At 42.6% G+C, this 286,768-nt stretch overlaps 10 protein-coding genes across 12 annotated transcripts; 3 read left to right on the top strand and 7 right to left on the bottom strand.

Moving 5' to 3' along the window:
- Window positions 1–4,743: 4,743 nt before the first annotated feature.
- Window positions 4,744–55,645, bottom strand: MANBA (mannosidase beta). Its single transcript, XM_054162963.1, has 17 exons — window positions 55,336–55,645; window positions 45,158–45,252; window positions 44,577–44,682; window positions 42,330–42,500; window positions 39,424–39,547; window positions 36,904–37,079; window positions 33,755–33,865; window positions 27,991–28,142; window positions 26,802–26,919; window positions 23,977–24,063; window positions 23,266–23,433; window positions 19,583–19,801; window positions 18,717–18,881; window positions 17,437–17,581; window positions 10,650–10,792; window positions 8,252–8,509; window positions 4,744–5,387 (listed from the first exon to the last, which is right to left on the bottom strand). Exons 1-17 carry the CDS (start codon window positions 55,624–55,626, stop codon window positions 5,163–5,165), a joined length of 2,754 nt encoding a protein of 917 aa, XP_054018938.1. The 5' UTR covers window positions 55,627–55,645; the 3' UTR covers window positions 4,744–5,162.
- Window positions 55,646–68,913: 13,268 nt separating this feature from the next.
- UBE2D3 (ubiquitin conjugating enzyme E2 D3) lies at window positions 68,914–91,000 on the bottom strand. Of its 2 annotated transcripts, XM_054162955.1 has the most exons (8): window positions 90,642–90,935; window positions 77,357–77,420; window positions 77,240–77,271; window positions 74,663–74,740; window positions 73,734–73,839; window positions 72,317–72,410; window positions 71,806–71,855; window positions 68,914–70,754 (listed from the first exon to the last, which is right to left on the bottom strand). In XM_054162955.1, the coding sequence occupies exons 1-7, from the start codon at window positions 90,663–90,665 to the stop codon at window positions 71,807–71,809; spliced, it is 447 nt and encodes a 148-aa protein (XP_054018930.1). In that variant the 5' UTR covers window positions 90,666–90,935; the 3' UTR covers window positions 68,914–70,754; window position 71,806. The 2 variants fall into 2 exon arrangements, with proteins under 2 accessions (XP_054018930.1, XP_054018924.1); XM_054162949.1 differs by lacking the exon at window positions 71,806–71,855 and having other exon boundaries at window positions 68,917–70,754; window positions 90,642–91,000.
- Window positions 91,001–105,013: 14,013 nt separating this feature from the next.
- On the top strand, window positions 105,014–112,664 carry CISD2 (CDGSH iron sulfur domain 2). Its single transcript, XM_009908859.2, has 3 exons — window positions 105,014–105,178; window positions 110,867–111,078; window positions 112,071–112,664. The coding sequence occupies exons 1-3, from the start codon at window positions 105,076–105,078 to the stop codon at window positions 112,158–112,160; spliced, it is 405 nt and encodes a 134-aa protein (XP_009907161.2). The 5' UTR covers window positions 105,014–105,075; the 3' UTR covers window positions 112,161–112,664.
- Window positions 112,665–117,723: 5,059 nt separating this feature from the next.
- LOC104307762 (sodium/hydrogen exchanger 9B2) lies at window positions 117,724–135,500 on the bottom strand. Its single transcript, XM_009908853.2, has 12 exons — window positions 135,405–135,500; window positions 134,260–134,359; window positions 132,517–132,700; window positions 130,925–131,095; window positions 127,885–128,027; window positions 125,637–125,764; window positions 124,565–124,740; window positions 123,936–124,042; window positions 122,287–122,436; window positions 119,841–119,949; window positions 119,495–119,631; window positions 117,724–118,584 (listed from the first exon to the last, which is right to left on the bottom strand). Exons 1-12 carry the CDS (start codon window positions 135,461–135,463, stop codon window positions 118,345–118,347), a joined length of 1,704 nt encoding a protein of 567 aa, XP_009907155.2. The 5' UTR covers window positions 135,464–135,500; the 3' UTR covers window positions 117,724–118,344.
- A 4,739-nt stretch (window positions 135,501–140,239) lies between these two features.
- On the bottom strand, window positions 140,240–152,109 carry BDH2 (3-hydroxybutyrate dehydrogenase 2). The gene is made up of 9 exons (XM_009908852.2): window positions 151,982–152,109; window positions 150,045–150,123; window positions 147,213–147,309; window positions 146,592–146,700; window positions 144,176–144,236; window positions 143,451–143,564; window positions 142,749–142,807; window positions 141,965–142,057; window positions 140,240–140,859 (listed from the first exon to the last, which is right to left on the bottom strand). The coding sequence occupies exons 1-9, from the start codon at window positions 152,051–152,053 to the stop codon at window positions 140,806–140,808; spliced, it is 738 nt and encodes a 245-aa protein (XP_009907154.1). The 5' UTR covers window positions 152,054–152,109; the 3' UTR covers window positions 140,240–140,805.
- Window positions 152,110–155,916: 3,807 nt separating this feature from the next.
- Window positions 155,917–195,041, bottom strand: CENPE (centromere protein E). The gene is made up of 44 exons (XM_054162748.1): window positions 194,967–195,041; window positions 194,553–194,644; window positions 193,060–193,149; window positions 192,863–192,981; window positions 191,429–191,548; window positions 190,445–190,526; window positions 190,179–190,246; window positions 190,035–190,106; window positions 188,152–188,203; window positions 187,330–187,417; window positions 187,063–187,189; window positions 186,607–186,726; window positions 185,234–185,392; window positions 184,748–184,892; window positions 183,534–183,628; window positions 183,204–183,260; window positions 182,957–183,124; window positions 180,292–180,366; window positions 179,913–180,035; window positions 179,410–179,544; window positions 178,662–178,839; window positions 178,123–178,277; window positions 176,752–177,066; window positions 175,608–175,922; window positions 175,254–175,412; window positions 173,816–174,016; window positions 172,362–172,637; window positions 172,094–172,252; window positions 171,055–171,276; window positions 169,827–169,985; window positions 168,713–168,931; window positions 167,479–167,616; window positions 166,453–166,653; window positions 166,229–166,369; window positions 164,572–164,784; window positions 162,642–162,851; window positions 161,945–162,154; window positions 160,037–160,258; window positions 159,232–159,435; window positions 158,641–158,753; window positions 158,089–158,186; window positions 157,487–157,649; window positions 156,847–157,106; window positions 155,917–156,014 (listed from the first exon to the last, which is right to left on the bottom strand). The coding sequence occupies exons 1-44, from the start codon at window positions 195,020–195,022 to the stop codon at window positions 155,917–155,919; spliced, it is 6,672 nt and encodes a 2,223-aa protein (XP_054018723.1). The 5' UTR covers window positions 195,023–195,041.
- A 941-nt stretch (window positions 195,042–195,982) lies between these two features.
- LOC104307766 (radial spoke head protein 4 homolog A) lies at window positions 195,983–203,449 on the bottom strand. Its single transcript, XM_009908856.2, has 6 exons — window positions 203,081–203,449; window positions 201,661–201,892; window positions 199,037–199,786; window positions 197,745–197,895; window positions 196,830–196,947; window positions 195,983–196,221 (listed from the first exon to the last, which is right to left on the bottom strand). Exons 1-6 carry the CDS (start codon window positions 203,395–203,397, stop codon window positions 195,987–195,989), a joined length of 1,803 nt encoding a protein of 600 aa, XP_009907158.2. The 5' UTR covers window positions 203,398–203,449; the 3' UTR covers window positions 195,983–195,986.
- Window positions 203,450–215,179: 11,730 nt separating this feature from the next.
- On the top strand, window positions 215,180–223,593 carry LOC128898499 (Krueppel-like factor 15). Its single transcript, XM_054172838.1, is given in 6 exon segments — window positions 215,180–215,260; window positions 217,179–217,903; window positions 218,083–218,167; window positions 219,846–220,018; window positions 220,898–221,053; window positions 223,507–223,593. Coding segments are annotated over 5 exon segments (1,161 nt in total). The 5' UTR covers window positions 215,180–215,260; window positions 217,179–217,243.
- Window positions 223,594–226,286: 2,693 nt separating this feature from the next.
- Window positions 226,287–263,142, bottom strand: CFAP100 (cilia and flagella associated protein 100). The gene is made up of 16 exons (XM_054172726.1): window positions 262,705–263,142; window positions 252,630–252,924; window positions 238,312–238,398; window positions 237,939–238,066; window positions 235,885–236,077; window positions 235,181–235,248; window positions 234,369–234,532; window positions 233,651–233,731; window positions 232,217–232,366; window positions 230,698–230,746; window positions 229,962–230,101; window positions 229,504–229,519; window positions 229,009–229,140; window positions 227,884–228,086; window positions 227,318–227,411; window positions 226,287–226,400 (listed from the first exon to the last, which is right to left on the bottom strand). The coding sequence occupies exons 1-16, from the start codon at window positions 263,140–263,142 to the stop codon at window positions 226,287–226,289; spliced, it is 2,352 nt and encodes a 783-aa protein (XP_054028701.1).
- A 185-nt stretch (window positions 263,143–263,327) lies between these two features.
- On the top strand, window positions 263,328–275,417 carry KLF15 (KLF transcription factor 15). 2 transcript variants are annotated; one of them, XM_054162912.1, is made up of 3 exons: window positions 263,328–263,408; window positions 268,081–269,188; window positions 275,005–275,417. In XM_054162912.1, exons 2-3 carry the CDS (start codon window positions 268,146–268,148, stop codon window positions 275,171–275,173), a joined length of 1,212 nt encoding a protein of 403 aa, XP_054018887.1. In that variant the 5' UTR covers window positions 263,328–263,408; window positions 268,081–268,145; the 3' UTR covers window positions 275,174–275,417. The 2 variants fall into 2 exon arrangements, with proteins under 2 accessions (XP_054018887.1, XP_054018891.1); XM_054162916.1 differs by lacking the exon at window positions 263,328–263,408 and adding an exon at window positions 267,885–267,989.
- Window positions 275,418–286,768: the final 11,351 nt, after the last annotated feature.

Raw genomic sequence — 286,768 nt, 5'->3', positions numbered from 1 at the left:
TTCTTTTAGAACAGAGCAGTCCTGGAGTAACCAAAGGCATGGGCTAAACATTTGCTGGCTTCAAAAGATTCCTACACCTACAAGCAAAAGACAGCACAAGTTTATTAGGAGTTACTTTTCTGCAGTCAGGGTTCTGAAATAGTCTGAGGCCTGGCTCAGAGCTGGGCTCCAGTACCTGCATGCGTTGTTCAAAGCCTGCAGTGATTCCCCATGAACTCCTTTCAAAACAGCTGCTGTGGGACTTTCTCAACCATCCCTTTAGTCTTGCAGGTTTCATGATACAGAAGAGCTCTAGAAGGTCAGTGGGCTTCATTACATACTGCAAAGGAAAGCACTTGTGACTAACTTCGGTGGTTAACATGGGGCCTCCAGTGGCACTTGCCAAGACTCCAGCTGAGTCAGCACATGCGTGTGCCTGTGCACACACAGCTGTGTCATGCCCTCTGTGCCAGCTGATACAATGCTTGCCAGAAAGAGGAGCATGACTAATGCCCCACTTTGCTTTCAGACATGCAGTCATCTCAGTATCTTGTTTGCAGCATCCCAGGCAAGAAATTCTACATCTGGCTACAGTACAAATAAAAAGCTGTGGCCAGTGCACTTCGAGATGCTAGATCCACAAACTATGTCACTGTCTCAAGCATCAGGCCTGCTTCTTCATGTGAACTCCTCTGCTAGCCTCAGCTTCTCACCAGTGATCAGGCTGAGCAGTACAGTTACAGCTTTCTAGCATCATACCAGTACCAAGAACAATGCTTAAAAGATGAAGCATCTCTTTCTTCCACTGGAAAGCACCTGAGGGCTGCCACATGCAGTTGTCAGGGAAGCAAGCCTGCAGTTCTGTCTGGATCAGGCAAGTCCTCACTGGCCCAAAGAGTCTGGCTCAATCGACAGGCCAGTGGTTCTAATACACATGGGTAAAGTCCCTTCCACCACTGTCATCACCCTCTGCAGCACCAACTGGGGCACCAGCCAGCCACAATGTAAAAAAAAATGTGCAAAACAAGGATCAATCTGAACCACTTCTTGATGGGCTCTCAGTATCACCTTTGAAAAGCAGACCCCCAAGACCAGGTCCTGCCAAGCAACCACTCATCACCTTCCTCTGGATTAATTCTCAGAGAGGCAGGGATAAAAACCAAACCTGTGTTAAGGTTCTGTATCTTTCATCTTTCCACCTTAAATGAATTTGTGACTTTAAATTTGCTATCTTGTAGCATTTGACTGGAAGGCAGAGTTATGTAAACCCAATTCTTTGACTGGAACAGGTCCTTAAACATTCCAACCACAAGTTCCTGGATGAGTCAACTTACCCCCACAGAGGGTGAGAGACAAAACTGCCATTCTGACAACGTGCAGGCTGGCTTGTAAGCCACAAAACAAAACTCTCCTCCTCTGAGAATGAGAAACCCACTGCCCTGTTCCTCTGCACCTGACACTGCTGAAGCTCTCTGAAATGGACTCCACCACACATCTCCAAAAACAAAGGGAACTAATAGCAGTATTGAAAACAGATGTGCCTCTAAGGAAAGTGTACAGGCTCCAAGGTATGGAAACAGCAGGTAACAGACTGAAAAAGAGCTTACTTGGGAAAGGAACTTCAGATACATTCACACACTTCTTTCCTGGAAAAGATGTAGAAGAACTCAGAAACAATTCCAAGGAAGCATTCCAATAAACTGGAGCAAAAGAAGTCTTCCTTGTGTGGCAGAAAGTACCAAGAAAGATGCCCTCTACTGCTCAGAGCAGTCTGCAGGTCCTGAATGGGTTCAAAGCCAAATCTCTGCCAGAGAGCAGTTTCAGGACATCAAATTAGCCAGTGCCCTACAGCTGTATTCCAAAACTGGCTCTCAAGTTCTGTTCTGGAAGGGCATTTGTCACGGCTCCTGCTGAGGGGAATTCTGACTGCTGCTTTTGCCATCTGTGGAGAACAGCTCAGAGGGAGCCCAGAAGCAAACAAAGGCCATCAGCACAAGCAAACCCAGTGATCCCTCCAACAGAATAGTGCAAGGCTGCACCCTGAAAGAATACTGATGAGGCCATTCCCCTCTACTCCTGCCACCAGTAGTTTAATGACCCTGAGGACAAGCACTGGGGCACTTACCAAATGCTCTTCTGATGCTCCTGCTGCTGATCTCCAGTCCATCCGATACCACTGGCAATACAGGTGCTGCTGAGTAGATGCAGCAACACTCAGGTGGCCACAGATGGATGTCTGGATAGAACCAATGGATCCTCAGAAGAGCCTTCACTGTTGTGTTCCTCTCTTTGCCCTGATCCTACTAAAGGCAAAATGACATAACCAAGAACAGCAGAGTATGCAATGGCTGCAGTGCCAGTGGGTAAATGGCTAACATGTAGCATGTTACAGCCACTGCTGCACTGGGCAGAGATGTAAACAGCATCTAACACACCCTTACTGCAACACCAGGAAACCTGAAGAACATATTATCAAGACAGTAATGTGAATGAGCTTCCCCATTAAGTTCTGGTTTGAGCTAAAGCATTTGGCTTAAACAACTGTAAGTCTTTCATAACGGCACCTAGAGCTGAATTAAAGCTTTCCAGTAATAAGGAAGGGACCCACTCTTTATGGAGCTTCTGACTCTTAAGAAAAGCAAAACCAAAACCCCAAACAATTTTTAAGTTGTCTGAACCTTTCCATGCCAGTCTGGTAACTGCAGAAACCGAGAGCAACCCCCCCAGCATTTTGTAAAAGAATGCTCTTCTGTGTGTCAGTGCTGGCAGGCACTAATTGTACAGCTGCTTCATCAGTTACTGAGTGGAGGCTACATCTTTCCATTCATGCGTTTGTCTAAAATTTGTGACAGGCTGAACAAGGTCACAGCTACCCAAACCCATGGCTTACTGCCTCTAGCAATCCAAAAGCTCTCTTCTACATCACTGAAACTTCACTCATGTTCCGAGATGGCCTAAGAACAAACATCATTGACCTTCAGACAGTCCTGCTGCATGTCTTTTGACACAAGTTATTCTCTCAAAGCTTTATTTACTTAACACTATTAAGCTCCACTTGGAAATTCTATCTAGATGTTGCTGGAAGAGATACTATGTCAAAGTAAGGTATTAAGCAACCTGCCTCTTTTTTTCTGATACACTGCAGCACCATTCAGCAATTCTGTTTTCCCCACATTTCTCCATTCTTACCTTATCTTGAGGCTGTTACTGGTTTGATTCCAGGCTACTGAAAAAAACTGAGGATGTTTTTCACATTGCCAGCTGAGGAAGCTTCTCAGGTAACCCTGTATCAGTATCTGCATTGTCTGGTTTTCCCTGTTGAGTTTACATAACCTATAAACATTGCCACATACACATCTTGATTTCTTTGGAGTTTACTTTCAACTAGGGCAAGTTTTGAATCAGAAAAGCCCTTCTGTGCAACAGCAGTTAGCTGTTCTGGTGATCAAGTAAAGCATTTCTAGGCAACTCCCCTTTATCACTTCTTTGATCTTTCAGTTTGTCCTCTTGCTCAGGATTGTATCACTTTTGGTTAATGCCCAATGTGAAATGCACCAGAGACCACTGAGCATCATCAGTCTTTGCACACCTCTTTGCCCATTAAAACTGCAACCACTTCAAGAAAACAACTCCTGGTTCCAATTTCTCCACATGCTCTCCATGTTCTCTCCAAGTGCTCCAGACCAGCAGGAGGCATCACCCATCTGGTACTTTTAAGACAAAGGTGGGCATCACCAGCAGACCTTGTTCAAACACTTAATACTAAGTGCTCATTCTGCTGCGTGCTTTGCAAGAGAATTAACACTTGCCTGAAACATGAGAGGATCTCTGTGCAGCCCCAGCAAGATCCTAGCTGCATTTCAAACCACATCTGACAACCCTGATAAGTTTAGCAGCCTACCCATGGCATGGCTTAGTGGCCTGGACTTCCTGATAGTTGAAGCTCCAGACTTTCAGCTCCACAGGCTCCAGCAGCCCCTCATGCTGAAGCAAGCTTGTTTTCTGTGTGGCAGATGCCAAAGTGAGATGACATTTCTGGGAGAAACCTAAACATTTTAAGAACCAGTTTCCTCAGAATAGACAGGGAAGCACCATGTCTTTGTAGGGATTAAGGAGTTCAGTGTGCCATCAGATCTAACACTCAGTCAACCATGTCTTCCACAGAGAACCCACACACAGAGAAGCTAAATCAGGATGTTGAGGTTTTCCTCTGTTGGAAAGGGAGAGGGATCAGTGTGGAGCACAGGGTCACTAGAGAAAATGCAGTCACTGTGGTCCTCTCACACGCCCACTGCTTCTCTACGCTGCCCCTCTTCATACCTTTGGGCAATTCTTCTCCCCCTTCCTTTTCCCACAGCCAGGCACATCTCATGCTATGCCATATTATGCAGGATTCCATGCAGCAGCAAAAGGTTTGTAACCACACCTGCAGCCCTCTGGGAAAAGTCAAAGCTGGATGCAGAGCTCTCAAGGTCACGGCTCAATGTTGCCTGAGAGCAGAAAATCTCCAACTCCATTTCCTTTCAGGAGAGCAGATTGCTGTGGTGTCTGACTAGAGAGCTGAGGTTCCCTGTCTGTTTGGAAGCCTATCTTACAAGAGGCAGGCAGCATACCTGTTGGAGCAACAGCCATAGACTTGACAGGGCAGGACTAGCACTCTCCCAGCCTGGCATAAAACCAAACCACTCCAGCTGGGGTCAATAACCGTGCAGGTGATTTCAGCTTCATATCCTGACCACCCCTCTTGCCCCCAGCACGCCTTCCTATTCCTCTGGGATGAATTTCTTCCAACTGCATAGTGAAAACAGAATAAATACAGACTTCTACAACCATAGTCTGGAGGCACACTTGTGTTGCCTCTTAGTGCAGAAGAATTCACAACTCTGAGCTCCTGTGGAGTGGAGAGCTCAGACCAGCTCTCTGGCACCACCTCACCCCTCCCATTTGGTACAGGAGAGGTGTTCTCCTCAGCACCTGAGGAAGCCTGCTTTCAATACACCACACATCAGATGCAAGCTTTGCTCGTGCCATCTTTACATTGAATCAGCAGTGAACATTTACACAAGACATGAACAGAGAGGATGTTCTCCAGTCAGCTCAAGTTGTACATCACTTCAACTTTGGTTAAACTCTTCTCATTATTTTTTTTTAACCTCCTTATCTTAGAAGGATATTAAGTATTGTCAGACAACATCCACCAGAGAGGTCAAGGTTAGGGACTTTTCCAGTTCTTCAACACTGGTAGGTTCCCAAGGATAAAACACAACCACTTTCTTCTTCTCTGTCATAAGGAAACCATTATCACTGAATCTGCCCTTTATACTCCCTACATCCAGGGAAACAAATGCAGCCACTGCCCTGGTCTGGAGAACAAACACATAAACGTCATCTCGTTGGGATACAGAGGCCTGGAAGAGAAAAAACACAAACCCACAACAACAAACCCAGCACAGCACACAAAGACAACACAAAGACAACAAATAAATAAAGGAAAATGCACATGTTAAAGACTCACAGAGTTACCCCCACACTGGGAAAGACCTGCAGGTCAGTAAACCAGACTGAGCAACCACACTCCCTCAAAAATGACTATTCTCTTCTGGAACAAAGGGGCAAACCAACAGGATTCGTTGGTAAGATTCACACAAAACCTTCAAATGTTGTTAGCGTTCCTAGAACATCCTACACATTGTGGAAAATGACAAGAGAAGGCTCTGAGCAGACCTTACTGTGGCTTTCCAATATTTAAAGGGAACCTACAAGAAAGCTGGTGAGGGACATTTTAGGGTGTCAGCGATAGGACTGGGGGGAATGGATCCAAGCTGGAGAAACAGAGGTTTATATTAGATGTTAGAAAGAAGTTCTTCACCATAAGGGTGGTGAGACACTGGGAGAGGTTGCCCAGGGAGGTGGTAGAAGCCCCATCCCTGGCTGTGGCTCTGGCCAAAGTGATCTAGCGTGAGGTGTCCCTGCCCATGGCAGGGGGGTTGGAACTAGATGATCCCTGAGGTCCCTTCCAACCCTGACAATTCTGTGAAAATGCCGCAAAATGTTATCCCTCTGCCACCTTCTTGGGGAGATAACTAAATAAATGGCTCTCTGACTTGTACCTAGTGCTGGTGTCCTGTACTTCTGCAGTGAGAGAATCTGTCCTTTTCCCATCATGCTTCAGAACCTGTAAATTCACAGCTGCTGCAGTAGCTTTCCAATTACGTCAGTAATAGAAATGCATAAAAGCAAGAGATGGTAAAAGAGTCACAGCAACACAGGAGGTCACCTCATCATAATGGGACATGGCAGTGAAGATCTCACACTGCATGTACAAGGCAGCTGTATTGTGAAACACCAGGACAGGGTACAATGCTTTATATTAAGTTCTATCAGTAGCTAATCTCAGAGAGGCTTGAAAGCACAAGCAGGATGCCTTTTGATACAGCGTATTCACCACCATGACATCAAATGCTCCATCAACCTCCTTTCAGGAGGAGCAGGATGTAGCAAGGTGGCTGCTGGTCCCTTGTCCCAGGCAGCTAGTGACAGGACAAGAGGAAGCAACTTTGAGTTGTGCCAGGCAAAGCTTAGGTTGGACATCAGGAAAAATTACTGCAAGGGTTGTCAAACCCTGGCACAGACTGCCCAGGGAAGTGGTTGAATCATCACCCCTGAAGGTATTTAAAGGCACAGACATAGTGCTTAGGGACACGATTTAGCCACAGAGTTGGTAGTGTTAGGTTAATCACTGGATTTAATCTGAAGGGTCTTTTTCCAGCCTAAAGAAGTCTGCAGGTCTATGATTGATTTTCAAATACCAAACTAAACATAAAAAGCAGACAAATGATGTGAAGTGCAGAAAACACATCCTGCTTACAAGGCAGACAACACAATTCATCTGTACAGAAAAAACCCCACACATCCTTGACCTTTTGTGTTTCCTAAAGAAACAGTCAAACTCTTCCTATTTCTTAAAAGCAATACTATGAAGAGTAGCACTTGGACTAGCAACTAAACTATCTGAAAGTCCAGTTGGTTATTAGTAACTAGGTATAGAAGCATCAGCTTCTCAAAACAAGGAGGCTTTTCTTTTCAATCACAGCTGCATACTTTCCTAAAACAACCCAGTAGGGTACAAGGATGTTTAGAGACATCAGTTGGTACTGCAGAGACAACACAGTCCTGGGGGAAAAAGGAATAAAATTTCCCAACAGTGCTCCAGTTCCAGAGCTTTTTATTATTGATGATGTCACACAAAAACCCCCAAACCAACCCCAAACCCCAGCATGACTCAAACTCCAGATTGTGCAACCAGCTTAAAAAAAAATTAAAGCCAGGCTGATGTCTTTCCTTTGTATGCTCAGGAGGCAGAGCATGCTGCCATGAAAGAGATAAGAGGGGGAAATTTGGCCCATTTTCTTTTTGTAAAGCATTTACACTAGTCCAGATTCAAAGAGATTAACGACCTCTAATTGCCCCTTGTTTAGCTTAGCTGCAGTGTGGAAGCCAAACGTGAGAACACGCAGGTCCCCATGCTGCCAACCTGATGATTAAGAATTTTGCAACACAAATTACATGCTAAGAAGTGAAGCTTAACCGTGTGCTTAACACACAGAGCATGCTTGTTCTCTCTCTCTCTCTGAGGCAATCTGTGAAAAAGCAGCAAAAGGACTAAATGACAGTGTTAAACATCACTGTCAGGCTTTCTCTGCCTTTTGGGAAGACTGACAGACTTGCCAGATATTAAGAAATAATCACTATTATGAAAATCAGAACCCTTAGCTGGAAGGCAGGGATTTGCAAGAGCAGGAAAGGAGCTTGCAATATTGCATGTTAGCAATGAGCTGAGAGCCTCAGTCCCTCAAGAGGAAATGCTGCTGGCAAAGAGGCACTCCACACAGCTCGGCTAGCATCACCTAGCACTGAGGCACGTAACTGTCTGCAAGCCAACACACTTGCCCCAATGCTATTTCCTACCTAGGGACAAAAAAGAGAATGAAAGGAGCAATGCTGCAGCAGTCAGGTGAAAGCCAGTCAAAACAAAGGAAATGGAGGCTTCAGTATTTCAAACAAGGAAAACCCCACCAGTGTTATTCAGATATGCACAGAGTGACAGAGAGAAAAAAGGAATGTAAAACTCTGCCTCAACATGGCAGCTAGAACCGCAACAGCTATGCAGAAAGAACATCAAGTGGAAGAGGACATTGCACAGCAGTAAAGTGACTCAAACTAGTATGGTTAGCAACACCAAATGCAGTAATTGATCATGACTGATGCTTACCTTCAGTTGGGTCTTCTCTAACCCTACAGCATCCTTCAGCGAGGAAAGGAAGTGATGGTTCACAGGACTCTGGAGCCCATCTTCTCCCACAAGATAGAAGGTAACGACACAGCTTCTCCTGGTACAATTGCCACATCTCTCCAGCAAGTCATTTATGGACTCCTTGTAGATGGGGCCAGCACTTTGTGCTTTAACAGTCACACCATATTTGGCAAGGGTGCACACTGGCTCCAAAGAGCTCCAGGAGTGCACAGTGACCTATCAAACGTGTTGAGAGAGCACAAAGCTTGTAAGAAAGGTTACATCTGTGAAAACAACCTAGCAGCCAAGGTTTTGCATTGCTCTTTGCAAGAGATGTTGGATGTTCGGAAGATGTTTTTCATCATGAGGGTGGTGAGGCACTGGAACAGGTTGCCCAGGGAGGCGGTAGAAGCCTCATCCCTGGAGGTTTTTAAGGCCAGCTGGATGTGGCTCTGAGCAACCTGATGTAGTGTGAGGCCCATGGCAGGGGGGTTGGAACACGATGTTCCTTGAGGTCCCTTCCAACCCTAACAATTCTGTGATTCTATGTTCACTTGACAGTACCAGCTGATTTCCACCTAGCAAAAGTCTCCACAAAGATGTAAACAATCAATATGGCATAGTAATTAGAGTATACAAATCTAACAAGAAATCCAGTTCAAAAGTCTAGATGTGCTGTTCTTGATCTACATGGCAATGAGTTTTCTTCGAGAAGTAGGGGTTGCAAATGCCTGCCAAGTCAGTGCTGGGAAATGGAATTAGTAAGGCACTAATTTGTTCACTCTTTTTTTGCCCCACCCTGATTGAAAAAGGCAAACAGATTTATGGAATGGCCTGGGTTGGAAGGGCCCTGCAAAGGTCATCTAGTCCAACCCCCTTTTCAGTAAGCAGAGGCATCCTCAAGTAGATCAGGTTGCCCATGCCCAGAGCCCCGTTGAGCCTCACCTTGAGTATCTCCAAGGACGGGACCTCAACTACCTCCCTGGGCAACCTTCATGGTAAAGAATTTGTTCCTAACATCCAAGCTAAATCTGCTCTTCTCTAGTCTGAAACAGATTGCTCACCATTAATTCAGATGATACCCAGCTGGGCAATCTAGAGCTTTGGCACAATCAAACAAGATGCAGCATCTTTTTAACAGAGATTATGGAAGTCATAATACACATTCCCATCACTTCGTGTCAATACAGGAGCAAAAAAAGGGTAGCATACTCTAGAAAGCAGGCACTTAATGAGAATTACAGTTTCTGTTTCTCCATACAATTTAGATTATTTTTGGCCTAACAAGAGTCAGAAGTCAGGAGCAGATATTAACTCCTTTTAGAAGATTTAGGTCCCAGCTTTTCCTTGAATTGTGAACTAGAGCATATGACTGGAACTGCCCTACTGCCAGTGCTTAGCTGGCCTTAGCAGGAAACTTGAGTTTAAGCCTGCAACAGTAACTCAAACCAGAAATAAAACATTTCAGTGCAATCCTACTCTAAGAACTGGCTATTCAGAAATAACAACCATCTCCTACACTATATATATGACTGTATACAAGTGACCTTACACATCTGAATATTCATGGCAGCCCAGCAGCCAGAGCAGGGAATTAGCAATGGACATGCTCACACTGCTAGATGTGAAATGACATGGGAGTCATTCCAGGTTTCTAGGCTTGTTCTTCCATCCTTCCCAGCCTTTTCACATGGGATGCCCTACCATCAGGAATTGTATCTTATAGTGCAAAATGGACCCTGAATTTATTTGAGACCTGGCTGCCATATGGTTAACTGCAACAAAACATTAAATTCAAAAGCAAGCCTGTGCTCTAGAGAATAATTCACCAGCCCAAACAGTGCCTAAGAAATCCTAGCAGTTTCTGCAGCATTATCAGAAAACAGTAAAGACTTTGACTGTAACAAGGTGACATTGCACAGGTGGTCTTGCAGTTAAAGTACACCTAGAGGGTTCTCTGGATATTCCAGAAAATAATCTAGCTCTTTTTCCCATAGCAGTGTGGTTTGAACACTGGCAAGCAATACTACAATCCCTTTTTTTTTGCCCCTCTCACATAATCAGTGAATCTAGTTCTAGCAGGAACAGTTTTGTTAAGTGGTGAGGTACCATTTTTCCTACTTGGTTCTATTTAACTGTCAATCCCTGTGAGATTTCAACAGAACAGTTAATTTAAGCTCTGCACCTACAGGCTGTTAAGCAGTAGACACTACCATAAAAAGGGAGAGCGCTGCCTCAAGAAGATTGAAGACAAGAATTGCACCTCACTGTGTCTGAACATGGACTTACTGAAGTTTGTCCTTACAAGGATGTGCTGATTCAGCTTCTCAGAGTTTTGCAGGAGGGACACAATGGTGGTGAAAGAGATGTCGCTTACCCTCAAAGCCAGCTTGCGGTCCACGTGAAGATCCGAGACACCATAAATATGCAACACACCGCTGTCTTCATAGGCCACAGGCAGCAGCGGTGCAAAGAAGTTCTGGGCAAAATAATGGAGCAGTTTCCACTTGCCACCATACTCTGAGAAGAGTTAAAAGAGAAAAAGATCTGTTACTGAATCCAACCTGCACTATCTGGTCCTGCTATGGCAACGTAATATCACCCTCCACCCTTTTTCCCCTTTATCAGGTACAGAGAATGACTGAAGTTAATCTTGTTTGCTTCCAGCCATGGTTCTGGAAGGGATCTGATGCTCTTTCAAGCTTTTTTTTTTTGAGCTTCAGCAAAAGGTCATATTTTTCAAGTGCTGGTCCTATCACTGCTATGCTGCTAGTCAATTTTTAAAACCCTTATGCACAGGAGACAGCAGCAGAACTGAGAGAGTGTACTCCACACCAAGAGGCAGCTGAAGCATCTAGGTTGTTAAGAATCCAGACAAACAGATGAGAATTGGTGGCGTTGCCACAAACTGTCACCACTGCAAAGAGACAAGAGCCTGTCTTTTGGTGCTTATACAAAGCTCTCTCTTGCCCTTTTCAGTTCTTCCTTAGAGGAACATCAATAGCAATGAAGAAAAAAAAATAAAGAAAAAAGTTCTCAGACCAAACCCAGCTCTGAGTTAGGCAAAAAGAACTTGCCAGGATCTAGAGGCAGCACTCACTGTGAGGGATTTAGCAGACACATGATGCAGACGTGCCAAACAGTCCTCTCCGCCTGTTTGATGGAAAGCTGTACATTGTTACTGGGAATGCTTGGATAGTCTGCCATTAACAACCTGGGAAAGCCATTAAACATCATCTCCTCTCCAAAAATCTCTATTTTGCCAATGCAGCACTGCCACAACCATTTTGAAAGTGAAACTGCTTCCACTTCTATTTATTTCCATCTAGCACCTACTGTCAGTATTTTAACTCTGTTCAACCACAAACTGACACTAAAAAGAAGTAGTAAGTCAGCAGCAGCAGCATCTCATAAGGAAAGAAAAGTTAGATACCAGTTTCATTCTCATTTCTGGCTCTCTATTTTATACAATAAATTTGAAGTTCAGAGATGCTGAAAACCATTTCCAGTCCTACGTTCTTGTTATTACTCCTTACCTCGCTGCTTTTTGGTGCTTGTACAAAGCTCTTAGCACTTGCACATATTTCATTATCCAGAGTGATGTAATCTTTAAAAGGCTGTGCTTGTGGCTTTCACAGGGAGCTCTGATCATGCTTTGCCTGCTCTCCACATAAACATAAATGAACTTTATGGAGAGCAAAGTGCATTAGCTCCCGCTTAGCACCTTGCACATGACCTTGTTTTCAGCAAGCTCACAATCAGCTAGCTTGAAGAACAGACAAGAAAAGCTCTCATCTACCTGGAGAACCCATACAAGATTCAACTGTGCTGTGAGGCCAGACTTGCCAACAGAACACCAACAGCATTCCAGTTAATAGAGCTGGAGCAAACCAAAGAGATGAAGTATGAAAGAAAACTTCAAGAGAGGCTGCTGAGTTTCTTCAAACCAGATTGCTGATAAACTGACAATCATGCTTGGCAGACTAGTACTCTTCAATACATGAATGAAGCCACCTTCTTGCATTCCAAGGATAATTCTTGACAGAAAATGTTGGTGGTCTAAAGGACAATTCTGCCAAACCCAGGGAGTGCTAACAAATTACTTTTCAGGGCTGTGAAACCTGAGAAGATGAGAGCTTTGGATGGGGATGGATTATCTGGAACAGGGTGAACTGCAGGGCAGCATCTGATCCATGGAAATGGAACAGAATAAAAAAGCAATGGTCCTTGTAGGAGAAAATGACACTGTGCCTAGCCTCAGGCTTTGGGAGGGGCTGAGCTCCCAGAAGCCCTCAGGACTGCCAAAAAATTCTCAGGAATTTCAATTGTCACTGCAATAGCTATTGCTGACTGCAGGCCTCAGACAGAGGCCACCATGAGCTCAGACAAGTTATGCAGCATGGGCTGAGGTTTCAAGCGCCCACTGCCTCATATTTTGAACTCAATTTATTTGACATGATGAAAATCCAGGCTTCAGCTGTTTTAAATGAGGAAATGAATAATGCAGTTGCAGTAGAGCAGTTCCTGTTACTCTGTATAACAAAATCCCGTTTCTCTTTGAATGGGCCCTTCTCTCAGTTCCTGCTGTGCCTTGCTTTCCAGCTGGATTACCTAACTACATTGCAGTGGTTACTGGAGGGGAAGGGAGAAGGTTTGCTACTCAGGACGCAGGTACAGAGATCCTCAAGAAACATAGTGAAAAAGGCAACTGGGAATAAATTTGCCATTACACTTCTGTGAGGAAAAACAAACCAACCAACCAATCCAGCCAACAAACAAAAGCATGAGTTTTTACCATTTCAGAACTCATTCTAGGGTTCAACTACTACACCTGCTGGTTTGGGATGTTTGAAGACATCACTAGTCTGCTTATCTTCATTAGGTTTTTAAGGTGGATATTGCTCTTCCCCAAAAGCCCAGAGCAGTTTTGAAGAACCCAAATCTAACTGCTGGAGCAATTTCATACACGAAGGGTCCTCCAAAGACACCTTTTCCAGCAACACGATCTTGATAATACAATCATTAAAGTAACTTCACACAGCACAGAAAACTGAAGCTCACCAATAAATTGAAGGCATATTCTTCAGCTCATCTGCTGCCTTTATTTCCTTAAAACCAGGGTCACATTTCTTGGCTCAAAAATAGAAGCAAGTTGCATGTAAAATAGCTCCCTTGTCCCAAAATGGTTGTAAGAAATCTGGAGATCAGATTTGTTACTGGGAAAAATCTCAGGGCTTTAACCTTCCTGTTAAAGACATGCATGCCCAAAGGCAACAGGCAAGTTATTTAAAGTAGCCCTGGAGTGGTTCTCTCTCTCCCCTTTCAAATGGATCCTTAAAGAAACTCAGGTTCCCCCATTTTTCCTGATAATAACATGGGGTCTGCATTCCCTGTGGTATCAAACTGCAGAACCAGAAACTAAAATTAGGTTTGCAATGCAAACCCCATTTCCCTTTTTCTGACTCTTCCCCAAAGCCCTCTGCACTGATTGCAGGAGTGAGAACAAACAGTTCTCCCTGGAACCAATTTGAAATTAATTACTTCACACCAGTAAATGCAACCTGAGAAGCATGCTGCTAGTTCTTGCCTCACTTCAGTCCCATGAAGTCAGATCTATTATTCTCCATAACAGCCTGGGGTTTCCAGCTCACCAGGGGCTCTAAATATTGAGCCTGCGATAAAAGGCAGTTATCTGTTCAAGGGAATCTCTGAGCTGAGTACCTGAAGGTGACACATGTTGGAGCATGGCAGTGCTCCTCACCAAAACACACTGCATACATGCTACAGCATTCAAAGTGGCACAACCAGCTTCATGACTAGGTGCTGGCAATCAGAACAGAGTTGTGGGAAAAGCTGTTTAGCTCTGAACTGAAGGCAGAAGTGCTATGACAGAAGTGCTGTGCTGTGTTTTCATTTATCTCAAGCAAGAATCTTAAAAGGTAGGTGGAAGGTACTACCTTCTTCCCACTTTGTGAGGAAACACTTCTGCTTTGTACTGCAAGTTATGTAAGCCCCTCTGTGCAATCACAGATTTAAATGAACAACACTCCTTGGTGATACTCCTTGTGCCATCTAACCAGATGCAAAAACGTGGTTTGAAGTGCAAATAAAACCGATTTCTCTGAGATCTTGCATAATTTCAGCCATTAGCATTTCAAAAATCCCTCTACCACTGCTGCCTAATTAAATGAATATTAAACCTTTCCTCATGCCGCTGAGGGAATCGAACAAAACAAAGAGACAGCTGTATCTCTGCTGAGCCTCTTTTCTGTATACTTCAACAGCATATGAATAATTCAAGTATTTGATATATTTTCCACAATGATGTCAGCTCTGTACTTAAAAAGACACTTATGGTCTCCATGATCTCTCCATATATCAGTACACCTGTCTTTTACCAAGGGACACTTTTCCAAGCATCTTTCTCTCGAGGCACTTAAAGCCTAAGAGCGTCAGCCAGTGCTAGAATCACAGAAATGAACACTGGGGTATTCCAGTTCTTAATGCAAGTCTAGAAAGTCCAGAAAGGTGATCATTACAGCTGGACTGCCATCTTCACAGTTAAATAAAATAGCCTGTTTCTTATCATGGAATTGTTAGGGTTGGAAGGGACCTCAGGGATCATCTAGTTCCAACCCCGCTGCCATGGGCAGGGACACCTCACAATACATCAGGTTGCTCACAGCCACATCCAGCCTGGCCTTAAAAACCTCCAGGGATGAGACTTCCACCACCTCCCTAGGCAACCTGTTCCAGTGTTTCACCACCCTCATGGTGAAAACTTCTTCCTAACATCCAATCTGAAACTACCCCCTTCTAGTTTTGTTCCATCCTCCCTAGTCCTGTCACTACCTGACACCCTAAAAAGTCCCTCTCCAGCTTTCTTGTAGGCCCCCTTAAGATACTGGAAGTCACAATAAGGTCTCTTCAGAGCCTTCTCTCCAGACTGAATAACCCCAACTCTCTCCGCCTGTCTCCATAGGAGAGGAGCTCCAGCACTCTGATCATCCTCATGGTCCTTCTCTGGACACATTTCAGCACCTCCAGGTCCTTCCTGTAATAGGGGCTCCAGAACTGCATGCAGTACTCAAGGTGGGGTCTCACCAGAGTGGTGAGAGTGGTTTGTTTTCCTTTATTGCTTGAATGAATGCAGTGGGGCAGGGGAAAGAGAGAAATATGAACAAAAATTAAAAGGCAGGGACACAGGGAAAGATGGGGAGGGTGGGGTGGGCTAATTTGTTGGGGTTTTATTGTTTCTTCTTTTTAAAAGTAAGGCCAAATAGGCATTTTGTTCCAAGGGCACATTTAACTTCACACTAACTCTTAGCTTTTCCTAGTTCAAATTTCCTCATCAATTAAATTCTTGAAGATTTGCAAAATCAGAATATGTGAGAAATTAATACAAATAAATATGTAAGAAATAAAATTGCAAGAGAATCTACCCAAGTCCTGCAGAGCTGCAACAGAGCAGCTTCGCTTTTGAAATGACTTCTAGGCAGAATGTTCAGAACACGAAACACAGCCACTTCCCTCATACCACACATTCCTCTGCCTAAGTGACTTATCTTTTTATACATCTGATTACTCCATTTTTTGTGTTCCAAAAGGAAAATAGATGTATCAGGAGAGATCATGTGCATAAATAGCACATCAGCAGAATAATTTGATCACCAAGAGTGATTCACCTCACCTGACACTACATTAGACACCAAACCTCAGCTAGTCATCTTCTCCTATGAAGAGCTTCTCAGAAGCTCTGTGAAAAATCACATTCAGCATGGAGAATATAATTGATCTCGCTTATTAGACAGCTAAGGAGAAAATGAATCACACTCTGGATATAACAATCTCTCCCTCAACTAACTACAGAGGAAATCTAGATGCCTAGCCTTTACATACTAAATCCCATCCTGCTCAGAACAGATCACAGTTCTGCAGCATGTTGACAGTGCACTGCTGTCTGCTGAAAGGAGAGGTTTTGATCATTTTTGATCATTGAAGGGACAGGATGGAAAGTCTGAGGAGGAGAGGCTAGGGTTGTTTAGCCTGGAGGAGACTCAGGGGGGACCTTATCACACTCTGCATCTACCTGAAGGGAAGTTGTAGGAAGGTGGGAGTTGGGCTCTTCTCCCAGGAAACTTGTGACAAGATAAGACAGCATAGCCTGAAACTGCACCAGGGGAGGTTTAGGTTGGATGTTAGGAAGCACTTCCTCATGGAAAGGAGAATTATAAACACTGGAATGGACAGCCCAGAGAGGTGGTGGAGTCACCATCCCTGGAGATATTTAAGGAAAGACTGGATGTTACACTTATTGGCATGGTCCAGTTAATTGGTGGTGTTAGGTCATAGGCTGGACTTGATGATCTTGGAGGTCTATTCCAGCCTCAATAATTCTGTGATACCATGGGGACAGAGAGAACTCAATCAATCAGATTTGTTGGGATTGTGGAAAACATAATTATACATGGGTGTTCCTTCTTACTCTCCTGTCCCACTCCATTCTCACCCAGGGTGGCTGGGTACATGCATACATCTGTATAGCTGAGACAATATACTCAGCAATTTCTAGGACAGGCCATTTTGAAACCAGAATTTCTTACAAGTCTCTAAATTTTAAGAGAATTGAATCTGCAAAAAGTGCAAAATTTCTCTGGAAAAACCTGGGTGATACATCCCACACTGTTCCAGGAAGACCTAGTCCTACACAGGAAAATCAAGGGTAGCTGAAAGTCTACCTTACAAGGGGGTTATACCCTCAGACTTAACCATCACTGCATCCTAATAGGCAGGTTTGTCTGGCTTCAATTATATTATTCCCTTGGGAGAAATGAGAATGTTGCTTAAACAATAAAAAAACCTAAAAGAGGTATTTTTAAGAAATTAGGAGCTACATACAATTTTAAGTTCTCCAAACTAAACCTTGCAAAACAAGGGTAAGAATGGAAGATAAACAGCAAAACTTTCATAGGGAATTAATTGCTTTGTTCTTGACCTTTTTCCACTTTCACAGACTATTGGGGATGACTTAGAAAAACACTTTTATGGAAAGCATTTCTAAAGCACAGACAGAAGTTGCCTGAAAGAGAGAGCACAGCCACACTTACTTTGTTTTCCATATCTGGAAATAAGTAAGACTGATATCAGACTGTCAAAAAACTTACCCAAGGAAGCCCAGGAAGGTGCCTGCCAGATGTCATTGAGCTGCCAGTACAAAGCTCCCATGGTGTGTCCTTCTCCCTTGATTATTTCACTTTGACTAAAACGATAGAATTCGGTTTCTGCCTTTATACACTGAGCCTGCATCACCTTGTCAACAAACACATAATAACAGAAAAAGTTATTGTGCATTGTGTTTCCTTCACTCTCAAATCAGAAGCATATATATTAGCACACAACTTGGACTTTGCAGCAGTGGCACATAACCTTGAACCTGAGCTTTCAAGAACCTGCACCTGCACTGCAGTGGGCCTCTGCTTGAAGGAGATCTCTATTCCTAGCAGCTCTCTACTGTTTTACAAGCAATGCCTTTAGAGAAATTCTGGAGGGGCTATTTCCTGCCTCCCACCCAGTAAGGATCACTGGACAGCAGGGTCTTAGAAAGCCAAACGAAGACAAGGGAAAGAAAAATGCATTTTTAATAAGTTGGGGGCTTGTTTTTGTTGTTTGAATAAATAAACCCCACAAGACTTGCAAGTTTACATTATGCTGCACTATCTCCACCATACATCATCATCATGTTCACATCCCCATACTCTGAACACAGATTCCCAGCATACAGGCAAAACTGTGCACCAACAGACTACTATGGATGAAGAACAATATAACACCTACTGATCTGAAACAAAACAAAACCTCACCACCACTACCACCTTCCCCCCTCCCTGAACAATCTCAAAATAGATTCTCTAAAATATCAGTATCTGACAACACATAACCAAAAAAACCCAAACCAGGAGCTACCAATAATCTCATTTGTAGATAGTTTCTAGAGAATGCAGTTATCTTGTTTTGAAGCTCCTGTACTCCTTGTGGCAAAAAATCAAAGCAGTGAGCCTACAGGGGCCATATGGCGAGCAGGGAGCAACAGTGCAGCACTACAAATAATCAAATACCAAAGCCAATAGGTCCCTGCACCCCCAGCCAGCTTCATGAGTGGGCCCAGCTGGGGACAGGGACTATGGTAGCACACACAGACAGACTTTCTGCCAATTGAGCTAGTCTCTGGGAAGTTCCCTAAGACATATTCCAGCCCTTCTATGATGAAAATTGGAGGCTCTCTCCAATAAATGAGAGGAACTAGTTCAAAATCAACTGGGCACTCCAGTGCAGACACTTTTGTACCACTGAACATGACCTAACAGAACAAGCCAAATTTTAACAACTGACAGTGTCCACTGGAACAAGTATTGACAGCAGCTTGTATTGAAGACACCACTGTTACCTGAGTGAGGTAAATCATGTATTTGAACTTCTTTATAGGATCTGTGCTCTGAGGAAGCTTGAAATGATGCCCAATCTGTTGAAGCATCTGATCATTACCATTTTCATGGTGTTGTCGATGGAGAGAAAAGTTGCTTGTGTAGGACCAGTCCTCAACGGAAGAAACCTTTTAAAATACACAAAACTAACAGATCAGAATGAAAAGGCATTTTTTGCATGTAATGACTCACAAGACATTCAGAAAAAGATATCCATTGCAGCCTGCTGACTTAATCTAAAACCTTTTAAATTGGTAATGTAGTTCTACAGGGCCTCATTAAGTCATGCAAGGATTTTGACCCAGTAACACCCTCTGCCCATTGGAATGGGCTGCCCAGGGAGGTGGTGGAATCACCATCACTGGAGGTGTTTAGGAAGAGACTGGATGGGGTGCTTGGTGCCATGGTTGAGTTCATTAGATAGTGTTGGATAATAGTTGGACTCGATGATCTCAGAGGTCTCTTCTAACCTGGTTAATTTTTTTCTATTCTATTCTACTCCTTGCATAAATACAGGAAAAGACACACTGCTGCTGAACCCAGAAGAGCGACTTTTGGCTCAAGAGCATTCTTTGTAATTACCTCTCACCTAAACTTGGTTCCTCTTGCAACATCAAGGTAAATATACTGGACGCTGAGAAGGGAAATAGTTCAGTTTCATCCACTCCCTCCACACCAGCACGCACTTCTATCCCACCTGGGCCACACCATGCCCAACAACGTATCATCCCATCTGCAGCTCTGATGCTGTAGCTTGTTAGGATGAGACTCACTGCCCTCACTACAATGAGAGCAGAGGGGGCAGTAAAGTGTGGAAGCCCAGCCTTACCTTTTCAACTGTACTGAAGGAAGGCCAGGACTGAAACCCATATTCTGAAGCAAAGCGAGTTTTAGGATACACTGTCCAGTTCCAGCAGTCGCTGCTGTAGTCATAAAAGTGAGTGTCACCATAATGGGTATCATAAGGATTCTGGGAGACCCAACCTTCTTTAACTGACTCCAAGCCATTGGTGGGACTGGATGCAATAAAAGGACGACTCCTATCTTCCTGGGATTTAAAACAACCACAAAGAACACAAAATCATAACCCCCTCACAAAGGGACTGGCTTTTATCACCTGAATACCTCGATCACAACTTGATGGGGGAAGCACATGTCCAAACTGCTGAGCCACTACCTAGGAAACGTTCCCCTTTGTGTCCTGATGCTCATCATCTTTTCTTGCTTAATCAACTTCTTGGAGAACAGCTGAGCATGATATTGCTTGCTCTGCTCTTCTAAGGGATTCTCGCTTCCCATCAAGAGATTTTCTATCTTTATATGCTTCTAAATTCTTAATGAAGACTATTTAAAGTGTGCCTTGTGAAAAATAAACTCCAGGAACATTAATATTTGAGTACTGTGACTTCTTTATGGCAAAATCATTACTTTTGCAGTGTTTTTTGCAGGAACAAGACCACGATTTTCCCCTTTCTTATCAAGTAGTTATCCAAATTTAGTCCTGTCAAAGCCCAGGTATTCTGCTACTAATGCCTGCATGGCAGTATTGCAGGTTATTGTCATTTTGGCTGGCTCTACATAGCAAGACAGATGAGACTGTAAGAAGGATTACATTTCAGACTGTACAGAGGTACCTTTATTTATAGTCTCAGTAGATTTCATATACTAAATCTTTTAACAGCAGCCTACAAAGAACTGAAGGAATCCTTTTGCAGGTATAATTCATTTAGAAACCTACTTGTAGTGAGATAGAAGCTCAACTCAGTTGTTAGTTACTAGGCATGTGCTTCATTTTAAGAAGCAGCCCTGTTCCCATATTTTCCCAGTTTTAATTTGTTTGGATTTTCCTTTGTGGCTTGCTTTTGACACGAGTAACTAATAATCAGCTGAAACTGTTTACTAGAGGATACCCTGGATTCCTTGAAGTCTTTAGCTTGAATTTAGAAGCCTTCTTAAGTTACACAGTCCAGTACTGCTAGTAGTTACAGGTTTCCTCAGCTGGCTTGTATTACACAAGACCTGAAATCATATCATTGTATGGTTTCTTCTGGCACTCAAAACAGGCTTAAATTAAAAGGGGATGGGTCTTGGACAGCAATGCTGCACAAGCAAACTGTAACTAAACTCCAGTATCAAGCCAGGACATCTGAAGTTGCTGCACACACACTGGCCATCCAGCTGATCACAGAACCACCACAGCATACATTTACAAACAAAGCAGTTCCAGAAAGCTAACTGAAATATAGAAATCTAAAATCAATATATTAAGCAGGAATATGATACAATTACCATTTTGAATTCATAACTCCCTCAAGAGCAAGGTCTCCTTCAGCAGGTTCTTCCAAAGCTGGCCTCATTTTTATTGTTTTCTCATACCTCATCTTTTCCAGTAGAAAGGTATTCTAAATTCTCAGTGCAGCTACTCTGACAGTGCCAGTATCCTCCAATAACAAGCAGTAGGATTGCTGTCACCTACATACTGAGTGCCTGCCTTAGCAAAGGGAAACTTCAGGTCACAAGACTCATAAAATGAATTGCATCTCATCCTGAAAGGGACAAAGATTAGACTAAAATTATCATACCCTGAAGTCAGTAAGATCATACCGTACCAGGGACAACCGAGTAGGAAAAGGCCACTAACTTTTTTAGGTTAACAAAAACTCATACTCTTGTTCAAGAAGGAAGTTCTAACTGGGCAAAACTCTTGCAACATTTTGTCTCTTAGCCAACAGAAGAATTTAGAATACTCACCTGTGGCTCAAGGATTGTTCGTTCATCTCTATAGGTTATACAACATCAATTTAGGACTTCTAAATCAATTTCACCCTCCATACACACATGAAAGTTCATTATTTAATGGAATCTGCTTTTAATTAAGAACTGCAATACTTCTAGGAACAGATTGCTGAGACAGGCAGTTGAGGCCCCATCCCTGGAGATACTCAAGGTGAGACTCAAGAAGTCTCTGGGCAACCTGACCTAGTTGAGGATGCCCCCTCAACTAGGGAGTTGGACTAGATGACTCCTGGAGGTCCCTTCCAACCCAACCCATTCTAGGATTCTACAATCATGGTGTTTCTATCCTGCCCACTCATAGTGTACCTCAAAATAATTTAGATACTTAAAACTTCCATTACCCTGTTTTTCAAAACACAGAATAGAACAACTACACAGCATGAGGACAGTTTAACATAGCTTTTTAGCCTGCTTAAGCCAAAAAACTTTGGTCAAATACTCAAAGAGCACATCTTGATGAACTACTTCAACTGCTATTAAAAACCCTGAGGGTTATTAAGTCCCTATTACAATGTCCTTCAGCAAAATCAAGATTAAAAAAAACCTGACTGCTTAGATTAATTAATGGTGAAGTTGACTTTTGTCCACTAGAAGTGAAGGCATTTGAGAAGGTATTTAAAACAGTAAATAAAAAAATAAGGAATATCTGCTACATTTTCAGATCTTCCTTTACAAATCACAAACTGTTAAAAATGTGCTGGGTCCAGTCCTGTTCAACAGTGACATTGATGAGGGGACAGACTGCTCAACAAGTTTGCTGATGATACCAAACTGGGAGGCTTGGCTGATATGCCAACTGGGCATAGAGGAACCTAATGAGGCTCAACAAAGGTAAGAGCAGAGTCCTCCATCTGGGAAGGAATGATAAACTGCACCAGTACGGGTTAAGAGGTGATCTGCTGGAGAGCAGCCCTGTGGAGAAGGACCTAGGAGTCCTGGTGGACAAGTTATCTACAGGTCAGCAGTGTGCCCTTATGGCCAGGAGGGCAAATGGGATCCTGGGGTGCATTAGGAGGAGTGCGTCCAGCAGATCGAGGGAGGTGGTTCCCCTCAACATGAGGAGGAACTTCTTCACTGTGAGGGTCACAAAGCACTGGAATGGGCTGCCCAGAGAGGTTGTGGAGGCTCCTCTGGAGACTTTCCAGACCCATCTGGGTGTTCCTGAGTGAGCTGTGCTAGGTTCTATGCTCCTGCTCTGGCAGGGGGGTTGGACTTGATGATCTTCAAAGGTCCCTTCCAAACCCTAACATCCTATGATAATTATTTTTTTGGTTTGATTTACTTTGAGGATAACCCTTGAGTTTAGAGAGTCATTTACAAGAGCTTGGAAAGTGCAACTCCCCAGTAATGTGCAGGTTTCCATTTCCCAAAATAATTTAAAACAAAGAAAGAAAAAATAGAAGGAAATTTCAAGCTGCTCAATTTACAAACATTAAAACCTTTTGCCAAGATGTAATCTCCTACAGCTTCTATTAGACTGGAGGTTAGGAACAAGTTTTTTACTTTGAGGGTGGTGGAACACCAAACAGGTTGCCCAGGGAGGTGGTTGAGGCCCCTTCCCTGGAGATACTCAAGGTAAAGCTCAATGAGGCCCTGGGCAGCCTGGTCTAGTTGGGGACGTCCCTGCTGACTGCAGGGAGGTTGGACTGGATGAGCTTTGGAGGTCCCTTCCAGCCTGGACCATTCTGTGACTCAATTAGATTAGGTATCACTTACAGCAAGAACTATTTCTTGGATGTTCTTCACATAAAGCATCACGTAGTCTTTGATATAGACTTCTCTGTCAGCATAAGGTATGGAGAACCAGTTGCTGGCAATTGCTGCTTCATTTTCATTGTTACCACTCCACAGGATAATTGATGGATGGGATTTTAAACGCCTTACCTGCAGTCAAGCAAAATTACTTCTTATAAAAATACATTGAGGACAAAAAAAACAACCCACACTTATGACTCCTTGATTTACAAGTCCACATACATATTATATATAGTGAGCCTACAAAACCTGGGTTTATCCACACTGTTCACTGTTCCTTCAGCCCTCCACCAGATTCAGTCCTTTGTAATACAGGCTTAGAGAGGCACATTTTACTATGCTGACATATATCCACCATAATCACATATGTTTCACCATCCACATCTACCCAGCCACATGTGAAAGGTAAAGTCTGTGCTAAGGCATGCTGCAATCATTAGAGCTCACTCTTGGTGGAGTGCTGTTACACACCCTAGAGAACCGGGCAATTTGAACATGAGGAAGGTCTGTACCTCTGCTTAACTGAGGATTTCACAAGGTTACATCTTGCATTTGCTACATAAAGGTACAACAACAAACCTCTAAATAAGCATTTTTAGAAAGTTAATTTATACAGTCAGTCAATCAAAAATAGGTAGTGGGAAAGAGAGCTTTGCCAGATGGACAAAATACCTGATGAGAAAGTTCTGCTCTCACAGATTCTAAGTAGTTCTGGTCAGTTGGGTACAGTGCACAGGCAAACATGAAATCCTGCCAAATCTACAAGGAAAAAGGAAAGAACAAACCAAAAAGGAAAAAAAAAGTTAGTAAATTTCACATACTTGAAAAGTGGTTATAGGGATGAACAATTCTTTGTTCAGGCAGAAGGTATTCATCACAAAAAGGATTGAACTGAAATGTTCTGTTTGTTACTTTTGGAGAGTACCAAAACAATCACATTGGCCAAGGTGTTCAGTATGTGCATACTCCACTGCAGTCTTCCTCAGAGTTACACAATATTTACCCTTAGGAATCTGGATCCTGACAGCCTTCACTGATGAGTGGAAAACTGCTCAGTAGACAGAGTTCAGCAAGTTTTAGTGGAGCAATTAGAACTCCTGCACCGCTCAAATGTGAACGTGGGGCAATCTCCAGCTGAACAGAACAATTCTGTATTGACTGTTACACAGATCTAACACCAAATCCCGGTGACTTATTAAAAAGAGGCAGCAATTCTTCTGAAATGCTGCTGAGCACACTTCACTTCCATACCAAAGGCTCTTTTTAAGACCAGTTTGCACAAATCTTAGCCAGTAGCAGGGGCAGAAACAAACTAGAACCTCTAACAACATAGCAATCTCCCTCCAAGGGGACATTACTTGAGAACAGCAAGCCTTTCAATTCAACAATGACCTCTATTTGTACTTGAAGGAGAAGAATGAGAAAGGGGGGGGTGGGGGGGGCGGGGGAGAAGAAGCCCACTGAGATGGGCAAGACTTCTTGTCTGGTTCTTCTGTTCTGTGTTTTTTTTCAGTCACTGTTATTTAGTCTCCTGGTAGTCCATCTGAAAGCCAGATCTTTCTCAACAGAAAGATCTCCTGACAGAGCATGTTAATCCAGAGGGGTCAGCAGAATACTACACTCTTCCAAACACCATACTACATAGAAGAGAGCCAGACCAGTTCCTCACACAATCGTGTTCTCCTAGCAGTGGGAACATGCTTTTCCATTGCTCTCCTCAATATATCCTCACTAGGAAAACCAAAGATAGGAAACAGGACAGCAGGGAGTGATGGATTTATTAAGAATTGTTACAATCCTAGCACTGTGCAAAAAGAGCAAAGCTGCTGCTGAGAAATCACTTGGAATCATTTAGTCAAATCTCTCCATAAAAAGAAAGTTTCTCTTGCTATCTTCCTCAGTTGAGGTATCACTGTGGGTTGGTTGGTTGTTTTAATTTGATCTAATGTACTGTTAAGCCTTTGGAAGACCAGAAGAAGAAACAAAACCAAAAGCCACCAGCACCACCTCCTCCAGAACAAGGATCTGCTTTTCTGCATTCACTTGCTATTTTGGCTGCTAAATAAGATCTAAATCTTACATTGAGCATTGTACAGGCACAGATCTCAGTGGCCTACTTAGGTGCCTGGTGTCAAAAATGAAAGAACTGCAAGCACTCAGAAGCCCTGGAAATCAGGGCGCTCATTCAGTCACTAAAATAGATGTAACATTTGGTTTTATTTCAAGCACACACAGCAGAAGGCAGCCAGGTATCAGTTCTGTTTTATGCTCAATTTTATGCTGGAGACTAAGACCAAAAAACCACTTCTTGGGATGCAAGTTGGTCTTCACTCATCTAGTCACTATTTCATCAAAACTTATTAACATGTGCCTCCAAGCTCATATAATCAAAGGTACTCATCCAGGATTATCAGTGTTTGCAGCAGGTGTTCCCCTTACAGCTACATTTATACTCAATTACAGCTTGTTGAGAATGGCCCTTAGGATAAGGCCTTCCATGCTTGGCTTCAGGCCAAGTCAAGTATTATTGTTAAAAAAAAAAACAAAATCCAGATCTTTTCAGCTCTTCCAAAGCACAGAAAAGCATGACTACTTTCTTCAGTGTTTTGATAACTCAGAGGTGGCTGAAAGCACAAAATGCAAATATAGCTGGCTTTAAATCCTCATTGAGATCAGATTGCAAGACATTTCTGTGTCTCCTGGGACATACACTCAATCATTCAGCTTCTTCAGCAGGGCCATTCTCACACGTGCAAGCCCTCAACACAGCTACAGGGCCTCAAGGTTTGCCTGATGTGGAAGAAAGTATTTTTTTGATCTTGTGAATAAGCCCTCTGCCATGCACTACTTGTTTCACAACTATTTGGCAGTTGCAAGTCCATGTTGACGCCTACACTCCACAAAAGTTCTTCTACTGTGCTCATCATTACAGTGAGAACATCTTCTTGCATGAAGTGACATTGCTAGCACCTCAGCCCTGTATTTCTTCTCTCATTCTTTCCCAAGACAGTAAGAAACAGAATTTGGAAAGAGATACAATATATAAAGATGGGAGGTTTGGTCTGAAGAGAGCCAGAAGACAGAAAGTTAAAGCTACAGTTCTGTTGATCTAATTTTGTAAAACTTGATAGGAGACAAGGCAGGGCAAAGAGAGTGAGGAGAAAAGGAAGAGTAGGTGAAGTGGAGATTCTGGATTGGGAAGGAGAGTGGGGATGAGAGTGGAACAGAGTTGTAGCCTTCACAACAAGAGAAAATACAAGGTGGGGTTCTAATATAAAGTCTCCAAAACATCACATCCAGTTTCAGCAACCAGGAAGCATTCAAATTAAAACAAACACAAAAATCAGGTTGATCTGACTTCTCAGGTTAGTACTCTACCATGTCCTTTGGAAAGACAGCTAGAACTCATGCATTAAGTCTCTTCCTTTGTAAATAAAAGCCCACTCTAAATGAACAAGCTCCCGTCAGCTTTTCAGTAATGCTGTGTTTGTTTTTACCATGATTCCCATTTCATCGCAAATGTCATAAAACTCATCTTGCTCATACACTCCTCCTCCCCACACCCGAAGAGTATTCATGTTAGCATCTGCAGCAGACTTTAAGAGTAGCCATAATCTGTCAAAGACAAAAGGAAGATTCATGTAAGTTTGGTGAAACTGCATCACTGAAGATTTCTAAGGTTATAGCGCACACACACACAAAATCCCAACATCCTCCCACCCCCAAACATCTATCATTAGCAGGCAATCCAACACTTACAATTCTGACAGAAACCAGACTTTTCTGGTACCTTCTAAGCCTGTGTGTCTGGATTGAGCTCTCAAAAAGCAATTTATGTAGGGAGAAAAAGTTATATGGTCTTGTTAACACTTATGAAATAGATGGAGGGACACAAGCAAGTGTGTGCTTCTACAAAAGTACTGGCAGAACCAGACTTAGAAATACTGTATTTTATTAATCACCTTCTTTACACCTTAGGTATTATTTGCTTTAAATATCAATGACTCAAACTCAAATCCTCTTTTAAACATTTAGAAATCTAGTATTATTTTCCTGAGTTCCACAGCACATAGTGAGAAAGGGGGAGTGAGATGAGGAAAAGAAAGACTGAGGCTCTAAAATCTCATTTTAAGCAATTGCTTAATCATGCTGGTAGCCTCTAGACTGCATGTGAATGCACACTGCAGCATGTTCTGTTGTCCCAGTTCCTCAACTACCCAGAGCCAATCTTAGTCAAAGCACAGCATGGACACTATCCCACCTGCATCTTGCATTTTAATGAAGCCTGGACCAGAGAGGGGAAAAAAGGGAGAGGCTGCTGTGCATTTGTGTCTTCCTGCACAAAATGGGTTAGGACATGGCTGAAGTGTACTTTATCCAAGTACCAATGAACTTGTCCCTGGCAATAGGATCAGACATCTCTACAAATACCCAAAAGGCCAATAACCTGTGGGCAGCAAACAATCCCCTTCCCATCAGTTATTGCACTTACGTTCCTTGAACGTCACTCAGATCCACTAATGTTAATTAAGCCCTTACTTTAAGGCTTCCAACCCACAACAATTAAGTGCTCTACCTTGAAAGGAGTGACACCCACTAATATCGCCCTTTGATAAAGAGTGGATAGAAAATCAAGAGGAGAAACCCACCCTCTTTTCTCCTTAGACAACATCAAATGTGGCTTACGTGTCATAGGTCACTCTGTCCTGGAAAGAATCTGCCGGAATCCAGTTTGAGCCCTTAATGAAAATGGGTCGCCCATTGATTCTGAAGTAGAAACTCAAACCTGGTGAGCCAGGAATAGGCTCCTGAACAAGTTCTACTGTCCGAAAATAGGCCTGTGAAGATGTGAAACTTAGATTTAAAGCAGACAAAAATAAAACAAAATAAGGAGAGCCATTATAAAAGGCATGCAGCTGAATGCTAACAGCTCAGAGTTCATCAAGGAATCCAAGTGCATGCTCTCCTCTCTAATTCCTGCTTGATTAAAACACACTGTAACAGGACTATAAAGAACCCTTCTGACAAAACTTTGCTTTTTAAAGTTACTCTCACACTACAAGAGGGAGAAAGCACATGCACATGAGCACACATGGATATATGAGAGACAGGTGGGTGTGTGCTTGCTGCAGAGCTCAGTCAAAAGCCCAGCTGAGGACAGTGAGAGGAATACAGGGGTTGGTTGTACTAGATCAGACACAGCTATCTAATCTACCATTTTCTCCTTACAGAAGGCAGCAGCAGCCCAGCTACGGGTCTTCCCCTTGAATGCCCATTTTCAGTTTCATCTAGTAAAAGCAAGGTACCCTTTTGCTTTCCTTAAATTAAACCTTTATAATAGGTATAGTAATTAAAGATACACAGGCAAACACAAATGCTGGTTTGGAAGCGAACAGCCCTCCAGCCACTGCAGGTATGTTTGAACAGCATGATCAGCAATAAGGTTTCAAAGACTAGTTCAGCTAAATAATCACTAACTCAGGGTAAGGTATTAAAGGTTATCCCAAATAAAAGCTGCTCTTTTAGCCTAGTATCTGGCATTGTGGACTGCAGTAAAGTCCCAGAAGATGTCCAGCCTGATTTTTTTTGAGAGCCACCTGCAGCAGTAAGGACATCTTCTGGGACTTTACTTAAGTCAAAGCAACAGCACTGCCCTGAGGGGTATCCTGACTGCATTGAGGTAAGCACAGCCAGCTCCACAGCCACGAGACAGCAGCCAGCTGACAGCAATAACACTTTGCTCTGAGCCTTTATTTGTAGAGGTGTCCTCCCCACCTGCCACAGGGCAGATGCAGAGCAGCTGCCACATTAGACTCCTGCACAGCTGCAGAGTATTACCAGCCTTGGCAGGGGGGTTGAACTCCATGACCTCCAGAGGTCCCTTCCAATTTCTACTATTCTGTGAAATACCTCTTCTGGAGAGATTTCAGACTTCTTTTTCTCCTGCATCCTTATCCCAGTTCAACTGATCTAGAAAAAAGGTTTTCTTTCTGTCCTATCTGGTATAGGTTATTCACTGTCACAGGAGACAACTGGGAAATTGAAGCAAAGGAAAGCTAACAGCAAAATTCAGCCATCTCACAGAGCAAGAAGCAACAAGTTTGGGTCAGGAAGGCAGGAACCTTGCTCTTTCTAGACTCCCCCTAAGATAGCAACCACTCCTCCCCCAGATGACTATTTGCTACACCTTTTCAAAAGGTCAGCCTGTAAAGTACAGCCTGTTCTCTCCTTGCCAGAAGCTACAGTTGAGACAAGTATCTGTCAGCAAATCAGGCTAATATTACCATAGTTAAGTGAAAGTGATACACCTGTCTTTAAAATAAATGCAATTCTTTGTTTCATACAGCAAACAAGGCTGAAGTTCAAATAGGAAGTAACTAATCACACTGGGGAACTGTGTTTCTTAAACTTTGGGCTTATCAGAAAATCAGATAGATAGGAAATTATTTCTAGTAAATGAGAAGACAAAATAAAATCATTGCTTTGGGGGTTTTTTTGCTTCCTTTTTGGCACTTCTTAATCAACTGGACAATTAGTAAACATGTGGATAGACAATGTAGATGACAAACTGAAAGCATGAGTGGAGGCATAGATCACTGACCTCAAACTAAACCCCTCTGCATCACGACAATGACCAAGACATAGAAACTGAATTAATTAAAAAAAATAGAATAAAATATTAAAATGGACACATCCTGAAGTGTTTCACAGTGCTGCCCCAGGGGAAACACCAGATTAGCAGCAAGTGGGGCTCAGCATCCATACCACTAAAGAAATTCTCAAACCCCAACCAACCTACAAAGTCAAACCACAGAGAAGCCTTTGGAAACTGCCCATCCAACACCTCGCTGCCACATTGCCTTCTACTCTGATCCCACTGCACACTGAGTCAGTTAAATATATACTGGCAAGATGAACTTAAGCTTTAGGACAAGGATCCTACACCCACTCCTAGAATTTTGCAGATGTTAACGTTAGAAGATCAAAATATAACCAATATTGCATACAAATTTCATGGTCACCCTAACTATTGAAGGCTACAACTACATTATGAATACTGCACTAGCAAAAGAGTTCTGACCTTCCTCCAGTGAATTCAATTGCTTGGAGAAAAACTCCTCAGTCCCAAGTGTAACTCTCTTTTGTGGCACAAAAGGGGAGTTATAGTTGGGGCCCTCAAAATATTTGGGAGGTCATTTTAATGGATGCCACCAGGCAGGCTGGTACTGTCTCAGAGTGCATTTGTAATGGAGTATTTTTATTACTAACAGAAGTAATGTGATACTGCTTTATTCATGCTCAAGTGGGACTCAAGCAACTGGCCAAATCCAAGGCAATCCAAAAGGCTGAAACAACCAGCCAGGACCACCCATACAGCAGGAGCAAGCTCCCCAGACCCATCTCACATTCCCAGGTCTCCAGAGTTCAGGGCCTTTGTGTTCCCACTTCATTAGTCCCCAAGCACCCAACCAGTAGCAGCACCTCCTTCCTTATGCCTTGTGGGGGTGAAAGAAGGGCATGGGGACACAACTAGCACCGGGCATCCTTGGTTAAGTGCCTTTCTGTCTACCAAGACTTTGGCCAACTTGAAATATGACAGACCCTGCTGCCTGAGGACTGAAGCTTTCTCCCAGTCTTAGATAACACAGAAGAGGCCCTCTAGCAACCACAGAGCAATCAGCTGGTTCTGTGAACATTTATGAGACAGATACCTGCGGTTTTAAGCCACATACAAAGGCTTTGCACCCAGTTAAGTGGCCTGTGGATCACATTTGGCATTCCCAGATTTAGCAGTAGGAAATGTAATGGGGATGAAGATGCCTAGAGCTGAAATAAAAATCACAGAATGCCCAAGTGACCTAACAAATTAGAACACAGCATGAAAGCAGTGTGAAAACTACAAACCCATAAGCAAAGACTTCTGGAAGATACTGTAAAACACCTGGAGGGGGAAAAGGGTGTAGAGGGAAGGACAACTAGAGGATAAGATCTTTCAAGTACTAAAATAGCCTCAATTAAATAAATCCTCCAATTACAGTGTTGAAGAAATAAGCATAGAGAAAGATGGGGAAGAACTGAAAAGCAAACAAATGCTTTATGAGGCAATGAAAGAGGTAACAAATTCCTTTATAGAGGCATGGCAAGAAGAAGAAAAGGTCAATAGCAAACAGACCTGAATAGACTCTCCCTCAAGAAAACCAGTTTTATTCTGAGGTGACTTCTGGCTATGACTTTCTTGACATTATCCTGAGAAACAAACTCTAAGCCAAAGTATTCAAGTAGAAAAACAAAAGCAAAACCAACCCTGTCCTGCATGTTGGCATTATGCAGTTTCAGTTTCTGCCACACTCAACAGGAGTAAGTAGGCACTTCCCTCAGCCAAAGGTTCCCAGCATAGCTGCCTAGCGCTCTGTAAGCTCCCACAAGTACATACTGGGAGGCTTCCCAGACATTTTCCCAAAGGATTAGTTAATGTTTTGGAGATTACTCTAACATGTCAGGAAACAGCAGCTCAAACTAACTGTTGCCAAAGCCAAATCTGACACAAGACAGTATCACAAGACCAAGCTGTTTTCTCACATATACAGTTTTCAACCCTTCGATTCTGTCCTGTGCAAAGTTATGTAGACATTCACATGGAGACAAACCACTCATGGAAAGTCTCACCCCTAATTTTATTTTCTTTAAGAAGAGGGGAAATATGACCCACCTGAATGCAACAGAACAATAGCTCACAGGAACATATATCCCTGATTGTATCTCCTGAACTACTCCAAGTTCTTATTAAACCATATGAACACTGTGATTCAGTCCTGCTGACATGAGAGCAAATAGTGCTAGAACATGAAAAAAATGCTTATGAAGCATGGAGCCCTTTCCCCCTCATGCAGCTCAGGGCAGGGGGGCAGTGGTGATGGGGTGTGTCTGTCAGAATCTAAGAGCTTCTCAGAGCACATAAAAGGAAGACTAGACTTTAGGTCATGAATCTGTGAAGGTTTTATGTGCTGTTTATTTTTAATGCCCACTGTGTGGTTCATTTGCTTCCCCCATCCCTTCCCCCTTAAGGGGAAACAAAGAAAAGGCTTCTGAATATCTTCTGTAGACCATGAAGTCCCTATGATCATGTGCCACAGGGCTCCATGAAACATCCTGATGCAACTACTCAGGTGGAATCAATGAGATTTTCCTGCAGTTTTCTCACAGCAACAACAGAATTTTCCTTTTTATAGGCTTTATATTCATATTTCCTGCACTAGTGTTTCACTGGTGTGGGGTTTTTAATAGTTTCAAAATTGAAGTGCTAATAATAATGAAAAAAAATATATTATGATGACTGCCTAAACTAAGGGCTAGCCTTTTACAGGCTGGGGCTCCAGAAGCACCATTTTTCATAGAATGTGTCCAAATGTTACAGGGAATGGCAGGTTCTGATGCCTGGTGACCAGATTGGTTTGTTTATGAAGCAATACACATCAGGACCACCTAACAAATGTTGAAATTTACTTGGCTGTTTCCACACATTGATGGTATAAGAAGTTCAGTCTCATTTGTATGACTTTTTTTTTTTAATGGACAATTGAAAATTACCTCTTCTAAGCTTCTAAGCAAAAACAAACAGGTAACCAGAGAGCCAGGGTGTTACAAGAGCCAGCTGTTACTCTGATGGTCATACTTAGAGAATCATAGAATCAATAAGGTTGGAAAAGACCTCAAGGATCATCAAGTCCAACCTGTCACCCAAGACCTCATGACTAATAAACCATGGCACCAAGTGCCACGTTCAATCCCCTCTTGAACACCTCCAGGGATGGTGCCCACCTCCCTGGGCAGCACATTCCAATGGCTAACAGCTCTCTCTGGGAAGAACTTTCTCCTCACCTCGAGCCTAAACTTCCCCTGGCACAGCTTGAGACTGTGTCCTCTTGTTCTGGTGCTGGTTGCCTGGGAGAAGAGACCAACCCTCTCCTGGCTACAACCACCCTTCAGGTAAGATGCTACAGCACATCTATCACATCCTGATAAATGAAGGTTATCCTTTTAGGAAAGCATCTCTCTCACAATTATTTTAAAAACTGAATTAACAAGAAGAATCTCAGTAACAAACCTTCACATAACCTATAGAAATCTCAAAGGGTTTTCCAGGGCCTGATACAAAATGATCAGCATGTTATAACAAGTTTAAAAAGACAGAAAACTTAAGTAGTAAACATCTTTTTCCTTCTGATGGTTCCAACAAAGTGTAAGCCATCCTCCAGTCTGAAAGTAGAGGCATCCAGACAAGCTAAGGCTACCAGAAAACATGTAAACACACATTGTGACATCAAGAAAAAATATCAATTCTCATTAGCATTTTCATAAAACATTTAAGAGCTTTAGATACCTGCCATGCAGAGCAGATGTCCTAACAGTAACAATGTGATGCCAGCTGTAATCAAGCTGAGAGGCTTACCTTTGAAAATTTCTCAATCTGGTATCCTTCCTCCATGATGAAAGTTGTTGTCATGTTGTATCCAGTTTGCTTTCCATGCCCACTTGGCCACCAAGTCTCTACTGTAGAACTCTTGAACATACAAAAGAAAGTCAAAGCAGTATGTATAGAAGGAGGCAGATGATGCCTTTAGGGGCTCAGATAACTGAGTGAATTACCACAAGTCTAATGAGTTTATGTGCCTCAGCTGAGCCATGGTAAGCAGGATCTCGCCAGCTGCAGCTCCGAGTTAAAAATTCTTTCAAGAGAGAAGGGTGACTTCTTCTGCTGAAGTTCAGGCTCTCCCTTCACCTGGTGTCCACAACAGGCCATGTGCATGTGTACAGATCTAGCTGCTACCCCCCAGCTGAGGCATGCTGACATCCCTCCAAACCTCAAATATCTGTCAGGGGCAAATGTTGACTAGCCTCTCCATCACATCCCCCTTCTCACTAACCCTTACACATCATATGCAACACTCAGTATACAGAGGTGACACCTTTCAGCTGTGACTTTTGCAATATGTGACCACAGTGACTGCTTCACTTGTGTCAAGCTTTGAAGTCAGCTGGTTTTATCCTTTCTCATCAGCATTTTCTGCTTTACCTCCATGCTTCCTAACCATGTCATCAGTACTCCATAATTTTTGCAACCATAAAAAATCTACCTCTGGGGTGACAGGACAATTTAATTTTCTCATTTTTTGTAGTCACAGAGTAATATTTATATCTTTGTTCCAGCAGCCTACTTCCACTGCTCAACCCTGTTGCCACCCTTTGCCAGTTGAGTGCACAACACAAAAATTGTGGAAAGCAAGCAATAATACATTCAACCGAACAAAGGAGGGATCAGGGCTGAATAGAGTCATGTAAGGAGCGCCTCAGCCTTTTCAAACAATATGAAACCAGAGAGCAGCCCAACAATATGTTTTGCTGTAGCCATACTTGGACACAATCATGAATGTATCTACTAACGTTTCAGCTTCCCCAGCAGAGAATTACCACAACTGCTCGTGCAGAAGCACTAACCTCTGCCTTGCACAGACACAAATGCAAGCACAAAATCAGCGTGGGCCTCCACAATGAGGGAGTGTTGGCAGCCACCTGCCATGGCCAGAGCGTCTCATTGGCCACTAATGATGTCATCCCCGTGCCCACCATTAGCTGACAAGCAAAATGCTGTCTCGCTAGCAACACAGCACTTGGTGTGGCAACTGTAGCAAGACTGCTGCTACACATCTCCGGTAACAGGCACCACTCAAACTCGTACTGACTTCCCAACATAATCTGCAATAAACTCTCAACTAGAAATAAATGTCTGCTGAGGGCTTACTGTTTAGTATGTGGTACATAAGTCTGTCCTACAGTCCTACGGGCTCCCTGATAAATGGAACACATTGCAGGACTCCTTGTAAAATCAGCTGACATGGATTCATGCAGCAAAGCCTTTTGTCTGCAAAGAACAGTAAAACACCGTTGCTGCTGCTCTGAAGGAAGTGCTTCCTCTCAAACTTGCAGTCACACTCTGCTACCAGATTTCTTCTGAGGTTGGGGGTGGGGTAATTAAAGCAAAATCATTTCAGAAGTTTCACATTGCAGGGACTGCTTAATGTGATCCTTGAAAAGGCTAAGCAGAGAGTAATGATTGTTTTAAATGAAACTGGGTAGTATAATCACTCATGCAACTTGCATGCCAGATGACAACAGAAAAATCACATTTTTGTGCTTTTATGCTTTCTTGTCAAAACAAACCAAATCACATAAGGATGCAAGTCACTGAGTGTGCACATTAGAACACAAATACCTTGCTTGCCTTCTAACCTGTGCTTTTTCTCCACTCAAACAAGTGACAAGGGAAGCTGCAAATACACACATAATGCATTCAAACTGGTGGGGGAACAAATGCACCATTCCACAGCAACAGAGGAAACCAGTGGAGCCAGGAAAATATTCAGAGGTTTGAGGGTAGACCCTCAAATGTTATTAGCTGTCAGAACTGTCAGAAGGCCTGAAGTCCTGCTCACAGCACATGGCTCACCCACAATCTGACTGTGCCCTACAGCAGTGAAGCAGACAGCAGCTCCCACCAGGCTGTTAGCTGCAGAGGAGAACACCATCAGCTGTTGCTGCTGCTGTGCCTGCCAGGGCTCCCATCCTGCCCACTGGCCCGGGCCTGCCACTGTCAGGTTCAGTTCTGCAAAGCTGGCTCTGCTAGGGACCTGCTCTCTCAGTAGGAAGCCAAGAAGAAGTTCATGCTTCCTTCTGCCACACTGGGCTCACTGCCTAATTCAGGACACCTACCTAATTGTCAGCTAGAGCAGACCAGCTAATTTTTTTGAATCTCTCAAGCCTATGTATTGTTTCTTAATTGCACTTGTGTGATAAAACTCAACAGTTCCAAAAAAGACACAGACAAACCAAGTTCTATAGAAGTTAAGTAATTGGTGCATTCAGTCTGCCACCAGATCATTTCCCAACAGCCAATAAAGGTAGCAGGCAGACCAATTGTTCTCTTTCATCACTGTGGTATATATCAAATTCATCATTTCTCATTTGAGTTCTCTCTTCATTAGACCACCCTTTCCTTCTCTAAAATTCCTCCTGAGTTTGTCCACCCAAGGGACATAAGTCAATGTCTGGAAGTGCTACTCCACAAAATTTCCAGCAATCATACTGTGAGGCAAGTTCCTCATGGAGTGCTCTTGCTTTTATTTACCTGAAAGAGTATCAACTGAGAGGCTTGAGCAACGTTTCCTCTCTTTCATGGGACAACCATGCATATTGTATTATTTTGTCCCAAATAGTCCAATAAACAACAGCATGGAACACAAGATACCTACTGCCAGTAAAGTGAAGTGCACAGGTAATCTGGTGATGTGATCTTTTTGTTATGCAGTAAGGGAAAGGCTTCATCACCTTTTTGACACTGAGCTACACAGCCCCACAAACATCAGTTTTTAGAGAGGAAAAGAACTGTTCTCCTACCCTGCAAGGAGCACAGAACTGCTGTTAAAGTCAGTAACACAGTAAGGAAGGTGAGGGAGGCCTAAAACTGGCATGGAGGCAGAAATACAGGTTGGAAACAAAAGGAAACATTTTGCAGTTGCTAGGGTTCCACACAAACCTCCTTACCTTGTTGATATTTACAAGCAGCACAATGCTGCCTTCTCCAGGTTGAAGCTTCACACTGAATGTTTGCTGTGTTTGCAGTTTGGGAATGTCCACAGTCACAAGACCTGCAACTGGCTTGGAGCTGACTACATCAAAAATAGACTCAATTTCAAGACTCCACTGCTGAGCACTCTTTACTATGTAAAGGGGGAGAAAAAATGGGAATTCAGGAATCGTGTTTATATGCCTATTCATTAAAATGATCTCTCACCAAAGAAATAATTGAAACACCTCAGATGAAATTTAACAGTTCTCAAGCTGTGATTGAAACAGCCCAATGAGATGAATCTTTTTGCTTAGTGCCCTTGATATCTGTCAAATCAATGTGATTTATGTTTTATAACTCTTCTTTTCATTCAAAAGCCATCCAGAGGTTTTTCATCGTTCTGCACAAAATCAGGGACCATGCCACCAGTCACTTCATTAGGAAGGACTTTTTTTCCCCACCAACAGAGATTCTATTTGCTTTTAGTCAGCACTCATATGAACATGGTACTCTTTGGGAAAGATCGTAATCACAAGGCAGTACAATCACTTTTGTCGGTGAAACAAAACCAGTATTAACAGAAAATGAGCTGAATCCATCCCAGAGTCATTGGACAAAATACATGGAGTTATGCTGGGGATGAATTGGGCCCACTGTGTCTAGACTTGATGGGCCGTACTTTTATGTCCCTTCTGCCACCAAAGTGTGGTGGAGGAAACAAGTTAATGACTTCCTTGAGATCTCTCTACAGTTGCCTCAGATGGTCCTCTCCTTTACAGAACTTACTAAACAAGGCAAGCCAGGGTCAAGGGTACTCAAGATTAATGTGTACATGTCCCATGAACTTCAGCAACTAAACTACCTATCTACAAACATAGCCTGGATAATCCTATACTTCAAATATTATAGATGAACATCTAAGCAAAAGCAAATAAAACAGAAAACAAAGAAAACTATGACTAAGACACATTTTACATACAGAAACTACTAAAGACTTACTTTCTCTTTTCCTTCCACCAGGACAGAAAGAGAGCTCCCTCCAAAAGCAGAGTTGCATTCAGTCCCAGTGTGAATTTCAGTGTCTTTTGTAGAATGAAGAGCAAGGAATGTGTTCCCAAGTCTATTCCACACCCAGCGTTACCCAGGGAAGACCAATTTTCAGGCATGTTGAAGGGGTTAAAAAAACACCCACCCTGCAAGGGGCAGCCAAGACACTCTGTTTTCCCTTCCCTCCAAGGACACACAGAACTTTCAGCCCACTCTTAACTGCGGGGTCTAGGCCCAGAAATCAAGAACAATAAATCTTTTACAGACTCAGTGGTCAGAATGCTATGACACCGAATCTGATGGGCAATGCAACTGCCTAGGCAGCTTAAATTCAAGTTGTTCATTTATTCTCTATTTTTCAAATATTATTATGTTTGAACACTAATAAGCTCTGTCTCTGGTTCCAAACCCCTCTCTGCGGAAGGAGTGAGGTTTGCTCCCTCTGCTCATCTAGAGAGCAAGACTTTCCTTACCAGAAGGTGGAGTTGTGGGAATGTGGGAGGGACCAGAAAAGATTTAACACTGGAACTAAATTTTAGAGAGCACAGAGTCTATGCTGGGGCTTTCCATGGAAATTCTAGTCACGTTAATTCTAGCTAAGACCTGCAGCTATTTCAGGAAGCTTTAAAAGCAACCAGGCAGTGACGTCTTCCTCTTTTATTCATACACAACAACTCTGTTCCCAAGGGCTGAATTTCGACCCAGTGGAGAGGACTCTCATGCTGGCCTTTACTCCACTGAAGACGGGCTCACCGGGCAGGCAGTGAAAGAAAGCATGTGGGTGGTCTGCAGTGGGGCATATTACTGTTTACAGAGAGTTTCAACAGCAAATGAACTACTTTTGCTCAGCTGCAATGATCATCAGGACAAAGGAGAGGAATATCAAAGGCCATGTCAAGGGAGGAAACCGGTTCAGTAAGTTAGGTAGCAGGAATGCAGGAGGCTATCCTCTCAAATTGCAGCCTTCATGAATTATCCTTGCATAGCACAACTGCTTTTCTCTCTCAGACTTCATGTTGGGTCCTGAAAACTCTTGAAACTCTACTCACTGTGCATTTGTCTTCCCATCACAAAACTAAATTCCCCTGGCAGCTTTGCCTTAGTTTTAAATGGAGGTGAAACAAGGCAAGGCATATCTATTGGTGAAAACGTATGCCAATAAAAAAAGGAAGTTTTCAAAGCAGAACAGGGGCTAACCTCAGCTGTACTACAGCTGCAGGTTTTTGGGGGTTTTCATGCACATAGATTCTGAATTCTAACATTTGAAATCACTATTGTTTGTACTGCAGTACTGTTTCAAGACCAAAAAGTTGTGCTGTAGTGAGAACTACACACAAAGTCATAATAAAACAATAGAACCTTTCCTAAACTGACAGTCAATGGAGCTTAACAAGAAAATGGTTTGTATTCTAAAGAGGAAACAACAATAAAAAAATAGAAGGACTTACCAAAGAAAGAAGTCAAAGAAAAGTAAATCAGGTGGTAATGGTTGTAGGCCTCAATCTTAACATCTTTCCAGATTCCTTGAGTGGGAAAAGAAGGCCCCCAGTCCCAACTAAATGAACACTGTTCCTGGAATACAGAATTATTATATTACAATTGCCAATACTTCACAAAAACATCGACTCTGCCAGCAATAAAAATGATTTGCTGTCTAGAAACAAAACATTGGCATGCATTGGAAGAGTTTTTCTTAACTGGCACAAACCCAGAAACACCTACAGTATTTTTTCTCTTATTTCTTGACCAGAACTCCGTTGCTATGCCCTATGTTTTATATAGATATAAATATATATATATTTTAAAATACTCTTCTATATTAAACACCCATATATGGCAAAATTTTATATTGGTGAGATGGCAAAACACCACCTGGCCCAAAACCTAAAAACAAACAAACAACCAAAAACCCCAAACCAAAACACAGGAGTAATTTATTTTTTTTAAAGAGCATGCCAGCAGATTAACTCTCAATTCAGCTCTGAATTGTTTTAGGTTTTGAAGTCAGCATTTAACTGTATACCTAAAAGACAAAGCAAGCAGAAGAATGATGGATACAAATGTTCAAGTATTCTAAAAGAACAGTATCAAGTTAAAAAATCATGGCTGTATTTGAAATGCTTTATCCTCTGGGTTTGGGTGCAGCACCACAGGCTAGTCCAAGGAAAGGGATGAGTATGGCTTCACTGTTTTCCCCTTTTTTATGGTTCCCTTGTACAAAAACAAAGGGGACAAAAATATGGTTGAGAAATCGCTTAGTTCTGGTTCTAACATCAGAATTACTGTTAGAATTATAAAATGCTGGACAGGCAGAGAAGTACCTAAACTGCTTTACACTTAGTGTTCTCCAACCTGATCAGACCTCTAGTTAACAAACCCCTTGAAGACTTCTATTCAGCTGCCCTCCTAGCCCACAAAGCAAATACAATAGATCTCCTTAAAGTCTTGTACAGTGACCTACAGTTCTAAATTTAGAGACTAATAACTTACAGCCAAGGCATACTAATTTTGGCAACCCACATTGCACAAGGCTGGCCTATCCCTTGCATAGCTGGAGTCAGCCTGCCTGCCTGCCTATCAAATTGCAAAAGAGCCTTCCAGGAAGCAAGCACTGTACCTATTTCAAATGTAAAAACAAGGATAACACATTCTTAGAAAACAAGCCAGTCATTTCCCCTTTATTAAAAATCAACAAAGGAAGCACAAATAGGTTGCCAAGTTTCACTCACAGTGCTACAGAGCCTGCTATCAGAACTGGTTTGTCATAAGCTTGTGTCACTGAAGTACATTACCAGTGAAGTATTGCATTTTGCTGCAAGTTTCTGCTCAGACTCAGACACATTTACTACACTTCACACTGAACTTCAAACATGTAAACAGCTCTCCATTACTTTAGGATGGTAAGCAGCCAGCCTCCTTCAGCAAGGTCCTCGTATGTTTGTTTACTTTCAAATATGACATCCCTGCTGTTGTTACCATATACTTGGAACTAAAAATGCTTCTGGAACTCTCTGGCACAGCTTCCAAGCACAGTCAAACAACTCTTTTGAACAAAGGCATTAAGGTACTCTCTTACAATTTTAAAGGTATAGTTCAGTTTAAAGGTATAGAATCAGTCCTGGTCAGTTTTGCTCTATAAATAAGTCTACAGCTGTTCAAGTGCCTTCTTCCTTCAAAGCTCCTCAATGCATTGATTTCTAAGAAACTGATTCCAAAATTAGTGAAAATAGAAGCAGCAGCAAGTGGTAATAAAGACAACACCTTAATCCTGATGGATTGTCCCAGGACAACGTGGAGTCCCTGTTCCCATTAACAAATTTTAAATGAAATCACATCCAGATTTAGATTAACAGCATTCTAATTGTGGAGTTTTCTGGTTTGGGTTGGGGTTTTTCGTTTGGTTTTGGTTTATTTGGGTTTTTTTGTTTGTTTTTGTTGTGGTTTGGTTTTGATTTGGTTGTTGGCTGTGGGTTTTTTGGTTGGCTTCTGGTTAGGTTTGTTTGGGGGGGGGGGGGGGAGGGCGTGTTTGTTTGAGGAAGATCTAAAAGGATTCTACTGAAAAGATTTAAAATTATTAACAAGAAAGGCATTTGAGTGCAGACAAAGATGCAAAAGCACCCAAAAAGAGATATTCCAAAATATGAACACCTAGCCATCTCCTCTAGCTGCTGCAAAGCTAGCAGATGAGATGCTACTCAAGTGATAGTTTGCTTTGAGCAAGTTTTAACAGCAATGAAGTCATGTCTTAGATCAGAGTTTTCTGAGCTTCATTAATTGCGTATTACGTCGTTGTTTTCACTGAACATGTACTTGTAAGTCACACTTTACAACCCATAATAAGATGAGAACAGGTTCTCTGTTAGATAACACTTCTTGGGACATGCCAGAGCTGCCCAGAATAAATAGCACAGCACATGAACGATAGCAAACACTCACGGAGCTGCTTGGCTGAGATTTTTGCACCCTTGGCAATAAACACTGCTCTTTGCAACAGAGAACTCTATTGTCAGCATACATTGCTAAACCCACCCACTGGATCCAAATGTAATGATTACACATTTTCCAATGCTATCCTTCTCTCTTATCAGCAAATCTCCTTGCTGCATCCTTTATGAAAACAGCCTCTTAAACATTCTTATCACCTAGACGTGAAATTTGCCTCTTGTATTATCATCACACTGGAGTGCAGGTTTCCGGGCAGGGGTGGGGGCAGGACAGGAGAAAGAAGCTGCAATGAAAAATATGCCCTACTTTTTAAATGACATTGCAGGTCTCGGAATACATCTGTAAGGACAGCACACGGTGCATTCCTCTTTCCAAGCCTGAAGCCAGAGACAGACAATTCTGCCCTTACCTTTCTGATGAAATTAGCATGGCACTCTCCTTTCTGCACAGGTGGAGGGCACGCCGGGGGTATGCTGTATGCTTTGTGACATCTGCTCTGCTCTGCTGCGTATGAAATGGCTGACAAGAAACGGACCTCAACAAAATTGACCTCCCTGATCACGCTGGTAATATCAAAGCTCTAGGTCAAGAACACACAAGAAAATCTTTACAGTGCTGACATTTATTTATGAGATTTATAATCACTGTTACACTGGGATTTTAAAACTGTACATATATTATTCAAAGACATTTGAAGCCAAGTCTCACCAAGCTCAGCTTTTGAAGGAAAAGCAAAGCTACTTCTTAAGCTAAAGAAAGAAAATACACCATAACATTCCAGATGCAAGGAGATGTTTCTGGGCAAACTACTGCCCCCACACTGAGCCCCCACTGTAGGCTGCAGCACTCTGCTTACACACAGAAGTGACTGAAGGATAAGGAAGGCAACATAATCTTTACCCTCCTTCCTCATTCAGAGCTCATCTGCATCTTAAGAATAGAATAGAATAGAATAGAATAGAATAGAATAGAATAGAATAGAATAGAATAGAATAGAATAGAATAGAATAGAATAGAATAGAATAGAGTAAACCAGGTTGGAAGAGACCTTCGAGATCATCGTGTCCAACCTATCATTCAACACTACCCAATCAACTAAACCATGGAACCAAGAAAGACACCTCATCCCAAATCAGAAAGCTGGTCTATACAGGAGTGCTCCCAACTCCCCCTGTGCTGACAGCACTGAGCTGCCTGTTGCATGAATGCCACAAAGCTCTGTTCATGCCACCAGCACTCTCATCCCCAACATGCACAGGCACACATTCTATGTCGCCAGGATAAAGCACTTGGGGGCTTCCTTACTGGCTCACAAAATCCCCTTCTGTGTGGCTGGATGGAAGGATAAATGTTCTGTTTCAGAATTACCCTCTTGTATCAAGATAATCTGGTTCCAAACTGCTAATACCCATTTCCTCTTCACAATGTTCATCTGTGACAAGCCAAGTCTTGACAATTTTTTCCAACCTGGGAGCAGCCCAGCTAGCATCACTTATATCTGCAGCATATAGCAGAAAATTACAAAGCATACAGTATCCCACACACAGAGCCTTCACAGAGTCCTTCCTGCAGATGTCATTGCCACGTTGAACAAGTGAACAAAGCAGAAGTCTGGGTCACAGTAATCCTAAACTCAATCTAATGCACTACCCTCTGGTTTTACAGTGAAAGACATTTCATGAACTCTTACAGTCTGAGACAGAATGAAGCTGCAGGAAAAAGAGCATAATAACATCACTTTCTAATTCTACAGAGCCTGTGGTTGGCTATCCTTTAGATACTCTCCAAATATTAAATAATTACTATTTCATAAAAACTCTGTGAAATAATTTCTTATTTCACTTGTGGTAAGACTAAGTCACAGAGCAACCGAGTGATTTGTCCCAGGTCACATAGACTCAGGTGGCAGAATCTGGCTTTCATGTCTCAGGCCAGTACCTCTGCAATAAAATCTGCCAGAATGATAAATGCTGAGATATGAAGACATCACATTTCCTTTGTAACTCAGTTACTCCACTAACATTCTTCCTTTAATTCTTCCTTTTTCTGATTCTTTTCAGGGAAAAGCAAAGATTGTCCCTCATACTATTACTTGGAATAATGTTACAGTTTAAAGCTATAAAATTATCTTGTATGTTTTTGTCACTCTGAAGATCATTCCATGTTGAGTACTCTCATGCTAACACAGGTTAAGCTCACAAACACAAGACAACGTTATCAAAAGCCCAATATTAGAAATACAAAACCCTATAAACCAAAAGAAAGAGGCATGGAAACAAAGGCTTTCCTTTCAGTATTCACATGTAAACCATTCTAATACCAATTAGTAAGCAAATTTACAGCCAGTATAACAGATTTAAGCTTAGGTTTTCTTGGGAGCTGTGACAGACCCCAAGAAGCAAGACTTACATTATTAGCTGAACTGATCCTCTTGCATGGATCCACACATTTAGAACAAGACACATCTGTCCCTGCTGCTACTGAAAATGTAAGTACACTTCTCATTCTAATAGTTATTTGATTACACATGCCATCCTCAGGTGAACACTTCCTGCATCCAAGGATGTATTTTTATGTGTACTAGAATGCACTGAAAGTGCTCAGCACAAAAGGGTCTTGAAACAGAATTACCTTCAGAAATAAACACATCACTTACATATCTGTTGAACATGTTGTCCGTTCTCCCAAGAGTGATATTGTTGAGCAGGATCTGTGCTACTGTATCCACTCCCTCAAAAACCAGATTCACTTTCTGCCATTTTCTACAGAGGGTAAGAAAGACATCAAAAGAACTATTGGAATATCTAGAGTTAATGACATACAGGATACAGACAATATAAAAATGTACATTACCATTATCTATAGCAGGAGTTGTCCAAAAATGTCTGACTTAGTGTGGCTATGTTACATCTTTAAACAGTGGCTCAAGACTGCAATCCAGCATGTTCACACCCCCAACAGGAATCAGATGGGCTAGTTTCCAGCTAGCCTAAATATTATCCTTCCTTACTTGACAATGCCTACATAATTTTAAACAATTAAAAAACCCCACAACAAACCAACAGGGAAAAGCAACTATCAAAGTGTACCTCAGCAACAGCTTTGCAGTTGCACATTATTGCATAATTTGTTTTATTAGATCCAAAAGTACTAACCAGGTTTTGAGCTGATGGATTACCTAGCCATTCTGCCTGAGAGATGGCACAGAACTATTTTAGACATATCTTTAAGGCATACCGGATGTCAAAAGGAGTTCTGAACGTCCTGCTGTAAGTCCAGTTATCCAGTGAGATCCACCTGTACATCACATCATTAAACCTATAGTATGGATCCTAATAACAGACCAACAACAACAACAAATTGTTAAGACTTATTTAGTAACAGTGTTACTACATGCAATGCATAATGATAACCATTTGATTAGCACTTCTTATTTCAGACAGTCTGCAAATGCAAAATCCACCTTATTTAGTTAGTCCTGGTACTCCTTTTCACCTTAGAAAGAATATGTGAGAGCAAAGCTTTGGTAATATTTGACTTTAGGTATATAGGTCAAAACCTGTTTGCTAAGCTCTGTTTGTCCAGAGAAGGGCAACAAAGTTGGTGAGGGGTTTGGAAGACAAGCCCTATGAGGACAGACTGAGGAAGCTGGGCTTGCTTAGCCTGGAGGAGATTCAGGGGTGACCTTCTTGCTCTCTACAACTACCTGAAGGGAGGTTGTAGACAGGCAGAGGTTGGTCTCTTCTCCAAGGCAACCAGCACCAGAACAAGAGGACAGTCTTAAGATGCACCAAGGGAGGTTTAGGCTGGAGGTTAGGAGGAAGTTCTACACAGAGAGAGTGATTGCCCATTGGAATGGGCTCCACAGGGAGGTGGTGGAGTCACCATCATTGGAGGTGTTCAGGAGGAGACTTGATAGGGTGCTTGGTTGCATGGTTTAGTTGATTAGGTGGTGTTGGATGATAGGTTGAACATCTTGAAGGTCTCTTCCAACCTGGTCTATTCTATTCTATTCTGTTCTATTCTATTCTATTCTATTCTAATCATTCATACTCAAACTACAGGGAGCAGGATTTGGGGTTTTTTTTACATAAGAAATGACTGGGCTGGGTATTAAAATAATCAAGACATCTTATAACTTAATGAGAGGAACAGAAACATGATCACCCTGATAATGATGGAAAAAGTAGGATTTTAAGAGGCAAAGAAACAGCATTTTAGGCCTCCAGGGAGAGAAGTGAACAAATCTCTACAGTTTAAAATAATTGCAAATAGTCTGGTTGTTTCTTGTCAATTAGCCTTCGTGTGGTAAGTTTAAATGAAAGTACTGCATTTGGAGGGAGGGAGGAAGAGAAGGAATAGAAACAATAATTTGCTTTGTTGTATAAAATTAAACGAATACTTTTGAGAATTATGCTGCATTTACATCAAATGTGTTCTTTTCCTTTTAGTCACACTACCCAGGAAGAATAAAGGCACAGCTGGTCTCAGCTATGTCCTGGACCTTTCTGGCTTCATGCTGTATTTATTACCTCATGCTGGGTTACAGTGTTCCTCGCCTAGGCTGAAGGAATCAGTTATGTGGACCTGAAAACTCGTGCCTCGTACAAAGCCAGCATTAACGTGCAGTGTTACATCCCCATGTCAGACAGTACAGAGTGCAGGTAACTGGGTCAGTGACTGACAGCTCAGTTCAATTCTCTTCAGCAGCTGCATAGCAGAACTGCTTCCCCGAAACTGAGACTAATCACTTCTGGACTGGACTAAGAGACAACATAGTTTCATTAAGGTTCCCTTTGAAACAAGTCTTCTACAGTACCAGCACAGCTAACCATCTGCCCTGAATATCCAGATCCACGCAGAAGAAAATCTGTCCAGCTTCTTTTGAGTTCCATCCTGAAGCATAGATACTAATGGATACTTCTGAGTTTTATATTGTCTGAAAAAATACTGTTTCATCCCTCTTATTTTGTTTACAATTAATAGAGTCAAGCTGCACAGTATAATCACAAACCCATTTACACAGCAGAGCAAAATCATAACATCTAAGTGACTGCCCACAGCAGCATAATCTCTTCTGGAGTCCCACAGCAATATAAACATAATTCTTTGAGCCCACACAGAGGGAAAGTTGTTGCCTTGCCTCTACATGCTGTGCTCAGACAATCAAATTTCTTACTACGAGACAGTAAGAGTCGGGAAGGAGAGGTCTTGTTACCTCAACAGAAGTGTGACCTCTGCATGGTAATACAGTATATTCTCTAAAAGTTAAGTCACCACAAGCTTAAGCACCAGCACAATCACTGGATTTTAAGATATCCATGTCATTACTTGTATATGCAAAATACTTGGGGAATATATCTCAGACTTCTATTAAGATGAAAAACTTAGGGCTAATAAATGCATATTAAAAAGCAACATTCAGGCTCATAAAAGAGACTGTTAAGATTACTGTATTCAGACAACAAAAGGCAAGGGTCAAAAGTCAGAGACCATGAAACACCCCCCCCCCCCCCCCCCCCCCCCCCCCCCCCCCCCCTAATATGTCCCTAAAAAGTACTTTTTTAATATTTTGGTTTTGGTTTTTTACAACTGTCTTGCTTTAATGTTATTTACTCTAGGTTATGCTTTGGAAGGTGTGCACATTAAATTTCAATCATTGTCACTTGCATGTGTGAAATACAAATATATAACATGCAAGTTGAAATGCACTAGCAATGGCAGACTAAAGCCAAACCCCATTTAGTTAGTGGTCAAACAATTGACATCAGTGCCTGGCAAAGATCAAGAGCCTACATAAAAGAAACCTGCAGTGTTTCTCCAAGAAGGCATGGATACTGTGTCTGGAGAACACTAAACCGGTTGCAGAAATGTTTTACCAGAGGCAGGCAATACATCATCAGATGGGCTCCTGCAGCGGTTTACAAACAGCTGCTTGTTTAAATCTCCTCAGAGCCTACTGCAGATTCTTTTTCCTTCCTCTGTATTAGGCTAAAGCCTTCAAACTTCCAGAAATGCACCAACTGCTTAACCATGTGTCATAGAAGCTGCTAATTAGCTCCCTCTGAGTCGCAGGAATACTGTTTCTTCCTCCATCCACCTTTTTAGATAGGAAGCTTCTAGTTCTGTGTCTTTTCTCTGAAAGTTACCAGCTCACACATAATAACTGCTACATAACCAGTGAAACAGCTTCCATATCACACAGAAAAGCTATTAAGTGCTAGGACTGGTTAGTCATTTTAAGCATGACAAACGTTGCTTGTAAAATCAGCCATGTGACAATGATCAAGCAATATTTTTAAGGCAGTTCAGGAGAAATGCATGACCACAACAAAGTCCTGTAAGAAAGGAAAATTACTTTTCCAATACACTTGCAAGAATATTGTCTTTGTCATTATTAAATGCAACTGTTTTGAGTGACGGAAGATGTACCTATAGAAATCAAACTGGATTTATATGAAACAGAATTTCATCCCACATTAAACCAGCTCACATTAAAGGTTTGTTACAGAAAGCTGGAGGAAAAAAAAAAACATATATATAAATTTAAAACTCTTAGGGCACTGGGAGAATTTGAAAGTTGGTAGTTCACATTCATTAGCTCAACATGTTCCTCGAAGCAAGTCAAAGGAGCGGAGTCAATTACAGCTATTTTTAGATCCCACTAATGTGACATCCTTGCATTTTCCTGTCCCTTGCAATCTGGGGAAAAATTCAGAACCACTCAAGCTCCCTGCATGTTCTCTGCCCCCAGCTTCAGCGCTGTAAGCAAGCAGCAAATCACCTGCTAAGACGAGGTAAAAGGCCCTGCTACAGAGCATCAAAAGGAAGCAATTCCCATTTCGGGTAACAGGACATCAGCAGGACTCCAAAAAGCACTGCCAGCACTAAGCTGAAAGCACTGCCAAGCAGACACTAGATGGAAGCTCCTCCCTACAATGATTTTAAGGGGATATTGCAAAGCTACAGTCATACAAGCTAAGAGCTTCTCCTGCTAAGCAGAAAATGGATGAGACACGCACACATCAGAAGTGAGGCTCAAAGCCTGAGTGAGTTGTGACAGGCACACCCTCATCCCATGAAGAGCCAGCATCAGGCACCTGTGCTACCAAAGTCCAGGGGAACGTGGCATAAATACCTGAATGGTACCAGACAGAGACAGCTGGATCCAGGCAGAAGATCGGCGTGTCATAAAATGAAATGTTAATAACAGGAACAAAAATCAGACTCCTTTCCCCTATCCTCCTTTTGTTGTGATCCAATTTGAAATTGTCTTGCATGCTCCTCTCTCATAAATATGCTCCGCTGCTATTTTATGATGCACATCTTAAGAACATTCTGCTGATGTAATAGGCTGCCAAAATAAAACTTGCAAGTAATGTTTCATGATTTACAGTTTAATGATTTTGCTCTGGCCAACCTCAGACTGGAAACTAAATAGTTAAGATACTTGTCTATATCCATCCTTGATATCTCAAGTGATAGCAGTCAGGACAATTTTCAGCAAGCTGAATCAACAGAAGTGATGAATGGATTGTGTTCTTGGAACATCAGTTACGGAATTTCAGCCTAAAGTCATTCAGTTTCAGCAGTTACTCTAAGAAAACAGTAAAATGAATGTCACCTTATGTTCAAGGCTATATTTATCACAGATGAACTCTGAGCCAAATACTACCAGAGAGTTAAATTAACAGCATATTAATACCTACTGCTTAATAATCTTTGAATACTCTGCTGCCTATAAGAAGCTACTATAACTTTTATCTATTTTAATCTCATGGGCTTCTGAAAGATAAACTTGAGTGCCCTTTGGTATCTATCCTAAGATTCACATAGGCTTTTGACTGCTTCCACGTATGTTCACACAACTCAGCGGAGCATGAATGTTTTCATAGAAAATAATACATTTACATTAATCAACTATTTCATTAATGAATGACAATTAACCTGTTAGAACCATATGACACCCAATGCAATTTTTACCTGGCTTGCTCTGAAACATGTGAGTTATAATGAAGTGTTAAAAAATACACAACAGTGTATTTTATACAAATGCAGAACAAGACATAAAAAAATGCACCCTACATTACAGAACTGCAGAAGTAACACTTGAGATAAATAAGTTTCTGGCCCCTCTACTATCCAAATACTACCAAGACCACTATAACCTTCTGTGTCAAGAGCATGCCCTCATATAATGAGGCAGTAACTGCAGTACTATCCAGCCCCCCTATTAGCATTACAGTTGCAGACCCTCCATAATAGTTCCGTACAAATCAAAGTGACAGCTAGTAAGACAAAACAGCCTTTTTGTGCGAATGCAAAGGGCTGGCAGATGAGAAAATCCAGCCACAATAGCCACAGTCATCAGAACTGAAATTTTATAGTCACCTGACAGCAGAAATGGCACCATGCAGTACTTGGACAGTACATGCCAGAGGACAGCTATTTCAAGCACGAAGATTTGATGCACAAGCTAACTGCTGATACATTTTACTTATCAGAACTGTGCCTGAGAGACAATCCTATGCTGACAGTAGTTAAAAACTAAATCTTCAGACAAAATGATTTCTGCAAATCTTTTTCCAGAGATGTAGGGTTTGCAATAGATTCAATTTTGTATCATGTCCACTCTTACACCCGAGCTTTGCACTGACTTTATTCAAGTGACTACTACCCTTGCTTATATGCATTTTTATTGCCTTTTTAAAATTTGACTTGCAAATAGTAGAAAGAGCTATGGAGAGCTAATGAAATGTTTTTAAAACAACCACACTGAACATATACTCCAATGCTATCTCCTGCCCTTAGAGCTCTTACCATAGTTAATTCAGCATTTGAAGTAGGCTGATTGAACATGGAAGAAAACAATGCTTTGGCAGGAAACTGAAAAGTATCTTCCCCCAAGAGGATTTTCCAACATGTATTTGGTGCATTCAGAAAGCTATGTTCATCCAACGTGTATTTTATAAACCAAAGGGTCTTAAAAGGGTCTCCTTCACTGGAGACTTTCAAGAGCCATCTGGATGCGTTCCTGTGTGACCTGCACTAGACTATATGGTTATGTGGTCCTGCTCTGGCAGGAGGTTGCTTCCAACCCCTAATATCCTGTGATCCTGTGAAAAGACGTCTCTAGAACAAATGCTGGGAGGATCCAGAGAGATGAGTAATGTCAGAGAGATGTCTTTCAATTCAAATGTGCGGCCTGCACAGGAGATGGAAGTCAGGCTGCAGATATGCCACCAGCTAAAGCATCCCTGGGCAAAAGCAGTTTCTGCATTGACCTAAATTTGAAATTAACCACACACTGATAAATAAGTTGTTTGCAGCTTACTCTTGCAATCTAAGCCAAGATTTTGCAGGCCTAATATTTGGCAGTTTATTCTGGCTTCCCTCCTTCCCCTCATTTGTGAGAGAGCCACTAAGTTATGTCAGTGGAGTAGGCCCTCCCAGATTTTGGTTTAAATTTCTGGTTTGGGTGCTAATCCATGCAAAAATCCCAGGTAGGCAGAAGAAAAGGGTACAGTGCAATTTGCTGTTTGCAAATCACACAGAAAAACAACACTGAGATTTCACCAGGTCACTGAACACGCAGGTCTTGTTACCCAGAAGGATTTAGTTCCCACTAGCTTTGTTTTACTGTTTCCTGGTACAGCTTTTCAGACCAGCCTTCACTTTTGATTACAAGCAGTAAGATTTTGGATTGATGTTCCAGTGACATTTTGAGTAGGATGAATGAAAATCTTACACTTAATGACAAAGAGCAAAAGGAGCAAATGAAAAAAAAAAAGAAACCCAACCAAAAACTCTGGACCAAAGCTTTTATTATAATTGCCAAGGTATTTAGGCAATTATACAATACAACTCCTCATTCCACACTTGACACAACCTCAAAGAGGGCTGATTTCCAGAGACAATGAGCACTATGGCTCTCTGCCTGTAAAATTCAGGCTGTGTGCATGCTTTTGTTTGAATAGGAACACAGGAATATGATTTTAAGCAGCTGCATTTGAAAACATTTGGTCATAAGCATTTTCTCTGCAGTGGAGAAACCTCAGGACTAACAGCTGAGCACATTTTTTGCAGAAGGAGCCACACATTGCAACAAGGAATTACATCACCGACTCCCTCCAAACAATACAGGTTTGCTGCTCTGCTGAATGCTGCAGCTGTGGTGGCTGGGATTGATGACATTCAACACTACCTGTGGTAGCTTTGAAATCTGCTAAGGCTACTCCCATTATTTTGGTATGCTCTCCAGTCTATCTTTTAAACAAAAATGTCCCTGTGCAAGTATTTGTGTGAATGTTTATTTCTGTAAACTGGACTTTGCTAAACTGAGTAAGAATGAGCTTAAATTAATTCATAGATTCACAGAATACCAGGCTGGAAGGGACCTCAAGGATCACCTAGTCCAAACTTCCAGGGTAAGAATACAGTTTAAATAACATGGCCCAGCACCCTGTCAAGCTGGGCCTTGAAACTGCCTAATATAGGGGAATCCACCATCTCTCTTGGGGGTTTCTTCCAACGTCTAATAGTTTGAATGGTGAAAAAACTTTTTTCTGGCATCCAGTCCAAATCTCCCCAGTAGCAACTTGCCCCCATTACCTCTTGTCCTTACCATGGGACTGTTCGTAAAAAGGGAGCCTCTTTCCTCACGAATGCCACCCTTTATGTACTCATACATAGTTATGAGATCTCTCCTAAGCCTTCTCTTCTCAAGGCTGAACAAACCCAGTTCTCTCAGCTTTCCTCTCATGACAGGTCTGCCAGTTCTCTTGTCATTCTTGTGGCCCTTCTCTGGACCCTTTCCAGCCTGTACACATCCTTCTTGTACAGCAGGGACAAAAACTGTAGAGAGTGCTCAAGGTGCTGCCTGACCAGTGCTGAGTAGAAGATCTTAAATTATCTGTACACACCCATACATACAAACAAGTTAGCTCACTCTGAGCTTGGAACTAACCAGACACCAGCTGGGTTCTGTTGAGAGGTCAAGCGACAGCACTGGTGAAGCATTTTGGTTAACTGAGCTCCTCAACAGACTGTACCAATTCTAACACCACCAACTTAGCAACAGTTTCCAGACTACAGCGGGTTCATATCCGGCCATGTCAGCACGTGTTTGGAGCAAGAGCACACTTGTATTCACGTAAGCATGTTCTAAGTGTCCACATGCTACCATCATCGACTTAATTAGCCAAGCACACATCCACCTATTAAGCAAGACCCATGCTGCTGGCCAGCAGGCTGACTAAGCTTTCACACCTCTGGGCAGGCTTGAGATTCTGCCCAGGCACATGCGAGTTCATGGTGGGAGCCCCACTTCCAAATAGCACACTGCTGCTTGAAATGACTAAAATTACAAGTCAGTTTACAGCAAGGCAGCTAAATTAGCAATCACATTCTCTCACTTCGTAAGAGTACTGAACGTGTGTAGCCAAACATCAGCCTTTCATTACGTCACATGCATGAGTCAGTGCATTGGTCACAGTCTCTACTGAATTATTCACATTATAGCAACACCTCCCAGCACAGCTGAACATCTGAGGCACTCTGTTTACCTTAGGCACTTTTGCATGGGAGAAACTGGCAGTTCTCTTCTCTGCTCTTCCATATATAGTCTACCTGCCTGCTGCACTTCTTAAGTTTTTGAAAAGCCATTTTCAAACCTTAATTGTGTATGTGCAGAATGTCATGTCACTTAGCACAGAAATGTTGAAACAGACCATCATGGCTCAGCTTATCCCTCCTTAGTGTATTTACTTTTCCAGTGTTGACTATTTCTTTTATCTGTCTGTGACACTCTTTGGACTCTATTATTAGCACTGGGATTCCCAGCCTGTGCCAACACAGAATAATGCTAAAATTAACCCTGCCCAAAGTGGCATCACTTTCTCCTTATACCTCTCTAACCTCAGTCACAGCAGTGCAAGATAATAATCTGAGGAATAACAAATTAACAATTATATACAAAATGTAAGCATCTGGAATGCATGTTTTAAATAAATATTGTACAAGAAATGCAACACTGAGCCTGCAATAAATACTATTAGAATACATAAAATACATAGAATAAACCAGGTTGGAAGAGACCTTCAAGATCATCGCGTCCAACCCATCAACCAATCCAACCCACCTAAACAACTAACCCATGGCACCAAGCACCCCATCAAGTCTCCTCCTGAACACCCTCAATGATGGTGACTCCACCACCTCCCCTGGCAGCCCATTCCAATGGGCAATCACTCTCTCTGTATAGAACTTATATGTGTATATATGTATCAGCTCAAGGTTTATCTTTGAATCTGTTAGTTGTCAGATGTGTGACAGTACTTCATATTTTCTAGTACATAAGTGTATTTATCAGTTTTATAGGTTGTGTTATTCTCACTACATTTTGTTTCTTTTCCTTGTTCCAGCTACACATTTCACTTTCCACATATTTCCTTTTTGAAAAGCATCGTAATGATGACTCAGTTAGTGCCATGTTTCTTGTCATGTCTGAGAGTCAAGCAGAGCTTATGCTGGTATCAGGGTACTTCACCACCAATCTGCAACTGATGTTTTGATCACTTGTACCAGAAAGTGGTCACTACATTTTCATAAATCTGAAACCTAAAAAAAGGCAACAGTCAACAGAAACAGCAACGCTTCTTACAAGTGTTAAGGCAGGAAGTAACCTTTTAAATCTATCAATTTTACACTAATTTGTCTGAATATACTTCCTTTAGGCAGCATGGGAGTGTACGATCTCACGCATTCTGATGTACTCTGCAAGTACTAAAAGGGATTTTGAATGGACTGGAATGCCTGAAATCCCTAGACTTCTTGCTTCAATATGTCAAACTTCAACAGGGTAGGTTTAGTTTTTCGTTACTTTGAGGTAATGATGTGAGGAAACATGACTTGGATGCCGTGTAGGTAACTTGTGTTCCATGTTAACACCACCGAATGTCACACACTGGAGCATGGGCTCGCACTTGTATCCTTGGCCCAATTGTGAACTGTTCTGTCATGGATAACCTCCAGTTATCCACCTGAGGATGCTGCAGCCACCAAACCCTACACCACTGAAAGGGCTAAGGAAACCCAAGTCTGGGTGGCGTAGCAGCAAGGCCACCAAAACCTGCGGCAACTCCTGGGACAAAGCGCTGGTCTGAGGGGTGAGGGGACTGCCTCTAACCATACTCATGGAGATCTCGCGGCGGGGCTTGTTTTGCTTTGTGGCAGGCTGACCACTTCTGAGCGGCATAGCGAGCGCAAGGCTTCTCCTCGGGCGCCACCACACCGCAGCGTCCGGCCTGGCTGCCCTCACCGCGCCGCTGGCACGGCGGGACGCGGCCCCACCGCCGGGTCACCACCGAGGGTGAGGGTCGCCGGGCGAGGTGCGCCGGCGCGGCTGCCTACCGTACCTGGATGAGGCCCCGGCGCTGCAGGGCGGTGTGCACGCAACCCGGCACCTCCCCGCGGAGCACCACTGAGCCGTTCCCGTTGCCCAGCCGCCAGCTTCCCCGCAAGCTGTGCACCTCCGGGCCGGCAGCGGCCGAGACGCTGGCCCGGCCGGCAGCCGCCACCAGCAACACCAGCAGCGGCACAGCTCGGCTCATGGCGGCGCCCGTCCGCCGCCCTGCCTGCCAGCATGGCGGCCGGCAGGAGCGGCCGGCCAGCCCCGCGGCCCCGTCAGGCTGCCGCCTCACCGCCATGGCCCGCGCAGACGCTGCTGCGGGACGACGGGCGGGCGGACAGTCACGGGGAAGAGCGGGCCCCTGCGGTCGCCGGCGGCCGTGAGGTGGGGGCGGGCGAGCGGGCGCGCACCTCCTCCCGCCGCCCGTTATCAGCTCCTTAGGGGCCGGAGCCGCTCTGGGTGCGAGCGGGGGGAACATGGCGGTGGCGCGCGGCAGCCGCAGAGCGCCTTTGCCCCGCCGCTGGGCGCAGCCCGCCTTCGATGTCTGTGACACAAAGCGAGGGGCCTGCTTTCCCACCCCCTCCCCTCTGTCCAAGGCAGTCAGCACAACGTGAGGGCAGAAAGGCTGCTCGAGCAGGCCGTACACATTAACAGCAGGGGGGGAAAAAAACCCAACACCACAACTGTGGGTTTTTTCCTCCCAGAGGCACAGTGAGGCCATTGATAACCGGAGTGGTATAAAGTTGCAAATCTTTCAGATGTGGTAAATCGACTTAGGCCTCTAGAGAACTGCTGGGAAGTGAGAGGTATGAGGAAGCGCTGTGCGAACACTGCAACAGGTACTTGCAGTACTGACTCCCTCAAGTCATGAGATTTGATATGGCCTGAGTTCCAACTCCTTTTCCCATAAAATCACAGAACAAACATGAACACCTCATTTTAAAAGTACCTTGGTTTCCCATCAAGCACTACTAGCACTGTTGCAGTGGATCTGGTTTAGAAAAATCGACTATTTTCACCTGCAAAGGAGAAGGGTCAGCTTCATAGAAACAATGTAAACGATGGTTCCCAAACCACACTGTAGCTTTCCTGTGTGCCCTTGCTAGCTTACACCTTCATTCACAGCACCAAACCAGAAATTAAACCAAGTAGTTCTTAAAACAGTTCAGTGGAAGGAGCAAGAGCCAAGAGGCAATCAGTGGCCTGAGCTGCTCTCTTTGGGGTAGTCAGCCACCCTTCTTCATGCTTTTTTGCAATGAGCCCAGGTGCTGAGGGGCCTAGATCACCTCCAAGAACTGGAGATGTTTCCTGCCGTGGCATGGTTGTACTTTGTGTAGTTGTTTCTCCACCTGAAGCTGTACAGCAGGTGGAAAACAGCTGTGCAATCCACTGAATCTCATTTTACAATATAAAAATGTGCCCCAGCTTCAAAGACTCTCCCAAGTACAAGAGCAATTAGCCCAAACCAAAAGTGACAGCACAAAACAGAAGAACATGTAAGAACTTCGAAGACTTGGTTCCCTCTATGCCGGCTCAGCCATAAGCAGATTTGAAAGCAGTTAGGTTGCTTTTTATACAACAGAAATTATTTTATTCCCTCACATAGCTCAACATGAAACTGAAAATTACAATTTCAACAATCACTTCATGACCTCAGTGTATGGTTTGTAGCATATTTTGTGTGACGCTTGGATTTGGAATTATTTTGGTTGGTAACGGCAGGATTTTCTGTGGTTTATTCTTAAAGCATAGTTGATTAAATGAATGAACCAAGTCAGAAACTTGGTCAGGCAGCTAGTTTTCTGCCTCAGAATATACTTAATTGAGGAGGTAAAGAACAGAAAATCTTGTCACTACCTTTGAAGAAGTAATGCTAGCAGTAGTGTCATTTATCTTCCTGTTGCTATATAATTCTATGCATTTAACAGAAGAGTCAGGTCACTGCATACAAAGAAAGAAAATTACTAACTGCTTCTAGCTGCATACATAGAAATCATAGAATTACAGAACTGTTCGGGCTGGAAGGGACCTCAAGGATCATCTGGTTCCAACCCTCCTGCCATGGGCAGGGACACCTCACACTACATCAGGTTGCTCACAGCCACATCCAGCCTGGCCTTAGAAACTTTCAGGGATGAGGCTTCTACCACCTCCCTGGGCAACCTCTTCCAGTGTCTCACCACTGGTGAAGAATTTCTTCCTAATATCCAATCTGAATCTACCCATTTCTATTTTTGCTCCATTCCCCCTAGTCCTGTCACTACCTGGCACCCGAAAAAGTCCCTCACCAGCTTTGTACCCCCCCTTCAGATACTGGAAGGCCACAAGGTGTCCTTGGAGCCTTCTCTTCTCCAGACTGAATGCACCCAACTGTCAACCAACCAACAGCATTCATAGAAAAGCCAGTTAACTGCAGGACTTAATAAAGTTTTTTCCATTTATGTCCTTATGTTTCCTTATTGTCTATTAGCATAAACTGTAAAATTAGAGGAGTAAAGAATACATAAAACATCTTGGGATGCCAAAGCATTAATTACTGCAACAACATATATACAGTCCATACACCAAATCACATAGGAGTAAAGTGGCACAAAAATATGCTCCTCCTTCTGCATAGAGTGTGAGTGAAATGGCAGACAAGAATAAGGATACCAGACATCTGGTATACCATGGGCTTTCACACATATGATTCTGTGATTCTACACCTCATTCAGCACACCATAAGAATCCACCCTAGACAGATCTTAGAAACATTACCGAACATGTATTACAGTCATTATATTTTTCATCCACATCCTTTTGAGGCCCATACTCTTAGGCAGCAGAAGTCTGTGCAGACATTTAGCTATTCAAACAGTTACTCAGTGTGTACTTTTAAGACAGAGTAACCCACATACAATATATTGACAAACTGAAACACGGGTCCCATTTCAGTTCAACTCCCAACCATCTTTTACCAATACTGGCAAAAAAAACCTCATCATGGCAGCCTGAGTTACCCCAACTGGCTTTACATGTTGTAGAATTCAGTCCAAATTAGCATCTTCTTACCTTTAAAAAACTAAGACCATACAATCATTATACATTAACAGTAGAAAGCCTTGTTCTGTTTCTGCCCTCGTGTGTCATTGAGTAATGCTTTCAGGACAATCAAGCAATTCAGTGTATTCCTCTTAAATTCACTCATACAGCACTAAAAGCATTTGAACACTGTAGTGCTGCTTGAGAGATCTTGTAGGGATATTATTTCTCAAGAAGCAGATTGCCAGATAATGAAGTTTTAATGCTACCTCAGAACAACTGCAAGTTGGCTTATTTATTTATTTTGATAAATCTTTTTCAGCAAGTCATGTGGTAGCTTCTCAGCAAGAAGGAAACTGCATTTCAAGATGTTTACTGTACTTCCGTGTTTTCTTTGCCTTTTATTCTTGCTGCTGAAGACTGACTGGAGCGACACACACACACACACAAAACCTAAACCTAAAAACAATGCTGTAATTAAGTATTCTGAGAACATGCTGTTTCCTTGTTCCAGCCTTATAATTAAGTTAAATCATGTCTCATTTTCATGTCCCAGTTTTAGGGTTTGGGTTTTTGTTTGTTTGAGGGTATTTTTACACAAATGACATTTTTACTGTTTAAAGATACAAGAGTCTTAAAGGCTGTGGTTTTATCTTTTAAAATCTTAAGGCACAAAGCAGGATCTTTTATGCGGCTTTCTTTTACTGTGTGCCATATTCAACTTCTTTCTGAAATGCCACAAATTTAGGAGGCTGCTACAATTCTTACTTTACAGTACTGGAAGAGGGCATTCTTTATCAACTAAGAGGAAAAGCTGAAGGCAAAACTATGCCTTCAGCTCATTAGAATAAATTCAGAGTAGTTCCATTGAAGCTGCCCAAATTCTACCCTGTTAATCCAGGCAGCTTTTGTTTCCAATTGCTATGCAATCTCTATCATCACGACAGGCTGCTGTTGTTTCCTCTTTCAAATTCATGTTCAGCAAGTTCATGCAAAGGTTTCAAACACACAGGTTCTCACCGATTTGGCTGCAGTACTTTAAAAGATATTACTGCCCCCACCTGTCCACCCTGTACCATTCTTAGGCAGAAGGTTACCACCTCTGAAGCAAAACTGTTTACACCAGTCCGTACTGGGGCTTGCTATCTCTTTTGGTAACCATATACCACGGCAAATGCCACCTCTACAAGACCATTTGTTAAAGATGCAAACCAGATCAACTCCACTTCTGGGAGTTTTGCATAGATGGAGCAATATTGATGCAGATATGATGGTTAAATACTGGTGTAAAACCAGACTGGTGTTTGTATGACTGTAAATACCTTTGGGTAGTATAGCACATCTGCATGAAAGCCTAACAGCTCCTCAGCCTGTCCTCTGTTTCATTTTGCCTTGGCAAAACACAGAACTGGTGTGCGAAACTCTCTGGGCTGGTGTAAAAGCACTATGGTACAGGGAGCTCTCCAGCCATGGATTTGGGGAGGACAGACAGAAAGAATACATTGTACTAGATGACCTTTAGAGGTCCTTTCCAACCTGGATTCTATGGAAGGGAAGCTGGTGCTCCAGGCAAATGCTATATAGAGGGAAAAGAAAAGAAAAAAAGAAAGGGAGAAAAAGGGTAATAATGATTTTTTGAATTGCACAAGTGGGAAGACAGGTGATACCTCGAGTATACCCTTTAACTTCATCAGCCATGTGGGACAAAAGCCTGTATTTTTACCTCTAAATAACACCTTCTATTGAGATGGGCTCAAACCACAGGATTTTGTTTTCAGGTCCCTACCTTCCATAGCATAGACATAAAAAGCCTGAAGATCTTAAAAGCCAGCATAATCAGATTTCTAAAGATAAGTGTTTTTGAAAGGTGGGTTTCTCACAGCTCTTTTTCTCTTCAATTTATAAAGAAATTGGAAACTATCCTAATCTATTTATAATATTATGTAACACTGACCATTGTCAGAACCCCTTTGTGTCATGAGTAGCAAAGTCACTGTCTTAAGATCAGGTGTGGTGCTGTCCAAGCTCCTCAAACTCTAATAAAAACAGATACAGAATCAAAACTGATTTGCTGGCACAGGATTCAATAGTACATATGGGGACATCACAAAACAGCTTGCCTAGCCCTTCTTAAAGGTCTAAAACTAGACAGTCACCTGTGGCAACAATATAATGTATAACTCATCCCCAAGGGCTTAAAATTAACCCCCTCAAACTATGGGTATCCCAGGTAACAAACTGTCTCCCATGACGGAACTTTGAGAAGCTTCATTAAACCTTACTAAGTCTGTGTACTTCTCTTGGCATTTTGCCAGCTGAGTGCAGGACATACCAAACAGATGACACTAGATAGTAAATGTATATCCTGCCCACTGGTTTAATGAATGTTTTCTGTGCAGGTGAGTATTATGAGAACAAAAATTTACACCTGATCAATTAGATGAGTAAACTTAAAGGGATTTGGAATTACCAAAACAGGTGGGAGCTGCATTTATTTTTCCAGCTCAGTCACTCCAGACAAACATTTTGTGAGAGTAATGCACCTGACTTCAGTAGTAGGACAAGCTCTGTCCACTCCTTTGTGCAAATGTGACCCTAATGCAAGCACCAAGTAATATTCAAAACAGCTTTACTGAAAGCTGTGGGTACTTAAGAGACTTTTCCCCCCTCTTCAAAGACCAGTTATAAATAATATAACTAACACCTACAAGAAATGCCCTAATTCTTAGTCAATGAAGCCCCCACTGAACTGACTCAAGCCCTCAGCTATGCAACAGCATAAGCCAAGAACCTTCCTAAGTATGAAGAATCTTCACCTACCTGAATGATTCCAGTGCAACTCCTTTCTGTAAGGGAAATACCTCATACAGTCCAGGATGCTGCCTGTCACATTGCTCACTGCACTAATACAAATGTCTCAGGAGTAAGCGTTACAAAGCTGACTCGCACACATTTGTCAAGTAGACATTTTAGTATGGGTGCTAATGTTCTTTTTCTCCAACATTTAGTATGCAAACATCACTAGAAGTGCTACATACCCATGTGTATATATATATATACAAAAGCATAACGTGTTAAGATTTTTACTGTAATAAAAAGGAAAGACTGTTTGCTACAGCCAACAGTAAGTAAGGAGTACTAGACATTTCACAGTTATCTCAGGTTGAAAAGGACCCATAAGTATCATTAAGTCCAACTCCCTACTCTGTGCAGGCCTAACTAAAACTAAACCACGTGACTAAAGACACTCCTTGAACTATGACAGACTTGGTGCTGCGATCACTTCTGAGGAGCCTGTTCCAGCAGCTGACCAACCTCTCAGTGAAAAGCCTTTTCCTGATAATCCAATTTGAACATTCCCTGATGCAACTTCATTCCATTTCCTCATATCCTGCTGCACTCTTGTACTACCTGACTACAAATGTCTTGTTTCAGTACTAGGACAAATGTTAGTATTTTGATACTTGCACTGGAAGCAGGGAAGGCTGGCAGTAGTTTTATGGCTAGCAGTGTAACGAAAAGCCTCAGGAATTTGCAAAGAACCTTGTCTATTCAACTGAGTCAGAAGAAGAAGGGCCCCAGCATTTTCAAGGAGTGGCTACACTAAGACACTATTCATTCTGTTTACAGCTATATTCTCAGGGCAGTGGGTCCTCAAATTATTGGCCATACTTTTGATTGCAGCTACAAGCATCACAGTTCCATGGAGGAGCTCCTTCTCACCACTAGGACTGCAGACAGGCACAAAGGCCTATCCACCTTTGAGAAAGGGTCTAAATAACAGAAGAGATGACTGCCTGGCATCCTCCAAGATTGTTTCAGCAAGTGCACAGATCTTCAGCTAGCCTACACCGGTAGGGATCAGCTGAAAGGAGGAAAGCTACACAACTTGAATTAACCATTTGTAGATAAATATTCAGCATGCACTTTGATGGCTATAGACTATTTCACAAAAGTGCCATAACATTCTGAAGCTATTTAAAGTTGTAATTATTAGTGAGATAAACAGCCACCTAAGTTCTTGGCACTTTTTACATACTGGGCACATAACCAGCATTCAGAATGCAATCATTTCCAAAGGTTAAAAGGCATTCTCCACCACAGGAAGCTGTCACGACTCCAAAAGGTTATCAAGCACTTTCAAGTTTTAAGATGCAAAGTCATCTTGAAAAGTTATCTGTCAGTAAAGGTACTACTGTGTTGATTCTCTCAGCATCCTTTGAATACAGTTTATTAGCAGTGTTCATATTGACAAACACAGTTTTAAAGACCTGGAACTGTGTCCTGAAGAATTTCAATCTCACCAAAAAGATACTTTATACTATTTAAAAAATAATTTGGGCAATTTAATCTAGTGAAGTAAGTCAATATGCCTAGCAAGCTGACAGATAACATTTTTCCTCATCTTTCACCTGGGAGTCTTTTGCATCTGCTTGCAGACCTGAAGGTTTACTCGGAGAACAGAAGGGTACAACTAAGCTTTCTTCTGCCCTCTCCTGCTTTGACAGTTAACAGTGGACAGCTTAATGTTGACATGAGAAAGCTATTGCATGACTAGAGTCACTCATTGTTTAGTGAACATCTTGGTGACAGTGCAAACTTGGAGATTTTTCAAGACCTCTTCTGTTTTGTTCTCAATGCCAAGGATGCTGATCTGCTGTTTATCCTTCCAGTTTCCCGGCAATGACCCATAATCTTGTAACCACAAACTTACGATTACTGCTACTTCCTCCTAGCACAACTCCTCTAGAAAAGCTTATCAGTTAGCTGCAGCTGCCTCAGAAGGTACAGCTGCCTGCCCTCTGCACTGTCCACACCCTGAATTATTCATGATGCATTTGTCAGCATATGCTATATAGTAACTCCTCTTTCAAAATTCAGTGAGACTGACAACACTGAGCTCATTCCCATCACTCTTTGACCCTACGTATCTGTACTCTAGATTCCGAATCCTAATACATGGCAGTTGTTTCACCTAGACTCAAGTAACCTAAAAAAATTACGAAATTTTAACCCCAGTATTTTTACAAATTCTCTTCTCAACTGCAGCAATTAGTACAGTAAAAAGATTGCAAGTTACCCTTTTCCTTCACACTTTGCACCTCAAGAGGCCTTACTTGCCCTAGCAATTACATAAAATGCTGATTCATCATTTAGAAGCACTTGGAGTCCTCAGGCACTCCTTAGATAAGTTACATGAAAGAGACTCCATTAGGTCAGAGAAGACAGCAAAAAGCAGCTCAGTCTAGTGGGGTAGGTGTATGTGTAGAAATGGACAAAAAAAGTTCATGTCTCTAAAGAAAAATACTGCAGAGTGGCAGTGGGAAGGAAAACAAGGTTAGTAGGGCTGATTGGTCAACTACAACCTACTTCTGTAACAAGTCTCCTGCCCTGTGAACCAGAGATGTTCTAGCTTCAGATAAGCAGCAAATGGCAACTTCTCTTTCCTCTTTCCCCCCTTCCCCTTCCCTTTTGTGTAAAGCACATTACAATGTATGTCTGGCCAATAAGATGCCAGACCAGCCATGTCAAAACAAAAGCTGTTTCAAGGAACATTACATCCCTAAGTTTCATTGTAACTGGTCAATGGCTTTCCACATGCCTGTATTTTTACGTTCTTGATCTGGAAGACTGATTTTTTTTTCCTACATCAGTTTCAGAAAGAATATTATGCACAAAAATATGCCTTGGAGTTACCTGAATTTCCTTTTCTCCCATCATTTATGGTTAATTGAAACAGAACGTGTTTTAACTTAATTTATAAACTGAGAAAGAAAAGGCTATAAAAATTCAGATCCTTTGCACTGAAACAGTAATTCTAAGCGTGAAGTACAGCACATATGAAGTAGGAGCAGAAAAAAGCCTAGCTAAATCAAGTAACAGCCACCTACCTACCTCTGCTCTAATTCAATTGCTTGCCATTGTGCGATGATACCTTGAAGCTCTGCTTTCAATGAATTTGGAATTTGTCTCAGGAAACAAAGCATTATGGAAACAAGACTTAGATATATCCTTGTGAAATACACCTCCAACTGTAAAAATCTTTCAGAGCAGTTAGTACAGTCAACAACACAGACAAGAGGTCAAGATTCATTCACACAAGAACATTCTACCTCTTATGCTGGCTAGACTCACTATCTGCCCTTGTGCTACAGCAGCTTGTTACCATGCTCAGAACTCATTCCCAAGCAAGGCATAAACTCACAAGACAGAGCATTTTAATACTGTGAAAACTGGGGTCAACAGAGGCTTACACCAGCCTGTGCTGTATATGCTTAACTACACACTTTGGCTTACACATTTCAGTTAATTTCTCTTTGTAGACAAACCATGAGAAATTTGTTCTGCTTTTTGCAGCACTGCTACTTACCAAACGTCAAACTTCCGTCTTGGGAACGTATGAAAACCCCTTCATTATTTATGCAAAGCTAACTGTTATTAAGCAGCCCAACTACACAGAGACAATTCTATCCCAAAGATTCTACAGCACTACTACTACAGCAAAAAAAATACCATAATAGTTTGCAAAATCAGCTTATGCAAGGCCATGCTCATTCTCTAGTGGTGGGTGTGTATTTATTGCTACTACATGTAATAGGAGACTTGCAGGGTTGTGCAGTGGCTTCGTACACACTAATGGCATGCTGCCTTTATAATCTTGTGTGGCAAAATTTTTACCCATCACAGCATCACCAAAGCAACAAAGCCTTCTCCAAACATGATTTCTCACTCACACCTATATTGAGTGAACTAGCTAATGTATTTCTACATGATTTGTCCTCTAGCTTTTAATAAAAATCCCAAACCTCTCAGAGGTCAGCACTGTGGGTTCCTGAAGCTTTAAGGAATGAAATGCTCACTTGGCTTCACAGCAAGGAGAAAAACTGAAGAAAAGTTATACACAGGCATACCAAAGCTGAGCTAAACACAAACAAAAAAATCCAAACCAGTAAATTTGGTATTTCTAGGTTTGCCAAGATGTGTGTCAGAGCAGACAGTTATGCTTGAGATAGAAGACCTGAAGGGACTTCTCCCAGATGTTGAAATTGAATACTCAGTCCCAAATACTAAATTCAATTCTCCAGCCAGCACTAATGCATTCTCTAAAAGAACCTATCAGTGTCACGGGCCAGAAGCTGTCTTGTTCTCCACAAAGTTTGTTACCTGAATACTCTTAGTTGCTGGCAGTGACAGTTTCCTCAACATTTCCTCAACACTCTTCAGAGTACAGACACAGAAACTAGTACCTTATGAAGACATCTGGACCTCTTACTCCAGTAAAGGTATTCCAAACCTTGCAAACCAAACCACCACAAAACCCAAAACAACACAACACCACCCCCACCCCCCATACAGTAATGAATATATCCTTTTAATTTCTAAAGTATCTGTGAATTAAGTTTTCTGCACTGTCAGCAGAAGTAATACCATGGCAAAGAATCTGTAAACCTTGTTTTAGCAAGAATATCTTTCTCCAAAGAATTAATAGCTTCGTACTAGACAGTGGTATTAGCCAGAGCTGTAACACATCTTTGCTACTGACCCTCTCAGATTTGTCAAGAGGGAGAGGTTACAGACTCCCAGTGAGCTTTGTCCATAAGTTTGCATGATGCAGTTTCTCACTTAGATGCCAAGGGGATCTGAATTGCATCTCAGTAAAAAGCTGATTTTTATTTTTTTAAGAGTGAAGACCAGACTCAAGACTATATGAACATCATTTTTTAAGACTTGCATCAAATACTGTGAAGTAAGAATTGCTGAGGCTTACCTAGCCAGAGGTAAAAAAAAACCCTTCTCTTTTCCTCAGCATAGGTAAGAAACTGTCACATTCAATGTCTACCAATGTTCTCCAAGATAAGAACATCACCAGTTAGGCAGCCCTTCAAGAACACAGGAAACAGCTTAATTTGTGCATTCCTTCTAACAAATAAAATGGAGGAAAAAGCCAGTATAATCTAGATGATTTGCAAAGCCCAGGACTTTTAAGTACAGAGCTTGAGTACTTCTCCTTGAAGATCCTGAAGGGAAGTCATTTAAAGACAACAGCATGTTCTCAAAACTCAGGTAACACCCCAGATCAAAGATCAGGGGCAAGTTTTTGAAAACCAAGTAACATGTTCTGAGCAACATTCTAAGGTACCCTGATAAAGATTCCTCCCCTCACAAAGTAGAAACCTTCACTGCTTGAAGAAAATTAATTCTCGCAAGCATTTCCAATGGATAAAAAAAACCCCAAACAGTTATTCTGGGCAAGCAGGGTTGTTTACCAGACACCCTAAAAACATCCTGAATAATTGCTTCATGCAGAGGTGTCCTGTCAAGTTCAGTTTGCTTTCTGGCACTTATGACTGTAAATATTTATGCTTGTCACCTATTCCAACCTGAGACAGACAGCTGCTCTAGAAATAGCTACTACTACTCACCCAAAAGCTACTAAACTCCTTCCTCCACAACTGATTCACAAAGGACATATCACCTCACTGCAGCAGCAAAAAGCTGACAGTTCTGAACTAGCCCTAAAGAAGACAAAGTGCTTGCTTCCAAATGACATATGACACCAAAGCCACTGCAGCAGTAAGCAGAACAGTAAGTCACAATTTGTGGGCACTAGCTAAACCATTACAGAACAATTTGTAAGTTGATGTTTGTAAGTTTTATAGATACCAAAGAACAGCTCACCTGTCTACACTCTGAACTGCTTTTCCTAAGGCTATACCTGAACTGCTATTCTTCAACAGGCTAACCTGGACACTCAAAATTACAACTTATTCCAGGTTATTTTGTAGCCAGCTGGTTTTGCAATAGACAATTAATTGACAGCAACGTTGTTTTCACTTCACAGTACTACAGACAGCCCATCTCTACCTTCCATCCCATCTCTTTACATCATGCTGTTACCCAGCTTTGTTTCCTGTATTGGTCCTATACTGTTGCAAGTATATAACCCCTCAGCCTTATACCAAAAATATTTTAGCTATAGTTCAAATTACTTTTAAAATATGCAACAATTGCAGTCCTGCTCCAAACCTGATCATTTGCCAGACAGTAGTTCCATGCTTCCACAGTGATCAGACCTTACCATTGTGGTCTGCTTAAAGCCAGACTTTTCAGGAGTGAGCATCTAATCTTTACATAAAATCCATGTATAGTGCAACGGAGAATATTTTTTACACACACATGTAAAAAATCGTACACTTTTTCCAGCAGACGGGGGGGGGGGAAAAAACCCAAAACATTAACTGTGGTGGGTTGAAAGGTACAGCCTAAAACTACCACAATAACGTGTGGCCAACCAAAGGCACATTTCCTGCATCCGGAGAAGACTCAAACCTCTGCTTAAACCCACTGTTCGGTTTTTCAAGTGAAATTTGAGTACGCTGACTGGAATCATGTCAAATTCACACCACATTTAAACATAGCCAGAAATATTTTAAAAAGATAAAATAAAAAATTTAAAAAAAAAAAAAAACCCACAAAAACACAAAAAAAAAAAAACCCACCAACATTTGAGTGCAAATTTCTTCACTTGTGTCATGTTTGTTAAAATAAAGTGTCTTGACACTTTGTTTTCTAGAAATGCTTTCAGTAAAAAAAAAATTGTTCTTTAGGATGGAGATGGAGTTCCCTGCAGCCTCAAGCTGCTACTGTATTTATCATCCTGAAGTCTTTAAGAGTTGGACAGGACAACTCACTTCAGCGTTTTCCAAAGCCTTAACTCTTCACATGAAGTTCAAACTGTATGCTTTTTAGATTATGTGACTTTGGTAGGTGGCTTGCTTAATCACTGAGGTAATCGCTAGTTAAGCTCTTTTATTGGTAAAAGTTCTTAAGTCCATTGATCAGTTCCTTGTTAGTTCACGTTGACCAGCTCCATCACCTCTTTGAACAGCAAGCTCAAACAGAACTTCTGCAGGAAGTGAGACACTGCTGAGACTGCTTCAAGGACAGAACACTGCCCACTTCACACAGATTTTAAGTCTCAGGCATGCCTATTTAACATCTACCATTCATTCACCAATCTTCCATCAAAATACATACCTCCAAATGATAGAAAGTTACCACAGAAGGACCACCACAGGTGTGCAAGATAAGTACATCATGTCCCCAACAAGATTTCTATTTTCCATGCAGTATTTCAACTATCTTGTCTGTTCCCGACCCTCCCTTAGCTACACCTCCTTAGGTTTTATAAAGCCTGGTACATCTCAAATGAAGTGATTTCAGTGGCTATGTTCCAGAGACAAAATAATAAGCATCAAATTAACACAGTTATCAAAAAGACGTTTGTAAGCTTAGAAATGTAAACTTTTACCTCAGTTGTAGTGCTACTTGCATCTGAATTTTAAGCATATCCAACGTGCCAGCAAAATGGTGTTAGAAAAGCAGAAATTCTGCAGGAACTGCAACTCCATCAACAAACTTCAGAATGTCACCTCGGTGAAACAAGCGCTGTTAAAGAGTCCATCGTTCTAGTTTTCTAAGCCAACTACACTTGAAAGTAAGTTCAGTTTCAAGGTTTAGAACCAGAACAAACCATGTCCAAACTACATACTCAAATTTTTATAAAAATTAAGGTTTACCATTTATTTTACATCTAGCTTTCCACATCCATGTGGGGACAAGGAATCAGAATGTACATAACTATAAGCAGTGCAAAAGTGGTGCCAGTGTGAAGTCACGGATGCACAATAAAGCGATAGTACAAGACTAGAGAGGATGAAGTTATGGGCGTTAAGAATGGAGACCAAAAGAGAAAAAGGGGGAACAAAACCCCCAAACCAAACAACAAAACAAGGAAAAATATGAAGGAAGAGGGCAGGACAGAGGAGAGCCAAATGTTTAATAATGCCCTTGTTGCTGCAAAGATAAAACTAATGGCACAAGACAATGTTTCTTTTAAAACAAAAATCCAATAGCAATGAGTCTTTATTCACGTTTAGTCACCTGACATGAGGAAAGTGTCTGTTGCATTAAAATAGTCATCAATGTAAATGGCAGCATGGCTGAACAAGTCCTTTTCAATGGTAACGAATATCCCACATAGTAAAGTCACTTCAACACAGCCTCATGACAATTCCCACATCAAAACAGTACTTTATTTTATAATTTTTTTGCCTCATCATTACTCCCACATTAAGATCTTTCAGCTGTCAAGTGTACAAGGTGAAGAAAAAGGTTCTCAGTCAGCAAACACAGGTGCATCAGGAAGCATCTCCACAATACACCACTTCAGATCTGCTGGGTCCCAAAGTCCATCCGCGAACGCTGGGCTCCCAGCACCAAGTGTAGCACACTACTACGGCTACACGACTATGTTAGCTTATTAATTCTGCATACATCAGGCCGAACAATGTGTCAACCTGCAAAAGACTGAGCATTGTAACTGAAAATGGCAAAGATTCACTCTATTGAACTTTACATCATTATCTGATGTTAAACAATGAGGCAAATCCCAACACTATATACAAAAACCAGCTTTGCTTTTACAAAAGATTTTGTTTCCCATATTGATTAATCCAGGCAGCTAACTCATTGGTTTATGCAACTTTATTGAAGAAAATAAATCAATTACTAGTAGAGCTATTAGTTGATCACTCATCCATTGACAACTTGCATCATTTATTCAGTGCTATATTAAACAGTGTTTTGGAAGACAGATTAACTAATAGCTCCAAGCCTCCTAACAAAATTTAAATGAATTACAAAAATGTTCTTAGACCCTATTTTGGAATACAAGGGATGTTTTGACTTCCAATTTCCATTCTCTGAAAAACAAGAACTGGTCATTCCTTTATTGACATGCATAAGATACATCACATTTTCTGTTCTGCTGATGCTATAGATTCAGTACCAATTCTCCAGACACATCAGTTATGAGCAAAAGCATATAATAACACCTCAGTTCTCTAACATTGGAAGGTTTGGAATAAGATGGATGTCGCAACAGCAATGTTACTTCTTTGATGGGAGAAAACTGAACATCCATCTCCCCTCCCCCCTTCGGGTGGTATCTTCAGTATCTGTTAGAGCAGTGAGGAATGTTTGTTTTTAACCTCATAACCAAGTTAGAATGAAGACATTGGCCACATAATACACATGCTCCATTAAAAAAAAATTCTGAATCTTGGGCAATTGTTCTTGTGTAACTACTTTACAGATTCTAAAAGCAGTTATTGTCCAAAGCTGGAAGAACTAAAGTCTTCTCAGATGAGCATGTGCATGAATGGAAGGAGGTAAACAAAAAAAATAAAAAAGATGAGGTCTGATAGGGGAGCAGCCGGATAAGAAAATCAAAAAAGGAACAGTAATTTAAAGTTTATTCCAGCTATAATGCAGGTTATTCTGACTTTAAGGTAGCATCACATGGCATACTTCTGAGTCCATTCCCGCGATATTCTGTTATACCTGCCAAAAAAACCCAGGAACTGAGTTAGTGTCAGCATGAAAATGACAATTTCCTAAAAAGTTCATCATTAAGTATCACTTTATCCTCATCTCCCTATTGTTTTCATACTAAGAGAAGTCTCTTACTATGCTATGATATACTTGAACTGAAAAACCTGAACAAATCCCTCCCTAACCTAGCTGGGATATTCTCTCATGTAGATCAAATACTTGGAGACAAAGCCACTGTGAAAAGTTACCACAGGGAACGGAACAGAGACCACCTAGGCTGGGAGAGGCAAGAGGTGTGTTTGGTTTAAATACTGTCCCTAGGTAAGGATTAAAGGGTATCACATGCTGTAAGTAAAGATTACTTAGTTACTAATACAACTGACTAGAGAATGTCACATTTCCCATTTAAAGTGAAGAGACACCAAGCGTTTCTTCACACTTCATATCCTCTTTTCACAGAAAAATACTTAAAAATTGTTTTAGCAAAGGACATTAAAAGAATATTTCAGGACACTACTTCCACAAGAATTGAGCTGACAATTAGTTTATACTTAACTCCATGCTTGTCAGTAAGAAGTTAATTTTCAACTACACAAGCAGAGCATAATCCCCCCGTTTTCCTCGTTTATATACGTGCAACAGACAGTGATAAATACAAAGCTGAAATCGGGGTGGGCTAAATCCACCCTTGTCTTTGCATGAGGTCTTGCTATAGGGCATCACTTCCAATGAAATTCTGACAAAATCTGGGTAAATACCTACCAGGATAAGTTGACAAGCTGTCTCAAAGCTAACCAATTATTTTAATTATTTCACAGTACTTTATTTTTCCCTCCTTTTTTTTTTTTTTTTTTTGGGCCATGCACGAGCAGTATCTGTGAGAAATAGTGACTAGCCAATACATATCACACTGACCACAGATCAAGCTGTTAAATATCCAAGTTCAGTAACTGGTGCATCCATTATCAGTTAGTTAATCCAGTGCCTTAAAGCATGCAGCACCCAAGTGCTGACACGTTTCCATTTTGTTAAATGCACCATAATGTGCAGATATTCTTACCCTACAGCATAGCGTATTTCTCTGTCCACTCTCTTGCTAACCTATTGTACCTAATTGGACAAGTATATTTAGCATTAACATATATAGATAAAACCCAAACAGTCTACTTCATATCATTCTGTCTCTGCAAAAATCTTTAAAACTTACAGGGAAAAAAAGAAGTTGTTTCAACACAGAAAGGCTGAGCTGCTACCCAGAAGCAAGCACCAGAATCACAAAAGTATCTTTTCCTTAGTATCAAGACCCAACTATAGTAAGCAAAACGCCAGGCAATACATACTTTAAAATACTGCCACACATATGAGAAAGCAACATAGTCTCCTTCACCCACAACTTCAAAGATACTAAGCCCTTTTGTTTTCATGTTATGCACTATCAAGAGTAGATACTTTGACACACGAGTTCTCTCCATCCCAGAGTTTGACAAAAGGCTCACTCAACACATCTGCTGCCTGACAAAGCAGTCCTACAAAGTGTGTTAAATACTAGTCTTATGCAACTCCGTACTTACTTGTCTCTGTCTGTTTTATAGATACGTGCAATCTCTGGCACTAGCGGGTCATCTGGGTTTGGATCACATAACAGTGAACAAATGGATAAGAGAACTGGGAAGGAAAAAAGAAAAAACAAAAAACAACCAACTTCAGACTTCTCCATAGCCAAACAGGAGCAACACTCAGAAACACTGGGGCACACCACCAGCACAGGAGAGAATTTAGAAGCCTTTTCCTGATACACAGACAAAACAAATTTGTAACTCACTCTAAATACAGAGCCCAGAATGACCTGAAAGTTTGTCAAAACTATGTGTTTCCTATTTCCCAATACTTAGAGCTGCCAGTAAGCTCAGGAGAACAGCACCGTTGTCCCATGTACTATGACGCAATGTAGCGGCCAACAAAAGCACATTATGTATTCTGATGATTACCATATCCCATGGGTTTCTCTCTAAAACTAGAACTTCTTCAAATTTTACTTTTAAAATCAGACTGAATGTTTTGTAGTACATAAAGTAGCAACAGCCTGGTTTACACTGATAAAACTACACCTATGTTGTAAAAGACAAGATTAACAACTGTTGCAGGCAACTATGAGGACTCTCAGAGCAGCTTTTTACAAATAACACCAACAGCATTAGAATATAAGGTAACTACATTCAAATCACAAATCTGCTCCTTTCCTTGGGCAGACAGGAATCACAAGCTCTAGAGACAGAGGAGCACTTTGATGGATCTTCTGAAGCTATGAGCAGTGGCTCTGAGGCAAAACAAAGTTTGATCATTGCAAAAGTATTTAATAGGTAACTGTTAATTACTAGGAGGAAAGCTACTAAGCCTCTATTGCAGCACAGCATCAATTTATCCTGAAGTATGATCAGTAAGCTTAGTTCATAAGAAATAATGTAATAAAATGCCAGGGCACAGTGGCAGAAAGCAACACTGTAACAGGACTTTATTGATCTGACACAGTGATATGCCAGTGTAACTCTAGCCAGACCCTGCATGTAATTCTAGACAGATTCAGTCAAAAAACTGTGCATGTTTTATTATTAAAAATGGACTTTAAATTAATCTTTACATTAATATGGAAGTGTGTATCTACATGGACAGCTGCAAACAAGTAGTTTCTAAGCCTTAGCTCAGATGCACCACCAAATGCTGGCAGATTCCTTGGGGACCAAGCTAGGAAGGTCTGCTAAGAACACTGAAGCGATTAAGTGGCCAGATGAGGCCTTAAATAGCCACATAGCAGAAGGTGTTAGAAAAAACAATTATCTGTTTAAAATGCTGTAAGACATCATCATCAAATTGGAAAAACAGGCTAGAATGAGTAAGGGAAACCAAGAGTGGGTAAAAACTCAAGACAATCAAGGCTAACAGCACAGTATTCAACACAACATGGAAATACTCCTCCTTCATGAAAGTTACCTTTAGAAATAGTTAAAGCAGGAGACCACTGAGATCTCAGTATATCGAGACAAATGCTGCCATTACTGTTAATATTTGGATGATAGATTCTTGTTGTAAAAGCAACCTGCAACAGAAAAACAAAAGCAGAAAAAGAGAGCGTTTGTGACAATAATGATGTCACCATCTCTTCGCAGTCAAGCTATTATTCAACTCAATTTACTCTAAAAGAGAAAGATTAAGCAGTTAAACCACATCACATCCATGGCAAGCTCTCACTTTCCAATTACCAGGCACTCTATTTCAAACAGGGAGAGACAGCAAGTATGAGGCTGTGTTTTAATCACAGGTGCCCACATCATGATGAAGACACTCAACAGAAGTGCCTGAACCACACTAACTGCTATCGCAGGGCTAAAGAACTTCAAACATTGTGGTCACTCCAAGTGTGCACTTCCATACTGACTGAAAATTGGAGGACAAAGCCAGTGGCTGACAAAGCTATCAAAAAAGCTTATTTCACAATTACTGCCTAATTCTAACAGATCTCATCTTCACCGATTTTAAGCATCCAGCAAGTTAATTCCATTCTGGTATCACATTCCTATGGACCAACCCTAACAGCTACCCTGTGACACCTGACAGTCCTCTCAGCAAGAGCATGATTACAGGGAAACTCATTAGCTTTGTGTAAGCATTTATTAAGAAAAGTAGAAATAAAACCAAACAACATTCCAAGACATTCAGAACTCACAGGAATTTGCTCCTAAAATACATACTACCACAGTCATTCTTGTGGTAGTCAGGGACCTGGCCATCTAATATACTGTGAGAATGACTGAAAAGAAGTAAGAGCTTGACAAGTATTACAACACAGATGCTGACAATTTCTGCCCTGTAGTCTAGTCTTTAAAGAGCACTAATTTCTCGAGAACAGAAAACATACTTACCTTAGGTGGTTTGAAAGGGTAGTCTGTAGGGAAATGAATTGTCAAGAAGAATACACCACCCTGATATGGACTGTCATTCTGTCAAAGCAAACAAATAATTTTCCTATTATCAACTTTAGTCCTAAGTTTCACTGAAGATATTGATTAAAAAAACCATAATTTTTAAAAAAAGGAAAGAAAAAGTATTTGTTTGGACAACTGAACTGTTTAATCCACCAAAACAAGAGAGATGCAGTTAGTATTACATTACTGCCTCAGATAAGCTATACAGAACATATACATGTCATTTTCTATATGGACCTCTCCAACAGCTTTTCTGACAATGCACTCAGGACAACTTGTCAAAAGCATCCAACTGGCTCTGAGACAGTTCCAAGTAGTAATGTTAACAAAGCTGGTGTCCTGCAAGGTTCAAACCCCACAATTTCTGTGTTTAGAGCTTATTTGTAATGACCACCCAAGTTTACAGTGTCCATGGACAGCTCCAAAAGCCTACCATTCTCTCCACAGTTCTGTCCTTGCCTTAGGTGTTTTACTCAGCCCCACAGGAAAACCTATGAATACATAGCTGACTCCTTATTCCTTGCAAGAAAAACAAAGTCAAACAAATAACCCTACCAAACAAAAAGCAACATAAAGATTAAAGTGAATGTTTCCTCTCTTTCAGTATTAGAAATTCACTATAATCTAGTATAGAAGAGTATTTTATATTCCCCTGCTGAAAGGAAGCAGTTATGGGGATAATTCATTCAGTCATTGACTATTAGCAGTAAAGCAACATTTGGAAGAACTGATAAAAAGCAAAGTGACTAAACAGGGATTTCATTAGTTACTAGTTATGAGAAAAATGCAAAAGTTTTTACTTCAAACAACAATTTAATTTCTGAAACAGCTAACAATTCCATTGTTTAATCTGAAGCCTACAATGCTTCAATTCCAGATTCACAGCTAGGGAAAACAAATTTGAGACCGAGCACAGTTCTAGGTTATTTGTAAACTGCATTTCCTTATTAATTGCAGAACATTTCACCTAAGGAAATTTCATGTAAGGAAATTATGTCTTACTTTGTTAAATGCCAGAAAATTAAATTCTGCAACACAAGGGACTCAAACCTGAAAACATGCAGGTTATACCCTAATCCAATCCCTGCCAAAAACCTAGCTACCAAGATAGAACATCTGGTAGTCAGTCAATAGATACAATGTGAGGAGCCCTGAGGAGCCAGAAAGCCATCTTTTTACTGCACATATTCTAAAAATACATTTTAGCAATTACAGAATCCCCTCTTAGAATGTATTAAGCCAATGTAAGCTCTCTGATATCTTAGAAAGTCACAATCTATGAAATATTCTATTGCACAGGCCAGATGACTGTTCCTACTGCTCTTGTCTTTACTGAAGGCACTAAGCAACACCACAGGAACTCTAGAATTACTAACACCACACTTCTGTCAGGATACTGCCCACTCTCGAAATAGACATGCAGACCTTTTAGTATCACAAAAATCCATACAGGGGAAAAAAGGAGCTGTACATTATTAAACCAGAAGAAGCTAAAAATAATAATTCCAATTTAGATTTAACTGATGCTTAATATCCTATGACCATGCAGACATCACACAAAAATCACATTCGGTATGCTGCAGAACATTTCCTGCCATTCAAGCATTAATATAGCTATTAAACAGTTTTATCTTTTTGAGACACCCAGTTCCAATCAATGAGGACTGCGGCCTTTGGAATAGACATACATTTGTCCAGTCATGTGAACATCTCTTAAGCACATTTTCCATAGCAATCTCCTAAAAACACATTTGTAGCTATATATAAAGCCAGGGCAACTCAGCATCACTGATATTTAATTCCTACTCCATAGCCTCACCGGAAGCATCACATTGTGGCTGCAGGTCTACTGGCATCTAATATTTGTCTTCTCAGGTTACAGAATGTTTTGTTTTCTAAGTACAGATAACCGGCCCTGCCAACTCCAGAAGTCAAGTGTTTGCAGGTTACCTTTTCAGTAAAGACAAACATTTGCCTTCTTTACTTTAGCACAGAAAACAAAATAATTGCATTTGGGTTTCAGATGCTTTATGAATGTGTAACAGACTTTTTTTCCTCCAGTCATAACTGGAACCTCACATTTCAGTGACTTTTCCCCTTTTCTTCCTAAAAGCGAAGTATTAAAGCTCTCAGTACATGGCACAAGACCAAGTAAGGAATCACTGTTCTGTTCCCAGATCCACACAAAAGCATCTCATCTAAGTCCCGACACTGGGACCAGCTTCTAGTACAAAGTTCATATTAGATTCAAAGTTTCTAGATATTTAGTGACAATGCCTAACAGCGCTCCAGAGACCATTTCAGCTGAAATACATGTCCTTACAGAACATTACAGATTGATTTTCCCCTCTCCTTCATTTCCTGTTACTGTAAAGAGTACCTCTAGAACTAAAGCCTGATAAGGGGAGTTAAAAAAAAACCACACAAAACCACCACCACCACCACCAAATCCCAGTCTCCTCCTGAATAAGAACTACTAATTTAGTATTACATCACAAGAATCAGAATACTTACAGGTCCCATAATTGTGGCTTGCCAATGAAACACTACAAAAGAAAAACTCCGCATTATTATCTATGCATGATATGCTTTGAGTTAGCAGAGCACAATACAAAACTTAGGGTTACTTACTGTCATCTCCAACGGGACCTGCTGAACACTGTGCTGGAGGATCACGGGCTAGGTCACTAAGTTCCTTTAGGAAAAACAAAGAGGAGGGGGGGAAAAAAAGTATTTTTAGAGAAGGAACACTAATGAACTCAATCATTTTCACTTCAGCATAAACATTTTAACAGTTTTTCCATATACACAGAAGAATGTGCAATAACAACAAGGAGAACCACTAGATCAGTATCTTTAAAAAAAAAACAACTATGAAAGTAAACAGCTACAATGATTATGTTTTTCCAAATAAATGTCACTACTGTAAAGACACCCCTCCTGAAGAAGGGACAGAAAGGACAGCATGACACAGAGCCTGAAGTGAGCAAACCCTAACCACACTCTGGTGAAAACTGTCAATGCTTCGGTCTTTAATCCAGAGAAGCCTGAAGTGGGAAGAGCAAAAGCCATTGATGAGTCTTCACGAAACAGAAAGCACTACACACATAAGGTAGCCTACAGAACAGAAAGATGAAAGAGAAACAAACAAAAAACACCAACCAAGCAAAAAAAACCCAAACAAAAGAAAGAAAGAAAGAAAGAGAGAGAAAGCAAGCAAGCAAGCACAGAAACTTAGTTTCATTTTCACCACTGCTTCCAGCACGGATATATCTTGCAGAGTCAAGTAGACAGGAAAAATTAATCAGTCGACTGGTGTTGGAATTAGGAAAAATATCTGTATTTATTTTAAACTTGACACTTGAGACAATTATGCCTTTAAAATTCTGATTACCTGAGCTGCAGAAATAGTTCTCTCCCTCCCCCACTACAGAGGTACTGAGATAAAAACTTTAGATGATTCCTTGTGTAGAAGCAAAATTGTTGTAATGAATCAAAAAAGCTCAGCATTAATTTGTTTAAATGCTCCACAAGTTACTTATTTGGACAGTGCCTTTTAAAATGAAATTTACACTTGCAGTTGAAGTACATAACAGACACCTTCCTCTCTTCCCTGCTCTCTTCTGAACCTAAAAATGGCTTTGGGAACTTCTATAAATCTGCACTTGTCAAGGCATCCAGAAGTCATTAGAAGGGGAAAACCTCCAGTCCCTCTCCCATATGAAGAGCTCCACACAAATTATTTTGCTACAAGTCTATACAAGCCATTAAACCAAGATTTTTCCATTGCTTGTCAGACGTTTAAGAAACCCAGGCATACCTATTATGCTGGAAATGCATACATATTTGAGCCAGAGAGCTAAGTGTTTTGCCTGGGAAGACCCTGACATTCACCCTTTTAGTTTCACAAATTCTGCTCCTGAGAAAACTTTACTAAGCATAAGCCAACACGAAAAATGAGACCCAAAATATTCCAATTAAAAAAGCTCCAGTTGTGCTAAACAAAGCAGTCCAAAATACAGATAAGGTTAGGAACACATGACACACCACTTAGCATTTCAACCACAGAGCAAGTAATTTAGCCACTCAGTTCATAAAGGCAAAATGCTGAGATGGCACACATTCTTATATTTGCTTCTCTTCTGTACTGCAGTGAGAAGAATAAAGTTTGTAGTAAATCTGTTTGCCTCAGCAGTGTGAAGCACTGAGGAAGAATGGGGGCAAACATGAAACAAACGCTGGCAAGCTTTGCCTGCTTACAGTAACACCAGACCTATTTCACCTCCCTGTTAAGTGCGCGGCACTTCACATCTAGACAAGAGGGGAGAGGCTTTTTGCAACACGGGAGCTGAAAGTTCAATGTGCAACTTTATAAAGAGCCTCCTTCTGAAAGCTTCAACTCTAATGAATCCAACAAGCAAACTGGAATAACTGGAAACTAAACAAGCAGAGGCACATGGACTGTGATATTTGGAGTGCCACTGAAGCACTTCATTCAAGGAAAGGGAGGAGCTTCCCACTCAGCAACAGAAACAGAAACTGATCTTCCTTCTCAGCTTAGCAATCAAGAGCAACTACTCTGTAACAGGAAAACATTTAATCCGAAAAATATTTATGACATCAAAACGAAGCTTCATCATTTCCATGATGTTCCCCTGCTTTCACCCATTTCTCAGCAAAAAGGTAAAGACCATGTTAAGTTTCAGCTTACAAAGCAGAGTTTAGCTAGTATTCTAGAATCTAACTAGAATTCTAGCATTAAAAGAAGTCCTAAAACATTGTTCTGTTACATTTCTATGTGTAAGAACTTTATGCTTCAAGTATTGCAGCAACAGGAATATTAAACTATCCTTTATCTTCCTTATGTTTGCATCTAGTTTCAGTGATACTGTACTTTGTCAAGAGGTAATAAGCTGCATCTTAAACACTCTTAAAAATCCCCAAAGTACAGCCTGCATTTTCCTGGTGTCACTTGCTACAGTTTTCACTTTACAGGTGACATAGGAAAAAATACACATTGCCAAGAAGCAACTTTTGAAGGCTTTACACAGAAACAACAACCCAAATTTGGTTCAGAGTGATGCACTATATGCTTATCGGAAAGGATTACTCTCAAATTACAACTGTGACTAGTAGTCTCTGGCACTCCCAGAGGTTTCCGGTGTAGCTCCAGCGTATCACCGTTTCTGCATCCCAGTTTCCAAATATAAAGTTGTGATAGTTACTACCTTTCCACAAGGATGATAAGTCAACTTTTTTTAAAAAACAGATTGAGATACTATTCAAGGAGTAAGCACCAATACTACTGCTAGAGGACAACAGCACCATAGTGTACACAAGCAGCAATACATGCACAATTTTGCAACAGTTTTGGAAGACCAAGAGGTAATTGGAAATTCAGCAGAAGTACACACCACTGCAACAGACACACCTGAATGAACATCAAACCAGCACCATGGGCTTCTGCCAGTTTCACACCCAGTCTGTAGCAAGATGTCTGTGCTTTTATGGATGAAACAGCCACACACTTACATCTTCTCTTTCTCTATAAATTCATCCAAAAGTTAACCAAAAAATCTCCCAATATTTTCTAGAAAAAATACTTATAAAAGCTAAACTGTTTGTTTTGCACAAATATAAGCATAACATAGAAACCATGGCTTATGACTCAAGTGATGATCCAGAACACTGATATGCGAGTGTCAAGGTAGGACAAAGATCCTACTGTAAATCACAAAAGTGGATTGATAGGAAAAAACCCAACCCAACACTGAACTTCATTTAAAAATATTACAGAAGCCATTTTAAAGGATGAAGAAAATTTGAAGAATAACCCAAGCATATCTCATCCAAATATGCACAAACAAGACTTGTGAAAGAAAATGTTTAAGGGAACTAGTTGCCATTCTAACAGAAGTTCCCAGGTCTCAGCAAATTCAGTAAATGACAGCCTGATGCCTACACCACACTGCCTTCTTGCGAGGTATGAAGTAGAGCAGCATCTGCATCTGCTCCTTTTCTTCCCATTTTTCAGAATTCATATTCCCTGTGGCACTACTACATTTTTCTAGTTAAAACTGGAAATAGTCAGGGCTCATTTATAATGGTAGTAGCAGCTGATTTAATATAGAGTGGCAGAAGACCACTCCCACCTGAGTGACAGAAGATCATCAGTTTTTCCCCCCAGGCATAAACTCAATTTGTATTTAATATTCGATTGTAATACAATTAATTGTTAAAATCGTAATGTTGCAGTCTTCTGGTTTGAAGCCAAGAAAGCATAACAAGAAAAAAGGGGGTTAATTTGCTTTAGACTTCCAGACGAGATTTTGTTCTACTTTGGAGGGCATGACCAGTGATACAAAGTTCAATCAGGAGTTTAAATGGGGTGTGGGGAGGAAAAAAAACCTTCAACACTTAAGCTAAACAGAAATCAACATTTATCTCTGAGTGCTTGTTTAATGTTGTCTGTGTCAGACAGGATACTGCAACCTCTAAAGCATCCAAAAATTCATCACTGCATTAGTCTTACTCATTAGCTCACAGTTGAAAACAGCTTTAAAAAAGGAGGAAGGATTGGAAGCAGCTATAAAGGGCGGAGAACATTTAAGCCTGTTTGAAGATTAAGAAGTGTCAACCAGCAAAGAACTACTGCCTCATCCCACACACCTGCATTTGCAACATTCATTTCAGCATGAAAATTAATTACCCCTGGAAGCAGAAAATAACAGTTTGAAAGAACACTGAATGTGGATTTCTAAGATGAATAAGAAAGCAGTGGCACAATAAACATCACAAGACAAGTTTAACCAGCAGAAAATTATCAGTTTGAAGCAAGCTAGCCTTTTGGCTAACAATAAACGGATAAAAATCAATGTGTAACAACAGTGCATAAAACAGAAAGTTGTAGATTCCTGATTTTAAAAAAAAGACATTAGAGCAAATATGCAGAAAAGGCACAAAAATAGTGAGGGCTGACGAACACAGAACAGTTTTTAAGGGATCCAAAACATGACCAGGAATGTAACAGCTGCAAATTGTCCCCATGTTGATTTTGGTGTTTCTTTGCTCTATATTTCATGGTTCACGTTTCTCAAGCCATTAGTACTGAACTTCTTCAGGCTACACACTGCACGTTTTTTGTACAACGTCTAGCAACAGTATCGTAATGGCATATTAAAAGACAAACAAATATTCATGTTTTAAGCCTCGCACTCAAGGAAGGAAATGCCAGACTGCTGTGCAACTGTAAGCCACTTTGCTTGGACTGAGATACAAACTGCTCAGAAGGCTACACACATTTTCCAAGAGCCCATCTTTCAGTACACAAGCCCTTTGTGAATGAGACTACAGTCTATGAGCTCTTCTCATCTGTTCTGAAATTTGGAAAGTACACTATGTAGGTAATGGTTTTCAGCCAATTTCATAGTTACCACTGCTAAAATGTCTATTGGATTCCAACCTTTCACAGAACTCACCCCTGTAGAGCTGACAGACTGAACTGGAAAATCAGCTCAGTTACCAACTTTGCTTTTCTGGTAACTCACTAAATGCATCCTGAACAAATTAGAAAAAAGTGGCAACTACTTAACTATAGGGGTGCTCCAAACTCAAAGCTATGGCTTGTTTTGCCCAAAGGAATCAGAACCTACAACAGCTGTCTTACTGAAGACAAAGAAAATCTAACTGCTTTGCACACATCAGTTCTGAGGTACTGTAACAATACATTTGTAACAATACAATTGAAAATAACGGAGCTATTATAACACACATACTCAGTCCCTGCGCACATTGAGTTGAAGGGAAAAGTGTGAAGTGAAGCACTGCTGATCCACTGCTTAACTACTGATCCATTCAATGATACCTGGATATTTTAAGTCTAGCATTTGCAGGTGTTTGGGTATTGAACCCTGAAACTTGACATACCCTTCGCTTAGAGGTTTTTCCTCCAACAGCCACACTGATCTTTGTTTCTGTAACTGTGGACTGCAATGTAGCTCTGAGTGAAGGTAACTAGTGTAAATGGACCATGAAAGAAGCAGCAAGATGGACCTAGCTACATGAAGCAGGATGACTGGAAAAGAAAGGCACATAGTAATAGACAAAATGTGAAGTGATGAACTTGGGGGAAAAAGTTCATATTCAAAATAAAGTACTCTGGCCTGATGGCTACCACACCGGAGTGGTATTTTGGCATTGTGAATTACATTTCACACAAATGCTAGCTTAACACTCATCAGATGCTGGGGTTTGGCAGCATTACGCGAGAGCCTTCCAACACGCTGCCCTGCAGCTTGTCAAGGACGCATTAACATACAGCAGAACCTCAGCCACCAGCATTCAACACATCAACCAGAAGCAGCATTTGTACATGCACTGCCCTGGACTTGATGTGACAGAGGCCTCTTATGAGTTTGCCACGTCTACACAAATAACACCTTTGAGGGCAGTTTTTGTCAAAATCAGCAGTGGCCTTAATTGGGCACTGAACCTCACCAAGTCTGTACTTTCTGAATACAGCTACAAGAATTCTGTGTTCTCAAGGAAATTTGTGTAAAGAAGGGTAGTACAACAGAAAGTTATCAAATCAACACTCTAACAAGGAACACCACATCTGTAATCAGTGTGATGAATTCTTTGCTCAAATGCAGTCTGGTATTTATTCTGCACTATTTAACCCAACAAATGCTGAAAATCAGCTCTCCTTTTAAACAGCTGCTTTCACTTTTACCAGTCTGTGTTTTGTGTGAATTCACAGATGCCTGTGAGTGATATTGTGATATACCATAGGGGTATATTCCAGGAACTCAACTATGTGGGGATGATTACACTAGCTTATCTACAGTTGTACAATTACTGTCTCACGTTATGCTATTGTGTGCAACTACCCTTCATAATGGTCCCGTGTTTTGAACAGCTAGTAGTAGAGATGCAAAACTAATACATATAGGATTAGGGACAGGTACACACAAAAAAAATCAGCTCACACTGAGCCTACAGGATATTAAAAATAAGAAAAATGTTTCTGGAGTGCAGCTGAACACTGAAGTCCACAAGGGTCTTTAAAGAGGAAAAAAGTATTTAAAAGCATGTCTATGGACAGAGTGCAACTTGAATTAGAGGAACAGAAGGAGGGCCATTGCTCTCACCCAGTAAACTATAATTCAGAAGATTCTCTTTTACTATTCAAAGCAAGAAAATGCAACTAAGGCTAAAAGAAAAAACGATGTTTGTAGTTATCTGATTTATTTATTTATTGATTTATTTATTATCTGGTGTTATTACTCAAACTGGCCAGCAAAGGTCGAGAAATACTGCCTTAAAGAAGGACGCTCGTATTTACTAGAAACCTAAAAGAGCTCCTGGAAGAGCCCACGGAAGTGACAAGCAGCTGGTCCTACCTAACTCCCGATTACAGAGAAAGGCAGCTATAAAGTTAACTGAGCACTTAATACAATCCTCATGCCCTTCATCAAGAAGGCCTAAAGCACTTTAGCATCTGCACTCAGTTTAGCTTGCAACTCTGGTGTCCAGATGCTTGTGGAAAGGATTAAACATTTGTCTCCTTTTTTTACTGGGCCCTAACATTTGGAAAGCAGTCTGCAATCCTCCCATCTTGCTTTCTTAAAACCAGAATAAAAACTCATTCACAATTACACTGGAAAAAACTGCAGGTATCTTAAGGATGTCTAGAGTATCATGCATCTCAAAGGGATGAAGTTCAGAACAAAGGCTTCCTTTACATGAAATTTTAATATTTAAGCTCTACTGTTGGTAAGAAGGCTCTGAATAACGTTTATAGAGCCTTCTTCTTTTTTAGCTTTCAATCCCAAGTTGTGAAATGCTCTATTTGGCTCATTTGTGAGTATCAAACCTTGCCTACATCCAAGTGTTTAGGAAGACTTGCCGAAGGCATAAACAACAATTTAAACTTCTGAAAGTAACTGTAACTAATCTTTTTTTTTCCCCCCCAAGACCTCCCCAACACAACCTATCACATTTAATGTATCAGAGCAGCATCCCACAAAAAGCCTACTGAAGACAATGTTTTTGCAAAACATTCGTGTACTTTCCATTTGAGGCATTAAATTCAGATTGATGTTTGCAAACCTATCCAGCACGTGCAGCTCAAAATAAGATTCTCTTCTGATAAAATCAACTTGATAAAACACAACTGCATGTAAAAATGCAATCATACATACACTCTCACTGCTGATTTCCTTTCTTACACCAATTCATCTTTTTCTGCATTTTAAAGAGGCAGGTTACTACACCACATCAGTCACAGGAGAAAATGCACATCTGTAATGCAGCCTTTTCAACATAAGATACAGTATCTCAGCCTAAACTATGGAGAGAAGTCAGCTTATACTGATATCAGACCTAAAGCTGAAGTGTAGACCACATGTTCCCATCTGCCAGTTCTGATGCACAGAGCAGGGACCTACACAAAAACACAGAAGGGACATTTAAAGTGGCAAAACCTTAGTATTTGCAACAAAGATTTATTGGAGATTGCATATCAGTGCCCTAATCTGAATTACACAAAAGCTCCACCATTTTCCATTCCTCCTTACCAGCTGTCACTTGACATCTCAAACAAGGTTAAGAACCTCCATCCTCTCTCTCTCTCCTTCGCCAGTTCAACCCAGTGGATGCAGGGAAAATATCCAAGAGTAGGGGAAGATGCCAGGCTAGAGGTGACCTCCACAAGGAACAGAGATGCCTTTGGCAAGAGACAGTTTACTGCTCTGTATTCAACAGCTGCTACTTACAGCTGTTTACATCCTTCCCCCCTCTTTTACCCATTAGAGTGCGAGTGCAAAAAAAGGCTTTAGTGCTTCAGAGCTGGTTACGTGGCTGAAGGGTGCTCATTCTGTAGAGTTCTACATTACCTCTTCTGTAGAAGAAACTCACACAGAAAATAACTGCAAAAGTATTGGCTTACTTTCAAAAAAACATCTTTAAAAGTTGGAATGATCATAAAGAAAATGTTGGCTGGATCACCTTTTTACCATGTACTTTATCCCACCCAAATCCTCAACATAGTGGAGGATTCTGGTTTTAAGGTACGCAAGAAGTACCCATGTAATGGAATATTGATCTCTGAAGTTCTGTAAATTACTTAAGTGAGATTACAATCCCCTCCTCCCTCCACTCCAATGCACACATTTAAAGATCTGTAATGACTGGGAATTTGTTTTGCAAGCACAGTGCCAAATTAACAGGAAAAATATTTAACTTACTCCAGTGCAAACTTTCTAGTTAAGGAAGCATCAATCTTCCCCTCTCATAAAATAATGACTAGTTCTTAGAACACATCCAAAACCTTAGTAGTAAATGCTGGACATGAATATGTGTATTGATTCTACCCACTTAAGCATTATTTCTATTTTAATGATACTAATTTCACAGTTTATCTGAATTAGAAGTTAAAGTTATACTAACTCTTAAATAGAATTTAAGTGATGACAGCTTTCATCTGATACTAATTTTATTCTGACTTTTAAAAAACAGTGAAATTCTTTAGTCCTTCCCAAACTCCATTATCCTGAAATCTCAAGACTTAAAATCAACCACTGCCTGCTGGCTCAACACGACCCTTCTAACCAACAAGTGCCATTACCATAGTTTCACACCATTAGCGACTTAAGCCTACCTCTGGATACTTGAAACAGTTAAGGTGAATTAACCCAAGTAAAAAAGATAGTTCAGTACATACAGAAAGCATTCACAAAGGTTTAAAGCATTTTTGGTAAGCTTACCTCAACTGCCTTTCATTAGCTAGTTAATCTTAACTTTCTGAATCCCTGAACAGACAAATCCAGACTTATTTCTAGACATTCATTTAAAGTGTAAGATTGTGTAATTTCAAGTTATTTAACTACTTTGAGTAAGCCCCAAAAAGTAAATCCAAAACTGCCTGAAAAAGTATTTGCAGGTGTCATCCAGGGAAGAAAATGTTAATTCTAAAATGCTCTTTCTAGTTAAGCTAATTTTTTTATTAAATTTCATACCAAGTTCTAAAGAACAGAGTATGAATTTAAAACAAAAGTAATAAGCAGGCTTTTTAACTCTACCTGAATCACCTCTACAAAAGCTACTCTTCTGGTTAAACTAAGGCACATTTCCACACTGTGTTTATTGCTGCCTTTTACAACCAACCTCTGAAAAATATTATGGGTTTCTCCAGGGTTAGCAGCATTTCTTCCTACGAGCATCTGGTGGAAGAGGGGGATTAAAGTTGCAATTAATTATACATTGAGGAATAGTGCTGGAGGCTATAGCCTTGAGGAAAATAGTTATTTGGTCTCCACTCCACCACTCACCACTGTAAATGGTGGCCTTCTATCTCTACTTGAGTAGCGATAAATGGGTTTTCCACCTTTGGCCTTTAGCTTCCAGAATGCTAAACTCCACTGAGGATTTTCTAATAAATAACCCAAGAGAATGATGAAGGCTTGTGCTACGCTTAACCAAATGGGCATAAAACACAGCAGACAAGTTTTCTTAAGGATTTCACAGACAAGACATTTCATACATGCACATCTCCTGCATAAATTATACTTTCAGCCTACCAAGATCATCACTTAGGCCTTCTATACTACCTCACTTTAAGGGATGCATATAGCAGTGACAAAATACATGCATTTCAATGACATAACATGTCCAAGTTTTGTTAATTTTACACATTCCCAATGCCCTACTCCAGCATAAATGCTTCCCTACTACCAGGTCATCATCATATGAACCGGAAGCGCCAACATGCTGCAGTAATTACAGGATGTGTGTGTGTGTTTAGCAGGTACCACTCAATTCTTCAGACCAAGACAATGTACCACAAGCATGTATCAAGCATTTAAATACAAGCTCATACATCACCCCCGATCTGTTGAAAATCTGGGGGGGGAGACAAAATGGGAAAAATTTAATCCTCAGGCAAGGAGGCAGTTAAAGATTCAGTTTCACATTATTCCATAGCAAATACATTTGCTTGTTACAATAAAACAACTGCCACTCTCACGCAAAGTAAACTGCATCAATAAAAGCAGTTTCACAGATTGAATGCGGGCTACCCTCGGGGCAGATGGCACCTATGTGACCACGACCTCCAGTACATCATCATCTTTCTGGGACTGGCTACACACCTGAGAGAACTACTTCATTTTGGAGAGTGCTTTATAACGAGCATTCCAGAAGCAGATAACCCAACACATAACACAGCAATATGCATGTACTTTCGTTTCCAAGCCAAAAGTAGAATGTGCTGGTTATAAGTAGGTGTGGTTGTATTCTGCATGTGTAACGTACTTCAGATTAAATTCAGAAACACTAATACAGTCTGTAAATTTGGTTTACCAGATATTATAAAGAATTCTAATTTGCTTGGCATGTCAGGTCCTCAAAAGGGAGTCGAACAGACTGAAAATACCTTCACTGGTGCATCTGGGATGTCATCTGCTGTAGGAGACAATGAATTCTAGTCCTGACAGGTAATACCACAAGTCAGACTAAATCAGCTATGTGTGATTACAATGTTCTGAGGTCCTGGTCTCTCTTTAGCCTGTTCTGATCTAGTGCCAAGAACATACTACAAGGAAGCAGAGAGTTTCAAGGTCTGATCTGTGACCTTATACTTAGAAAACAGGGGATCCTAGCTTACTGGTGACAGAGTGCCATTCTCTGGCTTTATTGGTTGGCAAGAGTAAATCTGAATTCACAACCATCTTGTTACAAAATTGGCCCTGCTATTTTTGGATTCCAGCCTCAATTCCAGTAAACTTATGTACTAGAAACCATGCTTGGGAAGAAAGCAACTTACAAGCAATGGTTTCAGTCTGGCAAAACATTGCTTTCAAAACATTGCTTTCCAAGTCAGCAAATATAAAACCAAAACCATTAGCCCTATGTGAATTTGGAAGTGTATTGTTTCATGGCATGGTGTGATTAAACTGATTGAATCCAGCATACTCAAAAAACCCCACAACTCACCAAAAAGCAAACTAAAGAACCAAATGAAGAAGAACCCTAACCCAGCCATCTCACCAGTTCTAAACTCTAGCTCTGGGCAAAGGAAGACACTTGCTGTGAAGCACAAAGACCAATACAGGGAAAGACTGCACACAACACGCCAAAAACCTTCAAATCCAGTAACTTAGAGAATCAAGAGTCATGCTGAACTGTTTCAAGGTTCTGACCACCAGATTACTACTATGTATGTGGAGGGTTGCCTTGGTTGATATTCGACAGTAAATTCTTACCTGCAGTGCTTAAATATGTTTCATAAGCATGAGTTGATGACAAAGCATATCAGGGAGTATCATAGCTGTGTTTCAACTGAAATAGTATCATCCACTAATACTGAGGAACAAGTCCTGATGGCGGATTCAAAAGCAATTGCTTTGAAATTCTTCTGAGCCCACAGACGTAATTTGAAGACAATTAATTAAGCTAACACAGAACAGATTTAAAATTTCAGGGATAACAAAGCTATCCTTTCACTAATCAATTATAAATAACCTCATTTTCACTAAAATACGCTCACAGGAACTGTCAAAGAGATGAGGAATTACAGTTAAACTAATTGACGGCACATTTTAGACACCGTCTATACTAAGCGCTTTGTGCACCAAAGTTTACTTCACTGATTTCAGGACGCACTGCCTTTCTGCCATCTTGCCAGGCTAGCGAGATGACCAAGAAACTCCTCTCGGCTCTTGAAATACGTAAGTGCTCCACGTAGGTCGCGTAGGAGCACAGATCAAGAGCGACTTTCCGGTAACGCCACTACGCTCCCATCGCATTGCTATTACATCCCAACAATTCTGAAACCCGAAGCGATGCCGCCGAGAAACCCTAAAGCTGCCCAAGCGCAACCTCATGTCAGGAACCTGCTTCCTTGATAGAGGTCTGAAAACAGGGGGGGGGGGGGGGAGGGGGGGGGAAAGAAAAGAAAAGAAAAGGAAGAGACACACACACACACACACCCAAAAAAACCCAAACCAACTTTCATCACCTCGGCATTTTTTCCGAGTTAGCCGCGAAGTTACTCCACCCGGCTCCGATTGTGCAACGGGGGAGGCGGCGGCGGTGCGGTGCGCGCTCCCGCCCGACGCGGGCGGCGGGGCGGCGAGGCGGCGGGCGAACCCCGAGCGGCGGGAGGCCGAGCTGGCCCCGGGGTAGAAGCGGGGCGGGGGTGGGGGCGAGTAGGACGGCGGGGAGAGGATGGCACCGCGGCAGCTGCTCCGGAGTCGACGGGAACGCGGACGTGCGTGTGTGTGTGTCATGTTATTGCAGAAAGCGAGAGATCCCGGAAAGAGCCCGAACTAGGAGAACTCGCCGCCATCTTACAATGCGGGAAAGAAGTTGCACGCCAGTGGGGAGAGACCGGCCCGGGAGCCTGTCTGCCTGTCCCGGGGAGGAAGGCGATGGGACCGAAAACCCTCCAGCACACACGTACCAGCACCATCCGGGCCGGCCGGCGGCGGAAGGGCAGGGACGACGACGCCACCACCGCGCTCGGGTGGCTCCGGGTTCCGCTGACATTTGAGCGTCCCCAGGAACTGCCGCTCCCCGCCTGCGGGAGCGGCACCGCCCGTGCCCCGACCTCAGCCCAGCTCCCCTCCCTTCAAGGCCCTGGTAGACCTCCAAGATCCCAGGCCTAGGCCCGGAGAGAGCGGCCTGATGGCCCCAGCCGGGCCTCAGCCTCGCCGGAAGGAGCCTACCGCTGCCCAGCCTCGCTTCGCCGGCTTCCCGCCTCCCCACTCCCTCCCCCATCGAGCCCAGCTGGCGCACCCCCCAAGCCGTGCCCCTCGTCTCCTAGAACGAGGTTGAAGAAGAAAGGAGAACACAGAAATATTAGACGGCCAAAGCAGGGAGAAGCAGGAGCCGGCGGAGGAGGAGGCGCGGCGCTCACCTTGTTGATGCGTTTCAGCGCCATTGTGTGCGAGTGCCGCCGCCGCCGGGCCCGTCTGTGCGCCGCGGTGACTCCGCGCTCCGCTCGCGCCGAGGGGGGGGCCGGGAGGGAGGGAGCAAGCGAGGAGGAGGAGGCGAGGGGGGAGGGGGTAGTTGCGTTTCTTCTTCCTCCGGAAACAGCCGAGGGGGGCGCCCGACCGAAGAGCGGCGGCCGCCCGGAGTCCTGCCTGCGGGCAGCGAGGCCGTGCGCCGGGGAGGCTGCCGAGGGAACGCTCCGCCCGCCGCGTCGCTTCGCCGCCTCCCGTCACTGCCGGGAGGAGAAAGAGTGTGTGGAACAGGCGGGAAGCTAAAAACACTGCCACCTCCGCTGGCCAGGCCCAGACACTACGGGAGCACCAGGGAGGGATGGCGAAGGGCGGAGGAATGGGGAAGGGCGGAGCGAGGCGCGTCACAGGGACTGGACTTCTCCCGTGGGCCACGGAGAGGGGGGTGGAGCACGCGGTGCCGGTATATGCTGCGGCCCAACCACACCGAAGGGCTGATCTTGGCAGCTATGGCGCTGGTGCCGCCCTGGCGAGCCGGGAGGGAAGAACATGGGGAAGAAAGTTTCTGCGGCTGCCGCGGCCCTCCGGATTTGCTGTACTGCTTTCTGCTGACACCAAAACAGGACTGCTGGGAGGCTCTGCTGCGGCGCATCGGGCGTGGACCGCGGCGGCGCGCACCGCTGACGACAAGCGCCCGCCCAAGAAATAGTGGCGGTCGGACCGCCTCTGTGCGCTGACGCGGCGGCGCGTATCCCTCCGCGCGCTAATTGTGCACCTCAGCTGCCTCTCAGCTGCGGAAGGTGTCATAGAGCGGAGAGGTGGGGCTGGATCGCTAGCGGCATGTCCCGCTTTGAGTCGTGCTGGGGGCCGGCCGTCGCTAGTCGTTGTTCTCGGCGTCAGAGCTACTTCCCGCCCCTTGCAGCACCTGTTCCCTTGGCCGGCGGGGTGTGCGAGTCGCTGAGCGGTGAGCGGCTGGGATGACACGACTGAGCGGCGGCGCGGAAACGAGAGAGGCTGAGGCGTTCTTCTTCCGCCTCAAGTGGAACACCAATGCATTCACAACCCCTGCCACCGCCGGCGGGACATGAAGCGCCTGGAAGCAGAGCAAGAAGGGTACCTCAGAGGAGCGCTAAAGCAAAGGGGGTTGCATCTATCGCTGTGGTGTTAGTGATCCAGCTAAAGGCTTGCTTATGGCCGGGAGAGAAGCGGCATCAATGAAAAGTGTACGCCTGGTGTGGGAGTAGCGGGCCTGGGAACTTTTAGCAGCACATCGGCACACACAAGTAAATCAAACCGAGTTTCCCAGTGTAAGGGAAAAAAAATCACCAAATGGAAGATACAGTAATACAGACTGTCAGCACAAGGGCCAGGGTCGTCAGTTAAGTATTTAATTTGCAGTGACAACTTCTGCAACATTTCCAGCTCCCTGGAGGCTTTTTATTGTATGCAGTACAGGTCAACAAAGCACTCTGATCTAGGCTTTTTTTTTCCCCCTCCTCATAAATCATGTACACGATTTATGCATAGTTGCATACGTGGGAAAGGACTCCTACTCGAGTGAAACAAGCAGAGAAAGACTGCCAGAGCGCCTTTCTGCTGCGATGCAGGGATGTAATGTATTCATAAATGTGGCATTTGCTGTCCAGAAAATCTGGGCATGTAATTAGCCAAGTCCATTGCACTGAACTGAGTTTGCATTTGGTACAGTGCCTTTACTGTAACAAATGTTAGTTTTCTTGCTACGTAGGATGCTAATTATTGCTTCTCTGGAGAAGGTAGCACATTCAGAAAACCCAACTGTGTAGTATTTTCAGTATGAAGCTTAAGAATAGCCAGCAGTGAATTAGGGGAGCACTGATCTTTTTTTATTATTATTTTAAAAATAGAACTGCCATAGTTTTTTACATATGGTTAGAGAGCAAACCATGCTTTGTACTCGTAAAGTCCTGTTATCTTTCTGTAATCACCTAAACCATTCCACGCAACTTCCTTTTGTAGTCTTAATTTTCTGCTTATTATTTTAGTTGTACTGAACAGCATATTCAGGAAGTGTAGGCCAAAGCTGTTTCATTAATGTGCTTATCACCTTAACCAAGAATATTTTGGGAAACCACATTGCTGTTCCTTGCCTGCTTTAGATTACAGATGCCATTAAATTGCTCCAAATCACCAGCATGTCTATCGTTCTGTCACAGACCTCTTCATCTGCCTTGCAAATTGCTTATAAACTTCCTGAACTTTTTTATTGTCTGTGGTCTGGGGAGAGTTAGGTACTTAACAGTTCTACATTTTTAATATTTTTTTTTTTTAAGATGAATGATCTCTGATATGCCTCTACATTAAGAGTTTTGATCTAGCTTGCAATTTGCATTTTACTAATGAATAGCACACGTACTGCTGACACTGTGTAATTTTCCCTGCTAATTAAGACAACAGGAATTCTTAATCCGGTAAATCAAGTTTTGTTTGTATGCCTCTCAACAGTTACATGTTAAAATCAGTATCTCTATTAGCATTTGACCCCAAATAGAATTTAAAATGTATAGGACAGCTCTTGTTTATAGCCATCACTCAGAAACAGGTTTGCTTGTTTTGGTCTTGGCATACTTGGGTTACATAAAGATGATTACACCTGCTGGATGGTTGTTGGGTTTGTTTATTTATTTAAAATCCCTCAATTTAGCTACCTTAAAATACACTTGGGAGAGAAAAAAATAATGACCTATGTAGGACTGAAAAAAACCAGACAAACATAATTTCTGCAAGTCACAGCACACACTCCTGCTTGGACAATATCGTATTTCTCACCCTGTTTTTGCTTAAGTGGTGAGGTAAAAATAGTGTACTTTTCCCTTGGCATTTGGAAATGAGTAGAATTTTTTTACTTGGGTAGGAGTACTTGAGCAAGTAAGGTCTCACAACCTTTGTATATTGAAGAGCTTCTCACCTTTACCATATGCAGCAGGTGTGCTGTAACATTACCTGCACGGACACTTCGTGTAGTAATAAAAATGCAAGTGGCACAGGTGATGGTTACTGAATCATTATGGGCATTGCAACTTCTTGTGGAACTACCTTCTATATTTGGGTTTGCTTAATTTTAATTTTATTTTTGAAGCCAATCCTCTGAAGTGGCTGAAGAGAGGTATTACCATGTCTAATCCTCATATGGTACTGGAGTGGGGTTAGATTTTCAGAGGTTTATTAGGCAGAATAGCTCAATAGATGTGGCAAGGCAATAGGTTAAAAACTGCATGAAAATACTGAGAACAGACCAGGTCACTTGAACTCCATCTGAGTTTTGTTTGATTTTTCAAGTATGGTATTACAGAGCCTTGTGCAGACAAGTGGTCAATACCCTTTGAAGGCTGAATCTGCCAGTCCGTTTCAGTTGCTATGTGATGGTCCATTACAGCAAGCATGAATGGAGATTGTCTTGATATTTTGTTATGGCTTTTCCCCTCAGCAGAAGGTACTTGAGAGAAAAGCAGCTGAGCCTTAGTTTAAAGGGTGGTGTAGCTTGCTTGCACATCAATGTCATTTTTTAACTTCTGCTTGCCTGAGACCAGCCATTTTTACATTTTGAGCATTCTATTCCACCTGCCCTTAAAACAGGTGGAGCAACCAAGGAGCCTGGACATCAAGCAGCATTCCATACAGGATGCTTTGTGTATCCGAGAGGAAAGAGGGAAGCAATGCAAAGTGTTTCTAAAAAGATCTTCCTTTTTAGGAAAGGGAAAAATAATCAACAAAAGCAAGACATCCTTTTTATTAGTCCATCAGGTAGAGCATTATTAGCTCCTGTTAGGAGGAGACAAAACACAACAGCTGCTGCTGCTGGAAAACAAAGCACTAAGAAGATCAACAACAACAGCTTCTCCTTGTTTGCATGTATTACCAGGCCTCAATTTTCTCTTCAACATCCTGTCCAACTTGTTTTCCCTTTAATTATCTTAAGTCAAGCTTGCAGTCAAATCCTTCTTTAATCTGAGTAAAACTTGCCTTATTTGGGATACTTTTGATTCAGTGGGACCACACAGAATAAAATCACAGTGAAAAAGTGGTAAAATTGTTCCATTGTTTCTGTTTTAACAAACCACAAACAAAAAAAGGTTGAATTTGCCACCCAAGTGCCATTATATGACAGTAGAAGAAAAACAGGTTTGGGGATGCCATTGACTTCTACCTGATCCTGTTCTAAATATCAAGGACCAACAGCCTTTCCTGGATAGCTGAAGGCTTCTCTCTTCTGAGAAGGGTGGCAAGGTCATAGTTACCACCTTTGTACTGTGTGCTCAGTTCCCTGCCCAGTACATTGGGGACCATTACTTCTGTTAGGATGATGATGTAGCAAAACCCTTCCAAATCTGGAGTCCAGCTCAAGGTCAATGTGTTAGACAGAAGTTAGCTTTCTAAGGAATATTAGATAAAAGATTTTTTGTGGTCTTAATATTCCAACTTGGCATCTCCATTGCTTCTTTGACACTTCCTCTGACATTCTCACTGAATTGATTTCCAAGCTATTCCACATTTCCCTTGTATAGTAATGCTTTTTGTCTCATTGCTGGGTCATGGGGCAAAACACCAAGTCCCTATATTTGGGATTGAGCTACATGACCCTTAAAGGTCCCTTCCAATCTAAAGCATTCAATGATTGTATGCTTAATCCATTTTAAATTGCTGCTGCTCTTTGTAGGGAGTTTTAAGATGCAATGTCTAAGTCCTTATATACAAGTCCCAGAGAAAAGCTTGAGTACTTTGTTGAATAATGGCATACTAAGATTCCATGGCTTGCACAAGGTCATGTAGGATTCACAAGAACATCAAATACTTCAGCAATATACACTGAGATAAGCAGACCAAAGCTCCCCACAAAATCTTCTGGTCTTCATGATTTTGTTTAGTGCTTTTTTAGCCTCATAGTGAGAACACTGTTTTCTTTTAGTTAAATAACATTTTTCTCTTCTCTCAAAACTCTTACAGAAAATAAGAGCTATTTTGCAAGAAGAAAGTTTTGACAGCCTAACTTTCATTAGTGTTTTTATTCTCACAGCCCTACATAAAGAAATCTCTGGATTTTTACTAGTATTGATACAGATTCTTGTTTCTTCTCAGAAAAATGATCATTTGATCTAAATGGAAAGGATATGCTTTCTAGTCAGCAGCAGTTTATGTCAACAAGATTGTTCCTTGTCTGTGCTGATTTAGCCCTATGGATATTGAAGCATGAAAGTCAGATGAGCACATGCATGGCAGTTTTGAAAAATGAAAAGTTTGGTTATCATGCAGTTACTAACTACCTTTGTTTTCTTCTTTTATATGAATTCTTTACATGCTTGATTAAACATAGATAATATAAGCATGCATGGCAAAATAATCTTAAAGTAGGGGTGTAAAGGGCTGAGCAAAATAAGGTAACACAGGCTGAATTCAGCAGGTGAATCCCCTCTCTGAAGCCATTCAAGAGTTTTATCAGTTTCAGCAGGCCAGAGAATACCAGCTGAAGATCTTGTCAAAAAGGTGTTTGATGGTGACCTACTTTACCCCATTCATTTGGAGGTGGTTGCTTTTACTTGTTATACCTGTTTTTTGACCCCTCAGGCTGCTCTCAGATGGCATGCTGTGGGAGTTAGACTGTTAAGGAAAAATGACCAAGCTCTTACAGCAGTTTTCAGCAGTACTTAATTTGCCCTATTGTGTTTACTAAAGGAGACATCAAAGGACTCTCTGAAGTGCTTTCAAGATGTGTCTATTTTTATTACTTTGACATAAATAATTACTAATCGGATTTGGACCATCCTAATTAATTGCTCCTCCAATGCTTGTTCCAGGATGCAAATGTACCAAGTAAACCAGAGTGTTTCAGTTTAACAAATGATTTGACCTGTGTACCTAATAGACTAGGAAAGTTGCTAATACGGATAAAATGGTAAGCATTACAGTTAGTTATTCAAACAGGCTAGCTAACATATTTTGCAGGGTCCCTAGCACAGACAAGACTGTTCAGACCTCACAATATGCTGCATTGATTGACCTGCAGTTCACTCCATTTACCTGCCTTGCTACATGCCTAGTACAATTTTCATTGTTTGATTAGAGTTACAGGGAATTAGTTAGGCTGAGCTAATCAGGACACATATGGTGTATGTTCTAGCAAAGTATTTGATTTGGTTTGGCATTTTATCTTAGGATTTCCCACAGAGATCAGCCACTGTTTCCAGAAGACCTAGGGCAAGGACCCTCTCTCTCTGAGCTAGAAGCCCTGATACCACTGACTTCCCAAATGGCCTGCAGCAAACCACCTTTCTTGGTCATTTCCTCCTCTTCTGAGGTAGTCCTGCTGCCTGCAAATAGGTGAATCATTCACATACTTGTAGCTACATAAACACTAGACCTCAGCAGTGGCAGCAGGTTGACTTCCTATCACTCTTCATTTAAAGGCTTTGTTTCCTTGTAGAACATTCTGCTTTTCTGGTTTGCTTTGGTTTGTTTGTTTGTTTTTAGGTCCCCATTCTTTTTTATATAAAATAATGCTTTCTCAAGGGTAATTAGTACTTAGCCTTTTAGATTGCAGTGTTTTAATTGTTTGATGCCATATTAACTTCACTTCAAATAATGATTTAAGTAAATAAGAAAGCCCACAGAAATACTCCTGGGTTTTTTCAGTTTTGCTTGTCTCTGAACTGACAGCAGTATATGCTGTGTATTTAGACAATGGATTTAACTAGCCATGTGGTACTATGAGTCATTTAACTTTTCAGATTGTCTTTTTGAGCAACCTTCTCTTTGAAGATTTTGTTCATCTTCTCCGTTTTTGGTATGGTGACAGGTTGGACTTGATGATCTTTGAGGTCTCTTCCAACCTTGGTGATTCGGTGATGGCCAAGAGCTTGTTGAGACCTCAAATATCCAGGTAATTATAGCCAAATGTATCTTTTAGAGGGAAACAATATATGCTGGTTCACTGTCATATTGTAATTTGGGAAATACTGTTGATGACTCTCAATCATCAATGCTGAAATCAGTCAGTTATGGTTATGGGGATGGATCAGGAGTATCCCTGAGAGGGTGAGTTGTGCCACACATGGTAGTCATGAAATATGGTCCAGGTGTTGGCAAGTTGTTGAAAATGTTGCAAATTATAAAGCAAAGGCAACCCAGCTTCTGCACTCCTGGTGATTTTTAATCTGCACATTTTTCAGCCTTTTAAGAAATATTGCATAGATTTAGCAAATTTACAAATTTACAAGCAATACAAATTTACAAGCAATAGATGTTAATAAATTATAAAGACAATGAGGGCTGCAATTTTTATCTTTGCTTTGGATAATGGGACATCATCTTTAAAAAAATACTGAAAAATCCTGGCTTAAGGAGTTGGTAGTGGCATCCAAGATAGTAATTTTCTCAGTCATAGTGATTTAAATTCAAATTAACATGGAAAAAGATAATTTCTTAGTCCTCTCTGACTATTTGGTGGCCTGTTTTAAATGATTTTATGATCTCTGTTTAGCTCCCCTACTAGAAACACAAACACTGCTGCAATTAGGCATAGAGGACTCAGGTATTTGGAGACTAAATGATACACTTCCTCTTACATCTTTCCATATATTTGACAGCATCAAATCACATTGGACAGGCAATTTGACACACTAAGTGCAGCATGCATTTCTACTGTACCTACTACAGAATAATTGTAACATTTCTGTCCCTGAAGCTGTCAAAATAACTCACAGAAAGATGTACAATAACCTGAATAAAAAGAATTTAATTCCTCTTGGGGAAGTGGTTTAAAACATTTCCAAGCATCTTAGTAAATTAACTAAAGACACCTAGGGCACAATTCATTGCAGACTTTTTGCTCTAAAAAAAGGAGCACTAGGATCCTTTCCTAATTTCCAGAAGCTCTCTCCTAGCATGTTGTTCAAGATGAATGCTTCGATCACCACATATTGATTTTTCATTTACTTTTTACCTTTCACATTCATTAGGTTTTTATTTCCTGGTTTTAAAACTTTGAGGTGGCATGTTCATATCTTACTTTTTTTCTTTTTTTTTTTCCTGTTGGTTCCTTTTTCTGCTGATTCAAAGGGAAAAATGTGTTTACAAATCTTACAGCTCCCTGTACAGAGAAGTACAGAATGTATATAACATTGTGGCAGTAACTTGAAAGTAAGCAAGGAAGTAACTTACAAATCTTCTAGGGAGTAGCCAGCTACCTAGATCTGGAAATGTGCTGTGCTAATAGTTCACCTGAAGTTCAGAGGACAGGGAGTACCTGGAAAAAAATACCCAGAAAAATATTACCGAGCTTGGCATAAAAGAGGTTGCATTAATCTTATTCATCTGCTGAAGTACTAGTCCTTGCCATTGCCCTGAAATCACGATAGCCACTTTTTCCCTGCTTTCATCTCTATCCATTATATGTAAACTTGTCTGCAATTGAAGATGCATGCTGTTTTGGGGTGGGTTTTTTTTGCTCCTCTTTATTCCTGTGAGATGACAGAGTACAGGTTCTTGTCAATACCAGACCTCTCTAACCTTGAAAAGGGGAGAAAGCCCTTCTCCTACAGTTCAGAAATCTCCACAGTGCTGTTGTTACACAGCAGTCTGAGAAGGAACAATAAACAGCTGTTTTACTGCAGTGTCGGTGGGCATCATGACACAGGAAGAACTTAAGAGCAGAGTGCAGTTGTATTGCAGAGATCCTGTAGCCGGCAGAGGAAGCTGGAGGTTTTCTGTGCTATAATTAGCCACTGCCAACGAATGCACATTGCGTCACAGGAATTAGTCTCGTGGTACTCTCACCTTTGCTTTCCAAAATGAAGGAAATACCTTTCAGTGGCAGCTATTGCACCAAGGGAGCAAAGTACCAAGGGAACACATAAACCCGTAGTTGCCTAGTCAGAGATACAGAGTCTTCACTGATAGCAAAGATCAGTGCACTTTAGAAAGGAATGGTGATTCCCTGATGAGAATACATTGACATGTATATAGCTTCTTTTTCCTGGAATTCCCATCATAAGAGAGCAGCTTGTAGTTTTGTGATAGTGGTTTCACTTCAAGTATGTTCATTTAGCAGTGTGCATTTCCCAGATTATGTTATCTTTGTCCTCTGTAGGGTCCTTCAGCGTAGGGGAGGATGTATCTGTTTTCTATCACTGCAGCTTCCTCCCAGGGGACAATCTAGGGGTTTTGCAGCCTGGTTTATCGCACAAAAAAACCCAGGCAGAACTTACCAAAATGAGTAATATGTCTGGCCTTTTATATTAGTGAATCCTAAGGATACTTGTTCCAATTTGAATAAAACTGTTGTGAATTATCAACTCCCTGGAATCCAGTAAAGTTCCAAGTCTGTGCCAGTCTGTGCAAGCAGCAATCAGATCAGACTGGATCTTCATAAGCAGTAGGCATCGAATCAACTGCCTAATGTGGCCAGAACAACTGCATGATTTGTATAATGGCTCAACATTTAAAACTCCTTGCAGCATTATATTTGTGTACTTCCTTGTGCATCATTAGAATCATAGAATCAATAACGTTGGAAAAGACCTCAAAGATCATCAAGTCCAACCTGTCACCCAACACCTCACGACTACTAACCCATCCTTACTTACAACAGTTGCATGTCATACAACTTGCTGCTTTCTATGGTTTCAATGAAGGCAGCTGAAATCAGTGGACAGTCGTAGTTTCATTTTGTGCTATTTCTGCTAATGTTCTATATAGCAGCTGTAGAAACCACTACTGTGGACCAGTAGTAACCAGTTCCAGCTTGGAATAAACATACAACAATGTAAATAGGAAGTAACTGAAGTTTATCTGGGCATAGTTAGGAAGTAGGAACTGAATACACCTATTTTTCTTGAGTTGAGGTTTTCTTCAACACCCAGCTCATGGGTAACATTTCCCAGTCCCCAGCAGCAGTAGCCAAAAGAAGAAATTAAACTGTTGAACATGTGACTGAGAGGAATTTTTCTTAAACAAGTAAAAACAATGTCTACTGCTCTGTTGTGTCATGCACAAAGTTGTCATGTGGAACATGATCCAATTCTTAGAAATCTTCATTTTTTTCTTTACATTCCTGTTTTCATTCTTCTCACAAGTTAAATTGCTACAATCTGTGCCAACAAAGAGTACTGTAAGCCATGGGAAATTTTAAAATTCAACAATCATGCCTGCCATTAGTAGGACACTGCAGTTACCTAGGCAATGACAATAGCACCTGCTTTCAAAACATAATGGCTACACTGTAAATTCTTGAGCATTAGGTAGATCAGAAAGTAATATAATGCTAATGCAGTAGTAATTTTTAATATGTAAATTATGCTGTCACAAAATTATGCTAGTGATTCTATTATAAATGTGATTTCCCCCCCCCCCTTAAAACTTTGCCTACCACTGAATAGTGGATATTTTCAATAAACATGAGCAGAAGCCACTTAAGATGCCAGGTCTCAGAGTCATGTGAAAGTGTAGCAACCTTAGCTCTCTTCCAGAAGCAATTAAGCATCTGCATGTAAAAATAAGAAATGTAAAGCTAACCAGCATGCAATGCAATTGCAACGTTCTTGCAGTGTTCATAACAATAAAGTAACTTTATGTATATGGTCTGACAGTTTGTGTTTTTAAGGCAGTTTCCTCATTTTTTGAGAATTAATAGTTGGGTGTTGACAGTGCTGCGTAACTATTTGATGGAGAGGTGGCATGAAATTAATCACAGTTCCTACAGCCCTTCTGGGGTGTAATGATTTTGCTTGCTTTTGGGGAAGTGGAAGAGAGAGAGATCTTTGCATACAGCAGGAACAGAAGCTCATCAAACCCCACTGTGAAGTGATTTGAATACAAACGGAGAGACCCAGTTTCCTCCTAGACAGAAGCCTGTGTTTGTTGATCACAGAAGCCAGCCTTTTGGTGATGGGATAGATTTTGGTTGACGAGTGCTTTCGCCTGCTGCAGAGATCATTCCAGGCACTCAGTATAGAAAATGGCAATGCAAATTCCAAGGAAAGGGTTTTAACGCCAGGAGACATCCTGTTGATATGAGAGCTCATTACCATGGAAGAGTGCTGAGCAAAATTACTGTGCTTGGTTTGGAAATGGAAGGTCTGTGTCTGCTACCTCAGAACCTTTTATCTTTTATTCTTAGTGTTGTGTACTTGGTAAAATAAATAAATAAATACATTTCATGAAAGTCCTTTGCAAATCTTAGTGCTCTAGGCAGACCAGTAAGTATTATGTTGTTTTATGGATGATTTAAAAGCAGAAAGAGATTACACAATTTTTAAAGGGTAAGCAGAGGAACATAACCAGCTCCTTTTCACCTATGCTTAGTCTGTCAGGCCAGGACCAGCTAGCTTGCAGACGCTGAAGGCAACTCCTACTTCCAGTGTCAACCAGACCAGTGAAGCTCTGCTTTAGTGACATTGCTCTTGGCAGAATAAATTCTGCCAAGCATGATCTTCATCTGTACCACAGATTTTTCTGACATTCTCATCAAAGTATGCAAAGCAGTAAGTTAATTGGGCTGGTTCTCTTTTGGGCTGCGTTTTGGGAATTCCATGTAAAAGACCTGAGCTAGCACTATGTTGATCTCTTCATGTAGGCTCCATGTTCCACTTTATCTGCAATGTTCTTGCTAGATGAAAAATCCCAGTGACAGGGTAACTGCTGCTGAAAGCAATTTCAATATCAGCGGCCTAGGTACTGTTTAAGTATCCATGCTTGGGCTTTCAATGCTATTATTTTTATTACATCTACTCCTATATATCCTACCCAATACCAGAGTTTCAGTGGCCAAATTCATCATGAAACATTTAAGCAGAGGCAATCTCTACTTTTTAACAGCTCACTGAAGCTAACCATGCAAGAATTAATTGTTGCATATTACTCTCCCCAAAAAGCCCTAGAAAATTTTCCAGATACCAAACACTACTGAGATTTGAGGCAAAGTTCAAAAAACTACTGATAAAATCCTGAAGAAGGAATCTGCCTGTAGAGTAAGAATGTCCACGTAGCATGTTAAATGTGTCAAAGAAAGATGATGTCACATCTGTCTGGTAAACCTCCTGATGTTTACTGATTTTAAGTTCTGAGCCTATAACATGGTTCCTGAAGATGCAGTACTGTTTAAAACCCAGTTCTTTTCTGCAGGACTGAGCAAGCATGCAGCTTATGTTGTCCTCCTTAAGTCAAATAGGAAGAAGTTTCCCCAAAAGTCAACAACCAAGTTGGAGACTGAGCATGCATCTCCTGAGCTCCAGTTCAAACAGGATTTTTAAAGATCACCTTTTGCCTCTCCTTCAGTTCAGAATATCATTCAGGCTTCATTTTCTTTATAGTTTTTCCATAATCTATGATTTCAGCCTTTCATATACCTTAACCATTTACAACACATGTCAACTGATAGCTATGCAGACAGGCGAGATGCAGTGAGAAAGGTTTTCCTCTCTGCAACATGTGCAGATTATCTAGCAGTGTGCTGAGTGGAGCACTGATCAAAGGCAGCACAGCAGGGCTCAGGAGCTTAACTGAAACATCAGCTGTGCTCCCAGTATCACAGCTAACATCCAGAGAAAGCTGAAAGAGCAGAAGGGAGGAGGAGGGAAGGACAAAGGCTCTCAACTTCATTGTAAGGGTCATTCAGAGGAGGATGTACCTTTTGTATTCTTCCCTCAGAAAGTTTCACAAACAAGGTTACATCATGACATTTGATGTATAATCTTTGCAGAATAATCAAGCATTTTGCTCTTTCATTACGTTGTCTAATAGCAGCCATTTGCCTACACAAGAACGAATCATCTTAGGACATCAGACATAGTCATTACAAGGATAAACTTAGGTGAGGTAGGGAACTAAGATACTCTGAGATCACAGGGATATTCTTACTAGCTAGAGATGATGATTCATCAGGAAATGTTAATGTAAGGTCACAGGTAAAAAAGTAATATTCAGTCCAGACAACAACCAACCTAAATTTGTTTGTTTTACACCTATCTGTTTGTTTGTTTTCCTCCTTAGTTCTTTATGGTGATTTTAACATTTGGTTAAGATTATCCTGCACTGGTCTTTAAAGCAAACTACAGAAAGAGAGCTTGTATATCTTAGTCAATACAAGACAAACATGACTGCCTGGTGGACTGAGCCAAAGACAGACTGGTGAGTTCATGTGACTCAAGAAATACCTATAAATAATCTATCATTGCTTTGCTCAACCCTATGAACTTAGCCTCAAACTTCTTACTTATCAATTCTGTGCCAGCAGAAAAAGTGCACAGTTGATACAGGCAGATATGGTGCAGTGAGGAATGAGAGAAAGAACCGTGCTCCAGCCAAGATTCCCTAAGGAAGGAGATGGATCTTCTCAAAGGATCACACTGCTTCAGCTTTCCTGCAGATGCTTGAGCTCTGTGGTATATACTGTTAGTACTGGATGGATTCGCTCACAGCAGCAAAGCCTCTGGAGCCAAATGGTGTTGGCCTGATAACCAAGGGACTAATAAGAGAGCTTTCAGGTTTGACTGGATTGTGAAAAGTGACCTGGAACAGCTACATACTTCCCATTTTTTCACCTGGCTATACAATAGCAATTTTCTATGCCAAAATGACTGCTCTCCTCCACATAAAATTAAGTAAAATTAAACAACACGCTCTGAGATTGTGCTTGTTCTGTGCAAGTTACTGCCCAGTGTGAGGCAGATGAGCCTCTCTCTGTGATGTGAAACCTCTCAACACTGGCATTACCTCACCTCAGAAGAGTTACAGTTCCATATGGAGAACATCGTGGATCCATAGAAAAAAATTTAGTCTTCAGTATTTTTAAGACCGTCGACATGAAATGCAACTTCAACGCAACAGAATGACGACAGGTAGTATGTCGCCTATAAATCACAGAATCACAGAACGGTCAGGGTTGGAAGGGACCTCAAACATCACCCAGTTCCAGCCGCCCTGCCATAGGCAGGGCCACCTCACATTACATCAGGTTGCTCAGAGCCACACGTTATTGAAGTCGCATTCCCTCACCTCCCTAACTGTGTCTTCAAGTGAGGCCTGCCCGGATTTAAGAGAGGCCCAAAAGACCGCCCGGCCATCACCGAGCGCCCACCCCGGCCTTGCTCCGCTCCACTGCCCTCTGGGCTCTGCTGGCGCCGCCGCTCCCTCCTGGCCGTAACGGCCGGCGCCGCCCGCGCGCCGCCTCGCGGCAGCGGCGCCCCAAACTCCGCGCGGCGGCACCCCCCCAGCAGCGCCAGGGGGCTTCTCTGAGCGCATGCGCACACGCAGGGCCGGCACTGGCGCGGGGGTCCGCCCCTTGGCGCATGCGCGGCGGGAGTAACCCCGGGGGGTCGTGGCGCCACTGGCTGGTCTGCTTGCTGTCCGCCCGCTGTCGCCATGGTGCTGGAGAGCCTGGCCCGCATCGTCAAGGTCCAGCTGCCTGCCTACCTGAAGCGCTTACCGCTGCCGGAGAGCGTCGGCGGCTTCCTGCGCCTCACAGGTACGTAGGGGGTCCGGGAGTGATCCGGCGGCCTGCACCCCCTGTCCCGCCGCCCCTCTGCTCTTCGCAGGTGGCGTGAGGGGAACGGCGAGGCCGGGCCGGGTGGGTCGCTTCTACCGGGACGCTGATCCCCAGCCGGTCCGTCTTACGTCCCCTCTGAGTCTGTCCCACGTCGGGCTGCGACTTTCACTCCTTGCCCCAGACATCGCTGTCTTTCTCCTGGCCGTGCAAATCAAGTTACCTGTTACAGAATGGGGGATCCTCAACGTTAAATCGCCACTACGTTGTTTCAGGAGAAAAATTATCCGTCAAGACGCTCAAGATGCCCTATGAGGTAGATGATAACAGTCAGGGTAAAATGTAGTGCTAAAGTAAAACCTACCAGACTCCTTGGCCCTAGCTGGTTTGCACTGAACTTAAAATGCAAGTACCAGCAAGTCAGAGGTTGTAAAGAAAATGGGATTTTAGCTGAAGGCCTCAAGCACTGGCCTTACGTTTGCTTAAAAAGTTAAAAGAGGAGTGCCCACACAGATTTTTTGTTTTATTTAATCTCCTGGGAGCCTGCAACGTACACAAAACTAGGATTTTTGTAATTTGATCATTTTTGTAAGCATTTTCATGAATTGTAACCCAATCACACAGTGAACAAGCCGCCCCCCCCTACCCCCCAGCCTAAGTGCCAGGAAGTTCTTTAAGTGTTCAGTGCATTTTAGTGCTTTGGAACTATTGGAGCCCAAGCTCAGCTGTGATAAGACCGGCAGAATCTCAAGCAGTGTCAAATGACAAGATTGGTTTGGTGATAATAAATAAGAGGAATGCTCTAACAGAAACTCTCTGCAAATAGAGTCTTCAAAGTGTAGAATCAACTGATGTGTTTATCTTGCAGCACTAAGGTATTTGACTTCAATAGTGCTGGCAAATGATCCAATTTGCAACTGGCACAAGTCACTCAAAACCAGATATGAGTACTTTTTTTCAGCATGCTTATGTGACTTGTAAACCTAAAGTCCCATTATTTTTTCCCACGGCAAGGAAACCTATTTTAAATGAACTGTTCTTCTTTCCCCACTACTATCATCTGAAAATGCTGTTAATTAATTGTATTTACTAATTAGATGCAGCTGCTACAAAGTTGGGAGCAAGGGGATACAATAAGCTACAGAACAATGCAGCTTCTCCTATTTCTAGCATTTGGCAGTTTCCTACTTAAATTATTCGTAGAATCAATAAGGTTGGGAAAGACCTCAAAGATCATCAAGTCCAACTTGTCACCCAACACTTCATAACTACTAAACCATGGCTTCAAGTGCCATGTCCAGTCCCTTTTTGAACACTTCCAGGGACGGTGACTCTACCACCTCCCTGGGCAGCACATTCCAATGGCAAACAACTCTTTCTGTGAAGAACTTTCTCCTCACCTCAAGCCTAAACATCCCCTGGCACAGTTTGAGACTGTGTCCTCCTGTTCTGGTGCTGGTTGCTTATTGCCCTTTTAACCACAAGTTGTGCTTAAAATTTGTTAAGCTTTAGTAATGCTCGAGTTTAATGACTTCTTGCTTCACTGGTCCTATCATACATTTCTGTAACAGGATTATTTGTGCAGTCTCTGTATTTATTCATACTGCACAGTAGTAATATAATTTATCATGAAATGGGGCAGAACTGATTTGCTGTCCTGTTAATTACCCCATTGAGAGATAGTTAATGTCTCAAATTTGGAGGGAGGGCAAGAAGTAAGCAGGTGATACCTTAAATGATCAAACATGTGAAATGTTAGTCCTCAGAGTGCTAAGCAAAAGTAAATGAAGGAACTGATTCAGAAATTGCTTAGAGACCTGCTAAGTTTTAAGGAACATACCTGGAAAAAAAAAATCCACTGCCACTAGTTCATGGTGATTTTTTTCTTTTCTTTTTTTTTTTAAATTTTGGCTGGTCTTGTGCTAAACACTTTAAAAAGTGGCAACAGTGGTACAATTAAAAAGGCATAGCTGTAGGTATAGTATAATATAGTATCAGTTTTAACATTTTTACATCTTTTTTAAAACTTGTTTTCAACATAGACCTTGTTTGAAAAGGCAGGCCAGAACCAAATCCAGAGCAGCCTTGTCCTTTGCTTGACAGTTTATTGTGTCTGTAGACCTTTGTTAGACTCCATTCTGATGCAGCTTCAGCTCCCGTAGTGCATTGATTGTAGAAACAATAGACCAAAAGTAGAGGGAGGATCAATTGTATAGGCTGGTGCATAGTGTGCTGCTTAAAAATCTTGATGCACCTGCTGTGACCTCACCAAATCACAATGGGAAGCTGCTTGCTGGAGAGAGGAAGAATGTTAACATCCAGTGCAGAACTGAAGGTTAAAGCTAGGAGAGAGGAAGGAAAGAATGTTTGACCTTGAGTTTGAAGTCAGATATCTAAGTTGTCACACTGCTGCTGCTCAGAAGTGTCTTTCAGTTTCTTGTCATAGCTGCTTTACCCTTCCCTACTCAAGTTTGCTGAAATGAACAGTGTTGTCACATGCTGGTGTTGACTTTTATCCTGGTATATGCCTTTGAAACGGCATGGATATTCACTTCAAAATAGCACGTGGTCAGAATGTCAAGGTTTATGTAAGAATCTGGGTGCTTGCTAGGCTCTTCTTTCCATAAACATGATAGTCTTGTGTAGGCACCCCCTTTAGTGTAACAAGCTAATAGGCAGAAAGAGTACAGTTCCACAGATCATCTTTTACAGTACTGAGGGAAACACTAGAGAGTCTTCAAGAAGCTGTGTGAACCGTGAATCTGTCATTTGCAGAGTGGCTTGCTAAGGTACCCACGGCTTTGGCTTTTAATTTAATTAAACTGCTGTGTTGTTAGGAGGACTGTCACCTCTCTACCTTCATAAGCTAACAGACATACTAATGTGGTGTGTGTAGTCCTTTGTGTAGCAAAGAGACCCTTAAGAGACCCAAGCAAATAACAAAATAGTTAGAACTGCTTATTAGTTCTGAAGAGAATGTAACTGAGTAGGTCATTTAAATTTGCATGGAGAATTTAATCAGTTTACAGAATGTACTGTCACAGTTCCAGTCTTCATTTCAAGTGGTAGCTAATACATGTTAAAATTTTAGCTTGTAGTTGAGCTGTTGCTGTAAGAATCTGCTTTAGGGGCTGCATATGGTCATTTTCACAGAAATTGACAAAAACTTAAAGTAAATTGATATCAAAGGAGTAGTTGGTGAAGGACAAGCAGACCCCACTTGCTTTGGTTTGATCCTCAGTGGCTGGCCAGTCCCCTTCTGTTCACAGCATATGTATTTCTTATTTTTTTGGACTTGTTAACTGTTGGACTAAAAGCTGAGACAGCTTCTCTTTGAAAATGTAACTGTGGCCTATGGTCCTTGGCCCCTGTATCTTGCAATTCTCTGGGCATTCCTGTTTCAGTGATGTTCCAAATACTTTTCAGAACTCACCTTTGGGATTGGTCTACGTTTAACACAAGGCAAGTCTGACGATTAACCTCTTTTGTGTTCTACTCTTCATCTCTGGCTCCAAAGACTGCCTCTGTCCATGCAGCAGAGCTGATAAATAATCTCCACAATCAATGTAATTCTCACCTGTGTAAAATAAACATTCTTGTGCTTCAGAAAGGTATGAATGGCTTCCATACCACAGAGCTATGTACAGTCATAGGAGGATATTGCATTACTTTGGATGAAGCTTTTTTTTCCCATTGCTTCCCACCCAGTCCAAAGATGTGTGACTTTTTAACTTTGTGACAATATCCAGTGTCTCATGCCCTAGAAAAATGGTCATGTTGTTTTTTTCAGTCTAAAAGTATGAGCCTCTGGCAGTCTTTTGGCAGTAAGTTAGTTTATGATTAGTGTAACTGGGGGCTTTTTGGAGGCTTCCAGTTTAGAAATATAAGAAATCATTGGGTAACGAGGCTGAAACTCTTTATCAGCAATTAGCACGATACAGATATTAAATAACAACCATGATAAATAATATCCTTTTATTTTCTATACTTGTTTGCTTCTGATTGTCCTTCTCAGAGATTACAACTGTCATGCTCCAGTTTTCATTTGAATGAACCCAACTGATTGAGTCTCCTATAGACATGACTACGGTTCCAGTCTTGCTATTATATCAGGGATTTTGAAGCTGTATTGAGATGCCACTTGCTGCTTAGTTGCCAGTCTCACTGACATTTAATTCTCATGCAAGATGTTTCCTTTCTGTGTGTCAATCTCTGCCTGGTTCCATTCATCACACATTTGATCAGTGCCCTGCTTCTGGTTATGGTACACCTGTTAGAACATCTGTTCTGTCTTGGAGATCAGAGTAGTTTGGGGAGGTCCACCTCTTTGCCCAGTCAGGAATTTTTTTTCAGGGACCAAATATTTTTTTCCTCTCTTCTACAGTATAGTTCAAGTCACTCCTTCATGTTAGGTCAGAAAGTGCATTTGCAGTGCTGTTCTCAAGGGTGTTCTGAAACAGCAGTGTTATAAAAGACAAACAGGCACAGCTGTCCAGGGGACTCAGTATTTAGTGTAATTGAAAACCTTTAAGTATCTCAGTGTTAATCATTATTATTTAGGCCTTACAGCTTGTTGGGAGAACAGAGAAGAGAGCAACAGAGGTTAATCTACTGCAGTGACTCCTAGCAAATTTTGTCAGACTGTTGTACTTAGGGAGTGCTGCCAAGAGCAGGTGTGCAAAGACTACCAAAAGTTATTTCAGTGCCTCGAGCATTTGTACAGTTGTGGTGCATTCCCAGATGAATGCAGTAACTGTGGCTTTCACATCCAGGTCTATAGAAAGCTCAAAGGACATAAAACTAGCCCTGCAAAAATATTTTCATTATGTGGTATGCTTCCAGAAAATTCTACTTATTAAGAAAATGCCACCAGGTTCCAACTTGAAAAATATTAGCGTCAACCTGCTCTACTCTTATAAACAAAATCAAACTATACAGAGCCATTTTTGAGAGCTACAACCTACCCAGCATCCCTAGCCTGCTCTTTTGCATTTCCTGGCCTAAACCATGACAACATACCTGGTCTCAAGTCTCATCCTGTCTCTGTGTATTGTAGAAACTGGTTGCAGATCCCTGAGCAAACAGAGTTCTAACTGGGAAAGCCACAAAGGTGTTGATGAAGGTTTTGCCAGTGCTTATCTAATAATCTGTGTCATTTCTAGTAAAAGTTTTTAAATAAAATGGGGAAAACTTCAAGAAGCTAAAAATCTGAAACAAGCAATTAAAAAAATGTAATTGTGAAACCTACTGAATAATTTTTCACATAGAATATGTTAAGATACCAGTACTGAATACACTTACTGCATGTAATCATGCCCAGCTTGCTGGCTTACCTTGGATGAGCAGAACCCCTCTAATTTTAGAGTTCCCCTTTTTTTCAGTATGTCTTTTGTTTGCTTTGGATTGATTTCACTGAGTCACCTTCTGGAGTGTTAAACTTCAAATTAAATTCTGGGAGTCAAATTATAACCTTGGCTACAGTAAACCCCAGGTTTTAATTTGAGTCTTCTTTCTTTTTTGAGCCTTACCCACAGTGTTATTTGCCATCAAAGTCTTGCTGACTGAGCAAGCCCATTCCCTACCCTAAGCCCAAGTCATCTGAGAGTAGCTGATGCTGCACCATGCTGAAGCAGTGTCAAGAGCTAATCTGAAAACTCCACCTGTCCTTAGTTTCAGAATGGCTGCGGTTGCTGCCTTTCCTGGGTGTGCTGGCCTTGCTCGGTTACCTCGCTGTTCGTCCCTTCCTCCCCAAGAAGAAACAGCAAAAGGATAGCTTGATTAACCTCAAGATCCAGAAGGAAAATCCAAAAGTAGTGAATGAAATAAACATTGAAGATCTGTGCCTCACTAAAGCTTACTGCAGATGTTGGCGTTCTAAGACGGTAAGACACTTTGGCCCGCTGTAGGATTAGAGATTAAAACTCATATTGTTTTTTCCCCCCTAAATCAGTGCTTCAGTGGTGAATTGCTATGTGTTGACCTATTGCTTTTCTGTAAAGGTAGGACATATTTCTGGAATTTGAGAGTTATTTTTCTCCACTTTAAACCTGTGTACATGCAGTAAAAAACATTAGAACCTTGTAAGAAACATATTAGAGCTTTTCTAGAAACACAGCTTGACATGTGTGAGTTGGTTAAAGCCAGGCAAGCCTTGTTTAATATCTGGAGTTAAATTGCAACTGATTGGAAGATAACTAGTCTTTCCTGCAAAAACAAGGCTTAGAAAGTTGTTGATATTAGAATGGAAATAAAGCTGGACCTGTGTTGGTAAGGGAGACCATACCCCTGTTTAGCACAGAGTGGCCTTTGGATAGTCTGTATTCCCCCAAATCAATTAAATGAATATTTTTCATTTATCCTCAGTTTCTTTTCAATGCCCTGACTGCACCCTGGTTTTGTTCTCTCTGGGCTAAACACTCTCCTGGTTTAAGAAACCCTGGACCTAAGAAACCCTCTCAACTATTCTCACTTCAGACTAATCACTTCAGCACAGTGATTTCAGCTTTCCTTAAAACAGTACTATATGGTTGCAAATGATTAAATCTATTAAGAACATTTCTACTATTTCCACAATAAACCTTAAATAATTTGTGGCTGCAGTGGTTGTTTTGCTTTCTGTTCTTTAATGGAGAAGGCTTTATCACTAACTTTGTGTCTGAGAACAGCTATTTTAGCACCTCACAAACTTAGTTACCTGTTAGCAGTATTGTTTGTGGTTTGGGGTTTTTTTTTCCCTTGGTAACAAGTGTTCTGTGTTGAAATCAGGCATATTAGGAGGAACTAGCAACATTAGGAAAGTGCTCTTGGCACAGAAAGTATAATACTCACCATAGAATTGTACAGTTTTACTAATTCCTCATATGTTTTCTTCCAGTTCCCTGTCTGTGATGGCTCCCACAACAAGCACAATGAATTAACAGGAGATAATGTAGGTCCACTAATACTCAAGAAGAAAGAAGTATAGCAGATGCTTAATCCACTAGACAGGATTGATTAGAAGTCTTTTTTACCTTTGTAGTTGCAAGGTACAGCATATTATTGTGTGATTATTTTTTTTTTAAGATTTAGTCTAATGATTACTGTAGATTTCTTTTTGGAATAAACTGCATTTAGGCAGTGCTAAATCTGTCACTGTTTTGATACTTTATTCTGAGAAGAATGATGAGTGCTTTGTAAAGCTGTAAAGTAACAATCTCTGTAAATAAGTCGTTTATTTCAATAATAAAATGACTTCCTACAGTTGGCCTTTTTTGTATGAACATGCAATTAAAGCTGTCACTGTTTTCAAGTGTCAGAAATGCACCTTTCTGTTGATCTTTTCTGCTGAGTAGCCTTGTTGTGTTTTGCTTTCCAGGAACAAATTTCAGTGCACTTTATGTGAGAAGGAGAATGATACTGACCTCCTCCTTTGTGAATATGCTGAAGCGTACCACTGAGGGCAGACAGCATAGTGAAGGTCTGGCCTGTGCAATGCCTAAGTGGGCAGTTTGTTGGTCTCATGTAAAGCAGCCTGGCTCAGACAAACCTCATACCACTGTCTCATGCAGTGTCCCAGGTAGAGTGCTGCAGTTCCTGACCATATAACTACCTTAGTAAGCAGGTCAGCTCCTAACTTTATCCCTTTATTTTGGGCCCCTTTGTTGATCGTTGTGAGTTCTTACAAGGAAACACAAATTTGCTTCTTGTAACTCCTACTTTTTGTGGTGGGGACTTTCCTGGGGGGGATTGGTTAAATGACAGAAGCAAGAAGGCAGAGCTGAACTGTGTTCTTGGCTTGTCACCCATTTAGAATGATTATTTGGACAAGTCAGATCTTTGCTGTGGTATGGCTTAATTTCAGGTGGAGGTAAATATTTGCAAATTATCTAATTGCTAGACTTCGAATTAAATCCTCTAAAGCAGTATATTCTCCAGTGGGAGCTGTATCCATCAGCTTAAAAAATACTGATCCATGCTACAATTTTAGACCATTGTATTAAGGTAGATTTCAGCTGATTCTTAGCACTTCATTTGATCCCTTGTTTTGCAGGTAGGAAGGCACAGAGCTGAAAGAGCAGTTCTCAACATAATGGTTCTCATAGCAGCAGAACAACTAAGGTAGACAGTTCCTCCTGTATTTGTTGTAACAGTTGTAGTTGCAGATACCTAAAGCTCTTTGCCTTGCAGCTGAAAATGGCAGATGAGAATGGCATTTTATATTAAATGCCCACTTTTACAAAGTGTGTAACAGAACCACGGTACAATCTTTAATGTTTCAGGGGCTCCTGGTGCTCTTACCTTTATGAATGAGCAAACCATAAATGTCATAGGGGAATATAACATTTACAATACAGGAAAATCCATGATGTTACTAGGTGTCTTATGCTTGGGCTTCACTTAGTATACTCAACAGCAAATGCCTGTTCTTGGGTTTGGTGAAGAAGCTACTATATAAAATGCAAAAGTCCATCTTTAGATTTCTCTTTTCTTTTGTGTCTTTAAAATCCACAATTTATTGTAGCAGGCTGATACTATATATGTGTGCTTCTAGCTTTTATTAGGATACTTTTGCAGTCAAATAATTTGATTTCCCCTGATGAGAAGTAAACTAAGTACATTTTAGGGTGTTGGGTGGTGATAGGACTAGGGGGAATGGATCCAAGTTAGAGGAGGGGAGATTTAGATTAGATGTTAGGAAGAAGTTCTTCACCATAATGGTGGTGAGACACTGGAACAGGTTGCCCAAAGAGGTGGTGGGAGCCCCATCCCTGGAAGTTTTTAAGGCCAGGCTGGATGTGGCTCTGGGGAACCTGATCTAGTGGAAAATGTCCCTGCTCATGGCAGGGGGGTTAAAACTCCTTGAGGTCCCTTCTAACCTTGATAACTCTGATATTTTCGTAAGTTCCACAAGATAATACTTGCCACACAAGCAAAATAAATTGCCAGTTCCTAGCATTTCAAAATCTATCAAGGTAGTAGTCTCTCATGGCTGCAGAATTTTCTGTAGAAAAATCTCAATTTACTAATTGGTCTTCAGGGATAGCTAGCTAGCTAAGAAGTATCTCCAGAGCCTTGTATCTCATCAATGACTGCACCAAGTGTGCTAGGATGTGCTTGGTCATGCCTTGTCCCTGCATGAGTTTTCTGACTTGGAAGCTCCACACAAAGGGAGAAATTGCCCAGAATGATAACAAAGGCCAGGGCTGAGGCAGCAGAGCAGGTCTTCACAGCCTTCATGCCAAATTAGGGGAAGCTGAACTTGGCATGTCGTGACATGCCTTTTTACTCTACAAGAAGAGTAATATTTACCTTTCTTTTGATTATGAATTTGAACAATGGTTACAGTAGACTAGAAATAAACTCATGTAAAAGTGTTCAGGAAGAAAGTTTCTGATGTGGGACAGCTACTGGACAAGGGTAATTGAAATGCAGCTGGCACTGGATTTGATCTCTTACACTCCATTTATTTAAAAAGCAAGAAGTGTATCATTCACTGGTTTGTGGCTGTGTTAGGCCATTAAGTGTTTCACAGGTAATTTTATAATTCAGTCTGAGTTCCCTAAAATGCTCACTTTGGCTGAAAAGCAGAGATAAAATGATGACCATAATTACATTATCACTGCATCTCCTGCTCTGTGCAACTCTGCTTCCAGATGGCCAATTTCTGTCCGTTCCCCGTATGCTGCCTCCTGTAACCATGTGTACTGCTGGCTGCCAGGAACATGCTGTGCCATCAGAGCCTTCTGCTGCAGAGGTTCTTGTGAACCTTCTGGAACTGCACACGCATCCTGTGCTCAATATTCGCTCACATTATGCCTGTGATTATGTCTGCATGACAGCAGGGCTCTTTTGGTTGTAGTTTGCTGCACAGTGTGCTCTTAATTTTATTTCCTGCAAATAAGATACTAGCATGGGATAAAGATTTTATTGGCTTGAATTTATGCATTAATCATTTCATGGCATACATTGTTAAAAGGGAGATGGTCTTAAATGCCATGACTTCACCCACCAGAACTGATAAAAAGTGAAGTGGTATCTCAAATTTAACTGCTATTTAAAATCAGCTGAAGTTGTCATAATACTGACTAAAAACCCCAGGCTCTTCAGTTCTTAGACCTCATACGACCTTTCTTTTCATAATTAGATGCAAGTGTTTTGTTCCTTTCTGGAAGGCAAGAAGGGGAGCATGCTAAAGCATTAATGCTTTTCATTTTTGGTCTTCAGCTGCATTCTTTTTCAAGACTTGATAAAGGATGGGGTACAGGATTCTTGTGAAAAACATCCACATGAAGTGATAGGGAAAGGAAGACTAATTCAGCTTTGTTTGGATTAGAGAGCAAGATGATTTGTTCGTTGGTAGAGCTGTTCAAGCACTCACAATGATGGGAGTAATCTAATGAATGAATTGAGTGTGCACTGAGCTAAGGGAACATGGTAAGTCCAGCTGAAAAGATGCTACTCTGGTGGTGAGCAAGTATTAAAGGTTGTCATGAACAAGAACTGTCAGAGGTTTGCTTGTAAACTTAAGGTTGTGTTTCAAAATTGCAGTTACAGTCTTAACATCACACTTCTGTTACTGAACAGACTCCAAATTTAGCATAATGCTACCTCCCTCTAGGAGTATTCTACTTTTTAGAAAACTTTATGAAAAAAGAGAATTATATAAAGCTTCTGCTCCTGTAAGTTTTACTCACATAGAATTATTTTATAGACAGTTACTGATGAACTGAAGACCAAGTTCCCTTCTCAATCAGGTTTACAGACATTACAATTTTCAAATAGCCTCCTAATGAAACTACCCCTGATTAAGTAACAGTGCCTCTGTTAGCCGTGTGAAGTAGGCAGAACAGGCACAGCAGTCAGTGGCTGACACAAGAACCACAAAGCACAGCCCCCTAACCATCAGTGTACTGTTTGAAAACATCCAGGCTGGATACAAACACAAACTGAAGATTGTACATTCCTTAAGGAAGCAGAGAACAGCAGTGTGTACAGTAAGAAAAATGTCAATGTACTTGACAACTGTTAGGGGAAGACTCACCAAAGAATTTTTAATCCCTGTCCTGGAACTGCAGGCTACAAATCTTAAATACTTCTCTGGAAGCTTTCTTTTTGGCTTGGAGAGGAAAGCATAAACAAAAGGCACACATACTGAGCTGTACTTCATCTATATACAGAGGCATTTGCAGACATTGCAAAGAATGCAGTTTCAGGTTTCTTTGAAAGGTATTTTTGTACATATTTGTGTTGCATATTGAAAGTGTAAAAGCTGAACTAGGATTTACCAATGCTGAAACAATCTAGACAGCTGAAATTCATTCACACAGTATCCTGTAAAATGAGTTCAGTGAACTGTGGTGTAGAAGTCTGTAGGCAGGCGTTGTCTACCTTGATTACAGGCACCATCTAACAGCCTTACTGAAAAATAACAAAGCTTCCAGGTTTTGGGGGATGCTGTACCAATTCCATGCCTCAACCTGGAGCTGGGAATGACCTACTTGGAGCTATTTACTTGTACAAAACGTAACAGAGTATGAAAATTTTTCCAGTGTCTGTCAATACTAAACCCTAACTGATACTGAAGCTAAAGGCAAGAGCAGGATTTTGGTCCACAGAGGAGGTACACCTGGCTTTAGGATAGTCAAGGGGAAGGGAAAAGAAACTCCTCTGGGAATGGGAAAATCAAATGTGAACTATATTTCAACTGACTGTGTGGGAGGCATCTATATTAAGTAAAATGAAGAAAACCACATTTGAGCTTTCTGCTTCCTCTGGTGAAATATTTTGGCAAGATAATCAACATGATTGTTGCCACTTATTACCATGATCCCTAGCCGCACACACGTTGTGTTTCTGGAAAGACTCATGGATTCTTTGGGTATGTATTGAGGGTGCTAGTGCTGCGACTCAAAACACTGCTTCCTCGTGACACCTTCCATTGTACAGCAGCCTTTCTGAAGGTAGGGAAGAATAAGGCTCCTCTTGGTTTGTACTATTGCTCTCAGCACTGTATTTTCAAGGTTATTTAGAGTGTATTAGTTTTCTGCATGAGCCGGGGTAAAAAATGTCATGGTGAATCTGAGAGGCTGCCACTCTCCACAGTCAGTGCAGCCAGCTAACATGTAGCAAAATCCCTGGGTTTTTTTGCTACAGTTATCCAAATGTAGATGTGAGAAGGACCTGATAATGGCATTTTCTCAGAACAAAGCAACTGGAGATCCCAGCTGATCCATGAATCTTGATTTAAGAAGAGGTCTGCTGCTATTGCTGAGCTTCCCAAAAGGAGCTGAGGAAGAAGGGGACAACTCATTGCCAAACAAACTGGAGAAGAGCTCTCTTCTACAGCATGAGAACATAGACACTCAATGGTCAAAGAGCTGGATTTCCCTCCCTTGACATCAGGTTGTGTAAAGGCTGAGGTACACAGGTGAAACAGCAGACATCTCAATCCCATAGAATTAGGTCCCAGTCCTGATAGCATGTCCTCGGTCCATTTTCAAGCTCAGCCCTTTCTTCTGTCAGCATCAGCCGCACTGGTATTGCCACAGTCTGTGATGGACCCAACTGCTCCTTTCAGCACAGAAGTACCACTTGCTGTTTCTTGCAGTGCCCACAGCTGACCATCCCTTGAAGGCACAAAGGAGTGCATGAGTTGTGAGGAAGAGCAGCAACAGGAAAAGACAAGTTTTGGAGCCTGAATGAGGAAAGAGAGGGGATCACCAACCCCTGACAGGCCTCGTTCACCGTGTGTCAGCAGTCTCTTATTCAGAAGTTCCATTCTTTGAGCTGTTGAACTTGTCATCTCATAGCCCAGTTCACCCATCAAGAAGGTGCTCACTTTTAGTCTTCATTTTCTTTCCTGTTCATATTTCATCTCATGACTTCATACTTCTGATCCTCTTCTTGGCCTCACACCCGTCCATTTCAAGTAACTGTTGACTGCTAACTTCTCAGTGACTCACTGCCTGGCCAGCCTGTTCACCGTATGTTCAGTTCTTTCATCTTTTAAAGCACCATCAACACAGAAAAATATTTTATGCAACTCCCCCAGGGTTGATTTAAAATAGCAGACAAAGCTGACACTTGTTTTGGTTCCCTTCGGAAAGATTACAGACATGCTGTGTTTACTCAGCAGAAGCGTAAGGACCACATTCCCATAGATGTCTGTCTTACGAAGCATCACAAGCCTCTGCCTCTTCTCCAACCTCAGCACCTTCCTCATCCGCCTTGCCATTTGTCTGAGCCTTCTGCAAAAGTCTGGGCCCTGCCAAGCCAATAACCAGGGCTCCAATTGGAGCAGTGGTCAAGATAGCCAGGAAAGCCACTGTTAGTACGTCCATGCCATACTTTTCTAGTTGCTCATCCTGATGTCTTCTTGCTGTATCCAGGGCAAGGGAACCTATTGCAGCCTGCAGGAAAGAAAACATTACACTGAAAGAGGGGAAAAAGGGACTAATCATCAGTCAACATTTTACATTTGACATTTTTGTTAAATTCAACCCATTTATTTCTAGGCAGCACACAGAAAAGTAATTGCACCCATGAGAACAATTTTCTATTAGTTATACCTCAAATTTCCTATGCTAAGAAGTTTATTTGGCTGCTTCCCTCCCGTGAAGGACATTGCTTAGCTGCCATCTTTCCCACGTTCTGGAGGATGTGTGATGAATTAAATGGGTAGGTATATTGTATCCTGCAGATACTAAAATACCACACTTGGAGAATGTGTCCTGACAAGAATTAACTAGTAGAAGCATCACAAATCTTTCAATAATCCTTATTGGTTCTGACTATTGACGTTGGTTTGCAAGTAATCATGCTACTGAGGCAAAGTCTAAATGACTTAAAGATCCCTGAAGTAAAAGGAGCAGGCATATAGCCAGCTGGAGGATTCTCTAGCAACATGGCTGTCAGATTAATCCTTGCCAAAATGCCCACCAGCTGAAAACCTGTTCTGAGCCTCTGGTGTGACTGTCCATGCAGAACTTCATGTGTAAGACACAAACACTTTAACCTTTTTTTGGAGAGTCCTCAGAATCTGTAGCTGAATAATAAGTTGAACTTCCTACGATCTAAGTACAATTCACTGTCATTATTAAACAGTACAACCCAGAATGCAGGCAAAACCCCTTCACATAGAAGACACTGAGTGCACTTTGCAAGCAGACCTAGGGTGAATTAGAACAATGAGTTTCCTATATACTGCATTCTGCTCTTCCTGAGCTTCATCCTCTCCTTGTTTACTGCTGTCCTAGTTATGAGGCGCTTTGCTGCAACAGTAGAAGGAGCCTGCAATGAAAGTGATGTTGGCCTGTTTACCTGGACAGTGGCTTTGGGAATCCATGCCAATGCAATGAATACTTTCTCCTTGAAATTGAACCCAGCAAAACACACCATCAGGAACGTCGCCATGATTCGCACAACTAGGGCAATGCCTAATGTGGCCACACACAGCCCTGCAACAAAGACAAAACAGTGCTCAGTGCTTTTGTGCATAGGTGCCTGATGGAAATCAGCCTCCTAAAACTGTAGTTTTATAGAAGAGTTGGGGGTTGATTTCCCCCCCTCCCCCCCAATCATCTGTAGCCTGCTTTGCTTTAGGTGTCTTCATAGAGAATCTTCAGAAGCCAGAAATGAAAGCTGGGTAATTAGTGAATGATCTTACCAACAGTTTCAGGCCTAAGAGACGTAACTGATACTTCTGCTCCAATTAAACCAAAAAGGAAAGGCTGAAAGATATTCCATGCAACTGCAATAATTTTTTCTACTTCCCTCTGCAAGGAAAACATGAACAATCTGTTAATTCATAAAGATATGGCCAAGTGGACACAACATTTAATCAGTCAAAGCACAAAGTAAAAATGTGTCATAAAGATGGTCCAGAATTGCTCCTCCTTCTTTGACCTAGTACTAAAGGATTCAAAATCAGTTGTGCACCTTTCAGTCTAGCTCTGCTGGTAAATAAATGCTTGCATCTCATGGAGAGAAATAAAATTCACTGATTTTTGAACAGAAAGAGAGCAGTTTGCAGACAGGAGAAAGAAAAGAAGGTATAGTTCATTTTCAGTATTCAGGAAGATGTAATTTGAACAGCTTTCCCATGAAGTTTCTGAGCCTTTGGGAATGACATGCTTAAATGTGTTCTGCCTTTGTAGCTAAGCAGAGTCAGACCCTCAAAAGTTTCAGTCATGACCTAATTCCACTTGTGCTGCACTCAGAGACCTGTCTCTGTGTGAGCAAAGTGAGACTGAGCAGATCTGCAGTCCCATATTAGCAAAAAGTGTTGAACCTTTCAGTGTGAAGCACTGTATGAGGCGAAAGTCATCTTTTCTCCTCGTGTTTGAACTTTATGCCTAACAACTTTCCTAGAAAAACCTTCTGCCAGGATAAAACAGAAGTCTTCTGCTTATCTGCTATAACTAATAGCACTTCTTTTTTAATTAAGTGGGTTCTACAGTGTTTCTTGTTCTCTGTGGTCAGGATTTGCTGAGTGACTTCCACCAGGGACAGCAGGAGGCCATGGCCTTTGAAAAGGTCTGCAGGAAAACCTTGGTAATATGCAGACATCTTTCATATGAGGAGCAGCTGAAGGAGCTGGGGTTGTTTAGCCTAGAGAAGAGAAGACTAAGGGGAGATCTTATTGCTGTCTACAGCTACCTGAAAGGAGGTTGTAGTGAGGCTGGTGTTGGTTTCTTCTCCCGAGTAACTAGCAACAGAATGAGAGGAAATGGCTTTAAGTTGTGCCAGGAGAGGTTTAGACTGGATATTGGGAAAAACTTCTTTACTGAGAGAGCAGTGAGGTATTGGAACAGGCTGCCTAGGGAGGTGGTGGAGTTGCCATTCCTGGAGGTGTTCTGGAAGCTGCAGATGTGGTGCTTCAGGATACAGTTTAGTGGTTGTGGTAGCTGGGTTACAGTGGGACTTGACGATCTTAAAAGGACTTTTCCAGGCTTACTGATTCTATGTCCTATTCTGTCTCTGGCTGTATGTGATAAAAAAAAGAGCTAAAGCATTTGAAGTCAATATTGTTAAGGCCAAGAAGCTTCATTCACTAATCAAAAGAACTTTAAGCATTTATAGATTACATATACCCTTTAAAGGTCCTTGCTTCTGAAATGGTTGAAAAGCTTTGCAATAGGGCGCTTCAACTACTTAATGGGCATTACATCTGATAAATGCCCAGATGAGATTTTCCTTCTAGCATTGACAACAATCCACTAAATAGAAACCATGGTTTCTTACTCGTTGTTTTAACAAACCTTGAGATCTTACTGAAGTCAGTGTCTAGATGGGGATAATAAAGTGGTCTCTGCTATATCTGATCCCCTTTCCTTTCTCGTCTTCCCTTGTCCTACAGCATGGCACAAGCCTACAGCTGTGGAGAGAAAGATGCCCTTAAAACATTTTGGTGTTGATGGTGCCAAGCAAAAGAGGCACTAAAGCATGCCCAGGTACAGAAATGAAACAGGGAAGCAACAATAAGAAGAAGTGGGCTTAGTGGCTAAGAGAAAGTGACTAAACCCCAGCCTTCTGTACTTGTTATGTATGGCTTTTTATCACCATTTACTGTGGGCATCCTGCTTTCTAATTTATCCAGAATACACTTGCTGGGATTTGAGAAAGATGAGAAGATGACTAATTCCTACTTTCCATTTCACTCCCCTGAAAGTATAAGGAATAAAACCTCAGGGTTTTTAGGCCATGGCACAAGTCTATTTTGGACCCCTGTTTGTAAATCTTACCATAAAGTGACTGTGAAAGGTTGCAGACACTCGGAGTTGGAACATTAAGCTTTGGATTCCTAGCTGAGTGCTTTGACAACTAAAATCTCCTTTACACTGTTTGAGATATCTAAGAAAAGCTTGTGAGCATTTCCTTGTCAGTATGTTAGGCTCTCTATCAATATGTATTCAGAGACATGGTAGCTTTCTGTCATGCTAAACGTTAAAGTCTTCCGAAATAAGTGTAGACTGTTGCAGTTTTTTCAGTCCATACGCTCCCTAGAACTTCATAAATGCAACATTACTACTCCTGACAGAAATTCAAAGTCCTGCCAGGCTGTAGATTCACAAGAATTTTAGTGTGCTGTACTTCATTACATAAGCATTCACCTTTTCATCAGACCATCCCACACCTGCCACAAAAGCCAAGACTAATGTGCAGAGCCCTCCTGATCCAGGGAAACCAAAGTAGATGCTGCCAAAAATAGCAAACATGGACAGCCCAAGCACAAAATATGATCTCTTCCATGCCAGAGATGCCTGCAGAAAAAAAGACAAACAAAAAAAGTAAATTTACTTTAGAAATGGAGGGAAAAGATTCATTCTGTTAATCTTGAAAATAACAATGTGAAAATAAAAATTGCCATTAGCCATTGTGAAAGAATGAAAGCTTTCAAGAGAGACTTGGAACTGCTCTGTTGATTTCAGACATTCATTCCTGAGGAATTTAGACTTTGGAAGTTTTAGTATTTTTATATCACAAGGAACATGATGCTCTTTCTCCAGCCCTGCTTAAACTCTGCAATAACAAGATTTCCTTCCTGTGCAGTCAAATACAGTTCACCTACAGAGGGGTGAAATCCTTGCCACTAGATAAACCAGGTGGAAAAGACCTTCAAGATCATCAAGTCCAACCCATCATCCAACACCATCTAATCAACTAAACCATGCAACCAAGCACCCTATCAGGTCTCCTCCTAAACACCTCCAATGATGGTGACTCCACCACCTCCCCAGGCAGCCCATTCCAATGGGCAATCACTCTCTCCATGAAGAATTTCTTCCTAACATCCAGTCTAAACCTCCCCTGGTGCAGCTTGAGACTGTGTCCTCTTGTTCTGGTGCTGGTTGCCTGGGAGAAGAGACCACCCCCCACCTGGCTACAACCTCCCTTCAGGTAGTTGTAGAGAGCAATAAGGTCTCCCCTGAGCCTCCTCTTCTCCAGGCTAAGCAACCCCAGCTCCCTCAGCCTCTCCTCCCAGGGCTTGTGTTCCAAACCCAAATCAAGCAAACATTTGCCAGGGGCAAGCTAGTATTATTTGATCAAGTCTCACAGCAGACAGTTACATCTGTGACCTTGTTCCCCACTGATATTTATCTTTTTTAGCCTCTGTATCACACTTCTTAGAGTGGTTTTTTTTTTAATAATAGAAAATGTGTTCCCACTGAAGGCAATGGATGCTTTGCAAATTGACTTCAGTAGTCCAGAACATACCTACTTTCGTCCACAATTTTCTGTTCACTGAATTGCCTCTTGGTAGTAAATTCATCTACCGTTTTCTATAATCTTAATTTGCATTGGAAGTAGGACATTCTAGTGCTAATGATATGCACAATCTCTTAAAGCCTCCAATCTAGCCACTTGTTTTTTATCTTAGGCCTACTGGAAACACCTTGTAGAAGTAAATGTGTCACATATCAATCTGATGATTATTTGACTGTCTGAAATGGGTATCAGGTCATTCCTGTTTTACATGTGGACATTTCCACTGCCTTCAGTGAGACCAGGATGATGAGCTGTGTTCCAAACTCTGTATAAGGAAGAACTATGAAATCATACATGGTTATTTTTGTGGTAAACAAACCATCATCTATAAAACACATCCTCACTTGACAGGCTTTGCAACCTAGAAGCTGTTTGTGCTGTACATAGCTTTCCCCCCAAACACATGAAGCTTTGGAACTAATAAATTAAGCACATCATCCCTTAGGCAAAGAATATCTGTTTTCTAAGATTTTTTTTTAAACTGGGTTTTTACCTGATCATGGCTTGGGAAATATCGAACAAACATTCCCAGAATTCCCCCAGCTGCTATACCAACAGCAACCTCCAGCACGCCATGGAACATGTTGTACCAAGTAGAACCTATTTGGCAGAAGAAAAATGGGTTCAGTAAGCCATACACAGACCCTTCCTGCACAAACCACACTGTAGACTTAAGAGGCTAATTCCAGGACAGTGTCTGCTTTAAATTGCCTGGAGGTAATGGGACTCAGGAGAGAACCTATGGGCCTGAAAGTAATAAGTAATGCAACCTTCTCTCTGTAAAAGCTCATGCTAGAAAGAAAGAAAGTGTGCCAGAAAAGTCAGAGAAAGTACCAGTGCAAGAACACTGCCAAACCCAGGGAAATTTGAAAGCATTATGTTGGGCATGCAGGAACCAAACTTGGCAGCTAAGGTAGCAGACAGGGAAAAAGCTGTTGTGAACCACAACTCAGAGCAGACAACATTGCAGCAGGACTTTTGTTCAGAGGTAACTTCCCTCTCGAAGTCCCTACACTGTCATACATGTCATTAAGTTGCAAACTAGTCAGTCATAACAGAGGACATATTCTTCAAAATGTCGCTTTGTTCTGGATTTCACCACATACAGATGAAGCAGCATACCGGAAGAGAAAGCCATCCCAAGGCAAGTGTTGAAGCCTGTAATAGCCAGAATGTCATCAATACTGCCAGCTGCCATTAGCAAAGTTGGGACACCTTTGGCCACCCCATGTCCCCCAGCTTGTAAAATCAGCATTGAAGGAACCACCACAGCGGGGGAGACTGCACCTAGAACAAAACTGAAAGCACAAATTCAGCCTCTCTTAAAAAGAAAACACTGAACAAAAATCTTCAAAGTTTTTGACCCCAATTCTTTATAAATAACAAGCTCTTGACACATACCTTTCCCTGCTGATTGAAAGCAGTGATATTTCTATGCAGATTTGCCATCAGCTCTTACTTCCTGCCCAACTCAACAGCAATATCATTGCAGGCCCAGGGTCTGTCCAGGTGCTCATATGTGGGGCAGCTGGGCTGGTCACCCAGACAAAGCCAGCTAATTGCCTTGCAGGCTCCACAGACTGAGACTTCAGACCACACTGAAGACCAGTTATGCTCCCACATCTATGACTTGTCCACTTACTGTCCCATTTAGGAACCTGGTCTAGACATGCTTACCACTCAGGAGCCCAGTTCCTTCTCAAAAATCAGTGTGTGGCAGAGAAGTTCATCTGCCTTGCTCCAGTATATGAGTCTGGACCACATTCACCAGCATGGATATAAGTAGATGGAAAAGGTTTCCTCTTCAAGTATATTACTCCAGAATATAACATGCCATATCTTAATTCCAGCATGAGGATGCTCCAAACTGTGGTATCATTTTCTGTCCCTTAAAGTCCCCAGTGTTGTGCTTAAGACTCAGGGACTGCACCATCCTCCTTCTTTCAAATGCTCAGATCACAAACAAAGAAGAGTAATGATGCAAGTAGTCCTCCACAGCCTGGGAAATGTGACCTTTAGATTAGCCACTGAGCCAGACATGAGTGGTAAGCAAACAACCACAGGGGCTAAGCACAGCTTCCTAGCTCGCATTAAAGCGAGGTCTCTGGCACAGAGAATGAGCTGCACTTGGATCATTTAACTGTAGCATGAAAATAGGCACCTTTGTCCCAGAGGAGAAAAGAGAGTACGTTACCCTAATATAAATCCCCATTGCCATGGCAAATGCATGAACAAGTAAGCAAGAACAGCAGCTGTGCATGTTTCTGAGAGGCAGGGTCCAAAGGAAAGCCGTAAACAGACTGCTTTGAGCTTCTTAAGCGCCTGCAACAGACAAGTACATTCAGACATCAGTACTCTTGGCTTCACAGAAGAGAAATACATTTATGATCTGATACCATTTATCAAAAGAAGCCCAGTACAGGATGGGACAGCTCTATGCTACCTAAGCCAGCGATAGGATTGAAAACACGACTGGATTTGGTTATAAATTTCCATGTGTGGCAGTGAAAGTCACTGAATCTAGGTTTGAAAAGGTTCCTGCGTATCACAGGAAGGATTGGCAGAAGATTCTGTTTGGCTTCTTGTGCCAACAATGTGAGGGGCTAGACCAGCTAGGATCTATTTGAAAAGTGCACCCTCAACACAGCTAAGTTACCCACAGTTACTTCAGGCCATTTGCTTCATCCACTTAAGATTTTGCTATCATGCTACAAGTTGCAGGAGAACCCCCAGAAAATTATTCAGAATCCATGAACAAATCATGAAAAGTTGGAGAACTACATAAACTTGGCACTGGGAGCCAAGCATCTCTTTCAGCTGTCTCACTTGATATCCAGAGCAGATTACTTTCCATTTGGCTCAGCAACTACAATTATTCCTCTAAAACAGTACTTACTTGTAATGACTGCCTTTAACAGCCACCAACATGACTCCACTAGGACCATTTTGACATGGGAAAACAAATAAATCAATCAGTAAGTTGCATTTTTTACCAGCTCAGTTTATGCTAGCATAATTAGTGCTGAGAATCACCAGAGCAACTGACATCCTTATCTCCACAGCTTCAATTACATGAGGAACAACTGTAACTACAACAAAGCATTGCTACACGGAGCCCAAATGGCAGTTTTGATTGCCACATGCAAAGAAAAAAAAAAAAAGAAAAGAAAAGAAAAAAAGAGTCAGAGATGAAGTTCCTTTGGCAAAAGAAGTTGTCATGGAATGGGAAAAAAAGCCATCTCACAGAACTGGGCATCCAAACTGTGGGTAGCAACACACAGTCCATGCTCATACAAGTTCCAGTGTCTTAGAAAAAAAAATTACTGTAATCTAGGCATTTTTCAAGAATGACAAAACTCTGTTTTCCTAATTATCTGAAGCACTGGGAACCAAACTAGCTGTACTTGACCTGAGTTCTAATGTAAACTTTAAGCAGCCCCTTAAACTTCAATAAACAGAGGCCAATGTAGTACAGTCATCTAGTTGATTTTCATCAAGCGACACCTTGCCTTCATTCATTTATGAGGATCAGGATCACAGATTGTTAGAGGTTGGAAGGGACCTCCAGAGATCAAGTCCAAACCCCCATGCAGAATCACCTAGGGTAGTCTGAAAGTCTGCAGAGAAGAAGACGCCACAATCTCTCTGGGCAGCCTGTTCCAGTGCTCCGTCACCTTCACTGTAAAGCAGTTTCTCCTCATGTTGATGTGAAATCTTCTATGTTCAAGTTTATATCCATTGTTCCTTATTGCTATGCACCACTGAAAGGAGCTTTGCCCTCTTCACTTAACACCCACCCCTCAGATATATATAGACATTACTCAGATCCCCTCTCAGTCTTAAGTCTAAGCAGCCCCAGGAACATTGTTTCATAGAGTGCGCACTATTCTTTTGTTCACAGGAGTATGACAGGGACTCATCTTTTCAATTAACATATTTGCATTAAAATGTAAACAAACAAATCCCACAAAAAAAGTAAAAAGGACAAAGGTTTGGATTTTTTGGTTGGTTGAGATCTTTGATTTGTGTCAACACATGCAACAACATTCTCTTCCAAGGACTGGGGATCCCTTTCATGTCTTGTTTTAGGGTGAACTGACAGGGAGTCTGTCAAGGAGTGTAAACTCTTCCTGGCAGACCACGATGCAGCACGTATCCTCAAGAGGTTCTCCTCACAAAAATGAGGAAATGTAAGGCAAGGAAGAAAATAGTCATACAATCAGTTTTCTTCAAGTATTCTGTTGATTGCTTGTCTACTCTACAAGCCCAACTGCCAGTATTAATGTACGTATGATGATACAATAGAAAGTGTGCTTTCCGTAATGGCCTAATTTGCAGATCCTCTAAGACTGAGCAATTTAATATTTTTAACTGAACCTGTTACTCAGATGTTTTTGAGGGCTGTTGTATGCTGTGCCTCACACAAATGGTTGGTGCCTCACCTTTGGATCCAGGCCAAGTCCAGCTCGGGTCAAGATGATGGAGAGTGCGATATTCCTCAGTGCTGCAGACCAACGTAGGTTTATCTGGACAATGTCACTAATCAATGGGATGTTTCGGATGAGGAAACCAGCAAGCAGCATCCCTGAAATGCAAGAAAATAAGCTCCCATCAAATGATTTTTGTTTGTATTTCATAATAAAAGCTTGCGTAGCATTCCCAAAAGTAGGCATGAGAGACAAAGAAACAATTCAGGTTCTGAATCATTAGCCATGTTTTAACAATGGAGACTGAGGCATGGAAAGAGAGACACATGCTTAAAGCAATGAAAGTGGCCTTAAGAACACACCAAGTCAGCAATGAATAAATCTGTGTGATGCTGACACAGCTTTAGTGTGAGTCAACCAAACTCGGCTTTACTGACTAGGTGCAGGTCATACTTTCCATAAGCAAAGACACCCCTGCATCCTTTAATGATATTTGTCTTGTTAGTAACATGAAAGGAAGAATATGGTCTCATATTGCAGAAGTTCCCAAGAAGGTGGAAATTATTGGCAGGGGGGCTGGACTCAATCTCCAAAGCTTCCTTCCAACCTCTACCATTCTGCAATTCTGTGTGATTAAAATCCTCTTGGGTGTAAGAAATGTAGGTATCACAGGAACCATAATGCTGAGTTAATTTCATTGGGGCATATAACCTTAATCAGCTAATTATGGACTAACTTAGACATTTTAGAATGCTCTGGCAGTAGGACTCCTATGCAGAGGGGGAGCTGGGAAAGGAGCAGAGAAAAAAAATCAGGAAGTTGGTCTTACCCACTCTTTGAACTACTTGGAAGATCCAACTTTCAGCAAATATTATCAAAACTATCTAATCAGAGACTTTCTGCAAAGCTATCAGAACTGTAGTTCTGGAAGGATACAGAAAAGCAGAGGAAAGGTTGACTTTATCTGCAGAGATTCGTTGCAGGTATTGATTCAAAGAGACATTTTTGTGGCATAACTTTGTTAGCTGCCTTAAGAAACAGGAACTCAAAAAAAGGCAAAAACTCCAAACACACACTCTTCTTGGTTTGGTCCCAGCTTGGTGTGAGCCTTGCCTGTGGACTTGCTTTGCCCTGCAATACACTGAGCTTTCAGACATTGTTCTTGCCACCTGCTCCCAGGGGAAAAAAAAAAAAAAAACACAAAAGTGGCATAATTAATCTGTGGTACCTCATGGCAATTCCATCAGGCCAGCAAAATAATCACGTGCTCTTTGCAATGTTTGCCTGGAGTCCAACTCACTGCAGCTACCCTGATGTTGTCCAGGGAGGTGGTTGGGGCGCCGTCCCTGGAGGTGTTTAAGACCAGGCTGGACGAGGCTCTGGCCAGCCTGATCTAGTGTGGTGTCCCTGCCCATGGCAGGGGGGTTGGAACTAGATGATCCTTGTGGTCCCTTCCAACCCTGACTGATACTATGATACTATGATCTAGAAATCTACTTAACAAAACAAAAAACTCCAGGATATCTTGACAGGGCCACAAAGGTGATCAGAGGGGGCTGGGGCACCTCTCCTGTGAAGACAGGCTGAAAGAATTGGGCTTCTTCAGACTGGAGAGGACTCTGGGGCAACTTTAGAGTGGCATTTCAATTTCTGAAGGGGACCTGCAGAAAGGCTGGGGAAGGACTGTTTAGAAGGGCTTGTAGCAATGCAACAAAGGGCAATGGTTTGAAACTAGAGCAGGGTAGATATAGGTTGGACATAAGGAAGAAGTTCTTTAAAATGGGAGTGGTATAATACTGGAACAGATTGCCCAGGGGTGTGGTTGAGACCCTGTCCCTGGAGATGTTTAGGATCAAACTTGATGTGGCCCTGGGCAGCCTGATCTAGTTGGAGGTGTCCCTGCTCACTGCAGGGGGATTGGACAAGATAACATTTGAGGGTCCCTTCCAACCCAATGCAATCTGTGAATGGTGCCTGCTGCAGCAACCTCTCTGAAATGTACACCTCAAATATACCATTGTGACTGTTTCAGTAGCAATTTCACTCCTTTTTTCCCCCAAGACAGAGGCTCACTATAAGGTGCTTAATCCACATTACAATCACCTGCACCTAGCACAAGTGGATTAAAGGCATGTAAGAGTATAAGATTCTTATTTTTAACGTAGAAAAAGAGTATTTAAAGACATTGTCTATCTCTTCTGACTCACATATTTCTCCAGTTTTTCTCAAAGACTGGGGATCTGAACAACGAACTCTGTCCTAACAAACTCAACAGACATGTGCTGTCATGCATAAGTTTCTGTTGTTCAGTATTACCTGTCTGGCAAGCAGATTCATGCTCAGCTCCTAACTTTCACATACAGATGGAGAATTCACATGGGCAGAAACTTTTTTTTCCTTTTTTTTGAAGGAAGGTGTTTACTTAGAAAGATTCCCTGTGTATTACATTCTGTATTGCCATTACTGCAGGCATGCAGGCTATCTGCAAAACTTCTGTCCCTCTCATTTGTTGGTTTTTTTTTTTCCTAGCTTGTGAAATAAAGCAGTGCAAGAACGCAAATTAATTACTAAACCAGGGAGTCTAGCTTAAGAGCCCTGTTTGGTGATATTAAACCCAAATGTTAAGTAACTCTGTAACTTCAGAATGGACTGAAGTACAGTAACCTTTGAATCTGTAGGTATACAGTTCTCCGGCCCCCAAAGAATAAAGAGGAGATCCTTAGTAACATCCAAGCAGTTTCACCTGAGCCACTTCTGGGGGTGCTGATTGACAGCCGCCTAAACATGAGCCTGCAGTGTGCCCAGGTGGCCAAGAAGGCCAATGGCATCCTGGCCTGCATTAGGAACAGTGTGGCCAGCAGGAGCATTGTGCCCCTGTACTCTGCATTGGTTAGGCTGCACCTTGAGTCCTGTGTCCAGTTCTGGGCCCCTCAGTTTAAGAAGGACATCGAGACACTTGAATGTGTCCCCAGTCCAGACATATCCAGCATGTAGATAATACTTGATGATTTAAACACAAATATGCAGGGGAAAAAAAGAAAGGAGGCTATCTTACCCAGAAGAGCAGGGAGAGGAGGCAATGTGCCTATTTTAACGAATCCAAAAATTTTGCCTCCAACGACAGCAAAAAAATACAGAAACAGAATTCCAAAAAGATTTCCACCTGGGAGACACTCACTACCAGTGATGGACCACACCACAGCCCAGACCAGGGCCACCATTGCAACTGAAAGAAAAGAAGAAATATTAATCATCTCTAAGTGCCAACTTTCTTTGCTATCAGATCACATTTAGCTTCTGCTAATGAAAAAGGCACCATGACTTGCAGAAATAAAATCACCTTAAAAATCAGTTTCACCATAACAATGTGTTTAATTTTTGGTACTCTCTAAACTGATGACCAGATTTTAGAAAGTACTTTCCAAAATGGTTATAGGAACATCAGTAGGGACTAAAAAGTACTGAGTGAAACTTGGGACAGTGTGGAAAGCATTTAACAGGTGCCAAACTTAAAGCAGAGCCTTTCACGTGGTTCTCTCTTATTTGCTTATCCTCCTTCATCTACTTCAGAACCTACTGCTGTGCAACCTGTTATATCTTCAAAGCTAATGACTGCAGCTCCAGCCTAATTTTTAAAAGAATCTGAGTGTAATATTTAGGCTGGATGTGCTTGTGCAAGACATTGCTATCCCTGGGAAAAATAACCTGAAGAAGGGCATGTCTCTGGACAGCCCAAAGTAGCACAGATACATCCCTTGATACAACAATCAGAGGTAATACACAGGGGAAAGAAAATCCTGAAAATATTATAAGTGAAAATATTCTAAAATGTGAAAATATGATGCTCCTTCCAGACTCCCAAATCTGTTCAGCAAGAACAGGTATGCATAGAGATAAAAATGGAATACTGAAGGAAGGAGAAAGATGTGTTGAATAAATTCCTCTTCTTGTAGCTCAAGGAAATGCATTGCATTTTCAGACAGGATTATTCTTAATCTGATTTGAGGCTGACAGGCATCAAAGGAAGGACCAGCAGGTTTTCAAACATAAAAGCCTAAGAATCCCAAGTGAGAGAATGGAGGCTGTGGAAGCAATCAAGAGCCACAAGAAGTGTCTTTTCTTAGGACTAATCACAATCACAGAAAACATCCAATTGGAAGAGACCTCAAAGATCATCTAGTCCAGCCCCTGACCCTGCACTGAAGGGTCAACACTAAACCATGGTCCACACGCTGCTTAAACACCTCCAGGGACAGTGATTCCACCACTGCCCTGGACAGACCATTCCAATGTTTGAGAACCTTCTCTCTGAAAAGCCATTAGGGCTCCAGTGTGGCAACACTATCACTGTATTTATAATTATCTCAATGCTCTCACACCAAAATGAGGGGAAAATAATTTGCAATGCAAAAACATACCTAGCATATTAAACACAGAAGAGAGGATGGTGAAACAGGAATTCTACATTCAGATCTTTGTTTCAGCTCTTCCCCCTCCCTCCCCCCCCCACTAAAACACAAAAGCAAAAGCATGATAGGTAAAACTTAGGTATTTCCTTTCATGGACAATGGAGAGGTATCATCACATCTGGAGAAATGAGTACTTCAGTTATCATTTCTTGTTTTAATTGAGGTCTTTGTTACATACCATTCGTTACTGTTTGGGCCAGTAAATCCTGTGGAGGACAGGTACATATTTGCCTCCATGTTCTTGCAGGTGTTGAAGACCCTGCTGTTGGTTCTGGAGGCTGCTGAACACAGTGATTCAAGAGAGCAGTTTCTTCTGTTTGTATATTCCCATCAGTACCTTTGGCCTCTACTGGTGCTCCCTCCTGAATGAAAAGATGATGATGCTTTCAGAAGTAGCACTATATACCTTTAAATAGAGTACAAGACCTGAAATCAGCTGTGAAGCAGTAGATCCACACTGTCTAGAGGAGACTATATTAACTAAGCAATCACTGTAGGAATGGTCCAGGTTTGCAATGTATTTGGGGTTTTGGGTTATGCACTTCTCTGCATGGCACAAAGAACATAACCAATATGCAGGTATGGGAGACTGCAGGGTGTTTGCCTTTTTATCTGCAACTGACAGGCCTCCTCTCCCCACACAAATAGCACCTGTTCAGCAAGAGTATCAGCATATTTGATGAAGAAACAATATTGACAGGCCAGGTTCAGCTTGTCTTGTATGCAAATTATTTATTAGTATTTCCTACAATTTGATGAGGTTCTGCTTCCCAGACTGGATTTCACAATACAGTTAGTGATTAGCATCATCTTTAATATAACACCTAAATAACTTCTGTTGCAAGCCCTTGAACCAAAATATCAAAACCTTCTTAGGATTAGACAAAATTTAAAGAATCAGGGCAGCTGCTCAGTGCAAACATTACTCACATGATCCATTGCTGGAAGGCTCAAGCTGATAAGTCAAGTTAGAGGTGGAGAAATACTACCCTGGGAGTTATCTCCTTGAAGAAGGGTTGTTCCTTGAAACTACTCTCTTATAGTGATTCATCTACTTATCCATATTCATAGCCAAAGCACTCTTTGACCATTTTTGGATATGTGCCTCACTTTATTGTAGGGTCCTTATTTTTGACTAGTTAATCATCTGCCTTCCCTTATGATTATTCACCTTCATGTCAGCCCATTGTCATAGCATAGACATGGAATTCTTGCCTGTGCTGTGGTTTGGCCCTTCTCCAGTAACAGTTCCACATTTCCAATTATTTTTTTGTCTCTCTTCTCTCTCTTTCCCTTACTCAGAGTCACAGTTGGAACACAAATCTTGTGAGCTTCCAGCATGGGGGTACTTGTTTATCTACCTTGTGAGTCTGTGATCACCAGTTACCCATGTGTATCAAGATATACCATACAGTACTTGCAATTACAGTCTATCTGCTTACTCTAAAGAGCCTTATATCAATAATTTTATTCTTGGATTTACTGCAAATCTTTTTAAATGCTGCAGACATTTCCAAGAACATTGGAAATAATGCATACAGAAGTTTAAAACTTAAGAGAGAAAAATTGTTTCTTAAATAAGGAAAGGAAGACATACATGAATGGCTTTCAGCAGGTGGAGAGAGAGACAATTTGAAAACAAAGAACTGATCTTAAATTCTCTTCCTTAACTGATCATAAAACATGTGCTGGTGTCTTTTTCCACTTCCAGTTGAAATTGCAACCACTGATTTCCAGCAACCCAATCTATGACAAACTTTTAATAAAATGAACATTTGCTAACTGTGGGAAATTCCCACTGAGATTTCTCTTCATATTCCCTTCAGATACAGGGATTTTAAGAGATACAGGAAGAAAAAGGAGAGGAAAAAGGAGCATCCTTCTCTATCTGAAATTGTACTTCAAGATCCTAATTAATTACCTCACTTTGTCCATGCATGGGAATCCCATTTGTGTCACACACTGTTGGCTCAGAATCTTCATTGTCATTTAGAATATCCTCCTTTACCATTGTTGCAAACCTAAGGAAAGCAAGAAAGAGGGAAAAGTTAGAGAAAAGTAATGCTGTTTTCCAGATCTGTTTTCACAGAACTGATGGAAAAAAACCCCTCACAGCCCACTTTGGAATGTAATGGGTTTCGTATGCCTGTGTGTGCTATACAGAAGAACAAGACATAGAAATTAACATCATTAGGGCTGGAGCACCTTCCTGAATGGGACAGGCTGAGAGAGTTGGGGGTGTTCAGCCTGCAGAAAAGAAGGCTCTGGGGAGACTTCATAGCAGTCTTCCACTATCTGAAAGGGACCTACAAGAAAGCCAGGCAGGGACTTCTTACAAGGGCTTGTAGTGACAGGATGAGAGGGAATGGATTGAAGCTTGAGATTTAGACTGGATATTAGGAAGAAATTCTTTGCAGTGAGGATGGTGAGACACTGGAAAAGATTGCACAGGGAGGTCATCAATGCCCCCTCCCTGGTGGTGTTCAAGGCCAGGCTGGATAAGGCCTTGTGCAACCTGGGCTAGTGGAAGGTGTCCCTGCCCATGGCAGAGGAGTGAGACTAGATCATCTTTAAGGTCCCTTCCAACCCAATCCATTGCATGAATTTATGGATCTCTAAGAACAGCATTAAGCTTACAAAGTCCGGAATTAAAAAACATTTAAAAAATCTGGGTTTTTAAAATCACAGTGATCTGTGATAACCTCATAATGGTTCCTTAGAAGTAAGGTATAGATCTCCCTCTGTGGAGATATTCAAGACCTGCCTAGATGAGTTCCTGTATGACCTCGGGTAGGTGGTTCTGCTTTGGCAGGGAAGTTGGACTAGATGATCTCTCAAGGTTCCTTCCAGCTCCTAACATTCTGTGATGTATATACACTTTTTTTCTATTTGTGCCTGCAATCAGCAGAAGATTATTTCTGTCAACACTACTTACCAGCACCATTCATTCTTAAAGTATCACAGGCCCCATGTGCATGGCAGTGCAAGCCATCATGCCATAAAGCTAAGAACAACTCTAGTTTCTAAAGCATACACACAAGAGGATACTCTTTTCCTAACACAAACCTGATGAGATCCAGCTTGATTGTCAGAAGAATTTTCAATAGCATGGGTCTGTTAGACATCACTGTTCACAAACACATTGATTGCAAATCTGAGAAAAAGAAGATGCCTGTTTGAATAAAGCTTTGGACCATGCACAGCTTACACTCTATATTCAAGTGAGGCTGTTGGAAATAGCTCTTGTTTAGTGCTTCTATCCCATGGAAATATTTCTGAAAGGGGGAAATCAGGTTTGAGTTGTTTGTGAGTAATTTTTGTTGTATTTACTCAGTCTAACTGTTCCACTTCTTGTCCTGTAGATGCTAACATAAGATATGGCAGTGTACTGTTCTGTATGTCAGAAACTTGGTGCAAGTATTTACTCCAGTTTCACAAGTCTGAGCCAGCAAGACTTGCATGCACATATCTGAAGACAAGGCTTGCTGGTGTTCTTCTCTATTACAGCACAGGTGTACATGTAGGCCTAGAGAAGGTGCTGAAGCTTGGCCAGCTCAACCAGGGATTGGCTCAGCAGCATTCCTCCTACCCAACCTCTGGACCTGATGAGATCCATCTGTGGGTTGTGAGGGAACTGGTGGATGAAGCTGCTAAACCGTTTTCAATCGTAGTTGAAACAACATGGCAATCTGGTGAAGTTCCCACTGACTGGAAAATTAAACACATAACCCTCATTTTCAAAAAGACAAATGATGAAGACCCAGGAAACTACAGCCTCACCTCTGTGCCTGGCAAGATGATGGAGCAGATCCTCCTGTAAACTCTGCTAAGGCACATTAAAAACAAGAAGGTGATTGGTGACAGCCAACATGGTTTCCCCAGGGAAAAATCATGCCTGATAAATCTGGCCTTTTATGACAGGGTAGTAGCCCTGATGGACAAGGGAAGAGCAACAAGGGTGGTTTTGAGTTGTTCTGATGTGAAACAGGCCTGAGACACAGCCAAAGCATAGAGGAAGAAAGAGAACCACAGCAAACACGTTCAGTGTTTTCCAAGGTTGCAGTTTTGCTTTCTTTCCTCTTTACTCAAATTCTAGCACTCTTTTATCTTTTTTCATTACTACTGGTGGAACCGAATCGTTATGGTCTCAAAGTTTAGTAAGTGATCTTTTGGTTTGGCTGTTTTGTTTTCCGAGGATTGTTCCTTTCATTGATGCTGGGAATACACAAAGGCAAGTCTACGAACTGGAATAGAAACTATGAGCAATCTGGCAGTGTCTCACTCCTCCTCTTCACTTACTACTTCTCCAGGGCATACATACTTAATTCTGTAATTCTGAAAGGGGTGCATATGGGTAAGGGGCAGAAGGATGTTACTCCTCTTCCAGCCTTGTGCCAGCAGCATCCCAGTTCATGGGGCCATGTAGTTGCTGACATGACATATGTTAATACTTTGAGAAACTCAAGTCCAGCTTACAATAGCTTCAGCTCCTGAATGCATCATTCACAGTAACATATAGGAAAGAACAAGTTGACTAAGCAAGGAGATGGGCTATTTTGCCTAGCAGGAATGGTCTGAAGGTGTGAATGAGGAGTCTGACAGTAGATGTGCTGTTCTTCGCCTGTTTTGTGACAAGTTTTCATCCTGTCAGGTTCTTGATAGGATTGATTCCAATAGTAACAACGAGACCAAAGGGAATCATCTGTTTAGTCACAGCAGGGTGGGGTGTTTGGGGTTTTTTGAATTCATAGGTTCTGTGTGGTGTTTTTTAGGGTGGGGTTTTTTTGGGGGGGGGGGGGTTGGGTTTTTTTTTTTTTTTAGTTGTTGTTTGGGTTTTATAATGGTTTTGGTTTTTAAACTTCACTCCCTATACAAACAAAATCAGTGATTGAGAAATCATGGAGCAGAATTCCAGAGTTAAGGCCTGTACCGTGAAAACCAGTCAGTAACAAACTTACGTCAGTACATCCCGGGAAAGTATACTTCCCTTATTTTAAAGAAAGAAAAATTTTTATTATAGGCTTTTATCAGATCTTCTCAACTTGATTTTAATTGGTAGGAAGAAGGAGAGGGAGAAATGAATTGAAAGCTGGCAGGGACAGCCTGTGCATTGCCTGTATTAGGAGCTCTATTGAGCTGGTGACTGTCAACATTCTTCTTTGCACAGAGAGTCCAGAAAAGAACACAAATACACAACCACCACCACTGCCAGAGCAACCAACAGTCAGGAGAAATCCCAACCTCCCCACCCCATCCCATGCACCACCATCCACAAAGATGTAACTAAACCCCGATGCAACCTCCTTTCCTGCCTGCTCCTGAAGCTTCCTGTCTGCAAAGCCAGCCACCAGTTCCCCATGTTCACTCCTGTTGCCGGAGACGGAGATAGAACAAGACAGAGAAGCAGAAAACCTACCTGAGGAATGGGCAGTACTCGCGAGAAAGAACCGCTGGCTGTGCAGCTTTCTCAGGCACAGCTTCCCTCAGCAGGGAGCCGGCTAGGAGATAATCTCCCTTCGAGCAGCAGCGGCTCCGTGCCAGCTCCTCCCCCACTGTGCGCCTAGTGCTACACAGCCCCTCCTCTAACGCCATAGCTTCACTAAACCAGAAACAAAAACCTCAGCCTGGAGCTTGGGAAGTCCGAAAGGGCTTCCCAGATGCCTTTGTGCTTTGGCACTGTGAATAGGTCACTGCTGGGCAGGAACGTGGATAGATGAGGCGTGGCTATGATTATGAGATGTCAAAGAAGAGTCAGGTTGGTTTGGGCAATGGACCAGCGCTGTGCCCGGGGCATCTGCAAGGATGAGAGATGAGAATGAAGGAGATGTGTGTCTCAGCCAGCCCTCTGCTTCCCCCATTATTTCATTGCAACCTGTACACATTGAAAAGGTTGCCTTTTATGCTGCTTTTCCTGTGGCCGTAGGAAGAGATATGGGGAAGCTACACACAGTCCTCAGACTGCAGCACTGCAAGTGAAGGTCAGGTGCAAAGAAAGGGCAAGGATCTCTAGCTTCTGCTCTAGGTGCATGCTAAAGACCTGCACTGGGACAGGCAGGAGAATTAAAACAAAACCAAACCAAGACAAAAACAATAAAAAAGCCCCAAACTTGTATATTCAGGGTGTTCTAATCAAGACATGCCTACTTGTTAGAGAAGAATCAAGTGTGTCCACCTCCTCTGTAAGCACATGAGGGAATTTTAGTCTCATTTTGCAAGCTGCACTGGGTGCATGTGAAAACAGATTCAAATGCAAGATGTTGCTATGCTGGTTGCTAGTAGCGTTACACAGAATTAAGATGGCCACAAGCCTCAGAGAAAAAACCAAAAGCATTAGTTTTTAAATCAGATTAAATTTTCCAGAAGGAACCCTTCCTCCCTCCACCACAACAGAACAGTTTGCCCTAGAATCTGAAAGGTCAAAAAAACTTCTTTATGTTATCACTGGGATGGAAGGAAAACAAAGACAATTACCCAGTTCCATTGAAAACAGACCAGGGAATTAAGAGGTCACAAGAGTATTAAGAAACATTCTCCTTTGATAATTCCAGCAAATCTGCTGCAAAACCCCTAGACAGAAGACATTTCAGAGTTGCAGCTGTTAACATATCCATGAAATCCATTAGTAACAAGGCCAAAGACAGCAATTTTTGCCTTATTTTGTTGTTCTAGTCCACCAGCTTCTCAGACTACCACTGAAAAATCCATCTCTCTGTGCTTTTAGAGCAATGCAAAAGTAGATGGTGTCTCCTTTTCTTTGATTAAAAAGAAAAAAAAGTAATTTCTGAGTAGCATCTGTATAGTACAATCACCAGTGACCTTAGACACATAACTAATAAAGCTCAGTATGCCATAAGTATAATGAATTTTCTCTCAGATTCTGAATACACAGTACAAGTTTCACATGTTAGGGCAGTGGGGAGATTCCCTTTTCAAGGTAAGCCTTCTACACCTACTACAGAGGAAGGGCTTTGGCCTTTATATGAAATTCTAAACCCACTGAAACAGTATCCTGCCAGCCTGAACTTCTAAGGTATGAATTTAGGTCAGTGAACATTGATGGGGCTATTTTGGATAACTTTGGATTTCTGCCTCTCTTTTTGCTTGGGCCAGAAGTCAAGTGTATTGATGAAGATCTACTTGTGTATGTGAAATGCTTCTTCCCTGTATACCCCTATCCATGCCTATCAAAGTGATGCCTCTGCATAGTGCTTTCTGAACATGGAAGAAGGAAAAAAAAAACAAACAAAACAAGACCATTTCAGGAGTGATTTATACCATTAATAAAACAACTCTGGTCTCTGTTTCTCTCACCAGGATCTCTTGTACAGGGCTGATGTACTCTTCTTAATAGACTAAAAGTACCTGTGACTCTGTATGCTCTTTACATGCCATAAGCTGTAGTCTTAATCAGTAGAGCAGGCTCTTCGTTTCTGCAGTGTCTCTGGTGGTTATATGCTTAAATAAATAAAACAAACAACTCCCAAACTCTGCAAAGTGATCCTACTGCTTCTAATAGTCATCTAATGCCCTGCCTTTTGCACTACTGCTTTTCCAGATTCCAACTGGAATTGCCTGAGTTGCCCAGGATCTGGTAAATGGATGTTGAAGTTGCACAAATCAGCTGTAGATATACACTGACTCTTCACTGTACACACAGAAGTTTAATGCACCCACACACCATGTATCTATGGTGTTAACTGTCTTGCACTGCCCACTTTAGTTCTGTGAGTGTTGTCAGGCCTGGGATATTTTCTTTTCAATAATTTCAGACTGTTTTTTCCTCTAGCTATTACAGTTCCAAAGCATTTTACTAACAGTCGTACAGAGGAGAAGGGACTTAAGTTTGTAATCTGTGAAGCAGAATGTGCTTTCAAGTACAATTTGCAGCTAGTGTGCTCTCTAGTGTAGAAATATTTATTCCCAGTAACAAAATGATTCAAATCACTCATTATTTCTGCTTTCTTCTATTTAAGCCACACTTCGTTCAGGATCAGTTTTGGCTGATTTAATGGTAGCCACTCCATTTTCTCTGGATAGTCTGTCAATGCCAGTAGGAAGTCTGATTATGACTTTTCAGCTACCAAGTAATTTGCAGGATGAGAATAAAAGTAGCATTTAATTAGTTTCACTCCTATTTGCTCAAAACATAATTCAGATTTTGTATCTTAAGTAATATTCTTTGCCTTCTGAAATCTTAAATGTTAGCTTGCTGTTGTTTCATATTTTGGGAGTTACCATAAATTGAAGCCACACAAATGATGTTTTACTCCAGTGGGTCACCATCTAGGGAAAAGCAAATCAGTAAGATCAGTCTAGAAAGAGATCATACAGCAGTAAAAATGCACCAGATTTCTTTTTATAGATGACATGTGCATGATCTAAATAATTGAAAGCTATCTTAACTAAGAAACACAATCCACATTTTTTGCCTTTTATGGTATAAATTTCCATTTGCAGGTAGGGTCAGTCACAGGCTCCATCCTCCATCAATGATGACTTCGTTACCAGTCATGTAAGCAGACTGAAATGACAAAAAGTAACAATTATTTTAGCCAATTCCTCAGGGGTTTTAATTACAAGGAAAGGGTTTTTCCATAAATTAAAAAAAAAATTAGTTTTGACACATTTTACTGTTCTACTGAAGTATCTTAATAAATAGAATACAAAGACTTAGAAATGGAAGCCTTCCAACTAACTCAGGGGAGTGTAGCAGTATAGGTATTAAGATGAGAAGGCATCCCAAGTGTATAAATCCACAAAACAGACTTCAGATGTCTCACCTACAGGAATAATACCTCACACTATGATGGTATTATCTCTGTTCAGCTGAGCAGAATCTGAGCAGGTCAGCAAATAGCTATAAGGAGACCTAACTGAAATTTTAGATTGCACAGATAGTGAGGTAAGCATCTGAGTGATTGACATTCTTTCCTGTGTCAGCACTGAAGTATATTAGAATATACTGGAAAACTGGAATTCTGTCTACACATGATGAAAACTCTCTGACCAGGCTGGAAGGGAAAAATGGTAGCTTTACAGAAACATTAAAGCCAAGATCAAAAAGAGAAACAGATTACTAATAGATAGCAACATTATGACTGAATGAATCCCATTCAAGTATTGTGTTATGCTCAGTAGGGCTGCTGGACAAGTCCAGAGGACTCATGTCCAATTTTACATTTATAGTAACATTCATAGCATCTAAAACAACCTTGGTATTCTCATTAGCCTTGGTGGTGTTTGAGGTGATCATGAAGAGTTTGGTGTGTAACAGCTTCAGCAGGTGCGTTGTTTTCCTTCTGCTGGAAGGACAGATTGACTCAGCATTTAGCTCAAATCTCCAGCAGTTCTATTCAAATGTTTGCTCTTGAATAGTCAAGGCAGGTGATAACTAATATTTCTACCTCCTTAAAACATGATCCAGCTGTGTTCAGCTAGGAAAGGGAGTAAGTTGAACTCACTAAAAGCACGTAAGGGTGGCGGTTTTTGTTTGTTTGTTTAATAATCCTGCTCAAATGCAATATAAATCCTCCTAAAGCAAGTTCTTTCTATTGTGAAGCAGCAAACTAGCATAGGATTCTGTGACAGGAAATTGTATTATTTACTTATTTAACTGTATTACTTACTTCATCAGAGGCCAAGTACACAAAAAGATGGGCCACTTCTTCAGCAGTTGCCATCCTACCAGTCTTCTGTCTGGCTAGAAAGTCTTTTAATGCCTAGATACACAAGAGCATTTGGTATATCAAAAATAAACCCCAATTATTTTAATCCAATTACATGTACAAAGCAATACTGGAAGCAGGCCACAAGTCATAAAACTTGCTTTAGTGCACCAACTACGGAATTTATGGTAGAAAAACACACCAGAAGATTAACCACAGTATGAATGTCAGCTTAAAAAAAATAGAAGACGACTAGACTCTGGTTCCAGAGCAAAGCCAACAGAAGTCCCTCTCCCTTTGGTGGTATATATTAAGCAGGCCCTTCAAGTGAGTGCTCACAGTTGTCTATTCAGTATGGTCAGGCATCCCAAATGATTTTGAAATGCAAAGGCCAGATTGCCCTGTCTGTCATGGGTTTGTACTAGTTCGTGGCTGCCCCTGCCACAGTAGAAAGTGCTTTACACTTTTGTCTTAGATACTGTAACCAATAATTGCAAATGCTTCTGTAGATGACAGACATGCTCTATTGAAAAGCCTCAGAAGGCCACTGTTGCTTAGTGAAAGACTTCTGTCCTAAGTGAAAACTGACCAAACTACTCTCAAAGGAGACAACACTGGAGTCACTGTTACTCTGAAACAGGGGCATTCTTGAATATGGGCAGAAGTGCCACTATATTTGTTTTATTTTCATAGTGGAATTAAACATTTGTACACACAGGATCAAGCTGATAAGTTGCTTTCTCACCTGCTCTGGATTAGGCCGAGCTTTGATTCTTTCCTGTAAGGATGGTGTGTCAACAGTTCCTATGCAAAATGTCAAGTTCAGTGTTAAAGATCAACTGCATACACAATCATAACAAAACCCGCTGTTCACTGGTTCTATCTGTATAACTGTCTAACTTCATGTTATGATTCCAGAGAAAGACTGCAGGCCTATCAACATTGCATTTAAACCAAAGGCAAGACTTCTGAGAATGAGATTCAACACTTTTCACATGGTTTATCAACAACTAACCCCAGAGCTAGCCCTTACCTGCTTCTAACTTCCTGGACTGTACCTTTGAAAATAAACATTGAGACACTGTGTAATGCATATAGCATGCATGTGGGCTGGGCTAACAGACTGAACATACAGATTTACTATTAAAGCAGCAACTTCTCTAGAGAAGCAGCAGGTTCTAGAGAAACAGTCTAGAAGTGTTTCAAGAAGTCCTGTTCTTTTTGACTGCTAGTAACCTTCAGTTGCCACTTTCAAGTCTGCGCTTTGTTAATAACGTCAAATGGATGAGGCCTTGAGCAGATGAGTCTAGTTGAGAGGTGTCCCTGCCTGTAGGGGGGAGGCTGGAGCAGATGATCTCTAAGATCTCTCCCAGCCAAAGCCATTCTATAGTTCAGTGGGCCTTCTACCATTTGCTCCCAGTTTACAGAGTCATGTAAGAATACTTACCAGGACACACACAGTTGCATCTGATGCCATGCTCAATGAAATCAGCAGCCACAGACTTCGTCAGACCAATAACTGCTGCCTTTGAAGTACTATATACACATCTGTTCACAACTCCTTATGGAAGTCAGTGTGACAGCAGCATAAACCCAATAAAAACAACAAAGAGAGAGTCAGGTTTGTTCAGTATGCAGCTACTTCTGGACTCCAGCATTTCCTGTAGCACCTGGAGCCACTCCGTATGGGCAGGCTAACCAGAATGCTGACTGCCATTATTCTACTCAGACCTACACCAGAGCAAAGCGTGCAGTCTTTCGATAGCATAAGTCTAGAAATGTTAAAGCAAGCAAAGATTTAGGAACAGCAGAAGCCCATCTGATAGCCACCATCAGGTCTCCTTGGGAAGCACAGTTATGCTGGTGTAACTTTGATTTCTTCATTCTTTCTCTGAAGAACACACATAGTGAGGTATTGCTGGAAGCAATTCCTTTGTAGTTACTGGTATAAAGGATGATGCAAAAACGTTCAGGACAGAAATTCAGATACTTCAAGGCAAGGATCTTTGTGTTTCTCAAATTTCCCATTTGTGTCCTTGTGTGTACACACAAGTTGATGCATTCATTTTTTAAGAGCTTGCCTCTCTGCAGCCTCCTCTAAGTTCAAAGTTGTGCAATATTTATTTTACATTCCTGTCATGTGAAAGATTTACGTAAGGACAAGCTACTGACCTTTAATGCTGGATGCCACAGAAGACATATTTATAATATTTCCAGATTTCTGTTGAAGCATCTGCAAAAGAATACTTAGGTCACTCAAATGTAAACTGTTTTGTCATTACCAGAGCCAGCAAAACAGCCCATAACCTCCCGAAGAACATCCGTCTACGCAATTGATAAGCAGGGTAAAAAAGCTGAATTGGCATGAAAAATGGTTATCTGTTCTTGATCAACTGCAATACTAAAGGAGAATCTGAAGTTCTCCCTATGTTATCCTAAGCCTTAGATAGGAAAGGAATTTTTTTCCCAGATAGCAACTTCAGAATTGTTGCGCTCTTGTCACCACAGTGTTACCCTACAGACATATGCTCATGCCAGCTAACAATGTGCTAATTCACTTCTCTATTGCTTTGGAAAAGATTAAAAATTAACTTTCTAACATCTTTGAGCTAAATTTCTTTATGTTACAACCTTTGCAGGGGATCTCAAAATCTGAAATGAGAAAAGTTGTTATAATGATCAGAGGGCTGGAGTGCCTCTCCTGTGAGGACAGACTGAAAGAGTTGGGACTGTTCAGCCTGGAGAAAAGAAGGCTCCAAGGTGACCTTATTGTAGCCTTCCAGTATCTGAAGGGGGCCTACAAGAAGGCTGGGGAGGGACTTCTCAGGATCTCAGGTAGTGATAGGACTAGGGGGAATGGAATGAAGCTGGAGGTGGGGAGATTCAGGCTGGAGGTGAGGATGAAGTTCTTCATTCTATGTATTCTATGTATATCGTCAGAGTGATGAAGCCCTGGACTAGGTTGTCCAGGGAGGTGGTTGGGGCGCCGTCCCTAGAGGAAAACTATTTTCCCCCTACTAAAAAGCATTATGCAAGTGGCAATTTTTCTTTGAAGAATTAAAGTACAGAAATGCTCTGGCAATTTAAAGTTGCAGGTTTGAAGAATCAGTTAATACATAGAATACATAGAATAAACCAGGTTGGAAGAGACCTTCAAGATCACCGCGTCCAACCCATCAACCAATCCAACACCACCCAAACAACTAACCCACGGCACCAAGCACCCCATCAAGTCTCCTCCTGAAAACCTCCAGTGATGGCGACTCCACCACCTCCCCAGGCAGCCCATTCCAATGAGCAATCACTCTTTCTGTATAGAACTTTTTCCTAACATCTAGCCTGAACCTCCCCTGGCCTGAGACTGTGTCCTCTTGTTCTGGTACTGGCTGCCTGGGAGAAGAGACCAGTTTAAGCCCAGGCTGCATGAGGCTCTGGCCAGCCTGATCTAGTGTGGGGTGTCCCTGCCCATGGCAGGTGGGTTGGAACTAGATGATCCTTGTGGTCCCTTCCAACCCTGACTAATTTTATGAACCTTTAAAATGAAAATCAGCTATTAAAACCAACCAACCAACCAACCAGCTCAACCAAACAAGGAGGACTGGAGCAACACTAAAGATAGTAGCTGTCATCCAGCTATGGTCACAGCTTCCATTTCTGTCCTTTGCATTTATAGGAACTCAGACACCTTATTCAGTCCACAATTGTAGTCCCAAACCTAGTTGCTATGTGAAACACAACAACTGTCCTCAAGCTACTGTCCAATTGGATTGTTGCTCTAAGTAGCATGTTGGCATCAGTGGCACTGAATTGCTTTATAAGACAGTTTCCAGACTTACATGAAATTCCCATTCATATACCTATTTTATAAGTATTTTCTGGTAGTGATGTTGTGTAGCTGTGTGCTGCAGTATAAATGTTAGTACTATATTGCATCAGCTCTCCCTCTACTCTGCATGTAAAGGATTTTAATTACAAATTACATAGGGTGAAACCCCTGAATCAATCTCCGCTGCCATAATCTTTAGCTAGATTGTCTGCTTGAAGGATTAGACAACACAGAGAATGTTGGGGAGTAGGATTGCTGTAATCTAAGAGCCTCCTCTATACAAAGCTGCATACTTGCCTTTTTATCTCAAACCCCATGCTGTCACAGTGGCAACAGTTTAGACCTCTTATGCTTTAAACAACGCAGCAGAGACTAGGTCTCTCAAGGGGCTTTTTAGTCTGGAGAAGAGAAGACTGAGAGGGGATCAAATAAGTGTATATCAATATCTGAGGGCTGGGTGTCAAGAAGGAAGGGAGAGCCCCTTCTCGCTTTGCACTCTGTGACAGGACAAGGGGCAATGGATGTAAACTACAGCACATGAAGTTCCACCTCAACATGAGGAAAAACTTCTTTACTGTAAGGGTCACAGAGCACTGGAACAGGCTCCCCAGAGCCTGTCTGGATGCATTCCTGTGCAACCTACACTAGATTCTATGGGCTTGTTCTGGCAGGGGAATTGGACTCAAAGATCTCCAGAGGTCCTTTCCAACCCCTAACGTCCTGTGATCCTGTGACTAAAAATGATAGACAAGCAAGCCTTACCTTAGGAAGGAATGTCTTGATCATTAGATACATGCTGTGAACATTGAGGTTCATAGTGAAATTCCAGTCCTGCTCTTCACACTCCAGAATGGTTCCATGGTGGACAAACCTCAAATAAGTGAGGTGCATGAAGTGAATTACTCTCTGATCTACGTTTCTAAGTCTTTTAATACATATTTTTTTTCTACTGCTGTTTTGTAACAGCTAGCCTTCCCAAGCCTGAAAAGGGGGGATGAGCTCTTACGAAGAAACAAACAAAGACAATGTGTTTTCTTCTCATGAGTATCAGGGAGTCAAGAGAGATCCAATATATGCAATGAAATAGACCACTGGCAGAAAATCAGCTTTGCTCACTGTTGTGCCAAGAGGGACGAAGCCATCGGTACATGGGACTCGGAGTGGGAGGAACAAATTCCAGAGCCATGCTACCTTGGCCTGGGTATCACAGCTGTACACAAAGTTCAGTATTGATGAAAACACAGAAATTTATACTAAAGACAGAGAATGCCTTAGGGCAAAAGAAAAAAGAGGAAGAAAGGAAAAGTGTTTAAATAAGATAAACTACTTCTGGATAACAAGAAAAATAAGAAAAAGTAGTAGGAGCAAACAGAAGTTGTTTACCCTGCAATGTTACAGAGGACATCAATCTTTTCAATTTCTTTGGCCAGATTTTCTATCTGCTCCTTTTTGGTGACATCCAGAACCCGTATTTCAATGCCTAGAAAAAGATGGTATTCGTTTCAGTGTATTTGGCTAAACATCAGTTTGTTTTGATATGCTGAGGACTGGATCTATGATTAAAGTCAGTGTCTTGCCAGGAAGAGTCTTCTCTCAGTGGTTCACTGCAGTGTGGATACTCACTCAGCAAGAGCTACGCTTAATGCTTAAAATAGTGCAATAGTTAAGTCAGCTCAGCAATGGATAGCATGGCATACTACTTTAAGAAGAGAGTTTTAAAAAGATCAACTTATTTGATTGCCACGTAGCATCACACAAGCAGATGAGCTAATGGCATTTACCATAAAGATGTTGCCAACAGAGCTGTATTGCACAGTGCTCCGGAATTACAGAGCCGAAGAATTACAGAGCCTGTATAATTATAACAAGCTTTTATGCCTATTATTGTTGAATGATAATTACCTGGAACTAGTTACACATGTCACACAATCACAATCACATTACATGCCATTTATCCATGTGTAGTTGAGGGTAAATCAACTTCATACCATTTAATTAATGAGAGAAAGTGATTTTGCATAAGCCAGTAATTTATGCAACATGGAATGGTGTCACAGCTGTGATAACAGGCAGTTTAATGGCTGCTTTCACAGAATCTTGTTTAAAAATAGGATGTTTGTGTTTATAAATGAACAAAACAGGGCTGGAAGCATTGCAAGCTTCTATGTGTTTCAGTGCCTGAAGGCTGTCACTTTTCAGTGCTTACAGCTCTGGCTGGACCTGTGCCATACCTTTAAGAAAACCACTGCTAACCAAAAAAACCCAAAACCATAACCCTTCTGTTTTCTACAGAAAAGTTACTTCTGAAACCTTGAGAAACATAATTACTGCAAAAGAGGGTAAAGCTCAACTCTTCCAAACACTTCTCAGTATAATCAGCCTGGATCTAGGTTTAAGGGAGATGTAGTGCAGAACACGCTTGTGCCCCAAGCCAAGCTTTTGTTTTGTTTTAAATTTCTATAATACTGGTTTTAATTATTTTGTTTTGGTTTGCGTTTGTTTGTTTGGCTTTTTTTAATAAGCACAATTTAGTGGTGTGCAAGAAGTGACACACAGTCTTAACAAATGCCTACAACTCCCTGTTGATAGAGGAGATGGAGGCATACTTCTCAGAGGCCCGCAATGGAGAGATGAAAGGCAACAGGCACAAGGCTGAACAAGGGAAAGTCTGACTAAACATAAGGTGTGTTTGTTTTTTGGAGATTTTGGTATATTTTAAAAAAAATAGCATTATTTTCAAATCATGAGGGCAGTCACACTGTAGCAGGGGCCTACAGAGGTTGCTGAAATTCCTAGCATGGATGCATCCAGATCTTGACTCAACACAGCCCTGAGCAACCTGCTCTAACTGGAGCTGCTTTGAGCAACAGGCAGGACTAAATGTTCTCTGGAGGTCTCATCCAGCTTACATATTTCTGTGTGTACACACATACTGTGTGTAAAGCATCTGAGTAACATCTAAATTATGAGAGAATTTGATCTGAAATGGATAAAAAACCCCTTTCTTTTGAAGCCAATGTGACAAGTCCATGAACAGGCATAGTATGCTTTAGTTAAGTGATACAGACACTTTTGAAGATATTTGTGTATAATGATGCAATTAGACTACAGGCTAGTGATTAACATTAGCATGGGAATTACCTCTGTTGGATAAAATTCAAAGACAACAATGTGCCAAGCTTTGATGAATTATAGCTTAACTAATCATGTGTCAGAAGGACAAAAAATGGCTCAGAGTATATGGAAAATTACCTCTGTCCTGGTAAGCACACTAGAGGGGGGAGGGAGAGTAAGCAGCACAGTTGTCAACATAACACTTTCTTAAACACCCTTAGACTAAACCAGGAAAGTCCTAAAGTTCCTAAAGAATTTTAAAGGGATTGCTTGTGGTGAACCTCAGTCAATAGGATCAATGCTGTCTCCAAAAAGCTGTACCAGAAAAAAGTGGTTTGTATGTTTGTCTGCCACAATGTAATAGGAATTCGTTCAATCCACTGCCTTCTGTCAAATTAAGTTGGAAGCATTTTCAGTTGCAAGATATATTGAAGTCTTATTTGTTTGAAGACTGAAAGACCTATTTTATAATGTTCCACACTTGTCATGATTAAGAAACAAAGCTATGCAAAACCTACTCCTTGAAGTAGCTTCCTGTGATATCAGTGGGAAGATGACCTTCAGGCCTGAGCATTTGTATAGACAGAATAGGCTCATCTAAGGTGGAGTTAGCTTCTGAAGATACACAAATCCTAACAGACAGTTATCCTTTTAATGGATTCCTTTGTAAACATGGCCCATAGAAATGCAAGACATTAACCCTACTTTGTATATACCTGGCTGTTAGTTCTTATGATCAGAAATAAACATTCCATGCCTTTTAGAGTGGTATGTTAGTTCACTTAGTGATCTTAAAGGGTAGCTGAGATGGGTACCACTCTGGGAAGGAGAAATCAGCTGCTTCTGTGATATGAAAAACTCAGTTATTCCACATGCCTGGAGTAATAGTCTGGCTGCTATGCTGATGCTGCAATACTGTAGCTGCTAAATCTCTGCCATTCCACACCACAGAATAAAAACAGCAACATCTAAAGAATGAGGCTGGACATTCTCCATTTTTTGCTGTTTTTTTTCGAGTCTGTCCAATCCTTAAGTTGTATTTCAGCCAGTCTGCAGCAAAACTTGCAAGAGCTGAACTACTGCCTGCTGATGGTCATTTACCTGAATATGTCTGCAGTTCTTGTAGCTTAGCCTCGTTGATGTCTGTAGCAATGACTCTGGCTCCTTCTTTAGCAAAAGCCTGAACAACACAAGTAAGAAAAGCAGTTTATCTTTGGATATCCCAGATCTTACCAGAAATGAAATCTTTTTTCTTCTCATTTCCTTTCTGGGTTTATATACAGGTTGCTTGAAGGCAGCTGATCTCTCACTTTTCATTCTGGGCACATCAGGGAGCCACAGACACCAATTACCACACATTCTGGGAACAAACTGAGCAACTATACATGATATAAGACAGACTTGAGATAAATCCAAACCATAAATAAGGCATAAGAACAGTAAGCAGACTAAGATAGGTGGTATTATTATTGCCCTTATTACTCACATGTGCACTAGCAAGCATGTTAAAAACACATAGGGCCAGAACTGTTTGGACTGTCAGATTTCAATGAAGTTATGGGAGCTGACAAGTCATAAGCTTGTTATGTAAGCTTTATGAAAACCTTGTGTCCAAATCATTAGCATAGAGTAGTATTAAAAGATGCTTTATTTTGAAGGAATATCCGTGGTTAAGTATCATTGACTTGCTGGAACGTGTCCAGAGAAGGGCAACAAAGCTGGTGAGGGGTTTGGAGCACAAACCCTATGAGGAGAGGCTGAGGGAACTGGGGTTGCTTAGCCTGTAGAAGAGGAGGCTCAGGGGAGACCTTTTTGCTCTCCACAACTACCTGAAGGGGGTTGGTCTCTTCTCCCAGGCAACCAGCATCAGAACAAGAGGACACAGTCTCAAGCTGCATCAGGGGAAGTTTAGGCTGGATGTTAGGAAGAAGTTCTTCATAGAAAGAGTTATTTGCCATTGGAATGGGCTGCCCAGGGAGGTGGTGGAGTCACCATCACTGGAGGTGTTAAGGAGAGACTGGATGGGGTGCTTGGTGCGATGGTTTAGTTGATTAGATAGTGTTGGATGATAGGTTGGACTTGATCTCAAAGGTCTCTTCCAACCTGGTTAATTGTATTCTATTCTTGATGCTCCCCTCAAAACCTGCTTTCTCTACAGCTATGCTAACAGAACAATTCGCACTGTAGTCCCTAATCTTCAAAATGAGTGTATGAAGTGCAGCTAAAGAGGATAGTGGTATTAAACATGCTAGCCTCCTCTGGTTTGCTGGATATTTACAAAATGAAATCATCAGGAAAATTACCTCCTCTTTGTACCAAGTGTTTCAATGCAAGTGCCAAGATGAGCAGTCCTCTGCATTCTTAACCACGTGCATGAGAAACTAGTCTGGCTTGTTAATTATGTTACAGAGATAACTCTACTAGTTTCTCTATCTGCTATGGAAGAAGGAAGCAACAGAGATAAAACTAGACAAAAGGAATGAAAAGGTAACCAGAAAGTTAAGATATGTTGAATTCTGTTTAACAACTAAATAAAATCTGTAAAATGATCTCTTACAGCTGCTCATTGCAAACAACATTATAGCTGTGCTACTAGTACCGCATAAACATGGTTACATGAACTATCAATGTAGATAAAATATCTTTGTTTTACTGCAGGGAAATCTTTGTAGCATCCAACCTTATAACAGGAAATATTCCCTTTATCTCCCTTCTCTTCTCCTCCCAGAAAAAAGCAGCAGAAATGCTGGGTTAAAGGCACAGGCAACAACACCATGTTGTTAGAAAAGCAGCTCTTCTCAAATCTTGCTCTTATCCTTGGCTAACATCACCCTTCAGAGCTGAAGGCTTTCAGACTTTCCAACAGCACAAAACACTCATGATAGAATACAGTTGCTGTGGTGTTTCTTCAGTGTTCAGTGGATAGCTCTGACTTTATAATTTTTTAATTGGAGGACTTGTCTGGGGCAGGTGTCACTGGACAGGGCAGCATTAGAGCCCTAGCCTAGGCACTGGAGAACAAACCTTTTCCAACTTACTATAGCAGCTGCTCGTCCAATCCCCTGTGCTGCTGCAGACAGCACTATGATCTTCCCATCCAGCCGACCCATACCGCTGACCTCTGCAGAGGCGACGTCACAGACCCTTTAATGAAAAGCGCCAACAACACTCCCTGGGGATCAGATGCAAACATGCCAAAAATCAAGATATGATTTGGTGGCAGAGGTACCCCAATTCGTATCTCAGATGGTCCTGTCATCCAGACTTCTAAGGCAGCGGGAACTGCCTCAACCTTTGACTTCTATTTTCACATGAGAACCTCAAAAAGCTCAAAAGCCCTTTGAGCTCAAAGCCAAGCTTTGTTACAGCAGAAATGGGATTTAGATTTCCTTCAACTGAAAATAAAAGAAAGACAGCATGAAACAGGAGTACAATATCTTGTAATCTAGTGTGATTTTAAGTTTGTCTCTTGTGATTTGAAGTCAGTCTGAGTAACAGACCACATTTCAAGACACCACAGCATTTCACTGTAGATTTCCCCCCTGCTGTGACTGGGTCAACATGGATGCACAGAAGGAAATAAAGCACAAACCATGCACACTGTAACTGAAATGCATCTTTACGATTAGGGGAAAGCACAGTAACTTAAAATAACTTTTTAAGTTAGCTCTATATAAGGCTATATGACACTGTCTTTATCTTTGTATAATCTTTCTGCATTGCTAGGTGAACAATGCGAAGTTAGCCAAGCAAAACAAGATTGCACACACAGCTGGGTTACACTGCCTTTCAAATGTACCAAGCTTTCCAAAATACAGCTCCTCAAGCACAAAAATGTGGGAAGGGTTTTCTTAATTTTTGCCTGAGTATCTTAATGAGCTCAAAAGGGCTCCTTCAGGGCAGAGGAAGCTATTTCATATTCCTCGTTGTCACATGCATCGTTTCCGTGGAAAAAACCCTGACCGGTTCAAGTACTTCCCCTACTTAACGCATTGGAAGCAAAATGCACTACAAATACGTTCTTCAATCTAACAATCAGTTTTTATCAACATTTACAACCCAAGTTCTATAAGGCACTTAAAACCATGTAGTAATACAGTCACACTCACCCAGTGATCCCAAACAGCTGGTTGTATTTCGTGACCTTCGTACTAAAGGAAGTTTCATGCTCTCTTTGCTATGCTTTATGGGAGTGGTAGTTAAAGTTCCTCGAGGTGAAGGTAATTTTCTGCTGGTACATTAAGATGCTGCCACCTAGTGAGACTCGACGTTCTTAAAGCATAATTTTTCCTCCTTCAGCAGAAAGGGCAAAAAGGATCACCAGTAGTAGCAGCCCATTCTGCCTGGGGAATTCAAGTAATCAAGAGGATTCCCACCAATAACACACCACAAACATTTTCCCCAAGACGTTTCTCTTAATGTAAGCTATCACATTGCAAACAAGGACAACACTGGCACAATTAATTTCATTCCTTCTGTGTGGGTTCAGTTGTATTTTTTTTTTTTTTTTGTTAAACTGGTTAGGTACCAATTTATGCTTTCTTTTTACTTCTAGTGGTTTAACTTACATTTAAGGCAGTTAATATCAGACTGAAAAGTCCTGAAAGAAACTAATTTAGTTAATCTTGCACTACACCTCAAGCAACCCTGAGAGAATTCTTAAAGGAGCGGAAGTCTGGCCTGAGCTTCAGTTAAGCATATTTTCCTCAGAAAGAGGTTGTGGACTCTCCTTCTGTGGAGAGTTTCAAGACCCATCTGGATGCATTCCTGTGCAACCTGTGCTAGATTCTATGGTTGTGCTCCCGTAGGGAGGGTTGGACTTGGTGATCTCCAGAGGTCCCTTCCAACCCCTAACACTCTCTGATCCCTGCGGGTAAATTGGGATAAACTCATTAACTTTGTGTGTCTTGTCTCTCTGCTAGACCATGATAGCTGTGTAAGTCAGCTGCCCACTAACAAAGTCTTTAATTACTAGGATTTCTAAAAGCAGTTGTCCTCATCTCAAACCTTCTGCTAACCAACTTCAGAGACACCTACTGCAATAGGTTCCTGATTTGCAGCTCAGTTACAAGAAAAACCTCCAAATCTGGAAATGTTGCAAGCAAGCACTAAACACAAGTCCCTCCCTTGAAACTGCACATATAAAAAAAGATAGATCCAGCTAGACCTATAAGCACACACACCTTGTTCCAGCTTCTGTAAGGGCAGGTTAACTTATTGGAAACACCAGAATGGAGAGAATGAAAGAATCTGGACATCTTTTAATGGTTGTGTTAAAAACTAACCAACCAAGACTCCAGTCAACCAACCCTCCCAAAAAACTCTACCCCCACAACAAACACCAGAAATAAATTGCTCCTCTGTGTATGTGGTAAGAGAGGAGACTACTGTGCTAAACTCAGTGATGGTTTTTAGAACCTGTGCATTGCTGGCTAGCAATGTCCTTAAAGGCTTCCCAAAACATGTTGCAGATCAGAAATTGAACAATGCTTAGAGTTTCTTAGTTACAGTAGTTGGCAGTTGTCAGCTCTTCAAGGCATAGTTGTCCCTATTAAAGATCTCTGAAGTATCTCCATCAGGTTCAGAATCCTTGTGTGACTCTTCCAAGTGCAGTAACTAACTGCCAACTGCTCAGAGACATGTCAGTGTAACCATTTGCTCATCAGTTTGGGTAACCTTGAAAGGAATACCCAAGAGACCCAGCATTAGTGAGAGCTTTGTTGGTAAAAAATAAGGGCGATGCAGGGATGACTAGGTATGACTGGCATGATGATTTCACTCTTAATGGAGATGATAGCAGGTTTTAAGTGTCAAATGCGTATTTAATTGGTAGCAGATACCATGGGGGGAGGAAAGGGAGAAGGAGCACCCCTTCACACTTGAACCATTTCCTGAAACTTGGAGTTACATAAAATACCAGTAACAGTTGTGCAGGAGTAAACTTCTGCCTAAAGTGGTTATTGCAGAAAGGCCTATAGTGATAGGATGAGAGGCAATGGTTTTAAGTTAGACATTTAGACTGGATGTGAGGAACAAGTTTTACCATACAAGACTCTCAGGAACCTGATCCAGTGGAATATGTCCCTATTCACCACAGGTGAGTTAGAATGACCACCTTTGGAGGTCCCCTCCAACCCAAACCACTCTGATTCTATGAAGTTAAAGGACAGACAATAAGCACAATGATGGATGTGGTGAGATTACTCTACAAGACACCCTTTAGACTGAATATTGTAACCAACACCCTTCAATCATAGCACAAGAAGTGACCAGCAAATGCATTAATGCTTAACATAGAAGTTTATTGTCAAAAAAACCCTTTTTATACAAAACATACAAAAAAAAATAAGCCCCAAAAGCAGATTAGTAGGTCAGTAAAAATAGTCAGCCCTGATAATCCAGTTTGTCTTCCACTGGGTGGCAAGAAAGTGTCAAGGCCACTGCTTATCATTAATAAAACCTAGTATCCCAATTCAGATGGAAAACAGATGTATAGAATAGGATGCAAAAATAAAGTTACTTTTGATACCACAAGAGGATGAGCTGCAAACAGTATAAGGGGTTTAAAAGGAACCCCTGGTGGTGTGCCCTGTGGAAATCAGAAACTTCAGTTTAGGAGTGACAGAGAAGTTTAAGACCAATTTGGTTCACAGTAGATTAGTTAATTCCTGTTTTCATTTGTTTTCTTCAACACGTTGGCTTTTCTTTCTCTGCCATCCAAAACCACCCCAGTGTAGAATATCCCTCACACCAGTAGTTGTTGGACAACATGACTGCTTTTCCATTTTTGTTCTTGTATTCCAGCTTTTCCAATTGTGGGAAGCAGCGACTTGGAAAACAAGGAATTTACATGCTACCAGAGCTGCTCTTACTTCTTCAAAGAGGCTGACAGTTTTTGACCTGAAGCAATTATCTTATGTACAAGGCAGATTCCCTCTGTACCTACTGCAAAGGCTGCTTAGAACAGAGCCCTTTATTGAGTAGTACAATCAGGGGCTTTATCCTTCTCTGGAGTTGCAAACCAGCGCTGAAGATGTTCTTCCACAGGCTCTGGTCCTGGAAACTGTGTATCTGTACAGAAGACAAAAACTTGAGTGTAACATTTGAACTTTCCCAGACAGACAAGCTGTAAGAATACAGCAATTCAATCTTGATTAGTGTTTTAAATGTTAAAGCTTCTCAGAGGCAAGCTTTGTGTTGAGGGGACCTGTACTATTGAGAAACAGCAGTATGTGATATGCTTTCTGGAAGTCTGTCTTGAGAACTGTTCAACTCAAACATGTCTTCTCAAAGTTCAAGTTGAAATATGAGAACAGTAGCACTAATATGATAGTGTAGATGACTAAGACTTCCCAGAAGTCACCAGGCCAGGCAAGAGAACTTGAGTAAGGCTGAGGAAGTTAAAAACAGCCATTACTGCAGTTAGAGCCAGGCAGATTGGCACATTCAACATCAACTGAAGTCTACCTCCTCAAAGATGATCAGAAAAGTTAGCCAGAAGTTAAGTTTGAGTAGTTTTGCCAGAAGTCTGTGCTTAACCCAACCATAGGTAAAAAGCAAAACACTTTAGAGCATCAGGTATCTAGTAATGATCTTCTACTAATTGACTAAAAAAAAAAGAAACCAGTCATCACTGACTGCTGCAAAAGAAAGGTCACAATCTTCAAGGGGTGAAGGATTCATTTAAGGAGGATTCATTTAAGTATTTAGGTTCTGTGGAGCATACCTAAGCTTTTCAGCTCCAGATAGTCAGCCCTTCCAGTCACCTGACTAGCTATTCAGGAAGACTGCATACTGTTTCAGGTCTGAAACATACTTAATAGAGCATCTGCCCTCAGCTCAGACCACCCCTCATATTTTGCCTCTACAAATCTTTACAGGGCAGCAGTGTTGTGTTACATACCTGCTGGTATACCCAAGCTGGAATTATCAAAGAAATTTGTACAAGCCCGTGGCAAAGGCTTTGGTAAGTCTTGAATCACAGTTTCCTCAGAAACAGGTTCCTTAGGAGGTGTGGATACTTGCTCTTCAAGGAAGTAGGACACAGCCTTCCTTGGGGACCTTGGTACTGCCTCTCGAGTGTTTTTTCTTGAGGCCTGTTCTCTCCATTTCAGTGCTCGCTCTTTCCATTTTACAAGTTCCTCTTTCAGTTCACGCTTGTTGCTGAGGAGAGAAAACCCTCAATAACTGAGCATGTAATTAAGAAATTTAAAGCAGTTCTGTTAACCAAAGATTCCTGACAACAGGTAATTCTTATGTCTGTGATGTATTATCTGAAAACAAAATGCAAGACCGGATCTATGTAGCCTGCTTTGAGGCAATTCCAACACAAACATCTTCAAGCATTTGACACATTCCTACAAAAGCACCTTGAAGCTCAATACCACAAAACCATAAGTTAATAACTTCTAGCTGGAAACAAAAGCAGCTATAGAAATCTAAAATTACTTCAAAAAACAAAAATAAATCACTTCTATGCTTATCCCAGAAAGAAACACCAGCAACAAAGGATTTGACATCTTGCTCATCAGTTTTATGCTTACCATAGTAGATCATCATTTTGTTTCTTCAGGTGCAAATTCTCTTTTTGTAGCTTAGCTTGCTCAGATTTTAGAACAAGCATGTGTGTGCTCTGCACAATACCACTGCCACCACCACAGGTAAGTGGTACCTGGGATTGCTGAGGACTTTCCTTTTCCAGCAACACTAGAAAACAGTTTTAGATGTAGAAGTCTGTTATTTGGGGAGTGCTCAAACCAAGTCAATGTATATTTTAAGTACCACTACAACAGCTATTCTTTTTTATACATAGACACTTCCCAGTATTCAGTGTCAGGAAGATATGAAACTTAAGATTCTTCCCTAGACCATTTAGAATTAAAATAGTGCTAGGTACATCAGAACTACAATTAGAACTATGTAAAGTCAATCAAGGGAAAAATGGCAACATGAGCTACTGCAGCTTGTCTCACCACAAGTACAAACACAGCTGCAGAAATAAAAATACATTAGCTGCTGTGATTCTATTGCAGTGTGTACAGCAAACATTGTAAACTCCATCTCCAAGGCACCCAATCCCCACTGAGATAAGAGGTCTGCAAATTCTTTAAAATTAAGGAATCCCTTCTATTTCTTTTTAATTTACCAGTAGCATCTTTCTCTTGATATGCTCTTCTAAGATCTTCTTGGAGCTTTTTTATCTGTTGCTTTTGGTGTTCTGCAACAGCTTTATAATCAGCAAGTCTGTATGGGGCAAGAAGAGAATAACAGAAGTCCTCAGTTTAACAGTTACTACAGCTGCAAAAGACTTAGTTTGATTTCTAACTGAGTCTGCTACAAAACATACCCAAGTTATACACATAAAACTTGGGACAGTTAGATTTCAGGTAAAATGCAGAAAACTAGAAGCTGAACTACAATTACACTGTGTCCCTTCTGAGAAATAAAGTGCTTTCTATTAATGCTTCCACCTCCTCTTTTGTCAGAAGGGTTACTTCATTGATGAGAACTTTTGGTGGGTGTATAGGGAAGGAGTTCAAACGAGGAAGGAATCAACTTGAGATGTGTTAAGGTTTTTTGCTGTCTGGAATCTATGACAATCCTACGACACCTAAAGCTGAATGCTCATGTTCGGGGCAGAGGGGAAGTAGAAGCCGGAACTGCAGTAGCTGGGAAGTGAAACAAAAATTTAACTTACTTCTTATCAAGAGTGTTGAATGTTTTCATTCTTGCCATATCACATTTTACCAGTTGTGTTTTGAGAGAATCAATTTCTTCTTTGTACCCCTCAGTGCCTTTATCTATTTGGGCCTGAAAATAAGAAGTACTGTTGGAAGACAGGCAACGAATTTAAGAGTTGCTTACTCTGTCTTTACAGAGCAAGACTGGGAACAGGAAGCTATTTCTAATTAAGAATGCCCATGTTGTCAAGTACACTCTACTATTAATTGTATCCCAATTCTGGTGTATCCAGTGTACACGATTGGTGTACGCAATCATACTTGTTTATAGATACAACAATATTTTGAACTAGTAAGAAAATACATAGAAAAAAACCAGCTCATGCTTCACTCAAAACTAAGGTCTTTTTAGAAAGTTTCAGAAATGGATCATGCACAAGCGATCAATTTAGCTTCTAATCCCATAACACAGGTGCTACATTAGTCAAACTGGAAACTGCACTTAAAGCAGGCAACTAGAGCTTTACTCTAAGAATACCATACAGAACAGTACATTTTTAGAGATCCAGGTTCTCTCTGAAATCGGAGGGAAATGAGAATGCTCATACCTGAAGACTCTGATTCACTGTTAAGGTAGTTCTGAGCTGCTTCTCTGTCTCATCTAGTTTGGCTTGCAGTTGGGTGAGCTCACTCACTGACACTCTTCTTGTTATCTGTTCTTCTAACTCATTTATCCTGTCATTTTTCTTTTCAACATCTTTTGCTACTTCATTTATTTCATTTTCCAACTTCTGAATTTTGACTTCCATAGCCTATGGAATATATACCACACCGTTATAAGTAGTCATGCCAAGGGATAACAGTAACAGTACATGGCTGCAGCCTGAACAGAAAGAACTCGAATCACACAACCCAACCCAATGCTAGAGGCTCCACAGAAACTCTTGGTGTCTACCTCGCTCCTCTGTGCCACTTCTCAGTGTTTTGGACACTCAAGTCTAAATGAAAGAATGACAAACAGTATAGGACAGTGTCCTCAATTTCTAGGATTAAAGACAATTCTGCTCCAGTTTGACAGTAAATACCACAAAAGGAAGTAGCAAGACTATCACACTTCAAACCAGTGCCTCAAACCAAGTGATCATGTTTTAAATGGATTTCTGACAGCTATCTATGTACAGAAGGCAGGCAATTAACATAATCATATTACAGGCAAGAGCTGAAACTTGCATCTTGCAAATAAAAAAAGTAAGCAGCTGCAAAACTGAAGTACAATCTGGCCCATTACATTGTGGCAGAGATTTACAGTTGCCATCTATATTTCCTGCCTCCCGCCCCCCCCCCTCCCCCCCCAGTGTTCTCTCTCTGAAACCCAGCATCACAGGAGTTTTCCCTAGAAACAGATATTGGTACCTTTTTATCTTGTTCTGCAGCCTTTAGTTTGTTGTGAAGCCTGCAGTTTTCTTCTTCTGAGGCGAGACTGGCAGAGCCATCAGGGGCCAGCTGATCTTTAAGAATCTTCAATTCCTGCAGCAACTTCTCAGTTATCTCTTTTCTCTGTTTTGATTCCACATTGGCGTTTTCACGATAGTTGGCAATGCTGGCATCCAGCTCTAAAGAAAGCTGATAGAGTGTCTGAAAATAAGTAATATAGAGAAGTTTTAAATCATTTTTGAATCAACTAGAAATAAGGTCAATGAAGAAACAGGGAGTATCTTTAACTGTTTCATTTTAGAGTCTTGTTTCTGTGTCCCACTTGAACATACTTGCTATGAGAAGTGGAATCCCTCCCAAGAGACAAGTTCAGTTTCCAAGAGAGGGGGAGGCAGGAAGTGGCACAAAAAGATGCATCACAATTTACCAGTATTTCTGCATTAATTCAAACCAACATGACCATTGCAGAAGCAAAGGAGATTAGAATGTCTTCTTAAAGGTCATAAAAATCATTAAGATTGGGAAAAAAAACTAAGATTAAGTCCAACTGTCAAACCAACAGCACCATGCCCACTAAACCATATCCTTAAATACTCTGTCTACAAAGTTTTGAACATCTCCAGGGATGGTAACTCCACCTACCTGGGCAGCCTGTTCTAATGCCTGGCTTCTCTTTTTGTAATGGAAATTTTCCTACTATCCAGCCTAAATCTCCCCTGGCACAGTCTGAGGCCATTTCCTCTTGTTCTATCACTAGTTACTTCAAAGAAGAAACCAACCCCCACCTCACTACAACTTTCTTTCAGGTAGTTGTAGAGCATGTCAGTAGAAAATGAGAAGATTTTGCTAGAATGTATTCATGGAGTAAAGGGAGCAAAGCCAGTAGAGAGGAAACATACATCAAGGTAAAAGAAAGCTTCCCTTGCCAGGATATAACATAACAGAATATTTTTGTTTGCTGAACGCTTTTCCCCATATCATATGCCTGTCAGGAAATTCCTCTAAGATGCCTGTCAACATTGTGAAATCCTGAAGAAGTCAAGAGTGGCAACTGACTCTGCGGAAGAGTTTTTAAACTAGGCTAAGCTGAACAGGACTGAACTGAGTCACAACACTGAAGGAGGAAGGCTGATGAGCTTCGACTCCAGACCAGTCCTACTGGAAAGAATAATAGCATGAGCAGACCAGGAACTTCCAGGATACTCTTAACACACACTGTTCCTAACAACTCTGAAAGTAGTGGATTCCCTTCCATAAACTGTTTGGAAAATGTTGAACACACTTCAGACATGAAATCTCCTGAAGCACTTAACCCCGTAAAAGACTCTTCCTATTTTCCAAAGGGGGCAAGCAGTACAAAGAAAAAAACCACACACACACAAAAAAAAAATCAAACCCCAAACACACAAGAGAAATGAAGGTTGAACGAACTTGAAGTGAGAAAAAGCACAATAATGTAAACCACAACTGAATTTTAAGAATAGCTGAAATAGTTTCAGTGAAGGTATTTTGAAGAGAGCAGGTAATCGCTGCTGAGATTTACAGTGACGAGACTATCATGCTGCCAAGTTCTTCAAGCAAAGCTATTCAACAGCTTGGAACCTATCTTCAAGTTTAGTCTGGTAAGAAATGCAAATAAAGAAAAAGCCTCACATGCATGCCTAGCAAATGTTTTTTTTTTCACAAAGGAGGTTTCCAAGTTTGAACACACAAGAAATCTTGAGAAAAATAACTTAAGTATTCTGACATCTTACAGTCAGTTCAGTATGAAAATACAAAGTGCTAATTAATAATCTTTTAATAGCCTTTTATGTGTTTCATTTTCATTCAGGTTAGAGACATTTACAGGCCTCTATAATACAATCCAAATTGAAGACTTAACTTCACCTTTGATTTAGGAGTCCAGACCTTGATGCCTTGCAAAAGCCTTTCATAATCTTTCTGTAACGCTTCTTTAAGTTCCTCTGCATCACACTCAGTTCTTGAAACAGCTTCCCAGAACTGTAGTGTTTCTCTCCTAGAACTTTCTTGCTGATGAAGCTCTGCCTCCATGCAAAGAAGTTCACTTTCCATTTCTGATACATCTTTGAGAAGGCTCTTCAGAAGAGAGAGAATTCAAGTTTAAATACTTTGTAAGCTCCATGTTTTACCCTCTTAGCTACCATTATTTTCAGCAAGTCCATTTTCATATCTGATTAGTGTATAAAAGGAGTGTCACTGTAGTTAAATTATACCTTACTGGGAAAATGAGAAGACAACCTACATTCTTGTGGCAGGTGAGAAGGAGGAAAAAAATATTATGGACCTGAAGTTTCCAAAAGACATCGTGGTATCAGGTAGTACACACTTTATAGGTCAAATGAGTGACAACATTTCAACTGTTTATAACCTTGTAATTTCACTTTGAGCCATCCTATAAAACAGAATCTTCATAGTAGAATTAGAAGCATTAAAAAAACCCAACCCAAACTCCATGCACCTCTTTAGTGAAATCTTAACAGAAAAGCAATGCCACTGTTGCTTTTAGCACAACCCCATCCCTTGAGAAACACCAAGGCTGTGTGAAAATGATTTCAAATACTACCTCTGCATCCAAGTGCAAACTCTGCGGCACTTCACTGCTGTTTAACTCTTCAGAGGATATTTCAGTCTGGTTCATCCAAATCTTCCTGAGATACTGAATCTGAGCTCGTAGCTCATCTTGTTTTCTCTTTTCCTCAAGCAGCTCCATTTCATGTTTGTTAACAGTAGCATAATAGTCCCTTCTCTTTGAGCAAATACGACTGAACAGAAACTGTTGTAGAAGCACAGGATGTATCTGTGAGCATGCTTCAAAACAGTACCCTACATCCAGCTAAAATCCCATACTTTTAATCTGTTCTATTTACTCCTAGCCCATTGGTGTCTGGGACAACTGAGTCAGCTAAGAGTTTGTATGTACTGTACAGGAAGTTCTTCACCATCAGGTTAGTGAGACACTGGAACAGGATGCCCAGGGTGGTGGTAGAAGCTCCATCACTGGAGGTTTTTAAGGCCAGGCTGAATAGGGCTCCGAGCAACCTGATTTAGTATGAAGTGTCCCTGCCCATGGCTGGGGGGTTGGAACGAGATGATCCTTGAGGTCCTTTCCAACCCTGACAATTCTATGATTCTATAGCTATGCTATATAAGACTTTGATCTGGGTCAGTATTTTTAAGTTAAGCTATTTTCTGTGGGCTTCTAAAACAGCCAAAAAACCTAAAGGGCTCAAGACAGCCTTCCAGGAATCTAGTCTTTAAATTTAACAGAGGCTCCTTAGCTTTTCAATCTTAGTTTTGAAAGACGCAGATCTACAGGAACATCACTGCACAGATTTAAAGCTTTATTCCAGTCAAGATCACTACTTAAACTGTAATATAGAAGTTAAAAGGCATCTGGGGGAAAAAAACCCCAAACCTCTCTGAAGTTAGGAAATAAGCATCTCCAGAGTAGTAGTTCAGCTTTGTAGCTAATGGGTATTTATGGATGACAGACTCAAGATCACAGAATGGTTTGGGTTGGAAAAGACCTTTAACGGTCACGTAGTCCAACTCCCCTGCATTAAGCAGGGACATGAGCTAGATCTGATTGAGCTTTGCCTTACCTGACCTTGAATGTTTCCAAAGACAGGGCATCCATCACCTATCTGGGCATCCTTATTGTAAAGATGTTTTATCCTTCCATATAGTCTGAATCTATCCTCTGTTTAAAACCATCACCCCTTATCCTATTGCAGTAAGAGCTGCTAAAAAAGTTTCTCCTTGTCTTTTTTTATAGGCCCCCTTTTAAACAGAAAGCTACAAGGTCTCTCTGGTGCCTTCTGTTCCCCATGCTGAAAAGCCCCAACTCCCCCAGGCTGTCCTCATAGGAGAGGAGAAAGTTTATATACTTGACTCAAACCTCTCCATTCAGACCTGCACCTGCTGCCATCGCCCAGTCTTCCACAACCAAAATCACTTAAAGATTCATTGTAAATAAACATGCCTCCCCCCAACTGTTTACTGTGTTTCTGCATATGGTAACAGGAATTTCACCAGTTGCCTTCCCAAACTGTCCATGATTTTCCCCCTGATAACTGGAACCAGTTTCTCCACTGAACTACAGACTGGGTAAGGTCTGCAAGGCCATGGAATTTATTATACTACTTGTGTAGTCCTGCAGATTAAACATGCATCTCCGAGGCATCTTTCATGTCTCATTCACCCACAATGAAACACATACTTAGGGGTCCATAATTTGATGGACTACAACAATAAAATCCCCCAATTAATATGAACTAGTAGTGCTGTGCAAAACAGCCAATCTACAACCCAGTGTCACTGAATTACATAGTTCCAGGTTTTCAGGACCATAAAGCACTTACTATCAATTTATTTCCCACAAGATATGGATTCACCAAAAAAATAAAATCAAAGCTAGAGTATATAGAACCCCAGCTGTTAATACTGAGATCATTAACCAAACCAAAGCAATTTGAAGTATTTTAAGTTGGTACCTTCAGTTTGTACAATAAACTCTGGAGATGAGCATTTACGTTCTCATTTGCCATTTGAAGTTTTTTGAGTTGGTTACTCTCTTCTGATGAAAGCTGAGGCAGTATTACAGCTATCAGTTCTTTCTGACTCTCCAGGTCACTCTTTAGCTTAAGAGACACTGTAGAGAGGCATTCACACCTTTTCTCCATGGTCAGGAATTTCTCAAGAAGCTCCTACAAGCAGGTGAAAAATTCATCCAGTTATGGTAAGGAAGAGTGACCAGCTATAAACAGAAGCTTAATATCAGCAACCAGACTCCAGGACTGCCCCCTACAGTAGGTATGGTTTTACAACAAGACTTAATAGGACCAAGACTTGAGTTTTGACTTGCCACAGGAATAAAACTAAAACTGTAAGACAGGCACAAAAGCAGAGGATTTCTTATTTTTCCAGAGCATCTCTTTCATGAGATTAGATTTTCCTGATTAGATTGCCTGGATGTAGAGACGCATGGCTCAGGCATGAAACTAAATGGTTGGCTTTCCACAAGCTTGCCAGTTGGGTTCCCAAGTTATCTGCTTGGTCCTTTGTTGAAAGACCAGGATCATGGGAGTGTTCCTAGCGCTCTGCCATAAAATGTGAGACACGATCAAGCAGTGACCAGACTGAGAACGTACAGGCTTGCCGACACTCAGCAACCAGCACCTCAAGCATCATGTGAAACTAGGTTATGTATTTTCAAGTGACCTCCTAGGCATACTACCTCCCATCTTTGATTCTTAGTTGAAAGCAGCAGGATTCACCAGGTTAATGCTTCCCTGTACAGAATAGCATTAGAAGGAACATACAGTAGTATGGTATCTTGTACAGGGGAATGAACAAGATACATGCTAAACCTGCACAAGGAAGCAGCAGACAAGATCAATACATATAACAGAAGCCAGAAGAGAAGAATGGCATTAAGAAGGGGCAGCTGATGCTTAATTCCCTCATGAGCTCTCTACTGCTGATGTAAAATAGGAGGACAGTGTGAATGGAGAAAACTACATAACCCACTTCCACAATTTGGTCCTTCATTACTTTTGATGGTAACTGAAGCAACACTTGGACTTCTCTAGCATGTATAAAATGATGCCCAAGTCTGCTGCAAAGCTATACAGAGTGCAGTACAATGGTACACACTGCAAAGTATTTCACACATGCATAAAACCTGGTTTCTTTGGGCTTTCAGGAGACTTGTAATCCTGATCTGTGGGAGGGTACTCAGGACACTTAATTATCCAAACACTAGGGGAATGACAGGAGCTGCCTATTCTGCTGAAGGAAGCTAATTAATATATTTTAAACCATTTATTTTTGATAGCGAGTAACAGATGTGAGGATCTAGGGAAGATTTTGTGGAAGTCAATGTTGAAGCACTTCTACATTACTGTAGTTATTTTTATTGGGGTGATTGGACAGCAATGACATCAAGTGAAGTCTCAGTAACTGAGGAGTTCAGTTTAACATTCTTGAAGCAAGATATACAGTTGCTGAAGTGCAAAAGCAAATCAACTGATCCCATTGTTTGCAGTCCTAGCACAATATACAGTTTTACAGATCATAGAGCAGGTAGGTTTATACTCAGTGTTAAAGGCTTTACATGCATCCTTAAAGTAAGCAGAGAAATAAGTTTACCTCAGTGTTCAAGGTTTTCTCTTTCAGGCTGTCAGTCACCTGCTCTGCATTATCCAGTGAGTTCACCTGAATGGACACATGACTCAGGTTTCTCTGCTTCAGTGGGTCAAGAGGACCTTCCAGTTTTGAATGTATTTCACACTGAAATAGAAGCATATAGATATAAATACTAATTGTAGAGGAGAATTTACAAATAAGTTAGGTATGCAACTTGCAATACCAACCATCTCAGATCTTTTTTGTAACTCTGTCTTGAGCTGGTCCCGCTCAGACCTTACATCCTGGAGAAGTTTTTGTAGCTCATCTTTTTCTTGATTAATTGATGAGATTTGTTCTTGAAGTTGGAAGGACTGGCTAGTTTTTTCAGTCAGTAACTGGTCTTTTTCACATGATATGCTATTTAGCGTCTCAGTTAACTGTTGAATCTATAAGTAGTGGAGAAAAAAAAAGCCAAAAATTAGGATTTTGTTCTGGTTTGTGTACTTCCCTATGAAGTACTCAGATCAGTTTGTGTGAAAAACAAGACAGCTTCCAATAACTAAAATTCACACTAAAGAAAAATTTAAACATCTTTATGGTGCTTTAATCACCTGGGAAAAAAAAAAAAAGTAGGAATAACACAACTCAGCACTCCTATAGTCAGCTTTGGTCTTCAAGAAGAAGCAAGAAGGCAATCAACATACACCCACATCACAAAAGAAATGAAAATAGAAGACTAACATAAGAGAGGGGCAATAAAACAGCCTTTATACTGCTATATTTGCTAGAGCAAATAAGACATTTGCTAATTTAAGCCAATCTTTAATTATATTCTTTGATCTACAGACAGTTTGACAAGTGAAATGCGAGAGAAGTGACAAAAGACTGAATTGGCAGCAGCCAAGTGATAAGCTGAAAGTATGCAAAGCACCAAAGATTCCAAACCCACTTAGGTTCTGTCTCAGTGTCTCACAGTGCCTTTTAAAGGCTAAACAAATACATGCACAATTAGTGACTATTACACTAAGCCTGCACTTGGATAGTTGGTGTCCATTCTCATGGAATGACCAAAAGCAGACAATGCCATTTCTAAACATCACTAAAGAAACTAATACAAAATGCTTTGTCCATGTTCATGCTTGTTTAGCACCCACAGAAAATAATGGTGTGCTAAGAATAAAAAGAGATCAGGATTTGTCTGTGCAAAAGTTTAGCACAGCAGAAACAGAGCATCAGAAAACTGACCAGGTACTAAAACCAAAACTCTCTACCTTGTTTGTTAGGCTGTCCTTCAAAACATCTGACTGCCTCTGAACCTTTGACAAACATTCTTCCCTTTCTTCAGCTTTGATCTTCTCTTCCCTGAGGAGCTCTTGTTGCTGTTTCAATTTCTTCTCAGTTTCAAGAATCTGGAGTAGAAGTTGATTTCATTGATTTTATACATGTGAATCTGTTACACACCAGGCCATACAGACAGTGCGTCACAGAAGTAAAAATATTTGTCATGAAAGAGTGCACCTTCAGTCTGTGTACAGGAAATGTCAAGTTCTGTGTCTTTGAAACTTTCCTGTTTCCCTAAGCAAAGCCTGTCAACCTGTACACCAAGAAATCCTTTGAGAATTAGACAAAGTGTGCTACAAACATATTTGGACATACTTTCAGCAATTCCTGTTTACAGATGATTAACACAAAGCAGAGAGACGATTTGGGTAGAATTCACATCACCATCTAGAAATTACTTAACAGGTTTATGACTTGGACTCTTGTCAGTACTGTTAAGTGATCTGATAATTCTTTACAGAACCATAGAATTTGTCAGGGTTGGAAAGGACCTCAAGGACCATCTAGTTCCAACCCCTTGCCATGAGCAGGGACACTTCACTCTAGACGAGGTTGCTCAGAGCCCCATCCAGTTTGGCCTTATAGAACTATCATTCCTTTCACTGAGCCTCTGAATTCCCTGTGAAGTTGAATTTTAGCAGCAAGACAAATGAATACTCACAGGTGAATCAGAGGATACTAGTCAAGAGAGTAAAAGATTCTCTCCCCACCATAGACTTCAACTACATGTTTTGAAGTGATTACTCTGAGCAAGAAGTGCTGCTCAGTAGATACCATCCAGCTCACTAGTTTTCACTCTTGTGAAGCTATGCCTAATCCAGAAGGGGAAGAAGCCTGTGAGAACTTGTCACCTTGAGTTTCAAAACTTTGGAGCTCAACAGCAAAACACTTTTAATGAATTTGAAATTTTATCTATTCAGTATAACAAAGCCTGTGTTTTCTGGTTCCTCATTTACTTCCAGGTCAAGCAGCCTCAAGTAACATTTTAAAAACAATTTACATAAATCTTATGGAATGTTATTGAAAGATGAAGTCAAACATACCAATATTATTCAAGTCTGGGTATAACACATCAATACTTGCAAGATTTTTGTTTCTACTACAGCTTCAATAATTTATGATCTTCCTCTACCAAGAGCTTATATTTAATCAGAGATAAAGCACCTTATCAACACTCTCTTGTAAGTTTATCTCCAGTTTGTTCTTCTCCACCTGAACGCCTTCCAGCATTTCCTGGAGCTTCTCTCTCTCCTGTGCTAGCAAGTCACACTGTTCTTCCAGCTGTGAGAGTTTACTGCTTTCACTCTCAGTCTTTTCTTTCAGTTCAAGCAACTGGTGCTTTTCTGTAGTTGCCAAACACAAATCCTCATTCAGCTTGGCAACCTATTGGAAAAAGTTTTGGTTTAAAAAGTATAAACAACAACTAGTAGAAAAAACTGTTACTAAATTGCATTACCATGAGATCATCTATTGGATCAATAAACCAGCACAAATGATTAAATGCCTGTTACTCCAGTAATTTAGAGGATACATAGAATACATAGAATAAACCAGGTTGGAAGAGACCTTCAAGATCATCGCGTCCAACCCATCAACCAATCCAACACCGCCCAAGCAACTAACCCACAGCACCAAGTACCCCGTCAAGTCTTCTCCTAAAAACCTCCAGTGATGGCGACTCCACCACCTCCCCAGGCAGCCCATTCCAATGGGCAATCACTCTTTCTGTATAGAACTTTTTTCTAACATCCAGCCTGAATCTCCCCTGGCGCAGCCTGAGACTGTGTCCTCTTGTTCTGGTACTGCTTGCCTGGGAGAAGAGACCAACATCCATCTGTCTACAACCTCCCTTCAGGTAGTTGTAGAGAGCAATAAGATCACCCCTGAGTCTCCTCCAGGCTAAGCAACCCCAGCTCCCTCAGCCTCTCCTCGTAGGGCTTATGTTCCAAACCCCTCACCAACTTCATTGCTCTTCTCTGGACTCATTCCAGCAAGTCAACATCCTTCCTAAACTGAGGGGCCCAAAACTGGACACAGTACTCGAGGTGCGGCCTAACCAGTGCAGTGTACAGGGGCAGAATGACCTCCCTGCTCCTGCTGGCCACACTGTTCCTGATGCAGGCCAGAATGCCATTGGCCCTCTTAGCTGCCTGGGCACACTGCAGGCTCATGTTCAGTCTACCGTCAACCAGCACCCCCAGGTCCCTCTCAGCCTGACTGCTCTCCAGCCAAGGATGTCTTAAAGGACTGACTTTGAAGTGTTTATTACTGTACTTGCCTTTTCTTTCAGTTCGTTTATTACTTCATTTAGTTCATCTTGAGTGTTCTGAAAGCTCTCTTCTCTATTTGCTAGCATATTCTTCAGCATATCAGCTTGCTCTCTCTGATGCATTAGTTCTCCCCGTAGGTCTTCCATTTCTGCCAGCACTTTTAAGGACTGCAGAACAAGATATTACATGGATGTTCACCCGGTATGACTAAGGTTTGCTTATTAAGAATAAGTATTTGAATTTCTAGAAGGCAAAGTATTTTACTTTAGAAAATCCCCTCAGCTGCAGTTGTCCCATGCTTAGTTTAAGAACTTCAAGGGAAGACAGTATTTAGAAACAGCATTTATCAGTTTTGTTTGTTTGAAATAGGCAGAAGTAGAGAAGAAGGGAAAAAGCGTTGGGAGGAAAATTATGTAGATGACAAACCCAAAAAATCCCCAACAGAACACCCCACCATAAAAAATATACTTACTCCTATGGCAGCTGCCACTAGTTACATAAACAAGTTGTCCAATTTAGTAGCAAGACACAAATGTGAAATTAAAGATTTGCTAATCCTACTTTGTCACTTTTAGCTTATGAATTAGTTGGTCTATACATTAAGACAGTGGTGATTGGACTTGAAGTTTACTAATTTACATTTCTTAAAATCATATGCTGAGCTTCTGGTGGGGAAGAAAAGTTTACCAGGCTTTAACTTCAGATTTAACAGCTTGATTTTTAGTTAATTAGGCAACAGAAAAAACTTCTTCTGAAGTAGTGTGTCCTTATAAGTACACTTATTGAATTCACTAATCTGTCAGGAAGTAAAACAGGAAAGAAAGAGTGGCTAATCAGTTTCTTTTCTGCTTTCTCTTCAGGGGGAGCTGAGTGGAGGAGAATTAAGCCCTTGCATGTCTGTAAACCTAAATGACCCCTCCTGTTCAGTGCTGAACACAAACCCGCACTACACAGGGAAGATAAACCAGGAACTTGCTAAGTGTTTGTCCAGCAGGTGGCTAAAGCCAGTGTAGCAGTGACCAAGCACAGGAACCAATGAGCAAGGAAATAGAGAAAGAAAAAAAGAAGCCAATTCCTACAACCAGACTGAATTAGTAAACTAAATTTTTACTTTCCTGTTGCTATGAACAAGTACAGGCAGAGGAAAAGATACTGAATGGCAGATGGCTTCATGACCAAAACAATTCAGTGACACAAGCTGCCTTCAGGACAATGAAGAGATTTTTTCATACATACTCTCTCCTTGCTTTCCTGACAGTCAGCCTCCAACCGACCTCTTTCTGCTCTACAAGTTTCTACTACTTGCTGTAGCTCATCTTTCTCCTGCTTAAGTACAGTGATATTATCAAGCTGCTTAGAGATATGCTCGTTCATTGTTCTTTCCATTTGTTCTTTTTCTGCCAGCAGCTTGCCATATTCAGAAGAGACACGAGTCAGGTTTTCAGTTACTTCAGTGAACTGAAAGAACAAAGGAGGACAGTATTAAATATTTCTAAATCATGGGCAAAAAACATGGCAGAAACCATGGTTAGTTTGGAAAAAACACCAGTAGCATCCTAATGTATTGTTGTCCAAATAATCAAGTTCTCATTTAAAAAGTGTATTAGATATTTCGAGCATTATCTGTACATATAGGTTGTTATTACTGGATTATTTTACAGAAGACATTTCCATCAGCTTACTGCTAAAGATGTAACACTTGATGAATAGTCAAATTTCAGTGCTTCCATCTCATTGGCAGACAGAAGCAAATCTGCAGACCATTATCATTCCATGAAAAGCACTCCACTGCTGTATACACACAAGATAGATATTAATGCTTGTTAGCATCAAGGCTAAAAGCTACAACAGCTTCAGACATGAATATCAGTAGATAAGGAATTTGCTAGCGCAGCAACTTAAAGCATGAGCTGAACTACCTTTTAGCTGCTCAAGTACCTGCAAAGTTCTGTAGCTAAGAGACATATTAGAACATAGAAAGTTTAAGACCTGGAAAATGCATTGAGGACGAAGAGCAGCACTGATTCCAAATAACATTCCATCATTCAGCACTAAGGCTTCTTTAGTTGTATGTAAGGCTTGTAGGTCAAATAATTTGATCATCTTTTCACTGCATCCATGGATTTTTTTTTGTGGGAAGTAGTACAAGGAAGGAAAGGTAGAAGTCTGAACATTTTGTTGTTACATTTCTGGAACCTTTACAAACTGAAGTTTGCAGTGAACGTGGGCTGCCCATCCTGATAGCATTTCTAGTTTACTCAAAACCACATCTGACCTTCTGCTGCAGTTCCCCAGTTGTATTCTTCAATGACTCTTGTGCTTCCAAGAGCTGATTTTCTTTCTCTGAAATACTTCCTTTCAGTTCCACAATAGCCTCCTGGTGTTGTTTGAGAGAGTTACGAGCACATCTCAACTCTTCCATCATCTCTGAATTCTTTGAGCACAACATGGTTTAAATATGTTAAAACCCAAGGTACTTCCAAGACTCAAGACAGAAATTTACTAAAGCTATTATCCTAAAGGAATAGGGTCATTTTTCTTACCTTGCTAGTTGTCTCCTGTATTGTTTCTCTTAGTTGGTCTCTCTCATTTTGGAGATTTTCCAGTTGCGTTACAAGATTCTCATCTCCTTTTTCTGTCTGAGTGCTCACTTCTTGACAGTCAGGCAATTCTAGAGTAGGCTCTGTTCTCCCCATTTTTTCAGGTTCTCCTTGGCATTCATTTGCCTTCATTTCAAGCAGCTTCCTTTGTGTCTGGTCCAGCTCTTCTCTCAAAAGGAATAATTCTTGCTCAATAGATTGTTCGTGAATCTGTGATATCTATTTTATACAGAGACAGAAATCAACACAATTTGGGAGTCAGCTTTAATAGAAGCTAAGAATAAGATTAGCTCAATATGCAACTCAAATTTCTTAAAATGAGACAAAAATAAAACTTGACTTCTGAAATGAGTTACCAGAAGCAGAGTTTCACCATCATAGGTTAAGCCTGAGGTTATAAAAGAAAGAATCAGACATGAAACAAGATACCCAAACAACCAAAATACAGAAACCTTTATCCATGTATCTAGTGTCAGCAGTAGACAATGATGCCAAGACAAAATTTCCTTGAGATTCCTTTACTCTATCGCATCACAGTATCACTAAGGTTGGAAGAGACCTCAAAGATCGAGTCCAACCTGTCACCACAGACCTCATGACTAGACCATGGCACCAAGTGCCACATCCAATCTCCTCTTGAACACCTCCAGGGATGGTGACTCCACCACCTCCCTGGGCAGCACATTCCAATGACGAATGACTCTCTTCGTGAAGAACTTTCTCCTCACCTCAAGCCTAAACTTCTCCTGGCACTGCTTGAGACTGTGTTCCCTTGTTCTGGTGCTGGTTGCTAGAGAGAAGAGACCAACCCCTTCCTGGCTACAACCACCTTTCCAGGTAGTTGTAGAGAGCAATGAGGTCACCACCCCTGAGCCTCCTCTTCTCCAGGTTAAACAATCCCAGCTCCTTCAGCCTCTCCTCATAGGGCTGTGCTCAAGGCCTCTCCCCAGCCTCGTTGCCCTTCTCTGGACACATTCAAGTGCCTCAATGTCTTGACTTGACATACTTGACTGTTTGCATATACACACACAGTCACAGCACATCCACTTTCAGAAAATGTTGGCTGCAGTGTCCCTGTCACTGCCAGGAAAAGTTAGTTCTATCTATACTTTGGAAAAAAGCATAAGTGTTCTTTCCAGACTAGCAAATTTTAGCCTCAATTTCTTCAACATATAGCCATGTCTCTGTGCAGAACCCCCCAGGACATCATCATCCTGTATCAAATTAATCTTGTTAACAGAAAAATGTTTGGCATTCTACCACTAGTCATCTATATACAGCCAAAAGAGTGGATTATTTTAAGTAAGCATCAGTAATCCTGATGTTTAATGATCTGCAGACAAGTAGTAGGACTCCAGTTGGCTTTTGCAAATTATTTTCACTCATAGCATACTTACCAGATTTCCTTCTCCATGTTCTTTTGCTAAGCACAAACTGTCCAGTTTATCCCGCAATGAGTTGTTCTCTTGTGTGAGAAGAAAGATCTGTTCCTTTTGCATCTGAAGCTCATTGCTTTCTCTACAGTTCTCTGATTTTCCCTCAGCCAGCTGGTCTCTCTCTGATGGGATGGTTTTTATTTCTTCTGTCATTTGTGACAGCTATTAAAATGGAGTGGAAAGAAAACACCCATCAGTTTAAAAAAAAAATCGAGTTTCACGTCACTGCTACAGTAATGATCGGTAATCCACTAATGAAATCATTCAAACTCCAGAACTGAGCCTTTGGCCTTTGTCATCTGCTTTGTTTTAAATGAATAGAATAAAACAGGTTGGAAGAGACCTTCATGATCATCACATCCAACCTATCATCCAACACCCCCTAAATCAACTGAACCATGCAACCAAGCACCATATCAAATCTTCTCCTCAAGACTTCCAATGATGTCGATTCCACCACCTCCCTGGGCAGCCCATTTCAATGGGCAATCACTCTCTCTGTGTAGAACTTCTTCCTAACCTCCAGCCTAAACCTCCCCTGGTGCAGCTTGAGACTGTGTCCTCTTGTTCTGGTGCTGCTTGCCTGGGAGAAGAGACCAACTTCTGCCTGTCTACAACCTCCCTTCAGGTAGTTGTAGAGAGCAAGAAGGTCTCCCCTGAGTCTCCTTCTCTCCAGGCTAAGCAACCCCAGCTCCCTCAGTCTGTCCTCATAGGGCTTGTGTTCCAAACCCCTCACCAACTTTGTTGCCCTTAAATGCTAACCTTTTGGCAGCCTCTTCTGCAACAGCAGCCAGATTATCCAGAAAAAGTATGAGAAAGAGCCAAACAAGAAACACCTGTGAGATTTCTACACATCTGTTCTAAAACATGCAAATGCTTGATTGATGGCCACTGGAATATATCAGTTGCCACTAAGTCAAGCACTACCAGTTCCCCCTCCAGAGGAACTGTGCTGCTGAAGCAATGGACCATACAATACTCCCAGCACGCTTCTGTCAGTTGTTGACAAGTCCATCTCAAAATACCCAGCAGATCAGCCTCCCAACTGTATGTTGGGAACCAAGATGCCATTTACAACCAAGTACTACATTTCTTATTGGGACTAAGCATTGTAAAACCCTAATCTCTTCTTTCATCTGCCCTGTAATGCCACAGCTCAAATTGACAGCCATGGCTCACACCAGTGTCACATTACAGCCTGTACCTCTACAGCAGTAGATCAGAAGCTCATGAAGACTTGGATCAGGCAGTACTATTTTCCTGCCCACTACTTACCAAAAGCCTAGAATATTTCCAAGGACAAGCAGAAAATACTGTAAGCAGATGAATTAGGCTTGTTTTCTGTGTTAGAAAACACATTAAAAGCATTTTTATTTTGAATTATTACCTAACATCATACCTTTATTTCTAGTTCTTTAATGGTCTTCCCAAGTGTCTCTTCAACACTCAGAATCTGAGATTCTTTTTCAGAAATACTTTTTTCTAACTTCTTGACTGTGTCCTGGGCTTGCTTGAGAGAACTCTGGGCACTTCTCAGTTCTTCCTGTGCCAGAATGTTCTTTGAGGAAAGAAAACCCACAGAGAAAAAACAACTATTGTGCTGTGTTAGTAAACATTCAATTACAAAACCACCCCAAAACAATAAACCAAACCCACACAAAACTCCAGTCCCCTATGTATTTTAATGTTTTAAGAGTTGTTATACTCCTCCCCTTAGAGGTATGGTCTTTTTCTATACAAACAGAATTCCTACCATTGAAACAGTGTCCTTTATATCCTCTTTGAGTTGGTCTGTCTCGGCTTGGAGAGACTCCTCTTTTTGCTTCAGGTCATCTCTTTCCTGAGTTAGAGTTTTCACTTTTTCCTGGCATTCAGTAAGCTGCTGAAGAACTGCCTGGATCTCTGACTCCTTGGTCTCCAGTCTCATCTCCATCATCTTTTCTTGCCCTTCCAATTGTTCCAATTCATTTAACTTCTGCTGAGTCCGAATATGTTCTTCTCTTACCTCAAGAACTTGCTGTTTGTACTCTGCTGTCTCCTCTTCCAGTTCTTTAATTCTGCTGATGAGCTTTAATTGGAGAGGGAAAAGGTCACACACTTCCACTGTTATGCAAAACTGCATGAGGTGTACACAATCTTACAGAACCTTATATTAGCTTAGAGAGGCTGAGATTTTAGTCTTCCATCAGCAAATCTGGAGTTAATAATTTCACTTTAAGTCACTGCTTATATATTGCTGTCCACCCGAAATAAGCATTTGGTTGTGCAGCCTTCCTGTGGTTTCTCCTTATCAGAAGTCCTACTGTAGTAAGACATAACACACCACCACACAAAGAACCGTAGCAGATCTTCAAAATCAAGTTAAGAGTTACCAAATCCATAGCTGGACTATGACAGCCATATCAGTGTTATAAAGTCTTGTCCAAAATACACATTTTCAGGGTTTTTTTCCCCCTCCCTCCAAATTGCTGGAGCAGTAATTCTTTTTAGTTTAATTGATCTGTTCTAAACAGACTTCAGTTCAAGGAGGAAACTGTTTCTATGACTAGAGTAGGTCATAGCAGCATATTTTAAAATAAAGAGTAAAACTTGCATAGTAAAGGTAGAATTTAAGAGTGGAAAAAAGAATTGAAAGGTCAGATATAGAACAATATATAACCTGGAGCAACACAACAAAATTCTTTGACTATGAAGCAGGTCCATTAAGCTTCATAACCCTGCAATCTTATACACTCAACATAGAAGTAACATCCACTCATCCTAGAGGAACTTTAGTGACAGTGTTATTTATTCCTTTCAGACTACTCCAACGTAAGTGGTTTGTGTGTTTTGTTTTAAAACTATTAATTCATCAACTGTCTTATCTGTAAATAAAAAGGCAGCAAGCTGACACTAACCTTTAATTTCCCTTCATCCAAAGCTGTTTTAGCCTCTTGTGCTTCTTGAGCTAGAACATCTACTTGGAGCTTTATTTGTTCATTGTTTTCTGATACAGATATGTATTTTTGCTCTAGCTCTTCGTGGAGCTGTTTAAGTGCTAGATATTCCTGATCAGACTTTACATATTTGAGTTGTGCATCTGCCAGATCGTCTTTTGCTTTTCTAATTTCTTCAGTCATCTCTTGAAGTCTAATTTCACTATCAGCTACTTCAGAAAGCAGCTTCTCCCTTTCCAATTTTAAGAGGTGTAGCTCCTCACATTTTTCAAGAATCTGCCAATAGAAAAGAAATCAGTATTAATAGCATTTTCTAAATCAGTATTTCTCATAGGTGCATAAGAAGAGGTTCATACACAAATACAGGAAATGAAGTACAGGCAAGCACACATCGTGGTACATCAGGTTTTGCTTTGTTTGGCAGAAGCCATCAAAAAAATCCTTCCAACAGAATCAAGACTGGCAAGCCCTTTAAAAAAATAATCTTAAAGAACACCTGGGGAGTTACAGGCATTTTAAATAGGTCTTTTTTCCAATGTTTGAACTAGGACTGGAGTGGTGCTCTTCAACAATGTTTAGATGCAGTGATGCTTTCTCCACACTACAGAGTTTATGAACTTCCTAAAGTTGTTAGTGGATGCAGACCACTGGATGGGTTTAGAACTCTGCAAATTGTTCATGCATTTGTGATTACTTGCCCTTGACAGTTTTCACTGTACCTTTGTAGCAGGTATTTAAGGAGAAAGACCCAGAAAGTATTTGCAAGCAAGCCCTTTAACAAACCTGTTATATATATAAGGCCTGACCTGCCAGGAAACAGGAAAGTTTCATTCAAGTTGTCCAGAATTTTCAAGTTAAAGCACTTCTAAAACAAGATTTCTGCTAAGAGGTCTTGAAATAATCTCTGCCTACTTAGCAAAAAAAAAAAAAAATCAGTTTTAGACCAGTAAACCAGGATCAAACACCATTATAGAATAGAATAATAATAAACCAGGTGGGAAGAGACCTTAAAGATCATCATGTCCAACCCATCAACCAATCCAACCCACCTAAACAACTATCAATGGTGGCCAAGGCAAACAGGCAGGCAAATGCTGGAGTGCAAATTCCTGATTAAGTGTACCAGACTTTGATTAGACATGTGATCTTCACATTTATTCCTAGGTGTATACATGAAAAACCAAAGGAGCAATCATTTAATGAACCGAGATGTAAAAGCTTGATTCAAGATAAGTTTTGGCTTTACAACTTCACATCCAAGGGGCCTCCATTAATATGTTACCAGTCAAGTAAAAAAAAAAAACCAACAAACAAGGAAAACATTAGATTTACCTCTTTCTGCTGCATCTCAACAGTATTTGGAAGAGACTGAAATTGTGATAGCTCATGTACTTGGTTTTGTAGAAGGGCATTCTCTTTCAATGCTTTTTCTAGTTCTCCTTTTAAGTCAGCTGCTTTTTTTTCCAGCTCAACAAGGGAGAGCATGTCTAGGGATTCAAGTCAAAATATCAGAGAAAAAAGGTTTTCTGTAAATTAAGCACAAGATTAATAATGCTTTCTGGATACCACATTACTGTAATACTAGGAAATTCTGTTTTATAATGGCCAGCAATTAAAAATACAAAGCTACTGGTCTGAATTTGTCATCACTTGTTAGGTTGACATCCACTTAATTTCACATGCTCCCCAAAGCCTTCCTTAACTTGACTTTCACATGAAGACATTTAAAACACTCCACAAAGCAGCACCAGAAACTCCATTATTTTTAATATTGGCAGAAGCTCCAAGCATTTAAGAGAACAAGAGCTGAAATATTTCATTCCCCCACCATGGAGGAGAAGGCAAAGAAAAAGCAGCACCTGAAACAGTACCTTTGGGAACTTTGCCCTCCATCAGTGAAGTCAGCCTTGTGTTTTCTTGAAATACAGCCTGCAACTCTCTCTGTAAGTCAACTTGCATTTTTCTGTAACTGGCTTTTCCTGCTTCTATTTGGCTTTGATAGAGCTGAACATCCTTTTGCATTTGATTGTAGTTATTTGAGAGTTCATTCTTCAGGAAAACAAAACAAGATGCAATTCACACACAAAATAAAAAAGTCTACATGCTTAACATGTAAATATTGCATCTGCTGCATTTCCTGTTGTCACTCTGAAATTCAGCCCTGATCAACATGGCAGAATGAGCCACAACTGAAAACTGCACTGCTGTCAGAGTCCTAGAACAAAACATATCTTAGAGGTGAGGGCTATAACTAATTCTGTTTTGTCTTTACTTCCTCAAAGCTCAGAGTGAGCTCCATCCCACCTCCAAGTTCATAACTCTGGTGAAACTATGTTTGGAGCCTGATGTTCTAGTAACTCCCAGAAGACTGTTCATGTGCTCTCTCTGCAGTGGTAAACCTAAAACTAACCACCCACTCCTGTGAGAGAAGCCTCTCTTCTTTTTGTGTTTCTCTGAAGACTTTTTCCTTTTCCATGAATTCTATGACAAAAGTGTTACTTTGAGCATGAGTCATTAGCTTTGCTCTACCACATCTTGCCTTTATCAATGGCCTTCCTCACTACTCTGGTCCTGCAAAGCATTCTATACAGCTGCACAGGCACTTAGACAAGTACTTACCATTCTCTCCTTCAGCTCCAGATTTTCACTTCTGAGAAAAGCAGCTTCTTTTTTGGCATCCAAGGCTATGGTTTCACTATCTAAGAGGGATTTATTCAGCTGCTGAATTTCTTCAAGTAGATTATCAGAACTTCCCTAAGGGGGAAAAAAAAATATCACACAATAACACTCCAAGGAACATGTCCAAAAAAGCCATAATAAAGCAAATGTGTTTATACTAATATGAGTAAAATCTAAACACAAGCTCAAGGCTGGGAAGTTTACTCTAGAAAGAGCAGTAGCAGGCTTGTGCAAGACATAAGATAAAAAGTATCTCCCAGAGCTTTACTTTGCTAGAGAATTGCTGTGTGATCATATAAAAATTGCTACTTTAAAGTTTGTAGTAGTTTTTGTAACATCTGTAGGGACACAGATTTCAGTTGCACCAAGGCTGGCCCCAGATTTAACCCACCTTCAGTGAAACTAAAACCATCTCCCAACCCAGCAGAAAACTCAAAATTTACCACTGAAAAAGATGTGTCCTTTTTTTCTGCTCTTGCTTTCTGTAGTTCTTCCACTTGGTTCTGCAGTACCTTTATTTTGTTTTCTTTCTTTTTCAGCTCCTCCAATTTGGAGTTTATTTCTGCCTATAAGTTGGTGAAAGAAAATAGAAAAAGGAAGATTCTAAGGCCTTGATTGGTGTTTCAGGTAAGACTTTCCCCTAAAATCTGCTTTATACATAATAAGCATTTATGAGTTTGAGACATCTCCTCCTCGTAGCTGGTAAGATTAAGCAGAGCCAAATGTTATCTAGCTTATCCTCATCAGATACAGTATTCCAAGACAAATGACCCAAGCACATTTCATACAACTCATATTGCGTGCAAATTTAGACAGGCTCACCTCAAGTTCCTCATTGTACACCTCAGCATTTGAAACCATATTCTTTAAGTTGGTAATTTCATGTATTAGTTGTATCTGTAGAGCAAATTGAAGCAAAATTGCAGAGGGTATTAGAAAGCACCCACACCAGTAGTTTTAGTTGCCAACACCATGAAAACAAACAAGGCAAGTCTTGTGTTTTCTGTTAGTGTGCAAACCATGTATGCACCCACATCTATTCCAGCAGCAACAAACCAACTTGCCCCCTTCTTTCAAATGCATACATGAGATGTAAAGCTCTGGTTTAGCTTTCCAGTAATTAGAAAGGATTGAAGTACAATTTAATCTGTAACAGCTCAAGAAACAAGAGCAAAATTATCAAAGCAATTAATGCAGAAATCTTACAGATAAACCACTCCAAATTGTAATCATGTTAACTGGATTTTTATGACAGTGCAGATGTGATTCAATTTATTCACTAACAAGAATGAGGAGGTGCCAAAATTAAAAGGTAAAGGAAGCCATAAACACATTCAGTGGTACCCTCCAGAAGAAAGGACAAGTAGAAAACTAAATAGAAAAGCACTCCCAAAACTGAAGAACTCTTCTGTTCTTGGTTAGAAAAGCTTTTCATTTACAAGTGTCTCTGTATAGTCATAAGCATAGGTAAAGAGAAAACCCAATCTTAAAATTTTCAGATGAGAGAGAAGATTTAAAACAAGTACTCTCCTCTGAGTATTTCTGTATACTTAGGAGTACAGAGAGAAGAAAACCCTACCTGTAGTCTTAAAACCATAGGACAGTCATAGATGTGCTATGATAATACTGTCAGATGTTGTTTAAAGTTCTAATTTTCTGATTATATCTGTGATGGTTTAAGTTGACTCAGACTTCATGAGGTATGCAACCTTTCTGTACTGCTGTAATTCAACTGCTACTTGAGCATCAAGTGCTTCTAATAGATGAACTGCCTTCAAATACTGGAAGACAGTCTGAAAACAAATAATTCAAAAATTATTCTTGTAATAAGTGACTTTAGAGCACTGCCTTATTAGTAGATAATCTTTGCAAGAGAGCCTGTAACTGAGAATGTGTTAAATGCTGGCTGATAAGGAAGATGGCAATTCTAGCCTAGTATACAAAGGGTCTTCTAAAAAGAATCTTAAACACAAGCTAAATAACAATCTACTATGGATCCCATTTGTTAAAGATCCATGAAGTAATTTTGGAAACAATGAAAATCAGAACTGATCTTTTTAAAATTTAACAACTCAAAAGGATGCAACTTCAGCTTCAACATTAATTTCATGTTGAAAGGATATTAAACAGACTAGCATATACAAGTAAATCTGCAGAGAAGGTATCAGGAAAGAAATGGCAACAATACATCCATGTCTAAATACCACAAGTTCGGGGTTTTCTGGGAGTATCTTCTGGGTTTGGTAGTTTCCATGTATGAGCTTGCTCACAGGATTTGTGTGTGCTGTGACTTATTTCAGGTTCTAGCTGCCAAAGGGCTAGACCATAATACAAGTCACACATTTAAGGTTACAGTGTTGTGGCATAAAACAATTGTATGGCAATAAAGCAAGCGTTTGGACAAAAACTACTTCTCCACAAGGAAATGAAGGTGACTAAGAAAAATCCCATCCAAAACCCCCAAACAAACAGCATTTCCTATATCATAATTTATCCTGAAGGTAGGTTTACCTTTTCTGACATCATAGTATCAGTCAGGGTTGAAAGGGGCCACAAGGATCATCTAGTTCCAACCCACCTGCCATGGGCAGGGATACTCCACACTAGATCAGGCTGGCCAGAGCTTCATCCAGCCTGGGCTTAAACACCTCCAGGGACGGTGCCCCAACCACCTCCCTGGACAACCTAGTCCAGGGCTTCACCACTCTCATGATGAAGAACTTCCTCCTCACGTCCAGCCTGAATCTCCCCACCTCCAGCTTTATTCCATTCCCCCTAGTCCTATCACTACCTGATATCCTGTGAAGTCCCTCCCCAGCCTTCTTGTAGGCCCCCTTCAGCTACTGGAAGGCCACAATTAGGTCACCTGGGAGCCTTCTCTTCTCTAGACTGAACAGCCCCAACTCTCTCAGTCTGTCCTCATAGGAGAGGTGCTCCAGCCCTCTGCTCATCCTTGTGGCCCTTCTCTGGGGGCCACAAAAAAATCCTACCACAAAAATCCATGTTTCAGGTTTTCCACAGACATTACTACTCACACCTTTTAAAGACTTAATCTTACTGAGAAAATATGTTAAGCTAGCATCCACATAGTGCAAAGGGTTATCAAAAGCCAGAGCTATCTTGGATTGTGACCCAAGATGCTTTGTGTACGTGTGCGAAGTACAATTTAGCAGACATACTTCATCTTGAGAACAGTTCAAAAGTGTTACTTTACGCAGCAAGACACCTGTCTCTTGCAGAAATCTGAAGTGAAATTCAGATCATGCATATATTTGTGGATCTATCCATGTCTTTTCATGTTTAACCAGACTTCACTATTTGACTCTCCTGAAGTTGGAGCCCGAATTTTACAGAGGCAATCCAGTTTAAGCCTTGGTTTGTTCACTCATTCTGTTCCTCAACATGTAACACCATCTATTTGTGAATGAACTAGAGAATTAGAGCATAAACAGATCTTAAAGTCTGAATTTATTTCAATGCACCTTACCTCATAATCTTTTTGTGTTTGTTTTTCCAGTGCTTCAAATTCATCGGTTTCTGTTTTTTCCCTCAGCTTCTCCCTCACTTCATTTATCTCTAAGTTCAGCTGCTTGTTTTCCAATACTAGGTGGTTATAGTCTGCTTGTAGGACCTTGACCCTATTTAAAGCCATATCCTGAAAAAGCACAAGACACTTTAGAAGTTGTTGTTGGAATGTCAGTCTTCTTTCTGCAAGACACAGAAACACCACTTACCTTTTCACGGGCTAGTGTTTCACACAGTTCCACAGATTCTTCAAAGTATTTGTCACTCTAGAGGAAAAAAAATGGTTTCCAATTAATGGATCCATAAGATCAAGCAAGTTCAGGACTCTATTGATTGCTGCTTGCCTTCTCACTGCTAGTTCTGTTTAAATACCAAAGATCACTGGATCATTTGCCACAAACCCACTTGCTCTCATACCTATTACAGTAATTCTTTAGACCTAGAACACTATTGATGTTCTGCAGGAGACTCAGGGTGATCTTACTGAGAAGTATGTAATGTATATGCACTGTATTAGGCAAAAGACATCAAGACATTACCCAATTCATGTTAGGTCCAGCAGTCCATCCTGTTTCTGGAATTTGATCAGAGATCACCAGAGATTGGCTGTCACATTCAGAATTTTCTATGATAGCTGAAACAAAGGATGTAGTAAAAAAGAGTACTAGTAGATTTTAAACTGGACATCGAGAATTTTCTTCTCCAAAAACTATTATACTGGAAATGATCATGCAGTACAAGGAGTAGCACACAGTACAGCTTCTGAATCCTGTGATTTTTCTCTTGTGAAAACAAACAAGACTGAAGTTAAGTCCCTACACTTATGCTAACCACTATTATAAACTAATAGATACTAAACCAAATCTAGAATACATAACTACACTAGGAAGTGTCAGGGAAAGAACTACTCAGTGTCCCACAAGACTAAAAGAGAAAGCACACCCCCATTCCCTTCTCAAAGCTTGAAGCTGCAGGAAGAAGCAATTCAACAACAGTGCTACCCAAATATTGTGTCTAAAGGTCAGCCTTTTCCTCTGGTCATCCTTGAGTTTCTATGTCCCAGTCTGATCTCGGAGTAATGACTCCTCTATTCTTGTTGAGGATTAAAATTTCACCCCCAACTCTTCTTCCCCTTTTTTATAGGGAGAACATAGTTTGGATGTTACCTGTGTTAAAGTACAGCTTTGGTTACTTTAACAAGGTTTAAAAACAAAGGATTGGGGTAGGCTGCATGGCAGAAATATTTATAAAGGCTTCTTTTTGCCTTACAGCTCTTACCTTTGGCTTTAACAAATTAAAGCCTCAATATCTAAAGTGAGGTAGGGGCTTATAGGGCAGCTTTTTTAAAGTTTGCTTGTTCACTTGTGTTAAGTGTCAATTTAGTCAGTTAAGAAACTAGTGTCTGCAGAGTTATCCAACAGATACTCACTACATGTAACTTCACCTGGGCCAGTAAAACTTGAGCCATGATCCTCTGAATAAAATTAGCCTTAATACCATTAAAAGAACTTCCAGAATTGTGCTGAAACCACCTCCCTTCCAGGCTGCATTCTCTGGCACACAGATGCAACTTCCTAATGGGTTACAGGTAACTTGTAAAACTGGGTTCATGAAACATTTGGGGTAGTATAGTGCCAACTGAATGCTTCCATATTGTTAGCAAGTTGCTCATGTATCTTTATTAAGAAGGGATTATTTCTCATTTAAAAGCTGCTTTGCAAAGTTTCCTCATTTTTTTCCTGAAGATACTTACAATCCTCCATGTCTGTTGGAGATAACAGAGATGTTTTCATTTTCTTTGTCTCAGATAGCCTTGACTTTCTAGTTTCTTCAAAATACCTCACATTTGTCTGGTTTATTTTACCAGGAGCCCAAGTCACCCTTCTTCTTTTCTTGGCCTTTAAAAAAACAAATAGGATTTACAGGACAAGTAATACAACCAAAACACTGAAGAGGCGCGTAGATGTTGCATTAGGGTAGTTCTATAACAGGACCAGCAGCTTACTGGACAGTGGTTTGCAGTTTTGGTTTTTTCCCCTCCAAAAATTAGAAGTACAGCACAAGAGTTTGAAAGCAGAAGTCTGTGTTGCCTTAGACTGCACAGACTTCAATACTCAAAAGTTATTCTTTAAAGGGGCAGCTTTTGTTGGGCAATTTGCTCATTACTTATTCAGTAAGCCAGTGTGTATTTAATACTACCTTTCACAGTTCACAAATAAGATCTAGAACAGGTGCTTACTTGAACATTTGCTTTAGAGGAAAAGGAGGCAGAAGTCACCAGCATCCGAGTTAAATTTCGTATCCTGTCTTCCTGTACTTTCTGAAGAGAATTTTTTTCTTCCAACAGCTGGGCCAGTTGGTCTTTTTCCATTGCATGAATTTGAGTCTTTGAAGATACCTTCCATAAAAAGATTAATTAAATAAGCTCACATTAAGAACTAAAATTAAATAATTTCTATAGAGAATACACAATTACTAATATTCTAAAAGCAACTACACATGTGTTCTTCTAACTCTGGAAGAGCTGCATTTAACCTTGAACAATGAAACTGACAGTCTAGTCAACTTGTGGATTTAAAGTCAAAGGCTCAAAACAATACAGCCTCAGATTTTTCTAACAACAAAATAAGGCAGTACTTGCAAATATAACAGAACTTAAGATGACTTTCCCATTGGTGCCAGGAGCCCCAAGCTCTTTGGGGGCTATGAGTCAATTGCCAAATAACAGCATGCTACTCTAATACATGGGGTCAAGAGCTGAGGTACTGAAAATTTACCCTGTTGTAAAGCAATTGCCTTACAGGAGTTGAACAGCTTTATCATAAGCTTACAGTCCCTTACACTAATTCAAAGTTCACACAGGATTTTTCAACCAACTCTTCTGTACTGAGTACTTGACTCACTACCTACTAACTCAGAAGGCAGCAAACACTTCCAGGTGCAGATTAATTCTCTTTAAGATGTCATTTTATTTTTTTTCTGTGAATACAATTTGAAAAACAAATCCTCAAAATATACAACTGTAATTAATTAACCAGAACAGCATGTTCAAAATTGTGAGTTCCCTGTGGTTTTCCATGCTTTGACAAGACTTGCCAGACTGCTCCCCGAGGAGACTGCAGTCTGGTAGCAAGTCACTGTTACTCATTTCCTAAATCTATCTTCTGCCTATACATTGCAAGTTTTGCCAATAGTTTTACACAGTTGCAAGTTCTTGCAACCCACACTGAAGGTAAAACATCAGCAAGAGGGAAAAATTATGAAGTTGGAATCTAACCGGCATTCAATAGCTTCTTATACAGCAATGAATCCTCTGATCTGTGGCAATAAAAATATACTTTAAGTCATAACAAATGTGTGCCTCAAACATGTTCAACTACATAAGAAAGCAATTCAGTTGATCTCATCCTCTGCCAGCTTTCACACAGCTACGTGGACTATCATCAGTTGCTCTAAAGGTCACATCACCTTTTGATCTTCTCTCAACAGAAGTGAGAGAAACCACTTCAGTTCACCTGTGCCTTCAAGCTGAAGTGGTTTGTTTATAACAGAACATTTTCAAATAGCTATCAACATTAAGGATAGATTAATTTCAGTAAGTGTATTACATACTTCCTCCAGCTGCTTTTTCAAATCCAGAATTTCCTTGCGATATCTCTTGAGGAGAGCATCATCATTAAGGACTTCATTGACTTTTGGAGTGTTCTTCATTCGTTTGGCTGTGCTGGCAAACTGGAAGAATATTCTGTCGTGGGTAATAGTTACAGAACAAATACACCAGCAAAAACTCTGACACTATCTCTTCAATGCCATTAGGAAATGAGACAAAGATCAACATAAAAAGGAGCTATTCCACCTGCCAGGAAGCTTTACTTAGATAACCTAGTACAACATGACTGAGAAAATATACTGTATACAAAACAAACATTTCAACTCCCCAAGGTCCTCTTCGGACTTGGAATACTCAAGTGACTACAGATCCAGAAGACTACATTTTCCACCTCTTGAACTTGTCTACAATGAAGCCTTGAGTCTGAAAAATGCTTTAAAGTAGGTGAGATGTTTTACCTGAAGAGTACTGAGTGTTTCATCAAAAGAAACAGGAGTAATTGTACAAATAATAACTGTCTTAGCATTTCCTCCAAGGGAGTTCTGCAGAATTCGAGTCAGCTTGCTGTCTCTGTAATTTATGAAGCTGATGGGAGAAAAAAAAGAGAAGCGAAAAATAATTCCTGTTTTGTATAGAAAAATCCCAGAAAGCAGAGTTATATGTGAAGGATCTTTATTTAAGACAAGACAAACTCATAAAACAGGTATCCAAGCACAAATGCTTACCCAGAAGGGTCATCACAAAGCTTTTTGATGACTTGGCCCAGAATGAACAAGCTCCGGTTTATATTGCAGCCTTCTTTCAGTCTCACACCTAGGCATCACAGGAATTTGGTAAAGGTTTTGGTTTAAAGCAATAGAATATAATGTTGAAATATATTTTCAAACTGTCAAATTTGAAAATGCTCTGCTCTAGGAGTTTACATCTCAAGTACCACAATCCACTGTGATCCATCAGCAGCTAGTACCAAATCCTTTATAACTGCCAAAATGCATCAGAAGAAGGTATCACAGATACATTAAAATCTAAACAGGAAAGAAAGTTCTTATGGGTCCAGATAGTTACTATGTAAAGTTTTTTACACATGTCCGTATTTACATGTGTTAATTACAACAAACTCCCAGGTTATTTCTTGTAAAAGAATATTGTGCTGCTTTCAGGTCAGTTTCTTTTAATGATCAAGGCATTTTTGTGCAGCCTCATGCTGTCATTGTTAACAATCAAGCTTCTTAGCTGAAGTGAGCCATCTGTTCACTCTTCACCTTTACATATGAGTCCCTACAAGCTCCTAAAGATTTCTTTACTACAGGTGAATCTTCAGTGCATGGCAGTTGCTGGACCTGCTATTCTGGAAATCCATACTACTACCCAATTGTTTGCACTTCAGAGCATTTGCAGGATTTTCTTGAATAGAATGTGCCCTACAGAGCAGGGAAGAGATTTATAAACACCACAAGAGCACATGGATCAGATAATTTCCTATTTAAGTTTTTCATATGGGTTAATAAACAGAAGTGGTCACCAGGAGAGCCTCATTTAACACTCACCTTCAGATCCTGTTTGACTAGCTCTTTCACTGCCTGCCAGATCTACCAAGTTCTGCAAATTCAGTAAATATTTCACAGGTTAGTTCTGAGGCACTTGAGTTTCAGAGTCTCTTAATTCTAAACCTCTAATTTATGTAATTATTAAGACAGACACACTTAGGAAAAAGTAAGAGGTCTGTCATTTTAGCCTGGAGAAGAGAAGGATCAGAGGCGACCTCATTGCCCTCTACAACTACCTGAAAGGTGGTTGTAGACAGGAGGGGGTTGGTCTCTTCTCCCAGGCAACCAGCACCAGAACAAGGGGACACAGTCTCAAGTTGTGTCAGGGGAGGTTTAGACTCGAGGTGAGGAAAAAGTTCTTCACTGAGCGAGTCATTCGTCATTGGAATGGGCTGCCCAGGGAGGTGGTGGAGTCGCCGTCCCTGGAGGTGTTCAAGGGGAGATTGGACGTGGCACTTGGTGCTATGATCTAGTTGTGAGGTCTGTTGGAACAGGTTGGACTTGATGATCCTTGGGGTCTCTTCCAACCTTAGTTACTGTGATACTGTGATAAGTGCAGTCAAGAGCAATCAATACTTCCAAGGTACATAAGGACATAGAATAAGTCCGTATTAACTGTTATACCACTTTGAAGAGCATTTCTGATTTCCAGTGCAATTCTCCCTACCTTCAGTAACAAGGTTATATACAGTTTCTCAGTATAGTAGAGTTCATCACAGATTCAAGCTATAGGAGGCTTCACAAAGTCACAGGTCATCTGGTTCAATCTTTCATAGGAAAAAGAAAGCCTATATGATACTACCTAGGACCCTGTCCTAATCAGCTGTCTCTCCTTGCCTGTCATTCTGAGGATAAGGCAGGCATTAACTAAAGGAAAAGCACCACTCTGAAGTTTGTTCCAAGTCAACTAGAACTTCATAGCATTCCCATAATGATTTGAGCAGGTAGCCCTCCCTCACTGGTTTCTGTTTTAAAAGGCAAAAAAATCCTGTGCCAACTCCAAGCAGCAACAGACCAAAAGGGTCAAAGAAGTCTCCCCCTCCACAAGGAATGGTTACTGAAAGAGACACAGGGTGGAGTATATTCTAAGTGGACCCCATAAACTACAGCAAGAGAAAGAGTAGGCAGCAGTTTTGCTCAAGTACTCTATGAGCAGTGCTTAAACTCAGATTCCAGAGCTTCCACATGAAGAGAGAAGAGAAAGCCCTTTCCACAACACGTGTGACTGACTTGATGCCATTCCCAGTTCTGAAGGAGAGTGCTCATGCAGATTTTAGCCAGCCTGCTTTCACAGGATTTGCACTCCTCCAGTTGATTTGGATTTTTGAAAACACCAAAATGCTCCCCTAGCAATCATCCATGTACACCCCCAGCTTAGGGTATTCCATATACTGGTAATCTACCACATGCTAACTGGGGTTACTTTTGAAAAGAATTAATCTTCTGGCCATTGCAGCTCTAATGGTCTAACAACAACTAAATCTGAGGATAAGAGAAGCCTCAATGTTATCCACTTTACAAGTGACTCCACTGAACTTGTCAGTGGCCAGGAACTGTCAGCAGTAGCTGAAGCTTTGCTGTGTTTAACAAAAGTGTAAGAGCAATGTGAAAGTAGCACCTCATGCTCCCACAAAGGGCAGAACACTCCCCAGCAACTATTTCCATGTCAGAATGCCCTTTGGTGGGAAAACATTTAGATAACAGCTCAGGAGTCTCCCTTCGTGCAGATGACCAGAAACATGATTTCTGCTTAAGAAATGTATTCTAGAAGTTAACAAAGTACGTTTGTACTAACAGTATAAAGTAACATTATTATCTCAAACAAGAGGCAACAGTAATATCTGTACTTAAATGCTTAAGTAATAACTTGGAGTACAGCTTACCAAGTGGGATACCATCACTGCTCCATCGCAGCTTGCATTTGCAAGGTCACTTCTTTCTCTGCTTTCAATGATCTAGAAGAGAATGCAATAAAGTTTTTCTCACTTCAAAAGCAAAGCCCCTCCTAATAGTGAAGCAGTCTTTACCATTCTGAAGATAGTGTGGGAACGGCTGCTGTGCTCATTCATTTTGGTTTCTCCATAATGGCGATTCCCTGTCAAAAGCCAATATTGGAATACTTAAGTTCTGATAAACTGGAGAAGATACAAAAAGCACAATTTAAAAGCAAGCAGAAAACTATTACTTTCTGAATATAATCTGCAAAAGGCATTCCACAATACCAAATACATTTAATAGCAAAACTTTGAATATATTCAGAGTAATGTAAGATGTCATCAGCTAAACAACTTACGTTCTCCTTTTCTGATCCATTCCATCACTTCTTCAGGGGCAACCACCACCTCTTCAATCAGATCTTCCACAAATATATTCCTCTTAAGAGTGAAAACAGCAACAAATTTTACTGAACTCCAAAACTTGCTCAATACTTTGCTTAAGTTAGCATTACAAGCAATTCCTGCAGTATTTATTCTAGCTTGCTTCCATCATCTCTCTGAAGTCTTTTTACTCCAAACAAAAAGGATGCAGAAAGTTTAAATCTTTATTGGAACTGGAGCCTAAAGGCACAGGAATCAAACAGTTTCCTAAAAATAAAATTAGCAGAAATATCCCTCTGGACATTTTGTGAGGTAATCTAGGAGTACCTCCCAGAAAATGTAAGGCCATAACAACACAACTGATAAATCTCCCTGTTTTCTCAAGTTTCAAAATCACTGATCTTTTGGGGCATAGAAAAAACACAAGCCAAACCCCACCAAGACAAATAAATACCAAACTACCAATTTTATTTGCTACAAAACTTCATGTAAAGATACTGAGGATGACATTAACAGCTTTGTGTTCTCTACTGATCATCTTAAGGAGTAGTTGTAATCCGATACTTGCTCTCTGACTACAGTAGAGGTGTACACTTTGTAGATGATATGAACATAGTATTAAAATAACTCTGTATATCTGCTGAAGCCTTGTAACACATTGAACTGTAGATTTAATAGCACGTTTGTAGAGGTTTTATTAGTTAACAGAACTCCCAAGTATTCACAGTCAAGGTGAAATAAAAATATGCTAGCCTAGAAAGCTGAAAGGATTAGCTTAACTTCTACAAGTATTTATGAAGATAAACCAGCACCACTGTTGTCTACATCGTGTCCTGCCAATTCTGAAGGTAACAGTTATGCAAGCTGACAGACAAGTTTTCAACTAGGTGCCCCCAAAGGCCTTTTTTAACTACTACTATTACACCACACAGTGTTTCCACTACCTAACATTCACTTACATTAACATCCTCACGAATGCCCAGAGGCTTCTTTTTCCTGGTGTCACAAAGCAAGTCGGTAATGGTTTCATTGTAGATTTCCATGTAAGAAACTCTTAGCAGGAATTCTCTATCTGGAATCTAATGTTAAAAAACAACCCAAACAAACCCAAATCAAAACCAGACTGATGTAGGAACACCTTTTAATACAAGTGTTCTTGACCTTTGAATACCATTCCACCTATTTCTTTCTCCCCATCCTCTTTGTACACCAGCATTTACCAATATAGAATCATTTTTCTTCTACTTCTTCACAGCTTCATAAATAGTATATCACTTTATGTATGTTGCAAAAGTAACACAGCTGCCCTACAGAAGTGCAGCAATAATTCTCCCACTAAAGTCCTTTCCCTATCTAGTGTCTTCCTGTGTAGTCTTTCCTCAGGGGTGACCTTATTGCTCTCTACAACTACCTTAAGGGAGGTTATAGACAGGCAGAGGTTGGTCTCTTCTCCCAGGCAACCAGCACCAGAACAAGAGGACACAGTCTCAGGCTGTGCCAGGGGAGGTTTAGGCTGGAGGTTAGGAAGAAGTTCTTCATGGAGAGAGAGAGATTGCCCATTGGAATGGGCTGCCCGAGGAGGTGGTGGGGTCACCACCACTGGAGGTGTTCAGGAGGAGACTTGATAGGGTGCTCGGTTGCATGATTTAGTTGATTAGGTGGTGTTGGATGATAGGTTGGACGTGATGATCTTGAAGGTCTCTTCCAACCTGATCTATTCTATTCTCTGTGTATCTTGTCTTGTCTCTGCTTGCTGAGATCACTTCTTCCCCGCCTCCCTGGTAGAGAAGAGGCTGCACAAAGAACTCAAGTACTACAGCACAAAAATGTTTTCTTGCTTTAGTTTCTTTTGTAAACTTGCTTTAGTTTCTTTTGTACATCCATATCCTTGTAGGAGAAGTGATCCGTTTCATGAAACTGATGACAATTAAAGCACTCTGCAAATGATGTTTGGGCAATTGCTATTTTAACTTGCACTTAGCACTGAGCAATTAGCCTATAATACTTTTGACACTGAATTAACTTATTTCAAGCTTTCTTTCTTTCAACTAAAGTCTTGAATAATGTTCATTTTTACAAGAGTGGAATCAACACAAAGCTTCTTCACATTACCTATCTACCACAAGTGAGCATCTATTTATATTTTTAATCAAGGTTTAGTGTATTTGCAAATTTAACAACCCCCTTCAGGGCTTTTTTTTCCCCCTCCCCCAATTTGATTCCAACTAAATGAGTTTCATTAGCTTTTCTTAAGCCACTCATCTTTGCAAGGCTAGCAAAGTAGCTGCAATATATGGATCAATATAAATGAATGCTCCTTGATACAAGCTAAGTGTAGCATACAGCAATACAAACCTTACTAGCTCTTTCAATCACTTCAGTGAATTGCTCACCTCACAAATAACTTTGAAAATGTGTTGAATTGCCTTCGGGATTATGCCTGTAGAATCCTCATTTCCCATCATTGTATAGGTCTTCCCTGAAGCTGTCTGTCCATAAGCAAATATTGTGCCTGGAAAGAGGTTTAAGTTCTGTTAAATACTGATGAAATGCATTGCAAATGGGATTTAAACACAGTTTTAAAACTTACCATTATAACCTTGTACAGCTGACTGTATAATTGGAACTGCTACACCTTCATATAACTGCTGAGTGCTGTCGCTTGAGTGAAAAACACGATCTTAAAAAAATAAAGCAAAGCACGTGAATCCATTGTAGCACAACCCAAACCCAAGCTGTCAGCTTACTCAGTATTTCTGACTTCAAATCCAGTAAGTTTGTATCAGAATACAGGATAATTCAGACAAAAATTAATTGTGATAACTGCTGACACAGGCTTTTTTTTTTTTTGTTAAAAAGAAATATTAGACTCAGAACCAGGAAAGTCAAACTAAGAAGGATGGGCAATTAATCAGCAGTCCCATTTAATCCTAAAAATGAGTCTAGTTGACCTATGAGGCTTCTAACAAGACAGACTACTTATTAAACTCTATCTTGGAGCATGCTTCTATTGAATCTATACTCTGGGGGAAAAAAATCTTTCTAGTGACGACATTCTTATTAACAAGTGGATCGGTACGAAGAGACTCAAAGCAAGGCAGTGAAGGACAGACTCAGTAATGACTTCTTTCTGCTTGAATTTCTTACTGCTAGAAAATGTTCCCAGATAGTTTGTAGACATAAAATTAATTTTGATTAACATAGTTAACGGAGAAGCCTTGAGCTTGGGAGGAATAATGATAACTGCGTTAACTGTTTATAGCTGCAAAGAGATAGAGATAAGAATTCCCACACGCCTAGGCAGCGGCTGCAATCGGCAGAACGAAGGAAACCACGAGAACGACGCGGATCGCGACTGCAATGCTGCTGGAAGGGCAGAAGGGGGCAGCGAAGACCCAGAAGTGAAAGGCCTTTATCTATTGAAATCGGTTTTTGGACTTGTAATACCTGTGTGTTGCTAAGCCCTCTATGAGGAGTACAATGAACCTCGCAGCTCCTGGAAAGACCCAACGCGGCCCATGCATGCTCTATTAAAGGATGTTAGAAAAGTCGTTCTGCCTCTCAGCAGCCAGTTATGATCCAGCATCCACACTGTGCACTATCAGCAGTCAGTTATGATCCAGCATCCACACTGTGCACTATCAGCAGTCAGTTATGATCCAGCATCCACACTGTGCACTATCAGCAGTCAGTTATGATCCAGCATCCACACTGTGCACTTTCCCATTTTGGATTTGGGCTCCCACACCCTCTTCTTCCTAAATGCTCTGGACTAACCCCAGTCTAGTCCACTTGTAACTGGAATTTATCTGAAAACAACACAGATTGTGTATTCCAAAAGCGCCCTACAGCACCAGCCAGAACACAAAAAGCAACATCCATGACGAAGCCGACTTCAAAGCTACATTTCTGGTACTGATTCAGTATGTCCCTATGGCACTTCTTCAGGACTACAATGCTGGGAACGAGAGCTCAGGGGTACCACACAAAGCTAGCCGTTAGTGTTGGCTGAAACATTCAAGTAGTACAGGAAGAAAAAACCATGTAAGCATCAAAATAAAATTATTGCATTTGTATTCTTACCATAACTAAATACTTTTGTACCATTCACTTCAGAAATGGTATTATTTTCACTCTTCCAGTGAAGTGACAATTTATCTTCTAAAGCCTTTTCCCTAAAAGAAAACATATTCCCTTAGTTTTACGAGGTTAGGACTGGGCTCCTGTAACACGGGTCCAACCCCTCACGGCAAGGCCTTCTCTCCGGCCACCGCCAGCTCTGTTTTCTCAGGCTCTCTCCTTCCTCCACAGGGACGGACGCCGCATTCATGCCCCTGCCTCCCCCTCCTCGCAGGGCTGTAACGGTACCCCCGGGGGCCCAAGCTGAAGGTGCGAAGAGCCCAGCAACACCCAGGGAAGTCGAGGGGTTCCCGGGCCACACTTCAGCCTTCCGCCTGGGGCCTGGGATGCAGCCGTCCCGCCTAGACAAAGTCTCACCTGGCGATGAGCGGCCGCACACGCACGCAGACGGTCACGGCACCCTCGTCTGCCATCACCGGTACTAGCACAAGCACTCACTCCACTCCCACCCGAGCGCACAACGCCAGGGCCCAACCGCCGCCCTAGTTTAAACTGCTCCCGAGGCCGCTGCGATTGGTCCGCGCGGGGCAGACGCCACGGCGGAGCGTACCACTCGCCTGGAGCTGACGGGGGGAACACGGGAAAAGCCTCGTGTAGGTAAGCGTTTGAGCGGGCGCTGCCGCCTTCCTACCCCCCCCGGCCGTTTGTTCAGCGTCCTGCCGTGCTACCCGGCGGAGCTGCGTGTGGGGTGGGTGACAGCGCTCCGTTGCGGGCCCACAGGGAGGGGTACGCCGGTGGCATAACAGGCTGAACACTGTATTTTTAATAGTATGCTTGCACACACGAAAGTGACAGTGTCATGTAATTAAGGTTTTTAGTTTGCTTTTAATTAAAATTTATATAGGCATTGAATTGCGGCTTAGAAAAATAGCGTTCGGTGGGAGGTAGTTGGGTAGTTCACAGCAGCGTTATTTCAGGAAGCAGAACGTACTGTGTGCGCCTGCTCTTCTGGAAAAAAAGGCTACTTAGGTTGGCTATTAGAAGAAAAGCCATCACTGAAAGGCTTCTCAAACACTGGAACAGGCTCAGGGTGGTTGAATCCCCATCCCTGGCAGTGTTTAGAAGATGCAGAGATGTGATTCTGAGGAACTTGGTTTAGCAGCAGACTGGGCAGAGTGACATGATCTTAAAGGCCTTTTCCAACTGAAACGGGTCTATAATTCTACTTTATTGTGTTGAATGCAGCCTTCACCAGCACTGGTGCTGTAGAGACAGGGAAGGACAGGGTAGGTAGCTCCAAAGAAGAGCCTGCAGAAGTCAAAAAAGACAGCATGCACCAATTGCATTTCTTTTAAGGACAACTAATTAATGACTAACTTCTGAAAATACTATTATTTTTTAAATTTGTAAAATAAAAATGTTCCCCCCCCCCATATTTTAATCATCATCCTCTTCATCCTCCTCCTCAGCATCTTCCCCATCTTCCTCAGCTTCATCTGAAGTGTCTTCTTTCGACGCCTTGAAAGCCAATTCTTCTTCCAGAGTGGGGTCTCTCATTTCAGTGATTTCTGGCCCACTGGGGTATTCAGCTTGCACTGGCGGTGGCAGTGCAGGAGTGTGGTTCTCTGGGCTGTATTTATGACCCCAGCCAAAGTAGATGTTACCAAATTTCCTGAGAAAGAAAAGTGAAAGGATCACAAATTCTCCCCCTGACAAAACATCAGTGGAGACAATGTGCTTACTTTGCTGTGCAAGAAGTCATTGTGGTGCAGATACACTGTAACAGACATATTTGACTGCTGGAACTTGATTAATACACCTTGCACTTAAAAATCTCCAAATGCTAAAATGATGACGGCTGTACTCTTTTCACTGTATTACGATACAACTCCATGCTGGTAACATGGTGCTGTTTCTGCCACCAACTCCAGTGCCTGTTAGCAACTGTACCATGTGTAGTGGAAACAAATGAACATTAGAACCACAGCTGTTTTTCTAAAAAGTGCAGCAGGCTCAAGAATACAGGTTTTAAATCAAGGACTGTGCCCAAATACTAACTGAACATTTACATCCATTTACTTTATAGCAGCCTGTCCAATGACTATTAATTTTCAGCCTTAAATACGTTTTTAGTGTTGCTGTGCACGTTAGTCTTCTCCATCAGTATCTGGAATACTGGAGTTCAGTCAATGAATTACTATTAAAGCCATTTTGACATCATTAGAGAGGCACCTGTGTGGAGCATGCACAGCCTGTGTTGTAACCATGTCAGCTCCTCACCTGCCAGATGCAAAGGCGTAGGCTCCGGGCCACCGGTTAGACTGGAGGATTGCAACAGCATGCTGTGGGATCAGGTTTGTAGAAGCTTGAGCTGTCCAGGCAGGGATGTTTTGAATTCCTGGGGGCAGCCAAACACACAGTCTGAAAATAAATCTACTTGGAAGCTTCTACAAAATATTTAATACTGAGCTACAAGACTTTCCCAGAATTCAAGTAATGATTATATTAAGTTGAATGTTCATGGAGCCGGAAGTCAGAAACAATAAATGTAGGTACTGTGTTTGAACAGGTGGTTTGGATGTATGGGTAGATAGCACAGGGATACCAATAGAGCCTGAAATTCAGTAGTGCTCCCAGCTCTTTCCTTAGTCAAGGATTGATTGTTTTATCGCTTATGGATAAATTACATAGTTATTTTTCACCTGGATCAATGAATGGGGAGTAGGAATATAATTTCCTATTAGTGTAATCTAATATTCAGGTTCCTGTACTCCCATGATTTGCTGCGGTAATATACTACAGGATCTAAAGTCTTACTTGTGTATCTATGTATGTACACATATATTTCTTTATTTACATATACAAACACAGTTCTTTCTTGCCTAAAAAAAAGATGACAGAAAAATAGCAGAACGTAGCGAGCTGTCTTGAACTTGCAGTAGCCTTACAAATCAGAGGTATTTTGCTGTTATCCTCAACAAAATTATTAACTAATAAACCAAATAGTTTCAGTTTGAAACCAAATAACTTTCATTTGCTTTCAATCAATTTTGTAAAAGACTCTGCTTACCCTACAGGGGGAAACTATATTGCTTCATGAATCATCAGAGTCCTCTGACTTTCGGTACTTACTACCTAAATGCCAACATTCCTAGTGGCTCTTTATCAAAAGCCTTGACATCCCATGCAGAATACCTTCATCCTCAGAGAGTGGAGTGAGAAGAGGCGGTCCTATTTCTTGCTGTGGTTCATCTGGCTCCTCTTCTTTCTCCTCCTCTTCATCATCTTCTGCTTCTTCTTCTTCCTCTTCAGATTTTTTAAAAGGATTAAACCAAACACAGCGACCCTGTAATTGATATGGAAAAATAACAAATACAAGTAGCAATCGTTGAAAGAATGGCAGGCAGTTAGAACAACTGCCTCAGGCACACACACCCCGGGCTAAGATGGAAGAGGGAGAAAATAAAAAGGTATATTCCATAATGGGTAAATTGTTGGCGTAATATTGTATCCCTTTATTACTCATTCTTCCCTCATCCTTCCTTACTATTCAGAATAACCTTCTGCCTCTGCCATCAGCTTTTAAGTCTTCAGTTACTTGTCAGTTTGGTTACAGCCTTGCTAGATTACCACTTACTACAAACTAAGAGGCTTAACTTACAGATTTTGCACCTTCTTTTTAAAGTCTGCCTTGGTATGTAGCTACCAGCCAGAGGAACATAATAAAATATTCTTAAAGTGCTAATGCATATAGATCTAATTTTTGCAACTATTGTTTTTTTTTGCTGCTAATTTTAAAGCTTATTTCCTGCCATTCCTGCTATTTTACACTGGCATTGTTGAACTGGTACACTAGCCAGCAAGTAATCCAGCAAGGGTCATTAAATTAGTAATACCTCTTTCCAGCGCTAGCCTGATGTCACAAACTTCTAAGCTTTTTCATTTGCATATTTGACAGCAGAAAGTAAGCAACAAACAATAAACCAGAAAAAAACCCATCAAATAAGTTTCATTCAGCAGACAAACAGGTCTGCATTTTGGCCTCCTACCCGAGAAAAGAGAATTTAAACCCTTTTTTTTTTTCAAGTAAGGTCTTCAAAAAAAGAAAACCTAATCTAGAAGATACCAGAAACTGGTGTCTGTCAAGGCCTAACTCAGTGCTGTTGTCTATAAAGATGGGTTTCAATCTCAAGAACACTGAAAAAAATATTAAACCTAGAAGGTTCCTAAAAAAAATGTACCCACAAATATATGCTATATGTGAGTATATGCTGCACATAAATATAGGCTGCATGTAAACATGTGCAATATAGTTATCTAGCTATATATTAAATACTACATCAAATATATTTTCTGTATGAAGATCTTTCAGTCCAATCCCATTTCTAATGACTAGTTCAAATGTGCAGGTGAGGAGTGCCACTTAGATTCTAAAACCCTATCAATGCTACAGTTTGAATGGTACCTGAGCTACAACTAGAACATACCTGCGGTAGAATACTCTGTGTGTGGTGTACCCATGTGGAGAGTGAATCCACCAGTTCAGCCACAGAAAGAGGATGATAATCAGGGTTTTCTTCATATGTGCCTCTTCCTCCTTCCTCTTCCTCCTCTTCTTCTTCCTCCTCTGGAAACTGGTAAAATCCAATGGGAGAGACATGGGTTCCTGCTGAGATCCGAGCTATTTGTGCACGCAGGTAGTTGGCCTCATTTCCAGGGAAAGGAGGAAAGCTCACAACAGGAGCATCCAGCCTACCAGTGAAGAACTTCTTGATTTTCCTGGCACAGATAATCTGGGCTGGTGTCACTGGAGGCAACTTCACCCAGGGTGTGCCTGGCTCATTACAGACAAAGTAGACATATTTATTAGTCCCGGTCCCATTTTCTTCTTTTGGGATGACAGGTGGGGGCTTATAGGTGGACTCTGGTGGTTTGTCTTCTTTTTCTGTCTCCTCATCTTCATCTTCAACCTCACCCACCTCTTTATCTTCTTCCTCAGTAACTTCTTCCCCTTCTGTTTCCTCCTCTTCCCCTTCCTGGCACTGTACTTCAGCTATAATGTAGTTCATCTCCAAGCCCAGAATTTTGCCCCAGAAGCGACAGGTCTGGATTGGCTGAACACTAACTAGATTTTTAAGGGCAAGGAATATGTGATAGGATTCATCTTTGCTCAAGCCGATTCCAGCCTGTTCGAAATAAAAGGCTGTTTCCATCACGTTAGGTAGAGGAGTATCTTCCTGGGAAAGAAGATCCAGAATGAATCTGAATAATAGTGCAATTATCTATTTGAAAAATTAAACATGTTCTCCATTAAACATTACACTTCACTTCTCTGCAGTGCCACTGACTTTCTCAAAGTGCTTTGAAGATGTTCATTCACTACATCTACCACTATCATTTAGGCAAATTAAAAATGCCACTTTGGGGCTACAGAAAAGAACACAGATGAACTACTGCTTTAAGTGTACGGGATTCAAAATTCAAGCTCCTAATTCCTGTAAATTAAAGAAAGTCACACAAGATCTACAAAGACTTTAGTGCTAGGGCATGTCAACTATTTAAGAAGCCTTGATGCCCATAGTGTCACTGTGTTTCTTTGGGGAAAATAGAATACCTATTTCATTTATTTCAAAATCAGACCAGTGTGGGGGACTGTGATGAATCTGTGGACCTTCTGAAGAGCTCTGGTGAAGAGTTCAGTATTGAAAACATCACTGTGTTCCCATGAGAATCTGGAAAGTCCCTGGACTGAATGTTTGAGGATAAGAAATCGCACAATGAGATAGGAGGCCACCTGGACTAACTTAACGAGTAACTATAGCAATGCTACCACTCGCCAGTGAGAATCTTGAGCAAAGTTTGTTAATCAGTCACACACAGCCACACTAACACCACACATACAAATATGTGTTGCTCGCTGGAATAAACGGAGTCTTTTGTTTTTCTCTGTGCTCTGCTTGCGTATCCTTCCGTCGCTGTTGCCGTCACCCTATCCTTATACAGCGACAGACCAGCAATATTTCTCTGGAGTGAATGCTACTCTTTTGAAAACCTTGGCATAGAGCTCTCTGCATTTTAAAAACAAACTGTCCCTTTCATGGGGGTAGGTGATTGTGTGTCACACAGCCAAAGATACTGTAAGTTGTACATGGCAGGGCAGTGGCTAGTTTTGTCTGGAATTTCAGGCTTCTTATATCAAAGCAAGGTGCACAGGAGCATATGTAATTCTTTTCTGAATATCCTATTTTTCCCCCCCATTATATGCTGTTACTGTGTAAGAAGTAATAGGCTATAGAAAAGATGAAAGACTCTTCTGTTCTGCAGACTGTTCTACAGTCTGCATCTATATTACTTTGAATATATACTGTTAACCTCATATGAAAATCAACATCTTGTTGATTAGTTTCCCTTCATTACTATAAGAACTCTCTTAATTTTTATTGGGTAAAATGCCTCTGCATATAATCAACTGAATACTGAAAAAAATGTTTTAAGAGGAGGCTTTTCAATTCTAGTAGTTCTTCATGATAACCTCTTTTTTTTTTTTTTTTTTTTTGAGTTGGAGAAGAAGAGGCTGGAACCACATCTGGAGCTGGAAAGGTCATAGAATTCTTCATTCTCTATTTTGCAGTAGCAGCTGTGCACAAGATTTTTGAACTGTTGTCCAGAGTTATGATCACTTTAGGTAAAGAAATGCCACTTTTAGATAAAGAAAAGAAATTTGGATGCAATATTGCATGCTGAAGTAGCCTATGTGGGATACTGTAAGCTTTACTTTCTGTTCATCATCTCTAGAATATTTGTAATTTTAAAGGCTCAGGATGGGACTTGATGATCTCAAAGGTCTCTTCCAAGCTCAACAGTCCTATGATTAGATTTACTACAGGAAAAAATCCCAACTAGGTAACGAGATGAGTGTGCTTCTTCACACCAAGACATGGGATTGACTGAGCTATGAAGAGGGTGCATGATACTGCGGCTGGAATGACTTATATGGCTGTGTAAGGCAATACTAGAAAGGAGATCAGTCCCTCCCTCCTTTCCCTTCCTGCCATTCTCCCGCCCACTCCCTGGTACATATGATACCTATTTTTCTCTGTTAATAACTCACAGTCTCTTCTTCCAGTTCTTCCTCTTCTTCTCCATTTCCCTTGAGGAACAAAGCTTTACGCTTTTCTGCAGCTTCATATGTTGGAAGAATCTCATGTTCATCTCGAAGAGTGTCCATTTTTTTGTGAAATTGAGCCCACTTCACATCCTTGCTGATATTCTCAACTATGTCTACTGCATTTGTGGGCTTTTCATCCAGGATCTTGGTTAGTATATTAGCAAGATGATCGTATCTGTTATGTAAATGCAAATATTACTGGCTTACCATACAAAAGTTTTAGATTATTATGTTTTGAACATCAAAAGTAGAAGCTAATCACCTGGAGCTCTGGAAAAATCATTGGAATACTTAGATGAAAGAGTATTGTGGAGCATTATGGTAAATTAAACTTGAAACCACCCTGATTATAATGTACCTAGGAGTAGCCCCATCTTCCATTTTCAGTATACACCACACCTGCTTCAGGAGCTGAAGCTGAAATTTAACTTAATCAAAGCAATTTCCCTTTGAAGTTTATACATTTCCTAAGGAATTTTGATTCTGAAAGACATTGGCCACACACAAGTATCACACAGCACTGAACACATTCTCCCATTCTCTATATACCAATCGGTATTTCTCCCTTTGTTAACATGACTGTGATGAATGGAGTGATAATTTGTGTCAATTAGATGATTTTGATTAAAGCAAATGCAGGAGCATGAATGGTGAAACAAGGGATCAGACACTGGGAACTGACATATGTAACTACAGTAAGATTTTTTTAGGCTTTATTATAATCAGCTGTTTAAGATTAATTTGATTTGCTTTAATATAGAGTAAGATCTTAGGTTTTATTATAACCTGTTGTTTATTAATTTGATTTGTATACGAAGGCCTCAGTGAAATGTTAGGAACTAACAGCTAACAGCTGGAATACTATGAAACAGTAAGTTTTTTAAGGATGGGAGAGAGATTGCTACAGAAGATGTGAACACCAGAGACAGTTGTGAGAATCACGAGATCCTACGTGCAACCCATCCCTGGGAAGGACGTTGATTATAACAACGGAGCTAAAAAAGATACAACCATAAGGACTCAGCACACAACCCACCAGCTGTGGTGACCAGAAGATTACATCGTTGAAAAATCACCAGAAGGACGAAGGAATTTAAATAAACCCACCTTTATATGCATACACATTAGGAGCAGAATATTTGAAGGGGCGTTAGATTGTGTTTAGTGTGTATTTATTGTACCCAGCGCTGTTTGCATGTCTCTTATTGCCTTAAAATTGCTCTTTTCAAATTAAAACTGTATTCAATCAACTTTAATTGGCTTTGTCATTAATAACAATGACCCTTTACCATTTGACCAACACTGCTCTTCTCTCCACTCCTACTTTCTACCCCTTTCGACTGTGTCCCTTTTCCAGACTTACAAGTTCAGGCCGGATGTTGTGCTGCTCGTCAGTAAATAGGCTTTTGCATTCTGAACTGCCAGCTGCCGGGACTCGGGTTCGGGTATCTGATCATCATATGGACTGAATCCTGGCTGATAAAGACCATAACCTGGTTCGTGTGGCCGGTAAGGGCCATGCCTGTCTTCATAGGCTTGATAAGGTGCTTGTCCTGGTGCATGGCTCTGACTGACACTTTCTCTTTGGTCTTGATCTTGGTCGGGTTCTTGTGGCCGATAGATGCTCTTGTCTTGCTCCTGCCCGTCCTCCGGGACAGCCGGGGACGGAGGCTCATACATGGCCTGGTCCAGGGGGTGCGGGCCGGACCGGGGACACCAAGTCGCCCCCCAAGCGCCGTCAGCTCCGCTTGTCTCGCAGCAACGGCCGCCGCCGCGGGGCGGAGTGCCGGCGAGGTAATGGCGCCGCCGTTGCCAGGGACGCCGGCTGTGTGGCTGGGGGTTAAGGGGTGGGCTCGTAGTCAGTATCAGTCAGGACTGATTACTGTTCCGTGTCTCCCCGCTCTCGAGAGGAGGCAGCGACTTGTCCCCCTGCGGGCGGGGCCCTTGACGGGGGTCGGCGGCCTGGCGATGCTCAGGGCAGCTAAAAAAGCCGTTGCAGCTGCCGTGCCCGCGCTTAATTAGCGCGCGGGGGCCGATCCCGTTCGCGTTGCCGCGCGCTGAAGAGCAGCAGCCGGCAGGGAGGGAGAGAGCGCGCGCGCGCGCGTCAGTCGCCTTCAGCGCTGGGCGGGCTGGGCGCCGTGTGCTGGGCGGGCTGGGCGCCGTGTGCTGGGCGGGCTGGGCGCCGTGTGCTGGGCGGGCTGGGCGCCGTGTGCTGGGCGGGCTGGGCGCCGTGTGCTGGGCGGGCTGGGCGCCGTGTGCTGGGCGGGCTGGGCGCCGTGTGCTGGGCGGGCTGGGCGCCGTGTGCTGGGCGGGAAACCCCTGCAAGCCGCGCGAGCCCTTACCCCTTCTCCGGAGAGGCTTTCTGTGTCGGCCTGCTAGAGCTGGATCTGGACAGGTTAGACCGAGGGGCTAAGGCTAGTTGTATGAAGCTCAGCGAGGCCAAGTGCTGTGTCCTGCAGTTGGGTGCCAACAGCCTTCTGGTAATCTACAAGATTTGGGGATGTGTGGTTGGAAAGCTGCAGCTTGGAGAAGGACCTGGGGGTATTGGTTAACAGTCGACTAAACATGAGTCAGCAGTGTGCCCAGATGGCCAAGAAAGCCAGTGGCATCTTGGCTTCTGTTAGAAACACTGTGGCTAGCAGGAACAGGGAGGTGATCATCCCCCTATACTCAGCACTGGTGAGGCTGCAACTTGAGTACTGTGCTCAGTTCTGGGCCTCTCACTATAGGAAGGACATTGAGGAGCTGGGATGTGTCCAGAGGAGGCTAACAAGGCTGGTGAAGGGCCTGGAGCACATCACCTACAAGGAACACCTGAGGGAGCTGGGGTTGTTCAGTCTGGAGAAGAGGAGGCTGAGAGGAGACCTCATTGCTCTCTACAACTGCCTGAAGGGAGGTTGGAGTGAGGAGGGGGTGGCCTCTTCTCCCTGGTGTGAAGTGACAGGACTAGAGGAAATGGTTTCAAGGTGCACCAGGGAAGGTTTAGGCTGAATGTTAGGGAATACTTTGTCATTGGAAGGGTTATCTAATGTTGGAATGGTCTGCCTGGGGCAGTGGTAAAGTCACTGTCCTTGGAGGTGTTCAAAAAAGTAGACATGGCACTTCAGGATGTGGTTTAGTGAGTGTGGTGGTGGTGGGTTGATGGTTGGGCTCACCATCTTGGAGATCTTTTCCAACCTTAATGATTCTATGATTCTACAAACCTTGAAATGTTGTTAGTATTCTATCTTGAACATTTGTGGTATAAGAATCTTTCAGATCTCTGCTGAGAGCAGAAGAATGGATCTTCATAAGCTTCATTTTGATTTGAAAAGGAATAAGTGACATTTATTTGCTTTCTTTGCATTTAGTGGAAAATCTTGTACTCTCTTTAATCTGCATTTTAGTGGTGGTATTTTCTCATGCTATTCCCATAAGGTACTAAGTTTTTTTCTCTTAGGAGGAGAAAAATATTGTAAAAATTGATAATTGCTTTAAAAAACTGTATTCACTGGATTCAAGGGAAGAAGAGATGTAACTGAAGTTGAATGGAGCTCTGATAGAAAACACCTCTGTCATGTGAGACACTAACAGTGTTAAGAAGACTGCTGGCCAAAGTGTGAGTAACTTCTGTTTACAGTAGTATTCAAACACTAAAATGTGAAGGACAAATGTCACATTACAAAGGAAGAACCTGATAACTTGTATTAATTTAGTTACTCAAGATTTGTTGTGCAGGAATGTAGTAGTGCACTGAGTATGCTTTTGTACTCCCAGCAGGTGTTATGTGCTACAGTGCTATTGACTTGCACAGATACTCAGAGTTGTGTGGATTTCCAGAGCCCTCATCACATGTGTGAAATTTACTCACATTGTCTCCTTAATTGCTTGTAAGTCCACAAAGAACTACTGTTTGAGTGAAGCTGAGCACATACCTAGTATTCAACAAAAGAGTTATAAAGCAATTCTGTAGAGCAGGTGAATTTAGTTAGTCAGTTACTTTTAAAAAGGCCTCTTAAGGATATTTTAGCAAATATCTGCAGCTGGCCCAAGGGTAGCTGCCAAAGATTCTCTTAACAATTGGACAGGGAAAATAATACTGTCTTAGGGTATCCATGTAAAGGACTTTTGTGTGACAAGGTTTTGATAGCTGGGGGTGCTACTTGGGGTGGCTTCTGTGAGAAGGTCCTAGAAACTTCCCTGATGTCCGATAGAGCCAAGCCAGTCAGCTCTGAGATGGACACACCACTGGCTGAGGCCAAGCCTGTTAGTGATGGTGGTAGTATCTCAGTGATAACCTGCCTAAGAAGGGGAGAGAAACTGCTCAACACAGTTGTAGTTGAAAAGAGGAATGATAATGTGTGAGACAAGTCAGCAAATACTGATGTCAGTGAGGGAGGAGTGGGAGGGGGTGCTTCAGGTGCTGGACCAGAGATTCCCCTGCAACATGTGGTGAAGACCAGGATGAGGCAGTGTACCCTCCTGCAGCCAGAGTAGGTGGATGTCTGAAAGAGGCTATGACCCTGGGGGAAGCCTACAGGAGGCTCCTGGCAGGACCTGTGGAAGGAGGAGCAGATTCTGGAGCAGTTTGGCAGGCAGGATTTGTGACCTTGGGAGGGACACATGATGGAGCAGTTGGTTCCCAAGGTACTGCACCCTTTTTAAGGGATGCAGGTTGGAGCAGTTTGTGATGAACTAGCCCATGGGAAGAACTCACAATGGAAAAGTTCATGGAGGACTTGCCTCTGGGAGGGACCTCGCACTGGAGCAGGGGATGAATGTGAGGAGTCCTTGTCCTGAGGAAGCAGAGACAGTGTGATAAACTGACCACATCCCAGTCTCTGTCCTCCTGCACTGCTGGTGACAGGGAGATACACAAAACTGGGAATGAAGTTGAAACCAGGGAGAAGGAAGGGATAGGGACAAGGTGTTCTTAAGATCTGGTTTTATTTTTCATTATCCTGCTCAGGTTTGTTTGGTAATAAATTCAACTGATTTTCTCCAAGTCAAGACTACTTTGCCTGTGATGGTAATCAGTGAAAGATCTCATGTCCTATGTTTCTCAACCCATGAGACTTCCCCCTCTGTGCCCAGTTGAGGGGGATGTAATGGAGTGGCTTTGGTGGGTAACTGGTGTCCAACCGGGGTTAATGCACCACAGTGCTGTAAAAATCTCAGGAAGGCACCCAATTGAAGTTATAAGTTGTGTTAAATAAAATAGTGCAATGCCTGAACTAATACATACTTCTCTGTCATTGGTAGATTGATAAATGTAACTTTGAAAAAATGGACTTTATTTTGGCTGTTAGAAGGAACCTGGAAAAAATTCTCAGATGGTGCATGTCAAGTTTCTGTCAAGTCCAAGACACTAAATGCCAGAAGGTGTGATCAAAGATTCTGCCCTGACAGCAGTGAAACATATATTTCCACATCCTTTAATAGGCAGAGTATTCATATAAAGAATTAAAATGTTTGTGTCTTACTTGCTGGAAACAGACGAATGTAAGACTTGCAGCACTTGCGCGTTGACTGCAGAGGGCGCCACAGCACCTTCAATTTACTTGTTAATGCCTTTTTCTTTATACATAGAATACATATTTGATACATGTGCCGTGTTTGTAGGGCGAACTGAATTTGTTTAGTCGCTGACTTCTATCAGAATTGTATGGACTTCAGTTAGCTTTCTGCCTGTGATGTTCTGTGAAGGAACTGCTCATGAGAGGGCTTGTTCAGCAAAAGTAGAGGAAGTTAGAGGCACCTATTTTGCAGTTACAATGTGTTAAGAAATGGGTAAAATGTACAGTGGTTCAGGGCACAGAAGGATATTTCAGCAAGGTGCTATGATGACCTCTTGTGTTGCTGTAGAAAAATAGGAAGTGAGTATTTGCAATATTGCTGCAGAAACTTAATTCTGAATGCTGTCAGTAGCATGGGTTAATTAGCTGAACAGTAACTAAGGTGTTTTCTCTTTCCAAATGAGATATGCTAGTGGTTTGTATTAACTCTACTGTGGCAAGGCAGCAATGGTCTTTTTGTCGTATGGATTTGAGTCTGTTTTTCAGAAGACCTTTTTGTTTTTCAAACTGAACTCTTGCCTGTTGCTGATCTCAAAGTGGAGATCCAGAGGTGGTATAAAATGTTGCGTGTTGAACTGGACATCTGTTTCTCTACAGCTTCATTGGTGAGTCTTGAACATGTTCACACCAGGAAGGGAATCTGAATAGAGCATCTCATTTTAAGTGGCAATCCTCCTGTGTGTGCTCTGCTCCTTTTTATGCAAACAGCTATTGAATTGGAAAAGCCAGGTTCAGATGCTGTGTGTGGTTTTTTTCCTACAAGAATGCTTTCATCACCAGGCCAGTCAGTAGCACCTGTAACTACTGGGATGAAGCTGCTCTTCACTAGCAAGCAATTTTAGCTGAATTCCAGCCTGTGCACTAGGAGTCAGGTGCTGCTGCAATTTGTGCAAATCTTGTTCCAGCAAGTGGCTGCCAGGTGTGCTGTCAGCTCATTTAAGGGGAAGGCATAATTAGTAGAATTTATGCCATACCAAATCCAGTAGGTTTCAAACTGTATACCATGGTCAAGAGTGAAGTGCCTGAGCATATGCAGATGAACTTCAGCTCTTCCTTTCTACTATGTTTCTGAGTTAAATACTTATGCTCATTCTGACTTCTAAATGACTTCAAGAGTAAGGAGGAAAGATGCTTGCAAAGTGCAGGTTCTGTCTTGTCACCTTTGTTAATTCTTATGAAAAGACTAACTACATAACTACTTCTTAGTCTTTTCTCTCTGTTCAGAAGCCAGTGACATTTTTTTTTTTCTCCTGCAGTCTCAAAATGTAATGCTTAGTTAAACCTACAGCAAATGGTTGTAATTGTGTAACAGTTTTCTCTTTTACTACTTTTTTTGTTTTTTTGGTAACCCAGCAATGACCAAAATGTATTTTGGCATCACTTTCAGAATATCCATTTAATTGAAATTCTTTTTAGGTTACTTCTAATAGCAATTTCCTGTTAGGTATTTAAGTACTTGTATTTAAAAAAGGCAAATATTAGTTTGTGAATCTTTGAGAAGTATCATAGTGTCAGTCAGGGTTGAAAGGGACCACAAGGATCATCTAGTTCCAACCCACCTGCCATGGGCAGGGACACCCCACACTAGATCAGGCTGGCCAGAGCCTCATCCAGCCTGGTCTTAAACTTCTCCAGGGATGGGGCCTCCACCACCTCCCTGGACAACCCATTCCAGGGTTTCACCACTCTCACAGTGAAGACCTTCCTCCTCGCATCCAGTCTGAATCTCCTCACCTCCAGCTTCATTCCATTCCCCCTAGTCCTATCACTACCTGATATGCTGAGAAGTCCCTCCCCAGCCTTCTTATAGGCCCCCTTCAGATACTGGAAGGCCACAATTAGGTCACCTCAGAGCCTTCTCTTCTCCAGACTGAACAGCCCCAACTCCTTCAGTCTGTCCTCACAGGAGAGGTGCTCCAGCCCTCTGATCATCCTCGTGGCCTTGTGGATGTTTCTGAAGCTTAAGAGTTGGGACAAAATAGGTTTTGCTATAAATTTGCATAACAGGTTTGCAGGCTATTTCTGATGAAGATGACTATGATGTGTTTGCCTGATACATAATTTCAAATACCTTAAATATGATACTGGGAAAATCAGAGGTAAAAGTAGAAATATTTCAATCCCCAAGTTCAGTAATAGTATGTACATGTGTGTATGACACCTGTAAACTGTGAGCTGCTAATATACCCAAATATATCTGCCAGCATAACCCAAACTGTCATATTTAACCATCTGTTCCATTTGTATTTAAACAAATGGTGGATGTCTATACTGTGGGATTCCATTCCAAATGTGCCAGCAGCTGACAGTATTTTGCAGCAAGGCTGAGGCAGATGGAGAAATCAGTGTCTTACACTGATGGGTGGCTTTAAAGAATGTTTGGAGAAATGGTTGTGGGTCACTGTCTACCCTGAGCCTTTATCTGGGACTGAACTACAGCAGTTGCTCTATCACCCAGTGACCCTTCCCCAGCCAAGAACAGGGAGTGGGAAAAGGAGAGAAGACCCATGTGTTTAAGTTAAAACCATTTGAATGAAACAGCCAAGCTAATACCGATATAAAGTACACAAAGCTATACTCAGCCTGGAGCATGCAGTGGTCACAATAAACAGGGAAGCAGGCCTCAGGAGCAGGAGCCCGAACCTGAGGTCCCCTTGTCAGCAAACTTCTCTCTGTATAACAAGTGTGACATTTATGGCCTTGCATGCACCTCTGAGCCAGTTCAGGTCAGCTGCCCTGAATGACTTAAAACTAACAGCCTGCAGCCCATGGCTGGCCTAGGGTTCTGTCCTGGTGAAACCAGGACAGGGAAGAGTTGATGGAAGTGAAGTCTTGTTTCTAGTTCTGTTGCAATCACTGAAAAAGGAAGGAGTATTGATGTGGAGAGACTTTCCATAACTTTTCTGCTGTCTCTGTTTCCAGGCTTTGAACATTATTTTATGTATTATTTGAAGTGAAAAGACTAAAATCACTTTTATTATAAAGCAGAAGCACCCTCCTAAATTAAGCAATTGATTGTATACCTCAGAAAAGGCTCTGGCCAAAGTAATATCTATTCTGATGTTTTCTTTTTATGAAAATGAATGAATGGGAGTATAAATTGAGTTAGGGCTGATGGGAGTTCATTCTCAAGGGGCCCTCAGCATAAGCCCTTTCCAGCACTAGAGGCTGCTTAAGAGTTCCATCGCTTGCCATAGCAATTCCAGAGGAGAAAATGCAGTGTTAAACTTGACTTCCATTGTGGCAATGGCTTGGTATGTCCCCTTCTTGACTGGTGTACAAAGACTTCCTTCTTCACAATGCTGTTTTAATTGTTACTGGTTTTTATTGATTGTCAAAATGATGGAAATCCTTCCAACCAGAACTGATGAAATTTTTAATTGCTGACAGATAATTCACTGGAAGACTTTCAGACTGTAACTTTTTGCTAGTTTTGGTACCCTGGACACAAAGAAATTGATGACTTGAATAGTAATTTTATTATAATAGCTATGAAGCAACAAACAGAAGTTAAAAGACTTCAGTGCACAGCAAGGGGAATCAAACTAAACTGAGCTTTTAATTTAACTGATGTTATACAGCCTGTTCTTTTTATGTCAGATGACACCTGTCTGGTACCACAAAGTACTGAGGGGAGTACTGCTGTTGGACTGCTGCAGATACTTGTATGTTGTCAAAGTATCTCCAGCAATCTCACATTCAAAAGCATTGCAATGGTACAACAGGTCAGTTCTTCTGAAATGAAGAAAATTAACATCTAGGATTTGTGTGCCAAATGCAAGATATCTTAGAATGTTTCTGTATCTGAGGATTGACAGTACCCTCAGCAAGTTCACCGATGATACAAAACTGAGGGGAGTGGCTGACATGCCATCAGGCTGTGCTGCCATCCAATGTGACCTGGACAGGCTGTAGACCTGGATGCAGACAAACCTCATGAAGTTATGTAAGGCCAAGTGCAGGGTCCTGCATGTGGGGAGGAATAACAACATGCACCAGTACAGGTTAGGGGCTGCCCTGCTGGAAAGCAGCTCCATGGAGAAAGACCTTGGAGTCCTAGTGGTCAGCAAGTTCTTCATGGGACAGCAATGTGCCTTTGTGGCCAAGAGGACTAATGGTATCCTGGGGTGCATCAAGGAAAGTGTATCCAGCAGGTCTATGGAGATTCTTCTCCTCCTCTACTCTGGTGAGCCCACACCTGGAATACTGCATCCAGTTTTGGGCTCCCCAATTAAGAGAGACAGAGACTTGCTAGAGAGAATCCAATGGACAGCTATGAGGATGGTTAGGGAACTTGAATATCTCCCCTATGAAGACAGACTGTAAGACCTGGGGCTGTTTAGTGTTGAGAAGACTGAGAGGTGATCTCATCAATGTATATACCTGAGGGGTGGGTGTCAAGTGGAGGAGGCCAAGCTCTTTTCTGTGTTGCACACTAGTAAGACAAGAAACAACAGGTACAAGCTTGAACATAGAAGGTTTCACCTCAACATGAGGAGAAACTTCTTTACAGTGAGGGTGACAGAGCACTGGAACAAGCTGCTCAGAAAAAGTCTGAGTCTTGATGTTCCCTGTGCTGTAATGAAATGTTTGGGAAAGTGATTTACTTGATACAACAACATTTTAACAAAGCTTTTGATAGGTGCCACTGAAGTTTCTGGTTCAAAGTCTATGAAACTTTTGCATTTGCCTGAGGTAGGTAATTTTAATTAAAACCATTAGTCTAAAGATTCAGTATGTTGCACCAACTCCTAAATGGAAAGGGATCAACTATAATAAATTGTTCTTAACTTTTGCTCTCAATTTACTGAGGCCAAAAGATTTTGGTTGCAGTGGGAGGAAGGAAGATGTCCCTCTAGTTGGGTATCTAGGTACTTGGTTGTGCTTTAGAGCATTTAGCTGTGTGCCCAAATACCTATATGGGCACTTGCATTTAGTTAGTAGATGACCTGAAGCTTTCTTAAAAGCAGGGAAAAGTATAACTCTGTGAGTCTTTGGAGATATTTTGTGCTTCTCTGAGATGGTTTGTGATTTGATCCTAATGGTTTTTTCATGTTCTTTCATTTCCATTGCAGCTGTAACGTGTTCTGCTACATTATATCCTCTAACAATGAATTCTTTGGCTTTTGTTTGGTTTGGAAATGGTGCCCTGGCCTAAATGGTGAATGCTAGCAATCACAAGGGAATAGCTGAGGCTGAATGAATGCTTTCTCTGATGCTCATTAGATAGAGAAGTATGTCCCAGACTTGCAGGTGTTAACTAATAACACTTGGCTCATAAGGGAAAGGAGTGATTGCTGTACTACTCTTCCTTGTAATGGAGTGTGTGCATTTGGTAAGATACCTGCCCAGGAACAATTTCAGTGATACTTTTGTTGGAGGGCTTTTTATTTTGTGACTGTGATTCATCCATTTCAGTACCTGAGATGCTCAGAGGATGTATATTATACTGTTCAGCTTTCCCTAAATTTTGTGTTTAGATTAAGACAGCTTTCACTTTGTTTTGTGTGTCATAATGGTTTCCGTTACATATACTTACAAGTTTTTGATTTTTATGGGTGGTGTTTTTTGAGCTGCTTAAACACCTTTAAGCACAGATAGGTATGGGGCATCTTGTTTTTGACGTCTGTATTCTTGTGAGAGAAAGATGGGTGAAATCTTCAGCTGCTTGAGTTCTGACAGCCTTATCTGTCTGATTGGTTCAATGTTCTTCAGTGGCCTGGCTGTTGGACATGTGAGCATCTATATGACATACCTTTAGAACCTTGTTTAGGCAACATTGTGCTCCCACAATGCAGCAGCAGCACAGATGGGTTTGCCCCTCTGTTTTCATTGCTGTAACTACCCCTATAGAGCACTTGACACCATCCAGGAGTCAGTACAGAAGTTGGATTCTGGACCTTTATTCAGCAATCTAGGGCTATTTGGATGGCTTTTATTTTTGCCAACTCATTTGACTTGCTGTCTCCTTCAGCAGCTTCAGTCACTTGTGTAGGGCTCCACACAGCTTTCCACTTAAAGTAGTTTTCTACCACACAACAGAATCCATCAGTAAGCAAAGCATAATACCATTCATCTTCTGATTACTCATTATATGGTGGTGCCTCTTGGACACAAGCCTCCTCCTCAGTTAATGCTTCTGAGTAGTTCATGCTGTCTTCCAGGACTTCTGGGTAGTTGGATATCCCCAGATGAGGTAATTGTGGGATCAGTGCTAGCTGTTTACTCCATGTAGTGCTGGTTGCATGACATAGAGGGAATGTTTCCCTTAATCGTGCAATGTAGCATGGACAGTAGTGGCACCAAGAGGCAGATCTGCTTCTGTACCAACAACTTCTGAAGCAGCTCTTCCTGGTGCAGGCTTTCTTGAATGCAAGCTATCCAGATGCTCTTAGCTTTCCTGTGTGAAAGAAAAGGGTTCCTTTCAAAGTTTTTTTCTCCTTTCTCTTTCTACTAAAGAACTTCACAGCTCTGTCCTTCCATGTTGTATGCATCAGTGCTTCTTGAGGAACAATACTTTTTAATCAGGGGAAGCTTCAAGCAGTTAGATGTTAAAGTTTAATTTATGTTATCAGTTGAAATTTTAGATGTCACAGGAATTTCAGATTTTGTCAGAAGTTTTGTGGCAAAAACATTTGGACAAAATTTCTTCTAAACATTCAAATTAAAAATGTTGAAAAGAGGTTTTGGAATGTATAAACCAGGTATTTAGGTTAGTAAAATATATTTATTTCCCCTCCCCCCAGAATGACTTCTGGTTTAGAAATATTCCTCTCTGATAAGAAATACTACAAATGTTCAAAGGAATCAAATGAGACTTTTCTTTTTGGCTAAGCCCCATTCAATATTTTTGGATATTGGATTGGAAGGGATTTTCATTTTTCAAGATTTTTTGATTGATGGCTTAGCACCATTAGAGACAGGATTAAAAATCCCAAATCTTTTGAGTAGTGTAGTAATTCTTCTCACCTTCTCACTTTTCTCCTCTGACCTTCTTTGTTTGAAATAACAGGTTTCCCCACTATTAAAATTACTGATTTTCTTAATGGCCCAGAAAGATTGCTTTACAAATAATAGTTCTGGCAAATAATAATTCTGTTTCAGAAGCTCACCCTTTCTCCCCCAGAAAAAGCTAATGACATTAATCTTACTGGATAACTGGAGCAGTGGGTTTTGATGGGTATCTAATTGTTAAATTAATTTCTCTTGCTGTCTTTAAAAAGATGTACTATATTTTCACAAGGCTTTCTTGGCTATTTTTATAAGACAAATGGAAAAGACTGTCACATCGTTCAAACAGGAGCACTTTTCCATTTGGTGGCATTAGAGAAGTTGTTTCTCTTTATTTCTTGCTGTGGTGCGGCCGGGCCGTGCGGAGCCGGGCGGTGCCGCGGTTCCCATTGAGGCCGGCGGCAGGCCGGCCCCCGGCTCGGCGCGGCCAATGGGGAGGGCGAACGCGGTCGAGCCTCTCCCCGGCCTCCCCCGCCGTCGCCGGGCGCCCGTCATGTGAGGGGGATATAGTACTACGGGAACGGGGCCGCGCTCCGCAGCCGCGCACCCGCCTCCCGGGGGAGCTGCGCCCGCTCGCCGCTGCTCCGTCCGCTCCGCGCTGCCCTGCGCTGCCCGACCTTGCCCGGTCCTTCTCGCCTCGTCTCTGGCGCTTGGTGTCTGTCGTAGGGGGCTTCGTCGCTTCGTTGTGTTCTACGTTTTGCATTTTTATCGTTTGTTGGGGTTTTTTGTTTGCCCCATTTTTCTTTTTCCTCTTTTTGTTGTCTTTTTATCTCTATCTGTACGTATTGATATATTTCCAGATTTTTTTATTTTTTTGCTTTTTAATCTCGTTCTCGTGGTTTGGTTTTGCTGCTGGTTTCACCACCCCCCCCCACGTCCCCCCCCCCCCCCCCCCCCAAGTTTTCATTGTTGTTTTTGCGTTCTTCTGATCGTTCTGGGTATTTACCCTCCTGTCCTCGGCTTGCAGAGGAGTTCAGGTAAGGGTGTGCGAGAGGCGCGGAGGTTTGCGCGGGGCTTCGTTCCACCAGCGGAGCCCCCAGGCCCCCAGCCGTTGCCGCAGCACCAGCAGCCCGGGACGCGGGGGAGAGATGGGGGCAAGGTGGCGGTGGTGTTTGTGCCGCTACTGCCCCGTCACGGTGGGGTGGAAGGTTAAATCCTCTACCCCGTGGTGCAGCAGGGGGCTGCCAGGCTGCGGCCAGGGCTGGGGGGGTACTGTTTTCGGGTTGGAGCCGTGCTGTGCCATGGTGTGACAGCCGGGGCGGGGGGCGCGGGTTACTCCCGGTCATTGCGACAAGGGGACTACGCCGGGGTGGTGGTGGTGTGTGCTGGGGCACCCCAAACCTTCTAAAAGAGAATGGAGGGAGCAGGAAACCGATTAAAAATAATTATATATTTAAAAAAATAAATCAAACCGTCAACAACATCCAAAAAACACCGCGAGGAAACCAAACGAGCGAAGGCTTTGCACCCTTGGAAACCTTGTTGTACTTGTGGTGGGGTGAGCAAAGCCTCCAAAGTGCAGCGGCAGAGCCTGTGGAAAATGACAGCGTGTAACAAGATTGACTGGCATTTCCTTTACGCTGGGTCACATGCCTGCTAATTCACACACTCACAACCTCACAGGCTGATCAAATGACTTCTATCTCTGCAGTCCACATACCTTCCACAGGAAGAGTTGTTTTATTATGCACATACACAGCTCTGTTCCCAATCAGTCACCTTGAGTGAATGACTGCGGGCCAGTGTTTGCTCTGCCTGGGAGTCTCTGCATTTGCTCTCTGAGGAGGTCTCCCTCTGCAAGCAATTTGTTGATTCATTTTTTCAAGGAAACAAATACACAAGTGCCCTTCCTGCCTTCCCCTCTCCAGAAACCTTTCTAGGAAGTTTGCTTGGCTTAATTGGTGAAGCACAGGACGGTTACCACTGTCAGCAAGCTGTCAGTGTTGCTGTCGCTGGGCTGTGCTAGGGAGGATGGATTTTGCCCTTGTGGGTTTGCAGTGGGGGCTTTGCGGGATGCTGCCCGCTTGCTGCCTCAGCACAGTGGGGAAATTGGAAGTGTGGCTGCCCACCGTGGGTCACAGTGAATTGAGATATGGGAGAGGAGCTGTATAAGCCCTGCCAGTTTAGCAACTGGCACGAAGGTCAGATCCCCTCAACCTCCCTACCCAGAGAGGGGGAAATGTGGAGTGATGAGGTGAAACCAGCCACCAGATGGCTTGCCAGGACATGGTAATTAGCTCAGTGCAGTGCCAGCCTCATTAAAGGCAGGTGAGGATGATGTTGGCACACTGATTCATTACATCTGGAGGGGAAAATCCACCTAGTAAATGCTGAAGCACAGTAAATATTTTTGGCTCCTGACAGATTGATCCTTTCATTATGCTGATTAGCCTGTATTTGTGGAACTGAGGAATTAAAAATAAGGTTGGTGGAAAGCTACAAGATAAGGAAAGGATTTGCATTTTATGGCCATGAGCAATATACTTTTCATTATTATTATTTTTTTAATGGTAAAAATGTCAACCCTTTGTTTTTTTTCTCACAGTTTCCTCCTTTGGCTCTAGTTTTCACTCTTAGGTGAAAGCACATAATTTATTTTTCTCTTGCCAGTAATATTCTGGAAGGGAGCTGTAAATCTAGAATGCACACAGTTGGGAAATGATTTCTGAAAGAATTCTTTTGCAAATCTGTGGTGCAATCCTGCAAAACACTTTGGCCCTGCCAGTCCTCAGGGGGTGGTACAGACATATCAAAGCGTGTAGCAGCATGTGTACTCAGGGAGACTGGATGCTTTGGATTTTCTGGTGAGCAAGAGGCCTTTACAAGCTTTGGTTCGTGGAGATAAATGATTAAACCAAGTTCTGACTGTTGCTGTTTTTGTTTTCCTACACTCAGGCTCTCACCTGAACTTTCACCGCCTGGTATATGCTCTTGGGATATCCGTAAGAGATCGCTCAGGAATGGTGGATCACTTGCTGCCTACTGATGAATCCTTTTCATCTACAAGATCTTCTCTTGGATACTTTGGGGACATGACGGCAGGGGTGAGGTCCTACCAAATGCTGCCCTCCCCGCTGTCAGAAGATGACAGCGACTCCTCCAGCTTTTGTTCTTGTTCTAGCCCTGACTCCCAGATTCTCAGCTCCAGCTATGGAAGCACGTCTAGTGCAGAAAGCCAGGACAGTATCTTAGACTACTTACTGTCCTAGGCTTCTTTGGGGAGCACCACTGCATCATGGTGGGACAAAAGGAGACTCCAGCCAGTAGTGAAAGAGGAGTACTTTAGGTTGCCTGAGTTTGCTGTGGATATGGAAGACTCAGGACCATTTCAGCCCACGCTTGAGGAAATTGAGGAATTTCTGGAGGAGAACATGGAGCTGGAGCTCAAAGACAGACCTAAAAGTGAGACCAAGGACTTGAGAGCTTGCAGCCAAATTTCTGTTGCTTCGCTACAGCAAAAAGACCATATGTTACCCAGCACTAGTTTAAAAGAGAGTAAAAATGAACAGCTGAGCAGCTCAACGGAAGGTGGCCAAGCTTCAAATGGAGGAATGACCCTGGAGAATGGGATACCAGTTATGCTTCATATTCAACTCTTTGTGTTTTGTGTTGAACTCCAGGTATTAAGTACATACCGGAACTTTCCCGAAACTCATCAGAAGAGCATGAGAAACTAGAATTCTGTGTTTGCAGTGTAAAAGATAACTGCAACCAAGAACTCGTTGGTCTGTGTTCATTGTCTTGGTTTGTTCTTGCATTCAAAACACTTTGCATCTTTTGGCTGTTTTTGATGTACCAGGAGAGCAGTGGGTCTGGGAGAACAGATTACAGAGCCATTCAGCTAGCCAAGAAAAGGAAACAAAAAGGGAATGGGAGCAGCACAGGTGAGAAGCCATTCATTTTGTTTGATTGACTCAATACAATTATTTGGGGGGTTGACAGTGAAATGGGAGCCGGTATCCAAGTACATTCTTAAATGTTCCATCCAGTTTATTGCTAGTTAAAGTAATTATGCATGTGGTGTACCATCTGTTACTTGGGATAAACATGTTCTGTGGAGTATCAAATTCCCAGTAAGTTTACAAAGAAATCAGCAACATCCATTTCATGATTCTTAACAAGACTCTGTCCCTCCATCTCTTCCTCTGCTTTTTATTCTCTTATGAAAAAAAACAAAGCAAACAGGAAACAAAAGGTCACTTTGGTTTTATTGTTTGTGCCTTTGAGCTTACTTAGTGGTTTTCTCTTTCACTCAGTACAGACGAAACATCAGCTGGGCTGGTTCTGCTTTGTTTCATTTGGTAACAGTGTTAAGTTTATGTCATAGTTACCTAGAAACACTCAAGCTTCTTAGTTTGTAGCTTTATGATGAGTTTTTGTGCAGGGTGAGTTTTAGGTCATGATTTGAGATGTGTCCTAACACCTATACCTTGACCCAAAGCTCTCTGATGTGAATTCCACAGTTACTTTGGATCAAATGTCCGTGGCTCACTAGACTTGCATAACTCAGGCATTTGAGTTGTGTCTACTCTTGGGACTGGGGTGGAATAAAAAATCTATGTGTATTAGTTCTTCTTTGCTATATTGTGGGCTTTCTGCCTCTGAAAATCAAGCTGTCTCGTTTCTGTGAAAGGCATACCTGCATAAATTGTCTGGTTTGGTAAATCATCACAGTTTTGAGTATGCTTGTGTTGCCAAACATGCACACATCATCAATCAGGTCTTTGATGTTAGTTTAAAAAGACAGTTGCACTTAATCTGCACATCTCCTAAAATGACCTTGGAAAATTCCCTTTTCTGTCCCTACTCAAGGCTCTTAGTAGTCTGCTTTTCACCACCTGTGGCCTTAATGCTAATTTATGCTTCTCAAAGTGGTCTGTACAGTCTTGTGTTTCTGATTGGCTTTACTATGTTGACTGAACACTCTAGAGGAAAGTTCAGTGCTTACAAACAAGTTATCTAACCCTTTTATGTGCTGTAGATGTAAAAAAAAAAACCCCAAAACCCAAACAAACAAAAAAACCAAAACCCCAGACCTGAAACAGCTGTGACAAGATTGTATGGTTACATATATTTTGTTTATGTTTTTGTTTTCAAGTTAAGGCTGTGATAGTTGCACTTCTGTAGCCTGTTCTAACAGTCCTTGAAACCTTTCTGGAACTAGATGAGCATCACTATGCTCATCTCACAGTTTAGGAGAAGGATGTACCTGACTTCTCAGGAAATGGGTTACAAAATTAAAACTAGAAAATGCAATTCTCGTTCCTTTCTGTAACTCCACATATATGCTGCTCTTCCTGTGCTACCACAGGGGTGAGCCCTAAGCTAAGCAGTTTGTGAAGCGGTTTTAATGACATTCCTATAAAAAGATGCTCAGTCAGCAGTTGAAGTTCATCAGCTGATTGCTGTCGGGCCTTTAGGCAGTTACCAGGTGGTGCTTAATTATATTGCACTGTTCCCAGGCTTTTCCTGTGTGAATAGCTCCATAAAATTGAAAAATATTAGTGGGAAACTTTGCAAATTGCTTCTGACCACCTAAGTATTAAACTGATTCTCTTTTAGGGGCATCTGGCTCTGGTCAGAGAAAAAGCAAGGGTGGTAAAGTAAGCCCTACCACCTTTTCATCATCTGCTCCTGGCAGTCGACTTGGTGGCAACGTAGTTGTGCCAAATGGAGGGCTGACAATAAGGGACCCTGCCACTGGAGCCCAGTATGTGCAAATTCAGCTTCTTCAGGTAAGAGCTGAGGAGAAAAACCAAACTCATCTTCTCTGTTACACACACTCAGCTCCATAAACAGAATTCTTGCATTACTCCACCTCTCTTATTTGCGAGGTCAATAAGACTGACCTGAAAAGATGAGCTGCAAAATGAAGTTTCAGCCTAAACTCTGATTTCTCAAAACTGTTGGAATAAGGCTTAAATTCATTTATTGTTTTTCTAAAATCACCTATAAATCCGTGTGGGCTGATGAGTGGAGCATGGCAGGTGTTATGTTTTTGGCCAGGTGTGTAACTGTATAGTACTCACAGAAAGGGTAAGTTCCTTCTTCTTTATTCCTAATGGGGTATGGTGTGGCACAAACTATGGGCAGAGTCCTCCCCTTGTCTAGTTTTCTGATGGGTGTAAATGTTTTGTAGCTTTCATGTTAAGTATCAGCTTCACATGACATGATGAGACTTGTTGCCTGTTTCTGGATGTTAGGTTTATTGGAGGATGAACCATTCCTGCCTTTGCAGGTCTTTCCAATTTTCCAAGTTGACGATGATCAAATAACAAGTTGTACACTGGGCGTAGTTCAGATTAAAGTGGTAGTTAGCTTTCCACATACCTTTGTGCTGCCCAGGGAGGTGGTGGAGTCACCGTCCCTGGAGATGTTCAAAAAAGGACTGGACGTGGCACTTGAAGCCATAGTTTAGTACTGATGAGGTGTTGGGTGACAGGTTGGACTTGATGATCTTTGAGGTCTTTTCCGACCTTATTGATTCTATGATGATTAGTACAGTGCAGTAGCTTTATCAGATTTTCTTAAGATTGTGAAGCAAAGTGGAATTTGCCAGATTGTGCTGAAGTGTTTGTGGGTCTTGTAATTGCATCACACTTCTGCATTCACAGGATGATTCCCCAGGAGAGGGAGATTTGCCTTTCCAGCTGAGCTCTCGGTCCTCCTCATCACACTCTCAGCTTCCAGTGGATTTACCTGTTCACATACTTCAGGTATGGCATGGCACAGATGTTGGCTTTTACTGCTTTGGAAATGAAGACTTTACTGTGAACACTGACGTTCTGCCTAATGAAAACACCTTGCTTTCCTTTGGGAGTTTGAGTTCACTTGCAGAGAGCTGCACTGCCAGATCTCTTGTGTGTTATCAGCTTTGGCATGTGCTTGTTTTTTCTTCCTGTTAGAGAGTAATGAATAACCATGCATTACTCATTTATTACTGAGTGTCTTGGCCTTGTTTTCCTCATCCCCTCCTGCAGATAGTAAGTCGGTCAAGAAAGAGAATCAGAACAATACATAACCGGCTACAGGAAGGATGGGAAGTGGGAAGTAGAATCAAGCCAGGATCTCAGAGCTGCGTCTATATGGACATGGTTAGACTAAAAAGCCTGCTCACTTCTGCAGCCTTAGGAAAGATCACAGTATCAAGACGTTGAGTTGCTTGAACATGTCCAGAGAAGGGCAACAAAGCTGGGGAGGGGTTTGGAGCACAAGCCCTGTGAGGAGAGGCTGAGGGAGCTGGGGTTGCTTAGCCTGCAGAAGAGGAGGCTCAGGGGAGACCTTATTGCTCTCTACAACTCCCTGAAGGGAGGTTGTAGCCAGGTGGGGGTTGGTCTCTTCTCCTGGGCGGCCAGCACCAAAACAAGAGGACACAGTCTCAAAGCTGTGTGAGGGGAGGTTTAGGCTGGATGTTAGGAAGAAGTTCTTCATAGAAAGAGTGATTGCCCTTTGGAATGTGCTGCCCAGGGAGGTGGCGGACTCACCATCACTGGAAGTGTTTAGGGAGGGACTGGATGGGGCACTTGGTGCCATGGTTTAGTTGATTAGATAGTGTTGGATGATAGGTTGGACTCTCTCTCAAAGGTCTTTTTCCAACCTGGTCTGGTCTATTCTATTCACCACTTGTCCTTGTTGATCACTAAGTATCACAGTAACTAAGGTTGGAAGAGACCCCAAGGATCATCAAGTCCAACCTGTCCCAACAGACCTCACAACTAGACCATGGCACCATGACTCGAGGTGAGGAAAAAGTTCTTCACTGAGCGAGTCATTCGTCATTGGAATGGGCTGCCCAGGGAGGTGGTGGAGTCGCCGTCCCTGGAGGTGTTCAAGGGGAGATTGGACGTGGCGCTTGGTGCTATGATCTAGTTGTGAGGTCTGTTGGAACAGGTTGGACTTGATGATCCTTGGGGTCTCTTCCAACCTTAGTTACTGTGATACTGTGATACTGTGAAGTGCCACGTCCAATCTCCCCTTGAACACCTCCAGGGATGGCGACTCCACCACCTCCCTGGGCAGCCCATTCCAATGACGAATGACTTGCTCAGTGAAGAACTTTTTCCTCACTTCGAGTCTAAACCTCCCCTGGCACAGCTTGAGACTGTGTCCCCTTGTTCTGGTGCTGGTTGCCTGGGAGAAGAGACCAACCCCCTCCTGTCGACAACCACCTTTCAGGTAGTTGTAGAGGGCAATGAGGTCACCTTTGATCCTTCTCTTCTCCAGGCTAAACAATCCCAGCTCCCTCAGCCTCTCCTCATAGGGCTTGTGCTCAAGGCCTCTCACCAGCCTTGTTGCCCTTCTCTGGACGCGTTCAAGTGTCTCGATGTCCTTCCTAAACTGAAGGGCCCAGAACTGGACACAGTACTCAAGGTGTGGCCTAACCAATGCAGAGTACAGGGGCACAATGACCTCCCTGCTCCTGCTGGCCACACTATTCCTAATACAGGCCAGGATGCCATTGGCCCTCTTGGCCACCTGGGCACACTGCTGGCTCATGTTTAGGTGGGTGTCAATCAGCACCCCCAGGTCCCTCTCTGTTTGGCAGCTCTCCAGCCACTCTGACCCCAGCCTGTAGCTCTGCATGGGGTTGCCGTGGCCAAAGTGCAGCACCCGGCACTTGGACTTATTAAATGCCATCCCATTGGACTCTGCCCATCTGTCCAGTCGGTCAAGGTCCCTCTGCATTGGTCCCTCTGTATTGGTGTTCAGTGGAGCTTTCTACATTCAAACAGCTTCTTGCATAAACACTTTATCTACCTGTCTGGAGAAGTGCATGCTAGTGAGTAGGAGCAGCAATGAGTGATTGACATGTAGATAAACCACATTCTTTACATGACCATATGGGATTTTGATGGTGATAAACTCTGCAGTGCTGCTATTCTAAGGGTGCTTCAAATACAGCTTTTGTATTTGGCAGGAGCACTTAACTGCGATAAAGCTAGAAATACCTGACTCCTCAGTCATGGTAGAGAGGTAATAGAGGAAAAGCAAACAGTGATTTTTCTGTTTCTCTCCATTAGTGAGGCTCATCTAAAGCGTTCCAAAGGAAAACTGGAGTAGCACTGAGTGGGTCTCCAAAGTTAGGAGGGCTTTGGCTTTCTGCTAAACCATTCCAAGCATTTCTCTGGTGTTGGGTAAACATCAAGGGGATCTTACTGATAAGCATTAAAGAGTCTAGAGTTGAAAGCACTGAACTCTGTGTGCGCTCTGTTTGCTTTGACAGGAAGCACACAATTCCACTGAGGATGATGCAGGCTCTGATAACTCTCAATTCACTGGAAGCACAATAAACTTGCAGGATCTGGAGTGACCATCACTAAGGACAGTTACTTGAAAGCCACTTGGGCAATCATGTCTTGCCAGAGTGACATCACTGCCTGGGTCTTTCTCCAAGGAAAAGGTGAACACAGGAGTGCCAGATGATGGCTGCATTCTTTTGCAATTTGCTAAGGACAGTTGCAACTGCATGGTTTTCTTCAGAAGTGTAAATCCCACTTGATGTGCCTGTGTAAGATGCCCTGTCTGCCTGCCTGGTTGGAGAGACCAAGGCAGACTGCTGTACAGTGTTGTTTCAGGGAGAAGTACTGTATTAAACTTCAAACTGAGGTTCACTCTTTTCACAGAAAGCAAGTATTCTACAGCTAATGACTACAAATTTATAACCCTGCCTGTGACAGTTAAAAACTTTCCTCCTGTTGCTCTCCTGCTGGAGCCAGTGGCACTGAGGAATTAACAGCTAAAATGTGCAAGTGTTTTCAACACACAAACAATGATTTCAGTCCCCTGTTTTTGGCAGAAATTTGGAATAAGTGTGACATGTAACAAGATTGATGTCCTAGGCCATGAAAATGAGATGCTCTGGGATCTTTGTTCTAGAAAGCTAGACTCTAAATGTTAACTTAGCTGTGAATCAGTTTGTAGCTCATGTTGAGTTTCTCCCCTTCCTTGCTCCTGCATCCCAAATACTTTGCTGAATTCTTCCAGCGAAAACTGCAATAGAACTGTGCTCACTGTAAGTGATCAGCTGAGAGTCCCAACAGCATCCAAGAGAGGTTTGTTTTATCTTGGTGTTCCCTGTTTCGTGTTGAATGTCAGGTAAATTTAAGCACCTTGATTTTACGTCCTCTATAAACTCCTGCCAAGTTACCTGTAAACTGGCCCCTACTTGGTTGGGTTGGGTTGATTCTTGGTGTTTTTGTTCAAAGCAACACTGTTAATGTTTGTTTCTGGTTGCTATCCCAGAGCGTCACATGCACGTGGTGCTTCCAGCTGGTTTACAGAATCTGCAGTTGTGAGAGGAGAAAAGAAAATTGTTACCTAGGAATATTGGCCCCACTGAAAACCTGCAGTTTCTCTTGGGGGGGCCAGGGTGGGGGGCTTGTATGTACTGTACTTACCTGGATTGCAGGCACCTGAAAGTAGAGGGTTGTATAGGAAAACCAAAACAAACCCCTTTGGTCACGTTTTAAGGTAGTAATTTAAATGTTTCTTAGGGTGATGTAATGAATGCCTATCAAATGATGTCTAGGAGTTTGATAAAAGGGTATATGTACTGTTTTTTCTTCTCAATGAGGTATGTCTGTATGCACATGTGTACTGGTAAGGTACACAGAGTAAGGTCTGTCCCGGAGGAGGACGTTTTGTGAGCTTTCTAATCTTGCACATATTTATTTTACAGTTTCACTGATGTGGATTTCACAGGAGGTCATTCAGAAATGCTTTTACTTCCCGTGCCCTTTGAACTATGCATGTGTCCAGACAAATGGGGTGGCTTTTTCTGGGTTGAAGACTTAAAGAGGGGGGGAAAAAAAAGAGTCTGCAGGCTACCTTCAAACCAGATCCTGATTTGTAGGCAGTATTGTATCCTCTGGTTGAGCCAGTTTTATTTTTCTACCTTTAGTTTACCTGGGCATTGACGTCTCTCAGTTCCTGTCATCTCGAGTTTACAGCATACGTCCAGGGAACCTTTTAACCCACTCAGGATGGGTTTCCAGACCAAACTAATTGATGAGGTCTTTTGCCTGGTGGCTGTGACTGCAGCATGGAGCTACTCCAGAGAGACAGAATGGTTGAGATGGAATCATGCAGAAGAGGCTACTGGATCTTGCTCTGGTGGTCACCATGGTCTCCCTGGAAGCTGAGACACCTCAAGCTCCAAATGCCTGCATTTTTCTGTTCTCAAGAAGCATACCAGTTCTTAATCTATTAAAATGGCCAAGGAACACTCCATCTTTTTTATGGGACTTGCAACCAAATCTTTCTATTTCTGAAAATGTACCTCACTCAGCTTTGTATGTGAATGTAAAGTGCTAGCCTTTTGGGGCCGAAAATTGGATCACTTGGCTTGAACTCCATTGCTGGCAATGGATACCTGAAGAACTTCTGGTGCAAATGGGTTAATAAAGCTTTTTTTTTTTATGGTCAGTTTATCACTGGATATTCTTTGTATGGATGCATCTGGCATAAAGCAAATTTGTGGCAGCTTGATTTCTACAGCTTGTGTTTTTCCTTTGCTTGTGTCTTCTCCATGGTAGCAGGAGAGATTCTATAATGAAACCCATCCCTTGAATTAAAGCATAACCTTCATTTTTGTAGTCCTTCAACAGCCTTGTGGTTATAATAAATGCCTGGCAGGTGCCTGTCTTAGTGCCTTAGGTGCCTTTAACAATGCTTGTTACTCAGGACTGTGGTAGATCTCACTAGTCAGGTATGTAGGGATAGTACTGTGTCAAAATCTGAATGAGAAAATCTTTATTGCTCCCAGGAGCCTGAGAAGCAAAATGAGAGCTTTAGTGTATTGTCCTAGACGAAAGATCAATGGCAAAGGGGAAAGGGATTGCCTGACACAGCAACTTGACATGGAGTCTTAGAGTAGAAGAAGAAGGGAATTTCATGGGACTGTGAAGTTAATCAGCTGAACAGAGACTAATGAAATGTAGATCTGGGAAAAAAACACTTTCTAGAGCAGCATCAGCTCTGAGTGCTGTGGTTATATGGGTGCTGTCAGGTAAAATAGTAGAGTTGTTCTTCCTTTTCCTTTTCCATTTGTTCTAGGTTTTGCTTTTGCTGCTTGTTAATGGCAGGTAGTTTGGAACGGAACATTGGCCTCTTGCCAGTCTGCAGAGGAAGAAGAGGTATATGCATCAGTGCTGTTTTGGAGGAGCATGTCTGAACCTACTGAGGTAAAGCTGCAGGAGGCCATGGTCCCTTGCCATGTGTTTTCCAGACAGGTTTCAGTGTCTGCTGAGTGTGCCTTTTCTATTAGCAAACGAGAGCCAAGCACCTTCAGGCTGTGCGTGTTCTCATGCTTCATCTGTACTGTATCTGCAGATGGTTTCTAACTGAAGCCTTATTTGTACTATCTGAAGAAAAAGGGAAGTTGGAAGAAATAGCTGAGGGAGCCTGCAGTACCACCTTATCTTGGGCTAAAGGGGCAGGGACTTGTGGTGCCTGTTCTCAATTGCCAGTGCTTGTCGCCACCTTGGTGTGTGACTGAGAACTGGGATGTCCTCACTGTCATGTGGACCTGTGAAATGTGTTGCAGGAGCCGTGACTTGTAGCTCTGCCCTATGCCTCCTGAGGGGACAAAGCTCAGTTTGTTGTAATGTAAAACATGCCCAAAAGGGGTGGGTTCTGAGGGGATGGCTGAGCTGACCTAGGGCCTTGCTGCCCCCTTTCTCATTTGCTCATTTTTCATTTTTGCCTTTTTTTTATACCTATTGCCAAGTGAACAAGCTGAAATGAGCTTTCTGAGAAAACTGGCAAATAATGGAGGGGGTCATGTGGTCAAGAGAAGGAGGAGAAGGGACGATGGAAGGACACTGAACTGGAATAACTTGCAGCATAACTGACTTCCTAGCAGCTACCTCCATCAGTCCTGTAAACTGGGCTACACCTGCGTCTGGGTGTCATCCCTGCCCAGCTGTGGTGGCTCCTAGTAACACTTTCCCATTAAACACTTGGTGTTCAAGTACCCCCAGCTTCTCCAAAGTGGGCTGTTAGGGTGAGGTGTTCCTCTGGATTCCTGTACTTACTGCTATTTTTACGGCTGACTGTGATTTTTCCAGGATCTTTTTCAGTCTTTCTTCTTCCTGCTTCTTCTGTTGTCTCAGCCTTTCCTCTCTGAGCCTTTTGAAGGGAGTGTAAAAAAGGATGGTCAAATGCAGTGTGCAGCTACACCAAGTATGCTTTTGACATACAGCATCAATATCTAACACTACACTTTGCTTTTCATCTTACATTTAAGTATAAGAACACCAGAGCCCAGGGAATTGGATGTGGCATGTGGTGCCATGGTTTAGTAGTCATGAGGTGTTGGGTGACAGGTTGGACTTGATGATCTCTGAGGTCTCTTCCAACCTTGGTGATTCTGTGATTTTGCCCTTTTCTGATGTAGCTTCCTAAGGTAGTTGTGGGCTGCTGCTCCCTCATCAGGAGGTGCAAGTGCTATGAATGTGGAACCCTTGCAGAAGTAAAATGGTCACATGGGCTTGGAGTTTCCTGGGCTGACCTGACAAAGTTGACTTTTTCAGTGGCTTTGATTTTGGCTCTCAACATTTAAAACCAGCAGCCCCTTTTCCAGAAGAGGCTTTTGTCTTACCTTAGCCTCCATTCCTTCCGTTTGGCTTCCAGAAGTGGTTTTAACTTTTCTGGTGGGATGCTCTCCAGTCGCTCCTGTAAATCGTAGACCTGTTTTTCTATCACCATTAGCATCTGCTCTATCTGCAGGTTTGCTCCACTTTCTCCTGTGCAGTGCTGATAAACCTCCCGCACTTTCTTCTCCAGGCTTTCGAGCATTTTGTCCTACAGGTAAGAGGAAATGTGGTGAGAGCCACAGCTGTGTTCTGCCTAGTAAAAGCTTGTTTCCTAGTTTGCTTATCCTAAGTGTCTGGGATAGATGGCTGGGGGGGATAGAATTGAGCCATTTTTCTCTGGGTCTCCACAACTTTGCTGTGGCATGAGACATGTTGCAGCTACCTGGCTGCCTCTGCACACCCCATGCCCACGTTGTAGCAGTTGCATGGAGCATAGAATCATAGAATCAATAAGGAAGAGACCTCAAAGATCATCAAGTCCAACCTGTCACCCAAGACCTCATGACTACTAAACCATGGCTTCAAGTGCCACGTCCAATCCCTTTTTGAACACCCCCTGGGTAGCACGTTCCAGTGGCTAACAACTCTCTGAGAAGAACTTTTTCCTCACCTCCAGCCTAAACTTCCCCTGGTGCTGCTTGAGACTGTGTCCTCTTGTTCTGGTGCTGGTTGCCTGGGAGAAGAGACCACCCCCCACCTGGCTACAACCTCCCTTCAGGTAGTTGTAGACAGCAAGAAGGTCTCCCCTGAGCCTCCTCTTCTCCAGGCTAAACAATCCCAGCTCCCTCAGCCTCTCCTCGTAGGGCTTATGCTCAAGGCCTCTCCCCAGCCTCGTTGCCCTTCTCTGGACACGTTCAAGTGTCTCAATGTCCTTCTTAAATTGAGGGGCCCAGAACTGGACACAGTACTCAAGGTGTGGCCTAACAGACATGTTTGTCCCAAGTATACTGCCTCAGCAGTGCCCCAGACCTGCCCTAGCTGTAGCTCCAATGCTGGGAAACAGTGCTGATCCTTCCCCAGTGCAACCCACTGTCTGGTTTGTTTTTTTTTTTTTCCCCAGATGGATATGACTGGTGGAGAAGGCACATTTTTGTATGCTAACCCTGCCTTGCCTTGCTCTCAGGATATACCTGCTCATCAGCTTTGTGTTCTCCGGGGGAAAAGAGGTGAGCTTTAATCATCAGATCTGCTTTTTTTTCTTCTAGCTTGGCGATGGAGGACTTGAAGGTGTCTACCTGCTGTTTGAGCTCTGCAAGCTGCTTCTCCCTAAGCCAGAAGAGAAAGGAGGTGTTTTGAGAGGGCATTTCTGAAAGACACGACTCCACGATTGCTTTGCCGGCTGGGACTGTGCCTCCTGCTGCCGGCAGATGGAGGTAACACTTCATTCCATTTCTGGGGACCGTGCACCGCAGCTCTGAGAGCAGAGGGAACTTGGGATTTTTCTGGAATAGCGGTGGTGGTGCTGGTGTGGGGGAGAGAGAAGCAGCATAGCTAAACAGTCAAGATTTTTTATTAAGTCAGTGAGGGAAGTAGATTAGCTTTGAAAACTTTCATGAGGGGATAAGCTCCCCTATAGATGGGAATGTGTGTCTACCTGCCATGGAAATGTTAGATTGCAAATGTACTTGCCTTCCCTGATGGCTTCTTCTAGAGTTTGCAGTGAGTCTACTCTCAGTGCTGGTTTGGATCACTTCAGGACATCTTTTAAGTCTTCCTTTGATCTTTCTTTATGAGAATTGCACAATACTACTGTCTTATAACCACTCCAGCATGTTAAATGCATCAGTTCCCCAGCCTGTGCCTTGAGGACTAAGGACCTAGTCCCAGGCTCAGGTCTGATATCCTAAATAACATAGATGGGATTCTTTCCCAGCAGCTCCCAAGCTGGTGAGTTGAATGTGCTGCAGCTGGGCTCCAAGGCATGAGAAAGAGACTCTTTGCTGTGTGCTGTGTGAAAGGCATCATGTGTGGCCTGCAGCACGCAGCCTGGTGTTGAGGTGCTAGTAGGGGGAAGTGGGAGTCACTTATGTTTGAAAGCTGGCCCACAGGAATGCCTTCCCCATAGTCCCAGGATCATACTTACTTGCTTACACATTCGGTGATGAGCTTCTCCACAGCTGTGTTGGTACCCTGGGAATTCTGGATGAAGGACAAGATCTTTTCCTCCATCTCCGTTAAAACAGACAGCACTTGTTGGGGATCAGTAAAATACAACTCGGCAGGCTGGAGTGGGAAACATATGGCAATGAGCTTTTGCCATCCTCTAGCTTTTTACTGTTGTACTACATGGAGGTTGGTCTGCACCAGCCCTGGCTGCTCAGATGCTCTCCCATGTAGAGACGTCTGTGCCTGCCCTTGCACATTCTATTATCTACGTTTCTGCTTTGTGCACAGCTTTATGCTGCCTCAGTAGCTCATCCCCAAACCAAGATGCATTTTGAGGCGCAAACAAGTGGTGCAAACATCTGTGACAGATGTTTCAGACAGAAACCAATGACCTCACTCATTTCAAAGTCTCCCATTATATGGTGCTATATGCCATTGAGGGGATGGCAAGCTTTGAGATGATGGTTTTTGGAAAGTGGAGGATGAAAATTAACCCAAGGGATTTATCAGCTGTGTTGCTAAAAGATGAACGTTTTTCAATGTACAAATAGACATTAGTATAATGTCTAAATATACAGTGATAATTAGTGGCTACAGTAGCTTCTCAATACCATAATGAATGGTTAGAAGGTGAGAGAAATTAGTAGATGAATAATCAATCAATAACACAGGACAATCAGAAAGTGTCACTATTTCAACATAAGCCTTCTGACCTCATCTCCATCCGAGCTGGCTTCGCTTTCCAAATCCTCCAATGAAGATCTGTAAAAAGCATTTTGTGTATCAAGCCCTTAGAGAAATGGCAGCTCAAAAGAGACCTTCTTAGTGAATTATGAACACTGCTGTTTGCTGTTGCTCTTTGCTCCTGAACAGTCTTTTCTTTGCACAGTCACACATTTGGTTCTCCCGTGGCTGTGGGCTGTTTGGGGCTCATAGGAGCTGGAGGTCACGCAAACATGCAGCGCAGGAGCTACGTCTGTCCACAAGCAAGCTGCCTTTTGAGCTGCTCCCGGCGCTGCTGGCCAGCAGGGTCAGGACGTGACGCATGAGCCTGAACTAAGAGTGTTGATCCAAATGCCTTTCATCTCGATGGGAGGCTTTGGTTCTCGGGCGATGAGAAAGCAGAGGTAAGAACCTTATTGAAAAGGCTCAGGCAGCAGCAGAGCAAGTGTAGAGAAAGCCTTGTGCTCTGTGCAGGATGTGGTACCGCTCCTCAGCAACATGCTGTAGCCACCATGGGAGTCTATAGGGTGTTTCTGAGTTTCTTACTTTGCACAGCCTAGTGCCATTAACCATCAGTGCAGCCTCTCTTCCCTGCTCAGCCCCAGGGACAAGCCAACACAAGAGCTGAAGAGTGAGGCCAGAGGTGCATGATTGCTGCTGGCAGTAGAGTCTGCTCATCATCTTTATTGCATTTGTCACTTGGTGTCATGGAAGGGTGATAAACCTCCATTTTTATTACCTTAGTACCAGCCTCACCTGAGTCTCCACCATTCCTGCCATGTGGCAGCAGCCCAGTAATTGCAGTGGTTTCACAAAGGGTGGCTTGTGGCTGCCCTGCTTAGTAGAACCTGGCAGTTGCAACATTCTGAGTGGAGGCAGAGGAAATGGCCCTGCAAGCAGTGACTTCAGTCTCTACTGATAGTCAAGGCTGGGGCCTTAGGAGACCCACTAGCCACTCACACTTTGCTTTCCAAGGCAATTGCTTTCTTTCCCTCAAGAAGCCCTGCATCTTCTCAGCCTGGCCCTACCTATTACTGCAGTTACTCTGCCTGCATCCCACCATACACTGTCTGAAAGCTCTTACTGAAAGTAGACAGTCAATGCAGTGTGGACCTACAGTGACCTTGGACCTGCTAAACAACAAGCAACAACTCCCATGGTGGCTGTGACCAGCAGTGGGAACCAATATCACAGCCACAAAGCCACAGAGAAGCTTTGCTCCAGGACAAATGCCCAAGGTAACCCTTCTGGGGTTTCCTCAACACCCAAATTCTTTGGGTAAAGTTTTCAGCAGAGGATTGGAGGATGGAGCTCTCTTGGAAGAGGTACATAGGTACTGACTTGGACACCTGATGCCTTTCTACTGGTATTTTGATTTGTTCCAACAAGACCCAGATCTCAGTAAGCTCCCAGTGAAGGTGAGGAGTATGTTCCCTCTGTATTGACTTCCAGTCAGCTGAGTGCTCTCTACAGCTCTGAAGTCTGTTGTTTGCATTGGCTTGTACTTACAGGTCTCCTGTTGATAGAAATGCTTCCAAATATTTTCCTGTTTTGCCCTTTATGACATGTTTCTCCTGCCACTCTTTCGGAGATAATTCATAGAGGAAGTCCCTGCACAGCTTGTGCTCCCGCAGAGTTCTCTTCATTCTGAGTATATCACTGGAGTGAGAGAAGTGGACAAGGTTTGCTAGGGGTCAGGAAAGCCTCTGTTTGAGTAGGTTCTTTCTAACTCTTGATAGCTTCACCCAGAGGAAGGACATGAGGCCACATGTCTTCATGGACATACAAAGACAAGAGGAACCTGCCCTGCATGCTGTGGCTCCTCATATGGAAGATGTCTGCTCACATCTTTGTGGTCACATCTTTGCTGTGACACTGGGCTTGCTAATTTGGGAAATTTTACTTGAAAATGAATGAAAAATCTTGCCAGCTCTACTCCTACTGGGACAGACAGAAAGGGACCTGGGGGTACTGATTGACAGCTGGCTGAACATGAGCCAGCAATGTGCCCAGGTGGCCAAGAAGGCCAATGACATTCTGGGCTGTGTCAGGAATAGTGTGGCCAGCAGCAGCAGGGAAGTCATTGTGCCCCTGTACTCAGCACTAGTTAGGCTACACCTTGAGTCCTGTGTCCAGTTCTGGGCCCCTCAGTTTAGGAAAGATGTTGAGTTGCTGGAAGGTGTCCAGAGAAGGGCAACAAAGCTGGTGAGAGGCCTCGAGTACAAGCCCTATGAGGAGAGGCTGAGGGAGCTGGGGCTGCTTAGCCTGCAGAAGAGGAGGCTCAAGGGAGACCTTCTTGCTGTCTACAACTACCTGAAGGGAGGTTGTAGCCAGGAGGGGGCTGGTGTCTTCTCCCAGGCAACCAGCACCAGAACAAGAGGACACAGTATCAAGCTGTGCCAGGGGAAGTTTAGGCTCGAGATGACGAGAAAGTTCTTCACAGAGAGAGCTGTTGGCCATTGGAATGTGCTGCCCAGGGAGGTGGTGGAGTCACCATCCCTGGAGGTGTGCAAGAGGGGATTGGACATGGCACTTGGTGGCATGGTTCAGTGGATATGAGGTCTTGGGTTGGACTTGATGATCTGTGAGGTCTTTTCCAACCTTATTGATTCTATGATTCTAGTGTATTTATTTTTGCCTTTCCCCAGGTCACCATTGAAATGCTTTACTTAGTTTTGTTTGGATTTTAATCTGAGACTAGGCATTTAGTTTAGGGTTTGGAATATTTATACTTAAAAAGAACCAAGAAATCCTTAAGATACTAGCTGAGTTGTTTTAGAAACAAAGCCAGCATCTGGAAAACAAAAGCTGAAACATTCTGACTCTTAAAATGGATCCTTTTTAGAAATGTTTCCCCTTGCCTCCCTTTTATCCTGAGGGCTGTGAGGGTACAAGGCTGTAGGAACTGTTAAAAGCTGGGCATGAGTGGTGTGCAACTGTTACCTCTTGATGTCCTCTATTTGGGAGTTGATTTCCAGGATCTCTCTTGTTTTCTCTGCCTGTGCTGCAGTTTCTTTTCTGGTCCTAGGGAAGAATATATAAACACAAGCAAACAGTAAGTGGGTAGTGAGTTGAAGTGTACATAAAACAGAGAAAATGATGGGGGGGAGCACTAGAAATCTCTTCTAGATATATCCTGGGTGATGCTTGCCTCCTGCCTGAAGACCCTGCTTGTCTTGGCAAAGAGAGCATGGGGTCCCAGTGTAGCTTCCAAGTGAAGAGTCAGAGTAGGATCAGAGTGGCTGGAGAGCGGCCAGGCAGAGAGGGACCAGGGGGTACTGGTTGATGGTAGGCTGAACATGAGTCAGCAGTGTGCCCAGGTGGCCAAGAAGGCCAATGGCATTCTGGCCTGTCTCAAGAATAGTGTGGCCAGCAGGAGCAGGGAGGTCATTCTGCCCCCGCACTCAGCACTGGTTAGGCCACACCTTGAGTCCTGTGTCCAGTTCTGGCCTCCTCAGTTTAGGAAAGATGTTGAGTTGCTGGACCATGTCCAGAGAAGGGGAACAAAGCTGGTGAGGGGTTTGGAGCACAAGCCCTATGAGGAGGGGAGAAAGTGCTACCAGGACTGTAACTCTGGGCAAAACCCTGCAAGGAGGTCAAGCAAAGATCTCTCGTGCCCAGCACAAAAGAGCACACGGATGGTTCCCTCGACGGCCATCACCTTTCTATGGCTTGACAACACTGGTTCAGTTTCTCCTTCTGGGACTCATGAAACATGGCAGCATCCTTCTCCCTCGTTCTTTGAGCCTTTTTCAGCTTTCTTTCCTCTTGCTCTACTATGCTGTCCATCTTTTGCATCTTCTCTCGCATTACTGCCATGGAATACTGAAACGAATCCCAAAGCAACGCAGTCACACTGGCTGGCTGATTTGAAAGATACAGTGCTTTAGCTCTGTTCTTAGTTACCTTATTTCCATATGGGAAGGAGGAGAGGCTAAGGATTTCAATTCATAGTACAAAATAGGTACCTATTTTCCAGGAGCTATTTCAGAAGGAACATAGCAAATAAGCAGTGAAATTAAAAACAGAATCCAGAAGTCCCAGTAGGAACTCCTGGATGACAAAGATTGACTCAGTTGTGTTATAGCACAGAAACAGAGGTGAATAATGGGAATATTCTAGCACAGCTGCCTTATTTTGTGTTCAGAATGGCTCCCAGCTATAGCTTTTGTGTAGGACAGCAGGAGCCAGGTGGTCAGCATATCTGTGCAGCTCACAAATGCAATAGTTGCATGGATGCTACTGGATGGTGGAAATCAACTGTGTTCCTTCCTTTCTTGGTAGGCTGTTGCTGGGCTGTGGGCTCTGAGTGTCTTTAACACAGGACTCGGACAATTAGTTCATGAGGTCTGATGTGTGCCTCCTTGGGAGGGTCTCTAGGCAATGGATCTCAGGGGCAAAAAAATACAAAATAAAGCAACACAGAGAGGAATAATGAAATGAACAGAAAGTAACATTCTTACAGCCAAGTACCTCAAGGTAAAATATCTCTCTTTGATTATTTATGTAGTCACAGAAGGTCGTCCTTTCTAATGGGTAATCTGAAAGAAGGATAGAAAGATGATCAGACTGGAGAGGAAATATGGCCAAGGCAAAACCCAGTAAATATGTGGGCTGCTGCAAGCATGGATGTGGTTGGTGCTAGAGGCAGCTATACTGATTATTACAGTTTAGACCTCTCTTAGGATCAGTTATGCATGGGCTTTCGTGGAGTGAAACTAGATAAAGTGGAGTGGAGAATCTGGTCTTTACAAAGGTTGATGTCCTCTAAACAAAAATAACAAAGCTATTTTTTATGTTAGAGGCAGAAGATTAATGTCCATGGCCACTAAAATATACTTTCAAGTCTGCTTAGTAGAAGTCTGTGACACACAATCCTGCAAACTCTCAGCTGACTCCCAGATGATTTTGAGAGCTGCCAGCTCTTGTGAAAGCCACAGGGATGGTGGAACCCAGGCTACCGCAGTGAGGGTGACACATGCCTCAAATGCAAGTGCATGAGATGAGCTAGCTCAGCCACACACAGGTTGGCAAGATGCAGCATATAACTTTTGTGTCTACAAGAGCTCACCAAAGATAGATACAGCTAACTGCTACTCCCATCCCCTTTTTGATTTTTGCTTTAGGCTCTTACTCAGCTGAGCAGCACCACTACCAAGACAGTTACTGTTCCCTACCATTTTTAATGTGTAGCTTCCCTGAAAGGCTCTTTGGAGCTATTTTCCGTCTCTCGTCATCTGTTGCCTGTTTTCTGGCCTCCTCTTCCTCCTCCTTTTGCAGAGCCTTCTTCAAACCAGTTTGTATTGCTTTTGCTTTAGTGGAGTAAGTCATTTTCTCGTGGACTTTCATGGTCTTCATTCTTTCACGTTCCTGTGAGGAGAAGTCAGTTATGTGGACAGTTCGGTTAGTTGCTTTGTTTGCTGTGGGTTTGAAAGGCATGAGTCGTTATTGACAGGCTTGAAATTTGCAGGCTCCTAACACTCTGCTGGTTCATGTCTGCCTGGTTTATCTGACTGGTCCCAGAGATAGTCTGTCTTCATTTCTTAGCGTTTGTTCTCCTAAGTTTCATAGAATCATAGAATGGTTTGGGTTGGAGGGGACCTCTAAAGGTCATCTAGTCCAACCTTCTCTACAGTAAGCAGGGGCATCCTCAATTATATCAGGTTGCCCAGAGCCTTGTCGAGCTTCACCTTGAACATCTCCAGGGATGGGGCCATAACTACCTTCCTGGGCAACCTGTCCCAGTGTTCCACTCTCCTCATGGTAAACAACTTGTTCCTAACATGATTTGTATTCTGCATCCAGCCACCAGCTGTGCCAGTTTGTACCTACTCAGTGTCCTAATTTTTCCTTCCTGGATTGTTCCTGGGAGAGAATGGAAATTTTCAGAAGCTCATCCTTCAAGTCTCCTACTAAAAGGAAACAACAGGGCAGCCCATGCTCAATACCAGCTTGGTCCAGCTTTTACAAAGGCATGGGAACATCAAGTTCAGATTGAGAGGATCTATTCAAACCTGCTCCAGAGCTTTCTGCAGGACAAAAGGTGGTTCATGCTCAGTGCTTTCACATCAGCCAGAGTGTAATTCATTGCTGCCTGCACAGTTTGGGTGTAGGTTAGGCTGATTGCATCTCTCAGCAGACATCCTTAATGCACTTCTTGCTAAGCTCTTCTAGAATCATAGAATTGTTAGGGTTGAAAGGGACCTCAAAAATCATCTAGTTCCAATCCCCCTGCCATGGGCAGGGACACCGCACACTAGATCAGGTTGCTTAGAGCCACATCCAGCCTGGCCTTAAAAACCTCCAGGGATGGGGTTTCTGCCACCTCCCTGGGCAACCTGTTCCCAGTGTCTCACCACCCTCATGGTCGAGAACTTCTTCCTAATAACCAATATGAATCTACCCATTTCTATTTTTGTTCCATTCCCCCTAGTCCTATCATTACCTGACACCCTGACATCTCTCTCTCTCTCTCCATATATATATATAACGACCTTCAACCCAAGCAAAAGCAGACTGTATCAGTCATTAGTGGCAAGTGGGGAGGCTTGATCAAGCTTATTTGCAGCCCTCCCTTTGTGATTTAGAAACAGAGACTACTTGCTTCCATCTTACTGCTGGGCTTCTGCAACCATGTGCAACAAAAAGAGCTCTCAGAGATGTGACAAGCTCTCCATCCCTTCCCACTCCCTTTGGATGGCATATCCTAAGGAAAGTACAGCTTTCTGGTCTTACGGGTTGCAATTCCCTATCTGTATGGAGAGAAATCCATGAAACCCATGTTGTCTGTCTTCCTAAGCATTCATTACGTTGGCAGTTCAGAAGAAGGTCACATCAAACATTGTAATACAGCTTCCCTGCTTACTGCAGACGGGGTTGGACTAGATGACCCTCAGAGGTCCCTTCCAACCCAGACTGTTGTATGATTCCCAAGCAGAAAGCCAAGCCTGTTGCATTGGAAAGCAAAAGGTCTTCCACCAAAGCTTTATGCCGAAATCAATGCTAACAGCACTGGCAGGTATCTTCTCCAGGAAGAGGAATGATAGGTAAATCTATCTTGTAGGCAAGCAAAGTGACAATATCCAGATCTTTCACTGGCAACCAGCAAGCTTGTGCTCAGATCTGCTTTTGTAGTTTCTCATCCTGGACTTCAGTGGACTTGGGAGAAATCTCAACTGAATTTGACAGCTATTCTTTCTGTCATGCACTTAATTACTGCTTGTATACATACTGCCTTAGCTTTTCTTCTTTCCTTCTCTCTTACTGAGAAAATATTGATATCTGAAGGAACTGTAAAGGGATTTTTCATTGGGTTTTCTTCATCCTCTTTTGGGTTTTCTTCATCCTCTTTTGGGCTTTCTGCAAAAAGTGAAAGAAGAATGTAGGAGATGTGGCAGTATATCAAGACCCAGTGCAAAGGGACTCTGCCCTGTGATATAACTGAGTCTTCTGTATTGTTTATGTCACTTGACCATATCTGCTGATTGACTCAAGGTTTCAGACAGGGATTTTGTTAAGTCTGGAGCTATTTTACCCATCTCATCTGATCAGAGACAGAGGAGGATTGAATACAGACCTTTCCTGCCAGATCATCATGACCTTACCTGACGGCGAAAGCTGAGTTTCCATCCCAGATTTGGAAGAGAAACTTTCAGGTGTTGGCTCTGTAGGTGCAGAAGGCATCTTTGACCCTGGCCCAAGGAAAATCATAAACAAATCAATCAGGTGACCTGTAACTAACTGGTGTAGTAGGTTTTACAGCAGTGCTGGGCTTAGCGACTCTCTGAATCTTAACCACCGAGCCTTTTGTGTCTGTGGGAATTAAAACTTCACTAAACTATTTGTGTTCTGACCCCCAAAGAGAGATAGAATAGAATAAAATAAACCAGGTTGGAAGAAACCTTCAAGATCATTGTGTCCAACCTATCATCCAGCACCACCCAACCAACTAAACCATGCAACCAAGCACCCTGTCAAGTCTCCTCCTGAACACCTCCAATAATGGTGATGCCACCACCATCTTGGGCAGCCCATTCCAACGGGCAATCACTCTCTCTGTGTAAAACTTCCTCCTAACTTCCAGCCTAAACCTCCCCTGGTGCAGCCTGAGACTGTGTCCTCTTGTTCTGGTACTGGTTGCCTGGGAGAAGAGACCAACCTCTGCCTGTCTGCAACCCCCCTTCAGGTAGTTGTAGAGAGCAATAAGGTCACCCCTGAGTCTCCTCTTCAGGCTAATCAACCCCAGCTCCCTCAGCCTCTCCTCATAGGGCTTGTGTTCCAAGCCCCTCACCAACTTTGTTGCCCTTCTCTGGACATGTTCCAGCAAGTCAACATCCTTCCTGAACTGAGGGGCCCAGAACTGGACACAGTACTCGAGGTGCAGCCTAACCAGTGCAGTGTACAGGGGGAGAATGACCTCCCTGCTCCTGCTGGCCACACTGTTCCTGATGCAGGCCAGGATGCCATTGGCCCTCTTGGCTGCCTGGGCACACTGCAGGCTCATGTTCAGCCTACCATCTACCAGCACCCCCAGGTCCCTCTCTGCCTAGTCCCTGGCTTATGTAAAAGCTGTGTAAAGCACAGTCCTCCTTACACACACAGATGGTAAAGCAATGACAAAACAATTTGGAGATAACAAGCCGCTCAAATTTCTTGCCTTTTCTTCCCCCGCATCTCCAGTTGAGATCCACATCCATACGTTTTCATCCCCCTATCACAGGCTCACAAGCAACATTTTTACTCCCTAAAGCTCTTACCACTAATTGTTTTGGCATCATGGGTTTCTTGAGATAAGGCTGAATGATTGTTGGACAGCACAGACGTGCTGTAGAGAACTCTGTTGCTTTTCATTTTAGGCTGCCAAAATGTTGAAGGTTACTTGCTGTTCTTTTTCTCTGAAGCCAGTCTCTTTTTGTAGTCTTTGCTATAGGTCCTAGGGGAAGAGGCATAATTGTAATGATCTCACTCACAAAGAATAGATAGACCATTGTTGAAGCTATCCTTTAATCAATAAAGGCAGCACCTCCAGGGAGGTGGTAGTTCAATTGATGCAATTCTGCTGCTGGGACCATTCCTGACCTGCACCGGTATAAGACTCAGCAGAAAATATCCCTTTCCGCTTGTGCTACTTTTAAGGCTATTTTAGAGCATCATTTTTTGCTCTGAATTGCCTCCAGTTTTTATGTGTTTTGAGCTAAAGTCATCTGGCCTAATTTCCATCTACGTCCTTGGTGCTTTGTGTTTCCTATTGGCTGTGTTTCTGCAGCTGCCCAATTAGTATCTTATTCTTTGGAGGTGTCAAGACTTTCACTGTTGCTGAGATGCAGAGGCCGAGGTAGAATTTAGGCTGTTTGAATTCATCCCAGATGTTTTCTCTCTCCTTTCCCATTCTCAAAACACCTTTTCCAAAAGCCTCCTTGACTGGCTGCTTAGGTCCCATGTGACTCTGACATAACTTGAGTCCTGTGTCCAGTTCTGGGCCCCTCAGGTTAAGAAGGACACTGAGACACTTGAATGTGCCCAGAGAAGGGCAACGAGGCTGGGGAGAGGCCTCGAGCACAAGCCCTATGAGGACAGGCTGAGGGAGCTGGGGTTGTTTAGCCTGGAGAAGAGGAGGCTCAGGGGAGACCTTCTTGCTGTCTACAACTACCTGAAGGGTGGTTGTAGTCAGGAGGGGGTTGGTCTGTTCTCCCAGGCAACCAGCACCAGAACAAGAGGACACAGTCTCAAGCTGTGCCGGGGGAAGTTTAGGCTCAAGGTAAGGAGAAAGTTCTTCACCAAGAGAGTTGTTAGCCATTGGAATGTGCTGTCCAGGGAGGTGGTGGAGTCACCGTCCCTGGAGGTGTTCAAGAGGGGACTGGACGTGGCACTGGGTGCCATGGTTTAGTCATGAGGTCTGTGGAGACAGGTTGGACTCGATGATCTTTGAGATCTCTTCCAACCTTGGTGATTCTGTGATTGTGTGAATTCGTGTATTCAGTATTGGAATCTGTTTCCAAGACTAACTTGCAAAGGTTCATTTGATCAAGATACTTTTTGTTTGAGTTTCTTAGGTTTGTTTGTTTTTTTGTTTTTTTTAATAGATTGTTTGCACATCACTTTGGGAATGATGCTACAAGCCAGAGAAGTCTAGTTGTGCCAGTTACAATTCTTAAAGTCAATAGTGCAAATAAACTACTTTGCTGCTAGAATCATTGGGCATATATCTCACTGCCTCTGACGTTCTTATGTTTCAGTAGCTACACACCAATGGCCAGGACTATGTGAACCAACAGATAAGGCATTCATGGCTTTCATTTACTGAAACATTTATTCAGTGTTTTTCCCTAGCATGAAGCTGGTGCACAGAAAAAAAAAAAACCCACAACCCACCCCAACTATGCCAAAACAAACAGGCAGAGCTCTGAAAAATAATGCAATCAAGTCCATCCACCGTGCTCCTAGGCTGCTGGATGAGTGTGTGTTTTATACACTCAAATGATTTCAATGATCCCCTTGCCTGTGGGTCATGCTTGTTACCCTCGCTGGGAAACCATGCCAAGTTCTGAGCTACGGCTCAACTATTCCAAGGGACAGATGTGTCCCATTTCTCCTGCCCCCAGAGAAGGAAAGGGTTAGTGTGTGTGACATGCCAGCACCTTCACTGAGTGAGACAGTCTCTGAAGTTGAAAACGGAAAAGAAACTCTTGTGCTTGCCCTCACCTCTTTGGGTTGCGGTTCCTCACCGACAAGAAAGCCGCTCCGGGCTGCTGTCCGCAGGGGGGCCGTGGTCTCAAGGAGATCCGGATGCGGTCCTAGACGTGGCTGCCCGGCAGCTCGCCTCGGCTCTGGGCTGTCGCCCGTTTCTTGTTTACATTGCCATGGAAACCTGTTGCCAGGCAGCACTCGAGCCGCACAGGGGGGTGCCTGGGCATTACAGCTGGGGCTCCTGTAGCCAGGACAAGTGTCCCTACCCCAGTGGAGCGAGGCTGAGCCGGATGGGTGCTCTCAGAGCCCAGCCACCACGGGAGGCTTTGCAAAGCCACCTGCCTGGCTGCCGCATTGACACATTGGTGGATACTCAAATCTCCATAATCACTGTACCCTCTTTCTGAGAAGACCAAACCAGTTTCAAATGGATCGTGCTCTTCTCTAGGCTCTTTCAACTGTCTATTAATACAGCTTCAGCTTTCTGGAGCAGCACTTCTTGTCGCTTACCAAGAGGTTTCCAAACAGCTTTCTCCATCTGAGTAACTTGTGCAATAAATAGCACAATTTTCTCTAAGTGCAAGCTCCCATGTGATTGTTGTCGTTCTTTGCTGTAATTGCTGATTATCAAGAGACTGCATTCAGGCAGCAGAAGGAAAATGCTTGCACAGAAAGAAATTTCTCTTTATTTTGCACATGAATGCTTTGATTTTTTTTTTTAGCAGTGATGCAGAGAAATGTAGTGCTATCTTTAGTGTGTTTTGGGAAATTTCCCAAGAGTATTGGGGACTATGCATAGGGGAAAAAAAAAAAAAAAAGACTACAGAAGGATTTCCATTACCAAAAAAAATAATAATTCAAGAATAAATTGTACTTCAGATGCCTTTTTCTAAAGGCATGATAGCAAAGGCTATTTTGTCCAGTTTATTACAGAACTGTGAATTGGTTGCAGTAGTAACACCACAGAACTAGACAACAAAATGAATGCATTTATGCCAGACAGAGCCCAAACTGCTCAATCTCTATTGCCAGTGAATGGTGCATTTATATATCCATTGCTCTGCTCTGTTCTGTCCTTGCTAAAGACTTCTTTCCCCTGAATGGAAGAGAGGTTATTTAAAAGCAGAGCTGTGCTTTGTGAATTCTTGGAAATGTTAAGCTCTTCGTAGCTTTGGTTCGTTGTTTATGCCCCACACATGCCATAAGCCACTTAGGCTTTGCCTTTCCTTGAGGGCAAAGAAGTTTTTAAGGCCGGAAGGACATCTGGGGTCTATTTTTAGCCACCATTAACTTGGTTAACGAAAGGAATAAATAGCATGTGCAACATCATGGGGAAAATCTGCCTGGTGGCAGAGGCTGTGCATCTCTTTTGCAGTTCTGTCATGTCACTTAAAGGAAACACAATTTTGGGGATTATTAAATGTCTGGACAGTGCTTCCTTGATGTACAGCTGAGAAGGACAGGCAGTTGGCATAGTGAGAGTTGCAGGCTGCTGCTTCTGTTTCCCACAGGACTGGGAGCCAGCAGTGGGCCCAGGGGGCCAAGAAGGCCAATGGCATCCTGGCCTGCATCAAGAATAGTGTGGCCAGCAGGAACAGGGAAGTCATTGTGTCTCTGTACTCAGCACTGATTAGGCAACACCTTGAGTACTGTGTCCAGTTCTGGGCCCCTCAGGTTAAGAAGGACACTGAGACTCTTCAACATGTCCAGAGAAGGGCAATGAGGCTGGGGAGAGGCCTCGAGCACAAGTCCTATGAGGAGAGGCTGAGGGAGCTGGGATTGTTTAGCCTGGAGAAGAGGAGGCTCAGGGGAGACCTCCTTGCTGTCTACAACTACCTGAAGGGAGGTTGTAGTCAGGAGGGGGTTGGTCTGTTCTCCCAGGTAACCAGCACCAGAACAAGAGGACACAGTCTCAAGCTGTGCCAGGGGAAGTTTAGGCTGGAGGTGAGGAGAATGTTCTTCACAGAGAGAGCTGTTAGCCATTGGAATGTGCTGCCCAGGGAGGTGGTGGAGTCCCCATCCCTGGAGGTGTTCAAGAGGGGATTGGCCATGGCACTGGGTGCCATGGTCTAGTCATGAGGTCTGTGGTGACAGGTTGGGCTTGATGATATTTGAGTTCTCTTCCAGCCTTTGTGATACTGTGTTCCTGTGATACTCAAGTAAGTGTTTGCAAGACACTGCCTACAAGAGCTCTGCTGCTTCAGTGTGGTCTCTGGTGAGCTGTCAAAGAGAAGTTTTTCTGCTGATGTGTCTCTTTGGGACACTGTTCTCCTGCCTTTCTCCTGCATGGTGGGGAAGCAGCTTTGAGATGGTTATGGAGATCCCATGGAGAATATGTGTCTGCTTGTACGCTTCTTGCAAGGTCCATGCATGCTGCCAAGCTTTGTAGAGAAACTGAAAGGAAGAGAAAATGACCATGTGGTTCTCCTCCATTTGTACTTCATTTGCAGTACAAACACCCTGCATCATCACCACTGCTCAATGAAAGATGCCAAAAGAAACAATATTGGAGACCACATCCATCCCAGCATGTCTGTTTCCCTGCAGATCTTCTCCCTTTCCAGCACCAGAGGCTGAATGGCCACATTCATTGACTGCTGCACAGCAAATACAGGGCCTCTTGACAGCAACTGGGATGTCTCCTGTCTCCTTATGTTGTAGGGCACAAGGAAGTGATGGCATGATAGGAAAAAATTACTATAGCTTGCAGTGCAGCCATCCCAAACAAGGGTAAGCAGATAGTGTGGAAGGTAATCAGGAGACCTCCTGTGAACAGTGAAGCTGTAACACTCAAGTGCCATGGCCTCATGGCTTCCAACCACTGGCACTGCTATTTCCCTCCAGCTCCATCCAGCTGAAGCTTCCAGGCAAGGTTTTATTTCCCAGCGGGAAAAACGTATCCTGGAACCTGTGCACGACCAGAGCCCACCACGAGATGGCAGCAACCTTGTATTGCAAGGGCTGAGAGGTTGACTCCGTCACCCGCAGTTTCCCCCTCTTGCTTCTCCATGACCCTTTTACCTTAGAGATGACGTCTCTAGGCTTGATGAGCACCAAAGAACCATGGCCTATCCTGTGGGCTGAAGGAAAAGTGTCCTCAGACGTGGGCTCTGCAAGAAAACCCGTGCTCTCAACTCTCATCTTTGCAGACGGGCGGATGGAGCAGAATTCACCCAAGTTTTGTGTCCTACCACTGGTCCCCAGCTGTGGTATCCCTGGGCTGTCTCATCGAAAATGAATTTGTGGTATTCTTTCAACTGATCTGATTTCAATCTAATGGATGAAAGCTGCTAAACTCTCTGAAGTGCCACGTGGACAAGACAACCCCTGTCATCTGGCCTTTCACAGTGGGTACACATGGTTGCTGTGTAATGACTTGGAAAAAAAGCAGCAAGTGCTCAGTAATTTGTAGTTCACATTCATTCTTGCTGAGAATGCAGACTCCTTCCTGCTGAAAAGAAGAGAAGATGTTCTGCAATCTTCATCCTGGGATCCTTGCCAGATCTGGGTGAGTTTCTTCTGCAATGCAAAGCTTACTCCAGTGTGTGCTCCGGTGGCAAGGAGTCCTTCTTGTAGTGACTGTCAGCAGTGCTCTCCTCAGATACTGCACACAGACAAGCATTGTGCTTTGCTCTAGCTTTGAGCTAATGCCACCAGCACCATGAAGAGTCAGTTGACTCAGGCTCCTGGGTTTCTGGATCAGTGCAGGGACTGCTTGTTGATCACTGAAGTGGAGGTGGTGCAGCAGAGCCTGGTGCAAATACAGCAGAAGATGGTGGAATCCCAGAATAATACCATTTGGGAGGGACATTTGGAGGCCTCTAGCCCAACCTCCTCCTCAAACTAGGGCTAACTTCAAAATCATATCAGTCTGGTATGACATTTTTCTCAGCCTTGCCTGGTTGTCTTGAAAATTGCTAAAGAGGGACATTTCCCAAACTCTCCAGGTAATGGAGGGTAAGATCTGGGAGTCTGATCTTGGGCTCAGTGGGGTGGCCCCACTGGTTTTCTCTGGTAAGGATGTAAATAAATTATATGGTTGCAATTTCATGGCCAGTTTGATCTGATCCCAAACTGAAAGCTGTAACTGGCTCCAGATTTCTCTTAGAGCTCAGTACTTTTGGGACCTAGGAGTTTGCATTTTGCCCGTTGTAAAGAGAGCCACAAAGCTGCAGCCAAGGAGACTTTCCTAACCAGGGCTATAAATCCGTGCTATTTGCAGGGACAAATGTCCCAGGAACCTGAGGTTAAAACTTTATGATTGTGCATTAAGCTCTTAGGGCACAGTTCCAGCCTTTTCCTGGCCCTTGCTTTGTGGCAAAGCTACAGCTGCTGTGACTGCATGGGAACTGGTCCAGCTGAAAAATACTCTGCCTGAAGGAAAAAGATCCTTTCTATTATGATCACCATGATGGCTTGAGGAAGAGGGACATATGGGCTGGGGGGAGGTGGCATTGCCTCTTTCAGTGAGAGCTTGTGCTTTGGTTGGCTTAGGGAGATAATGAAACTGCAGCTTTGTGGTGGTAAAACAGGCTGATGCTGCAAGCCCTGCACACGATTTTCCTTCAGTAGGGGTGTATGGACAGACCAAAAAGGCTTCATAAAGGTATGGGATATGTAAGGGCTGCAGAAAAGAGCCCTTGGCTCCAAACTCTGCCCCTGTAAAGTGGATTAAAGATAAAAACAACCTTGTTATTCACTTTGTTCCTGAGCTGTTTCAGTCCTGTCTATCTTCTTCTCCAAAGAAGCTTGTACAGAAACCATTATCTATGAGCCAAAAGTGTGGCTCATATCCCCAGGGTAGCTCATGGGATCCAGCTCCCCTTGCCAGAGAATGAGGCATCACTGAGTACCAGCTGCAATGGTTCAGGAATGTTTGGTGCCAGCCTGGCTGCTTTTTTGCAAGACCCACCTATTTGTATCTCTATTTTAAGTATGGAGCACTGAAGCAGTCTGGTGATGATGCACAACGAGTCTTTAATAAGACAAGCCCCAAACCCACAAGTTCTCATGTCTGTTTAGCTGGAACCACAGCCAGCACGAGCACGCTCCTCACGCAATGACAGCTTGATTAGTTGGAAATGCTAGAAAGTTTCCACATCCTGTCCCTATTCCTTTGCCTGCACCTGTGTGAATGCCCACTGTTGTCCCCATCAGGATATCAGCAGGTCCTGTAGCTTGTTTTCCATTGAAATATCTCCTCTTAGGTAAATATTACATCTGAGATTGCTTTGCCTGTGGCTTTCCTACCTGGAGTTTGTACAACAGGTCAATGCCCTGCTGGAGATAAGAGAAATACTTGCTGTGAATGCTGTTTGCTGCTCTGATATGCTACCCTGCTCTTCCCTCATCAGCTCCTCCTTTAAAGTTTTTGGGTTTTTTTTTTTTCAGTGCTGCTTAAGTGGTGGAGTTTTTAGCAAAGTGAGGGAAATTTAAGACAAGCCATCAAGTGCTTGGACAGAGCAGGACTTGTTTATTGCAACAGCCGTGGCTTGTAAATTATTCATCTGTGTGTAATCGAAACACACAGATCCTTAAAGGTCTTGTTACAAAGGGTGAGGTGAAGGATCAGTGAGCTTCCAGCAAAACAGGAAGGTTAACAGGTTCTGGGGAACCCTCTCCAAGTACCTGCATCTGCTCTGTGATGATGCCTGTTTGCAGAACAGAATTGAATTGCTGATAATTGAAGCAATGCACAGATCTGTGTCTGTGGAGGGGAGAGGACATCTGTAAAATAGCTTTGTGTTGGTTTTTCCTGCAGTGGGGAACACAGATTTGAAGCCATTTGTAGTGAAATGTATACACAGCCTGTGGGCAAGTATCAATGCACAACAGGCTCTGGCCTCTGTGAAATGGAGAAGATATTTCCAAAGGCCAGGAGAGATCAGAATGGCCAGCTAAGCAGAAAAGAAGCCAGCACACTTCTGCTCAGCAGTCCTGTCTCCAGACAAAACCAGACTTCAACTAATTAAAAAGAGCAGATGCTAGCTGGAACATTAATTGGAACACTATCATCCTTTGTGCTTAAATCTGTATTCTAGGTCTATTGTAGTAGGTTTGAAGAGAGAAAGAGTTAACCCTGTGGCTGACTTAACTGTTCTTCTAGATGCAGCACCTCCTTAGAAGAGAGCATAATGCAATATCTATGAATAGGTTTGGATTCTTTTCGTTCAGGAGCAAACAATTCTCTGTCTAATAATGCAGAACCCTCATCACAACCAGCATTCTCAATCCTTCCTTCTCACGGTGTTGTTAGTAAAGTGATCTTGCTTAGCTTTCAGAGGCCTTGTAAGCTGTGCTGGGCACAGGGCCAGCTGCTGTTCTTCCCCATATGTATTGTATCAAGAGGACTCATCCTTGTTAACCTGTGTTCACCCGTGCCCCTCAGCCCGTGTGCCTTCTCATTAGACTTGATGTATGATCTATAGAAAGTGCAAAGAGCTCAGCTGACATCTGATATGCTTATAAATAGCCTGTCTGCCCTGCTAGGGTTCTGTAGCTATCCTAACACGAGCAAACACTTGACGTATTGCACTCTTCCTGGAACTGGGATGCTATCGAAGATTTTCCTCTAAAGCATCCAAATTTGGCCTCTGCTGGGAGCTGGGTACTTGACTGCAGGCACCACTGGTCTGTTCCAGATTGGCAGTTCTTCAGTCTTGTCCCGGTCTCCAAATCCTCCCTAAGAGATGAGGCAAAGGCGTCCTTTGACTAATGGGGCTCTTCCACTGTTCCCTGCTCTTCCTGCTCCAGTCCCCTGTTTTAGGCGGTGTCCCTCAGTACAGCTGCAAGCCCTGCTCCTTTCCTACTGCTTCACTCATACACCAGCCCTGGGCTCCTGTTACTTTATTCCTGCATCCCCAGGTTCCTCACAATCCACCAGAGCCAGGTCCTGCTTCCTCAGCAGGCTCACCAAGTCCATCAAAAGTCTCATCATTGAGATTTGTCCTGTGAAGCTTTCCTGCCCACCTAAACAAAACATGCTCTGGCTTCCAGTGGACCAAGTGCAGCAAAGACAGCAGCTCATGGTGGCTCCTCTCCATTTCCTTGGTACATATCCCTTAAGCTCTTTTGCCTTTTCTGATCTCCTTGAGTGTAACTGTTGTCATTTCTCGCCCCCTGCTTGTACCGAATGAGCCTCAGATTTGGTTTCTAAAGAGACTGCCAGAGAGAGAGATGAATCTAGGCAGTAGATCTACAGAGGCTTAAGGGACAGATTTGGATATTTAAGATTTTCCCTGAGTCATTTTCTTGCAGATCTGATGCAAGAAGTGAGTCAGATCCCTTCGACACAGTTTGACCTGATGGATGTAGCCGGCAGACAGCTGAGCAGCAGCATGTGGAGCTCATGTTGTTTTGCAAATAGAATAAAGTTCACTTAACACAGCAGGCAGCTGCCTATACCTGCTGTTAACCCAAAGGCCTCTCACCTGAAAACAACCTGCAGATCACTTGCCCCATCACTGCTTGCAGCTGGAATTAGCTCCTGAGAGCTCCCGAAGGTGGAGGAGGTGTGTATTTCTGAAGGTGACACTCTTTCCCAAGAGAGGGCAAAGTTTCTTCTCCTGCAATGATGACTTCATCGTGCTTAAAATGCCCCCAGCCCCTTTTGGGCAGCTGGGGCCCTATCCAAAATACTCCCACTCTCCTCTGGCTTTCTCCCTCAGCAAAGAAACGCTGCTAATACTAGTCTTAATATAATTTTGCTTCTTTTGGCAGCTATGAATGCTGTCATTACCAAATGACAACCATTTGTCATGGGTCCCTTCAGCCTGTAGGAAAATTATTCCTTTCCCCCCGGCTCAGTTGCAGGCAAGTGTCTCCTAATGCTGGTGGCTTAGGTAAGTAGCTCTTTCTAACTTGGTTCTCATTGTACTGAGCTCTCATGATTGTTTTCCTTCTGAATGTGTCTTGTTGGTGAGTGACAGCCACAGGGCAATGGCTCACACACTAAGAGAGGTCTGAAATGCAGACATTGAGAGGTTAGGAGATGAAGTCTGTGGAAATAGGTTTCCTAATATTTGCCCCATGTGTTCTGCCAACATCTGCCCTTGTCTGCACCCACCCTTCACTGCCCTCCAACTCTCCACGGTGTTCTGCTGCTTGCCCTGTTTTCCGCTCAGTCAAGTTCTGGTTCAGACTCTACACATTTTCTTCCAACAGTAAATCAAGTCATTCTGCAGCCTGCATCCCTGCAGGCCCTCTGTAGTCCTGCAGAGCAGCTCTCCCATCTTGGGAAAGGCATTCCTCTGGGGCAGCCATTCCCTTGCAATCTCTTGAAAGTGGGAATGCCTCTGAACTGTCTGGAAAGAACACCACTGTTGCTGCATTTGGGCTGCGGGCAGATTTTATGACTGCTTCTTGAGCTGTTTTTGTGGTTGTTAACTCTGCCTGTACGTCCCAGAGATGTAAGGTGTGCCCCAACCCCAGGCTTTTCTCTGTGTAAAATGGGGGCAGCAGTGCTCAGAGCCTCTCAGGGGAGTTTCTTTTGGGCATGGCAGCAATCTCGCTCTGCTGGGTGCAGGTTTGTGCCAGGTTAAGCCATCACCCTTGAATACCTTCTCTGTTCTGGTTCCAGCACAGATTCTAAATTAGAAACCCTTCCACCTGCATATGATACGAGCAGGGATTTTGCAATACTGGGAGGCTGAGTCAGGCACAGGGGCAAGAGCCATTTCTGCTGCTGAAAGGCTCAGTTGCATTCAGATGCCCGCTGTAATGATTTGCCTTCTCACCCCATCTCCCCATGGGTTGTGCAATATTGGCAAAGCCACTGGTCAGTCCAGTGGTGGAGGAGCAGCCTTCCCAGCACTGGCAGTTCTGTGGGGCTCCTGGCTCTGTCTGGCTTGGCAAGGGACTCTGCTCCCTGCCTGACCATGGCTTTTTCCCCTGTGAGCAACAGCACATCCAAGCTAAATTGCCTCAGTTTGGAAAGGCTTTAGTTTGAGCTTAGATTGGCAGCTTCTGTCTTGCTGTGAACCTTTTTGATATAGCAGCAGGATATCATCTGGGTATGGGAGAGACTAAAAGTGCTTGCTGCGCTGTACCCTCTCCAATGGCCCACCACACGTGTGTGTTGTGTGTATGAAAATTTACTGCTCCAAATTTCCTTAGCCAATATCCTACAGGGAAAGCAATCTGGTGCCCGTCCTTCAGGTCCAGGCCCTTTTGCCTGTTCCCACTTTTTAATCTTTCTAGATAAAATCTACTGGAGCTTGTTAAAGCTGTTCAGATCAGCAGTGACTTTGGGAACAAAAAGAGTGTTTGGATTTCTGTTATCCACATCTTGAGTTTCCTGTAGACCTTTCAGTATTTTCTGAGGCTGGATGGTGGCTAAACCATTCTCAAGGACTAGTTAAAGACTTTTACTTATTTTCTCAATGCATTTTCTAGCATCTTGTAAACCATCTTCTGCCTTTGGCACTGGTAAATGGTGAATCAAGGAGTTTTGCCACTGCAATGTATCCATGTTTTGTTGCATCCAGTTCCTAACTGAAGGTGTCTCTTGAATTGTTCTAAATTAAATATATAGTGTATGTATTCTAAGTTGAATATACAGTATCCCTTTGGGTTAAGCCCAGTGAAACCTCCACCATTTGCCTGATTCACCTTGCACTCCCTGTACACTGTGCTAGATCCAGGACTTTGTGCTATGCTTATACCAGGTCAGAGCTTGATCTCTTTTCAGGAAGTAAATCCTACAGCTCCATTAGTGCAGGCTGTTCAAGACAGCCCCTTGAGCAGCCTGTGTAGCTCCTCAGCTGGCACATGGACTTGATGGCAGCCACAAAGGTGGCTCCTGGCACATTGTCATCTTGAAAGTGGGGAGTAGGGAGGCGGAGGCTTGCAATAACTGAGCTGACAACATTTTAAATCTCCTGTCTGGGTTCTAGTGGGCTCCAAAGAGAGCTGAGAAGTGCCAAGTCGTTGAGCTGGCCCTGTGCCATGCAAAGGCTGCCTATAAGCGTGGCTCAGGAGTCTCAGCTCAAGGTGATTTTTTGGCATTTTTATGCCATTCTGCACCTCTTGCTCAGGGTTGCTGAAGCTTTCCTGCTGGCTTATATTTTTATGAGGACTTGTCTAACCAATTGAGCTCTGATGACTGGGCCACCTTCCCGTCCCCGTTTCCAGAAAAGCTATGCTATGTGTGGCTGAGCCTCACCCAGGATGCCTGGGCATGGCCTGGCTCTGCCCCAGCAGAATGCAGCTCCACCAGCAGCTCAGCTCAGTCCTTCTGGGAAACCTTTTGCAGGCTTTCATTCCCCTTTTCACAAAGCCTCCATCTCTCTCAATTCTTTGGTCCAACTTTGAGCATGGTGGCTCCTCTGTAGCTCATTTTCTCTTGACTTGACAGAAATGCTAGCCCTTGGTGTTCTTGTGGGAGGTGACATCCCACAGCTGAGTCCAGAATTAAACCATTTGCTTCAGACAGCCTATGGAGTTCCTGAAATGCCCCCAGGGCTTTCTCTGCTCCTGCCTGCATCCAGTTCCTTTTGCATCATATGCTCTGATTTCCTTCCCTCCCATCACCCCCAAAACCGTCACTGTCTTTTGGCTTCCCCATGAACCTTCTTTGATTCTCTTACCCAAGATAAGACCTAAGCATCTTCATGCATTCTCGTGCTGACTGAGGGGTCCTTAGAAGTTTTGTAGCCTTTCTTTCTCTTGCCCAAGCACCTATGAATAGAATAGAGTTGGCCAGGTTGGCAAAGGCCTTTGAGATCATCGAGTCCAACCTATCATCCAACACCATCTAATCAACTAAACCATGGCACCAAGTACCCCATCCAGTCTCTTCCTAAACACCTCCAGTGATGGTGACTCCACCACCTCCCTGGGCAGCACATTCCAATGGCCAATCACTCTTTCTATGAAGAACTTCTTCCTAACATCCAGCCTAAACCTCCCCCGGTGCAGCTTGAGACTGTGTCCTTTTGTTCTGTTGCTGGTTGCCCAGGAGAAGAGATCAACCCTCACCTGGCTACAACCTCTTTTAATTGTAGACAGCAACTACCTGGGGCCCTGTAGGCAGTGCCCCAAGAAATCCAAAGATTGTCCAAACTCACTTCTCTACCCTACACAATGAGCTCTGCTACTGAGGGTAAACAGGTCTTTTGTCCATCATTTGGCTGCTGCACACTGAGGTCCCCTCTGTTCTATAATGTTTTCTCCTGAAAGCAAATCATTAAGCAGCTTTCTGCGCAGACTGGCACCAGTCTGGTTGCCAGACTCTTGCCATTGCTGCCAGCTGAAGGCCTGATGCTGGCACTGCCGAGCTTGTTTGCTGCAGGGCACCGCTCTGGCCAATTCCTCAGTAAACTCTGGGTCGGCATTGCGCAAGGTGCCTGTTCTCTGGAGGGGGGCCTGCGCAATCCCTGATCCGGACAGACGTCTGAGCTTGATCCTGCTGGAATGACGTCAAAGGCTGCAATATCTTGTCTCTTCCCAGCGCTGGCAGAGCCTGGCCTGGCCACGTGCAGCCACAGAGGCCGTAGCTGTGCTTGAAGCCGTGCGGCTGCCACTGCTTCCACCTGCGCGGTGCAGTTAATAGGTTACCAAGGAGCAGCACGGGTGGCCCGTGGCCCTCTGCGCCGTGGACAGCTGCTTACACACCTAGCTCTCCCCTACACCTTCCTGCCAATCCAGAAATCCCTGACTGGAAGCAAATGGAAGTTACTTTTAAAGGGAGCATCCTCCAGTGTTAACTTGTGGGCTGTTAAAACTCCAGCTGAGTTGCAGCCTCTCTTTGTGCTTGAGGCTCAGCCTGGCACACGCAAATGCTATTTATCATGGAGCTGCGGCAGGCAGCACAGCAGTGAGTGCCAATACATCCCTGGCTGTGATTTGATGCTCGTCTCCATGACACTGATTAGGAGAACAGGAATACGTGATCTATAAGGTGCAGTGTGAATGCTGAGGGAAACGGCCATGGTTAAAGCAGCAGCCTCAGCTTGCACCCAGCCAGCCATGGTGAAGTAAGAGTGACAGACACACTACTACACTTGGCTGTTTGGAACAGAGCTTTCCCAGTGCTGCAGAGAAGGAGCAGACCAGCACATCCTTGGGGCAGTATAGCCTGACTTCCCCACACCCCGAGGCTCTCCAGCCTGCTGTATCCCCAGAGGCTACAACAGGGCAGGACTGTTGTGAAATGCCCTTGTGCTGCTCAGCAGGACGTGATTCATTGCAATCTCCTGGCATCCTTACAAGCACTGCCTGCGCCTCACCGGCCTTCTGCCGGACCTACTCGCTGGTAAGGCAGCTGCTGACATTTCACATCTGCCAGATTCAGTCTGAAGTGGGCTGACTCCAGCCCTAGATTGGTAAAATGATGTTTCTGGTTCAGTCAGCTGTGTGCTGGACTAAGCTATGGTACATTTTGACAGCTCTGCACATAGGTCAGGGAAAGGAAGGAGTGCTTGACGATTTCAATTTTTATATGAGTGCCCAGGCAGCACTGAGTTCTTCTTAAAAATTAGGTGCTGACAGATTAAGAATAGCTCCCAAGTTTTGATTTTGGAGATTCTGGGATTTTCCAAGTTGTAAATCCAGCAGGAGGAGTTCCAGCGTGCCTGTGGCCGTGCACAGCATCCCCTCCTTGAGGCAGCTCAGCACTGCTCGATGGTAGCTGCTCCCTGGGCACTGCCACATGTGGTGAATGCCCTGAGGAAAGATAAGTCTTTAAAGTAAATATTTAATTACTGGATCAATTTTGATAAAGACCCAGAGTCTGCAGTTTTTTAGCCTCAGCTGAGCCCACCAGTGAAACTCCTTGTTGGTACCAGTGTTACTGTGGGTCCCACCAGCAAACAACTTCACTAGTGATTTTGATTTTGCATGCTAAAAGCAAAAAATTTGACATCTCAGAACCAACATCTTGTCTGATAGTGCTAACCACCTTATTGCTGGGTGTAAAAGCAAAATCAGTTTTCTCAACTGCTTGTGCTAATGAGATAGAAGAAGATGGTCTGGCATGACAATACTTTGCTCTTTGCAAGGCAGAAATTAGCCAGTATTTACCTTAAGAGCTGACAAGAATTCCGAAGAGAACTGCAATAGTGAACTTCACTTAGCTGCCAAGTTTGCATGATCAGTGCTTAGCTATCACGTCAGAGTTGATACCTGTTGGTTGACAGGAGTTGTGGTGCTACCTGGAAAAGCCCTACAGCCTGCATTAGTTCACAAGAAGACCAAAATGAAATAAAAGCTTAAGCAAAGATAATATTAATTTTTAAAAAAAGGAAGTCCAGATCTGAATGTCCTTGTTCAGGCTCTAGGGTAAATCAGCTTCAGAGCTGGGGGCAGGCGCTGCGCCCTACCGCTGCAGCAGACAGGTCCCAGGTTCACATACTGCGTGATGCACAGAGGCTTAGAGGTATTTTTTTCTTAGGAAAAACATGAATTAGTAGAGGTTATGGAAGAGCAAAATAATTAAATCAGATGTGATGTTCTCTCCTGTTCAGTGATTACAGGTTCTTCTCCTAGGAGCTGCTGTATTCCCTGTGTCACTGGCACAATACAGGCATCCTGGGAAAAAAAGCCTTTCTTTCGTTTTGATATATTCATCAACAGATAGGCAAAGTGCATTTTATGAACACCAGTTTGCTCAGAACTGTGCAATTTCAAGATTACTATCCTTAGGGAACAGGTGTTAAAAATGAAGAGCAAGGAGAGGAAGTTAAGTCTCTTCTGGCTGTATAGACAATGAAATAGGATTGGGAAAGGACAGGGTTTTCTCTCAAGCAGCATTTTTTGGGGGGGAGGGGGAGGAAGGAATATGCCAGTAATCAGAATTTATCTCCCCGTTACTTCTTTTGAATGGTGAATGGTTTGCTCCCAAACACCTACAGAGTAAGAAAATGCACATCTAACTCACAGGATGTATGACTAACTTCCCCAAAACCTTCTGACAAGTCCAAGGTCAGTGTGAAAGAGAACACTTACTATGATCACATCTGTATTTGGAGGAAGAGTAATCCAGGTCTGAATCAATGTTTTCTTCACTGCTTACATTGCTACTAGGGATTCATTAGATGAGAGAAGACAAGGTTACATCACAATGGATACTTTTTAAAATAGGCAATCCATTTGTTTGGGGGTCTGTGTGTGTGTGTTTGTTTGCTTTTAATTATTCTGCTGAGAATATCTGCCCTGTGACAAGCAAAGTAGTCAGCTCTCAACAGCAGGGAAATAAATCTCAATCCAGGGCAATGCAAATGGAGAAGAAGCTCCAGAGAGTGGTGCTATTTGAAATAAATTGAGGGATTATTTTGAAAGCTTGTGTGGAGGAAGAGAGTTTTGCCAACTATTACAATTAGACTTCAGAGTAACTGCTGAGTGGGTAATTAGTCCCTCAGGAATGCAGGAGGCTGGACAAATGTAAGACAGAACAAGAGGGGGAAAAAAAGTGTATGAAGAATTACCTTTAGAAAACAAACTGGAACATTAGTCACTGGAGGGATATAACTCAACTTTCATTTATTTCTGTCATGACCAGAAATGTTGTTCTTAACCCCTGCACCAAAGTAGAAAAGAGGGATCTCTTCTCTTTTTAAGGCAGCTGGAACTGCTTTATTAAAGTTCATCTCCTTGATAAAAGGGTAAAGGGGAGTGTAAAGAAATGCACTGAACCCACTGCAAACCCACCAAATGGCACTTGTAGTCAAATGGGGGAGGGAAATGAAATAGTTGTGGAACTGGTCAAGATACTCTGTAGTGCTCTTCAGTGACTCCTCCATCATGAAGACAGAGAAATTAGCCAAGGTTTAAAAGATAATACCTCCCCAATGTTTGCTCACAGGCTGTCTAGAGCAGGCTTTGTCTCATTTTCCCATGTGCTGAGCAGCAACCCAACTACAAGGAAGTGATTCACTTACCCATCATGTTGGAGGATCTTGGCATACCTCTTTGCTCGATTTACAAAGACTTGATGAAATACAGCTCCAAAGAAAACTCAAAGCATGTGAGATGCTTTTGAGGTTATATAGTGCACATGTGGTTGATCCTGTCCTTCCAGATCCCCTGATTCATAGTCCTATGGTGTAACTATTGAACTGTAGTCTTATTTGCAGTTTTTACTCTTGTGTTTTTGTGGTTCATTGCTCCCATAATTATCTCAACAGCAGCAATTTGCTAATCAGTCCTCTTTGTGGAATGGGACTAGTATTACTTTGGAAGTTTGGTGCTTAGAGAGGAAAAAAAAAAAAGGAAAGAAAAGGAAGAATGCAATTCACAAGAGTCCAGAGAACAAGGAAGCTTTGCAAAAACATCTAATATATTCACTTGTGAATATATGTAAAGGGGTCATATTCACTGCACTGTGTGTCTGGAGGGTTAACAGTGGCATCACAGCTGAAAGTGCAGGATCAGACCCTCGCACCTGGATCTGCCCAACTTTGAGGACTTTGTACTTTGGTGTGGTCTCTATTCCATAACCTGCAAAGAGACTGAGTCAGCCTCTCTTCTGAGTTTTCACCGTACCATTGGCCAAGCGATGGGGTCTCACTTGTCCATTCTGCACTGCTAACCCCAGCCTCACTGTCTGTTGGAGCCGTGGTGTGACATTTCTGTCCTGGCAATACTCCTCTGTGACCTGAGTGAAGGTTACCAATGTTTTTGTGCAGGCTCTGTGTTTACTATTAACAGTGAATGAGAAGCTCCAGATTCCATCAATTGGGTCATCCTCTCTGTTTCCCAATTCAATGTAAATGGCCAGACAGTCAGGGCAGTTCTTCCTTGAAGCATTGAAATTCTCTTGAAAGGTGTGCCAGTGTCTGGCAGAGCTGGTGTTAGCAATACATCATGGGCACAACAGGATCATTGTTATTCATTTGTGGAAACACTGCCTTCAAAACCACCATCTCTTCTCGCCACCTTCAGCTGCTTCCCTGGAGTGCTCAGCACAAGGCTCCTGCACAAACACACCCAGCTCTGGCATATTCCTTCCAGGAGAGGGCAGGGGAATACAGTTTATTGCAGATCCACTTCTGAGCTGGAGCCAACATTCATCATGCCCTGTATGTCTTCCAGGCTATTTTACTTTCTTAAACTTGGATGAGCAAAGGTAGGTGCTGAATCTTCTTGAACTGAATCAGTGAGTTTTGTCACATTTGAAGACCTGCCCGTCCCTGAGTCATCTTCAGGAGGGATAGCTTGGATTTACCCTTCCTTTCAAACCTCTCACAATGAGCCTTGTGTGTTGTGGTGAAGGCATTGGATTTTGTGCAGCTTCAGAGTTTAAACAGCTAGACCTCACCTGTTCTGCTTCATCTCACCATGAAGCCGGAGGAGGCAGTGATGGGGCAGCCTGTCTATCACACCTCAGTGCACTTGTGTCCCTGCAGTAGGTGTTTTGATTCCCTTGGATGTTTGTAATGTTAGCAGGTGCAGATCTGCTCATGGCTGCTTCTGCCAGTAGATTGAAATGCAGGGGCTGTGCATGGAAACCTGAGATTTGAGCAAGACCTGGTTAAGCACGGCCTAAAGGAATAATGCCAGAGAGTCAGCTGCCATTTTCTCTCTCAGTAGCTTAATGAACAGAAAGCTTGGGAGAAAATGAAGAAGTCTCCCTAGTTGTTCACTGTCTTTAGTAGTCCAAAGGGTATTAATGTGAAAAAAGTCCTAAAATTTGTTTCTCCCAACTTATCTCCCCCTAGCCCAGTGACTCTGTCGTGAAAAGACAACACAATTTCCAAATCAGTGGAGGAAAGAAAATACATAAAATCAATAAACTGTGGACCCTGCAGCACAGATGCCCTTGCAAGGCCAAGGAAATTAATTTCTGAGATTGTTGTTGCTATTTCCACCTTGTTCTGCAGAACCACAATCAGGGATAAACATATTCTTTGTGTCAATATTTCTGTAGCACCGAGAGAACTCGCAGTCCTTATCTGCAAGTGTCAAGGACTGCTAAGTTAAAGCGATAATAATATGATTGGACAGACTGACAGACTTTTTTTGTCCACTTTGTGTTCCCTGTAAGTGTTCCAGTGCTGAAAGCCACAGGCCAGTGGAGCTCAGCTGGATGTGGCCATCGGCTTCGTGGCACATGGAAGAGATCTGTCTGGAGAAGGCTACTTAAAAACAAAATGAATCCCAAACCAGAATGTTAACTTCCTTTTCATTTCTTGTTTGCCTGATTATTTTTATACTTTGACTGCTAAAGAGCAGCTTTGATTCGTAAGTCACAGAAATGTGCAAGTAATCAATTCAGCCTGACCGAGACGCGTTGTGCCAAGGGGCAGGTCGGCTCATCAGATCACTAATACTTTGCTGCTGCAGTAAATGGGGAGAAGCAGGGGCTGGGGCAGAACTACCCCGAGTGACCTCTGATGACAGCAAAACTCTTCCCCTGTGCAGCACAATCCTTTTCCTGGCCCATCCATGAAGTTCAAACCCTTTCCCTTCCAGTCCTTTCAAAACTGAGAAGTCACTTGCGACACAAAGCTGCACAAACAACGTAGAGAAGGTGGGAGAACCCGAGGCAGGAAAAAACAGCCTCTGTACAGCCACACGTGGAAAGGCAAAGTGTGGGCAGAGCTAAACAATTCTTAGGTGTAAACTGTTGGGCTGGGAGTAGAGGAGCCTTTTGCTGCCTTTCCCACCTTTCCCGGGTCTGTGCTACGTGGCATAACAACTCGGGAACAACTTCAGCCTATAGTTTCTTTTTAACGTTCTAAAGCACTGCTATTATTATCTCCAGGGAAATTTGAAAAGGCTTGAATGCTGACGTTTATTTGCCTTTCCTGACGGGATCTTTAACACACAGCTATCGGACAAAAGCCAATGAAAAGGACCTTAACTTTATGTTAGCCGCAGTGTTTGACTGGGCTGAGGGAGTGCTAGAAAGGTTGCCTGAGCAGGGGAACCAGTTTGACTGAGGTTCTCTCCTAAATGGGGGGAGAAAGAGAGAATGGAAAATCCCCAGGCAGGATCACAGGACAAGGATAATAACAGACTTCGAAATGACTTGGTGAAGAGATGAGCAAAGGGGTGGAAGTCTCTTCCCAAGATGAGGATGCGGCAGGGGAAAAGAGCAATGTATTGTAGAGCAGGGGCTCAGTTCTGCTACAGTGCCAGGTGAAGGATGCTAATGTTAGACATTGGTCACAACTGCACAGAAACTCAGCACCAAAATGCTATCCCAGCTCCACAGCCATCCCTGAGTCTCACGAAAAGCTGGCAGGCAAAAGTGATCAGAAGTCACTATGTTTGGCTAGATATGTGCATTTCTGCTGTTAATGGTGTTTCCAAAACCTTGAACAAAACTTAGACGTATGTCAATCTGTTCACAGCTTAAGAAATGCATTCAGACATCACAGAGGGACAGACAAGTGACTGAGTCAGCCCTGAGGTTGGCCCCTGCCGCTGTATCTTGTAATTCTCAGGCTGGGGTTTAAGCCCCAGGGTGCACTTTGGGACCTCAAAAGCAGGTTTAGACCTTCCTAGCAGACTTGTGGGTAAAGCAATGTGATCATCCTGGGAAGGAAAATTCCTCACATAAAAATCTCTCCTCAGAAAAGATGCTGTAGAGGTTGAAGCTGTGGATATGTTTCACCAAGAACAGCCACAGATTTGGTCTCCAAGTGGCAGTGACTTTTGGATGCTTTCTCGTTGTTCTCTGTTGTACAAGGATGAGTTGTGCGATACCCAAATCTGTTTGTTTGGTTTTCATGTCCTTTGTCTCTGTCTAAAAATTTTGTCTGGACAGAAAAAGAGGACTTTGGATATTTGTCCAGGGTATCCTGATGTCCAATAGCCTGGCCAGGGCAGTAATTCTACGAGAGTGACAGACACCCAGAAATACCCAAGGTACAGTCAATGAACATGTGTGCAAGGGCTTTGCTGAAGTATCACAGTGCAGCTGATCCCTCTGTGCGTGGCAAAGGCGACCTGGACATATGCAAAAAGTTTGGTGCATCCAGAACTTGTCACACAGCATGTGAGTAAGCTCTGGTCAGGTTCATCCTGGATTCTCTGGACTCATTTCCCAGGCACTGTGTGCTGCCTGCCTGTATTTTAAATACCCCCTTTTCCAGAGAAATCTCCAGAAGAAATTCAGAAGCCTTAGTTACATTTGCCTGATTATCTCCCTTGAATTTCACCTCACAGCGATCACTGTTGCCTTATATTGAATGACAAGATGCTCAGTATGGGTCTTCAGGAGTGAAAAAGCATCAGACTCCTCATCCATCACAATGTGCAGCCACACAAGAGCTGATGCTGGCTGGGCATCTCCTCCGTCAGCAGCTCAAGTTTGGATCTGCTCAAGGATACTGAAAACATCTCACCTTCCTATCACCAGCTTCAGCAGCAGCTCATGTCCTGTAGCTGTGTAGGGGGCAACATACCCAGACTGAGTGGGACTTTTAGGGAAGCAGAAGGGTGGTGGCCCTAGTAAAATGGACGAAATTGAGCAGCAGAACTAGGATGCACAACATTTTATTTCCATGCAGGTAAGTATGGAATTTCACTACCTCTCCAGAGAAAGCTGGGAACTAGTGTAGTTACAAAATGAAGAGATTTTCTTTTGCAGATGGAAAAACATAATTCAGAGAAACCTCTAATGTGCTCTGATGCATAAGTACATTATAACAATCATGAGATTAAGATTGTAACTTTTGGTTCTTTTCATGGTAATAAACATCCTAAGGGAATTTCATATCTGTGCAGCAGACAGCTCAAATTCCATATGAGTGTTGTCTTGAGGGCTAGGGATATAAATCTCTAGCCCTTTGCATTGCATCAAGCTAAACTTTACCTACTTGGGGAATAAAGAGGTTTCAATTGAGAGAAAACAGTAAAGCAAGGGTTGCCAAAATTCTATTTTGGGTCAAAATATTTAAGGCCAGCATTTGTACTATCGTGATGCTTCTTGTGTCAGTGGAATTACACTAATGCAGAATTTGGCCCTGATGTAGTTGTATAAATATAGTATCTAGGAATTTGATGAGTGTGTTTATGCATTATTCATTGAGAGAATGTGGAGAGGAAGAGCAGGATCTGTGCGTGAGACCAGAGCCCTGAGCATGCTCAGGTCCTTGGGTGATGCCCATGGGGGTGACGCAGCAGCTGTGTCACCTCTGCTCTTGGGCCCTGGCTGCCATGACTTTCAAGGCTGAATGTCCTCTTCTCAAGAGACTGGTTTATGTTTGCCAGACTTTAAAATGTGTTCCTGGCAGTTCTGAAGCAATGCAGGTGGAGGATTATTTTTGCCGGTGGAAGGCTTTGAGCTGGAGTTGAAAAGAGAAGAGGTTGCATCTTGGTTCTGCCACAGATGTTTGGTACAATTTTTTGTGCCTCAGCTTCTCCATCAAGTCATAAAGTGAAGATGATAATTTTTTCCCTGCAGGACAGCAAGGGCTGCAGACCCATGGCAGGAGCAGGGATGGTGTTCTGTTCCATGTAGCCCTCAATAACATGCACAGACCTGTTGTCTCAAGGTTGTATTCTGAAATCCTACACTGTACTTTCCCAAGGATCTGAAAAATTAAAAACGGAATGGGAAAAACCTCTGACTGAGCAGGGAAACTCATTGCTGCTGCAGCCATCATCCCCGCAATGACTTCTGCACCTCTGCAGGACTCAAATATGTGTCCTGATCTATGTCAAACACAGCATAACTATATTTAACTATATTTGTGTGTATATATATATATGAAATTAATATATATGAAATTAATATATATATGATATATATATGAAATTAATACATATATATATGAAAAAGTAGTGATGACTGTAATAACACTGAGGGGGACCCCCAAACCCCAATACTTTTTGCTATGCTGGAAACTTTTAGCAGGGCCTGTTGCAACAGGACAAGGGTTGATGGTTCTAAACTAAAAGAGGAGCGACCTGGGCTACGCAGAAGAAAGAAAGGTTTTACAATGAGGGTGCAGGAACACTGGCAGAGGTTGCCCAGAGAGGTGGTAGATGCCCCATCCCTGGAAATATTCAGGGTCAGGTTGGACAGGGCTCAAAGCTACCTGCTCTAGTTAAAGATGTTTCGGCTCACTGTAGAGGAATTGGACTAGATGGCATGTAAAGGTCCCCTTCAATCCCAACCGCTCACGAGTCTGCGAAATCACCCTGTCAAGCTCCAGCAGGCGGGCAGGAAAGGATCAGGTGCGAGGGCATGGGGCAGGAGTGCTAGGGAGTAGCCGGGAAAGGGCACGGAGAGGATTTGCATCCTTCCCGGGAGTTGCACCCTTCCTCTACAGGAGCCTCTACGTGCCCACGGGCTTGAGCACTTCCAGGGGTTTGCCTGGGGCCAGAGATTCCCTTCCAACCCAAACCGTTCTATGACTCACACGCTGCCAGGCATTGCAAGCCCCACACTCCTGCACACCACCGGGGGCTCGCCCATGTGCTAACCCTCTTGGGCCCCGCCCCGGGGGCCGGGCCGTGCGGAGCCGGGCGGTGCCGCGGTTCCCATTGAGGCCGGCGGCAGGCCGGCCCCCGGCTCGGCGCGGCCAATGGGGAGGGCGAACGCGGTCGAGCCTCTCCCCGGCCTCCCCCGCCGTCGCCGGGCACCCGTCATGTGAGGGGGATATAGTACTACGGGAACGGGGCCGCGCTCCGCAGCCGCGCACCCGCCTCCCGGGGGAGCTGCGCCCGCTCGCCGCTGCTCCGTCCGCTCCGCGCTGCCCTGCGCTGCCCGACCTTGCCCGGTCCTTCTCGCCTCGTCTCTGGCGCTTGGTGTCTGTCGTAGGGGGCTTCGTCGCTTCGTTGTGTTCTACGTTTTGCATTTTTATCGTTTGTTGGGGTTTTTTGTTTGCCCCATTTTTCTTTTTCCTCTTTTTGTTGTCTTTTTATCTCTATCTGTACGTATTGATATATTTCCAGATTTTTTTATTTTTTTGCTTTTTAATCTCGTTCTCGTGGTTTGGTTTTGCTGCTGGTTTCACTACCACCCCCCACGTCCCCCCCCCCCCAAGTTTTCATTGTTGTTTTTGCGTTCTTCTGATCGTTCTGGGTATTTACCCTCCTGTCCTCGGCTTGCAGAGGAGTTCAGGTAAGGGTGTGCGAGAGGCGCGGAGGTTTGCGCGGGGCTTCGTTCCACCAGCGGAGCCCCCAGGCCCCGTTGCCGCAGCACCAGCAGCCCGGGACGCGGGGGAGAGATGGGGGCAAGGTGGCGGTGGTGTTTGTGCCGCTACTGCCCCGTCACGGTGGGGTGGAAGGTTAAATCCTCTACCCCGTGGTGCAGCAGGGGGGTGCCAGGCTGCGGCCAGGGCTGGGGGGGTACTGTTTTCGGGTTGGAGCCGTGCTGTGCCATGGTGTGACAGCCGGGGCGGGGGGCGCGGGTTACTCCCGGTCATTGCGACGAGGGGACTACGCCGGGGTGGTGGTGGTGTGTGCTGGGGCACCCCAAACCTTCTAAAAGAGAATGGAGGGAGCAGGAAACCAATTAAAAATAATTATATATTTAAAAAAATAAATCAAACCGTCAACAACATCCAAAAAACACCGCGAGGAAACCAAACGAGCGAAGGCTTTGCACCCTTGGAAACCTTGTTGTACTTGTGGTGGGGTGAGCAGGGTCTGTGTGTGCCGCCCGTCCCCGGCAGCTCTCACTGTCCGGGCGGTCAGCCCAGGTTGGTGGGGGAGCAGGGTGGCAGCACTCGTTACGGATCAAAAGCTTCCTCTTGTGGAAGCCAAAGTTTTGTGCCGGAGGGAGTTAACTTCCAGAAAATAAGGCTTTAGGAACGTAGCTGTCGCTTCCCGAAGGTGGTGGGTTTGGAAAAACCCAAAGCAACGGGTAGACCCTAAATAATTTCTGCTTTTCTCCCCCCTTCCCCGGCCCGGGTATCCAGCGAACAGCACAGCCACCTTGCAGAATGGATGAGAGCAAATGAGTATCCTACCATTTGTTTTAAAATAGTAATTATTATTTAGATTTTTTTTCCCTCATGTATTTCTAGTTTAATTTCATAGAAATGCTGAGTCTGGTTCACTACCTGGTTTAGGGTTCTGCCTGTGGAGCAGAAGTCAGCCTGAACAGATATAAATCCTTCTAGGGAACAAGAGGAAACCCTGAAGAGATTAGCCCTAAACCAAAAAAAGCTGCAGCAGTATGCCTAGTGTACGACTGTCAGCGTATCTGAGCCCATACACTGCTGTGGGATCAGTTGCGCTGGACTGAAATGACAGCCTGGGGAATATTGTCCCTGAGTTCCAGCACCTTCCCAGGCCATCACATTTTAATGTTGTTCTGAGTCAGAATATACCTCTGTTGTGTTGGCTTTTTTTCATCTTTATTTGGGTGTTTTTTTATTGTCAGTTTGTTTGGAGGATTTTTGTTGTTGGTTGGGGGTGTGTGTGTTGGGTTTTTTTGCTGCTCCTTTGTTTTGTTTTGGTTTTAGCTGGGGATTAGATAGAGAGGTTTTAAACAGAACAATATGTTTCTGGCAGAAAGGACAGCGTAACAACCCAGGGAACTCTTAAAAGCTGGAGACTCTGGTGCTGCCGTGTGCTGTTGAACAGCTGCTGTATTTCACTCCCCAAGTGGCTGGTTTTCAGATCCCTTTCTAGGTGCTTACATTCCTAATGTGTTTTCAGGGCTCCTAAAGATGAAAGTGCTTCTGCATTATTAGTTTTCATAGCTTGTGGAGCTCTGGCCTTTTTTGTTATTGGTGGGGTTTTTTGGTTTTGTTTTGGGTTTGTTGAGGTTTTTTTTGGGGTGGGGGGATTTGTTTTGGTTTGGGTTGTTTTTCCTTTATTTATTTTAATCTTCTGGTTGTGGCAAGGTAGGGATGTAAGCCTTTTGGTCTGGCCTTTAGGATAAAATATAGCCCGGGCCTGATCCTGCATTCCAGGCATTCCCCAAAATCTTCTTGGCTGTTCTGCAAGTTCTGAGGGTGCACAGAAAGCAGATCTGGCCTATAATGTGCCTGGATCTACAGAGAGGCAAGTCTGACAGTCCCGTCTCTTCTTCATATGTCTCTGGTTTCACCAAGTGACATTGCTTCTTGTCCAAAGCAATGGGGAAATGAGCATGCTGGCTGCCTTCTGCCAAGGTATGTTGCTCACAGTGCTCACAGCAGCGTGTGGCTTACCCCTCTCTCTCCTCTTGAAGGCCTTGTTCAAGTTAGGGTTCAGTTTATTTTGAGGTATATGTATGGATATATTTGAGATGTGGCTTCCTAGTCCTTAAGGGCACTTAATGAAAACTTGAACTTTTTTTTTTTTTTTTTACGTTGTTTTTGTTTTGTTTAATTTTGTTGTTTGTTTTTTTGGGGGGTGGGGAGGATGATGATGGTTATGTGGAGTTGTTTTGTATGTTTTTTTTTTTTTCTTTGTTGTTGTTTTGTGGTGGGTTTTTGTTGTTGTTTTGGTGGGGGGAGGGGGTTGGTGTGGGTTTTTGGGGTTTTTTTGGAAGAGCTTTCCCAGCTGGTTTAGGTGCATGCTCTTTCCCTGCACGTGGGGCATGCCAGCTTTTCTTAGAAAATAACCACGTTGCAGTCCAGGTTTCACTCAGCACCATTCTTTGGAAGCTGAGTGTAGAGAAAGGGAAGAGGGAGGATCAGAAACCATGCAAGGGCAAGTCCTCCTTTCTGCCCCACATTGCACAAGGCAGTCACCAGTTTTGGTGCAAGATGGAAACAAGCTGCTTGGGTGAATTCTTAGGGGAAGCCAATACAAACTTCTCAGAGCGGATTGTGTCTTCTGTTTCGAAGTGGGAGTAGGTCGGCTCTATGATTTCTGCTGGAGGAACTTTCTGTCAAGACAGAGATTGGGGGGGGGGAGTGGGGAGGAAAAAAATATAATTGTGTGTGCCAGAAATAGTTCAGCTCATCTGACTCTTCACTTTTCCTACAAGAAATGATTATGCTCTAAGGTCACACAACAGAGCCACTAACCTCTGTTTGAACTTCCTCGTGCTCGGCACATGTGGGTATTTCATTATCGGTTCAGCAGCAGAGCTGGCAGGCCACGCGTACCAGGAAAATGTGCAATCTCACTCCTAAGTCTTCCTTTCAGCCTGCCGCTGCTTCCTCCGTGTGTGTGTGAAGGAGGAAGCTGTAGCTTTAAGAAGCGCTGGGTTATTGTCCCCCTGTTTCCCATGAAATATCAATAGAAGCTTCCAAGGGGATTGAGCTCTTTAAGAATGTTGTGTAAGGCATCTCACTCTGCGTTCGCTGCGGCACTGAGCACACGGATGCCTTTAGATTTTTCTCCAGAGAAAGCTAAGGCAGGGCATATTTTGGAGATCAGGCAGCAAGGATGCTCTGCAGTGGCAGTAACAACCATCCCTTTCCCTGCACAAAACTGGGAGCTATTGACTATTCATGGCAAAGCCTCCAAAGCGCAGCGGCAGAGCCTGTGGAAAATGACAGCGTGTAACAAGATTGACTGGCATTTCCTTCACGCTGGGTCACATGCCTGCTAATTCACACACACACAAAACCTCACAGGCTGATCAAATGACTTCTATCTCTGCAGTCCACATACCTTCCACAGAAAGAGTTGTTTTATTATGCACATACACAGCTCTGTTCCCAATCAGTCACCTTGAGTGAATGACTGCGGGCCAGTGTTTGCTCTGCCTGGGAGTCTCTGCATTTGCTCTCTGAGGAGGTCTCCCTCTGCAAGCAATTTATTGATTCGTTTTTTCAAGGAAACAAATACACAAGTGCCCTTCCTGCCTTCCCCTCTCCAGAAACCTTTCTAGGAAGTTTGTTTGGCTTAATTGGTGAAGCACAGGACGGTTACCACTGTCAGCAAGCTGTCAGTGTTGCTGTCGCTGGGCTGTGCTAGGGAGGATGGATTTTGCCCTTGTGGGTTTGCAGTGGGGGCTTTGCGGGATGCTGCCCGCTTGCTGCCTCAGCACAGTGGGGAAATTGGAAGTGTGGCTGCCCACCGTGGGTCACAGTGAATTGAGATACGGGAGAGGAGCTGTATAAGCCCTGCCAGTTTAGCAACTGGCACGAAGGTCAGATCCCCTCAACCTCCCTACCCAGAGAGGGGGGAATGTGGAGTGATGAGGTGAAACCAGCCACCAGATGGCTTGCCAGGACATGGTAATTAGCTCAGTGCAGTGCCAGCCTCATTAAAGGCAGGTGAGGATGACGTTGGCACACTGATTCATTACATCTGGAGGGGAAAATCCACCTAGTAAATGCTGAAGCACAGTAAATATTTTTGGCTCCTGACAGATTGATCCTTTCATTATGCTGATTAGCCTGTATTTGTGGAACTGAGGAAGTTAAAAATAAAGTTGGTGGAAAGCTACAAGATAAGGAAAGGATTTGCATTTTATGGCCATGAGCAATATACTTTTCATTATTATTTTTTTTTAGTGGTAAAAATGTCAACCCTTTGGTTTTTTTCTCACAGTTTCCTCCTTTGGCTCTAGTTTTCACTCTTAGGTGAAAGCACATAATTTATTTTTCTCTTGCCAGTAATATTCTGGAAGGGAGCTGTAAATCTAGAATGCACACAGTTGGGAAATGATTTCTGAAAGAATTCTTTTGCAAATCTGTGGTGCAATCCTGCAAAACACTTTGGCCCTGCCAGTCCTCAGGGGGTGGTACAGACATATCAAAGCGTGTAGCAGCATGTGTACTCAGGGAGACTGGATGCTTTGGATTTTCCGGTGAGCAAGAGGCCTTTACAAGCTTTGGTTCGTGGAGATAAATGATTAAACCAAGTTCTGACTGTTGCTGTTTTTGTTTTCCTACACTCAGGCTCTCACCTGAACTTTCACCGCCTGGTATATGCTCTTGGGATATCCGTAAGAGATCGCTCAGGAATGGTGGATCACTTGCTGCCTACTGATGAATCCTTTTCATCTACAAGATCTTCTCTTGGATACTTTGGGGACATGACGGCAGGGGTGAGGTCCTACCAAATGCTGCCCTCCCCGCTGTCAGAAGATGACAGCGACTCCTCCAGCTTTTGTTCTTGTTCTAGCCCTGACTCCCAGATTCTCAGCTCCAGCTATGGAAGCACGTCTAGTGCAGAAAGCCAGGACAGTATCTTAGACTACTTACTGTCCCAGGCTTCCTTGGGGAGCACCACTGCATCATGGTGGGACAAAAGGAGACTCCAGCCAGTAGTGAAAGAGGAGTACTTTAGGTTGCCTGAATTTGCTGTGGATATGGAAGACTCAGGACCATTTCAGCCCACGCTTGAGGAAATTGAGGAATTTCTGGAGGAGAACATGGAGCTGGAGCTCAAAGACAGACCTAAAAGTGAGACCAAGGACTTGAGAGCTTGCAGCCAAATTTCTGTTGCTTCGCTACAGCAAAAAGACCATATGTTACCCAGCACTAGTTTAAAAGAGAGTAAAAATGAACAGCTGAGCAGCTCAACGGAAGGTGGCCAAGCTTCAAATGGAGGAATGACCCTGGAGAATGGGATACCAGTTATGCTTCAAATTCAACCCGTACAGGTCAAACAGGAGTCCAACACGAACCCCAGTTCCCAAGGACCAGCACAAGAGAACATTAAAATTGCACAGCTCCTAGTCAACATCCAAGGACAAACGTTTGCCCTTGTGCCTCAAATAGTTCAGTCGTCCAATTTGAACTTGTCCTCTAAATTTGTCCGCATTGCTCCTGTCCCCATCGCTGCCAAGCCAATTGGGCCAGGAGGTATGATCCAGGGTCAGACGGGAATCATCATGGGTCAGAAATTTCAAAAGACCCCTGCAGCGGAACTCATTAAAATGCACAAATGTTCTTTTCCTGGTTGTACTAAGATGTACACAAAAAGCAGCCATTTGAAAGCCCACCTGAGGAGACATACAGGAGAAAAGCCCTTTGCATGCACGTGGCCGGGTTGTGGATGGAGGTTAGTATGGGGGTGCAGCACTGCCCAATCCTTCTTCTCCTTTTTGCTCACTTGACCTAACTTGCTAAGCAAATGGGTTTGCAGACCATCTTATACACTGTTTCTGTTCCCCAAACTTGTTTGGTTGGTTTGAGAGCTAAGATCTATTTCTTCCTGTTAGGTAATCCAGGGGCTTTGGTAAATTAAATAGCAGAGCATCACCTGCTGGCACCAGCTGTTTAAGTGACTTTAAAAATAAAAGTAATCCATGGTAATTTGTATTTCATTCCGAAAGGGTCAGATTAAGCTTATTACCACAGGCAGTGCCTTGTGTTCACATGGGTCTGGTTGCCACACACCAGCCACAGCAGATACTTGTTTGTTCCCGGCTGAAGGCTGTAAGTGAACTGGGTGATTTAGGGCAGAATTGCTGTGTGTGGCCATGTGGATTCGACTGTGTGGGGCTGATGTGATCGCTGAAGGGCTGTGACAAGTGAGTCTGGTTAAGAGCAGCAGCATTCTGTTCAGATTCTTCAAAACTGCATTCCATCCCACTCCTTCTGGAAATGCTGGCAGTGACACTCCAGTGTGCTCTTGATTTTATTCTCTGCACTGATTCAGAAAAATGCATGGGTGCCACTCAGAGTTGCAGCAGGCTGTCAGATGTAACAACACAACCAGAAGGCTGAAGTGGAGTGAATGAAAGAGTGCAGGTTTGATTGAGCAAAACGTTTCACAGAGGGTATCTACTAGTTGAAAGATTAAAAGAGAAAGTAGGTGGTGGTTTGGTTTTTCCCCCCCCAAATATTTAAGGAAATTTTGACAGAAGCCTTCCTCCCCTCTTTCCAAGTAGCTGTGTTACTAGCCTGCTTGCTGGCAAGTGTTAATGTACAGCACCACGAACTGTGACAGGAGAGAACAAAATCTTACTTCCCTTGCATTAAATTAAACCAGACTTCTTTCAAACAACATCCTGCAGAGCTTCAGTGAGCAATGTCTAATGAGGAAAGGAGTTGTGATCATGGGGAACAGATGAGGTAAAAAGTAACAGAGAGCTGTATAAAAATGCAAGTATGTGAGACATGCAGCGGTTAGAGATGGCTGGATCGGTTTGAGGGAAAAGGTCAGAATAGAGCTGAATCCTCTGCTCACCAACTGGACCAGCTTGAAATTTGCATCTCAGAAGGACAAGGACTAATGCAATTAATTTCTGTGATGATTTTCTTTACCATATCAGTTTATAGTGCTTCTCATGAGCCAGGCTCAGTGGCTCACTGCTCAAGATTCACTAAAGTTCAAGCTGTGTTCTTTAGCTGGTCAGTCCCATAAGCTGTAGTCTGTTTTGCTCCTGACCTGCAGCACAGGCACTTGGTCCTGTTTATTTGGTTGCTAGAGTATGTGCACGCAGGCAGCAGATGTGAGCATGCCTGTGGGTGTCAGGTTGGCTTTCCCTGTGCTGGGATGTGAGCAAAACTGATTTTTGTGACAAATGCATGAAGCATGTGAGGGTTTGTCTGAGATTTATACCAGTGCTCACAGTGGCTTCTGTGGCTCAAGTTCAGGAGCTTGAGGTTTTGCCTGTGGGTGACTTTCTCCAGCTCTGGCTTATTACAGAGATGGTATTTCACAGGTGTTGAAACCAAGGGAAGCATTTAGGAAAAACTTTAAGTCATAAGGAATGGAGATTGAACTGTGCTGGGGTGCCTGCCATCTCCCAGTGTTACAGTGATTGGTGCGGATCAAAAGCAGGATGTAGGTGTAAGGTGGGCCAGGAGAAGAGCAGGTCCTACAACTGGGAACACCCTGAACCTTCACTCTCAGCCAGCAACAACTTTTTAAAGCTGAGGAGCCCAACAGGGATGAGAAAGTAATCGCCTTAGCTGTGAGGAGTGTGTCTCTTGTCCACAAACAGCTGCTGGAAGGGATTTTGAGGCACACTATTGCTGTTCATCTTGTTGCATTTCACAGCCCAGGCTGGCACCCCAGTTCCCAACACCCCTAAACTTTGGAAGAGCTCAGCTTCAAGCAGGGAGGCAGCACTTGAGGACGTACCTCTTGGGCTCACAGCAGTCCGTACCACCAGCCTGAGATTCCTGCACATACCCTACACGCTGCTCCCACATCAAAGGCCAGACCAAATTGAGCACTAAATTACTCGGTCCCCTTTCATCAATAAAGTGTGTTTACCCTTTCCACAAGTTCAGTGAGGGCTGTGATCTCACATGACTTAAGTCAAACGCATCTGGACTCTCTGTTTGCTCCCAGTTTTGTATCATCTCAAAGTAATTCAAGCACTAAACCACTGCTGGGCTCCAAATCCCTCCTCCTTTCTCTGCGTTCTTGTGCTTGCGTATTTATTTTTTCACCAAAGACACTTAAGGTCTGACCTCACTGAAGACAGCACTTTCAAAAACAAACCAGCGTTGCCTAGCACAAAGAGGCTGAGCTGTGGGGGGTTAAAGCTTTCCTGGCTCTCTGGGCAGACCTGTTATGGTGAAGCTCCATGCTTTAAATGCACCAGGGTAGGGATGTGCATGTAGCAGACCTTTTTGCTAGCCCCTAGGACAGCTGGACAGCCCTAAGCACCTCCTTAGAGAAGGCTGAACCCTGCTTACTTGTGTCCCTTGTTGGCACAGGGCAAGAGTTGTTTTGGGCAGGCTGCAGGGAGGTGTTCATAAGTGGCTGGTGACCCGTTGCGTTCGATAGCCTGCTGTACCGGGCAGTGTGCTGATCCGTGGCATACCAGCTTGTACCTTTGGCACATGGCAGCCTCTGGTTAGAGCTGCTTCTGAGACAGCCCTGACCAAAAAGCTGAGCTGCTGTGTGAGCTAGTCCCCAGCAGCTGTGCTATGGCATGGAGCAGGAGAATCTCCTGCTGTCGCTCCCTGGTGCAGCAGTGTACAAAGCTGCGGTGGTGCATTAGGCAATTGCATTTAAGTGTTTTCACCATCTCTTGGGTTGTAGGTGCTTCCCTGCAGCCAGTGCTGCTGGTGACAGTGTGCAATGCAAAGCTCTGAGTGGTGTGGTAGGGAGACTTCAAAGGTTTGTAATGCAAGTGGCCAGGACGGTGTGTGGACTGAGTGAGTTTGGGGCTGACCGTGCATGTGGTTGGCATCTTGCAGACACCTTTTTTGCTGGTACTTTGCAAGGGGGTTTGCAGGTATGTGGGAGAAGTGCTGGTTTGCTGTAGTGGTGCTATGGGGATAGGCAGAATGAATATAGAGTCTCCCTAATGGAGAGGGAAGGTATGACCTGGGTCATTCTCAATGGCTGGTGGCCATGCTGGGAACATGGAGTACTTGGCTGAAGCTATTGACATTTCTTGCCATGTGAACCATACAGTGATGTCCTTGTTTGACCAGGAGATACAGGACACATTCTATGCATCAGGGAGCTCTAAGGTTTGTCTCCAAAGGAGATATAGTTACAAGCCCTTTGGGATCCCACCAGATGAAAGAATGAAGGAGATTCTTTAGTTCCTGTGGAATTGCCCAGATTCCTCCACCTTTCCTTTTGAAGAAGGAATCCTTCTAGAAGTGGTAATGACTTGGGATAGTGAGGTGTTCAGCAAGCCTTGGTTTGTATGAATTTGTCATTCCACTGGAAATTATTTGCAGTTTTCTTGAGGTGATCTTAGTGCCAGAATGTGCTGCAGATACCATTTCACTGCAGATCCAGGCCACCAGATGCTCCCAGCTTCCTTGTCCTAACCTTTGTGTTGTTTTTTTGTAAACACACCAACAGCTCAAGGTTTATTTCTGTGGGCGCTGTAAGATAATCTTTCTGTGACTGCTGGGGAACAGAATTGCAACATTCCTGCCTCTTCAGCTAAGGACATCGTTATGAGGCAGAGTGTATTTTTGTCAGATGAATTCATCCAAGCTCTCGGAGTATGAGTGGAGCTGCTCGTTCCTGTTATGTGCCTCTTTCTCCCCCACCATCCATGCAATCCCCATCAAAATGTGCTTGCAGATCTCTTGTGCAGGATTAGCCATGTGCTACTGTGCTTCTGTGGCAGATGATGACCTTAATGGCCAAGGACTGGGACAAGGCAACTCAGTCACATCTGGTTTTACACCTTCTCTGAGTGATAAGGCTGTATATAAACAGATGCCCCTTTGCTCCCCCTCTTTGCTCCCTCTTTTCCCTGGACACGGTTCCCACCACTGGCAGCAGGTCCTTTCCTTGTCCAGTGCTGAGTCCTGCAGAGGTAGTCTGCACAGGCAACATCCTGCTCCATTCATCTGTTGTTCTACAAGAGCATCCTCCAGGGATGTGGCACTGGAACTAGCTCATGACTAAGGACTAAGGAGAAATCCCTGGCCTTGCTGTTCACAGGTCCAGACCATGGTTTTGGGAAATAGAGTCACTAGAGAAAGCAAATGTTTAGGTACTAGGGGTGAAGAGAAACTGCTGCTATATCCTTTATGAAGAAGAAGTATCCCAGGTGAGGAACAGGGTGATGGCTTCATTAGGGCATCTGCCTATTGCTTGTAATGGTGAATCTGACACTTTCACCATGGGGATATCAAAGCAAATGCAAGGCAGCAGACCAAGGCAATGGGTGAATGAAATGCCCTTGGGTGTATCTTACCCATGGTGAGTATCTGCATGTGCTTTGTGCTGGCTTCATAATACTCGCTGGGTACCATCACCAGACTGAAGAGCTGTGGGAACCAAGAATACCGTTCCCAGCCATCCTAGTGTGTGCACCCTGTTCCTCAACTGGTGGTGGGAGATCAGAGCTAATTAAAACCTTTATGTGGAAACTTATTTTCTTGCATGAAAGACTTACTCACAGGAGCCCAGCAAGTCCTGTTTTTCCCCTTTCATAAAAGCAGTGAATTCACTCTGTTGGTGATGTGCTATTTTGCTCCAGAAGGGCACATTTTTCTACATGTTCTTTCCTTCATTTATTCAGCTAGTGCCCATGACTTCATTTATTTATTGTAAATAAACAGCTGATACCATTTCTTGCAAGCTCTCTTTCTGTGCTGCTCTTTGTTTCAGCTCTGGCAACAAAACACTTAATTGCCCTTTGTCGGGCAGCAAATTTTTTGTACCCATCTGGACAGGACTGTTTTAGTGTGACATTTTTAATTAACCCTTTGGCTCCCAGTCATGTTCAAGCGGGAAATAGAGCCAACCTCATTGTTAGGACCAAAGGATTAGCTTATTTGAGTTCAGTAAAGCCTGTGGGATTCATGTTGGCTATTTGGGGATTTTTCTGTGGAGATGGAGGTGGGAAATGCCTAAAACTGAAATTATTGTAGGAGACAGCTTTGGTAATTAAAGTTTCAATCTTGATTTCAACCTACTCATGAAGTAACTATGCTAATGGTCATTGGGACTCACTTAGATTTTGACTGTTACAGTGTTGAGCATCTCTGTTACTGAGGTGTTGCAATTTAGCCTACAGAAGCACATAAAAGAAGACATTTTTTCATCTGGATCTGATAAGCCATATAGCTTCTGAGTAGCTATGTCTGGATGTTATCAGGCAGCCACCTCAAACTAGGTGCAATTACTGGATGTCCTTTGTCCTTACGGCAGTGGGAGGCTGGAGCAATCCTCACCTGCAGGACATTGGTTGTTATCTCTGCTTGAGAATGGTCTGTGCTTGTATTTGCAGGAGAGAGGCTGAGGGACAGGCTTTGAAAGGGACTGGCAGAGGGGCCAGAAGGGTTTTAGTGTTTAGTTGACCGCTACTCGTGTTGTTTGGTTTAGGTCAAGGTAAACAAGCCAAACCAACAAAGAACAAAAAGAACCCAAAAAGCCAGAAAACCACCCCAACCATTTATCTTACAAGGCTTCTCTTCTCTTCCCTTCTCTCGCAGGTTCTCCAGGTCAGATGAGCTGTCCCGGCACAGGCGCTCCCACTCGGGTGTGAAACCCTATCAGTGTCCTGTCTGTGAGAAGAAGTTTGCTCGAAGTGACCACTTGTCCAAACATGTCAAGGTGCATCGGTTCCCACGAAGCAACCGCTCTGTCCGCTCCGTGAACTGATTGGTCCCACTTGCCCCTTCCTGCCCAGCCATCCCACAACAGCTGATGACAGTACTTTGCTCACTGTGTTTCTAGTGATAATTTATTTGTCTCCACCGAACAGTCAATGCTGTTACTTGATACCATCATGTCTGAGTGTCCCATGTCCTTTAAAGATGATTTGAGAATGAAGTTCTTTTTGGGTCAAGGGAGGGGGATGCTTCTTCCTTTTGTCTTCTTCCTTTTTTTCTCTCTCTCTTTTATTTCTTTTTTTTTTTTTTTTTAAGGATGTTATTTTCCTTTCCTATCTTTCCCCCCTTTTGCTGCTGCTTCTTTTGGAAATTACAGTGTTTTATTTTTAGCTGTTTTCTGCTGCACAGGAAAATGTAAGAGTTGCTTGCTGCTAGTTAATTATAGCCCTGGCATTCCTCAGGGCTTTGCTCATGTACAGGCCATTCATTGTGAGTTTTTATTAAGCTGCTCTATTTGTCCAGTTTGGAAACAGCAAATTCCTTTTGAAATGAAAACAACTCCTTTGTTTTTGGGTTGCCTGAGCCGAGGATTTGTAGGGGCTGGCCATAGGAGGAGGGACAGTGGGAGTTAGGGACAGGGGGAGGCAAGGCGTGAAGAGCGCTGGAATGTGCCTCTGTGCCTCTCTGACTTCTCTGGCTCACATTTACCTTTTCCTTGGCTAGGGCTATATATAAATATTTATGTATATATATTCACACATACATATATTTTTATATATGTATTTAAGCAAAGGCATGTCCCAAGCAAAGCCAGAAGCTCAGGCTGGATGAAATGGCTTGGAGTGAAGCCTTGTGGTGTGGCTAAGCGCATACCATGTGCATGCTTCTCCTGTCCTGTGCTGCTGTGGGGGTGAAAGGGTGCCCATGCATCGAAGGAAATGCTCTTTTCCTTTGACTCTGGGTCACATCATCCACTGTCATTAACAGAAGGGCTGTTGTCTAGTGTATACAGCAGGAGTAAGACATTTGTGAGAATGGCTGAGTTCTGTTCCTGTCTCTGCTCCTGTCCTCTTGTGTGATCTTCAGAGAGAAACCAGAGCACCAGCCCTGGAGGTGCCCAGTGGTCCTGATGAGCACTGGGCATCCCAAGCATCCACTGCGAGTCAGTGCCTCACTGGTTGGAGCTAGGTCTCCATTTGTCCGCTGGCCGGCAGGGTCTTGTAGGATGTACCTGTACCTGGGGGAGGGCAGCGGGAGGCATCGTGGCCTGGTGGGGCAGCACAGTGCTATCTTCTGTCCAAGGGTGAGCTTCAGTGCTAATCCTCTTACCAACAGCCATGTCAGAGCTCCATGCATCTGGGGTGGGCGAATGGGTGAGAACAGTAGCCAAAAGAAACAAATTTGTGTGGTAGCTGGCTAAGAAGGGAATTTAAACAAATAATCAGATGGTAGCAGGCAAGTGATTTTGTTTGTGTTTCTTCTTGTTTTGTTTTTCCTTTTGAACTCTGGCAATTGTAAGAAGCTTTAGAAGAAAATAGAATTCAGTAATTAGGAGCGATTTTATAATGGATGTTGCATTTCCTTTCCATTCACAGACAGCATCTGTTTGTCCTTTTGTTGGCGAAATGGGAAATAGGAAACTGCAATTCTAGCGCTAGGCAGAGCAGGAGCCTGTGCTGTGCCAGAACAGCAGGTCTAGCTAAAGCAAATGCATTCCTTTTTGTCCTCTAGAAATTAATATAAATGAACTATCATCTATTGACTGGTTTATATCACATCCTATGAATGTATGTAAATAAAACTGTACATAGATGCATATCTATATAAAATATCTTTTAATAACGTATCAAAATTTGTGTAAATTGGAAACAAAAAGTACCTATAAAGCCAGTGTACATAAGTTACAATTCTGTATATTTTCTTTTGTTCTTCATAAAAAAAAAATATATATATATATTTACTTTGACAATAAAATGAAAATGGAAATTTTAAATCCCTTCTCGAAATTATTATTCATTAATTTCCTTTGTAACCAGCTCTGTAATCAGGACAATAGCACTTAAAATTTTGATTCACCTGGACATAACCTTTCAGGTGCCTGTTAACAGGGAGATGATGGAACAGACCTGAAGTTGCCTTCAGAAATTTTTCTCATCTCAGAGAGTTCCTGGGAGGTGCAAGGTGTTTCGGCTCTCCCTTTGCTGCAGCCCTCACGCTTTGCCTGGCAGCCACACTGGGACCCGAATGCCTTCTGTGGTTTCTGACCGCTGTGGAACAGGTCTGCAGCTGCAGTAAAACTGTGTTTAATAAACTAGAGCAAGCAGGTTTTGAGGAAATTCAAGCTCTAAAGAGAAGGAGGAAGGGCTTCAGAGTTCGATGGAGACTGTGACAGTGACTCACTGTGTGACCCAGGACAAAGGACTCGGTTGCCATGTGTTGCAGTTCTCTTTCTTGTAAAATGGGGATAATAATGCATCACAGTCATGCTGTGGGACTTAATTTATGTTTGTGTGGTCCTTGGATGGAAGGAGCAAACAATAAGACCAGTAGTCACAGGATTAGATTGTGAAAGAAAGAGTTGGCACTGCAGAGGTCTTGGTGCCAAGGTGCTTCAGATGGTTCTTCTGTAAATCCCACGTCTGAAAGAGTGATGTGGAAGATCTGTGGTACAAAGCATGCCTCAGGCCTGAGGAGAAGACGCCCTGTTCTGCAACAGCCATTGCTTCCCATTTGTAACAACAGGAGCATGAACATGATACTCGTGTGATCTCCAAGGCAGAACACCTCTTGCACTGTGCTTTTGATTGCTTGGCCTCCACTGGAAGAAGAAACCAGCAAAATTACTGGTTCTGAGTCTCCATAGGAGCAATGGCGCTGTGGCTCCAAATCTTCTCCCAGCAAGAATCACTCTGAGGCTAATGGGCACTCAGGGATTAAAGTCTCTCCCTGAAGAACAGCCACCACAAAATGCTAGCTGATGAGCCAGGGCTCTCCAGACCCCTGATTTTAATTTTCCCAGAGAATGACAGTGAGTCTGGCAAGAGAACCAAGGGATGAAGCAGATATAAGTTCTGTAGCCTGAAGACCAGAGTCCTAGGAACAGCTGTTTTAAGAGTGCTAGTCACATATACTCTTTAATTAGCAAGCCTGCACCACGAGGATCTTGGATTCCCTTCTGTTCTCACCCTATTGACAACATGCATTAAACTAGTTGCTTTATTTTAACCAACAGCTCAGTCTCCTCCCCATCTCATCTGGAGTTCTGATATTGCTGTCACTTTGGGCAATTCACCCTGCAAGACCCTCGGGGCTCAAGTTGTTGTTTCTCTGCAAGAGGCAATATTTAAAGTTGAAGTGGAGTAATGTAAAATACCTGCTGTTGGAACACAGCAATGCAGAAATCTAAGATCTAAGCTATGTTTAACCTGGAATAGTCTCCTTTTCCTCCTTTTCCTCCTTTTCCTCCTTTTCCTCCTTTTCCTCCTTTTCCTCCTTTTCCTCCTTTTCCTCCTTTTCCTCCTTTTCCTCCTTTTCCTCCTTTTCCTCCTTTTCCTCCTTTTCCTCCTTTTCCTCCTTTTCCTCCTTTTCCTCCTTTTTTTTCTCTTCCTTTTCCTCCTTTTCCTCCTTTTTTTTTCTCTTCCTTTTCCTCCTTTTCTCATTTTAAGTATGGTTGTGTGGATTGTGGGGGTTTTCTGGCTAGTACCTCTAAGGAAATCTAAGCTAATGTAAAAGTTACAACATTTTGCTCAGATTAGTGCTGTGTTTGCTGTGAAAAGGAAGTTAGCTCTGTGTGAAAATTAATGATGTTTTCAGAAGTTTGTCACAAATTCCTAGAAATTTCCAAAAGAGATTTTAATATTTGTTTTATGTGGAGTTACTGGCTTGTGTGGGCCTTGATTCATAAGAAAAAAATGGCCTTGCCTTAAGCCTTATTTCTTTTTAACCACTTGAAGATAAAGATGTATATATAAGTGCTTTGATGCCACAACTGTAGATAAGTTCATCATGTCCCTGTCTCAGCAAGTCTGCATGGCAAAGCACAGCGTGGTATCATTATACATGTGCCTAAGTCACACTGACTTTAAACATTGATAGTTTGGGTTCTGAAGTGCGAATGGATGTGTGCGGTGTTAGAGCCTTCACGTGATGGTCATGATCTGATTCCTAACACTTGCGAGATCTTCGTATGTTTCTAAAAGGTTTTACTGGCCATTTCTGACTGTTTATGGTCTCTTCATCAGAGCTAGTGGTGAAGGGATAGTGTGAGAGGTGAGGAGATGTCAGTTGGGATGGCTGTACTCAAGGTAAGAACTGAGCATATAGACTAAGTGTAAAAGGATATTTCTGTAAGGTGACTTGTGCTAAACAAAGAGCAGTGGAGGGACATGTCCAAGACTACAGAGCAATGCCCAGGGCAAATGGGAATAGAGTCTGGAAGTCCCAAATCTGCTCTGTCCCAGACAGTGAGGCAGATCACACACCAATAAAACACAGGGGGTTAGAGAAGGTAAAGAGAAATAGGGCAGCTAATTGAGATATCAGATAAACAAAGAAAGGTAAAGATGGGACATTGGATGAAGTGAGGCTGCACCAACATTTACTCCTGGAAAGGATGCCAAGGAGAAAGGAAGGAGAGCTTGCTGGATGGTGCATTGCACTTGGGAGCCACCAAGATAGGACCTTATTACTCTCTACAACTACCTGAAGGGAGGTTGTAGAGAGACGGATGTTGGTCTCTTCTCCCAGGCAGCCAGTACCAGAACAAGAGGACACAGTCTCAGGCTGTGCCAGGGGAGGTTCAGGCTGGATGTTAGGAAAAAGTTCTATACAGAAAGAGTGATTGCCCATTGGAATGGGCTGCCTGGGGAGGTGGTGGAGTCGCCATCACTGGAGGTTTTCAGGAGGAGACTTGATGGGGTGCTTGGTGCTGTGGGTTAGTTGTTTGGGTGGTGTTTGATTGGTTGATGGGTTGGACGCGGTGATCTTGAAGGTCTCTTCCAACCTGGTTTATTCTATGTATTCTATGTATTCTAACTCTCTGGAAGGGTCCTACTACCCTACCTGTTTTATGTGGGCCTTTTAGCTCTGGCAGTTTCAGAGGGAGCTCAGGGAGCAGCACCCCTTTGGAAATCAAGCCAGTCTACTGAGCTCGGTGGTGTGATGAAAAGTGGCAAATCTGGCTCCCTGGAGAAGAGGGCTTGGTTTAGACCCTGTGATTTTTGCAAGTTCCCTGCTCTCTGCCCTCCCCAGGGAGTTGTTTTCACATAAATCCTTGTGCAGGGAGCCTTCTCCTTGTCTAAATAGCCACCATAGATTTAATCCAAACAACCAGGTGACTCCAGCACAAAGCTAATGGCAATAAGCAGTGTTAATGATTACCCCAGGCCCTTTGGGTTATGTAAGCCTGGATGTGCTGTACGACGGGCTTTCATCTCAGATCTGTTCTCCCTCTCTGGGAGAAATACCAAGGACCTGCCAACACACATAGAAAGCTGTTTGGAGCCAGCTGGGATGTTCCTTCTCCCCTTTTGACAGCACCTATGAAACGCGTTATTCACTTGGCTCTGCGATTGCCATGCTTTGCTTGCTTGTTATTCAGAGGCATTGCTTTTAAAGAACGAGTTGTTCCAAGCTCCCACTGACTCCAGTACAAGCCAAGGACAGTGATTGCCGTGGCTTATCTGGGGGGAGAAATTTCCCAGCTTAGATAGGGACATGTGGACCTTGGTGGATCCTGGTGGATCCTTCGCTTCACTTTTTTCCTCCTCCCCCCTGGGACATCTGTGCTTTTGTGACTATTAATCTCTTATCCCACATGTTTTAGTTTTGCTCTTGCAGCCTTTTTATCTCTCTTTTTTTTTTTCCTTTGTGTGGGTGTTTGAAGGTGTGTGGTGTGTGAAAAATAGATGTTGTGAAGAATCTTCCAGCCTGAATATCTAGTGTACGTTTGCACACAGCTAGAGGGATTAGACTTAATAACTCTTCTGGTCAAACAATCCTATATCATGAGGTTTGTGGCTCCTCAGTGCTCAGTGTTTTACAGCTCTGAGCTTCAATCTACTCTGCCAGCTCAGTACAGGTCTTCCTCCAGCTGGAGCACATCCTTCATCTCTTGCCATGTTCCTTTCCCAAGTACCACTTTTCTTATGGTTTTGTGGTTAGGCTGACTCAAAAACCATGTAAGTACTTTTGATCTCCTACGGAGCTAAGGCTGGATGAACCTCTCAGCCCTTGGAGAAATCTGTTGCAGAGGGCTTTCATCAGCTCACCCACATTGCCCTACAGCGTGTGTGTGCTTTGGCTAGTATCTCACTGAGCTCCAGCTTGCTATTCAAACATTCTTCAGTTTATAACAACATCTGACAAGGCTCTGGCCATCACAAGCAGAGGACAGTGTTGGCAATCTGCTGAGTGCCGCAGGCTGAGGTGCTAGGTGAAATAGAAGTGAAATACATGAATGACAAGCAGCTGTTGGGAAAGACAGATCTCTTCTTACTCTAGTGCACCTCTGATAACTCTTCCCCTATTCATGTTGGATTCATAACCATCCTGAAAGGGAGAGAAAATCTAGGTTAATGTGGCCTATAGTTTTCTGCAAGGGAGCAGAGGAAGGAAAACAGAAACTGAAGCAAGTTATGGTGTAACAGGCAGTGCTCTGTCCTCTCCAGCGCCTGAGAGAGTGACAGGCCCTGTTTGCTTGCTGTTCAGGAGGAGGGTGGTCTGAACTAGCAGGCACTGCCAGAGCAGCTGATGTACAGCTCTGGGACAAAAGCAGCTTTATGGCAGGAGGTTTAGTGAACGATATTCAGAGGGCTGAGATTTGGACAGTTGGTAGTACAATGAGAAGGGGCTGGGATTGCTCCCTCTCCGTCCCTCAGGTCCCCTTCTTCTTCCTTCTGACTTTGTAGCTGATTCTTGGAGTGGCCTTGAGTGAGACTTAGCACTTCCCAAAGCAGAATTATTATTTATCCATATGACGCAGATACCATGAGCCTCAATAATTATAAGGCACTCAGAGATCTTTAGTGGAAACATCTATCCAGGAATTGTTTTGCATATGACTGAGGGTGGAGTCCAGCAACCCATGAAAAGAAAGGTACAAAGAATTACTGTTCTGTATCTAAAAAAGCCTCTGGCAACTGCCTCTCCTATTGAGTCCAGCGGGCACCAGTTTAAGCCCTGACAGTTATTCCAGCATTATGGTTGCAAATACAGGGATTGGGCTATTGGGCTGAAAAGTGTCCAGGTATTTAGTTAACTTGCCTTCCATAAGTGGAGGAGTGACATGAACGTTCGAGTTTGGCTGTTGATGGCTGACTTGTTCTGAGAAGTCTATAAATGGCAGCCAGGTAGTCTCTCAATTTAATTTCTCTGATGTACGTTGTTTTTCCATGGACAACATGTCCTGGACCTTAGAGAGTTGGCTGGAGCTAGCTTCATTCACACTGGGTGTCCCTGGTGGCAGATAATGCATTGGGGAGGGCAAAGGGCTTGGAAATTTCATGATGTCAGAAGGGCTGTCCTGCAGCCAGGGCAGCTGGAAAAACAGCCGGGCTGCATGACAGTGGCCGGGCTGCGGCCAGGGGGCTCATGGGCCAGCGCCTGTGCTGGACCTCTGCTCCCCTGTGCCTGCTTCTGAGGTCTGACCAGGACGCTGTGGCACCATGGAGCTGAGATGTGGATGTGAGCATCCTGGGGCAGGGCTTACGTGGTGAGCCCTTTGCTGTGAATGAGACTTCGCTGCCCCAGCTGATGTGGAAATGGCCTCTGGTTGAGGCTTGTCCCTTCTGGAAGTGGCAGCTTCTCCTGGGGAAGGTCAGCTTTGTCTGGAAGGGGAGCATGGGGTGATAAGCAATCTGGCCTCTCTCAGAAAACAGAGTTAGTTACAGCTGACAAGTTTGCTGGTAAGCGCTTCCTCTTGCTCCCTAGGAATTAATGGCACAACTGGAGGGTGTTCATTTACCTATCACCCAGGACCTTTACTCTCCTCACAGAGTATTCTAACAACTGATAGATAAACACGCATTAGTAACACATTTGACTTCAACAGAGCATGGATTTTCTTTGGCATTGAAGGTCACAACAGCCCTTCTCAAGTGCTGCCATTGCCAGAGTGCTTACCCCTCATTTAGTATCCCTTGCACTGCCTTGTAGATAATCCAGGCCTGTGCATGAAATCGATGACATCCATGAAAGTTTAATGTGAATCAGTCTGTGCCATGGCTAAAGGAATGCTTAGCAAATTAAAATTGGTCCTGATGACTTCATGCAAGTTACATGATCCCCCGTGGAGGACCATGAATCCAGGGAGAGCTGGAGCCACCTTCCTTGCTTTGCTCCTGCATTTCCATACCCATCCTAGTGAAATAAATTAACTGTGCTAAATTAATAATAATATATGGCACTTCTCTAGCATTTTCCAGCTGAGGACCAGGACATGCTTCCCATCAGACAGTTAAACCTTTCAAGCCCCTGGAAGAGCAAAGTCAGGAAAAGGATCTGAAAGATTTGCTCTTGTGGTAGAGCTGTAGAACAAACCCAAATGTACCAACTGCTTCTGAGACCCAGGCATTGACCACAGCTTAATCATTGACGTGAATTTGGCACGTGTACACAGTGAGGTATAGATGGAGTGAACTGAACTGCACTGGGGAAGAAGTGAAGATGCTTTTTAGCCTGTTGGAGAGGCTTAAGATCTGCATGAATTCAGGCAAAAGGAAAGATGTTCATTTTGGTGATATGGCATGAGTGATGCTGGCAGAGGTGTGCTGTGACTTTCACAGCTGCTGCAGGACCTGGAGAGCAGTAGGGCAACAACTTCTCTATATCTGCTTGTGGAGTTGCCATCACTGGAGGTGTTTAGGAGGAGACTGGATGGGGTGTTTGGTGCCATGGTTTAGTTGATTAGACAGTGTTGGACATGATGATCTCAAAGGTCTCTTCCAACCTGGTTTATTCCATTCTATTCATTCTATTGTGACTTGCTGAGTGTTTGCAATGGCTCTTGGTGACCTCGGAGGATGAGTTCGCGTTCATCTTCTGTGTGGACCACGTTAGTTTCCACAGTAATTATCAAGAAGTTCAGCTTGATTTCTTTTATTTTTTATTTTTTTCTCCTGACTTTAGCACCCTGTGAAGCATTTCCTCACTAAGATGTCAACCCTATGGTGTGATCAAAAGAGGGCCGATTAGCATCCTCAGAAGTTTCTTTGCACTAAACCCCATCTGAACTTTGCAATACTTGCCAGTACATCTTTTCCTTCCTTAACTTTGATACTTTCTGCTTACTCTTCTCAAACACATTTATTTTAAGGAGAATGACCAGCTGCTGATGCACTATCTGTTATCTATTAACACAAACATTTTAGATTGCAAAAGAGTGCCTGTTTGGAACGTTGGGACAGAAGACCTAGCCCCATGTAATCTCTGCTGTTTATTCTGATCTTTTATTCAACTTTTGCTACTAGGTAATTTGTGTGGGATTTAATAAACTCTACTCTTTGTTGTGATAAGTTCTAATTATTACTGTCAAGGCAGTTTACTGGATCAACAAATAACTAGTCACTAGCTAAAGCAATGTGCTGTTGAGAAAGAGGTTTCTTACCTGCATTACAGTGACTAAGTAGGCATATGTAACCCACAGAGAATCTTCACAAATAAAGGCTCTGTGTCCTAGATGCAGTATATTTGCCGAGCAAGGGATGGCCTGAGTCATCTGGCAGTCTAACTAGATGTACAGGACAAATAAAGCACATTTGGGTCTGTCCAGACACAAAGAATTCCTTTTCATTAGGAAAAAAATTCTTAAAAAAGAAAAAAATTGGAAGTGTTCACCAGATGTGGAAGATCAAGGGAGCAAGAGAGACAGCAGAACTGCCAATGTGATTGCAATCAGTCACTGGGGATGCTGGCTGTGCTGGCCCAGCTCTGGAGCTGCTGCATTGCTTGGTTGCTGTGGCTGTTCGATGCCTGGACCTGCCAGTATTGGGTCTTTAGAAGTGTTTAGAAGTGATGCTCCTTCTTCCTCTTCCTCTTTTATGTTTTTTCTTCACTCTGTGGAGGCTCCCCTCGTGAACTGATGGTGGTGTGATTTCACCAAAAAGACTCCATTGATGACCTAATGTTAAAAACAAATAAAGTTTTTAGTGCAAAACATTTCAGCCAGCTGGGGGTTTCTTCAAGTGAAGTTCTATTCCAGGGCTGGCTTCATTCACACAGCTCTGCAGAGACGATGAGTGGAATCTTTTCATAGTCTCTCCTTGAGGACCCCTCATGAGCCCACATCTGTGTCTACACTAACAGAGGAACCCTGGGACAATGGGTGAAAAGGCAGAGGAAGGCTCTCTGTAACCCACTTGTCATTGCTGTTGGCACCTCCTCTGTCCTAGTTCATGATTTTCCACCAGTCAAAACTTTTCTCTTAAGGGAATTTCAAATTTTTCTGGTTTTATAAATTTTTGGTCCTTTTTTGGGTTGTTGTTGTTAGAAGTAAATGTCAAGAATTATGTGGGGTTGTGTTTTTGTTTTTCAAACCTCAGCTGTTCTCTTTGAAGTTGACTTTTCCTTCACTTTCCAGCAACCCCCAAAAAGTGATTTTTATGACCAAAGCATGAACAGCTCATTGGAACAGATTCCTTTTGTGTTTGTAGACATTTTCTTAGGACCATTTCCTGTTTGTCTCTGGAAAATATTCAACTCAGAGTCCCATGGCTGCAACCTCTAAACGTAGCTATATGATAAAAGCCACTTGCCTGGCATCAGCATACAGAGTCCACCCATGAAGACCATCTCAAGGCCATTTGTGTATACTGAGAGAAGTGCAGTATTGAAGAGAAGACTCAGCTAAAGTCTGCCTCTCCAAGTAGAGGCAGAAACAACAGAATGATATTTCTGATTAGTATCACCATGTGATAGTAACCACCATGAGAGAAAAGAGAAAAACTCTAGCAGAGAAAGAAGTTTAGATCTTCAAGGTCATATTCTCAGTCACTCCTAAGCTCAGTCATTATGCCTTGCTGTCTCTCATCAATGCTATTGTTGGGGCAGTACAGAGGTATTAGCTCCCTAATATTTTGGACAGGCACAAAGACAGAGGTGGAAACATGATTTGCAACATTTGACATCCTGCCTCACATTTCATCTGTGAGCTTGTGGCTGCCAGGTCAACATGGATTTGGTTGACATGCAACACATGGATTTGGAACCTCATGTTTAGGCTCCACATGCAGAGACCAAGACAAAAAAAAACCCCAAAACCCAAACAGAAAACAACAAAAAACCCCCAACCAACCAAACCCCAAACAATCAAACCCCTCAAGCCCAGGTGAAGTCTCAGCTCTGTCAGTGAAGGCTGGGGTTTTACTGAATTTGTCAGAGTCATGGTTTCACCCTCAGTTTTTACTCAAGGAGCCTTCCCACACAGGGTTAATGACTTTGCTTGCTGGGTTGATCTGGAAGGAAAGTGGGAATCTCACCTGGGTCTGGGGCTAATCAGAGGTCTCAGCTGAAGGCATCTCCAGGTTCCCATAAAGAGAGGAGCTTGGGTGAGTGGGTGGGATGGTGATGAAATATTTACTGCTGGCCAGGAAGGTGATTTGAGTGTGGGTATCTCCAGGGAGTGATCAAGAAGGGTGACTATAGGTGA

The sequence above is a fragment of the Dryobates pubescens genome, chromosome 1 (assembly GCF_014839835.1).
Source record: "Dryobates pubescens isolate bDryPub1 chromosome 1, bDryPub1.pri, whole genome shotgun sequence".
In the NCBI taxonomy this organism is placed as follows: Eukaryota; Metazoa; Chordata; class Aves; order Piciformes; family Picidae; genus Dryobates; species Dryobates pubescens.
This window is presented reverse-complemented; position numbering and strand designations above follow the sequence as displayed.

Bases quoted from the DNA above. Each gene is read 5' to 3' on its own strand.
- MANBA (XM_054162963.1), bottom strand. From the start codon at position 55,626: ATGGCGGTGAGGCGGCAGCCTGACGGGGCCGCGGGGCTGGCCGGCCGC. The intron at 37,080-39,423 runs GTAAGTCCTTCT...CCCTTTACATAG, and splicing joins TTCTTTGACTTCTTTCTTTG to TAAAGAGTGCTCAGCAGTGG. The intron at 10,793-17,436 runs GTAAGTTTTTTG...AACTCTTCTCAG, and splicing joins ACCTTCCTGGGCTTCCTTGG to AGTATGGTGGCAAGTGGAAA.
- UBE2D3 (XM_054162955.1), bottom strand. From the start codon at position 90,665: ATGGCGCTGAAACGCATCAACAAG. The intron at 77,272-77,356 runs GTAAGTAACCCT...TTTCTTTTGTAG, and splicing joins AGGTCCCGTTGGAGATGACA to TGTTTCATTGGCAAGCCACA. The intron at 73,840-74,662 runs GTAAGTATGTTT...TTTCTGTTGCAG, and splicing joins ACCCTTTCAAACCACCTAAG to GTTGCTTTTACAACAAGAAT.
- CISD2 (XM_009908859.2), top strand. From the start codon at position 105,076: ATGGTGCTGGAGAGCCTGGCCCGCATCGTCAAGGTCCAGCTGCCTGCC. The intron at 105,179-110,866 runs GTACGTAGGGGG...ACCTGTCCTTAG, and splicing joins CGGCTTCCTGCGCCTCACAG to TTTCAGAATGGCTGCGGTTG. The intron at 111,079-112,070 runs GTAAGACACTTT...GTTTTCTTCCAG, and splicing joins GATGTTGGCGTTCTAAGACG to TTCCCTGTCTGTGATGGCTC.
- LOC104307762 (XM_009908853.2), bottom strand. From the start codon at position 135,463: ATGTCTAACAGACCCATGCTATTGAAAATTCTTCTGACAATCAAGCTG. The intron at 132,701-134,259 runs GTAATTAATTAG...CTTTTCATTCAG, and splicing joins CCATGCATGGACAAAGTGAG to GAGGGAGCACCAGTAGAGGC. The intron at 119,950-122,286 runs GTGAATGCTTAT...TTTTCCTTGCAG, and splicing joins TGGGATGGTCTGATGAAAAG to AGGGAAGTAGAAAAAATTAT.
- BDH2 (XM_009908852.2), bottom strand. From the start codon at position 152,053: ATGGGTCGGCTGGATGGGAAGATCATAGTGCTGTCTGCAGCAGCACAG. The intron at 150,124-151,981 runs GTAAGTTGGAAA...TGTGTTGTTCAG, and splicing joins TTGGACGAGCAGCTGCTATA to GCTTTTGCTAAAGAAGGAGC. The intron at 144,237-146,591 runs GTAAGGCTTGCT...ATTCTTTTGCAG, and splicing joins TCAAGACATTCCTTCCTAAG to ATGCTTCAACAGAAATCTGG.
- CENPE (XM_054162748.1), bottom strand. From the start codon at position 195,022: ATGGCAGACGAGGGTGCCGTGACCGTCTGCGTGCGTGTGCGGCCGCTC. The intron at 164,785-166,228 runs GTAAACTTATTT...ACCTGCTTGTAG, and splicing joins AGAAAACCTTGAACACTGAG to GAGCTTCTTGAGAAATTCCT. The intron at 159,436-160,036 runs GTACCAATATCT...TATATTCCATAG, and splicing joins CTGCAGAACAAGATAAAAAG to GCTATGGAAGTCAAAATTCA.
- LOC104307766 (XM_009908856.2), bottom strand. From the start codon at position 203,397: ATGTATGAGCCTCCGTCCCCGGCTGTCCCGGAGGACGGGCAGGAGCAA. The intron at 201,893-203,080 runs GTAAGTCTGGAA...TTTACATAACAG, and splicing joins ACAACATCCGGCCTGAACTT to ATACGATCATCTTGCTAATA. The intron at 199,787-201,660 runs GTGAGTTATTAA...CTTCTTTCCCAG, and splicing joins AAGAACTGGAAGAAGAGACT to GAAGATACTCCTCTACCTAA.
- CFAP100 (XM_054172726.1), bottom strand. From the start codon at position 263,142: ATGCAAAACGTAGAACACAACGAAGCGACGAAGCCCCCTACGACAGAC. The intron at 236,078-237,938 runs GTATGTATACAA...TTCTCCTCACAG, and splicing joins AAAGAAGAAAAGCTAAGGCA to GAACGTGAAAGAATGAAGAC. The intron at 230,747-232,216 runs GTAAGTACAAGC...TGCTTTTTACAG, and splicing joins TTTCTATCAACAGGAGACCT to ATCTTCATTGGAGGATTTGG.
- KLF15 (XM_054162912.1), top strand. From the start codon at position 268,146: ATGGTGGATCACTTGCTGCCTACTGATGAATCCTTTTCATCTACAAGA. The intron at 269,189-275,004 runs GTTAGTATGGGG...CTTCTCTCGCAG, and splicing joins TGGCCGGGTTGTGGATGGAG to GTTCTCCAGGTCAGATGAGC.